At 42.4% G+C, this 270,606-nt stretch overlaps 1 protein-coding gene and 2 long non-coding RNA genes across 4 annotated transcripts; 1 reads left to right on the plus strand and 2 right to left on the minus strand.

The window, feature by feature from the left end:
- Positions 1 to 18,221: 18,221 nt before the first annotated feature.
- Positions 18,222 to 136,311, minus strand: LRRN2 (leucine rich repeat neuronal 2). Its single transcript, XM_001371190.4, has 2 exons — positions 135,764 to 136,311; positions 18,222 to 28,489 (listed from the first exon to the last, which is right to left on the minus strand). The coding sequence occupies exon 2, from the start codon at positions 28,214 to 28,216 to the stop codon at positions 26,075 to 26,077; it is 2,142 nt and encodes a 713-aa protein (XP_001371227.2). The 5' UTR covers positions 28,217 to 28,489; positions 135,764 to 136,311; the 3' UTR covers positions 18,222 to 26,074.
- LOC103103472 (uncharacterized) lies at positions 126,953 to 152,950 on the plus strand. Of its 2 annotated transcripts, XR_461566.3 has the most exons (6): positions 126,953 to 127,094; positions 128,540 to 128,641; positions 130,300 to 130,442; positions 136,816 to 136,982; positions 151,512 to 151,551; positions 151,667 to 152,950. It is a non-coding gene; the product is annotated as an uncharacterized LOC103103472 (long non-coding RNA). The 2 variants fall into 2 exon arrangements; XR_008916173.1 differs by lacking the exon at positions 128,540 to 128,641.
- Positions 152,951 to 187,096: 34,146 nt separating this feature from the next.
- On the minus strand, positions 187,097 to 188,917 carry LOC103103887 (uncharacterized). The gene is made up of 2 exons (XR_461569.2): positions 188,415 to 188,917; positions 187,097 to 187,321 (listed from the first exon to the last, which is right to left on the minus strand). It is a non-coding gene; the product is annotated as an uncharacterized LOC103103887 (long non-coding RNA).
- Between the last annotated feature and the right edge of the window lie 81,689 nt (positions 188,918 to 270,606).

Below are 270,606 nucleotides of genomic sequence, written 5' to 3' on the forward strand. Positions count from 1 at the left end.
GCGCCCTTGACATGGATTTGGGGAATATGGTTTCAGAATCAGGAATATTACAAGGAATTATCTGCCCAAATCATCTGAGACTAAACTCCAGAATTAGTCAAAAGGACAGGCTCAATCAGAGCCGGGGTTATTCTGTTGACTTGTTATCGCTGTGGCTAGGGGTGGTGGATCATAGCCTTGGCCATGCAAGAAAGTCACGTCACTATCTTGAGGAGACTTTTGATCCAATATGCCCTAATTGATGGAAACAAAAAAATTGTCAGACATCTTCAAAGGGCAGACGTTCAGCAGACAAAGGTTTGTCAGCCATAAAGCCAGTGGTGACAGCTAGCAGAACCAATGGCTAGGAAAGATATGGCGCAAAGAGGAAAGTATGGTGGCATCACTTGCCTTCTTGGGAAGCTATACAGTGGAGCTGGCCTTGCTGTATGGGTCTCACATGGATGCTCCCATTGGGGGCATGAATGCATCCTAGTTACATGAGAGCCTGATGTGTACTCTTTTGTATACATTTCCTAGACCGATATGTTCCCTTTGCTGACCAGTAGTCATCCAGCCTATATGTGAAGACCCTTAGTGTTAGATGTAGAGATGCCACCATGGCTGATAGCCCATTCTACTTTGGCTTCATTTTGATGATTAGGAAGTTTTCCATTATCCTGAGCCTAAGTTTTCAGCTAGGTGTCATCATGGATAGAATGCTGTGCCTAGAGTGACTCCTTATCATGAGTTCAAATCCAGTCTCAGATACTTAATAGCTATGTGACCCTAAGCAAGTTGTTTAACCCTGGTTGCCTCAGTTTCCTCATCTGTAAAATGAGCTGGGGAAGGCTATGACAAATCACTCCAGTATTTTTGCTAAGAAAACCGCCAAAAATGGTATGAGGAAGAATCAGACTACTGTAATGACTGAACAGCAACGGCAAGAGCACATAGCACAGTGGGAATGGATGGTAAAGAAAGAAAAGCCTGGAGTTTTGTAAAGAGGTTGGAGAAGATTTATTTTAGAAAAATTTTTAAACCTTTACCTTCTGTCTTGGAATCAATACTGTGTATTGGCTCCAAGGCAGAAGAATGGTAAGAGCTAGGCAATGGGGATCAAGTGACTTGCTCAGGGTCACCCAGCTGGGAAGTATCTGAGGCTAGATTTGAACCTAGGACCTCCTGTCTCTAGACCTGGCTCTCAATCCACTGAGTTACCCAGCTGCCCCCTTTGATAAGATTTTGGATCAAGGTACCTATTAGCAATTTCAGACAGACAATATTCTATCAAGTTATAACATTTGCCATTTGTAAACTTCAGAAATAAAATTTGTAGTTTGGAATTATTTGAGTATAGCATACTAAAATTCTTTCCTTGAAGGACTATTAGAAGAGTGTATCCCAATCATTGGAACCTCATGGGCTCCAAAAAGAAAAGTATGGGAATGTGAGACTGCCATCGTGAATCTTTGAAAATGAGCTAACTGAAAGCAGTTGGTTTTATAATTGGAGATGCTGGCAGCTAATGACTCTCGGGAAAATTGAGATTTTGAATGTTACCATTTATGATTGTAAATTCAGATTTGATTTGGTTGAAGCTTGTCCTGAGACTAAATTTTTATGTGCTATCATTTAAAGTGAGATGTGTTCTCCTATTAGTATAATCATGATAAATCAGAACTTAGTGTAAAAAACATTTGATATTTTGTACTGAGGTGATATGCTTGGAAACTGCATAGATCTGGAAAACCCAAGTTGAATTCCCGTCTCAGACATTCATTAACTATGTGACCTTGAGTGAGTCCTTTCACCTCTGTTTGCCTCAGTTTTTTCAAATATAAAATGGGATAATAATAGCACCTACCTCCCAGGATTGTTGTGAGGATGAAATGAGATAGTAATGGTAAAGCACAAAGCACAATACGTGGCGAGTGGTATGCGCTATATAAATATTAGCTATTATTATTTTTATTAAGTTTAATGACTCTAGCCTGGTTTTGAATGTGCATTGGTATAGAATGCCAACTTGATGTTTCCATATAAGAGGATTCAAAAATGTATTAAAATAAATTGATGGTATTTGGTAAAAAAAATTGTGTTGTGTTTTTAAAATACAAAATATGATTTAGTAGCAGTTAGGCTTCTAATTTTTCTTTATCGTGATTTTTTGGAAATTATTGTATAAGAATTCTGCTGTTAATTTGAAAAAGGATACCCAGGAGGTATTGCAATCTCATCATTAGAAGATTAATTTCTCTTTTAATCTGGATGCTATTAGATTATAAATTGAGTTGGTAAAGGATGTGGTCACAAAGATTAAAGCTGTTAAGTATTTATTTGGGTCTCTTCTGCTTTAAAATGGATGATAATAATAATGACTAGTGTTGGGGAGTGGGGAATGCCACAGACCTCTTATGTTGTCCTTGGCGCTTTCTCTTTGGGCAGGATCATAAGACTTTCTGAGCTCTGAGAGAAGATGCTGACATGTTGTGAAGCTGTAAAGGATACAAGTTTGCTTATAGTCAAGAGTGAGTTTCATCAGATAGATTGTTTTACCATTGTTTATGAGACCCGGATAGTATGTATTTGTGTACAACTTTATATGTAAAAAGAATATATAATCCATAATAGATGTATGTATATATATTTATATACAATAAATTGGTGAAGTGACTTGCCCAGGGTCACACAGCTAGGAAGTGGCTGAGTCCAGATTTGAACCTAGGACCTCCCATCTCTAGGCTTGGTTCTCAATCCACTGAGCTACCCAGCTGCCCCCAGTTTATTTGATTTTTAATGTTTTATCTTTATTTTATTTTAAAAACAAATTTCCACATATGGTTCCCAAAGTTATAGGATTTATTATTGCCTCCCTCCCTTCTTCCCTCCCCTCTCCTGGATCTGATAAGCAACTCAGTCTGAGTCGTACATGTATTATCACACATGTGTTAACACTTTAGAACCTCATCATGTGCTCCTTCTGTGATTTCCTCTGCTGGGAGGGGGGCACACTCTGTCCTTCTCCTTAGAAATCTGGGCCATTTTTCTTAGTAGACTGCAGGCTCCTTGAGGGCGGGAAGGTGCTATTCCTGCTTGTATCCCTTCTCTGGAGGGGGAGGGAGCCCAGTGTCTCCCTAATCCATGTTCCGAGTCCAGTCTTGTAAGAGAATGCTTAATCTGCTTTTTTCTCAGCTCCCAGGGCTCTCTTCATGCCTCAGCATACATAATTCTTCTTCCCTATTAATATGCACCTAGTGTGTAACTCCATGCTAATTGACTCAGACTTCCTTCTAATTAAGATTTAATGTGCCCCTTGATGGACAGCACAGGGGTGAGGGTGAGAGGAGGTCTTGGATATTTTGCCTGATCCCTTCCCCAGAGCTCCCAGTGGGGCTGGAAGACCAGGGAGAGGTTACGGAGGGGCAGCTCTCTGGGAGGTAGGAGGGGGCTTGCATCTTGTCTCTTTGTCCTTCTCCTTCCAGCTCTTGGACGAAGAAAGCCCTCCTCTGGCGTGTAGCCTGATGGCCAACAAATACTCTGCTTGCATACTAGTTTTCACTTTATTTTATTTGTAGGTGTTTTCTGGGGTTTGGTTTTATCGAAGTCTCCTCTCACAACAGACCAATATGGAGGAAACCCTCCAAAGAAACAAACAAAACCAAACGCTCTTCTTGAAGAAAAATGGCCGGCGACTGAGACTGGGGGGGTTACAGACAGGCTCTGGGAGGTTGGGAGGTGTGTGGGAAGGGGGGGGGGGCGGGACACAAATAGGGGAAGGATGAAGGATGAAGAATCTCCTTCCTTGGAGGTCCATGAAGGAGAAATCCCAGGAGGACGGGCCCCAGAGCCACCGTCTAACAGGGCAGTGGAAAAGACTGGGAAAGCTTGCCCTTCCTCTCCCCTTAATAGAGCTATTTGTGTTTCCATGTATATTCTGAGTAATTGTAAACTCGTGATGGGAAATGCAGCTGCTTCTGTGTCAACAGAGAAATCCTTTTTTTTTTTTCTCTAAGAGAGGTAACTTGATTCAAGTCAAGCCTTTGTCATTCACTAACTAGATGACACTGAAATCACCTGACCTCAGTTTCCTCATTTATAAGTTGGCCTCAATGATAGCTATGTTTCTGAGTGCTAGTGTCAAAGCCAGGGCTCCTGACACAGGTCTTGTACTTCTCCCGCTGTACTATATTGTACTTCTGGCTGAGAACAGTCAATTTGGAGTCAGAGCACCTACATTCAAATCCTGATGCTGCCATTTGGGAGGTGTGTGATTTGGGATAAATTAATTTATCTCTTTAGGCTTTGGTTTTCCTCCTGTAAAATAAGGGGAGTTGTTTAACTAGATGACCTCTAAAATATTTTCCATCTTTAAAGCAATAAGCTTTTCATCTATTTTAGTGAGTTGGGGCTCAGGCTAGAGATTGAAATCTCCTCCTGTTTTAATTGAATTGAGAACAGGTGACCCAAAAAGTAGGATTATGGGACAGATAAAACCCATGAATCTAGAATTAGGCCATATCTAGTAGAGAGGCTCAAGGGCTAAGAGCAGAGGACACAGGCTGGTGGATACCACGGAGAGGACCCTGAGAAAGCAGGTCTCAGAACATTGATCCCATAAAGAAGGTAGTTCCTAGGAAGGGAAACTGAATTTTATTTATTTAGATTAGGTGATCTGGCTAAACTTTGTTATTTAGTCCTTTTGTAAGAGTGTTCAACTCTTCAAAACTCCTTTTGGGATTTTCTTAGAGATAATTTTGTGGTTTGCCATTTCCTTCTCCAGCTCATTTTACAGATGAAGAAACTGAGGCAAACAGGCTTAAGTGTCATGTCCAGGGTCATACAGCCAGATCTGGACTCATAAAGATGAGTCTTTCTGACTCTAGATCCCAGTGCTCTGTCCACTGTTCTACCTTGTTGTCTCTCAGGCTAAAATAGGTACCCAATTAGAATAACCTAGGTTTCATTATATCAATATATAGGATCATATATTTAAATCTGTAAAGAGTCTTAGAAATTTAGTCCTGCCTCCCCAGCTGTCTCCATTTTGTAGATAAAGAATTTGATGCTCGGAAAGGTTATAAGATTTGGCTAGAGATCATATGCATATGTAGGGTTTTATTCCAGAATTCCAATTCAGGTTCTCAATTTTTAAGTTATTATTCATTGCTACACTGTGGTTCATTTTCCTTCCCTCCTCTCTCTGTCTCTCCCTCCCTTCCTTCCTTCTTATGTTCTGTCTTAGGATCAAATCAAAGTATTGGTTCCAAGGCAGAAGAGTGACAAGGGCTAGGGATCTGGGGTTAAGTGACTTGCCCAGGATCACACAGCTAGGAAGTATCCAAGGTCAGATTTGAACCCAGGACCTCTCATCTCTAGGTCTGACACTCTACCCACTGAGCCACCTCTCTGCATGCCCCTTTCCTTCCAGAAGGTTTAACTCAGGATTTTGGGACTTTTTTTCCTTAAAGGAGAACAAATACTTCTAAATTTCCTATGCTAGGGTGAGGGTGAGGGGCAGTTTCCAACTTGGTGTAATGCTCTCATTACCTTGCCCTGGTTCTGCCTCTAATTCACCAACTACTATCCTAGAATCCCAGGCCTTCTGATAGTCCTAACCAGTGAACCCTCGTTCTTGGAAACCCTCCACCATCTGATTTGTTTTCTGCTATTTCAGAGCTGCTGAATATCAAAGGAGAAAGTCAGGAAATGTCAGCTCTGAAATGGAGCTCGCTACAGATTCACAGAACATAACCTCCACTGGACCCTCAATGCTGTCTGACAATCCTTCTTCTCTGCCTTTATTGGCACTCTATCACAGAGCTCACATCAACTGTTCCAAGCCCTTTCATTCATTCTTTCACCACCGACTATCTTCCTATCATCAGTACTTGGAGCTGAAGTCCTAGCATCAGAGCTCAAAGAAAGGACTGAGCCCATCCCATGTGACTTCTTTTTAGCTCCTTTCTTCCATAGCATCCCAGGCAGCCATAGAAGGGTTATTCCTCATATGTGGGATGTGGCTAATTCTCCATCCTTTGCCCTCTTAGTGCCCACTTGCAAGCATGAAGTTCACAATTTTATAGTGGAAAATTCAATTAAATGGAGGAAAATGAAATATGAACCATTGAAGGGGCAACCAAAGCTGTCTGAAAATGGCCAGAATCACTTAGAGTCCCTAGTAAAAGGATTCCTCTGGTAGATGTTTCCTTCCTAGGCCCATACAACACAAGTTTTCTTCTTGAAGGCTGAGGGCTAGGAAAACATTTCTAAATTCTAACCCTAATTTTAAATTTAAATTCATTTCTTCCTTTTCTTTCTTTCTTCCTTTTCTTTCTTCCCTTTCTTTCTTTCTTTCTTTCTTTCTTTCTTTCTTTCTTTCTTTCTTTCTTTCTTTCTTTCTTTCTTTCTTTCTTTCTTTCTTTCTTTCTTTCTTTCTTTCTTTCTTTCTTTCTTTCTTTCTTTCTTTCTTTCTTTCTTTCTTTCTCCTTCCTTCCTTCCTTCCTTCCTTCCTTCCTTCCTTCCTTCCTTCCTTCCTTCCTTCCTTCCTTCCTTCCTTCCTTCTTTCCTTCTTTCCTTCCTTCCTTCCTTCCTTCCTTCCTTCCTTCCTTCCTTCCTTCCTTCCTTCCTTCCTTCCTTCCTTCCTTCCTTCCTTCCTTCCTTCCTTCCTTCCTTCCTTCCTTTCTTTCATCCTTTCTCTCTCTCTTTCTTTCTTTCGTCCTTCCTTTCTCTCTCTCTTTTCTTTTCTTTTCTTTTCCTCTACCTCATTTCCTGCTGACCTTCATGGGTTTACAATAAATGGTACATCAGTTTCTGGCTCCCAAAATTTTCATGAGGAGTCTTTGTATGTTGTTCTTGTTTTGTAAACCCTTACTTTCCATTTTAGTAACAACTCTAAGTCAGAAGGGCAAGGGCTAGGAAAAAGGAATTAAGTGGCTTTCCCAGGGTCACACAACAAGAAAGTGTCTGAGACCATATTTGAACCTAGGGCCTCCCAACTACAGACCTGGCACCCTATCCACTGTGCCGTCTATCAGCCCTTTTATCAATCTTCGAATCCCTCAGTGCCCCTCAGCCCGGTACAAGATGAGAGTTTACAAACAAACAAACAAAAATGGCCAAAACCAAACCACTCACAACTCCTCTAGCCTCAAACCCGTTAAACCTCTATGTTCTCTTCAGACACACTCTTCCCTCTGGAGTTTCTTCTCTATCCACCTTGTTCAGCCTCATTTCTAGGTGCTGGCACCATTTGTAGCCTTGTACAGCCCTGGGGGGTGGCAGGAGACATTTTATTTCCTCAGTTACTCCAGTGGCAAAGGCTGGGGGAAGAGGCAACTCTCTCCACACAGGATCATAGTACTCAGTTATCTTTGCTTGTGTCACATTCCTTACTAGACCTGAAGCCTTATGAAGAGCAGGGATCCCATTTGATCTAAATTTTATATCTTCTATATTTTATATGGTCTATATTTTAAATCTTGTTTGTTGAATGGATAGATATTACCAGGATGCCTGCATTTGCAAAACTGGAAGTGCTATATAAATGTTAGCTATTATTATTATTATCCTCATCATCCCATTAGATGCATTAGATGTATGTGAAGATGAACTGCAGTAACGAAGCTCATAGCCCATCCCTGACTGGCTATCTCTTTTTTTTTTAATAATATTTTATTTGATCATTTCCAAGCATTATTCATTAAAGACATTAAAGACATTCCTCCCCGCCACCCCCCATAGCCGACGCGTGATTCCACTGGGTGTCACATGTGTTCTTGATTCGAATCCATTTCTATGTTGTCAATATTTGCATTAGAGTTTCCTTTAGAGAATCTCTTCTGTCATGTCCCCTCAACCGCTGTTGTCAGGCAGTTGCTTTTCCTCAGTATTTCCACTCCCATAGTTTATCCTTTGCTTATGCATAGTGTTTTTTCTCCTAGATCCCTGCAGATTGTTCCGGGCCATTACACCACCACCAATGGAGAAGTCCATTACATTCGATTATACCACAGTGTATTAATCTCTGTGTACAATGTTCTCCTGGTTCTGCTCCTCTCGCTCTGCATCACTTCCTAGAGGTCGTTCCAGTCTTCATGGAATTCCTCCACTTTATTATTCCTTTTAGCACAATAGTATTCCATCACCAACATATACCACAATTTGCTCAGCCATTCCCCAATTGATGGGCATCCCCTCGCTTTCCTGACTGGCTATCTCTTATCTGGGTTCCCCACATGGTGTCTACTCCTTGTGTTGGGGGACTTCCTCCATTTCTCTCTCCCTTTTTTATTGTTGCAAAACCCTTACTTTCTGTTTTAGTAACAACTCTAAGACAGAAGGGCAAGGGCTAGACAAATTGGGAACTTGCTGGGGGTCACACAGTTAGGAAGTGTCTGAGACTAGATTTGAACTCAGATCTTCCCAACTCTAAGCCTGGTGCTCTGTCCACTGTGTCATCTAGCTGCCTCCTCCATTTCTCTTGACCTAGAGAAGATGTCTCTCCTTCTTATCGCAAGACCTGCCTCTTTTCTTTTTTAATGAAACATTTCCTTGCTGACTTCTTTTACACCAGGTCTTTGTAATTCCCTTCTTTTAAAATTAAAATTAAAATTTTATAACCTTTACTTTCTGTTTTGGAATCAATATTGTGTATTTGTTCCAAGGCAGAAGAGAGGTAAAGGCTAGGCAATGGGAGTTAAATGACTTGCTCAGGGTCATACAGCTAGGAATGTAAACCTCAAAATTTCTCAGACTTATGAATGTTAGGGGTTTCCCCCATTGGGGAATCTTCTACTTTAAAAAATTCCCTAGCAGATGGTGAGAACTCTACTTGAGTGTGGGGGCTCCTAGCTATGGGAGTGTCCCTGCTCCACCCTACTTAAGACTGCTTTAGGACAGAAAACTGTTGGCTAAACAATGAAAGTACTTTGATCCATGCTTATGGAAGGGACAGGAAGTTCTTTGAGTCATGACTGTTTTAGAATTGATACAATGGGATACTAAGTACCTATAAAGGTGGGGCAACTTGTAAACTACTTAAACCTAAAAGGGTGATAACTTATTCAGAGTTTTTTTCTTAATGAAATTTGACGACACAGCAGCATTTTTTCCTGACTTACTAAAGAGATTAAAAATACTCACCTGTGAATTCAAAATGGGTGGTCCTTTAGAAACATCTACAGTGATTGGTAGATGTAAGGACTTAGGGGAGGTGACAGAGGAAATTTTGCCCTTAAAAATAAGAGCTTGGATCTCATTCAGGGATCTCAATTTCTGACTCTCATTCTGAAGGAGAGCTCCTTGAGGAGCTCCTCTGAGGGGCTCTGTCCCTCTGGGGTAGGAGCTCTGGAGGCTCTTGAGAGAGGCCCTTTGAGACAATCTCTGGCTGGAAGACTCTTCGAGGAAGGATGCTGGCCTGGTGTCACTAGTATCCTTGTTTAGTCAGACCTTGTGGTGAGTGTTAAAAAACTGACTGATTTCTCTTTTAAGACTCAGGTCTAGGCCATATTGGCTTGAGGCCCTTCATGCTTATTCCTTTCTTACTCTCTCTCTCTCTTTCTTTGATTACTCATTGTATTGTTCATTAAAATTTCTATAAAACCCAATTGACTTGGGTATTTGAATAATTGGGAATATTTCCCTGGCGACCACCTTATATTTGATTTTAAACCCAAGACACTGTAGTGAAACATATTTCTGCGGTCAAATTTACTCACCCTCTCTTATATCTATCACAATTTATATCTTCCACTATTTTAATCACTACAGTTTAAGACCTCAACCATTTTAAATCTCACAGGAAGTGTCTAAGGCTACATTTGAACTCAGACCTCCCATCTCTAGGCCTGGTTCTCAATCCACTGAGCTACCCAACTGCCCCCTGTGATTCCCTGTTTTAATGGGGCAGCAAATAGATCTGTGTCCCAATGAGTGTGGATGTAGAGAGCTAATAGGATTCTGTTCAAGAAGCAACATGAGTGGGGAAAGCCTTGAACGGATAGAACAAAGTCTTGAGTTCTGATCCTGGATCAGCTTTGCTATGCTGTGTGAAATGGAGCAGGCCACTTTGCTGTTGCCCTGGACCTCAGTGCTTTCATTTATAACTTGAGGAGGCCACCGAATGTCTCATCTCGCTGCACCTGGGTAATGTGGAGTAGAAAAGAGCTCAAAGATGTAGAAATTTGATGGAATAAAATTGCTACAGAAAACCAGTATCTTATTCGCTGTAATAGGGAAAAGGATGACAATAGCATTCCTTTCCAGCTTCCAAATGTCCCAAGCTGCCATGCAGGTGCCTCCGTGAGTGGACCTGGCCGCCCCTTCTGGATGGATCCTTCTCTCCCTTCCTCCCCACCCCAGAACAATCTCTCTTCCTTTCAGAAAGTCCCCAGACTAGTGAGCTGCTGTTTATCAGCTGCAGGAAAAAAGATGCTGTTGGGGAGATTTTTGTCTTGCTAAGGCATTCCATGGGGAATGGCCAATTAGAGCCCAACTCGGTGAGATGCATCACTGTCAGCCTTGCTAGGTCCTACCTGGCTCTCCATCAAGCCTGCCTGCCTGCCTGCATCCTTTCTTGGACTGGAACAGTTTCATGCGGGAGAAGGGAAGGGGGATGGAGAAGGAGGCAGTTCTATTTGGGACCTAGGAACTCTCTTTTATCCAGGGCCATGGGAACTGGGCTGAGGGAGACCCTGGGTAATTGAGATCCACAGACTTAATCTAAGCAAGGTTTTTTTTTTCCTGTTAGCTTAAAAGAAGCAATTTAAAATTTGTCCTTTCTTTTCTTTTCCTTTTAAGCTAAATATTTGGATTCTGCCACTTAACTACTTGGGTAGTGGTAGGGGCTGGACAGGTCACTTAATCCCTTTGGCCTCTAGTCTACTCATATGTAAAATGGGGATAATACCCAAATACTCATATGCATGACGCTGAGCAAGTCATTTAATCTGTCTGTCTCATGTATAAAATGAGGATAATAATAAAACCTACTAATAGGGCTAGTGTAAGGACCAAATGAGTTTATGCATATATAGATGTATATAAAACATATTTTGCAAACCTTAAATGCTATATGAATGTTAGCTATTATTATTATTATATACCTACAATCTTGGGTGGCTTTTATCCATGTCCCCCCATAAGATGTCTACTCATTGTCTTGGGGGATGTCCTCCATTTCTCTTGGCATAGGGCAGATGTCTCATTCTTTTTCCAAGACCTGCCTATTTTTTTTTCAGCTAGACATTTCCTTGATGACTTCCTTCACACTAGTTCTTTATAATTCTTGATTAGTAAGCTGTGTGACCCTGGACAAGTCACTTAACCCTCATTGCCTAGCTCTTACCACCCTTCTGCCTTAGTATTGACTCCAAGACAGAAGGTTGTAAAAATAAATTTGCAAGCTAAAAAATAAAATATTTAGATGGAAAAACTGTTCCAATATAGGTTCAAAACTTTAAAAAAACTGTTTAACTTGTCAATCAGGTTCAAACTATTCAGACACTTTTGATAGAGGTAATCAAAAGTATCCTCAGTGATGGTTTAAAAAAAATCTTGATTTGTAATGGGGCAGCTAGGTGGTGTAGTGGAAATAGTTCTGAGCCTGGTGTTAGGAAGACCTGAGTTCAAATTTGACTTCAGACACTTATTAGCTGTGTGACCCTGGGCAAGTCTCTTAAACTTGTTTGCCTCAGTTCCTCATCTGTAAAATGGAAAAATATGGAGAAGGAAATGGCAAACCACTCCATTTTTTTTTTTGCCAAGAAAACCCCAAATAGGGTCATGAAGATTCAGACACGACTGAACAGCAACAATTTGTAATGAGGGATGTGCTAAATGGGGATGATAATATCCATAATACAAAGGGAAGCGTACTTAGAGCTCTAGAACCTTGGCTCTGGTGTCAGTGGCCTTGGGTTAGACCCTATTGTCTTCATGCCTGACTGGCACTTCACCATTCTGGGTCTTGGTTTCCCCAACACTACAATGAAGAGGTCGGACAGTAGTAGATGGCATCTGAGATGCCTTCAAGCTCTTTGTCCATGGTGTCTCACTGGGTTGTTGTGAGGAGATAAATTGGTGATGTTGAATGTGTTAGGCAAACAGCATTATTATCGTTATTGTTATTCTCCCCTCTCTGGGAGATGTTGATGGAGCCAACAATATCTTATACATATCTTCCTTTAAGGTTTGCAAAAGTGCTTTCCCCACAAGAGCTCTATAAAGTAGGTTAGAATGAAATCCTAGTTTTGTAGATGAGGATCAGAGCAGCTAATTACTTGCCCAGGGGCGCAAACCTAACAAGAATCTGAAGCTGGTCCTTCTCCTGCCTCCAAGCCCAGGGCTCGTTGCACTGTCCCATGCTGTTGGACAGGAAAATAACCAGGAGGTGAGTTGAAGCTACCTGGCATCCATCAGCTGCTGGACAGGGGAAGTGGCCAGTGCCTCTTATGGGCATACTCTTTAGCCTAAAGATAAGCCTTTCTTCTCTAGGCTTTTTGATTATGAATCCCAGCAAAACCCCAATCTTCCTGGGGAAGAGGGCCTGCCTTCCCTATTTTTTGTGAGTGGATCCTTTCCTCCCACGCTCCCTTCTTTCTTTCATCCTGGATGCTTATTCAACAGAACTTTTCCTCCTTGCAGGTGGAGGGTCTTGGCTAGGCTTCTTTCCTTTCTTCCCTCTCTTCTGTGCCCCCACCTTTCTGCAAGCTGCTGATGACATCAATTCTGCCAGCAGCAGGAGCTATAATTTGGGGGGCGGCCCTCCCCTGGCGTTTGTTTTACTCATTTCCTTGAAAACCCTCATTTTCACTGTTACCACCCAGGCCAGCTGGAGGGCATGACTCATCCGGAGGTTGATCGAGTTCAGATTAGAAATGGAGACCTTGAGAAGGAAGCATCTGGAAGGAGAGGGGCAAAGGACCTGCTGAGCTGGGCCAGAAACCCTAGGATCCAGGTTTCTTTTTCCTCTGATGAAATGCCAGAGGGTCCTGGAGAAGCCCTTCATTCTAAAGGGCAGCTCCATTCACCTTCTGCTTTCTGGGGGGTATTGGGAGATGGAAGGACACAATGAGATGGCTTCTGCCCCAACCTAAGGTACAGGAGATCAAGCCCCCTCCTTTTGGGCTCCACATTTCCATCCCCATGCTGGTGGCTAGGCAGGCACCACACCTACCACTCACGTAGGCAATCATGGCAGAGAAGGAAATAGATGGTAACTCAGCAAAAGACCTTAAGCTCCTATCTGAAGCTGAATTTTCAATTCCCAGCATCACAGGAGAAAGGATGTAAGTCTGATCTTCCCTCCCTCCCTTGGCTATATGTTTTGTTACTTTTCTTCCAAGCCTTCCCTTGAGGTTCATCTTAACCTAGTTTCACCTGAATTAAAAATTGGTGTGCAGAAGAGCCCAGGCAAATTTACTTGGTTGGGGCTCACGCTCTGCTCTGTCCCCCCAACCCTCGGCATCACTTTCTCCTCTCCCCAACTATCTCCTCTCCCCAGAATAGGTTTTGCTCATGAGAATTGTTAGTGTCCATCCCTCCCATTCCCCCAAGTCACTGTGCATTTATTTTGGTCGTATCTCTCATTTACGAATGGGTAAATTCATTTCCCCCTAGAACAGCAGAAGCTTCTTTAGCTAAAGGGCTCTCTCACATTTGCATTAGTATCTTTGCTAGCACAGGCACATGTTGTTGCCATCGTCATTTTTCAGTTGTGCCTGACTCTTTATTACCCCATTTGGGGTTTTTTATTGGCAGAGATACTGGAATGGTGTGCCATTTCCTTCTCCAGCTCATTGTACAGATGAGGAAACTGAGGCAAATAAGGTTAAAGATTTGCTCAGAGTCACACAGTCACTAAGTGTCTGAGATTAGATTTGAACTCAGGTCTTCCTGATTCCTGGCCCAGCACTCTATCCACTGGGACACACAGCTGACCCACGGATACATAGTGGTCACCTAGTAAATGATGGTTGTTTAATGATTTTTTTAAGCCTTTACCTTCTGTCTTAGAATCAATACTATGTGTTGCTCCAAGGCAGAAGAGCAGTAAGGGCTAGACAGTGGGAGTTAAGTGATTTGCCCAGGATCACGCACCAGATCTGAACTCGTCGCCTACCGAGACACCCTGCTTCCCCCTGTTGAATGGTCTTCTAATAGAAAATCCAATAGAATACACAATTTCTGCAGAAGCCCCTCTACTCCCAGTCTTTCCTTTTCCTCTCATAATAACAATTGGCATTTATGTATTCCTTTCAAGGTTGCCAAGTGCTTTGCATACATTAGGAATCTGAAACCACATCATGATGCCATGAAGAAACAATAGCAGGTATTATTAGCTTCATATGAAGAAATAGAATCTCCAAGAAATTAAGTGACTCGTCCATGGTCATTCAGTTAGTGAACATTGGCGCAGGATTTGAACCCAGGATTTATAGCAGGGTATATAAATAATATAGGGAGGAATCAGTGAAAAAGGGAAGTCTAAGTCTCTCCTCCCAGACAGAGAGGAAATAGGTCTCTTGCATTTTTTCATTGCCCATGTTAAGTTTATTTCTATCCAAATAGATTCCACTTCCCTGACCACTCAGTTTCTGTCTCCAGTTAGGGCAGCTGACTTCTCTGGAGTGGGGGCTGGGAGTCCATTAGAATGTAGCCTTCTGGGTCTCCTTAGACCTCAAATAGCACTTAAAAGACGTATAACTCTGAATAGAGCAGTCCTATGGTATCCAGAGTCCATCTAGTCCAACCCTCTCATTTTATAGATGAGGAACCTGAGGTCCAGGCAGTTTAAGGACTTTACCCTAGTCCACTAGGGTAGTAAATACATACCTGGAATTCAAAGCCAGGACCTCTGTCTTCAAGCTCAATGTTCTTTCCATTGGGCAATGCTTATAGTTATCTATGTGGGTGTCCTAGCCCCTACTAGCGTATAAGCATTTTGAGGTCAGGAACTAGGTTATAGCTATGCTCCCTATGAAGAAAAAAATGTCGAACATTAGACTTGTCCAACTACAGCTTGGAGCCTAACCAGGTTATCAAAGTAGGCAGACTTTTTCATTTTTGGTTTTGTATCCTCAGTGCTTGGTACGTTGCCTTACAGAGAGCAGACACCGAAGAACCGCCATTTAAATTGACCTGAGTTGTTCTTCCTCGTGTGGTTTTGTCCATGGACACTAAAGGAAGGAAGTTCGCTGTCTTCAGAAGTGTTGAAACTGAGGCTGGAGGACCCACCACTTGCCAGGGATTATATAGAGAGGAATCCTAGACTGGGTCGGAGTTTGGACTAGGGGACCCATAAGATCCTTTCTTCTCCTAAAAGTTCCAGGTCCTCATTTCCCCCCACTAGATGGCAAGCTCTCTGAGGTCAAGGACTATGTCATTCTCTTTTCTGTTCTTAGCACAGTGCTTTGTACACAGTAGATAGCTAATAAATATTTTTTGGTTGAAGGACAAAAGGGAATACACATTTGTTAAGCATCTACTATACACCAGGCACTGAGCTAAACCCTTTACAAATATTATCTCATTTGATCCTCACAACAACCCTGGGAGGTAGGTTATTATTAGGATTATTTTATTATAACATAATGTTTATATCATGATAGAATAGATATGATTATATTATTATTATCCTCATTTTTGTTGTTGAGGAAACTGAGGTAAGCACAGGTTAAGTAACCTGCCCAGGGTCATACACCTGGTATCTGAGGTTGGATTTGAACTCAGATCTTTCTGACTTCAAGTCCAGTGGTCCACTATTATATTTCTTAAAGAATTGCTGGGCACTGAGTAGGAACTTGATAAACATTTTCTCACTGTGATTCTATTCAATCAATCAATGAGCATTTATTGGACACCTACGTCCCAGGCACTGGGGAGACAAAGCACAATGGATTGGTTCTTGCTTTTAAGGAGTTTATGTTTTGTTGATTAATGATATAATATAGTTGAGGAATATGGATAGATTACTATTATATGTATATATTTTAAAAATTAAATAAAAAAACTTTTACCTTCTGTCTTAGAATCAATACTGTGTATTAGTTCTGAGGCAGAAGAGAGGTAAGGGCTGGGAAATAGGAGTTAAGTGACTTGCCCAAGGTCACACAGCTAGGAAATGTCTGAAGCCAAATTTGAACCCCAAACCTCCCATTTTGGGGCTTTGCTTTCAATTCACTGAGCTACTTCACAGCCCCCAATAGATGGCTGTAATAGATACCTCTTTCTCTAGTTGTGACCTGGTGTGCATATGTTGATCAGAATTCATAAGTTCAAGGGAGTAATACGTTTTGTTAAATCCTGCAGACCACTTAAAGTTCTATACCGATGTCTCTGACATCATTATGTAGAGAAGATTTTAAGTTTTCTGAAATAATTTCAGTAGAACTTAGATTCTGACGAGTCCTACAAAGACAGAAAGGTTTTGAATATGCTTCAAGAATGTTATTGTGGCTCTGTTACCCAAGAATTACCCTAGCTAAATGTAACTGGAGCCATGTCTGGTTGTATACAAAGCTGTCCTTTCCACTTCTGGCTGGCCACATGTACATGACTCAACACTGAGGGGGTTGGCACTTTGAGATGACCAGGGAGTTACCTTATTAGCCAATGGGTAGGAAGAGCTGATGGCTTGGTGACTATTTAAAGGGAAGTGACATCATCCTCAGGACTCTCTTCTCTTCTGACTTCATATCATGTCAGGACTATTTTACACACTTTCCTGCAGGGTAGGAAAAGATGGCTTGCCTTACTCTCTCACTTCAGTTTCCATGTGTCTATAAACACATGGTGTCTAAAGCAAATGTCCTGCTTAGGCAAGTCTGAGTCTGGATTATAGGCTGCCTCTTTTGTGTTTGTTTTTTCTTAATCTTAAGTAAATAAGGATCTGTCTCAGGATGGATCTATCCAGGGTAGTTGGGTGGCTCAGTGGATAGAGAACTAGGTTAAATTTGGCCTCAAACAATTCCTAACTGTGTGATCCTGGGCAAGTCACTTACCCTCCATTGCTTAGCCTTTTCTACTCTTCTGCTTTGAAACCAATACTCAGTATTGATTTTTAAGAGAGAAGATAAGGGTCTTTAAAAAAATGGATTTATCCAGACTTGGGACTGACCTTGTATGTTCAATATATCTGGAGGTCCTTGATTTTTTTTGGGGGGGGTCAAAGTGACTGGTAGCAAAAGGAAGGAGTTTTGAGAAACTACTCGTGTTCTTAAAGGAGACAACTACCAGTGAGAGGATTGACCCAAGTCTGGCTCATTTTGCCAGATGACTTAAACTAGGAGTTGTTTGGGCAGTGCCGAGCTAGTGTGAAATCTGGAATGCCTAATTAATAGATCCACAAGGTACTTTATGTTCCCATAAGGTTTTAATGAGGACTAGCCTCCCAAGAGAATGTAAATGTAAATAATAAATTGTTATTGAGTCCTGTTTTAAGTCATTCTGCCAATGTTTGCCTTCAATACTTTCGGCATTTCTTTTGTGTGTGGGAAATAAATATCTGTCCCATACCTGATGCAAATTACTCCATACTTCTCACTTTGGGGAGACCCTAGAAGAGGAGCCACAAAGTCAGAACTTTAAACAATTCGTCCTTAGGGAGCTAGGGTGGGGATTTAACAAGTCAAATAGTATGATAAGAAGGAGCCCTTTTCCTTGAGTTCACATTCCTGCATGATTAAACCTAGTTGGGCTGAATACATGGGTCTAGAGCAGAGGAAATCATTAATGGAAAAAGAAGTGAGTACTCAAGCTGAGGTCCCTATTGCTACCTACATATGAAGAAGTTCATCACTCTACTAAGGTGTGAAGGGGTTGCCATTTTCCCTGGTGGAAGAAATCATGGAATTCTGTAGTATTATAGTCTCTTTAAAAAATTCTATTGAAAGAAGACCTGAAGTAGGAACTTTAGTAATAGGTTAACATTTTTCTAATTCATAGTCTTGTGCATTCAAGTCTTGCTTGAATTTGGTTAAGCCTGGATTTTGGCTAGAAGGTGGGGCAGAAATGGAAGCTTTGAAGCAGATGCATCACAGAAGATCCTGGTCGTAAACCCTAGATCTGTGCATTCTGCCCTTTTATACATTTGATGGTGGGTGTTATCCATAGCCAGAGGTCTCTGGGGAGCTCAGGTCAAAGACTGTCTTTCTCTCTCTTTTTTTGGACCAGAGGGGAATTCCATCTGGGGCCCCAGTTGCTCATGCCCCAAGGAGAATAAAGGGTGGCACACCCCAGGATTCATTCCAAAACAGTTTTATTAGGAACTTAAAATAGATCCTGGCAGATGGTGTTTGGGAACTGAAGACCATGAAGCAAAGATGAAGATGTCATTCACCATGCTGTGTACATGGCAAAGGGGGAGAGAAGCATCAGTTCTCTGAATCTATTTGCAGCATACCCACTGTGGTTGGACCAAAAAGTCACTGAAAACCAAAGAGGGGCTGGCAAGAGGTCTCCAAAAGAAGTGGGGTGTTAAACTCCCCGAGGGCAAGGGTCATATCCTCTTTTTATTATCCCCCATAGCAACTAGCACAATTCTGGGCACACAGTTAATACATGATGTCAACTGGCTGAATGTACCCTGATGTGGTCAAGGGCGGGGTGCTAAGAGATGTGAGGTAACTAGTTGGGGTGGGGATTGGAAGAGGCTAATAGGAAGGCATTTTTAGGGCTGAGTGGGGTGGCAGAGCATTAATATTGCAAATGAAATCTCTGAAATTATTTTATTCCCCCTATAGTGCCCCTAGCTTTGGAAAAAATTTCTACTTAGATCCATCTCCAATATCCCTTTGTGGCATGACAAGTTCTCAAAAGCAAACTCAGCAAAGTACCAACTCCAGGATGTCCCACAAAATTGGGAAGGTCTGAGGCTCAGGGAGGCTAAGTTCAAAGAGACTCATTACTAACATGTTTTGACTGTAGTAACTCATGAAGATTAGTTACCAAGACAAGGAGGGGCTGCCATCTGCAATGGTAGAGAAATCATTCATAATGATTTTAGGAAAAGAGGCAGCATGGCATAGTGGAATGCATATTGGTTTTGACATCCGAGAAACTGAGCTGGCTCTGCTACTTAACTATTTGTGTGTCTTTGTATGATTGACAACTTCTCTGGACTTATTTCCTCATCTGTGAAATGATGGGACTGAAAGACCTTTTTCAATTCTAAGACTATGATCCCATTAAGTTTTGGAAAAATGTATCCATTGAATCTAGAGTAAAAGACAGGATCCTTTCATTAACTAATTCCCTATATTCAGCATCTCTAGGGCTTCAGACATATTTGCTCTCTGGAAGAGTCCTTGGGGGGGCCCTGTCACCACAGATCAGTCAAAACTAGTTGGGACCCCTGTGCTCTGTGATTGGAGACAGCCTTCTGCTATGTCCTCCATTTCCTTAATGGACCTTAATCCTATATTTCATCACAATGATTTGGGGTCAAGACCTGGGACCAGTTTGGGCTTCCTAAAGGAGTAGCACCAGGGCAGTGTTGGTGAAGTATTGGCACGTGTGCCAAGCCAGAACTGGGAGAGCTGATTCCTTCCCTCTCTTCCTAGTGCAGGGGGACATTTTTTGCATGTCCCACCTTTCTGCCCAGTTGCCCAAATTGAGCACTTCCTCCCTCTACTCTCTGGGCTGGGGAAGCTCATAGGCAGCTTGAAGTTGTGGTTTGGGCATACAAACTTGAAAACCTTCACCAGTGCTGCACTAGAGGGTGCTCAAACATACAGTTTGAGCTTAAAATGGAAGTAGTCCACTAGGCCTTCCTGCTCCCTTTCACATTCTCTGAAGCCTCCTGGGCAGGGAGCAGGACCTAGTAGCCTCAGGAGGGTTCTTCTATGGGGTCTTGGAGGGAGATGAAGGAGGCAGCCATAGTTATAGTGGAAAGGATAGGGTGTCAGGAATTATGATTCTGCCACTAACAAGTCAATTCTCATACCTCATTCTCAGTTTTCCTATCTGTAAAATAATGAGATTGGGTTAGGTATTCCCCAATGTTCCTTCCAGGTCTATTATTCTTTGATCCCATGAATTGATCAAGGAGGAGGCAAGACAGGGTAGCTTAAAAGCCATCATCTCAGAAGCTTCTGAGGACTGCACAAGATATTCTCTCTCAAGGAAACAGGATTTAGATCTTGGAAGAGCCTTGTCTACGTTGAACAGGAGACACGTGCTTCAAGGGCATCTCTAGAACTAAAAAATTTCTACTTAGATCCATCTCCAATACCCCTTTGTGGCATGGCAAGTTCTCAAAAGCAAACTCAGCAAAGCACCAACTCCAGGATGTCCCACCAAATTGGCAAGGTCTGAGGCTCAGAGAGGAGTTCAAAGAGACTCATTACTAAAATGTTTTGACTGTAGTACTCATGAAGATTAATCTTCTTGTTCTTTTCCATCCACTTTCTACATAAGGGTCTCCCTCTTCCTTCCCACCTGCTCTGGTCTAACCCAGTGATGACAAACCTTTTAGAGACCAAGTGCCCAAGTTGTAACCCTCGTGCTGCCTGTGAGCCCCCCCCCCACTTTACCCCAGATAGGGGAGGGAGGAATCACTCCCATTGGGCTATGGGGCAAAGGTCATGTGAGAAATGTTCTCAGCTTTTGGGCTGGAGAGGGGGAGAGAGGCAGCCTCCCTCCAGTAGGCTCCAGCATCATGCCATTGATTTGCTAACAAGGGTCTGACCTGTGACCTGATTTTTTTTTCTGTTTCTATAAGTTGTGTTTCATCTTCCATCTTTTAGAAGCAGGAGCTCATTCACTTCCTTTAACCCCCAGCAATTACCTGTGGCAGAAGAGTTACTTTAGGAAATGAGGCATCCCACAGCAATCATCATGCTACCTTTGCATGGCACTTTGAGGTTGACAAGTTCTCCTTGTTCACTGGTGAAACCATTGGAAAAAGCAGGGCAAGAAGTTAAGACACTAGTCTAGACTGCTCTATGAATAGTGTGGCTCTGGGCAAGTGCTCCTATCCTGTCTGAAACTCCCTCCCTTTGTCTGTGAAACAACACCACCAGCAGGTTAGAGCCGATGATATGAGGTTCTACACCTACCTTGAAGCCTTCATTTTACAAATATGGAAACGAAGGGCCAGAGGGAAAGAGGGACTTGCAGAGGATCAGTTAGCAACAGGGTCAGAAGTCAAACCCAGATGCTCTGCTTCTAAATATAGTGCAGAATTACTTATGACCCCTGTGCTCTGTGATTGGAGATAGCCTACTATGATGCCCTCCTTTTCCTTAATGAGCTTTAATCACAAACAACCTCCCAATGATTCAGGGTCAAGGTCTGGGGACTGATTAGGTCACTTAGCACAAGATGTGGCACATATTATTGTTGTTGTTGCTCAGTTGTCAGTTGTGTCCAGCTCTCATGACTCTATTTGGGGTTTTCTTGGCAAAGGTACTAGAGTGGTTTGCCATTGCCTTCACCAGCTCATTTTACAGATGAGAAAACTGTGGCAAACAGGGTTAAGACTTGCCCAGGGTCACACAGCTAGGAAGTAACTGAGGCCAGATTTGAGCTCATGAAGTTGATTCTTCCTGACTTCAGGCCTGACACACAATCCACTGCAGCATTTAGCAGTCTGCCTGGCACATAGTAGGTACTATATAAATGCCTTTTCAATTTCCCTTTACTTTCTTTCCCTTCTGCCTGTGGTCTTGGTGTTCATCCCTGTATCACTCTTGAGATTCTTTCTAGCTCTAAGCTCTATGATGATACTAAATATTGCACCCCTCCCCCAAAGCTTGGGATCACTCTTCCTAGGTTCAAGTTGTCTCCTTCCTCCTCACAAGGCTTTACTTGTCTCCGACTCAGAAGTGGCTAAGATTAGGCTATGACTGTGTTCTCAGGGTTGGTGCTTTGAATTTCAGATCATGAGAGACCAAATCGTAGTCTCAAAACTGTGTGCTGGGAAGTGAGGGGGAGGTGAAACTTCAGTTCTTGGAAAGCCATCCACTCTGAAGGTTAGTAATTCCAATACACTGAAGACTAGGAAAGTCAGTGAGGGGCTTCTGAGAACTGAAGCGACAAACTCCCTAGAGATCAGAGGCTCCATCCCTCTTCAGCTTTAATATTCCCTTTAGTTTCTCACACAAGGACTGAGCTGGACACAATGTGGCATCATGAAAAGGGCATTAAAGAGTCCAAAGATCTGGGATTGAGCTCAATTGTGTGATCTTGGCCAAGTCACTTAGGTTCAGTTTCCTCATCTGTAAAACAGGACTAATATTGGTTCTACTCACTTTATGGTTTTTGCTGTTATTATTACATAGATATTGGTTGTAGTGTGGTGGGAGGGGCTCACATAGGACTGGAGGGCTGCAATGGGGCTGGAGGGGTGGGGTTGGAAGGGTACCATAGAGAAGTACCCTTTTCTGTCCCCTTCTGACCCCCAATCACAGTGAAAGGCTCCATCCAGAACTGGGGTTTCATTTGAAAGTTAAATCTCCTGAAGGATGTATCTTGTGTTCTTCCTTATATTCCTAGCATGGCTTCAGACTGACACTGAGCATCTTCCTTCCTTCTTCCTTTTTTTTTAAACCTTTACCTTCTGTCTTAAACCCTTACCATTACTGTGTATTGGTTCTAAGGCAGAAGAGTACTAAGGGCTAGGCAATGGGGGTAAGTGACTTGCTCAGGGACAGACACTAGGAAGTGTCTGAGTATCTTCCTTTCTTATTAGTTGGTGGTTTCTCTCTTTGATTCCTGAAGAAAAGAGAGGCTAATAGGTGTTAGTGGGTTGATCTTGGAAGAACTCCAATTAGTGATAACTCTCCTAACGAGGAGGCAGCAGCCATTTTTGGAAAAGTGACTCTCCAAATTGGACTCCAAATGGTAGGCAGGGAGTTTGGTAGCCAGGAGACCAGGTGGAGGTACACCTCCAGTTCCCTTGGCTGATGATAAAATACAATAGGACTTAGAAACTTGGCTCCCAGTTCCACTGCCTCAGGTGGATGGAAAGCAGGTAGAGACAAGTTGGGGAACAAGTAGCCTTATGATGAATGCAAGCAGCCAAAAAATCTTCAGCACGTGCTCTCTAGGACCTCAATATCCACTCCTCCATCTCCCTCTCTCCCCCATCAAAGTAGTATCTCAGTCCAAACTTTCATTGCTTAACACCTTGGGAAAGGTAGCTTGTGTGAAAAGATCATTCCATCCAGAGAAAGAAGCAGATTATGAACAATGGGGAAAGCCAGTCTGCTTTTCACTGCTTCCTTCCCAAATGGATATGGAACCTCAGTTGGTGTTCAGAGTGCTTCATCTTTCTAAGAAAGATATGTGGGACTTCCTCAGAGTCTCCCTAGCTCTCTTCTTCAGTTCAGGCTATGGTTGAGAGAATGGCTGAATCACTTAAAACTGTGTTTGAAAGGTGGGGTGGAGGGGTAATTTTCAGAATGTTTATGTTAGCCATATTTCCTTTAAAAAATTGTCCTTTTTCCACTCCTAAGTAGTAGAGTAGAGGGAAAAAGACCACTTCCTTAGAGAGTAGTATACCTAGAACTCCATCTCCTATGCTTAAGTTCCCAGATCCCTTTCTTCAGGTTTTGATTACTCCATCTTCTTAGATGTTCCTACTACCTCTGTGTAGGTTTAAGGGCTGGGGGAGGTGAGAATGTGAGAAAAAAGCAGTGAAGAAGTTAACGCTTCAATTTGGGAGACTCCGTTTCATGATCTTGTTCTAATGCCCTCTTACTGGGTTCAAACACTGAACAGTCTCTCCTCTTAAATTCAAGGTTCTCCCATTTGTAGCTGTTGGGCTTCTGCACCACTCCTAGATAAGACAAGAGGTTTTGGAATAGTGTTGGGACTGAGTGAGAGGGTTTTAAGGACTCCATAGCTTTTTTCCATTTTGTAACCATGGGTTAACCACTTGGTTGTCAGGGAATAGGGGATGATATGGTCCCTAGTTCTACTTTCCCATGTTGTGGGAGACCTTCCCTTCCCCTTCTAGGAAAAAATAAATGGACTAATTCAATCTTCTCCCCAGCCCTGGATGGCTTTTGGAAAATTCTCCTATGGAAAAAAAGAATGGTTGATGTCCCAGGGAAGCCTGGTAGTCAGTGCTCTGTGCTCCTATGCAAGGGTACAGGAACAACCCAATAGAATCTGAGGAGGTACCTCAAACATGCTCCCTCTGTCAGTGTCTACTTGCCCCCAATTCTCCTCCTTGGACTGATGGTCCCCTGGCTGTCTTAATGCCAGTAACTGACAGCATGAGGAGGGAAGGGAGAAGAAGACTTCTCCAGAGGACAGTTGAAAGCAATCTTGAATTCTATGAACATGTTTAGGGCTAAGATGGAAGGAAAGGCATAGTGTGGGGCCCAATTGTCTATTTGTCCTCCTAGGGTTGTCCAATGGGCCAGAGGGTATGTGTATGAGAAATTTTCCCAGGGAGTTCTGGGAACTATGGATATCTGGAGAGATCCAATTTCAGTATTTTTTCCTTTCAGGCTCAAGAATACCAGGGCCTCCCTTGCCCCACCTTGGGAGAGAAGCAACATTCACAACCACCTCCCTCCCTGGAATGATCTCATGGGGTCCACAGCAGCCCCCTTTCCCTGCTTTATTGGCACTGCTATTATAACAGTGGGTTATCAACAAATGTTCCTGTTCACATTTGGTCCTAAGAAGTCAATCAGATAAATAAAAATACCAAAAAGCAAGTTGGGCTCATTACAAACAATACAGAAGCTGAACCAAAAGATAATTGGAGTAATTTCCTCATCCCACATCCTTCCCCTTGCCAAACCTCCCATCATATTACCTACCCCTGCCCTCCCAGAGTCAAACTTCTGACTGTTTTATGGTTTTCAAGTCTCTTGGAGGCTCTCAGGTTTGTTTAATTAGAAATAGGCTGGGAAGTGCTTCCCATGCAGTGGTATGTTGCATTTGCAATGTTAATTGCTTATAAGAGAAGAAAGGGTGACAATGTTTAAGGATGGAAATTTCCTGTCTCCCTCCCTGTTTCCCACCCCATCTCTGTCTGTCAGCCTTGTTCTCTTTCTCAATTTTTCTCCCCCTCTTTTCTTGCATCAGGCTCTCTGTACTGTCCCTCATTTCTAGGGATTTGGGGTGGGGGTGGGGTGTTTACTGGCAGGGTTGAGAGTATCAAATTTTGGAAACTGAAATGAAAAACCAATCCTTCTATCTCTAGTTCTTCTTCCCTGTCTCATCTCAGCCTTCTCTGTACTGGTTTTGAAGAGGTGATTTCTGAACAGGGAATTATCTAGCTGTACACTGCAATACAAAAGATTTTCTCTCCCCTCTTTCTCCTATCCTCTTTTCTTCCTTTCCTCCTTCCTCTTCCCCCCACATCCTTCCTTCCTTCCTTCCTTCCTTCCTTCCTTCCTTCCTTCCTTCCTTCCTTCCTTCCTTCCTTCCTTCCTTCCTTCCTTCCTTCCTTCCTTCCTTCCTTCCTCTTTCCAAGTTAGGAGAATAGAGTGAATTGGAGAAATGGGAGAAAGAATTATATTTCTCCACAAAGGTACAAAATTGTTTGCAAAGTCAGCTCCAGAGTGACCTAGTCCTGGGGACATCTGGGGGGTGATAAGGGTCCCCCACAGTGCACTGGGTACTCCCTTCCTCTCCATGTCCCCCCAGATGCAAGGTACTCCCTTCCTCTTCAGAGAGAGACCCCTGGGGGCAGGAGATACTAGCCCTAGCTAGGGCTAGGAGGGTAAGAGCAGGCAAGTGAAACTGTACAGAGGAGAAAAGAAAAGCTAGGCTCCCTGGGGGGCATGTGGGTAGGACCAAGGGCCCAGGGTCCAAGCTGAGTCTGGAGGGACTCCCAGATGAATGGGATAACAGGCTGGGATGGGGGTGGTGGGGAAAAGGTTAATAGCCAGAGCACTTCCTCCTCCTGGGAAGTGTCCTCATGAAGGCAGCAGGGAGGTCCCACAGAGGACCGGTGGCAGTGTTTTGAGGGGTAGGAGGCCGAGGGGGTCCAGGCCATCCATGTCCAGCTGCCATGCCATAAGGTTGTAGGTCTACATCATCTTTACAGTGGGATGTCTGGTCCAGCCCTCTTCTCTTTTGGTAAAAAATAGTCTTAGTTATTCCCCTGCCCCCAAGAATAAGTTGAACTTCAGGAATCATGGAGGATTACTGGCAAAACCATCTCCCCTTCTGCAAGTTTTGTGGGTTCCCTCCCTGGATTCCAATGCTTGACAAAGGGGGGTGATACCACTCGGACAGAAGGGGTGCTCCGGCCCCAAGGAGCCCAGGATGGAAGGAGAGGTTTCCCACCCACCCGCCCACTTGGTCTAGTAGGGTAAGGGCCCCAGTGAACAGCCAGCCCAGCAGCTAGCAGCAGAGCAGAAAGCCCTAAGGCAGCAAGGAGCCCCAGATGGCCCCCAAGGGCCCCATGTTGGGGGCTGGCCTCCTTAGTCCTAGCCCAGATGCAGGCCACCTGGGTGTGGGCATCAGCAAAGGCCACCTGCAGGCAGACCCAGTACTCAGTGGCTTGGAGGAGGCGGGTGATATTGTAGCTGTGGGTGCCCCCTGGTAATCGGGCAAGGGCCGTAGTCCCTGGGCCTCGGAGGGAAGAGGAACTGGACCATGTAAGGTTGGTAGAGATGGTGTTGGGGAGGGGCTCCCAGCGCAGCAGGATATGATACGGGTGGACTTCCTGAACCCTCAGTTCCAGCTCTCGCTCCAGACCACTGCTTCCAGGGAGGGAGCCCCCAATAGCCAGGCTGACTGATTTGGTGTCAGCCCCCACCAAATTCTGGGCCACGCAGGTATAGAGCCCAGCTTCCTCTTCAGTGACCTCTCGGATCTCCAGCGTTCCCTCAGGGTATATGCGATACCTCCCGCCTGCCTGGGTGGCAGTCAGCCGCATCCCAGCTGGAGTCACCCAGTATATCTCTGGCTCTGGCTCAGCCAGAGCTCGGCAGTGGAGGGCCAGGTTCCCGCCTCTGGCCACCTGAAGGCTTGGAGGAAAACTTCGGGGAGAGATGAGGGGCAGGCAATGGTTGGTCATCTCCCGGAAGGGTACGTCCCGGACAGGGCAGTGCTGGAGATCGGGTGGCTCAGCACAGAGAGTGGACTGTGGTTCAATGAAGCGGACGTGGGTGCCCGTGGTGTTGGCCCAACGGATGACACAGTCACAGCGGATGGGGTTGCCGTGAAGACCTATTTCCTGTAGGTTAGGCAGGGATTCCACCGTCTGCTGATGCAAGGCACTAAGGGCATTGTTGTTGAGCATGAGGGTTTCCATCTGGGGCAGGTGGCGGAAGGCGCGGGGGTGGACGAAGGACAGCCGGGGGTTGTTGGTGATGTCCAGCTTGGTGAGCTCAGGGAGGTTGACCAGGGCAAACTTGTCTATGGAGACCAGCTCCTCCATGTTGTTAAGCCCCAGCTCTTTGAGGTGTAACATGTTGGTGAAGTCGCCCGGTCCCACCCTCTGCAACGGGTTCTTATTCAGATCCAAGAACTTGAGTCCAGGCACATGCTCCAGCGCCCTCTTGGGCACCCGGGCCAGTTTGTTGTCGTAAAAAGAGAGGCTCTCCAGGCTCCGCAGCCCCTCCAGGGCATAGTCAGAGATCTCCTGCAGGTTCATGCCCGCCAGCACCAGGCTGCGGAGGTTGGCCAGAGGCCGGAAATTCATGTCCAAGATGGCGTCTACCTTGTTGCCTCCGATCATCAGGACCTCTAGGCTCGGGAGCACCTGGAACCATCGACTGTCCACAGCCTGCAGCAGATTGGAGTTGAGATGGAGCCGAAGGAGGTTGCCCAGCCCTGTGAACGCCCCCGGGGAGATTCTGCGAAGCTGGTTGTGGTTGAGATAGAGTTCTTGAAGGTTCGCCAGCCCAGCGAAGCTGTCATCCTCCAGTTGGGTCAGCTGGTTCTCCTCCAGGTGAAGGCTCAGTAGCTGAGGCAGCGCCCGAAGGCCAAAATCTCGGGCATCGGAGAAGCCGTTTTGGGACAGGTCAAGCTCTGTCAGGTTGGCCAGGTAGTCAAGCTCATTCTGCTCCACTCTGGCGATGTTGTTACTCTGTAAGAGGAGGGTCTGGGTGCCGCTGGGCAGCCCCGGGGGCACAGAGGACAAGAACAAGTCATTGCAGTCTACTGTGGTGGCCTCTCGGTACACCGAGCGGGGAGTGTACCAGGGCCGGATCTGGCAGGTGCACTGTGGTGGGCATGGTACTCTCCAGGGCACCACGGGCACTGGGGCAGCAGCCCCTGCTATCCAGGCCAGTACCAGGTGAACCAGAAGGAGCCACATGTTGGGACTTGGGTGGGGAAGCTTGCTTGCCTCCACTCTGACCCCCTTCCTCTTTCTCTTCGTGCAGGTCACCAGTGGCCTGCTCAGTGGCCCATTGGTGGTCCAGAGGACCTTCCTCTTCGGGAGATCATGCTATTCAAGGGCAGGCAGTGTGAGTGGGTGGGTGGGGGTGTCCGTCCTTCAGCAGGGGAAGCTATTGTTTCTGGTCCTCCTCTGACTCAGCCCCAGTTCATTCATCACTGCCCCCAGTCAAGGGGCCACCTGTGGCCATCCCTGAAAGAGAGAGACAACATCATTAGGAGTTAGGGGAAGCCGGATTTAGTTCCCAAGTCACTATCTCCGTTCCCATTGGCCCAGGGACATCAGCAGGGCGCAGACCTGGGAATCCCAGCTTCTGATGCCTGGCTCACCCGGGGAATACCCTGTCTTCCCTATCAGGGTAGTGATTCTAGGGCTAAATACTGGATGAAAGATGCAGGCTGAGCCTGCAAATTCTTTGAACTCCTCTGAGAAAGTGATGAGGGGGAAGATGATGGGCTGTTGTTACTGTTGTTGTCATCATTATTATCTCCACCTTCTTGGAGAGCAGGAAAGCAAAAAAGTGGCTTCTCTTGCCCTCCTTCCCACTAGACTTCTTACCAGTCCTTGGCACATATTGAATTGTGGTGAGACCCCAAGGTCTCAACACTCCTCCTTGGAGTGATCTCCTGGGGAGGGAGTTGAATACTAGTACCAGTTTCGAGTCATGGAATTTAGAGCTGGAAAGGACCTCCAGAGAATCCAGTTGCAGGCCCACAGATTTTTTTAATCCCTTACTTTTTGTTTTGGTATCAGTTCTAAGATAGAAAGGTGGCAAAGGAGTTAAGTGACTTGCCCAGGGTCATACATTTGGGCAATGTCTGAGGTCAAATTTGAACCCAGGTCCCCTTGACCCACTAAACTGCCCTATATCCTTAATTTTTATAGATAAAAAAAATTGAGGCCTAGGGTAGTTAATGACTCACTTCAAGGCCATATAGGCAGAGTAGCAAATCCAGAATTCAAACCCTGGACTTCTGCCTCCCAGTTCAGTGAGTACAGGGCAGACTCCCCTACCTCCAAGCCAAGGCCATCCCTAAGTTGATGGGGGAAGCCTCTGTCTAGGTACAGAGGTGACGACTATCTTTCTGTCTCTAGATTTACATCACAGATCATAGAAGCTGGAATCTTCCTAAAGCACAAATCTAACCATTTCACTCCTCTGCTTAAGGAATGTCCATGCTTCCCTACTGGCCATAGTATGGATAAAATGGATAAAATACAAGTTCTTCAGGTGGACACTTAAAGCCCCCAGGAAATCAGACTCTTTCTAGGCTTATTGTCCATTATTCCCCATTGGGCATTCTTAGTCCCAAGTCTAACTCAACTACAAAGGTTACTCCCCAATGTGCCTGTCCATCTGTGTCCTTAACTTCTTATCCCAATTTCTAATGTTTGCCCTGGTGGTTCCCCATGCCTAGAAATCACTCTTCTTGACTCTACTTCTAAGATCACCTGATTTCCTTCAACCCTTCCCCCAACCCCTGCTTCTGGCGGAGCACCTTTCTCTGATATCCCAAATGCTACAGCCCCCAGTTATGAAATATTGATTTTGTATACATTTGCATCATTTAACCTACCTGCCCATTCTCTCTCCACCAGCTAGAAGGTAAGCTGCTCGAGGGCAGACACTTTCATTTTTGCCTTTTTATACACAGGATCTAGCACTTGAGAAATGCTCTCTGAATGACTGTTTAAGGAAGACAAAGGCTCTTCCAGATTTTCCTTTTTCTGTTCATGTCACCCACCATCTTCCCAGTCATTCAGAATGGAAACTTTGGAGATAGAGTAGATCCTTGCCTTCTCCTCAACCCCCATATCTAAACAGCTGCCAAGTTCTGTTGATTCTACCATTAAAATCTCTCTCATATCTGTCTTTTTTCCACTCCTACTCCACTTTGGGCCCTCATCTATTTTTACCTGGCTCTTGCAATAGATTCCTGACTGTCAGCAGCTTTCATATTGTTTTGTGAATAATTATCAGTCTGGCCACTTCACTCCCCTATCCAGTCAAAAAGTTTCTCTGGCTCCCCATTGCCTATCAGTTAAAATCTGAACTCCTTGGTGTGGCATCTATGGCTCTCTACAGTCTTGTTCCAACCTATTTTTTTAGCCTCATTGTAAAATTACTTCCTGATACCTTCTACCTCCTTGGTGTATTGTTAACCTTCATACATGGGAAGCTTCTTCTTTTCCTCTTTCTTTGCCCCATTTCTCTCTCTCTCTGTCTCCGCCCCCTCTCTCTTTTCCTCTCTCTCTCTCTCTCTCTCTCTCTCTCTCTCTCTCTGTCTCTCTCTCTCTGTCTCTCTGCCTGTCTCTGTCTCTGTCTCTCTGTCTCTCTCTCTGCCTGTCTCTGTCTCTGTCTGTCTCTGTCTCTGTTTCTCTGTCTCTCTGTCTGTCTCTGTCTCTGTCTCTCTGTCTGTCTGTCTGTCTCTCTCCCCCTCCCCCATCTCTTACTATTCTCTTTGGCTTACTTCTGTACATTGATCATAGAATAGAATGTATTAAAATTATCTGAGCACTATTAGCCTTATCCTCCCAGGAAGATCCTGGCCAAGTTCCTATTGGGCAGTGCCACTGGCTAGATGCTAGGAACCCAACACTGAAACAAGACAGTCTCCTTGCCCTCAAGGAGTTTACAGTCTGGGGAAGGGGGACATTAGGTGAGCATTTGTTTGTGGAATTGAACTGTTTGTGCTGACTCCCAATTACAACATAGTTGATGCCATTTGTTCGGTAGGGTCTTGGCAAGGGATAGGATCAGTGTGGGCCTAGCTTAGACAAGGTAGAATTTCTAGTTTGAGATTCTAGGATTCATAACTCTTTATATTATTTTGTATAGGCTGGCAAACTTTCCTCTTCCTTTGTAAATATTATTGAAAACTCACAGTTGTGGCTGTGATTTGAGATGGGAGGAGTGATGGATATACAGAGACACCAGGCATCCATGAGGGCAGTCATGATTTAGGACATAGTGGTAGAGGATGGTTATTTATCAAGGCTTTAGGCCTTTTGCAGACAGGATCTATCAAACTGGTAGAAGTCAAAGGATTTGGACAAGTTCCCAAGGTTGGCTCTGAAAGGGGATCCAAGCAACCATGGAGTTGTAGATTGAGCAGGCTACCATATTTTTCCTCTCAATGTTCTTAAGTTACAGAAGTAAGCATCCATTGGGGGGGTCCATTCCCCTGGAGGAAATCTTAAGTGTTTTTGAGAAACTCTGTGTGCTCATTTGTGTATTCTAAGGATATTAAAGCATGGCACCCTCATCCTCCCTGGAGTAAGTAGGAATAATCCCAGGAAGAGGAACTACTAAAGGGCTTCCATTAGTGTTATTCTCCTTTGGTTTAGAAATGTGAAAATGGGGTTCCTCATGGTTCCCTATACAATGGCTTGTTGTCCTCTGGAGGAGTGTGGCATTGAGTCAAGGAGAGATAATAGGGAATGAACAGGGTCTGTGATACCCTCCTTAGTGCCTGGTTTGACAGCCTTATTGGCATTAATAAATTGGGGCTGACCCAGACAAGTAATCTTTAGGATACACCAAAGTTCTGATTTGCTTTGAAAAATTCAGATATGCCCTGACTCTTTCAGGGTTGGTGTAATAGAATTGAAAGCGCATGGGGGTGGGAAATGGGGGATAGCTGGGTGGCTCAGTGGATTGAGAGTTAGGCCTAGATATGGGAGGTCCTAGGTACAAATTTGGCCTCAGACACTTCCTTGCTGTGTGACCCTGGTCAAGTCACTTAACCCACATTGCCTAGCCCTTACTGCTCTTCTGCTTTTGAACCAATACAAAAGATGGAAGGTTAGAGAAGAAAGAAAAGGAAAGGAAAGAAAAAGAAAAGAAAGGAGAGGAGAGGGTAGGACAGGAGAGGACAAGAGAGGAAACAGAAAAGAAAAAAGGAAAGGACAGGAGAAAGGAAAAAGGAAAGGAAAAGAAAGAGAAAAGCATAGGAAAAGCAAAACAAAAGAAAAGCAAAAGCTTCAAGTTTTGAGTTAGGAGTCATGAATTTTGAAATCCAGCTCTGCTATATAGTAATGGCCTTTACTTCCTAATCTGTAAAATATAAGTATTTAAGTGCTTACTATTTGCTAGGCATTATGCTAAGTGCTGGTGATGCCAATAAAAAGGAAAAATAGTACAGGTCCTCGAAGAGCTGCTATTCTAATAACATGTACATTAAAAAAGGAACATGTAAGATTCAAATATAAAGCTGGGAGAGAGCTTAGAAATCCTCTAGTTCAAATCATCTTATGGAGCAGAAACTGAGGTTGAGAGGGGAAATAATTTGCTGAAGGTGATAAAAGTCACCAAGTAGCAAACTTGAGGATCGAACCCAGGTTCTTTGAGGGCTCTTTCTTATGGCATTATCTGCTCATATTCTAGACTTCCTTCTCTTATGTAGAGGCTGGTGACAAGAGTTTTAAAAGGAGAGAGAGTATAAGAAAAGGTGATTCTGGCACCAAACACTGAAGTAGGAGTTAGGGGACCTGGGTTCTAATTCTAACTCCAACTACTTACTAGCTTGGTGACCTTGAACAAACCAAAGATCTTCCTCCTGCCTCAGTTTCCTCCTCTTTAAAATAACAATCCCTTTCAGCCCTGTCACATATAGGATCTCACTTGTTGCTTGCACAACCTTAAAATGTTGCTGCTGTTGTTCATTCATTTCAGACATGTCCAACTCTTCATGGCCCCATTTGAGGTTTTCTTGGCAGAGATACCGGAATGGTTTGCCATTTCCTTCGCCAGCTCTTACTTGAGGAAACCAAGGGAAACAGGGTGAAATGACTTGCCCAGGATCACAGAGCCAGGAAGTGTCTGAATCCAGATTTGAACTCAGGAAGATGAGCTCTATCTGTTGTCCCACCCAGCTGTTCCAGAGAACAATTCCAAAGTATATTTTTACAGATGAAGAGGTTGGAAGATTAGATGAAGCTAAAAGATATTAAGTAGCCTATCCAACACCACACAGTGCCAGACCCAGAACTGAACCCCAAATTTTCTGATGCCTTTTGTAAATGGTCCTGTGCCTTATCAGTGTAGGAAATTCCAGATCAACACATTCTTCCAACAATGGAGAACAGCAACTGTTCCATAACTTGGAATCTTTCAGTTTCCTGGAGTGAGAAGGGAAATGACTCTCCCAAAATCATGTCATCAATCACTCAATCCATAAGCATTTACTAAGGATCTACTGATGTGGACAATGCTGATTGGGGTCTGGTCCAATGAGCAAACCACCATGTAAATGGAATGCTAATGATATAGTAAATACTTTGGGAGCAACTTTTGGTCAAGTTTTGCTCTTTTTCTGTGCAGACTCCAAGAAGGCAGTGAGTGTGGAAATTGAACATTGTTTGAATCGAGTCCTATGTGATGGGAAACTGGACCACTTGCTGTTCAGAAATCCCAACCAGAAACCTAGGTTGTATCTAAAGATTGATGAGAGGAATTTTCTCATCATTGTGAATCTAAGTTATTCATATGTCTTATCTGAAAGGTGACCCTATACTAACTAATCAATTATTGTTTCTATATTCTTTTCATTGTGTACAGCTACTGAGCAATATTTGTGGGACCTTTCAGCCCATCATCACTACTCTGTACCAGGCACTGTGCTGGGCACTCAGGGTGTTGATTTGAATTGGACTCTTCATGACCCCATTTAGGTTTTTTTTTTTTTTTGGCAAAGATACTGGAGTGGTTTGCCATTTCCTTCTCCATCTTATTTTACAGCTAAGGAAACTGAGGCAAACAGAGTTAAGTGACTTTCTCTGGGTCACACAAGTTTGTTGTTGCTGTTGTTGTTATTGTTGTGGCATTTTCAGTCATATCCAACTCCTTGTGATCACATTTGGGGTTTCCTTGGCAAAGACACTGAAGTTGTTTGCCATATCCTTCTCCAGCTTATTTTACAGTTGAGGAAACAGAAGCAAACAGGGTTAAATGACTTGCCCAGGATCTCACAACTAGTAAGTGACTGAGTCTAGATTTGAACTCATGAAGATGAGCCTTTCTGATTCCAAACCCAGTAATCTATTCACTGTTACCTAGCTGCTCCCCTAGACACTAGACAGAAGTATCAAGAATGAACTTGATTCTAGTTCAAGAATCTCACTCTCTATTTACAAAGAGCTCACATTCTAATGAGGAGACCAGTATGCATAGAAATATAGATGACATACATAGGAAGTGAATAAACACAAATATTTGTGGAGTAGCCAAGGACAAGACCCTTTGGGAGGGAGGATACTAGCAGTTGGAGGAATCCGTCAGGAAGAGTCAGAAGCAGAACTTGAAATACATCCAGTCTAGTTCCTAATCCACACACATCATGTTGCCTCTTTCAGACCTGTTCATTTAACATCCTGTCTTCTCTGCTAACCTATCAAGTCCATTCCTACTATGCTCAATGCTGCCCACTCCCAGGCTGTCTAGAGGCTTCTACTGTGGCCCCTTCTGGTCTTTCTCCTCCCACTGCTTCTCCTGGCCAGAGCTTGGAGCTCTGGATCTGACCTCTCAAGAATCTTGAAGATCTAAATTCTAAGACTCTGCTGAAAAATCACAGGGTGGCTAGGTGGCACAGGTGGCTAGAGTGCCAGTTCTGGAGTTAGGAAGACTCTCTTCATGAATTCAAATCTGGCCTTGGACACTTACTAGCTGTTTGACCCAGGGCAATCCAATTAACCCTGTCTGCCTTAGTTTCCTTATTTGTTAAATGAGCTGGAGAAGGAAATGGCAAGCCATTCCAGTATCTTTGCCAAGAAAACCCCAAATGGGGTCACAAGGAATTGGACATGATTGAAAATGACATAACAACAACAACAAAAAGCTTGTGTGACCCTGGGCAAGTAATTTAAGCCTGTTTGCCTTAGTTTCCTCATCTGTAAAATGATCTGGAGAAGGAAATGGCAAACCACTCTAATATCTTTGCCAAGAAAATCACAGATGGGTCCAGGAAGAGTCAGAAAAGTGACCGAAAATGACCAAACAAAAACAACTGCGAGATCACAGCCTCATGCTCCAATATGAGGTGATACAGTTCCCTCAGAGATGCATGGGCCAGCTAGCATCAACTCCCTAGAGATTTTTTCCTCTTCCCCAATTCCTTCCTTCCTTCCTTCCTTCCTTCCTTCCTTCCTTTCTCTTTCTTTCTTTCTTTCTTTCTTTCTTTCTTTCTTTCTTTCTTTCTTTCTTTCTTTCTTTCTTTCTTTCTTTCTTTCTTTCTTTCTTTCTTTCTTTCTTTCTTTCTTTCTTTCTTTCTTTCTTTCTTTCTTTCTTTCTTTCTTTCTTTCTTTCTTTCTTTCTTTCTTTCTTTCTTTCTTTCTTTCTTTCTTTCTTTCTTTCTTTCTTTCTTTCTTTCTTTCTTTCTTTCTTTCTTTCTTTCCCTTACCTTCCATCTGGGAGTCAATACTGTATATTGGCTCCAAGGCAGAAGAGTGGTAAGGGCTAGGCAATGGGGGTCAAGTGACTTGCCCAGGGTCACACAGCTAGGAAGTGTCTGAGGCCAGATTTGAACCTAGCCCAATTTATTAAAGAAGGAACCAAGGCCACTGTGATGTCAAGAAGGATGGCAGTTCTACAGCAAGGAGGCTGACAATAATCAGGAAGCTGAAGAAGGGAAGGAAGGAAGAGGAAGGCAGCAGCGGTGCCAGCCTGAAGCCAGGCAGGGCAGTCACCGTACACAGGGACAACATTCGCAGAGGCTGGTCCTGACTGCTCTTTATCCTGCTGACTGCCAGGAACCAGGGGAGACAGAGGTGACCACCTCAGGCATGATCTGCAAAGTCTAGGCTCTAGGTTCTAATCTCAGAGAGGAGAGCTCTCAGGAATTTAGCTCCCCGGCCAGGCTGACCCATCTGAGGTGGCTGTAGCTCACTTTCAATGCCACCATCATAGATTAGGGGTAGGGGGGAAGGGGCATGTTTTCTCAGGATCACACCCTTTCTTTTCCCAGTGCCTTTTTTTGGCTTTGCAACCTTCCTCCTCCATCTGCAGTTATTTCTGTAGGTGGGAAAAAACCCCAAACAAACCAATCACCTCAGCTTAAAATGAGCAAAGGTTTTATGTGGGATATTGTGTGCACACATTTGGGGTAAATAAACATGAACCCGCATCCAGGCATGTGTACTCAAGAGTGTGCACACAACCCGTGCCTAGGGTAGTTCTGGTACTTTCAGTTTCTTTCAGACCTAGAGGATGGAGGGAGGATATTTTTATAGTGGCAAGATTGCTGGGTTTGGAGTCAGAGGTTCTGAGTTTGAATTTTAATTCTGGATCACAGATGAAGAGTTGAAAAAGATCCTCTCTTAGTTCAATTTCTTCACTTTGCAGATTGAGATGTGGGTTCTAGGAGGTTAAGTGATTTGCCCAAGGTCACGTAGTAAATGTCAGAGCTAGGATTTGAATCCAGACCTTCTAAGTCCAAATATTGTGCTCTAGCTACTTGTCTCTCATCTGTATGGTCTTGGATAAGTTCCTTTTCCTCTCTGGGCTTGTTTCCTCCTCTGAGGGAGTTGAACTAGATTATCTCTAAGGTCTCTTCCAGCTTGAAATCCTATCATTAGATCTCAGCAAGAGATACTGGTTTGTCCCCTAATGCACTGATGTCAAATTCAAATAGAGACAGGGGCCATTAAATCATACTTAAGGATCCCCATGGCCACACACTGACTTAGAAAACCACACATTAACATTATTCTAGGTTTTATTTTATCTTTATTTATTTTGTTAAATATTTCTCAATTATGTTTTAATTTGATTTGACAGCACTCAGGAGACACTTCTGGTCTAATGTTTCTTCTAGCTCAAACAGGCTTCATTTTGTTTTGAATAGGAAGAAGTCCAGGGGCAGTTAGGTGTCTTGGTAGATGGAGCCTCTGGCCTGGAATCAGAAAGACCTGAATTCAAATTCAGCCTCAGATACAGCCTAGCTGTGTTTGAGCAAGTCACTTAAATCTATTTGCCTTGGTTTCCTCATCTGCAAAATAAGCTGGAGAAGGAAATAGCAAACCATTCCAGTATCTTTTCCAAGAAGACCCCATTTGGGGTCCTAAAGAGTTGGACAACCAAAATGACCAAAAAAAGGAAAAAAAGGAGAAGAAGAAAGAGAAGGCCAAGGAAATGCCAAAGCTTCCTGCCAGGGAAGGTTGCCAGATTGCCAGGACAGTGACAGGCAGCTTGCCATATGTCCTTTTGGTGGAAAAACTGACCAGAGGCGTGGTTTAGGTGTCATTTATAGAGAGGCTTAAGGTTTACACAGTGATTCAGGTAGATTATCTCACTTGAAGGGGAATAATACAAAATAAGGGAAGAAAGGAAGCTGGAGACCAGACTGCGAGGGGCTTTCCACAAATAAATGATAGGTTAAGAAGTCTGTATTTTCTCCTAGAGGTGACTGGCAACCATCAAAGATTTTTGCTTCTAGCTCTAATGTTCGGTGCTCTTCTCAGGGAAAACTTAAAGGAGCATGCAGGATGGAGCTGGACCTAGAAGGACTAGGAGAGGTGGAAATGAGAGGGGGAAGCATTCCAGGCAAGAGCTGCTTCCCCCAATATCCAACAAATGCAGATGGCATTCCAGGTAGTGGGATGCATTCTGGAACCCCTTCTCCTCTTTTGCCCCAAAGGGGAAAAGATGCCACCCAGCTCTCTAAAGAAGAAGGCATCAGGGGTTTAAGGAGCCCTGGGTACTGGCCATTATGTCTGGAGTTGAGAAAGGGCTGTTTTAAAGCTGACATTCTTTGTGCAGAAAAGTTCTGAACTTATTACATTTTGATTGTACCCTGGCCATAGATTGGCAACTGGTTTGTTGTACCAAGACTCTGTTGGGGTTGATGGGAAGGAGATGCAAAGTTCATGAACAAGTGACAGGACAAAGAAGGGTAAAATGGAGGGGGCTTGAGAGTAGAGGACCAAGGTGGGAACCAGAAACAGGATGGGGCAAACAGAAGCCATGAAGTGTGTGTGTGTGTGTGTGTGTGTGTGAGACAGTCATCACCCTTGGAGTCTGGATTCAAGTCCAAGTAAATAAGAAACTAGGATGAGATCCATCTGTCTCAGAGGGTCTGTGAACTTGGATGGGAAGAAAATGACATTATTTTTGTTAACCTCTAATTGAAATTGAGCAGTTCCTCCCATTTTAAACATAGCCAACAACATATGGGAGGCCATAGATGTTACCAGACTTCCATAGAGGAACATGACATCAAAAAGGTGAAGAAACTAGGGGCAGCTAGTGGGGTGCAGTCAGTGGCCAGGGTACTGGACTTTAGAGTCAAGATGACCTGAGTTCAAATTCTGGCTCAGACACTTCCTAGCTATGTGATTCAGAGCAAGTCATTGAACCTTTCTCTGCCTCAGTTTCTTCTCCTGTATAAAGGGGATCATAATAGCATTCAGGGTTATGAGGATCAAATGACATCATATTGATAAATACTACCAATCTGTTGTGGTGCATAAGGATGAGCTCTCATCCTTTTCCTCGATTATTTTAGCCTGGCTCTTCTGAGTTTTCTGGGAGGTCAGGAAACAGGAGTGGAATGCTGATGAAAAATCGGCTCTTAGTTCATCCTCCTGGGCAGATGCAGATGATCAAACCATGGCAATATTCTGCTCAAAAGTCTGGGAATAGGTTCTCGGTGCTGCTGCTCTGTGAGACCTCCATGTGATACCATCTCTAGCTAAAGATTCCACATTATTGCCTAAACAACAGATGACTTTCTGGCCCTTATCTCTGCCTCCCAGAGAAGAGTAATCATTGCCATTAATCTTTCATTTTATGGGTGAAAAGCTTTAGCTCTGGTCTCTCATTGGACCTTCAATCCATCAAGTCATCAAAGAGTGTTGATTAAGCACTTACTATGTGCTAGGTGCTGAGCTAGGTCCTGGGGATAAAAAGCCACAACATCCCCTGCCTTCGAGGCACTTATGTTCCATAAATCCTAATAATAAGTTGGTGAGGTAGTAGCATTTTTGCCCTCATTTTCATAGACTCCTGGAGCTGGAAAGGAGCTCAGAGATCATCCAGGATGACTCATGCCAGAAACACGAATCCCTCTCCAGCATCCTGGAGCAGTGAGCATCTGATATTTACTTAGAGCCTCCAGGGATGGGGGCCTCCCAAGCAGCCCATTAAATTTCTGAGTTTAATTAGACGGCTCCTAGATTCCTTTCTGATTCAATAAGAGCTGATGGGTCATCTAGTCCAAGGCCATCATTTTATAAATGAAGGGTTCAAGGACATGGAGTGACTTGCCCCAAATTACAAAGCCAGTAATTGGCAAGTCAGGGATGACACACCAAGTCTCCTGAATTCTCATGCAATGTTCTTTCTCCTCTGCCACTTCCTTTGAATCAGAGTGTAGATTGTATACCCATAGGAGGTTGGTATTGTCCTAATATCCCAACGCCCATAGGAAACTCGGTTTCCTAGATCCAACAACAGAACCCAGGAAACCTTGGACTGTGTACATTGCCTTCTATTCTCTTCTACAAGGGGAATAAAGGGAGCCTCGGGACAATAGATCCAAGGACTCAGGGTAGCCGGACAGAACTTGGGAATAATAATGATGTATCTATTTAATGCTTGGAATTAGAAGGCATTTTTCATCTGCCTTTTATTTATTATTTAAGCCTCACTACAAATTTGGGAGATGGGTTGTCCAGGCATTCTTTTATATTTTACAGATGAAGACACCCAAGGATTCACTAAAGAGGATTATTTCCTTTGTCTAATATCATGCCACCAGTCAGCTGTGGTGACTGTATTGGAACCTGAGTCTTTTGCCTTTAAGCCAGAGGAGATCTTTCCTTTATATAGTCAGGCTCCTATGTCCAAGGAAGGCACATTCTAAGACCTACTATGGATGGAGGAAACAGCGGCTAGAAACAAACACTGGTGGACCTCATGGATAATGTGATTTTTCTTGTACATGCCTACATTTAATAAAATCTGAATATGGGCAGCTGGGTGGCTCAGGGGATGGAGAGCCAGGCTTAGAGACAGGAGGTGCTGGGTTGAAATATGACCTCAGACACTTCCCAGCTGTGTGACCCTGGGCAAGTCACTTAACCCTCATTGCCTAGCCCTAATTGCTCTTCTGCCTTGGAACTAATACACAGTATTGATTCTAAGATGGAAGGTAAGGGTTAAAAAAAATAAAGTCTGAATGATAAATTAATCACATAGTAAAACATTTCAACATTAAGTATAGTAATAATAAAGTACATTGTACATTATTCTGTACAGTAATCCCCCCAGTGGTTCCCTGAAACCATGGATGGTTCTTTTTTTTTTTTAACCCTTACCTTCTACCTTAAGGCAGAAGAGCAGTAAAGGCTAGGCAATGGGGAGGTAAGCAACTTGCCCAAGATCACACTGGGACGTGTCTAAGGTCACATTTGAATTCAGGACCTTCTGACTCCAAGCCTGGTTCTCTATTAACTGAGCTACCTACCTGCCCTTTGCTTTAGCTTTTAACACCTACATTCACTTCATTGTATACTACTGTGCTCTCTCTCTTCCCATTCTTCTGCCCCTTGGCTCTGTAGCCTCCCATCACCCCACCAAAAAAAAAAAAAAAAACCTAAAAAAAATTCCTCCAAGTGAAAGCAGAAGAACCGACATATGGAGAGACTGCCACCATAGGCAGGCTGCTGCCTCCAGCACAGAGGTCTCCTTGAACTGTGTGCCAGCCCCCTTCCTGCCTCCCTCCTTCCCTTGGATTTCGCAGTCGACTGTGGGTAACTAAAATGAGGGAAAGCAAAGCTGCAGATAAGTGGGGGGCCTGTAGCATCATGTATGATGCCTCTCCTCTTTTGTTAACAAAAATAATTTCCCCTCTATGTGTCCTTCTCTCTTTCTCCTCTCAGGATCATAGATTTAGAGCTGAAGGGACCTTAGAGATATCCAGTCCGACTCTGACAATCAATGAAGCATCAATTAATTAGCTAATTAATCAACAAGTATTTATTGAGCAGCTACTCAGTGCTCAGCTTAGTGAAAACCGTCTGGCTTTCACGCCATTCACATCCTCATTTCTTCCCTGGTAGCTTCCTTCCATTAGCTCTGAAACAGAACTTGGCTTCCTCTGACAGTAGAAAAGAGCAGCAAGCTGAAGAAGGCTGAAGACTTCTCAGGGAACCTGGGATGGAGAATGTGGACCTGGAAGGTGCTGGGTGAGGGCAGGGACAGTGGGTGACCATCAGTGTTCCTTTGTTAGTCACCAATACCCATGCCACCCATTCCCCAAGAACCCCAAAGCGAGCAGAGCCAGGAAGCCTTGATCATCAGTCTAGCACCCACATCCCAAAGGAGCCTAAGGAGTCCAAGGAGCCCAAAGAGTCAAGGAGCTTAAGAAGCCCAAGGAAATTTTAGGAACCCAATGGAGCTCAGGAAGCCTAAGGAGACCAAGAGAGTTTAAGGAACCCAAGGGATCCCAAGGAGCCCAAGGATCCCAAGGAGCCCAAGGGAGTTTAAGGAATCTAAGGGAGCCCAAGGGAACCCAAAGAGCCCAAGGGAAGCTAGGGATCCCAAGGAGCCCAAGGAGCCCAAAAAGCCTAAGAAGCCCAAGGGAGCCCAAGGAAGTTTAAGGAACCCAAGGGAGCCCAAGGAGCCCAAAGAAGTTAAAGGAACCCAAGGGAGCCCAAGGAGCCTAAGGGAGCCTAAGGAGTGCAAGGAGCCCAAGGGAGTTTAAGGAATCTAAGGGAGCCCAAGGGAACCCAAAGAGCCCAAGGGAAGCTAAAGAGCTCAAGGAAATTTAAGGAACCTATGGGAGCCCAAGAAGCCTAAGGAGCCCAAGGGAGTTTAAAGAACCCAAGGGATCCCAAGGAGCCCAAGGAACCAAAGGGAGCCCAAGGGAGTTTAAGGAACCTAAGGGAGCCCAAAGAGCCCGAGGGAGCCTAAGGAGCCCAAGGAAGTTTAAGGAACCCAAGGGAGCCCAAGGGAATTTAAGGAACCCAAGGAGTCCAAGAAGCCTAAGGAGCCCAAGGGAGTTTAAGGAACCCAAGGGAGCCCAAACTGTTAGCTTTCCCTGTCCTGGTGACACCTTCCTTCTTCTACTATTTCCTTTCTCTTCAATTTTTTTCTTTCCTTCCTTTTCAACACTTACATTCTATCTTCATGATTTCCATTAGAACAGCTTAGATCTACTCTGACTTCAAGTCAGAAGACTCAGGTTCAAATATATTCATCACAATTGACTAGTGGAATATTAGACAAACTAAATACTTAATAAGTATCAGTTTCAAGGCAGGATAGCACAAAGGATGAGGTTAGATGACTTGCCCAGGGTCCTACAGATAGAAAGTGTCTGAGTTCAGATTTGAACCCAAGACCTCTCAACTCCAGGCCCAGCTCTCAATCCATTAATCAATACTTGTCGACTAAGCCCCTCTACTTTCCTCTATTTTCACAACTAGCCACTATATTGGTTCTATAGCACATCTCAGAAACTCAATTACAAAGAAACGGGAGAAAAAAAGCCCCTAATTTGTTAAAAGACTAATTAAAAATCTTCTGCAGGTTTAATTTGGCTTTCCCCTTTCTGGGCATGAGAGTACTCCTACTATTCTCTCCGTGGCATTCCTCCTGGCTCTCGGGGGACCCAGCAGAGGAGAGAGCCCTTGTGGGGTGGATTCAGTGACCTGGAGCTGCCTTGGGGCATCTGGGATCACCAGACTGGGTCATGGGGTAGAAGAGTGAGTCACTGACGCCATCGCCCCTTTGCTCCCAAAGCTTAGGAAATGCCTGCCCAGACCATCCCTCCCTCTCCATTCTGGGAAGCTGAGTTCTTCTGGAGCCGTGCCCAGACACCCCCACTCATCCCAGATGCTGAGAGTCTCCAAAATTAGCTCAGCCCCCCCCCCCCAGCGGCCCCAGTGAGAAGCACCCAGATGCCCCTGGAAACTGTCTCAGCCCAGGAGGTGCTAGGGGTTACTGTGGGAAGTCTTGTCTCCCTCTCCAGGCAGGCGGTACATTCCTGGAGGCCAGGGACCATGTTTCAAGGGGGTGGAAGGCATCTAGGTGGCACAGGGGATAGAGGACCGGCCATGGAGTCGGGCCAGCCTGACATTTATTAGCTTCTTCCCAGCTGGGTGACCCTGGGCAAGTCACTTAACCCCCATTGGCGGGCCCTTTCCCCTCTTCTGCCTTGGAACCAATACACAGTATTAATTCTAAGACAGAAGGCAAGGGTTTAAATGAAAAGAAAAGGGAAAAAAAGTCTGGCAATTGGCTCACTGACAATTATTCATTTCACTAACTAGCAAATAAATGCCGAGATCATTGTAGAGCTAGCAAAGAAGACTTAGACAGACACCTGCCCTCACGGACCTCACCGTCTAGGAGACTTGAGTCTCTGTCGCCCTTTAAGCCCCAACTAAAATCCTGCCTCCTAGAGGAACGTGACCCTGAGCAGGTCATTTAGCATCTCTCAGCCTTAGTTTCCTCTTCTGTAAAATGGGGATAATCACAGCAACTACCTCACAAGGGGGATGTGAGGATAAAAGGAAAGAACCGATACAAAGGACTTTGTACACCTTAAAGTGGTGTAGAAATGCACATAGTTAATAAAAACAAGAACAAGAGCAAGAAGAAAGTTTGCAGCCAGGAGACCTGGGCTGGAATCTCCACTCTGACACTTCACCCTGACGACGACGAGCTTCGGTTCCCTCATCTGTGAAATAGACACCAAATGCCAACACTTGTGTTGTTGACTCACAGGTCTTCTCTAAGGAAAGGGCTTTGGAAACCTAAAAGCTTTATATAAATGCAAATTATTAACAGGCTGTGTTGTGTGCCCTTCTGATGGAAGGCTGGGCTTAGAGTCAGGAAATTGTTGTGCGGTTGTTTCAGTTGCGTTTGCCTCTCCATAATCCCATTTGGGGTTTTCTTGGCAAAGCTATTAAAGTGGTTTGCCATTTCCTTTTCCAGTTTATTTTCTGGCAAATGGGGTTAAGTGACTTGCCCAGGGTCACACAGCCAGTTGGCTATTTCCTTCTTAGGTTCATTTTACAGATGAGGAAACTGAGGCAAACAGGGTTAAGTGACTTGCCCAAGGTCACACAGCCAGTTGGCTATTTCCTTCTTAGGTTCATTTTACAGATGAGGAAACTGAGGCAAACAGGGTTAAGTGACTTGCCCAGGGTCACACAGCTAGTTGGCCATTTCCTTCTGAGGCTCATTTTATAGATGAGGAAACTGAGGCAAACAGGGTTAAGGGACTTGTCCAAGTTCACACAGCTAGTAAGTACCTTTAGCTAGATCTGCAGTCATAGCTTCTTAACTCTAGATGTAAACTAACTAGCTGCCAGAGCCAGGAAGGCTTGGGTTCAAATCTCACCTTTCTCATTTACTATGGAAAATGAAGGCTCATACACCTCAAAGGACTACTGTTGAGGTTAAATGAGGGGGCAGCTGGGTAGCTCAGTGGATTGAGTCATATCCTTGGTTCAAATATGGTTTCAGACACTTCCCAGCTGTGTGACCCTGGGCAAGTCACTTAACCCCCATTGCCTAGCCCTTACCACTCTTCTGCCTTGGAGCCAATACACAGTATTGATTCTAAGATGGAAGGTAAGGGTTAAAAAAAAGATCAAATGAGATGACATGTAAAATGTTTTGCAAAAATCCAAGTGCTCTCTAAATGTAAGTTATTAATAATAATTAATCATATTGATCCCTTCTGTTATTATTATTTCATCCCCCAGCCTGTCCAGCTCCCTTAGAAAAACTTCTAAAAGACAGACGGCCACAGGGCTATCATGAGCAGTGACCACCCCCCGCCTGCCCCCTTGGCTGATTAATGGGCACAAGACCACGGCTCTTGGGGAGGGGGGTACCTCTTGTGAGCTGCTCAGGGCTTCGAGCTCCCCACCTCCCCTGTGGCCTCAGCCTCTGCCTGGGGTGTGCTGAGGGTCTGCTTTAGACAGGCAGAGCCTTGGGCAATGATGGATCACTTGGCCCTGGCTGTATCTGTGCCAGGTCTCCATGAGCGGGGAGACAGATGGGCAGCATAATTGAGTGCGGCATTGATAAACTCCAGCTATTTTGCCGGCAGATAAGCCTAAGGTGGGTGGGAGGGATGTAGGGTGGAGGGGAAGGGCCCCCGGTTGGCAGGACGGAGCAGGACTGACCACCCACCCAACCACGGCAGCACAGCCCTCCCTGGCCTCACATTTCCCCTTTTCCCCCCACCTCTGGGATAGAGTGGAAAAGCACAAGACTGGGGACCAGGAACCCTAGATCAGAGCACTGGGCTTTGTCAGTGACTCTGGGGGACTTTGGGGAACTCATTTCCCCCTCAGTCTCCTTGTCCATAAAATCGAGATATATAATGATGGAAGGGACCTTGGAGATGACTTGTCCAATGCTTTCCTTTTCTAGGTGAAGAAGGAAAAGTCTTGAGAGATCAGTTGACTAATAAGTTAATGAGCATTTTAAGGTCTCCAAAGAACTTTAAATATATCATTTCAACACAACAGTCCCGTGAGATAGGGATGATTATTCTTCTTCCCTTTTTACAGATGAGTAAACAAAAGCACAGGGAGGTGAATCCTGCTCAGGATCACACAGCCAGTGTGTAACTTGAACCCAGGTCTTCTTGACTCCAAGGCTAGTTTTCCATCAATAAGATTTGAACCCAGATCCTTGGATGATGTCTCATCTGGAGTAGAACAAACAACCATGGGCAGACATGGGCAGGAGACATCCAAGAGTGAAGTGGTACTAAGGCTAAATGCAAAAAAGAAAAAAAAAGATGGGATCGAGGAAGAATGTTGGCAGGGAGCTGGGGTTCTAAAATAAAATGTAAACCCCCATAAAGCCGACTGAAGAGGAAGGGAGAACAGCATGGTCCTAGATCCAAGATGGAGGATCTAAAGTACAAAAAAAGAAAAAGAAAGCCTTACATTTCTAAAGCCTTTTTTTTTTTTAAAGGTTTGCAAAATGCTTTCCTAATAGGAGCCCTGTGAGGTAGGGAATATAAGTATTATTATTCCCACTTTACAGATAAAATAAGGGAGTTGAATCAGTCAGTCTCTAAGGTCCTTTCCAATTTGGAAATGCCATGATTTATGAGCCCTTCACCTCTCACCCACAATTTTTTCCCTTTACATCACACTTCAGAACAAGGACATCTAGATGCAGTCTTCCTGCTCTGGGCTGAAGGACTCTCCGGATCCTGGGCTGGACCTACAAGACTCTAAAATTATCGAGTTCAGCAGGTCTCTGAGCAGAATTACACCCTGCCCTGGGCACCCTTAATGAGGGTCTCCAGCAACCAATCTTAAGCCATTTGGGCTATTTTGGTGTCTTGTGGGTGTTTTTCCACTCAGTCCCTGAGGCTTGGCTCAGGACTAGTTTTCTGATGATTCTGAAAGAGGTTGGCCCTCTATTTGTCTGAGATGGGTCTAGGGCCATCTTGCTCTCAAAGAGTGGGTGGAGAAGCCAATCTGGCAGCTACTCACACCTTGATGTTCTATGGTCTTCTTTGAACATTTTTTAGGAAAGTTCAATGGTCCAATGGATAGGATCAAATGGTAGGCCTGGAGTCAGGGAGACCTGAATTCAAATTCACCTCTGACAGTTATTAGGGAAGTTGAAAAAGCATTTATAGAGTACCAACTATGTGCCAGGCAGATGGCTAAATGATGCAGTGGATTGGGTGTCAGGTCTGAAAGTCAGGAAGACACAACTTCATGAGTTCAAATCTCAGATACTTCCTAGTTGTATGACCCTGGGCAAGTCACTTAACCCTGTCTGCCTCTATTTTCTCATCTGTCAAATGAGTTGGAGAAGGAAATGGCAAACCACTTCAGTATCTTTGTCAAGAAAAACCCTAAATGGGGTCATGAAGAGTCAGACACAACTGAATGGCAACAAAGACTTTTGATCTTACAGAACCTTTTCTAAAAAGTCTAATGGGGGGAAGCTGGGAGGCTCAGTGGATTGAGAGCCAGGCCTAGAGACAGGAGGTCCTGGGTTCACACACTTCCTAATTGTGTGACCCTGGGCAAGTCACTGAACCCCCATTGCCTAGCCCTTACTGTTCTTCTGCCTTAGGACCAGTGCTTAGTATTTATTCTAAGATAAAGATAAAAAGTCTAGTGGCTGGGGCAGCTAGGTGGCTCAAGACACAGGAGATCCTGAGTTCCAATCTGACCTCAGACATGTCCTAGCTTTGTGACCCTGGGCAAGTCACTTAATCCAATTGCCTGATCCTTACCACTCTTCTGCTTTGGAACTACCATCTAGTATTGATTCTAAGACAGAACGTAAGGGTTAAAATAAAGTCTAGTGGTTATCCTTGACAGTAAGCATTGGGTGAGGAAGGGAGCATTCAGATTTCCTCTCTTTCCTCAGGGCCCCAGATCTTCCCTTTTCAACAGTGGAATCCCTGGAAGCAGGGCTAATGCTATTGTACTCTGGGAATAGGGAAGGGGTGGGGAGCTGAGCCTGGGTGTGTGTCTTTCTACAAAGCTGGCGTCTGTGGCATTGGGGTCCCCAGGAAGGCTCTAAGGATCTCTTTGGGCTTTGGTCTTTGAGTGTATAAAAGATGGGTCTCTCCTCTGTGCCATTCTCTCGGCACACAAAGCCTCCATTCGAGTCGAAGCCCTCATTACCACTAGCCTGGACCATTGCAACAGCCTTCTAATTGGTCTCCCTGGTTCTAGCCTTCTTCCCTTCTTCAATCCATCTTCCACACAGCTGTCAAACTGATTATCTGAAAGGACAGATCTGCCCATTCTACATCCCTTCTCAGAAATATTTAGCTGCTCCCTATTGCTTCCAGGATAAAATACAAAACCCTCAGCCTGGCAGTTAAAGCCCCCTATAGTCTGGCTCTTGCCTACCTTTCCAATCTTATTTCATATTCCTCATTATTCCTGACTCTCGGTTATCATCAAACTGGCCTCCTGGTTGTCCCTCATGGATGACATTCCGTCTCCTCTTTCTGTTCCTTTACATAGACTGTCCCCCATGTCTAGCATGCCCTTCCTCTTCATCTCTGCCTGGGGGAATCCATTTGTTGTTTAGTCATTTTTTCAGCTGTGTCTGATTCTTTGTGATCCCTTTTGGGGGTTTTATTAGCAAAGATGCTCGGATGGTTTGCCATCTTTCTTCTCCAGCTCATTTTACAATTGAGGAAACTGAGGCAAATGAGATGAAGTGTCTTGTCCAAGGTCACACAGCGGGTAAGTGTCTGAGGTTGGACTTGAACTCAGGTCTTTCTGACTCCAGGCCCTGTATTCTATCAGCTGTGCCACCCCCCTACTCTACTCCACAACCATAGCTTCCTGGAGAGCATTACTCAGGTGTGAACTCTTAGAGGAGGCATTCCTTGATTTCCCGAGTCCTTCGTTCTTTCATCCTCTTGAAATACTTCACATTCATGTATTTAAGTTTTCTGTTATATTATGTCATAATACATATTATATCCTCCCAGGAGAACGTGAGCTCCTTGAGGGAAGGGACTCTCTTGTTTGCATCTTTATATTTCTAGAGGCTGGCCCAATGGCTTATACCTAGTAGACCCTAGATAATGTTGGGTGAATTGTTAATCAATTGAAAAAGACTCCCCGGGGTACTCCAGGAAGGAAAGGATCCCAATAGGCCGATCTCTTGCTTAAGGGAGCTCTGTTCTCCAAGCCGAGCACAGAGTCAAGTCCCAGGGACACCCCAAATCAAGCTGGCATTTAATGGGAGTAGCCTGGGAAGCAATGCTCAGAGCCCTAGGAGATAAGTGGGGGAGCAAACCCTTGGGGAAAGTAGCCAATTTCCCTTTTCCTCCCTCCCTATCCTACTTCTTTGATGTCTCCAGCACAAGAGAGCCCACTGGTTTCTGAGCATTGCCCCCTACCCCATAGATGCTGAGCCCTGGAAGGGGGTGAGAGGATGCAGCAGGGATTGTGCCCACGCTGAACCATCACCGTGCGGGGGACCCCTGGCCTGCTTGGGGAGCTGGTAGTACAGCTCTGCTGTTTGGCACTGGGCCTGCCTCATTATTTCTTAATTAGGAGCAGGAGATACCTATAGGTAGTCGCATACAAAGTCATTTTCTGTTTGATTATACTGCACCAATTGGAAGCAGGCTGCATGAGTAGGGGGAGCTTGCCTGCTGGGTTTAGGGAAAAGAAGGGGGAGCTGCTCCAGGTCCTACTGCCTCTCCTTGTCAGTACCATTTGCTGATCACCTACCAGACTTGGAGAAAAAGGGGAAGATCCTAGCTGTGTGACTCTGGGTAGGTCATTTAACCCTGTTTGCCTAGCCCTTGTCCTTCTGTCTTAGAGCCTTCCTGGGGTCCCCAATGCCACCCACCCAGACTCAGCTCCCCAGAAAAGAGGGTTAAAAAAAGACAGAAAAAAGGGTTAAAAAAAGAAAAGAAAAAGGAAGAAATCATAGGTTTGGATCTGGGCCAAGACAGGGCCATGGAGCGTTCCTGGTCTTTCATCGCAGAAGAACTTGCCAGAAAAACAGGCCATATGGTATAAGGGGCCTGAAGCTGGGCTCTGTTACTTCTTAGGTGTGTGACTGAATGTGACTTCACTTTATGGGCCTCGGCTTCCTCATCTGTGCCTGCGATGATGGGCTAAATGAGCTTTAAGGTTTCTGGACTCCCAGTTTTACCATCAGGGGCTCAAGCTCATAGCTGCTCTCTCTGATGAGGAAAAGGAAGAGGTTTAGGTTCCTGCCCACTCACTGACCTTTGGGGGAGCTTCACCTTGATGTTAGGGGCTTCTCCGAACAAGAGCTGCCTGCCCCCTGTACAATGATGCTATGGGGAGCCAGGAAATCAATGCACGTCCTCATTGACTGCATATGCCATCATGGAATTCAGAGATGGAAGACATGAAAGTAGGCGTCCTGGGCCATTTTTATGTGGTAGGGTCCTTTGGCAGTCTGGTGAAGCCTATAGACTTTCTTTATAGAATAATGTTTTTGAAAACATAAAATAAAATGTGTAGGTTTACAAAAGAAACCAATTATACTGAAATATAATTATTAAAGTATTGTTGAAAACCAAGTCCATGGACCCCAGATTAAGAATGCTTGTCTTAGAATGTATTGAGTCCAATCATCTTATTTTATCGATGGGGAAATTGAGGCAAAGAGAGGAAAAGTGATTGGCTAAGGGCCACACAATACTCCCTCTGAGATTTGAACCCAGGTTTTCTAACTTCCAAATTCAGTGCCATTCAGGTGGCTATTTGTGATACTAAATACTTGCAGAGCTCTGTGCTTAGCTGTTGCATCTGGGATGATGATGGAAAAAGAGAAAGAAGAAGCAGGGACACCTGAAGCTAGAGGCACATGGTTCTGATACTCTTCTCTTCTTCTCCCTAATGGCTTCTTCCACCACCATCTCAAGCTCTTAGGTGCTACTTGTCTAGAAGGCAATTTCCAAACTCTCTCTTCCTTCTTTTCTTCCTCCTTTTCTCCTCCTCTTCCATTTCTCTTCTTCCTCCTGTTCCTTTCTGCTTCTCCCTCCTCCTCCTCCTTTTCCTCTCTCACCCCTTTCTCTGTGGACCCAAAGGTTTAGAGGCATTTAAACTGTGGACAGACAGAGGGACTGAAGTTGTTTACCCATCAAACATGGGCACCAACAAGAATGGGGAGCCTGAGGAGACTGAAGCAAGGAGGAGAAGGTAAGGCAAGCTGGATGTCCGGGGGAAATTTAGAAGGTAGATCAGTCATAGGCCCCAAGAGGAGATGGGGAAGCAGGCCAGTTAAACAAGGAGAAAGGCAAAACCTCTCCTAACAGAAAAGGGAAAATGAAATCAGAATGAAAATTGATGAGGCGGAGAGAAAAGAAGACTCATTTCATCAGCAGGTTTGCCAGATGAAGCCCAGAGATAAATCACGAGGCGGAAGGCAGAAGAAGGCTCCGTCTCTGTGCCTAGCTCGCTGCCTTCTCCCTCTGTCAGCTGTCTCCAGGGCCAGCCTGGAGAGATAAATGGTTGCAGCTGAGGCCTGTGGGTACCCCCCTCCTCCCCTTACTGCAGTGAGCACAGTTTGTCAGGCCAGGCCAGGCCAAGCCAGCCTAGCCCAGCCCAGCACTGGCCAGTTGTTTCAACCTGTCCCTAGTCCTCCTTTCTTGCCAGACCGGCCCAATCTCCTTCCTCCTAGCCCTTCCCTTGTTCAATCTTTGCCATGTCCTCCCCCAGATCCTCCTTTATCCCAGCCTTTGATCCGGTCCTCAGGAACATTCAGGACTTCTAAGACCACCTCCACTATCTCTCCTTCCGGTGAGAAGCTTCTCTTCCTCTAAGGGATTTACCCTTTAAAGGAAACTTTCTGAATTAGTGGAGAGGAAAGGGAAAGCCAGTTATCCCAAAGAGGAAGAGGAAAGGAGAGATACCTAGGAGAGGGGACAGAGAAGCATCTGCGTGTGAAAGCTTGGCTCTCCCATCTCCTACCTAGGTGAGATCTCAGAGGTGGTAGACTGTGGGACAAGTCACATCCCTTTTTGGGGACCAAAGTGAGAATGTTGGATGGACTCTATGACATCTAAGCTCCTTTTTGGCCCTACATCCTTACATGCTTTTAAAAGGCTTATGGGTGAGATGATGGAGGCAGTGATGATGTGGACAGATCCCTCAGTAGGGGCCAGGAAAACTGAATTGAGACAGGGCTTTGCCATTGTTTGAGTGATATTGAACATTTCATTTCCTCTCCCTCTATCCTCAGTTTCCCCATCTTTAAAATGAACCATTTGGATTAGATGATCAGCTAAAGATTTCAGGGTAGAAAAAAGGGCCCATCTCCATCATATACTGTGTTTAAATTTTTTTTAAGTCGTCATCTTTTGTTTTTAGATCACTGTCATTTTTTTTCTCTTTTTAAACCCTTATCTATCATTTTAGAATCAATACTGTAGATTCATTCCAAGGCAGAAGAGCAGTATGGGCTGGGAAGCTGGGATAAAGTGACACACCCAGGGCCACATAGCTAGGAAATATCTGAAGCCAAATTTGAAGGCAGGACCTCCCATTTCCAGCTCTGGCTATCAATCCACTGAGCCACTTATCTGCCCCCAGATCACTTTCATTTCTGAATATATTTCTCTCCCTAACTTTCCCGTTATCCTATGTACCAAAAATCTAGAAGGAAAAATAAAGATTATAGTATAACCAATGTATCCATTGTGTCGGACAGTAGGTGCAAAGCCCCATACTCATAGTTTCCCAACCTCTGCAAAGAAGGAAGGAAGGGGGGCAACTAGGTAGCTCAGTAGATAGAGTCCAGCTTGGAAATAGAAGGTCCTGGGTCCAAATTTGGTTTCAGACATTTCCTAGCTGTGTGACCCTGGGCAAATCACTTAATCCCCATTGCCTAGACCTTCCTGCTCTTCTGCCTGTGATACACAATACTGATTCTAAGTCAGACAATAAGGATTTAAGACAAAAAAAAGAAGGAAAGGAGGTTTGGCCCTTATTGTTAAGTGGAAAGGTGGGAATCGGTGGAACAGTGATCAATGTTCCATTGCCTCATTCACTGTTTCTTGTGGACAGAACTTCCCCATTTAATTCCACTTGTGTACAATGAGAAGGTTTGACCAGATGATCTCTGAAGGTTCCTTCCAGCACTGATCATGATAAACTAATAACACCAGGTCCTAGTAAAGGCTGTGCTTTCAGTTGACCCCTACTCACCCAGATCTCAAATTCTGGCCAAGAGTGACCTTCTTCCCTAGTTTCCTCTACAGTTCTGGCTGGCCTTAGAGCATGGATCTGCTAGGGAACTTTCTCCACTTCCCACCAGGTTTTGAGTCTCTAAGTAAACCTTCTCAGTTCTTCTCCTACCCCTTAATGCTCCCCTTCCCCAGCTGACCAAACTCTTCCCTGTTATATTTTAAATTAATATATCTACCAATTATTAATTTTCATAAAGTTTATTAATAGAAAAGGTAGATAATCATAGAGTTAAAGTTTCTTCCTTAGTCTAAGTTCTCAGACCACGTGTCGCCTATTCTCCAATAATCCCTCTCCCTCACCTCTCTCCTCTAGCCTAGCTTTTGTGCCAAAAACACCCAGGTGGGCTCCACCTACTTTCTTTTATTGACATTCACAGACATTCAAGGACACAACTCTGGCATGTGAAGTATGTTGATGAGCCGGTCAGTAACCCAGGAAGGGGAGGAGATAAGATCCCCTTGACACAATTCATATATTAATTTTAAATATAACATCCCCTACATAGAGGTATCTTTCAAGGCTAGCAGGGCTTCTGAGCAGGCAGGGTCACTGGTCCCTGATTCAACTTGTCTAGATCTTATAAAATCTGACCCCAACCCCACCCCGCAGAGTAAATGTTCTGGAACTCACCCTGCTAAATTCAATAAGGTTGGAAATATTTCCATATGTGATCAATAAGAAGCAAACAGCATAATTCAGTAGCTACAGTGAGTACAAAAGAGTGTAGGTTAAATCAATATTTAGAAGCCTCAAAATTAAACTAATTAAGAAACAACCTTAATGATTCTCACTGTCTGGGAATAAGATGACAAAAACTCACCTTTTTTGTTTTTTTCTTGATTCTGGTCTGATAGTTGTAACCATTTTGGAAAAACTACCCCAAGTGAATCTTCTATAGTCTCCATACTGAGGGATCAAATGAATTAACATATGTAATGTACTTTGGGAACTTTGAAGCCCTAAATAAAGGTTAACTATTATCATTATTAGTATTATTATTGTTACTAAGTGCTAGGTGCACTAGGGAGGTGGGTATCTCATACCTACATCAAATCTGGGAGCTAAAATCAATGAAAGTGAAATTAATTTACAGAGCAGGAAATAAGCTAAAGAAAACAGAGTCAAGACCATAAAATCATTCATATCCCCTGACCCAGCAATACCATTATGGGTCCTGTATTCCAAAGAGATCAGAGATAAGGTAAAAGGACTTCCCTGATCCAAAATATTTTTAGCACCTCTTTTTGAAGGGACAAAGACTTGGAAACTGAGGGGGTATCCATCACTTGGGGAATGGATAAATACGTTGTGCTATATAGTCCTAAAGGAATACTATTCTGCCATAAGAAGTGGTGAATAGCATGAGTTCAGGAAAACTTAGAAAGACTTATATGAACTGATGCAAAGTGAAGTGAGCAGAACCAGGAACAGTATCAGAAATATCATATGATAATCAACTGTGAAGGACTAAACTATTATTAGCAAAGCAATTTCCCAAGATAATCACAAGAGACCCATGATGAAAAATGATATCCACAGCTAAAGAAAACTGTTCAAGTCTGGTTACCGATCAAAACATGCCATCTACTACTTTATTTCCTTCATGAGTTTTTTTTAATAGTAAGTGTGATGTGTCTTCCATCATGGCATAAGCAATATGGAAAGTGGATTGCATGAAAGCACTGGTATATCCCACATCAGACTATTTACTGCTTTGGGAAGAGACATAGAAAATCTGAATTTCTAAAAGTGTCAGAAAACAATTGTCAAAAATTGTTCCTACAAGTAACTAAAAAAATAAATAAATTTAAAAAAGAAAGAGAACCAAGAGATGGAGGTTATAATTCCAACTCCGACAATTCCTTGTATCATATTGGGCAAGTCATTTTACCTTGCCATGCCCTCATCTAGCAAATGGGGATAGTAAAGTCTTCCCTGCCCCCCCCCCCCTTGTGATGAGGATCCCATACGATGTGGAAGGTGATTCTAAACAAGTATATCCTGGGTGTAACCAGGTAAGCTCTTTCCCTTGTTTGTCCTTGATAAGGTTAGGGCAATGAATAAACTGGCTTTGCTCTGCATCTTTGTTGTCCCTTTGATGTGGTCTTTTATTCTGGCACTGGCTCAAGTTTCCAGCTTTGGAATTACAGCAGCAAAGAGGATCAATACATTGATTAGAGTTGTCAAAAGGGCTATACACAGACAGGCCTCCTTTTCCTAAAAAGAAGTCAGGGCAGTCATTCACCTACTCTAGATAATCAAGCGCCTCCCAGGGAACCATGCACATTGAGGAGCCAGGGCCAGATGGAAGCAGATAAGAAGGAGAGAGAATGGAACTCTTCCTGAGGGAGAAGACACTTACAGCTTCAGGAGAGATACTACTGAAAGAGAGAGAGAGAGAGAGAGAGAGGGAGAGAGAGAGCCATCACCAGATGGAGATGCAGAAAAGGAAAGCTGTTGCCAGATGGAGACAGGAAAGGGAAGAAGGAGCAGCATAGCAGGGAGTCATGATGTAGAGGAACAACCTGGAACTATTCTTTAGTACATTCTGGGAGTCACAAATCCTGTGTTAGGTCTTCATGGAAGTTGGGACCATTTTACTCTTTGACTCGGGTAACCCCAAGTTCTTTTCCTCTTAGAAAAAGTCTGGAGGACAATATAGACCCTTAGGAGAGACAAAAAGACCTGTTAGAGAGGCAAAGGAATTGTCTTTAACTCTTTATGGGCTCAAGTACAGAATAAACAAGATGTAGCTTGAATGATTGCATAGGACCTAAGGACCTTTCTGTTGTTCATTGTATCTGACTTTTCATAACACCATTTTTTTTTGGCAAAGATATTGGAATGATTTGCCATTTCTTTCTCCAATGGATTAAGGCAAACAGGGTTCAGTGACCTGCCTAGGATCACTCAGCTAGTAAGTGTCTGAGGCCATATTTGAACTCCTAACTCTAAGTCCAGCACTCCATCCACTGAGCCCCCTAGCTGCCTCCAAAAGGACCACTAGAAAAATCCAATCTACATTCTGGTGTTTCCAGGGGAAACCATGGGCTTGAGGGACAAAAACATTGGTCAGAGGCCCTCGGATGAATCAGTTCCAGTGCAGAATTTGATTCTGGGCTGTGATGACAAATATGATAAGTTTGAAAATCAGGAAAAGTCACACAAAAACTTTTTGACCTAATGCAGATGGGTACCTGCTCGTCAGTTTCGCCTGGAGACTGACCAGTGTGCTGAGAGGGGAAGTGATTTGTTCCGGGCTGGAGTTTGTGCGTGTCAGAGATGGGGCTTAAACCCGGGGGATCTTACCTCTGAAGCCACTTCCCTATCCACTCTGCCAAGCTGTCAGTCGGCTAACCCAGCCTGGGATGCTTATTATCAATAGTTATTTGTCTGTCATTCCCTTGTCTTATTCTCTTCACAGCCAGGGCTCCCAAGGGGAGAGAGTGGGGAAGAGCCAGCCTGCTTCCTTTTCAGGCTGAGGAATACATTTATAGCACACTTGTGGGGACAAAGCATTTAGACTATGTTGTTTTAGTCTTATAATCCCCTCTTAAGCATCAGTCAGTGTATGAGCATTTATTAAAGACCTACTGTGTGGCAGGCTCTATGTTGGGAGACAATGACAAAGAATGAAATAATCTCTACTCTTCAAGAAACTTACATTCTGGTAGAGAAGATGACAAGGATGTGCAGTGTATTATTGTCTCTTTACAGATAAGGAAACTGAGGTTCAGAGGCTATTGTACCTCACAGAGCAAATACCTATCAGAGCCAAGACTTAATTGAATCAATACTAAGTAATGGTTCTAATAATAATAATAATAATAAAAACATTATTCTGAGAGTTTCCTTTGCCATCAGTATTTTATTTTTATTAAAAATTTTTAAAATAAATCCTTCCCTTCCCTCTTAGAATCAATACTGTGTATTGGCTCCAAGACAGAAGAGTGATAATGGCTAGGCAATAGGGGTTAAGTGACTTGCGCAGGGTCACACAGCTGGGAAGTGTCTGAGGTCAGACTTGAACCTAGGACTCTCTAGGCCTGTCTCTCAATCCACTAAGCTATGCAGCTGCCCTCCAGTATTTTATTTTATATATTTAAAAGCATTATTCTGAGAAGGGTCCAGAGCCCTGCCCAGGAGGTCCATGACATAAAACTGGCCACAAATCAACCCCCTACTTTATAGTCTGTTTCTTCCCTAACTTTATTTCATGGTTGTTGCTGTTCAGTTGTATCTGAATCGGTGTGACCTCAAGGGCCAGACAGTCCATAGGATTTTCTCAGCAAAGATCCTGGACTGGTTTGCTGTTTTCTTCTCTAGTAAATTAAGGAAAACAAGATTAAGTGACTTGCCCAGGGTCAACAGCTAGGAAGTGTCTGAAGCCCAGATATGAACTCAGGTCTTCTTGACTCCATGCCTAATCCTCAAAACAAAGCCAAACAAAAAAACTGTTTTGCCTGGGAACTAGCTAAAACAAGTTTGCATTGCTCCAAGCTGCCCTTTTCAGCTTTCAAAGCCCTTTCACACATTTTTAAAGATTGGCACACATTTCGTGGCAGGAAGGCCATTAAACCTCCTAGCTGAACTTCAGACTACCCTCTGTCTGTTTTCCCTTACTATCTAATAGGCACCTACTACAGTTTTACAAAGCCAAGACCCTTCTATGCCACTGTTATACCTACATGTAAAGAGCCAGCCTCAGCCAGGAAAGGTAACTGCCTGGGTCTCTGCTTTGAAGTAGAAAGAAAAGCAGAACGGGGTTGGAAGCCCAGGCAGGGAGGCTTAGATGCTGGGTCCTTGCCAGAGGAAATCATGGCAGAGTCCAGAAGACCTAGACGTCAACTGTGCTTTTGGTTTAATGAAGAATGTATTTCTTCCTCTCTAAGCCCCCAAATCTAGCTTCTAGACAGAGGAGAGTCCAGAGTTGTTATTTTTCTAAATATGACTATCTTTATTTTTTAAACCCTTACCTTCCGTCTTGGAGTCAATACTGTGTATTGGTTCCAAGACAGAAGAGTGGTAAGGGCTAGGCAATGGGGGTCAAGTGACTTGCCCAGGGTCACACAGGTAGGAAGTGGCTGAGGTCAGATTTGAACCTAGGACCTCCCATCTCTAGGCCTGGTTCTCAATCTACCGAGCTACCCAGCTGCCCCCTATTTTTTCCTTTGAAAGAGATCTCCCATTAGGGATGTGGCCCATATTAGGGGTCAGTCGATATTCAGAACTAAAAAATTGAAGCATCTTGGTGTGGTGGGAAATACACTGAACTCTGACCTTGCTACATCTGTGTGACCTTGGGGAAGCCACTTACTGCCCTGCGCCTTGGTTTCCCCTTTTATAAAATAAGGCATCTGGACCGCGGGATTTCCAAGATCTCTTCCAATGCCACAGCTATGATCCTTTGATTCTACAGATTAGGGCTAGAGAATCCAGACTGGGTGAGCAATTCAGGTCCATTCACGTCAAACACACACTTTGGAAGCCCTTACAATGTTCAAGGTGCTGTTCCAGAGGCACAAAGACAAAGCAGTAGCTGCCCTCCCCGGACAGATTCTCTTGTTCAGTAGCATCAGTTAAGTGCTGAGTGGTTTTATTTCTCCTTTTCCTTTTGCTAGTAAAGTTCTTTTTGGCTTAAGGGTGGGGTGGGAAGCCATCCCATCCCATTTTATCCTTAATTAGGTGAGAACACGCCTGGAGATCAATCAATCATAGGCTTTAAACTAAGTGCTTAAAGCACTTGTGGAAGAATGTCTCATAGACGCTGCTAGGGGGGTAGAGTGTTTGGTACCAATTGTTCTTACTGTATCATCTTAGTAAACCTTTCTTTCTCTAAGCTACTTTAGACTGGCTGATTAAATGGATTCTCAATTGATAATCTTGGGTTAAAGTACACCTATGGGAGCTCAAGCCAATGGCACTGGAGAAGGATAGCCCTGATCCCTCATGGGGACCCTGGGAGCTTTTAGAGGGAGATGGAGCCTTGTTTTGGGACCAGAGTTTCATTTGTAAGAGTTGGTATTGGCATAAGGATCTTTGGATTTTACATGGGTTGTGTGGGGAAAGGTCTCACTTTTGTCTCAGGACAGGATAAGAGGGAGACTAAAAAAAGAGGCCCAGGAGATGGGATGTGAATTCTGGACAGTTTTTTTTAAATTTGGAAAATTTTATTTAATTAATTCATTTAGAATATTTTTCTATGGTTACACGATTCATGTTCTTTCCCTCCTCCCCCTCCCCCCAGCCAATGAGTAATTCCACTGGGTTTTACATGTGTCATTGATCAAGATCTATTTCCATATTATTAATATTTGCACTAGGGTGATCCTTTAGAGTCTGAATCCCCAATCATATCTCCATCAACCCATGTGATCAAGCAGTAGTTTTTCTTCCGTGTTTCTACTCCCACAGTTCTTTCTCTGGATGTGGAGAGTAGTTCTCATCAGTAGTTCTGGACAGTTCTTGAAGCTAAGTGGTGCAGTGTGCTAGGTGATAGAGTGCTGGGCCTGGACTCAGGAAGTTCTGATTTTAGATCTCTAGTCTCACTTATTAGCTGTGTGACCCTGGACCAGCCACTTCATCATGTTCCCCTCAGTTTCCTATTCTGTAAAATGAGTTGGAGAAAGAAATGGCAAACCACTCCACAATCTATCTCAAGAAAATCATGAATGGGATTACAAAGAATCATAAACAATGGAGGGAGACGACTGAACAATAACAAAAGTGGCCCAGGGTATGGGAGGTGAATTTTGGATACCTTCTTGCCTTAGTGGATTCTTTACTCCTACTGCTATCTCATTTGAATACATTCTGTCTTCTTGCCCCATGAGTTATGTCGAGAGTAAAAGCCCTAAATTCTTCTCTCTTTTCTAGTTCTGAACTCTTAATAAATCCTCAGTTCCCCAACAGGATGATGACTGTGGTTGGGAGGCAGTAGGATTCTGAGCAAGTCACTTAACACTGTTTTTTTTCTCATTTTCCTCATCTGTAAAATGAACTGGAGAAGGAATGGCAAAATACTCCAGTGTCTCTGCCATGCAAACCCTAAATGGGGCTACAATGATTTGGACACGACTGAAGAACGACTGAACAACAATAAAGGTTGAGAGACCAGGGTCAGCACTGGTTTTCCCACAGAGGGAGAGCCTTCCCTTGTCCCTGAACCTCTTCAGATTGCAGGAGAGAATGTGATATCCTGAACACTCCTCTCAGCAACCATAGTGTCTGACCCCAACTTTGAATCACTGTTTCCTTCCATTATCCCAGTTCATAGGGCCAGGAGATGGAGGTCCTGACATCCACTAAATGTAGTTGTAGACTTTTTTAAGCAGTTGTTCTAACTCAACATTGTCTAGGATCAGATCAGTGCGGGGAGGCAAGGATGTTCCCTTTGTCTCCTTGTCTTAGCCTTAGATACAAAAGGACCAGGATGGAAAGCAGGCAGCAAATGAAATCCCCATCAATCGTGAGATTGCTAGCATCTCAGGCCTAGACTGTTCCCAGAGCTGTTCCTCGTAAATAAATGTTCCTAATGATCCACTTGTACTTAATACACAAGCTCTGTCTTGTGAAATTGAAATGGAGTAGGGCAGTTGAGCACAGTGCTACTGGGCACCAGCCTGAAGAGGAAGATTTCACAGTATCTCCTGGGTTAGGCACTGTGCTAAGTACAGTGGGGGCAGTGGGTCTCAGGCAACAGATACAGCTCTTTTGAACCCCACAGGCACCACAGTTTAGGATTATAATCTCTTCTGACATTTTAAAAGCCATATGAATATTGGCCAAATAGTAAATCAGTGCCTGCCTGCCTGCCCATCTTCAGCCTAACCATCATTACCACCACCACCACCACCACCACCACCACCACCACCACTACCACCATGACTGTTTCTGCCAGAATATTGGCCAAATAGTAAACCAGTGCCTGCCTGCCCATCTTCAGTCTCACCATCATCACCACCACCACCATGACTGTTCCTGCCATCACCAGAGTCACCATCACTAACATATCACCATTATCATGGTCACCTCTCTATTACTATCACCCCCACCCATAATTTCCCATTTTCATCACCATGGCCATTGATATTATATTATACCTTTATAGAAGGCTTAGAACTTTCAAGATAATCCCTTCATCTTCCATCAGCTGATCTGCTTGGTTTATACTCCATGAACATCGTATTTCCTCAAGAAAAAGCTCAATACCTGAAATCTCATCATTATGGAGATCGACCCAACTTTGACATTCAATACCTTCTTTCCTCAGATTGGAGGTCTGAAGAATAGAGCAATAAATTTCCCCCAAAGCCTCCCTTAATAGAGGACTCTGAATCTTCCAGGTAACTCTCCATTTTCCAACAGTGGCTCTGCTTGGGTTCAACACTACAAACATCAATCATCGTGCTCCCATGCAGAGTTCTTTTTGGTGTACTCTTCTCTTCCTTTTCAGCTTCCTTTTGTGTAATGTCTTCTCCTATTAGATTATAAACTCCCTCAGGGCAGGGACTGTCTCTTTTCTTATTTATATCCCCAGCACTTAGCACAATGCCTAAAATATAGTAATAAATGTTTATTGGCTTAGTAAATGCTTACTGATCATTGACTCTGCCATCACTACCATTATTACTACCACCACCACCACTGTAACCATTGCCATAATTATCATCACTAGTATTGCTATAATTACTGTTATCATCAGTACAAATATCACTGCCATCATCATTACTGCTTTTTAAAAAAACCCTTACCTTACATCTTAGAATAGATACTGTGTATTGGTTCCAAGATAGAAGAGTGGTAAGGGCTAGGCTACGGGGATTAAGTGACTTGTCCAGGACCACACAGCAAAGAAATGTATAGGATCAGATTTGAATTCAGTTCTCTAGGCCTGGCATCTACCCACAGAGCCACCTAGCTGCCCCCATCATTACTGCTTATTATTAATCACCATCAATACCATCACTATCATCCATATTCATTATCATCATTACTATAATTAGTACCATTACTACTCTTATTATCAGTCTTACTAAATTTACCAATACTATTATTTTCACTCTCATCATAATGATCACAGATGTAGAATTAGAAGGAACCTCATCCAACCATTCATTTTACAGATGTAGAAACTGAGGCCAGGAGAGAGGTGAAAAGGCTTCCTGAAGGCCCCACAGAAACCTTGGAAAGGAGAGTAAATGAGAAAGTCAGGATCGGAATCTTGGTCCTCAGATTCTAAATTTAGTATTTATTCCACTGTACCACACTCATGCTGCCTCAACAGTATGACTATCATCACTTAGACCCACCATTATCTGTCCACATTCACTGATTTCTTCCTCTTGGTATGGTCCTGTGCTAAGTGTTGTGGGATGGGCAGATGTGAAAGAGGGTTCAGGGTCTCTCCCTATGAGGAATTTTTAAAATTTTTTAATTTTTTTTCCTATGAGGAATTTAAAAGAGGAGATGATATTAATTCTCCTCCAGGCCCAAAAGGAGAAAAAACACATGGGCATCTAAATAGAAATATACTTGAATCACACACACAAAGATGTGATTCCTCCATGCGATGGAGAAAGAGAGAGAAGAGTTAAAGGGGACAGCGTAGTGCCCATTCATAGAGTTCAACTGAAGCAAATCACCGCCTTCCTCTGTTGAGGGGAAGAAGACTTTCTTCTGCTGGTAAAAGGAGCTAGCAGACTACTTAGCTTTCTACATATGAACGAAGTCCTTAGACAATTGAGAGTATTTCCTACCCAATCAGAGACCATAAAGAGTCCCAGTGTTGGCAGACTGGTAAAGCTCAGAAAACATTCAGAATGAACCAACCTCTGTTTTGGGAAGGCACACATATCACCTTTCTCCTCAAAGTTTTGTCTGTTGTCCAATGCTAACCAGACTCCTCCTTAGCACAAGGACAGGATGCTCGTAGTTTACTCCATTTCTAACCAAGAGAAATAAGATCCAGTAGCATCTTTGCCAGTGCTCAGGCCAGCATCCCATCCCAAGATCTTAGCTTCATGGAGAGGGTCTTGAAATGAGGAAGATCTGGGAGAAGGAAGAATTAGTGGGACAAAAAATGGGACAAAATAAAAAGACTCCCCTAAATATCTCTTTCACACTATCACTCTCATCTGTATGCTCTGCCATATCAATGCTTAACCCGCCCAAGGGGAAGTGCCATGGTAACGATGTGGTCTTTAAACACAGGAGTTTGTGCAGCCATCAAAAAGCAGCATTAGGCAATTTAATTAAGGAGCTGGCAGCAGACAAACTTTGTGAGTTAAAGGCATTTTATTAAATTCCATTGTATTATGCAGCTTGGGCCCACCAGGAATTGTTTTGCTGGGGAGAACAAAGGAGATATTGTTGGGCTTTTGTTTTCCTTCTTTTTGCTTACTTGGTCTCCCTCCCACTCTCAGAGTATATGGGGGAGAATAGGGATGTGGGGAGTGGATATGGCTCTGGGCCTAAAGTCATCTTCCTGAGGTCCAGTTTGATCTCAGGCACTTACTTGCTGTATGACCCTAGGCAGGTCACTTAATCTCATTTGCCTCAGTTTCTTCATTTGCAAAATAAGTTAGAGAAAGAAATGGCCAACCATTCCAGTACTTTGCAAAGGAAACCCCAAATGGGGTCATGAAGAATTGGACATGAATGAAATGATTGAACAACAACAGGAGGGGGACAATTTTCTACAACAGACCCTGGCCCTTGACTGCCTGCTATCCACAGATCATGACACAGAATATTGGAATGGGGTCTCCAAGAAGAATGTGAGTTTTGGGATGCAGAACTGTCTAGCAGCTCATTCAGAAGAGTGATTCTTCTGCAAAGACAGAATGGGCATTGTTCTGATGTGATGGCCCCTGACCAGTCAGGACCCCTGCTTTTAGTTCCCATTTAGGGCAGCTTCTCCAAAGACCCCAGAAATGAGAAACACATTTTCCTTAATTGATAAGAAAACCAAAAATAGGATTATGAGCACAGAGATCCAATCCTTTTGCCATATCCCCTGCTAAGTTGAGTCAAATCAACAAGCATTTATTACTAAATCGACTAAAGACTGAAGGAGCAGGGAAAGGCAGTGGATGAGATGGATAGACAGTGCCACAGAAACAACAAACACAAACTTGGACAGACTTGAAGAGACAGTGGAGGATAGAAGGGCCTGGTGCACTATGGTGATGGGGTCATGAAGCATTGGACCCAACTGAACAACAAAAATGGGACAGAAACCGTGCAAAGCACTGGGGATTACAAAGGAAGGCAAAACAATAGCCCTTGTCTATAAGATGCTCACAACCAAATGGGGAAGGGGAGAGAAGGGGGAAAGGATCTTTTATTCAGCGGCCTTCTCTTTTTTTTTCCTCCTGTCTTCTTTTCTGCCTTTGTCAAATGAGAAAGCTGAGGTCCAGATTAAGTGACATTCCCAAGATCACACAGGTTACTAAGCAGGAAAGCTGCTCTTGAAATCCTGGCCCTTTGAGTTCCAACCCCTCATGTGGCTAAGACTTGTCAATTTTGCCTTCCTTGTATCTCGCACATCTGTCCCCTTTCCTGTACTCCCATGCCAAATACCTAATTTAGGCACTCAGTGCTTCTCTCTTGGGTTAGGAAAGGAAGAAAGAAAGGAGAGCAAAAGGAAAGAATGAAGAAAAGAAGCAGAAGAGGAGAAACGAATAATGAAAAGAACCTGCCTAATTGATCTCCCTTACTTCTAGCCTTTCCCTCCCCAATCTATCTCCCAGACAGATGCCAAAATAATTTCCCTAATGATCCAGTTAGACTGACCAGGTTGTGATTTCCTCTATTGATTATTTCTCGTTTATCCTGTCTATATCTTGTCTGTGCATAGTTTGCATGTTGCATATTAGACTGTGAGCCCCTGGGGGAGCAGGGACCATCCCCCTCCCCTCCTCTTTCTTTGCATCCCCAGCACCAAGGACAGTGCCTGAGAGTAGATGAGGAATCAGTGCGGATTGACTGACGGCCCCTTTATATTCAGAGGCTTCTTACCACCTTTAAGACAGACTCCTCGCTCTGATATTTAAGGGATCTAGCCTGCCAGACATTCTATATCACCTCCCGTTCATACTTTCTATCCAAACAAACATGCCTATTTGCTGGTCCCTAAAACGGGAATCCCATCTTCTGCCTCCAAACATTATTCCTCCTCACTTCCACTTCTCAGAATCCTTAGTTTTTCCTTCAAGGCTCATCTCAGGTGCCACTTCCTACAGAGACTTTTCTTTGGGCTCTGAACTGTCTGTGTTCTTGCCTTCTTCAAAAGACCTGTTTGTATTTACTTGTCTTCCAGTAGATTATAAAATCCTTGAGGGCAGGCATTTTTTTTTGTTATTTGTAACTCCCTTTTTAATCACAATAAAAATAAATTATACTAGCACTTATTGCCAGTGCTTCTAGGTTTGCCAAATACTTTATACCTATTAACTTTTTTAATCTTTACAACAACCCTGGAATGTAGGTGCTATTATTATCCCCATTTTACAGATGAGGAAATTGAGAAAGTCAGAAGTTAAGTCATTTGTCCAGTGTCACATAGGAGAGGTCAGATTGGAACTCATTTCTTCCTGACAGAAGCCTGTCCCCTCTCCATGCCAGGAATTGTGCTAAGTGCTGGGGATTGAAAAAGAGACAAAAGACAGTCTTTGCTCTCAAGAAGCTTAAAATGGAATTGGTGAGACAAAATGCAAAGAAATATATATAAAGCAAGTTATGTATAGGATAAATAGGAAATAATTAACAGAGGAAATGGGGTAGAATTAAGAGAAATATGAATTAAGACCCTGGAATTAAAAGGAGTTTTATCTATGACAAGGTTTAATTTCTAAAATATATAAAGAACTAAGTCAAATTTAAAAAAATCAAGCCATTCCTCAATCAACACATGACCACGGGACATGAATAGGCAGTTTTCACATGAAGAAACTGTGAATTGTTCCAACCATTCTGGAAGGCAATTTGGAAGTATGCCCAAAGGGCCTTAAAATACTACCTGCACTTTGATTCAGCCATATCACTGCTGGGTTTGTACCCCAAAGAGATAATAATGAAAATGACCTGTACAAGAATATTCACATATGTACTCTTTGTGGTGGCAAAAAAAATTGTAAAATGAGGGAATGCCCTTCAATTGGGGAATGGCTGAACAAATTGTGGTACCTGTTGGTGATGGAATACTATTGTGCTCAAAGGAAGAATGAACTGGAGGAATTCCATGGGGACTGGAACAACCTCCAGGAAGTGATGCAGAGCGAGAGGAGCAGAACCAGGAGAACATTGTACACAGAGACAGATACACTGTGGCACAATTGAATGCAATGGACTTCTCCATTGGTGGCAATGCAATGATCCAGGACAATTCTGAGGGACTTATGAGAAAGAACACTATCCACATCCAGAGAAAGAACTGTGGGAACAGAAATGCAGAAGAAAAACATATGATTGATCACATGGTTCTATGGCGATATTATTGGGATTTTGGCAGTAAATGATCATTCTATTGCAAATATGATTAATATGGAAATAGGTTTTGAACAACGATACATGTATAACTCAGTGGAATTGCTTGTCAGCTCTGGGAGGGAGTGGAGAAGATGGGAGGGAAAGAACATGAATCATGTAACCGTGGGAAAATATTCTAAATAAATAAATTCAAATTAAAAAAGATGACAAAAATTTAATATAATTTAATTTTGAAAATTCTAAATACAGGAGGCAGCTGGGTGGCTCAGTGGATTGAGAGCCAGGCCCAGAGATGGGAGGTCCAGGGTTCAAATTTGGTCTCAGATACTTCCTAGCTATGTGACCCTGGGCAAGTCACTTGACCCCCATTGCCTACCTCTTACCATTCTTCTGCCTTGGAACCAATACATAGCATTGATTCCAAGACAGAATGTAAGGGTTTTTATTTTAAAATATTCTAAATACAAAAAGGAGTTGTATCTATTTTACTACCTCTAAAAAAACAGCTAGCATTTATGTAGCATTTTAAGATTTGTAAGGCACTTTGCATGAGTTTTCTCATTTACTTATTCTACTCTATATCACAGAGAATTTTTTTTAGCTCATCTGCCCCCTGGAGCGTATCTTGCTAGTATTCTGTATTTCCCTAAAGCAACTAAGCCCACACCTGATTCACTGACAGGTATGCAATCAATTTCTAGTTTGAAGACCTGAGTTTGAATCTCAGCTCTGTGTGATGGGTTAACTTGCTTCTCCCCTCTAGACCTTTCTTTCCTGTAAAATGAGAGGCCTATGCTAGATAATCCCTAAGTTCTCTTGCAGCCTTGAATCTCTGATTACTTCCCCCCCCCCCATGTATTTCTTTTCTTCCTGCTTCCTTTATCCATCCTTTCCTTATCCCCTTCTTTCTTCTTTCTTCTTGTCCTACCTTCCATGGATGGTTTGCCTTGCTATTCTTCCCTCCTTTTCTTCTCTCCCAATTTCTTCCCTTCATGTTCTCAAATACCCTCTCTTTGCCCTGTAGCCGCCTCCACCACCCCCAGCCCCCCTATGGTTTCTCCCTTCTTCTGCCACAGACTTCTGGCTCTTGGTCTCCCAACAGACTCTGCCTGAGCTGCTGTAGCCATGGCAACAACCCAGTTTACCTTCATGGGGAAGGGGTTGAACAGGGGCTATTCTGTGAGTCAGGGGCAGGCAGAGCTGAGTGTTGAGTAAATCTAGTGCCAGCTGCTAGAGGAGGAGGCTACTGGAGGGAGGGGGGAAGCAAACGAATCCACTCCAAACGTTCCTGGACCCCTCCCCCCAACGAGCCTTTCAGGATTCCCAAAGGAGAGCCAAAAAGAACAAAGATGGGGTGCGTGGGTGGAAGTGTTTAACCCCTTTCCCTTCCCATCACTCTCTGGTGCCTTAGTTAGCCCTGTTCTCTAAGATTGGAGACAACACCCAAAAACAGCACTGAGGGGGGCTGAGGAGTTGCTACACCCCTTCTCTACTGAGAGCAGTACCGTTTAAACAGCTGGATGTTTGTGGGCCTTAGCGACCCAATCCCTCAATTAGGCAACCATCAGGGAGCAAGTGAGCCCCTGGGGAAGGATGTATGGAATCGGGAGGGCAGAAGAATCTCTCTGGCTATGCCAAGCACCTGGCTGGGCACACCAATTTTAGAGGAGAAAGAGCTTAGATACTGTACTGTGCCAACACTTATTCCTCTGGGTACAAAGCCCACCCAGAAGATGCCAACTCATTTCCATAGCAGTTTTCCCAAAGAATCAACATGGGGAATATTCTCCCATCTAATAATGGTAATAATAATAATAATTAACATGATCACAGCTTATATGTTGATGGTGCTTCTCTACCAGGCACACAAAACCCAAGGGAAGACAACAGGTTCTCTACTTCAGTCAATCAAAAATGTAGATGCTAATGTGCATACCTACCTACTGTGTGCCAGGTACTGTACTAAATGCTGGGATGCAAAAAGAGACAAAAAGTAGTCCCTGCCCATAAGGAGCTTACAATCAAATGGGAGAGAAAACAAATAAAGCAAGCCAGACACAGGATAAACAGGAGATGATTCATAGAGGGAAGGCACTGGAATTAAGAGGTGTTAGGGAAGGCTTCTTGTAGAAGATGAGATTTTAGTTGTGTCATAACCAGGGAGGTCAGTGGTCAGAGTGGAGGAGGAAGAGTGTTCTAGGCATGGGAAATAGCCAGCCTGATGCCAGAGGTCAGGAGGCACTGGGGATGATAGGATCATAGATTTAAGAGCTGGAAAGGACTTTTGGAAGTCATCAAGTACAACCCCTTCATTTTATAGATAAGGAAATGGAAGCACAAAGAGGTTAAGTGACTTGCCTAAGGTTACAAAGCTAGTGGCATCTGAGGTGGCATTTGAACCAGGTCTTCCTCACTCCATGTCCATTCTTCCACTGCCTCTCAATTGCCAGGAATTTTCAAGGTGAAAAATGAGACATACATTTTCGACACTGTCGATGTTTTAATTTTCTTCTTCTTGTTTGACTATATGTATTTATTACAAGAGTTTTTCCTTTCCTTTTTCCTTATGTTTTTGAGGGCAGTGGGGGAAAGAGGTGCTAGAACAGTGTTGAAAGAAAGAAAGAGAGAGGGAAGGAGGGAGGAAGGAATGAAGAAAAATAAAGGAAGGAAGAAAGGAAAGAAGGAAAGAAAGGAAGGAAGGAAGAAAAGAGAAAGAAAAAGGAAGGGAGGAAAGGAAAGGAAGAAAAAGGAAGGAAGGAAGGAAAAAAGGAAGAAAAGAAAGGAAGAAAGAAGAAAGGAAGGAAGAAAGGAAAGAAGGAAAGGAAGGAAGGAAAGAAGGAAGAAAAGTAAAAGAGAGAAAAATAAGTGGAAGAAATGAAAGAAGGAAAGAAAGGAAGAAAGAAAGAAAGAAAAGAGAAAGGAAGGAAGGAAGAAGGAAGGAATGAGCATCATTGAAGCTTTACTTTTTAAGTACAAAAGAGAACAGAAAGAATTACAATCAGGACAATTCTGAAAGTTACCCGTTAGATTTCTCTACTTAAAAGGAAAAGCAAGCTATATGTTAGAGCGATTCATAGTTTTGTGCACAATCTGCTTTTTCTGTTCTATTTGGTATATGGAAAATGCTCATTTTATTTGGTGTTTAAGTTCAGAATAAAAAAATTTTAAAGTAAAGAGGTAAAAAAAAATCAATTGTATGGATTTCTCCCAGCTGGGGAGACTGAAGCCCTAAGTCGTCCCTTTCCTTTTTCACGTAGGTGGGGAACTATGCATGTGGAAAAACAGATATAATATTGGACGTGGTTGGTGTGCTGGCTAGTTTTGCTGAACTGCTTTTTTTCCTCTTTCTTTTTTATTCTTTGTTGTAAGGGACGGCTCTCTGGGAGCAGGCTAGAAAAGGGCTATATTGGGAAATGAAAGTAATGCAAAAATGAAAGATATTGATAGAAATTTCTTTTTTTTATAGAAATTTCAAAGAGAAAAAGGAACAGTAGGTCCGAGACTAACCGACTGGTCTGTGGTGTTGATGCTCAGACTGGGAGGAGAACCCTGCCACCCAAGCCAACACCTTGGCTTGCCCTGACTGCCTTGCCCCGTCTCTACCTGGGAGTGGTCACTGAAGCTGCTCAGGAAGGCTGTTGCCATCACATCAATTCTCCAGGCTGTTGCTTCCCCACACTCAGCTGCCCTCTCCAGTGCCTCTCAAGGGATTGCCCACCCTCTCCTGCCAAAGCCAGCAGGGACTGGGGCAAGCAGGGTTGGTTCCTCTGCAGTCAGTAGCTGATGGCTTTCTCTGCTCACAGCCAGGAGTCATTACACACCAAATGTCTAGTTTAAACAAGTAATTAGGCAGGTCCATTAGGAGAACACGTGCTTCTCACCAAAGAGGAGCCTCGATTTCTGGAGGTGTTGGGGATGTGTCCTGCGGATGAGCCCTTAAAGGACCCTGAGTGAGCACAGCCACTGAGCCCAGGGGAGCCCCTCACCACACAGACCTTCCATGTTACCTCAGATGCTGTTGAGTCAGTTCAGTAAGTGTCCAGCTCTTGGTGACCCCATTTGGGATTTTCTTGGCAGAGATACTAGAGTGGTTTGCCATTTTGTTTTCCAACTCATTTTATAGATGAGGAAACTGAGGCAAACAGGGTCAAATGATTTGCCCAGGGTCACACAGCTGGAAAGTGTCTGAGATCAGATTTGAAGCCAGGAAGATGAGCCTTCCTGACTGCAGGTGTGACACTCTATCCACTGAGCTCACCTAGCTGCCACGTTACCTCTACCACCAGTAAATTAGAGGAAGAAGATATAACAGTCTCTGTTGGAGCTCAGTGACTAACAGAATTGGTCTGATCCAATTGGTTCTGAGTTTTCTACTATCCTTGGGGATAAGGAGGAAACTGCATCATGGAAGTCCACACACTATATTAATAATCTATAGATTAGGGGCAGCTAGCTGTCTCAGTGGATAGAGAGCCAGACCAATGGGAGGTCCTGGGTTCAGATTTGACCTCAGACACTTCCTAGCTGTGTGATCCTGGGCAAGTCATTTAACCCCCATTGCCTAGCCCTTACCACTCTTCTGCCTTGGAGCCAATACATAGTATTGATTCTAGGACAGAAAGTAAGGGTAAAAAAATCTATAAACTGTTGGAGTCATATTTGACATCAGTTTAATTTTGGTTTTATTTTGGGGTTTTGGTTATGTATGAGTCTGCTCATATGCTCATATGAACAATATGGAAGTGTGCTTTGCTTGACTATAAAAATGCAAAGAAAATCTCTAGACTAGGGGCAGCTAGGTGGATAGAGAGACCCCCAAAGACAAGGGGTCCTGTGTTCAGATCTGGGCCCAGATATTTACTAGCTGTGTGACCCTGGGCAAGTCACTTAATCCCAACTGCTTAGCTCTTACTCTTCATCTGCCTTAGAACTGATATTTAGTATTGATTCTTAGACAGAAGGTATTAAAAAAATAATCTATAGACTGAATTCTAGCCTTGGGTCTCAACCTCTCCAACATACAGGTGCTTTCAAAAGAACAATGTGGATGGATGTGTTAGATTTCTTTTGCTTGATTTCTTCAGGCGCTACAAGCAATCAAACCGAGAAGAGAGGCCAAGGACTTACAACTTGTTCCTGTGTCCTTCCCCCAGGTTTTTCAAGGAGGAAATGTAGGAACCCTTATGCTTTATTCTTTCTCCTGTACAAATGACTATAGGTTGGAAACTTCCTACAAGGCTGGCTTAATCTTTTTGTTGTTGATGATGATGTTTTACTTTTATATCATCATGCTCATTTCTGGATATATTCCCCCACTCCCAGTAAACCTTCTTTATTAACCAAAAAAGCTCCAAAACAAATCAGCTCAGGGTCCTGAAGGGAAGCATCCCACACCTCTATTCTTTCACCAGTCTGGATCTTTTTTTCTGGACCAAGAATGGCTTATTATCAATACAATATAATCGCGTTGACTAACTTCTTCTGTGCTGGGGGAGACCTGTGAACCTGGCATCCAGTCCAATCCAGTGAAGGGAAAGGAAAAGGGTGTATATGGTGAGCTCAATAGCAGAGGCAGGAGGCTAAAAAGAAAGCCTGTATCAGAAGGACTAATTTCAACCCAGAAACTGTTATGATTGCCTAGTACCATTATTATTGTCCCAATAATTGTTCCTGCCAATCATTCTAGCCAGGTCTGAAGGCTCTATTGATAATTAATAAACATTTATCTCATTCATTATTTCAGATTTCACTGTTAAGTTTTAGACATTTATTAAGAGTCTACTATATGGGGGGAAGCTGGGTGGCTCAGTGGATTGAGGGCCAGGCCTAGAGATGGGAGGTTCTGGGTTCAAATCTGGCCTCAGACACTTCTTATCTGTGTGACCCTGGACAAGTCACTTAACTCCCATTGCCTAGCCTTAGCTGCTCTTCTACCTTGGAACTGACACATAGTGTTGATTCTTAGATGGAAAGTAAGGTGTTTTTTTTTTTAACCCTTACCTTTCATTTTAGAATCCTGTGCAAGGAGCTCATAGTTTAGTCAGGGAAATAACATGTACACAACTAAACAGAATAAATTGGAAAGAATCAACAGAGAGAGAAGACACTAGTATTAAGAGGGATCAGAAAAGGCTTCCTGTAGAAAGTGAGATTTTAGCTTGTCCTTGAAGGAAGCTTAGCCTGGCATTCAAGACACACAGCCTTTCAAAATCAGGCTCTTTTCCAATCTTACCTATATTCTCTCCAAACTGGATTAATTTTTGCTGCACCCCATATTCAGCCCTTGTTTATATCTTTGCCCTGGGGCTCGCTGTCTCATTTGGCTAGAAGGGACACTCAAAGCCACCTTCCTCTCTATTTCCATCCACTTGAATGTTTTCTTTCTTTTAATGGTCAACACAGATTCCCTCTCCTCTATGATACTCCTTTCTTGTTCTTCTCCATCTCCTAGAGAAAGTGGTACCTCCTCATCAAATTTCTCATAGAACTTTGCTTGGTCTTGTCTTTCGCACTTATGGAACATCCCTCCTGCCATAGTTATTTTTGTCATAGTATGTGTGCCATGACAGCCCCAAGGAGAAGAGATCCCAAGGGCCTTGATGTCTTGAGAAATAGTCAGAATTTGTCCATCCCTATTATATGGTAAACCCCTTTGGAGACAAGACTGTTCTTATCTCTTTCCCTCTGTCTCTCTCGGAGTCTCTCTCTCTCTGTCCCTTCTCTTTCTCTGCCTCAGTTTTTCTGTCTCTGTCTCTCTTTCTTTCAGTATAACCTTAATGTCTAAGTCAGCATCTTGCACATAGTAGGTGTTTAATAGATAACTCCTGAACTGGCTTTTTGAATTCACATGAACTCATTATTTTTTCATTGTTTCATGAAAATATTCTTTGCCTTAAGGCTTCCACACCTTTGCTGATGTTATGCCATCCCTATATTTGGAACATTCACCATCCATCTCAGCCTCTCTTTCACTGACTTTTCCTGGATCCTCCAGCTCGGATGCTGAAATTGATCTCTCTTGCCTCTGAATTCTCATAGCTGCTGATTGGTGTCTCTCTTAAGGCACAATTTACTTTGTATTATATTTATCGATGTACTTGTCTTATCTCCCTTACTATTCTGCAGATGCCTTGATGGTTGGTAGTGTGTCTTATTTATTTCTGTACAACTCTCAGGCTGAGCACAGGCCTTATGTATAGAAGACCTCAATGTCTGGTCAAATGAATAAATTCCTCTAAAACCCTGGAGGCTGGAAAGAAATCAGACAAGAGGAATTTTTCCTATGAGTTAGAGACTTTGAGAGGTAGACAGGGAGAATAATGAGGTGGAAAAAAATCTGGATTTGTCATCAGAGGTCTCTGGCTTTGTTTTTCCTATGTTTGATCTTGGCCATATCATTTAAACTATGGACCTCTGTTTTTTAATCGCTAAAACCAGGAGGCTGGACTAATGCCATGGTATGTGGGACTCCCTGTGTGTCATGATAGTCCCAAGGAGAAGAGATCCCAAAGACCCTGATTGTCTTGAGAAATAGTCAGAATTTTTCCATCCCTATTTTGTCCTTCTAAATTCTACTAATTTTTAAGCCTTATTTGAAATTCTGCCTCCTCCTTGAAGGCAATATATTGGAATGGTGGTGATTTCAATCCACCTTGATCTCTGCCTTCCTGCTCCTCCCATAACACTTTCTGGCTGAACCATACTTGGAATAGCCACTCTTTTCAGCAATATCTGCCATTCTCCACCAGTGAAGAAGGTCACAGTCCAAGGAGTTGCCTTTATAAGCTCTGGACATTCTTTCTTCCCTACACCAAATCAATTCATGTGGTTGGGTTAAGATGGTGCCCATGGAGGTAACTTTTAACTCAGCTTCCTAAGCCAGTGGACCTGAAGGGATGTGGAAGGAACCAGAGACACAAAGATGAAATGAAAAACCATCCTTGTCCTCCAGAAGTTTACATTCTCCTAGAAATGTAGGGGTAGATACAGGGATTAGGTCTGTGATTTTTTTTTGGTGTAGGGTGCTCCCAGGTAAGGAACACCTTCTAGTTACACAAGCTAGTGTTTTTTTCTGCAGCTTGTAGTCTTAAAGAGTTGCCTGGAGTCCTGAGAGTCTGATTCACTTTCATAGGGTCACACAGTCAGTGGTGTCAGAGGGGGGATGTGAACCCAGATATTCCTGACTCTCTGGGCAGTTCATGTCCCAGTGGCCAGCCACTGACCCAGGCTGCCTCTCATTATTTGTGTCATTTCCTCCCAATTCATAATCATTTTTAAAAGGCAAATATTTATTAAATAATCAATCAAAATCGATATTTTATTCATGAAACTAAAGAAACAAAAACTTATTCTAAACTAAACATATCTAAACTTATTTAAAAAAGGAAAATGAAGATGCTCTTTTTTTTGTTGATGGCAAAAGAAAATCTTAGAGGTGCATAAGAGACTAATTGAGACAATTAACAGTTTCAGTAAGGTTGCAGCCTACAAAATATACTCAGGAAAATGAAAGCTTAAAAAAAACAAAACCTCTTACCTTTTACCTTAGAATCAATGCCATGTATTGTCACTTTACCTCCATTGCCTAGTGTTGTGATATGAATTTATTTAGCTTTCATAAAGAACAGGTTTCAGGTCAGAGAAAGGGTTTGTCCACTTTTACTATAATAGCTAAATAATAATAGTTTGGTTATCAATACACCATCTTTAGTTTACCTACAACACTAGCCTTGATCCAACACATATTGATTCTAAGAGAAGGGCAGTAAGGGCTAGGCAGTGGTGGTGATGGTGGTGGTGGTGGTAAAGTGACTTGACTAGCTAGGAAGTGTCTGAGGTCAAATTTGAACCCAGGACCTCCCCTCTCTAGGCCTGGCTCTCAATCCACTGAACCACTCAGTTGCCTCCTGTTGTGCTTTTTAGTGGAAATGAAGAACAAAAATCTCTGGAGGTAAATTCAATGCTCATGGCTAGGCCATTCCAATATATTGAACACAGTAATACTACCAAAGATAATTTACAGTTTTAATGCTATATCAATCAAATCATCAAAGTAATACTTTGCAGAACTTGATAAATTAATGACAAAATTTATCTGGAGGGGGAAAAGATCCAAACTATCAAAGGAAATCATAAAAAAGGTAGGAACGATGCAAAAACAGTACTTCCAGACCCCAACCTATACTACAAAACAGCAATCATCAAACCATTTGATATTGGTTAAAAAAAATAGAGATGAATGGAACAGAAAAAAGAGATCAGAAATAATGGAACTCCATAACCCAGTCTGATAAACCCCCATTTATACACCATTGAAGAAAGTGCTTCTTATTTGATAAGAACTGCTGAGCAAACTATAAAGTTGTCCGGCAGATATTATGTCCAAGACCAACATATTAAACCATATTCCACAATCAATTCAAAATGAATCAAAATTCAAAATACACGAACTGAACATTAAAGATTATAATACAAAGCAATTAGAAGAAAACAGACCATATCTCTTTCACAGCTATGGGTTAGAGATATGTCCTTAACCAAAAAAAGGGATAAAGACAACTATAAAGAACAGAACAGGTGATTTTGATGGCACAAAATTGAAAAATGTCTATGGACAATATTAATGCATCAAAGATAAAAAGGGAAATGAATGGCCAAATGGGGAAAAAATATTTTTTAAAATCAAATTTCACAGATAAGTGTTTGGTATCCAACTAACAAACATACACTTACACATCTTCACACATATATACAGATATATACATATAAACATATTTATCTGTTATACATACACACGTATCTATTTGTAACCTTTACATAGACACATTTGTTAGTTGTCTGGATACACATACATATGTATCTATCCTTTCCTTCATCCCATCTACTTTTTCATATAATATGTATATATACATATACTAAGTATCCACATATTTATCTATTCGTGGTCTATAGATACCTCTTCTCTCTCCCCTTCTTTTCTCTCCTTCCCCTGCTCTATCATTCTCTCTGTCTCATATATGTATATATGTAAATGTTATAAATATCTATGATATATCTGTTATTTATCTGTATATGCATCTCTCTCTATCCTTTTCTCCCTCTACTATTCTTTGTCTCTTTCTCTCTGTTACACACACATATAAATAAACAGGCGCCCATATATATGTGTGTGTGTATTTTATAATCACATCTGTTATCTATCAGTTATATATATATATGTGCATATGCACACAGATCTGTTAGTAGTCTGTATTTAGCTCTCTCTCTTCCTTCTCTCCCTCTTTCTTTTTGTCTCTCTGTGTTGTACATCCACACCCACACACGCATAGACATGTATGCGACTAAAGGCCATTCCCTAACAGATAAATGACCAAAGGCTATCAAGGAACTTCTCAAATGAAGAATTGTAAGCTAGTAATGATCATATAAAAAGATGCTCCAGATCACTAAAAATAAGAGATGCAAATCAAAGCATCCCTGAGGTTTTACTTCACATGCAGCAAATTGGCCAAAATGCAAATAGTCAATGCTGGAAAATCATCTATGATTTGGAAAGCAATTTGGAATGATGCAAATAAAGTGACTAAAATGTCCATGCCTTTTGAATGGGAGATCTCACTATTAGGCTATACCTCAAAGAGGTCATTGAGGATTTTTTAAAAAGTCCATATATATCCAACAAAATATTTATAACAGTACTTTTTTGTGGTAGCAGGTAGATGGCTTTCAACTGGAGAATGGCCAAATGAAGGGGAGCTAGATTTGAACCCTGGGTTTGTTATTTACCACCTGTGAGACCTTGAGCAGGTCACTTAATTTTGGGGGATAATTTTCTGACATTCTAATTCTAAATCATATGATCCTCTCTAAATGATTTCCTAGGAGTACTATGAAGTTCTCTGCACTGAAATATATTATTGATAGAGGCACCAGAGTAGTGGTGTGGGAGCAGAAGGATTATTCTGAAAATAAAGATAAGAAAGAATGAGAGAAAGGAAGGGAGTCTTCAAGGCTGTAAAAGTATAGAAACTCTGATGAGGATGCATACAGGAAGGGTAGATCCCAGAGGGTGGGTTCAATTAGAGGCAAGGGGGGAAGCCAATGTCACCCTACAAAAACTTGTCCTAACCCCCTAGCCTGAGAGAGCACAATGTGGTCAAGCCACATTGGGAGTCACCACCATTGCCTCTGAGAATTGCTCTGTCACAGTCAAGATGGCAAGAAGAAAACCATGTGGCAAGAGTGCCAGGAATAACAAACAAAATCAGGGGAGGCCAAAACCTAATGAAGGACTCAGGCTACTTCAAGCCTGGCCCTCTTTCTAGGGGAAAACTATCCTAAAGAGCTGTCATATGTCTTCTAAAAAAATCCGGGGAAGGGAACTCTAGAACCTGATTGCTATTTATTTAATGAACACCCACAAACTTTCCAAAGTTTCTAGGTCACCAGAAACTATGTTTAAGAATAGAGTTAGGAGAACTTGGAAAGAAGACTGGAATGACTAAAGATAAACTTACAAAAGGGTTTCTCCTTTTAATGCACTCAATCTAGTCAAAGTTTCTGCAGTCTGAATGATGCCACCTGAGAAACTGGCTCTGGAGCCAATGTGGTGATGAAATATTGTCCTTGCCCCATGGCAGAGATTACCCAGGCAGCCTTGGCCACTGGGCAGAACTGGAGGTGCTCTGAATAGCTCCTACCTGGGAGCAGAAGGAAGAGGGGACAGTGCAGATGAGAAGCCTGCGAAGCACAATGGGGGAAAAACAAAACTTTGGGTTCCTCAGGGCCAGGCATCCGTACCAGGCTCATAAATGCCAGTGGGTCAAGGAACCATGGCAAGAAATTGGTTTGGGAGATAGAGCACAGGATAAAGGAATGACGACTACATGGTACTTCTAAAGAAGAACCCAGAAGTAGGGCAGCTAAGAAGGCGAGTCTGGGGATGTGTCTAGATAAATCAGAGTAAGGCAGTGGTTTGGAACCATAGGCTATCAGGCTGAAGTCAAGGGATATGTACCCAGATTGTCAGGGTCAGGGCAAGCACAAATCCTAGGGCTCCAGATGGGGTGGGGGCAGGGGTTCCTTGAAGGATCGTGTAGACATTAAAGATCAAAGTAGACAATAACTCCAGAATCCAAGTCTGAAGAGACCATCTAGGCAGCAGGACATGAGAAATGACCCCTGGAATACTCTTTACCTTCAGAGAGAGAGAACTCTAGGAGTTATCTTTCACATCAGGGTATTTATGGTTTTATTTTGGGATTTTGGTTATGTATGAGTATGCTTTTATAACAGTGACCAATATGGAAGTATGTTTTTTATGACAAGAAGAAATAAATAAAAAATAAAAATAAATGACTCCTGGTCCTTCATAGAGGCAGTTAGTTAGGTGGCACAATGAATACAGAGTGTTGGATCTGAATTAGGAAGAGCTGGATTCAAACCTTACCTCATGGGTTTATTGGCTTTGTTTTACTTAACTTCTCTCTGCCTTAGTTTTCCCATCTGTAAAATGGGGATAATAATAGCACATGCCTCCCAGCATTGAGAGGATCAAATGAGATAATATTTGTAAAGTGCTTTGTAACCTTAAAGCACTATATAATTATTATCTATTTTCATCATGACAATAATGGACAAAAACTCCTGATAGGCAGGGTTTGATAGAATCCAAATGGCTCTTCTTTTTTTTTTATGTACAGCGATTGAAATGTGATTTTAAAAATCACTTAGAAAGGCATCATGGTATGGTTGAAAGAGACCAGATCCGGGATGGAGCCCTAGCTCTGATATTTCCTAGCTGTATGAATGTAACTCTGAGCCCCAGTCTCCTCAGTTGCAAAATGGGGACATATTTACTCGGGCTTGTAGGAGGAAAGCACTTTGTAAACCTTAAAGTCTTCTAGGAACAGAAATTATGACTATTGTTTCTCCCAGGAAAGGTGCTAGGCATTGCCATTTCATTTCTACTTCTCATTGGGTCACCCAAGTCTTGAGTGCAGAACTACAACTTACGTGTTCTTGCCATGGTGATAAGATGGGGAGGTGGTGGTAGTGGCAATGGTGGCGGTGGTGGTGGTGGTAATATGTGTCTTGGGGGTGGATGCACAAGGGCTAAGTGGAAAAGGAAGCAGGGACAGGGGTGTCCAGTAGGTGGCATGAATCAAGCCAACCCATGTCTAGTTTGTTTGAAGCAGAAGATGGACAGCTCCAAATCTTATTCCATTCCATACTTTTGTGGGAATTTGATGTTTATTTTATTTTATAGATCATCAGACCTTAAAGGTTAGCATGTTCAGAATCCCTTCAATCTTCCAGCTGAGTCCCAGAGGGGTTGACTTATCTAGGGTCACATAGCTAGTGGCCAAGCAGGGCTGGAGGCCAGGTCAAATTCCTAGATCTCTCCACTAGTTTTTGCAAAATAAATATTCCTTTCAAAAACTCCAATGATGTATTGATCAAAATTGAGAGAAAAAGGTTTCCCAGCCCCAGGGCCAGGGGAGATCAAGAAAAAAAGAAAAAAAATTAAAATCTGAAGGGACGGGGTCAGAGCTAGCAGTGGGAACTGAAACTCCTTCCAGCCTAGATGGTGAGCCATCCATTGCAGGGGTCCAGGCAAAGATTCCAGGGAGTCAGGACCCAGGCAAGGAATCTAGACACAGGCATCCTGACCAACTCCAAGCCTCAGCCAGGGATCTTTTATATTCTTCCTGTTAGGACAGGAGCCAATCCACAAGAGGGACTTGCCTAGGATCTTCCTCTCCAGGAAATAGGAGACCATGGATAAGGTCAACGATCAACCCAGCCAGATTCTGACTCCAGAGAGGAAAGAAGGAACAACAGATTAGGCAGAAAAGACCTTGAAAAGCCTGGCCTAGTGGGGTTAGTGTTCCACTTCCTTCAGGGAAGATTTCATGCCACATTGAATAAATAAAATACTTTGCAATTGCAAAAGACTCACTACACAGTATATTAGATACCACCGTGTTGGTACGGGCGTCTGTCAGCCAAGATCAGAGTGACTGATGACTTATCAAAAGCCAACCTGACATTTCCAAATGAGATGTTTTGATAGAAATGCCATTCAGCAAGGCCTAAAAAACCGATAGAACTGGAATGTAAATGGGGAGCATTTGTCACCTTTGTCTCACCTATTTAAAGGGTTCCTGTCTGACAACATGGCCTTCTCTGGGAGAGAGGGAGGGAGAGAAGAAACACCAGAGAGGGAGATACAGCCAAAGTGCTAAGTAAAGGAATGGGGAAGAGGGCTGACCAAATCCTAAATATTTTAGAATTTTCAGGGATGGAAAGGAAAAGGGAATTGTCTTTACATGACCAGTACTGAGGAGGAATTCTAGAGGAGAAGGAGAAGGACCAAATCGCCATTCTTGGGTTTTGGCCTGATTTATTTAATCTGTGGCTCAGTTTACCCCTTGGCTACAGTAGCCCAACTCTGGTCTGGGTTTTTAGATATGGCTATTGTTTTCTCATAGAAAAAATATTGGCCTGGATGGTTCCCATCTCTAATTAGCTCATAGTCTTGGACTAATTACTTAACTTTCTTACAAGCTCCAGTCTTGCATCTCCAACTGCCTATTGGACATTTCAAATGGGATGTCTCATAGATCTAAAACACAACACTGATTTCTCTAAAGTGTATTTTTGACCATTCCTTTTGCCTTCCCTTGCTCTATTCCATCAACTCCAGGGGCTTCCTGTTGCCTCTGTGCTCAAATATGGAATTCTGTTTGGCTTTTAAAGACCTCTTTAGCTTGGCCCCTTCCTACCTTTCCAGACTTTTTACATCTTCTAACTCCCTAACCCCCTAGAAACTCTTTGATTCAGTAGCACTGATCTCCTTGCTGTTCCTCCCACATGATAGTCCATCTCCAGACTATGAGCATCTTCATTGGCCTCCTGGTTTCTTTAGGTCTCAGCTAAAATCCCACCTTCTGTAAACCCTCCCAATCCCTGTAATGCCAGTGCCTTCCCTCTGTTGATCATCTCCAAAGTATCTTATATCTCTCATGTTTGTATATAGTTGTTTGCATGCTGACTCCATTAGACTGGAAACTCCTTGAGAGTAGGAACAGTGTTTTTTAAAAACTTTTTTATTGTATCCCTAGTGCTTAGGAAAGTGCCCAATACTTTCTTCTACTCCCCAACCTCAACAGGGAGAATATAACACCTTCTTACCTCATGGAGTTCCAATATGGGTAGAATGATGTGCTGAATTTTTCAGACAGAGATAAAGCCATTGACCCATGTGTAATTAGAAAATCTTGTACCTTTGGACTCCATCTCCCAGAATTATTTTTCATCTCCCAGCATCCCTTTCCCTTCTCCACCATGTTGTGTTCACTTTTGTATGTAAGTTTTGGTAACTCCTCACTCTGGCTCACTCTTTTTCCCACTTGTGAGGCTGAGAAAGTGGGTTTTCTTTATTGAGGTTTTTCTTCTCTTGCTTCAAGTTTATTATTAATAAATCTTATAAACATAATACTCAGAGTTTTAAAATCGACACCCACCATCATTAAATGGTCACCCATTTGATAGTTTTCCATGAGTAACGATACAGGTAAGGGTTCTCCTTCCTAATCCACGGCACTCTATTTGTAACTGGGATTAAGGAGTCTACAGAAACAAGGTTATTTTGCTCTGAGCAAACTCACAAGGACACCAGAATGGGATGGAACCTTAATATTCAGGCTAATGAGTCAATGAGATAATAGCTAGAAAGGACTCTAGAACATAAGCAGATAATCTTGAAATGATGGTAGGGTATTATAGGACAGAAATTATGAGAATAACAAGAAGAACTAGTATTTATATAGCATTTTAAGATTTGCAAAAGTTTTGTATATGTTATCTCATTGGATCCTCACAATACTAGGGTTGTTGTTCAATCATTTCAGTTGTGTCTAACTCTTTGTGACCCCATTTGAGGTTTTCTTGGGAAAGACACTGGAGTGGTTGGCCATTTCTGTCTCCAGCTCATTTTACAGATGAAGAAACAGGCAAACAGGGTGAAATGATTTGCCCAAGGTCACACAGCTAGTAAACACCTGAGACCAGATTTAAATTCAGGAAGATGAGTCTTCCTGACTCCAGGTCTGCTGTTCTAACCACAGCCTGAGGTCGATGCTATTATTTTATTCATTTTATGAATGAAAAAACTGAGGTAGAGGATGATTAAGTTAATATGGGTTTGGCCTTCTTAGGTTCCTACCTTGAAGAAGCTCCTGCCCCAGGATTGCTTTCCTCTCCTCATTGGTAACTCCCTAGCTTCAACCATATTTCATTAGGGCTGTTTGTTTTACTCCTCACTCAATTCACTAGCTGGGTTTCTTCACTTCCTTACTAGATGGCTGCCTTGCCCCTTTCCTCTTCCTCTCCCTTTCAGCTTCCCTTTATTACCTATTAGAATTTAATCTCTTTGAAGTTAAGGGACTGCCTTGTTTGGTTGTACCTATATCTTTAGTACTTGGCACAGCACTAAGGACAATCTATAGTAAATACTTAATAAATATTTACTTCTCTCTATATGTGTCTCTCTCCTGTCCTCTCCTCTCCTGTCCTCTCCTCTCCTCTCTTCTCTCCAAGACCGACATCTTCACTTCACTCATGTATCCATCTCTCTGCCTATCCACTCAACAGATATTTCCTGAGGGTCCACCTGAAAAGACTGGTGCTAGGCCCTGGAGGAGACAGACTTGAGGCTAAGAGAAACTTCTTGTCAAGGTCTCCTCTAGTATTATTTTTATTATAAGTTATTTGCTATTAGTATTGGCCACACACACACACACACATACACATAGAATATACAAATGCTGGTATAAATGTATACAGTACCTACATAAACATTTCACACATCCAGAGATCTAATTTCATTTTGTTCTGATGCCAGCCCCTGAGGCAGGCAGGGGAGGAATGACTCCCTTTATTTTATAGAAAAGGAGCCTGAGCTCTGTAAAGTTCAAGCAAGTATGGAAGATCCCAGAGCTAATTCACAAGAGATCCCAGGTCAGCAGACTATGTTGGATGCCTCTGCCATGATACCATGACGTCTCCCATGAGCGCTCTAAGGAGGTTATGTTGAAAAGGGCGGATCCACATCACCCTTGGATCTACCTACCTAGTGGGGGCAGAGCCCAAGGAGTGGAATGACTGGTGGGATCCCAAAGGCCTATCTCTCCACCTTTACTCTCTGCCTCCTGGCTCTTAGGAGCTAATTCTCTTGTAATAAAAACAACTTGCTCAGCAATGGGAGAGGGATGGGTTGGAAGAAGGTACACAAAATGGTGCCCAATCCTATATTGAGCCAATTCCTTTCTGAATACAAGGAATGATTTAGAAAAGGGCAAAGCATCAAAATTCATAAGCTTGGTGGCACTCTAGAGCTGGGAGGAACCCTTCCTTTTACAGTGAGTCCTAGGGAGATTACTAGCCTGTCTAAGGTCACCCAGGTAGTAAGTATGAAAGGTGGAATTGGAACGTTGGTCTCTGAACTAATAGTTGTGTTTTTCCCTTCCTGCCTTCCTTGGGGTTACGTGCCATCTGTGTCATTTTCTAGTCATGTCTCCAGGAACAAATCACTTAACCTCAGTTTTCCTTATCTGTAAAATGGGGATAAATAATGTACTATGTAATCTTAGAGAAAATAAATAGTGAATAGAATGTTAATCTTGGAGTCAGGAAGACTTTGAGTTCAAGTCCTGCCTCAGATATTAGCTGTGGGACTCTGAGAAAATAAATTAACTTGCTCAGCTTCAGTTTCTTCATCTATAGAAAGGGGAGAATAATAGCCTTTATCTCACATGGTTGTTGTGAGGACCAAATGAGGCAGTATTTATAAAATGCTTGGGAAACTATAAGTTCTTACTTCTGAGAGAGAAGAGAGGCAGACAATCTGGATCTCTTTGCCCCTTTCCCCAGCCCCCAGGAAGTCTCAGAATCCACCTAGGAGAGCCTAGACTGGGAAAACTCATTCCCACCAGGGGAGTCCTCTCCCCTTTTGCCTTCCTGCTTTGCTCATGCTGCTTGGTTGTTCACCTAGCTAGGAAGAAATGGGAGACAACAGTTCTATTCCTTCCAAAGAGATGGAGAAAGAACCACCATCTGGTCTTATCATCTGGCCATACTACTACCTCCTAAGGTCCTCCAGGCCTTACCATATGCCCTGCCTCTCTATTCTGCTGTCCCAAAGCACTGGCATCTGACCTACTTATATAACCTGGCAACTCCTGGCCCTTGCCATCTGCCCTGTTGAAACACCCTTCCTACTTCCATCTGTCCTAGAGCTGAATTTTCTTCTCTATATAATCTCCCTCAATTAGAGGATAAGCTCCTTGAGAGCAGGGCCCCTCTTTCCTTTTTCTGTCAGTATCGTCAGCGCTTAGACAATACCTGGGCCATTAAAATTCATTATTATTATGAATAAACTATGAAATATCATCTAAGTATGAGCTATTATCATGAGGTTCAATAAAAAATTATCAGTAAAAATAAGGGAATTGGAATAGATTATCTCCAAGGTTCCCTCCAGCTCTAAGCTTCTCTTTTCCCCTCTTGGGGGCATAAAAAACAGTATCTCTGCCAAGTGGAGAGAGGTAGGGAGGATGGGAGAAGGTGGAAAAAGATGGATGGAAATTTGGAGAGAGAGAGAGACAGACAGAGAGACAGAGAGAGACAGAGACAGATAGAGGGACAGAGAGACAGAGACAGAGACAGAGACAGATAGATAGAAGGACAGAGAGACAGAGAGAGGGGAGAGAGAGAGAGAGAGGGAGAGAGAGAGACAGAGAGAGGGAGAGAGAAAGAGAGGGAAAGAGAGAGACAGAGAGAGAGAGGGAGAGAGAGAGACAGAGAGAGAGAGACAGAGAGAGAGACACACAGAGAGAGGAAGAGTAAAAGATCCCTGAAACTGAGACAGACTGTACTACAGACTCTAGCCCCTGCCCCCAGAGAGTGAGCAGGGAAAGGTAACCGGCTGTGACAGAGGATAGAGCTGGCAGTCAATTCCATTCAATAAAACTTTGATTGCTTATAAGCCTTGCAAATGGGCAGCTCCCCACCGGGACTAGAACTCTCCATCTCCCACCTGCCCCGCCTGGGGCTCCAAGCCAACTCTCCCTGACTTCCCAGCTCCAGGTTGAATAAGGCCAGAGCCCTCCCAGGCCCCAGGCAGCACAAGGTTAACACCCCTGGACAGGTGAGGCTGAGGGGCAAGTGGGAGGAGGAGAGAGATGGAATCACTTAGCCCTCATTAGTTCAAATTAAAATCAGGAGTGAGATGACAATTACAATTTGCACTGGGCTAATTGTTTTCCCTCTGAAGCTGATCGCTTCACAGATTGGGGAAATTAATTGTTGACAGCCCCAGGTGGGTTGGCTTTGAACTTGGTGGAGGAAAGGCAGCTTCTGCCCTGCTCTACCCCCTCCCCATTGCTCTGGCTTCCTTAGGCCCTCTTCTCTCCCCAGACAATGCCCTCCCTCTGCCTAGGCTGGGTCCCTTTGGGTGGGAGCTTCTGGGGCCATGAAAGGTCCTGGGAACCTGAGGTAGAGATGGGTCTTTGGGGTCATGGAATTGGAGCCATGTTTAGCAGGAAGGCAGGTGGGGATGTTCAGGAGCATTGTCAAAGGAGGGTCTTCTTAGTGGCATCTGGGAGGGGGATTACCAATTTATTCTTTGCTCAGCGAGTCTAAACTCAGAGTTGGGTAGAGAAACCAGTGGGGTGGCAATCTTTGGGCAATGTCAGCTTGGTGTGGGCTGCTGGGCTTGGCATATAGAGACTTGGTGGGCAGAAAAGAAACCAACACCAACAGGCAGCATTGGAGGCCTCTTCGTGCAGTACCTCCCAATGGATGCATCTCAGATCTCTTCCTTTCTCTGCTTGATTACTCAGTGGTCCCCCCATTCCCACTGAGAGCTAAGAGAGGAACAATCTAGAACTTTGACTAGAAAATTTCCTTGATGGGAGGTAGGATAGAGGGAGGGATGGGGATTTGTGTTATGTCCTTTGTAAGGGCTCTCCAAATTCACGCCAGGTTTTTATTTGGCTGAGAGGGCACAGTCTTACCCAGAGGCAAGGGAATGGGTGAAAGATCTCTCTCTCTCTCTCTCTCTCTCTCTCTCTCTCTCTCTCTCTCTCTCTCTCTCTCTCTCTCTCTCTCTCTCTTTCTCTCTCTCTCTCTCACAAAGCTCGAGGGCTTAGCGGGCTTTGGATTTCACTTTAGGATATTTTTCTAGATAGGTGAGATTTTCTGTCTCCTTCTTACATCTCCCCCCCATCTCCATTTTTATTAAAATTACATTGTTAAGAGCTACTAACAGACTCCTGACTTGAGAGTTAATTTTATAACCGTGACCACAACATTTTATTAATATTACATTTAATAATTTTACATTCACTTATTATGACCCTTAATCCAGTGTGCCACCTAGCTGTCCCCTAAAAGCATTTTCTTTATAAGGATCCCATAAAGTAGGCAGTGCAAGTTTTAATATCCCCATTTTACAGATGAGGAAACTGAAGTGCAGAAGAGTTTGAATGAGCTGTTTGAGGTAACATAACTAATGGTAATTGAATTTGAAATCAGACCTCTTGACCTTAAGTTCAGGCTCTGTGGCACTACAACCATGTTCTCAGGGTTCCTTGTTGTTGTCCAGTCATATCTGACTCTTTATGACCCCATTTGGGGCTTTCTTGGCAAAGGTACTGGAGTGGATTGTCAATTTTCTTCTCCAGTTCATTTTATAGATGAGGAAACTGAGGCAAGCAGGGTGAAGTGACTTGCCCAGGGTCATGTATTTAGTAAGTGTCTGAGGTCCCATTTGAACTCAGAAAGATAAGCCTTCCTGACTCCAGGCTCAATACTCTATACTACCTAACTGGGTTTCTATTAGCCCTCAAATTTGGATCCTTCCTGCCCTCCCCAACTGCCTTATTTTACCGCTTACATCCCCTTCTCTCTCCCCTTCTCAGGCTCATCTGCCCTCTTCCCAAATCCAGGTGTGCCTTGTGCTCCAGGGTACCAGGTGATCCCTCCATCACCCAGGTGTCTGCTGTTGGGGCTGCTTCTCTCCTCTGTGGGATATCAGCAACTCCCCAAGTGGTGAACAGCAGGGAGAATTTTTCATGACATCTTTAATTAGTGAGACAATTGAGAAAGGGGAGAGGAGAGGATGAGAGAGGCAATGGTTTTGGGCCTCTTCACAGCTGGCTGAACATAAGGTGCTGAGCCTGGAGAATGAGGGAGAGAAGAGGAAGGCTTGGGTGGGTCTCCAGGCTCTCTCCTCATTCCCCCTCTCCCCGAAATGTCTTTGGCTTTGACCCTGACCCCTCACCTGCCTATCCTGTACTCCACTGTCCGGTCTATTTCCAAGATCACCCTGGGCTTGACCCCACCTAAAGGTACCATAGAAGTGGGGGCCAGGCAAATGGGATAAACAGAAAAGCTCAAAGGTCCCTCTTTAAACATCTGGTTATGAAAAAGTCTTGTGGTACTCTCATTCTCAGTCTGTGTGATGTAGGCGGTTAAGGCGATGGGAAAGGTCCAGTCCCATGGCCATTAAAGATGCTCCTGCCTCAGCCTTTAATTAGCAACATCTCTCTGGATGCCAACGGGCAGAGAATGGTTTGGGCATTTAGCAGTGGGAATAGTTTGCCATACTATGCTAGTTTGGAGAGCCAGGATGACTCTAGGACTCTGGGCTACTGCTCTGGAGGGTCAGGACTCCTGCCCACTCCCAGAACAGTAGGTAGGTACAAGAGGGGGCAGCTAGGTGGCCCAGAGATGGGAGGTCCTGGATTCAATTCTGGCTTCAGATACCTCCTAGCTGTGTGACCTTGAGCAAGTCACTTAATCCCCATTTTTTAGCCTTTTCTGCTCTTCTGCCTACACAATAGTGATACTAAGGCAGAAGGTAAGGATTAAAAAAGGTACAAGAGATGAGTCAAACAGAGGAAATTGTGGGAGCCTGGCTTGTAGGGAACCCTTAAGGCTGAGCCAGCTGAGCTAGTGTCCAGCTCCCTAGGATACAGAGTTCCCTCGGATGCCTCTGCTCAATTGTTTCTAACCATCTGCTTTGGCTATGGAGGTAGAATGGGGTAGGCTAAGCATGGAAGGGGTTTGAGTCTCAGGGGGCTAATTCCTGAGTTCATCCTTGGGGACCACAAATATTCCTGAGAGGTATCAAACCTTCCTCCTTGGTACCATAGAGGAGAGGATGCATAAAGGAAGTGAGAGGGATGGCAGGGATGGAGGGCCAATGTTTTGGCAGATGCTGGGAGAGTTTATCAAGTCTTCTTTCCTCAAGTTAGATGGAAGATTGGACCCATTACCAGCCCAACAGGGGTTAAGCACGATCTGAACTGTGGGATAGCTGCTGGGGGAACAAAAGAGCTTCACTCGCACAGGCTGGAACATAGGGGATAATGAGAGGCAGAGGAGGAGGCATTCCAGCTGTGGGCTAGCAGGCCTCCAGAGCTCAGCTGGGGCAGCATCCATCCCACACTCCATTCACTCCCAGCCCTTCTGGCTGAAAGGGAAAACACACAAAAACAGAAAAACCCTCCCCAACCTCTAGCAAGCTAACACATTCCCTGCAGAAGCTAATGAGCCCCCAACAAACCTCTAGCAAATTCTAACAAATCTCTGGGCAAACCTGAAGCAAAGCTTAACAAGCCGGCTCATGTAAACAACCCCCTAAAGCAGGCACAGATATTTCAGCACCCAGAAAAGCCAAGGTCCCAGATATGCACATGGGTGGTGGTGGAGACTGCAGGATGGGCCAGAATCTAAACCTTAACAATCCCTACCTACCCTTCCATCAAGAGAACGTAGCCTGATGGGGCAGCTAGGTGCCTGGTCTGGAGAAAGGATCTCCTGGATTCAAATGTGATCTTAGACCCCCCTTTCTTTTAACTCATCTTCCATCTTAGAATCTATACTATAGCCAAGGCAAAAGAGTTGTAAGGGCTAGACAATGGGGGTCAGACACTTTTTAACTGTGTGACCCTGAGCCAAAGTCACCTGAACCCTGTTGCCTAGCCTCACCACTTTTTGACCTTGGCACCAATCCATAGTATTGGTTCTAAGATGGAATATAAGGGAGAGAGAGAGAGAGAGAGAGAGAGAGAGAGAGAGAGAGAGAGAGAGAGAGAGAGAGAGAGAGAGAGAGAGAATGAACATGAACATAGTCTGGTTCTCAGAGCTTGGAAGAGAAAAGGAAAGGAGGGGATTGAGGAAAGTGTCCTTTCACACTGTCCTCTTTAGCTGACTATAAATCTGACCCATTCTTATAGTAATGATAATTAACTGCTATGTATTTTTGGTAGATAAAGGGATTTCCATCCCCTTGTTTTGGCCATAGCATCATCTGATTTCCTTGGGTTATAAAACCATATTTTTGGAGCACAGCCACAATGTTTCCAGGCATTGAGCATTCCTGAAATGAAACTAAACAAAAAGATAGATCTACATAGCAAGAACCTTGCTTTCTTCCCCATCTCTCCCAGGGTCCCTTGGTTCTTTCTGCTTTCCTTTCACTATTCAGGCAATGAGGTGGGGGAGGGATGTTTCCTTTTTAACCAAATATGATAGAGAAACTAGAAATGTAGAATTGAAAGGAATAGTCTGGTGTCCAATCCCAATGCATGCATCCTCTCTGTACCATCCCTGATTTATGATGTCCAACATCTCTTTGAATATTTCCAGTGATAAGAAATTCTTTCCTTTTTTAAAAAAAAACCTTCCCTTCCATCTTAGAATTAATACTATGTATTGGTTCTAAGGAAGAAGAGCAGTAAGAGCTAGGCAATGGGGGTTCAGTAACTTGCCCAGGGACAGCAGCTAGGAATTGTGTCAGGTCAGATTTGAACCCAGGACCTCCCATCTCTAGGCTCAACTCTATACACTGAGTCACCTCACTGCTCTGAAGCTCTCAACTTTTTGATCCATTGTTGGACAGTCCTAATTAAGAGAAAAATGTTTCTTTATATTAAAGCATCCTAGAGCAGTGAATAGAGTGCTGGATATGGAGTCAGAAAGACCCTTGATACTTAATGAGCTCTCTGACTAAGTTATAGGCAGGTTATGATCTTTTTGCCTCCTGATGAGAATTCCCACTCAGGTAAAAATCACAGGCTTGTGACATATTGAGTGCTATAATTTCCATTTATGTGTCCTAGTTCAGCTCTATGGAGTAACAAGGAGGAAGGCTGTTGCTTCTTTACACATGGCGGTCCTTTACATACTTGAACAGATCTGTTATTACCATTTCCTAGCCTTAATCTCTAAAATCCCTTCCAGCTCTAAATTTTTATGATTCTATCTTTCTCCCTTAGTTGTCTCTTCTCCAAGATATAGTAGATGCTTAATGCAGTCATTTTTCAGTTGTGTCTGACTCTCCATGATCCCATTCAGGGTTTGCTTTTTTTTTTTTTGGCAAACATACTGCAGTAGTTTGCCATTTCCTTCTTCAGCTTATTTTATAGATGAGAAAACTGAGGCAAAGTTAAGTGACTTGCCCAGGGTCACATAGCTAGTAAGTGTCTGAGGTTGGATTTGAATCCAGGAAGATAATCTTAGCCAGGCTGGAAACTCTATCCACTATACTATCTAGTAACCCCAGGTGCTTAGTATATAAATTGTTAATTGATTTTTAAAACGTCATGGTTTCCAGATTGTGTTTGCTTATCTTTGTATCCTTAGTTATTAGTGTAGTTCCTGATATATAGTAAGGACTTAAATGTTTTCTGACTAACGTACTGACCCCATACTATCCTGGGTGGTTCTTCCTGAATGTACTCTGGTTTGCCAGTGATCTCTTAAAAATACAATATAATACTACAGATGACTTCTGTGCTAATCCTGGTTCTGTCAATAACTAGCTGTGTGCTCTTAGATAAGTCACATCCCTTTTTCTAAGTGCCAATCTCCTTATGTACAAGAATGGGAAAATCAGGCTAGACAAGTGCTAAGGGTTCTTTTCTTGCTGCCACATGGTTCTCTTTGATTTTTTGGATTGTCTTTTGGGTCATTCATCCAGATTAATTTAAATTCTATCAGCACAAATAATCAAGATTTGGAAGGATGGTTAGATTGCTCAGTGGATTGAGAGCCAGGTCTAGATATGAGATCTACTAGACTCAAATCTGGCTTCAGACACTTCCTAGCTGTGTGACCCTGGGCAAGTCACTTACTGCTCTTCTGCCTTGGACACAATATACAGTATTGATTCCAAGATGGAAGGGAAGGGCTAAAAAAAATCAAGAGTGGCCTGCTATTTCCTCCTGGGTTGGACAGCACCATGGGCTAGAAGCATCCCTGACAGCCTAAGGCTGGTATGCTGTTCCCTGACTCTGATCACCATTCTTTCATGACCTTCTTTAGCCAACTTGCCCTGGTCCTTTCAATGGAGAAAACATCCCTTCCAGTCACAACTGGAGACAGCAGTTCAGCCCATGCTGTTGCTTCTGCTAGGGCAGACTAGAGGAATGGCACCCTCCCTGTGATGTGACTCCACAGTCACCTTCTCCATTAGCATTGACCCATTTGCCATGAAAAATAACCATTAACCTAGGAGCCCTGAGAGCACAGGATGATAGAATATTTTCCAATAGACCTTGGACAGATGCTTCAAAGCATCAAAGCTCTCAGGCTGGGATGTGGGCGAGACACACATCTCCCCCGCTTAGGAAACTCCCAGGGCTCATCTGCTGATGCCAAAGGCTTCTGCCCTGTGCACTGGTTGAGATAAAGTTTTTACCAGTGGAGCGGAGCAATGCTCACCACTGACCGGGGAGCCCAAGCACATGATTGTAAAATCTTTATCATGGCCCCCTCTCCAGCTCTCACTCACTTTATGACACTCCTTTGCCGATGTAGCTGTCTTTCTTCCTTTCCATCTTTTGCTCTCTGTTTCTCTATCTTTCTCCATCCTCCATATTGCTGCCAAACTAATTTTTTTGGATGTATAGATCCCATCATTCCTCTGCTCAAAATTCCCAATAGTTGCTCAACAAAAGTTCAAATTCCTCATCCTGGCATTCAAGGCCTTCCCAAATCTGACCCTGATAGTCTTATCTCACCCTACTGCCCTTCACATACATATCATTCCAGCCTTCCTGAAATACTTCCTATGCCCTGCTTCATGGCATAGGCCTTCTCGCCTCTTGTTTTTTGCTTACATTGCCCTGTAATAATTTCTTACTTCCTTTCCCACTGAGTCCCTTCCTCCCTCTCTCCTTCCTTCTCTCCCTCCCTCCCTTTCTTACTCCCTCTCTCTTTCTCTTTCTCTGTCTTTCTCTCTCCTATATTTCTCTCATGTCTCTTTCCTTCCTTCCTTCCTTCCTTCCTTCCTTCCTTCCTTCCTTCCTTCCTTCCTTCCTTCCTTCCTTCCTTCCTTCCTCCCTCCCTCCCTCCCTCCCTCTCTCTTTCTCTCCCTCCCCCCTCCCTCCCTCTTTCTCTCCCTCCCCCCTCCCTCCCTCCCCCCTCCCTCCTCCCTCCCTCCCTCCTCCCTCCCTCCCTCCCTCCCTCCCTCCCTCCCTCCTCCCTCCCTCCTTCCCTCCCTCCTTCCTTCCTTCCTTCCTTCCTTCCTTCCTTCCTTCCTTCCTTCCTTCCTTCCTTCCTTCCTTTCTTCCTTCCTCCCTCACTCCCTCTCTTTCTCTTGATCTATAAATAACCGTGGAAGAGGGATTAGATTATTTCTTCTTGACTCCATAGGACAGAATTAGGAGCAAAGGGTAGAAGTTGCTAAGAAACAAATTTAGCTCGATGTAAGGAAAAGCTTCTAAACTCTGCGCTGTGGCAATGTGGGGTGGGTGAGGGGCTCTCTCTCACAAGTAGGAGCTGGATGACCACCTCCACTAAAGAGGGATGAGCAGCCCTGAAAAGGGGTCAGCAAACTCCCCAGCAGAGGGGCCAGGCCTCCCTGAGCACCCTGTTACTGTTTGAACAGATAGGCACAGGCTAGGCCAGATGTCCTCTGAGGTCTCTTCCAATTCTGTTATTTTGGGGGAACAACCTTTCCCTCATTCCTGGAAGATCATGGACCTCTGGGGCCATTCTCTGTATCCTCCATGCTCAGCACAGTGCATGGCACACCATGCAGTGTTGATTGACTGACTCACTGCTTTCTACTACTCTTTTGTATTTCTTATATATTCTTTTGCATAATGCTTATTTATGGATTTTGTATCTTATTTATAGACTGTAAGTTTCTCATGGCCCATGTGGCCCCTAAATTCTGTACCTTCTTTAGGGACCACGTAGCAAAATGCTATGTACAAAGTAACCGCTCAATAAATATTTGTTTAATTTCTCTTATCTTCTCATTCTTTCCATTGTTTCTGAATTTCTGCTCTACCCTTTTTGGTCTTTCTCTTGTTTCTTTGTCTCTCTTTGTCTGTCCCTCTTCCTCTCCTTCTCTCTCTTTCTTTCTTTCTTTCTTTCTTTCTTTCTTTCTTTCTTTCTTTCTTTCTTTCTTTCTTTCTTTCTTTCTTTCTTTCTTTCTTTCTTTCTTTCTTTCTTTCTTTCTTTCTTTCTTTCTTTCTTTCTTTCTTTCTTTCTTTCTTTCTTTCTTTCTTTCTTTCTTTCTTTCTTTCTTTCTTTCTTTCTTTCTTTCTTTCTTTCTTTCTTTCTCTCCCCCACTTCCTCTCTCCCCCCTTCTTGTTCCCTTTACACTAATTCCCTTAATTCAATTAATGCACCTATTAGATACCTATTATGTATATAGTCAGTTAGATGACCCAGGGGAGAGAGTGTCAGGCCTACAGTCAGGATGACCTGGGTTCAAATATGGCCTTAGATACTTCCTAGTTGTATGACCCTGGGCAAGTCACTTAGCCCCCACCACCTAGCTCTAACCTCTCTTCTGCCTTGGAACTGATACTTAGTATTGATTCTAAGACCTAAAGTAAGCGTTATACAACCCACCCACACATACATACACAAAGTACTATAGTAGACATAAAAATTAATAAGATACAGTCTTTTAGTTCAAACATTTTATAATCTAGTAAGAAGAAAATGTTATATATGCAAACATTTACATGTATATTAGAATGTGATTAAAATCATAAGAAATCCAAGTAAAGTACTCTGGGAGAAAGCAGTTTTGGATTTCCTTCCTATTCACCTCATTTTCCTTTTAAAAGATTTTGCCACCCTGCTGCAGTCCCTTTCTCTATATGTCTATCTTTTTCTATAACTTTCCTTTCTGCCTTTTTATCTCTTCTTTCTGCTTCTGATCGTCTCTCTGTTCCTTTTCTCTCTTCTCTGTATATTTTCTTCTCTTTTAAGTGCCCTTTCCTTCTTTGTTCTTATTTTTGTTCTCTCTCTTTTTCTACACTTCTTTCCTTTTGTGTCCTCTTCTTTACCAGTCCCTTTTTTTATATTTCCCCATGAACTCTCCTTAATTCTAAATATCTTTCCCTTTCAGTCTCTGTCTCTTTTTCTATTTCTTTTTCTGTATCTCTTCCCTCTCTGGTCTCTGTCCAATTTTCTATTTCTGTTCTATCCCCCCTCCATCTCTTTCCTCTTCTAATGTTCACTCTGTCTCTCACCCCCTTTTATCTCTTTCCCTCTGTTCCTGTCTCTGTCTCTATCTCCCTCTCTCTCTGAAAGTCTATCTGAGATTGACTGATAATCTATCTCTCTGCCTCTGTCTGCCTTTCTCTCTCTGTCTTCTCCCCTCTCTGTCTCTGTCTGTCTCTCTCCCTCTCCCCCTGTCCTCTCTGCCTCTGTCTTTCTTTTTCTCTTTTCATTCCCTCCTTTCTGTCTCTCTCCCTCTCCCCTGTCCCTCTCTGTCTCTCTCCCCCTCTTTGTCTCTGTCCCTCTCTGTCTCTTTCTCTCTCTCTCTGTCTTTCTCTCCCATCTCTCTGTCTCTGTCTCTTTCTCTCTCCCCCTCTCTCACATTCAAGTCACTTCTTGCCTTTTGCCCTTTGAAGTATCTCTGTCACTATGGAAACCAGCTCCCCATTGAAATCAGGCTCTGCGACATCGACAATTGCTCCATCAAAGTTGATTCAGACTCTGGTAATAGGCATCAAGAGGTCCCAGGGGAGGGCAACCTTCACCTATTTGTAGCATAAATAGTCAGCAACACACCCTACTGTAAACCCTTTTGACCTGCATTCAAGTCCTGCCTTCCCAACTTACTATCTAGGTGACCCAGGGTAAGCCATTTAATTTTGTTGAGCCTCAGTTTCCTTATCTAGAAAATGGAAATGATTCTTACATTATATATATATGTATATAATGTAAGAATCATTTCCATTTTATATATATATATATATAAAGATTTAACACGAAGAAACATGTTGTAGAATACTATGGATATGTGAGTGGCCTAAAGGATATAATTTAAGTTTAATAAATGGGAAGAAAAAAATGTTGGGGTGGTCCTATAGCTAGAGATGAGGATAAACTGTGTGATCCACTGAAATCTGCCCAAAGTCCAGAGATCTAAAGTCGAGGGTGATGGGGCACAAGTATGTTGGCTGCCTCTCTTCATTTTTCCTCCTTCTGTACTTAATTTATGTCAAGACCCAAGAGTAGAACTGAAGAGGAAGGATGGGTCAACTGCAATCTGTATCTTTGGGAGGGTGTACCCATGTGAATACTATTCATTGTTATACAGTATATCCTGGTATCCCTGGGAAAGGGCAGAATGGAAAAGAACTCTTGAGCCAATAAAATGTCAACTCTCATTGGAGCAGATAATCCCAAACAATGGAAAATCCAAAAGTCATTTATATTTGGCTTTGAAATGCATCATGGGATTATTTTTTTTACAGCATACTTACTTTCCTAATCCTATTTAGTTCAGGCTGACATTAAATCAACTTTGTATTTACTGATTTAAGTATTAGCAAATCTGTTTGAGAAGTGGTCTGGGTCTGTTTGATTTGAGTACTTACAATTTTAAGGAGGACTTGGAGACCCAGAACTCCTGAGTTCTAGAGAGAGGACTGGATTTGGAATCCAAAAGACCCAAGTTGACTCTTGCATTAGACACATGATAGTTGTGTGACCCTAGGCAAGTCATTTGACCTCTATCAGACTCAGTTTCTTCATCTATAAAATGGCACCTACCTTCCAAGGTTGTTGTGAGAATTAAATAAAGAAAAAAATTATAGGGCACTCCACATACTTAAAAGAATTATATAAATACTAGTTATTATTCTCTATTATACCCAATCTTGTTTGCTGCCCCCCAACCAAATTAATTAATGCCTATAAAGTAACCTGAGAACCTTGGCTGCAGATGGCAGCCAATGTCACTTCCTTGCTGGCTCAGCTAGCTGTCTGTTCTCCTAGAGCTCCTCTGGGAAGGATGGAAAGCTTCCAGCTATTTGACTCTTTCTTTCACTGTATAGTTTTTAAAAAAAACCCTTGCCTTATGTCTCAGAATTGATACTAAATATTGATTCCAAGGGAGAAGGCTAGGCAATTGGGGTCCAGTGACTTACCCAGGGTCACACAGCTAGGATGCAGGACTTCCCATCTCTAGATCTGGCTCTCTATCCATTGAGTCACCTATCTGTCTCTATTGTATAGTTTTTAATAGAGTTCAGATTCTCACATAACACTTGGGTTCACTCTTATGATATCCCTGCCCCTCCCTGGCCTGGACTCTTTGTCTTCTTAACTTCCTCTTTAGCTAGTGATGACAGTCTTTGGTTCTCATTTCTCCTCTGTCTCTGGTGCTTTCCTACATCATTCTCTAGTTTTGTGTCTCTCTAGATGTCTGCCTTTCCTCTCTTCCTTTTCTTTCATCTTCTAGATGTTTTTCTTTTCCATTCTGCTTTCTCTCTCATCATTAATTTGCCTTGTATCTTTCCTTTTCTTTCTCTCATCTCATGCATTTCCCCATTTGATGCTGAACTCTTTTCATTGTCTTTTAAATTCTATGTCTTTCTGATTTTTTCATCTTTCCTCTGTCGTCCATGATTATTATCTATTGGTTGCCTAAGTGCTATGGTGGCTAGAATGCTGGAACAGGAGTCTGAACTGGGATCAAATCCAGCCTCAGACACTTCTTACTTAGTTTTGTGACTGGACAAGCCATTTGACCTTTCTCAGCCTCATTTTCCTCATCTGTAAATGGAATCAGTAATAGCAACTAACTTCCAAAGTTGTCATAAGAATAAAATAAGATAATATTTATGAAGCATTTTATAAACTTTATAAACTATTATTTAGAATCAAGAGACAAGGAAAGAAAAGAGTAGTGTCAAAAGTCTGGGAAGAGCAGGGTGAATCCCAGAGTGGTCCAGAATATTGTTTTTCAGAATGCTCAGGCCACTGAGCCAAGAACAGATGTGAAGAAGTTCTAGGACAGGACTATACCCTTTCATTATTACATATACAATGTTTATTACATGTATTTAATTTATGGTATAGTATATATTTAGTATGTATTATATAACATGTAATTATATAATAAGATATATAATATAATGTATAAATATACAATATAAAATATTGTTCAGGCACTTCTCAACCATGTCCAACTCTTCATGTCTCTATTAAAAAAATACTAGAGTGGTTTGCCATTTCTTTCTCTAGATGCCATTTCCTTTACAGGTGAAGAAAATAAGGGAAACTGGGTTAAGTGAGTTGACCAAAATCATACCACTAGTAAATATCTGAGGTTGGATGTGAACTCAAGAAGATGAGTGGAGAGAGTGCAGCACTCTGTCCACTGTGCCACCTAGCTGCCTTATACTTATAATATATAAATATAGAATATTATGTAATACTTTAAATATTTAATACACTAATAGTTATTAACTAATCATAATTGTTAATCATATATAATTATAAAATGCTAATTATTATTACCATTTATTAACACACCTGCTATTATTATCACACACAGACACATATACATCCAGGAGCACATCCTCAGGCCCCTCGCAGTCCCACTGGTCCTGGGGGTTCCCTTCTTTAAGGATGGATTAGGTTGGAGTGGTGTTTGCCTAGAACAAGAGTCTATCTTTGATTTCAGGTCAGAGGCAAGAACCATGCCCAAAAGAACAGGCTGCTGGTGGCAAAACTTGGTGTCAGATTCAACACCTACCAATGTGGCTCAGTATGTATAAGCTTGTCAGTAGTGATTTTCTTCTCTTTTTCTTTCTGGGAGTTAGATTAGATGCTTTAGTCTGGCCTGAGTTTAAGACTCAAAAGCAATCCTCAAGTGGGCCGGAAGATTCAGAGCTTAAAGGAGCCTTGGAGCCCACTTGCTTCTCTCAATGGCTTCCTTTAAAAATTAGGAAACTGAAGGTCAAGGCCACAGAGGAAGGAAGTCACCCAGATGGACTGGAAACCAGAGATGATGCTCCCTGTTGCCCACAGCAGTAATTCAGAAAGGGATGTCAAGGAACATTTGGGTTTGGCTATCCATAACCCATTTGGGTAATGCCCCTGACCCCATTCCCAGGGTCATCCACATATGAATTGTGAGCAGAATATCAAAGTTGACTGTAAGTTAGGAGGCTTTTCGATTGGCTGAGGCTATTGCGTGGATTTTTTTTAAACCTTTACTTTACGTCTTAGAATTGATACTGTGTATTGATTCCAAGGCAGAAGAGTGACAAAGGTTAGGCAATGGGGGTGAAGTGACTTCCATGAGGTCACATTTGAACCCAGGACCTCCTGTCTCTAGGATGGCTCTTAATCTACTGAGCTACCTGGCTGTCCACCCTGGATTTTAAAAAAATGGACAAGTAGGCCATGAGTTAGAAGGGTAGAGCCAACCCAATCCAGAGCATCCTTGGGTAAAGAAGTGAGTAGCCTGCTCAGCACGGAGGTGTAAGCTGAGGACTGCTTCCAGCCATACCTCTTCTAGTCTAAGGTGGTGAACAGATTACATCAGCAAATTTAAGAGTGGCCAGCTCTGTAGAGGTGGGAGGGTTTTTTTTTTCCCAGTAAAAATCCTTGGCTCTCCTTTTCATTATTTTAAAATGTGCTCTATAAATAAACTCTGAAAAAAAAGCACCCTTGAACTTGAGATCATGTGGAAGCAAGAGACAAGGAAGAAAGGGGCAGTGGCAAAAGTCTGGGAAGAGCAGGGCGAGTCCCAGAGCGGCCCAGAATATTGATTTTCAGAGGACTTGGGGCACTGAGCCAAGAACGGATGGGAAGAAGGAGTTCTGGGACAGGTCTGCACCCTTTCAGAATAGATCTGGTCTACCTGTGCCTAGAAGAAGTCCAGAGGAATCATCATTGTATTTGAATGAGCACATACCATCTATTATAACACTATATTAGTTATATATATATATCATATTATTATAGATTATATCTATATTACAGTGTAGTGAAACTGGAGTCAGGAAGACCAACCCAGCCTTGGACACTTTGTAGCTGGGTGACCCTGGGCAAGTTACTTAACCTCTGTTTGCCTCAGTTTCCTCAACTATAAAACTATAAAACTTCCTCTCAGGGTTGCTGTGAAGATTAAATGTGATAATATTTGTTAAGGGTTAAGCAGAATAGGTACTTATTAAATGTGTATTCTCTTCCCTTTTATACATACTTAAAAAACCCCTTACCTTCAGTCCCAGAATGAGTACTGTGTATTGGTTCTAAGGCCGAAGAGTGGTAAGGGTTAGGGCAATGGGGGTTAAGTGACTTGCCCAGGGTCACACAGCTGGGAAGTGTCTGAGGTCAGAATTGAACCCATAATCTCCCTTATCCAAGCCTGGCTCTCAATTCATTGAGCCACCCAGTTGCCCCCATACATTCTAGTTTTTGATGGGACTTGGGCTTCCATTAGTTAGAGGAGATCCTGGATAGAACTTCTCCCAAGACAAGGTAGCACTTTATAGTGTAATGTATAGTCTTAGTGAGTTGTCTGGTGGCATTGAGAGATCAGGTGACTTGCCCACAGTCATACATGTCTTCAATTCATGATCTGTATTCAGGTCCTACAGGACTTGACTATTCAGGAAGGAGCAACAGAGGTAGGGAGGAATTTCTGAAGTCTTAGAGTGACAATACTGACACCCGGGACAGGCGGCATCCTGACTAGACTCAGGAGACCAATGAGAAGGTGGAAGACTCCAGCATGGTCTGTGGAGAGAGGGCAGAGACTGGCATGTAAGCAGCAAGAGGGCAGTCAGATCTTTGTACCAGGCACTGAGCAGTCAGGTCATCAATTCTTCAGAACAGAGGCTTGGGTAAGACTGTGGAGATCTGTGAGCCAGGGATGAGAGGGGGTTAAACAGAGGCAGGGGCAGGAGCAGCAGGGTGAGCATCCAGGCTCCTCATCAGCCTAGAGAAATCCAGCATCTCATTAATTAAGGATCACTCCCTCTGCTGAATTCTCACCTCCAGTCTCTGCCTCATAAGCTTGGGGTTCCAGTGGTCTTGTGGGAACCTCCTGCTGCTCCAGAGGCTGTCAGAGCTGCTCCCCAGCAGAGGCAGAATTCTATATGAGTCTAATGACCCCCGCCAGGAGCTCAGTCCAGCACCACTCATTGGACACCTGCTGGTTTAAAGATGGAGCCAAGAGGAAGCCCACCATTGCTGATGGTGTAGTTGGTTTGGCCCTTGGAAAAATGCTGGTAAAGTAGGATGCTTTGGGAAACACACCCAAATTCCTCTTTTGGGGGGGGATCCAGTCTTCTGTGACCCCAGTGAAATATGTTTCATAGCCCTGCCACCCTCCCTCAGACATCTCCCTCTAAGGTGGAAAACAAGTACAGAATCAGAGCAAATCAGAGCTGGGGGGACCTTCATTTAACAGAAGAGGGAATTGAGACCCACAGAGTTGCCCAAGGTCAAACAATTGGTTGGAAGGAATCCATCAACCAGACAACAAGAATTTAGTAAGTGCCTACTATGTGCTAGGCATAGGGAATGAGACAAAGACAAAGAGGGAAACACTTGGGATGAGAAGTGGTTTGGGGAAGCAATCATAAAAATCAGCCCAGGGGCTGAGCTGGGTAAGCCAGCCTCAGATGGAGGAAAAACAGAAGCCAAGTGATGGTAAATGATTCAATTGAGATAATAAATAACTCTCCTTTATAGGGACCTTTGAAGTTTCCTAGGTGCCTCACACACATGACATCATTTGACCTTCAAAACAGCTCTGGGAGGGATATGGTATTATTTATCTCCATTTCAGAGGAGGGAGAGGAAAACTGAGAATGAAAGCAGTTAAGTGTCACAGTAATTATCTGCATCTGGATTTGAATTCAGGTCTTTCTGACTTCAAAGACCTATTCAATCAGGCCAACAAGCATTTATTAAGGCTAACAAAAGGACAATCTCTGTTCTCCAAACCTTATTTTTTTTTCATTTCCCCCTCATTTTTCCTTGTTTTAAAATGAAAATTTCCCTTCATTTTTAAATTAAAAAAATTTTTTCCCCATTATCAAGTGTGTACTTTTCTCCCTCCCACTCCCATCACCCTAGAGGAAAAAAGAAAAACAAAACCCTTGTAACAAATTCCCACATTGGCTATGTCCAAAAATGTGTCTAAGAGTTTATATTCAACTGGGGGCAGAAAACATGGAAACTGAGTAATTATAAAAATATACATATATTTAAATGCTTGTGCATATACATGCTATATATATAATCTTTTATATTATTCATATAGACTCAATTATATCACATGTGTACACATGTGTATTTGCCCTATGTGTATATGCATGTGAATGTTTATATATACACATGTATATATGTGAATAGTTTATGTGTGCATTGTGCATGTGTATATAGGTGGATATATATACATATATATATATACATGTATGCATACATACACACACACAGTGGCTGGGTAAGCACAGTAGATAGAGTGCCAACCTGGTAATCAAGAAGACGAGTTCAAATCTGACCTCATATACTTACTAGCTATGTGACCCATGGTAAGTCACTTAACCCTGTTTGCCTCAGTTTCCTCATCTGTAAAATGAACTAGAGAAGGAATTGGCAAACCACTCCAGTATCTCTGCCAAGAAAACCCCAAATGGGGTCACAAAGAGTCAAACAAGTGAGCAGAAGCATTGTGGTTATAGTGCTAGCCCTAGAATAAGGAGAACACCTGGGTTCAAGTAGTGCCCCTGCTACAAACTGCCTGGTCATCTAATCTCTGATTATTCTGGGTACCTTCCTATGCCTGCAAACTGTGGAGAAGAGTCTGATCTCCATCGGTAGAGAGAGTTCCCTCAATCAATGAAGTCAGAGGTCTAGTGCCAGTCTGAAACCCTCTTCTTCCTTTTATCCCCCCAATCCCTGACTTCCTTTCCTAGATGGGAAGCAGACCCCTTTATTTCAACATCTTGTCCCAATTCATTCCTTGTTATACCTGTCTCTGGGACAACCACAGGGCTCAACAGAGGCTTTGGGCCAGAGATCTGAGCTGCCTGGAGGAGATCCCTGCCAAAGGGCACCATGATACACCTCCCTCCTATGGGGTTCATGTCAGCAAGGTGGGCTGTCTGCCTGGAGACAGAGTACAGAAGATTCTCATATCTTTCAGTGCCCCTACCTCTGCCATCTTGGTTTCATTATCTTTCCCATTCCAATAGGAAAGAAAGAAAATTTCCAGTTTACCATGCATATGCACAAAAGAAATAATGAGATTAACTGGATTCCTTTTTTAAGCACTCAGGGAAGCACTGGGTTATAGAAATTGATTTAGGCCAAGTTTTATAACTTCATTGACTATAAGTCAATTTTTAAAAACGAAATCAAAATAGTTCTCACACTCCCTTGATGAGCTTCACTTGGTGGAGGCGGAGGGTGCAATGCATATTCCAATCTGGCAATCCCCTGATCTAGTTCTTCCTTTCCTCTTGTCCTGCTTTCCCTCACCTCTTTGCCGTCTTGCATTCTGTCTTCCACCAGCCTGCATTGGCCCATCCTCTGTGAATGTCTCTGAAAGGGTCCAATGGAAGTAGTCTTGGCTTTGGAAGTGGAGAAGCCAAATTTGAGATTGAGTCACTGCCGCCTTCTACCTGGGTGATTTGGGGCAAGTCACTCGACCTTTTTTGGCCTCAGTCTTTTAACCAGTAAAATGAGGGGGTTGAACTGTATGACCTCTAAGGTCCTCAACTCTGAATCGTTGATCCTGTAAAATCTTCAAACCCTCACCTTCTCTCTTAGAATCCATATTGGGTATTGGCTCCAAGGCAGAAGAGCAATAAGGGTTTGGTAATGGGGGTTAAGTGACTTGCTTAGGGTGACACATTCAGGAAGTATCTGAGGCCAGGTTTGAACCCAGGACTTCCCATCTTCAGGCTTGGCTCTCTATCCACTGACCCACCTATCTATACCCTTCAAGGCTCAGCTCCGGTGCTATCACCTTCCCTGATTTTCCCCACCGGAGTCATTTCTCACTCATTGGTCTTATCATTCTCTCCTCTGTCTTTCTGGTATTTACATGCAACATGACTTATTCCCTTCCCTATTATACTGTATGGATGGGAGCTGATGGATTAACTGACTTAAAACTGTATAACGTTTGTGGAGGTAGAATAATATTAATGCCCTTAATATGAATAACAGCAGCTAACATAACACGAGTGCTTCAAGGCTTACAAATGCTGTCTCTATGTGTGTCCCTCTCCTAGTCCTGTCTCTGCCACATCCCCCTTCTTTTCCCCACATCCCAGCAGCTGGATGGCACTTTTGGACTTAGGAAGACCAGAGTTTGAATCCTACTTTGGAATTTGCTAGCTTTGGGGCAAGTCCCAATGAACCTTTACTGGTCTCAATAGTCTTCATCTGTGAAATGGAGAAAATAATAACACTTAACTCACAGGTTGGCTAAGGATCAAATGAAGTTAACACACACACACACACAGACACCCTCACACGTACATATAGCATTTTGCAATCCTTGAAGCCCTAAAGTTATGTTAGCTATTGTTATTAATATTGATGATTCTGGGGCAGCTGACAGCCAGCCCTAGAGATGGGGGTCCTAGGTTCAAATGTAATCTCAGACACTTTTTAGTTTTGTGACCTTGGGCAAGTCACATAACTCCCATTGCCTAGCCCTTATGGAACCAATACTTAGTATTGAGTCTAAGACAGAAGGTAAAGGTTTAAAAAATTGCTGATATTAATATTATTCTAGGTCCACAATATTCCCATAACCATCTTCTCTTCTAGCCTCCATTTCCCCCAACTCAATTCTGGTCTTTATCACTTCATCACATCATCATCATCTGACTTCAGTTTTTCTCTTTTCCAAGGTGTCCTTCACACAGATATGAAAAGAATCCTCCTAGGTCTAATCTTTTCAAGGTCTGATCAGGTCACCCCTTGCTTAAAACTTTTCAGACTGGTGGAGTCAGAATGTAGATGAAAGCAGTTGTTTTCTTGGGTTTGTTTTGGGGTTTTGCTTTTATTAGGTTACTCACTTACATAGATGGACAATATAGAAATAGGTTTTGTAGGATAATATATGTGAAACCCAGATCAAATTGCCTCCTAGCACCAGGAGGGGGAAGGAAGGGAGGGAGATAAATTCAATCATATAACTTAGGAAAACTTGTACAGAAATCTATTGTTACATGTAATTGGTAAAAAATAAAAAAGAGGCAAGACTGACATAAAGACAAAAAAATAAAAAAACCCAACTTTTCAGAGGCTCCCTATTGTCTAAAGGATAAATTATAGATTCCTTATCTGGGCATCCAAGGGCCTCTGAGTTACCTTTCCAGCCTTATTTCCCAGAGTGCTTCCATGTGCAGTCCAGCCTGCTTTCTGCTACATCATCATCATCATTATTTTTAAAATCTTACCTTCCATCTGAGAATAAATACTAAGCATTGGTTCCAAGGCAGAAGAATAGTAAGGGGTAGGCAATTGGGGTTATATGACTTGCCCAGGGTCACACAGCTAGGAAGTGTCTGAGGCCAATTTTGAACCCAGGACTTCCCATCTCCAGGTCCAGCTCTCTATCCAGTGAAACACCCAGCTGCCCCTGTGTGTATATTATTTACACTGACTAGCTCCCTCCTCATTTCTGTCTACTGGTATTCTTCTCTTCCAAGTCCCAGCTCAGGTGCTACCTCCCTCTGGGAAGTCTTCTCCTATCCTCTCTGGTGAGACTGATCTTGCCCTCTTCAGATGTTCTTCATTTCTTAATTTCTCCATTGTTCTTATCACATTTTACCTTGTATCAGTTATTTTCATGTGCCTTACACCTTCCTCATTATTTTGTAAGCACCTTGGAGAGAGACATTACATTATCAAAGGTTCAGAGTTGGAACAAACTTTGGGGTCATTAAATCTAGCATCTTAATTTTATAGATGAAGAAACTGAGGCAGGAAGTGGCTAGGTGACTTGCTCAGGGTCACACATTGATTTAGTGTCTGAGGTAGACATTTGAACTCCAATCTCCCTAACTTTGCTACCACCAGTCTCTTGGTTTGATGTCACAAACTCTTGAGGTCCTGGTAATAGGTTTGGAATTGCCTGGCTACTTTCCCTTTTTCAAATCAGGGAAATAAACTCTCAGTATAGGGGGGAAAAAAGGAAAATTTGTGTGGAAATCTGTTATTGCATGTAATTGGTAAAAAATAAAATAATATATATTTTTAAAAGAGGCAAGATTGACATAAAGACAAAAACCAAAAAACAACTTTTCAGAGGCTAGAATTTAAACTTGGATCTTCCTAACTCCAAGTCCCAGCATGATATCATATTGCTTCTATCTTGTTTTTGGTCTTTGCAGTCCCATTACCTAGCATGGTACCATGAAGCTAGTAGGTACTGCATAATTATTTGTTGAATCTAATTGGTCCTCTGGAGGTTCAAGGTGGGGGCCCCTGATTTGCCTTTTTCTCCGCAGATATCTGCATTCTTTCATATCTCAAATAACACTAGGGCGGTCTAGTTGAGAGTCCAAAGAATGGTTCCCTTCTAATCACTTAATCTCACTTGGCTCTCAATGCCTTAGTGGGAGAACTTCCAAGAGCTCTACCAATCCTCCTTAATGAAGCCTCCTGAGACTCTCCACCCGGAGGTAATGGATCTCCTCCTCTAGTTGATGCACTGGACCAGCAGACCAAGGGCTCCATCCCTTGTCCCTCATGGTTGGATCAACACAGTCTGATCCGCTGGGAGGGGGTTTGGAAAGAAAAGGAAGTCTGGAAAACCTTCTGTTGCATATTTTGACAAAATAAACTATGCAAATTAAATGAAAATGATATTCAAATAAGCATGTATCAGTTTGGAATCAATTGCTTTGGGCATTTTGGGTAATAAGACTGTAATCCTGACACGTTATCATATTGAATTCACTTCAAAGGTTTATTAAATTCTTTCTACATGCAGATGTTAGGAATACAAAGATGAAACAAGCCCCAGTTTCTGCCCTTGAGGGGCTTATAATCTAGTCAGCAGCAAAGTGAAGTTGATAGGGTAGTGGACTTGGAATCTGGAAGACCTGGGTTCAAATATTACCTCAGATAATTACAAGTTATGCAACTCCAGACAAGTTAATTAACTTCTAAGCTTCTTCATCTGAATTCAAAAGGGGTGGACTCAATGGCTTCTAAAACCCCTTCCAGCTTTAAATTTTGATGATCCAATGCATATAGTGATAACTACAGAACAAATTTTAATCTATATGTAGAAGAGGTATGGAGGAATGTGATTGAGTTGAGGAGGAAAAAGTGCCTTCTTGGAGGACACTGACACAAAGGGGGTTAAATGACTGACTCAGGGTCACACATTCAGTAAGTGTCTGAAGCAGGATCTTTCTAACTTCAAATCCTAGCACAAAGCCACACTGCTTCTTTATTGTTTTCAGCTTTTGTATTTCCAGTACCTCCTGGTCTCAGGAGGCTTTATTAGGGAGGATTGGTAGAGCTCTTGGAAGTTTTCCCACTAAAAGGGTTGAGAGCCAAGTGAGATTAAGTGATTGGAAAGGAACTATTCCTTGGACTCTATCCTAGGCTCTTCCCAATTCTCTAGATAAAATTGGGGCACAGACAATAGGAGAGATATTTGGATATGGAATATTCCCATTTCTTATTAGGATGTATGATTGCAAGCCAATACTGACATAAGGGTAACTGTCATGCTGGTAGACATGATGAGTAAGAAAATTAATGAATAACAAAGTGCTGGGTAAAACTTAAAATGCTATGTAAATGGGAGTTAACATCACTAATAATAGTATTCTTAGCATTAAAGGATAAAGACTGGACCTGTAATTTTAGTGGTATAAAAAACTCCCAGATGGGACAATTCCCTTCATCAATGTATGGCAACACTTTCTCTGCAATTTACAGCCTTAGCGACTAATGCTATGGTATTAAATGGCCTGCCTCGAGTCACACTGCCAGTGTGTCAGAGATAGAATTTGAACCCAAGTCTTCTTGGTTTTGAGGCTGATTATTTACACAAACATTTAGTTTGGTAAGGTCTCTGAGTCATCAGGTATTTACTAACCCAAATGTCCAAACTAATGTCTCCTCCTCCCTCAGTGTTTGAAAGAAAATTCACTGAAATGTCCACTTCCATTTTTATACAACCTCTAAAGGTCAAACAGCATTCTTACTTTCACTGATAAGCAAACTTCTGCCATCTTCTCTCCTAATCCCTATGATTCTGTGTTGTCCGTGCCAAGGAGAAAACTCTCTTCCTCTGCTACTACTCTACTCTCCTATGCTCATCCACTTCAAAACTTATTTATCCCTTACAAGTAGTTCCTAAACTACTTTTCCCTTTGTGCCCTTTCCCATTGTGCCCTCTTGTACCTCAGTTGTATCATTAATGGCCTCCCCTTCATCCTAGACCTCTTATCACATTCCTTCTAACTTTTTGCACTTTGGAAAACCTGGCTTCCCCCAGAAGACACTATATTCCAGATCACTTTCTCTAATGCTAAGTGTATCTTTTCTTATTTTGTTCATGATCCCCACTCCTCACCCTCCTACCACAGATGACATTAGACTATGGAAAAGGTATATATGCACCCTTTTATTCCTCATTGCCATTCCTAGAATCTCCATTGATCTATCTCACCTTGTCCAGATCTTTATTATGGATATTTACAAGCTCCCAGGTCAATCACTCTCTTTTCTCAATAAGTTCATAACTAAGTGGCTCATAGTCTTCCTCTATAGTCCAACTCTGCCTTCATATTTGGGGTTTTCAATATAATATTGAAGTTTTGTGAAAAACCTGGCTTCCCAGGTTTTCACCTCTTCAATTCCCTTTAACCATCTATACCTTCTAACATGTTAGTTACTCTCAGTGATAGTTATACCCTTGCTTTCATTATTACCCCTAAGTGGTCTACCTTCATGATCAAGCACCCTGAAATTCCTCTGTTTATAATTTTCCACCTTCTACCTTACTCCCTTAAACCTATTCATTGTCCTGTGCAGACCCCAATTATTTTCCACCTTCCTTGCTTTTCCAGTCTATCACCATCCTACTCTCTCTTATCTTTCTCTTTTTCAGTCTTAACCTTGCAGTTGTTAACTAGTTCAATTATACACTGTTCCATTCTCTCTAAGGCTTCTCAAGCTTTGTCAAATTCCAATCATGGTCTACTTGTACCATTTGCCTTCCGTGCTCTTGCTTTCCAGATTGTGAACCCTTGTGGAGTAAGTCTTACTATAACAACTGGATCTACTATAAATGTTACCCAATCTCAACTAGACTCTCACTATTGCAGAGCAATCCTTAAATTGACTACCTGTACCCTCATTTCCATCCTCTTCCATCTCCTCCATGAGTTTGCCCTTTTGATCATTGATTTCTGGTCTTATTCTTTCTTTTTTAAATCTACTGTGTTGCTCCCTGCTAGCAACAAACATGCTTGGGGTCTTCTTCATCCTTAAATTAAATTTTACTTGACCCTGTCTTTCCTTGAGCTATTAGCCTGTCTCTTCTCTCTTTCACAGCTCAACTCATTCTCCATGGTCCACCTTTAACTATGGACAGCACCCAAGGCTCGCCTCTCTCTCTATTCTCATCTAGGTGATCTCTTCAGCTTCCATAGATTCTATTATCTCTGTGCAGATAAGTGCTACAAATCTAGCCCTTACCTTTTTTTCTGAGTTCCAGTTCTTCATTCCCACCTGACTATTGAACATCATCATCTGGTGTCCCATAGGCATCTCAAACTGAAATTAGCCAAAATGGAATTCATTCTTTCTTCCCCTAAATTTGCTCCTCCCACAAACTAGGGGCAGGGTCGAAACCTTGTCTTTGTATCCCCAGTCCCTAGCAGAGTTCCTGGAATACCATAGATGCTTAATAAATAGTCCTTAACATCAACAGAAGGCTCAGGACAGGAGATATTCCTATAGGAAGCCCTTTATCTCCGTAATTGTTAGTGCTCTCTGACTTTTCAAATGATCTTCATTCTACTTATATTCTTTCACTTTCCTCAGTAGACTGTAAACTCCTTGAGGAGAGGGCCTATTTTTAAGTTTATTTCCCTGAACCCCTGCCACTAAGTATAGTGATTTGTTCATTCAGGAAAATATTCAGTTGAATTGAATTATAAACCCCAGTGCTGGGTACTGAGGATAAGGAGAAACACAAGATACACTCAAAGAGTTTAGTGTTAGTTGGAAAATCAGGACCTATACATAGAAAGGTAATGTCTTCCATGCTTGATTACATGTTAAATTCCATAGTAGTAGTGATGTATTTAATAAGGGCTATAGGATTTCAGAAGTAATAATGATCATGGCAGTTAGGTGATCAGTGGAGAGAACTTAGGGTTTAAGGTTCAAATCTGGCCTTAGACACTTCCTAGCTGTTCTAGGAAACCACAGCTGTAGAGCCCTTACTGCTTTCCTGCCTTGGAACCAATACACAGTATTGCTTCTAAGATGGAAGGTAAGGGTTTAAAAAAGGAAGGATTTAGAAGTGAAAAGAAAGGAGGGCATCTCAGGAAGGCAATGAACAAAGGCACATGACAGGGCATATAGCAGCCTGGCAGCAATGAAGGATTTGTTTAGGAGAATGGGAGAAGAAAGGAAAATCATACTGGCTCTTAGGGAACAGAGCTCCAGACCCGCGTGCCTATTTGGTAGTTCCTTGGGCACCTCAAATTCACATTCCCAAAGCCAAGCTTGTAATTTGTTCCCCTACTCTTCCTTCTTGATCTCACTAGGTGGAGCGCCATAAAGAATGATGGACTTAGATTCAGGAAGACCTGAGCTCAAATGGGAGTCAGGCATTTACTAGCTGTATGACCTCTGAAGTCACTTAAATTCTGTCACTCTCAGTTTCCTGATCTGTAAAAATGAGGCTAATCATAGCACTTGCCTACTAGGGCAGTTGTGAGGATAAAATGAGAACGTCATCCAGCACTTTGCGAACCATAAAGCACTAGATAAGTGTTATTATGATTATTGTTGCTGTTGTTACTGTCCATGGTACTGCCATTAACCTAATTTCCCATGTCTAAAGACTTGGGATCTTAGTTTCTTCCTTTTACTGTAAGACTCACACCCTGTTGGTTACTAGGACCTACTGATTCCTAATCAGCAACATCTCTCACATTCATTCTTGTTCTCATTTTTCTACCACCACCTGCCTGGACAGTAGAGAACTATATCTGGACTTTCTGTGAGTCTTCCTTATGATAAATGTTCATTGAAGTGGTCAGATTATAATGATCAAGCTTGACTAAAAAGGAGAGATTTAACTTGTCTGCAAAAGTGGGGGAGGCAGGATGTTCTAAATGTGCAGCACTGAATAGAATAACATCATACTTTCTCAGCATGTTTTGAGTTTAAAAAAACAACAACTTTGCCTTCTGTCTTCGAATGGATGCTAAGTATCAGTTCCAAGGCAGAAGAGTGACACAGACTAGCCAATTGGGGCTAAGTGACTTGCTTGGGATCACATAGCCAGGAACTGTCTGAATACCAATTTGAACCCAGGTCCTCCTGACTCTAGGTCTGGTTCTTTATCCACTAAGCCACCTAGATGCCCTCTGTACTTGTTGGTTTTGTTACTTTTTTTGGTGTCTTTTTTTATTTTTTGCTATAAGAGATGGCTCTCTGGAAAGATGGAAACATTTGGAAATGTAGGTTATACAAAAGAAAAAAGATACAAAAACTTATTTAGAAAGACAAAAACTGCTAGTGGAGTTGGGAATTGTTACAACCATTCTGGAGAGCAATTTGTAACCGTGCCCAAAGGCCTATAAAACTGCATATTCCCTTTGAACCAGCAATACCACTACTAGGTCTGTATCCCAAAGAGATCAAAGACAGGGGAAAGGACCTATTTGTTAAAAAATATTTATAGCAGCTCTTTTTGTGGTGGCAAAAATTAGACATTGAGGGGATGTCCATCATTTGGGGAATGGCTGCACAGATTTTAGTATATGATTGTGATGGAATACTATTGTTATAAAAAAATGACAAGTAGGATGCTTTCAGAAAACCCTTGGAAGACTTACATGAACTGATGCAAAGTGAAGTTAGCATAACAAGGAGAACATTGCACACAGTATCAACAATGTCCTATGATGATTCTGAATGACTTAGCTATTCTTAGCAATATAAAGATCCAAAATTATTCTAAAGGGCTTATGATGAAGAATGCATTTATCTACAGAGAAAACTAATGGAGTTTGAAGACAGAATGAAGCATACTTTTTTAATTTCTTTCTTTTTCTTTTTTCTTTTTTCACAATATGATGAATATAGAAATATGTTTTGCATTTCTGCACATGTATAACCTATATCAACTTGCTTGACTTTTCAGTGGTGGCTGGGGAAAGGAAAGGGAAGGAGAGAGAGAATTTGAAACTTGAAATTTTAAAAAATGTTAAAAAATGTGTTTACTTTTAGTTGGAAAAAGGAAAATATTATTAAAAATGATTTTAAAACAAAATTAGTGGTTGTTGAATTGAATCTAATTTCTGACTCTGTTTCCCAGATTTGGTCAGGCTTTGTTCAAAAATCTTCAGTGGCTCATTGTTTCCTACAGAGTTAAGTTCAAGCTTCACTAACTGGCATTCAGGGCTCCTTCCAACCTGGTACTACCCTTCCTACTTTTCTAGGCTTCTCAATTTACTTACCTCCACACACTCTCTCCTTCAAAATGGCTAACTGTCTGCCCCTAAAATCACACTGTGGTTTGTGATTACATTTCCATGTCTTTCTTCTGCCCAATTACAATGCCTGAAGTCAGGAAGACTCATCTTTCTGAGGGCAAATCTGGTCCCATGCACTTACTAGCTGTGTAACCCTGGACAAGTTACTTAACCCTGTTTCTCTCAATTTCTTTATCTATAAAATGAACTAGAAAAGTAAAAGGCAAACCACTCCAGTATCTTTGCCAAGAAAACCCCAGTGGGGTCAAAAAGAGTCAGACACAACTGAAAAGACAATAAAAACAACCACAATGTGCTAGGCACTATGGAAGGTACAAGGGATACATACAAAGACAAAAAGGAAAATAGTCCTTGCCCTGGAGGAACTTAACAATCTATTCAGAGGGCACAGGTACATTTATTGGTATATACAACATAGATATAAGGTAAGGGCAAGTCACTTAACCTTGCTTGCCTCAGTTTCCTCATCTGTAAAATGAGCTGGAGAAGGAAATGGCAAACCACTCCAATACCTCTGCCAAGAAAAATTCAAATGGAGTCAGGAAGAGTCAGATGCTACTGAAATGACTGAACAAAAAAATTTTCAGAGAAGGCACCATCATCTCAGGGAATAATCAGGAAAGACTTCATAAGGAAGATGACACTTGAGTTAATTTTGAAAAGACTAGAGATTCTAAGAGGCAATAATGAGGAAAGAGTACATTCTAGGAATGGGGTACAGATAACACAAAGCCATGGATCCTGGAAAGAGAGTGGTATTTATGAAGAACAGTAAGGTGGTCAACTTGACTTGACTATTGTTTATGTGAAGATGGTATTGTCACAAGGCTGGAAAGGTAGGTTAAGGCCAAATTGAGAAGGATTTTCAGTATCAAATAGAGAAATTTATATTTGCCCCTAAGATAATTGGGAGCCACTGGAATTCACTGAGTGGCATGGAGAAACTTGGCTGAGCTATACATTTCAAAATTAGAGTTCTAGATGTATCTCAAATTTAACCTGGCAACTGATTGGAGGGAACATAAACAGTTGAGGATTGTACCAAAATTATGAATTTTGGTGGCTGACAGAATGGTGGTTCCCTAAAAATATATGGGGAAGGGGACAGCTAGGTGGTTTAGTGGAAAGGGAGCCAGGCCTGGAGATGGGAGGTAATGGGTTCAAATCTGGCCTCAGGTACTTTCTAGCTGTGTGACCCTGGGCAAGTTACTTAACCTCCATTGCTTAGCCCTTAGTACTTTTCTGCCTTGGAACCAACACAAAGTATTGATTCTAAGATGGAAGATAGAGTGCTTTTTCATGGAGAAATTTGGAAAAGGGGCAGGTTTTAGGGGGGGAAGACGAGTTCTGCTTCAAACATGTTAAATTTGAGTTACACCCAGAACTCTTAAGTTTGAAATGCACAGTAGGCAATTGCAGAGCTCAGGAGAAAGACAGGGAATGAATTAGTTTTTAGCATAGAGGGCACTCTGGGCTGGTGAGGACACCCATAGGGAAAATATATAGAGAGATGAGGGCATAGGATAGAAGTCTTGGATACCCCACAAGGGAGTATAACATAATGATTGAGCAAAGGATACTGAGGAGGAGGACAAGTCAGGTTAGGCGGAGAACCAAAACTGAGCAGAATCATGAAAACCCAGAGGAGAGTGTATCCAAGAGTCAACAATGTCAAATGCTATGGAGACATCAATAAAGATGAAGATTGGGGAAAGGCTATCAGATTTTGGAATTAAGAGATCATTGGAATGCTATTCTGCCATAAGAAATGGCAAACAAGATGACCACAAAAAACCTGGAAAAATTTATACGAAGGGATGCAAAATGAAGTGAGCAGAACCAGGAGAACATTGTACATAGTTAACAACAACATCAACTGTGAATGACTTCAACTATCATCAGTGAAGCAAGGATCCAGGACAACTCAAGTGACTCATAATGAAAAAGGCTATCCATTGCCATAGAAGGAACACATGGAGTCTGAATGCAGATTGAAACACACCACTCTTGACTTTATTTCCTCTAGGAATTTTTCTCTAGTGTAAGCAATATGGTTCTTGTTTCACCACATGATGAACAGGGAAATATGATTTATATGATACTATATGTACAACCTATATAATATTATCTGTCCTCTTGGGGAGAGGATAACAATCGGAGAAAGGGGGGAAATGAGACAGAATTTTGAATGTAGCTAATATGAGAATTTATTTCTCTTGTATAAGCATATTTATTATAACATATATAACAAATCACATGTATTATATTATTGCTATGTTGCATATTATATTATACATGAGATAAAAATAAAAATAAATGTCTATTCTTTTAAAAAAGGTTATTGATTAAAAGAAATATTGTTTGAAAATTGACTTGTGCATGTCCACTTCCAGAGAAAGAACTGATAAAGAGAAACAAGGAAAACATAGTTTTATGCGTATGTGTATATGGTTTTTTTGGTCAAATGATGCCTTTTCTAATGTGGGGAGGGAAGGGCTGGGAATTTTAATGTAACAAACAAACAAACAAATAATAATAATAAAAAAGTAACTTTGGTAACTCTGGAAAGGGGAATTATAGGTAAGCAATGAGGCTGGCAGCCAGATGGCAAAGGACTGAAGAATGAGAGAGGAGGTGGGGATAATTTGTGTAGATAACATTTTCTGAATTGGATTGAAAAAGAGAGATCTTCAGGATGATAACTTGAGGAAATGGTATGGTCTAGTGTGGATTTCTTTCAGCCTGGGGAAAACTCAGTCATGTTCATAGGAAGTGAAGTGAAGGACCCAGCAGGAAGGGAGAGGTGGAAGATTAGTGAAAGGTTACAGTGGAGGAGCAAACTGCTGGAGGACATGGCTGGGGAAGAGATTAAGGCTGCATGTAGAGACTTTGCTTTGGCAAGCAGAAGGACTGCCTTTTCAGTAGGAGAAAAGAAGGGAGGAGATAATAGGGGATGACATAATGAAATTGCAAAATGTAGAGGAAAAAAGATGTGGTGGCCTCTAGATTCAAAGTAAAGAAGAGGTGAGGTCCTCAGGGTAAGAGTTGGGTAAAGGGGGCATATAGGAGGCTTAAGGAGAGAAGAGGAAAATAGTTTAAGGGTCAAGACTTGAAAGGAAAAAAGTAAAAGTAAGAGCAGGGTTATGATCCTAGTGAGTAAAATAAAGGCTAGAGGGATTATATAGAGAATAAACAATGGGAAGAGTAAGACAAAGAGAAAACTGGAATGATAAGTTATGATCAGATAAAGATTTTCAGAGTTCATGATGATTATGAAAGTGGAACAATTTTGGGTGGCCAAGATTGTGACCATCCTTGTGTGTAGCTGAGTTGGAATGGAAGAGTGTGACATAGGAACTGAGTACATTGAGGAACTAGGTGGTTATGGTATTTGAGGGAATATCAACACATATTTTAAGCCCCATTACATAAGGGTAGGAGTTGGGATGGGGAGGAAAAATGTTGGCTAAAAATGGAAAACTTTGAGGAAAGAAGGAAAATTATGTGGAGGCCAATAGATAACAGCCACAAAGTTCTGGATTGAATGACAAATTTATGTAACCTGAACCTCAAAAGGAGGAGAGGTTGATGAGTGATGATGGAGAAAAAGAATCTGGAAATGACACTGGTGAGTATTTTGATGTCCTCCTTCAGGACCAGTATATTAGGGAGAATGAGAGAAGGTACAACTAGTACTGGAAAGGGTGGATAGGGATGCAATTTTATCTGGTCAGAGCCATGTTTCTTCATGAGATGGGAAATAGAAGGGAGTAGAGAAGGAAGAGTTTAAAATGAAGGATAATTGTTAATTATGAAATGGGAATTCCAGAGGGCATGTCAGTAGGTAGGGATCAGATTAGAGTAGAACACTGGAGGAACTGGGTTAAGGATGAATAGAGATGAAAAAAAACACCCAGTGGGGGGGTATTTTACTTTTTGACAGTTGAGGATTCCATTTCACTGGGATTAAGAGATTAAAATAGGGTGACAGTTTGATAGCTACATGGGAAGAGTCCTGACAGTGTAGTAGCAGAGGAAGCACCTCCCCAATCAGATCAGCTAAGTAGCCCATCAATTGTTCCTTGGTACCAAGATTAAACCTCTATGGAAGGAACCTCTCTCTCCATCTTTACCTGTTTAACTCTGACCTAGTTTTGACACCTCTACTCAAATGCCAACTCTTCCTTGAATCCTCTCTTGATTTTTCTACTTGATAACACCCTTCACCCTTGGACATTACTTAGATGTCACATTGCATTTTGTTTTGTAATTCTCTACTGCATTGATCACTTAGTATTGTGTATAATACAGTTTTAATCTCTACAAAATTACATATAAACTCTTAGAGTAGTGATGGTGAACCTTTTAGAGACTAAGTGCCCAAATTACAACCTTCATGCTGCATGTGAGCCCCCTGCCTTACCCCAGATAGGGGATGGAAAAAGTGCCCCCATTGGGCTGCTGGGCAGTGGGGCAGGTGAAGTGAGGTATGTCCTCAAGAGTGGTGGAGAAGGGAAGGGGAGCAGCCCCCTTTGGCATATGTGTCATAGGTTCACCAACATGATATTAGAGGAAAGAATGTTACTTAACGTTTTCATCTCACTTAACACAAACCATTGCGCTCAAAACACAGTAAGAACTTAATAACTATATGGGGATTGACTGAATAATAATAATTATTACTCTATAGTGCTTTAAGGCATTTTACATGTTTTGTCTCATTTGATCCTCACAACAACCTCCATAAGCATTATTATTATCCCAATTTTATTGATGAGGAAACTGAGACCAAGAAAGGTTGAATAATCTGTCCTGGATCTTAGAGCCATTCAGGCATGGCTGGCTCCAAGTCTAGCACTTTCTCCTCTGTTTAGTGATCCAGAGAGTTCTTCTCGATCCATAAGGGTCTCACTTATGTTTGGGAATAAATAAGACTTGGATAGAATCTGACTCCATGAGGATGAATATACCGATGTGCATGTCAACTTCGATAGTCCTAATTCTCTACCTCAGATTCTCTGCAGCAGTTTTAATATTGTAAGCCACTTGCCCTGTCACCTGGCATTACCTGGGCCTCTAGAGAAGCCCAATGTATCTATCAAAAAGAATCATTGGACACTTACTCTGTGCCTAGCTCTGAGGAGGATACAGAAGGAGCCCTGTATGTATGTATTCTGGCCTCAGGAAAAATTGACTCAACCAAACCAACCAAGGCAGGCAAACTCTCCACACACCAAATCCCACAACAGTAGGTATACTAGGGCCAAAACAGAAATGGTTTGATTACCCACTCCTTTGACTTTTCCATTATACTGTTTCCCATCCATCGTTGTGCCCAATCACCAGTCCCTGAAATCTCTTTTTCATAAACATAGGTTGATATTCTTGAGCGATATCTAGCTTGAGGAGCAGAGCCATAATCAGTAATTTTCTATACCTGGGCTAAGAGGCTGGGGGGAGGGATAATTCATCTGTGCTATGGCCAGGGGAGGCAGGGAACAAAGCACAAGCTGAAACACCACAAGGTTACTTAAGGGATTGGTAGAGGAGGAAGCACTCTCATGAAGAAGAGGATAATGCCCCCCCCCCAAGGGGAAAGGCAGGTAGGAAAAGAAGTGCCCTTCAGTGTGATGCTCTTAGAACTATCTCAATGTTTACCCTGGAGCAAATGCCTGATGGACCCACTCTAGTTACAGCTCTGTGGAGGAGTCACCATCCCTCTTGTCTTCCTGACCATACGTCTAGGGGATCATGAAGAGAAGAAGGGAGGGTAGAAGAGAGCAGAGGAAGAAGAAGAAGCATCAAAGATAGGAAAAGGGGGAAAGCAAACCATCGACAAACATTTTATTAAATATCTACTATGTCAGGGAGCTCACAGTCTTTTGGGGAGACAACAGATACATAAAGAAGTATGAACAAAGTTAATACAAAGTTGTTTGGGGGATGGTATTGGCTGTTTGGGGAGTTCTGTGGAAGGCTCACATGCTCAGTTTCTTTTTCTAGAGATAATAGCCGTTATTTATATAGCATGTTAAGGTTTGTGAAACACTTATTATACATTGTTTCATTTGACGCTTACAACAACCCTGGGAGAGGTACTATAGGGACTGTCATCTCTATTCTTTCCAAATACAGAGAGAATCTGTGATTTGAGTCAGGATAAAAAACTTCCGATGTGAGAAATTCTTTGCTAACACACACAACCTACTTCATCCACCAAAGCAGATCACAATCTTTTGGTGTATGATTCAGCAGGTAAGTCCGAAGGAACTGACTAAGGCATGTGGAAGTCACAGAGGCAACAAGTATAAAAACCTTCAGGATTTGAACCCAGATCCTCCTGAATTCAAGCTCTGTACCCCATCTGCTACACTACACTGTGAACAGAGTTAGGAAGAGATTTTTAGCTGAGTATGTGAAATGGGATTGCATCCCAAGGACTGAGGATAGCCAGTGCTGGGGCAAAGAGATGGGAGATGGAATGTCACATGTGAGTCCTGGGGTAGCTAGGTGGCACAATGGATAGAATGCTGGACTTGGAATCAGGAAGACCAGAGCTCAAATTCTGCCTCAGATACTTATTACCTGTGTGACCCTGGGCAAGTCACTTAACCTTATTTGTCTCTGTTTCCTCATCTGGAAAATGAGTCAGAGAAGGAAATATCAAACCATTCCATGATCTTTGTCAAGAAAACCACAAATGGGATCACAAAGAATTGGATAACAACTGGAAAGACACAGTAACATGTGAGGTCTATCTAGCAAGAAAGCTAGTTTAGACAGATAGAGTCCAGGGAGTAGAGGAATATATAATAAAGTTGGAAATGCAGATCAGGACCAGATTGGGCTTTACAAATTAAACAGAAGGGCTTACATATGATTCTGAAAGCAATAGGGAACCATTGAAGTTTACAGAGGGAATTACTAGATCAGACTTGCACTTTAGGGAAGACAAATTTTTATCTTTACATTTCCCTTTTCCCCTAAAAGCAGGGTGGAGGGGATCACTAATGGCATGTCAACTAACATTATCATAGCCAAGTAGCTGATTTGATTCTTCAGTTCTTTGCTACATATGTGTGTATGATTTAGTTTGTAAGAAATTTAGATTATATATATATAATTTAGATTATATATAAGGTATAATATTTGTAATATAATATATAATGTGATAGATATTTTGGTTATGTATAACATTTGTCATATAATTTAATATATATTTAGGTTTTACATACTATATAATATTTGTAATATGATATATATATATATTTGGGTTATATATAATATTTGTAATATATATGGTTGGGTTATATATTTGTAATATGATATATATGTTTGGGTTATATATAATATATAATAGTTGTAATATAAGATAGAATGTGTGTATATATATATATACACCTAAATACCTTACAAACGAAATTATCTTATCCACCTCCAATCCCCTCCCCACCCCTAAACACACACCCACTTCCACCTTCCCCAGGACAGTTTGGTTTCCAGGGTGATGGATGGTATTAGAGAAAGCAGGCAGAAGGGGTTAGACTCTCTGTGCCCTGCCTCTGTCTTGGGAGGGAGCAGAGGGAGAGGGTCCCCAGGGTGGATGCCAGAATAAACAGATAAGGCTGGCAATCTGGCAGTCTCTACTTTATCTCTCTTACGCAAGGCAATGTAGCCTCCTTCTGCTCCAGGGTAGACAGACCTGTGTCTGCCAGTAGGAAGGGCTAGCCAGATCCGTCCCTGCTTCCTTCCTCCCTCCTCGCAGGCTGCAGCTGTCCTCAGATGGCCAGGTGTGTGCTCCAGGAAGCCCTCCCTTGTCTTCTTTCTCTCCTGAGTATCAGGTGGCAGCCAGTGCTTAGGGCAAACACCTATCCGGAGGGTGCTGCACTCCGAAGGAAGATGGCATTGCTTGTAAACCTTAGCAATCTACTTCAAAGGGCTGCTCCCTTATCTCTCTCTCCCCTCCAACCTCTCCTCCCCCTTCCTGGCCTTTCCTGGCACAGCGCTGGCTCTGTTTTCCCAGACAGGATGCACTCTAATATGTCCTCTGTCCTGGGGAGGAAAGAAGGGAATGTGGAGAACCCTACTGGCAAAGGGACTCAGAGTCTTCGCAGCCTCCTCCCCAGTCAGGCTGGGATGTCCAGCTGCCTCCTCCCTCCTCACCAGCTCCAGCAACCCCCAACTCTCCACCTCAGCAACCCCAGTCTGAAGGGAATGAAGGGACAACTTGCTAAGGGAGTAGAGGAGATGGAAAAGAATACCTGCTGAATTCACGGTCTACCCTCCTAACACTACCCCCCAAATCACCCAAGATAAGGTCCCCCCATCCTCAATTTAGTCTTGTTTCTCAGCATTTTCTCCAGGAAGATTTTCTACCCTTTGAGAATGGAAATATTTCTTCAAATGCCTCCTCTCAACTACTAAGGTATGGATAAGCACAGTCAACGTTTAGTTTGGTGCCATCTTCCCTCCCCCTCTCACTTGTCCCCATCATCCAGCCTCTTGCCAGCCACCTTCTCCTGCTATCAGCTGCTATGTGTTCAAGAATGCATCATCGTTTTAATTCTAGCCAGTATGTTCTGATGAAGGCCAAAGCACCTAGCATAGTGTCTTGCATGGAATTGATAATCAATAATCTTTGTTGAAAAAATGAATGAATGAAGGCCAATTCCAGAGACCAGTGAATAAGAAAAAAATCTTTCAAAGGCTTCTTGCGGCTCATAAAGTATTCCTTTTCTGCATTATTCACTGTTTCATGATGATTCATGCCACTCCTCTTTTGATAGAGCCCTGAATTTGGAATCAAGATGATCTGAGTTCAAATCCTAGTTCTGAAATTTACTAACTGTGTAACCCTGAGTGAGTCACTTACAAGCTCTTAGCCTTACCTGGTTTTTTTTTTAACTGTAAAATAATAATAAATAGTCCTGACCTCACTGGGTCATTGTGAGAATTAAATGAGATAATAGGCAGCTAGGTGGCACCTGGAATCTAGAAGATCTGAGTTCAAATATGACTTCAGACACTTACTAGCTGTGTGACCTAGTATGAGTCACTTAACCCTTTCTGCCTCAGTTTCCTTATCTGTAAAATGAGCTGGAGAAAAATATGACAAACCATTCCAGCATCTTTGCCAAGAAAACCCCAAATGGGGACATTTATGAAGAGCTGAATATGACTGAAACAACGAATGACAGCAAATGCATGTAAAGCATTTTGCAAACCTGTTCTAGTTATCCATATGGACAACAGAGTGCTAACTATCTACAGAGACAGAAGCAGGCAGAGAGAAAGATGAAGGAAAGTCCTGTACAAGAAGACATTAGTACAGCACCAATAGTTCCCATGTTTCCTGGTGCCCTGGGAGAAAAGAGTTTGGGGGGTTAGTTTTCAACCAGAGAAAGGAATCTCTTAGAATGATACCAGGTATCTGGTATGTCTGCTATACCCTGTCTTTTGCCTTTCTTCAAGATCCAGCCTCCACTTCCCTCCCTCCACTGAAATAGCCCAAATAATTTGCAGGGTCTATCGGATTCTTCATTTTCATTTACCAGTTCCTTGAGCTGAGGGAGGCTAGGGAGTGTGGGGCTATTTAAAGGATGTGAATGCCCTCCGGGTGCCTCAGAAGACAGACTTAGTTAGGTCAGGGGCATACCTTTCTCTGAGGACTCTGGGAGCAGAAAAGGGGGTTTGAGGTAGTGGGAGGGTAAGAATAAGCTTAGCTAAAAGCACTTTTATCACTCTTCTCTGCATTTCTGTGTGCCTTGCTCCAATTTCCTGAAGGATCTTCCCTATGTCCCTACCCTGGGGATTCTTCCCATTTCAGCTTTTCAGCACTCCTTATGTATTATCTTCTCCCAATTGAATGTCTGCTACTTGAAGACAAAGACTGTTTTGTTTGCCTGTAATTTTATTCCTAGAATGTAGCACAGTGCTTGGCACATAAAAAAACCACTTTATATATGCCCTGCTAATATCTATCTATCTATCTATCTATCTATCTATCTATCTATCTATCTATCTATCTATCTATCTGTCTGTCTGTCTGTCTGTCTGTCTGTCTGTCTGTCTGTCTGTCTGTCTGTCTGTCTATCCAACTCTCCATCCATCCATCCATCCATCCATCCATCCATCCATCCATTCATCCATCTTTCTATCCATCTATCTATCTATCTATCTATCTATCTATCTATCTATCTATCTATCTATCTATCTGTTTATCCAACTATCCATCTTTCTATCCATCTATATCTGTCTGTCTGTCTATCCAACTATCTATCTATCTATCTATCTATCTATCTATCATCTGTCTGTCTGTCTATCTATCTGTCTGTCTATCCAACTGTCCATCCATCTTTCTATCTATTCATCCATCCATCCATTCACCCATCCATCCATCCATCCATCCATCCATCTATCTATCTATCTATCTATCTATCTATCTATCTATCTATCTATCTATCTATCTACCTACCTACCTACCTATCTACCTATCTCTACCTAATGCTACTCAAGGGAAGGTATGGCCAGGGTGAAGTTGCTTTACTTCAGGAGTTAATAAGGAGGTAATGGGAGGCTGGATGAGGGGTGGGAAGGAACTAGCAAGCTCCCTCTACCCTTGCCCCTCTCCTAAACCTCAATGCTATTCCCACCCCCTGCCATCCGCCCTGATTCCCCAGCTCTGCCTGCCAAGCTCTGCAAATCACCACACATGCCAATAAGTCATTAGAAACTGGAGCTGCAAATGTGGGGTTGCCATGGAGACCGACACTGGGAGCTGGCAAGCCCCAGCAGGCTGGGCCGGCGGGCTCAGGTGTGCAGTACCTAGAGCTGAGGGAGGCTATGGTGCCTTGCATGGGAGAGATAAAGTGGAGACCACCAGACTGCCAGTCTTATCTGTGGGCTGGCGCCAGGCAGAGTGGGCATAGGGGACTCTGCCACCCTCTCCTCTTCTGCACTGTTCCTCCTTCCCCGCCTCTGCCCATCATCAGCTTGTTAGACTTGATAAATGTCAGCTCAGACTCTGGGAGCCAGCGGGGGATGGGAAGGTGGCAAACAGCCCAAAGCCACTGTGCCAGCTTCTCTCCTGTCGCAGGGGCCTCAGAGGAGGCTGTTTCCCTAATGCCAGTCCATGCAATCCACTCTATACACCTAATGCAGCAGTAAGCCTTGAGAATTGGGCCAGTTGTCCACACTGGAAGGGAGGGAGGAGGTGAGAGAATAGGATAAATAAGACTAAAGAACAATAAGTATGAGGAGAACTAGAATCTAGGGGCATCTCAGGTGACTGTACCCCTTGGACTCATGATGATAGGCCTTAGGGAGATGAGATTGGAAAGAGTCTTGGACCAGGAATCAGTGGTTCTGAGTCCTGCTCTTACCTCTGATACCAACTAGCCATGTGACCTTGGACAAGTAACTAACCCTCCTCTGGCCTCAGTTTACTTATCTGTAAAATAAATGGATGGGAAGAGATGATCTTTAAGGTTCTTTCATGTCCTACGACTTGTCTTCCTTCTCTCTCTCTTTTTTTTTCTCTCTTGAAACTGACCTAGAAGTCTAGAATTTTCAGTGGTTGATAAATGTGAGAATGCAGGTTTAGGTTGTTTTGCTTGGGGTAGAGAGATGAAATGGGGACTTTATATAATCCAGAAAAGGATGGCATACAGGGCAGAGTGCTGGACTTGGAGTTAGGAAGACCTGAGTTTGAATCCTGCCTTTGGCACTTAATAGCTAGGGGATTATAGGCAAGTCACTTAACATTTCTGATTTCAGTTTCCTCATCTGTAAGAATTATAGAGTCCCTTCCAGCTCTCAATCCTACAACCTTGTTTCTCCATCAGTGCATCATCTTCTATGTGTACGTGTCTGAGTGTGAGTGTGTGTGTGTGTGAATGTGTGTCCTGTCTCCTTGTCAGACCAAGAATGCCCTCAGCATGAGGACCATGTCTCTTTCCTCTAAATTCTCTTTTCCTCCAAGCACAGGCTGAGAATGATTGACAGACTGATAAAGCTGCTATAGAGATTCTTCCTTTTCTACCTAAGCTTTGGCCCCCCTCTCTGTACTCTCCTTAGAGTCATCTAAAGGAGATGCCAGACTGTTTAAAATATATCCTGAAATACAAATTGCTAGAAATAATAATAGCTAAGATTTACGTGGTTCTTTAAAGTTTCCAAAGCACTTTATATACAGAATTGTGTGTGTGTTTAGACATGTACACAGTTCTGAAGCAGAAAGGGTGGCAGAGTCCCCTGTGCCCACTATGCCTAGCAACAGCCCACAGATGAGACTGGAATTCCGGTGGTCTCCACTTAATCTCTTATAGTTCTTTGTTTGTCTGTCTATCTGTCTCTCTCCATCTACACACATAAATATACTATATATAAAAATAATAGCACCTACTCTAAAGGATTGTGAAACTCAAAGAAAAAAAGTATATATATGAGATAAAATATATATGACATGCATATAATATAATATGTGTAGTATGGTAAATTTCATTTCATTTTCACAGTCTTGCAGAATAGGAGCTATTATTACCCCCATTTTACAGATAAGGAAACAGAGAGGTTAAGTGACTTGCCCAGGAGCAAACAATGAGTACAAGAGGCAAGATTTGAACTCAGGACTTTCCAGCTCCAAGGCCATCACTGTATCCACTATGCCACATCCCAAATTCATAGAAGTTTTACCCAAACCCAATTTTGGGCTTAGGGGAAGATGCCTCTACTTTTGAAAAAGAAAATATATTTTACTGGGGTTTGGGGACAGTATCTTTACCAGTCTTTCCCCATGCATGACGACCATTCCTCTGCAGTAATGTTGCTTTTTTGCCCTCCTTTTCCTCCAAATGGGACCAGGAACTTTAAGCTTCTGCCCTGGGGTCCTTTGCTACTTGTTGGTGAGACTCAATTCTAAGTACTCCAAGACAACACAAAGCACTCCTGCCATCTCTTTAACACCCCGGCTTCCTAATTTCTACCTCATATTCTGAGAACAATAATCAAATTAATACTACTATTTATGGAAAGGATATTTGTTTGTATATATTTGTTCACTAACTCCCTCATTAGATTGTTAGCTTATTGAGGGTAGGAACTATCTTTTGCCTCTTTTTGTACCCTCAGCACTTAGCACAGAGCCTGGCACATAGGAAGGTGCTTAATAAATGCTCATTGAGTGATTAACGGATTGATGTGTGAACCAATCACCTTTGGACTTTAGTCACCATCTCGATGACTTCCTCCACCAAAGTTCCTCTCTCTGGCCTCCATTCTTCAAAACAGGTCATCTTTCCCAAAATCGAATTTGAATGAGAACCTGAGCTCTTGGAGGGCAGGGATTTTATACTTGTATTCTCAGGGTTTAGCATGGTGCCTGGTACACAGTAAGTGCTTACTAGTTGCTTATTTCATTCATTCAGCATCCTTCTAGTCTTATTGCTTTTAGTGCTCTTTTCCTAGAAAGCAGCAGGACTGAGTGAGAAAAGACAGAAGATTTAGATTCTATCCCCAGCTCCACTCATATGAACTGAGGCAAAGTAACTTCCTTTCTATGGACTTTCTCTGATCCATACATGGATCAGCTGAAATAAATGGGGATATTCAGCCTGAAGAATGGAAGACTTATGTGAGGTACAGTCATTCTGTTCAAATATAGGATTGTCATATGGAAGAGTGATTAGTTTTCTCCTGTTTGACCCCAGAGAGCAGAATAAAAAGCAATAGGTGATTGCTATTGTTTGATTGGGACAAACTAGGTGGTACAGCAGATACAGCTCTGACAGGAAGACCTGAGTTCAAATCTAGCCTTAAACAATTACTAGCTGGGTGGCCCTGGGTAAGTCACTTAAACCCTGACAGCCTCAGTTTCCTCATCTGAAAATGAGCTGGAGAAGAAAATGGCAAACCATTCCAGGATCTGTGCCAAGAAAACCCCAAATGGGGTCATGAAGAGTCAGACATGATTGAAAAATGACTGAACAACAAGGAAAAGCTATGGAAACTAATACATATTTTTGCCTCCTGTCTACTCTGTCCTCTGTTTGAGACCACTGACATTCTCCAGATGGCTGTCCTAAAGGATCAATGATATGATGTGCCCTCAGCTCAGCCAACTCCTAGGCATCTGTTGGGGCCCAGGGTGAGGAAAGAGTGCTTTGTGAGTCTGGGGCTTTGAGCTGGAGATGAAGCTGACAAAGTCAGCCATGGCTCCAAATGAGCCCCTAAACCACCTCACTCCATCCCCAGGGCAGCCCAAGTCTGTGGGCAGGACTGGTTATGGCTAATTCCTTGAGCCCTTGCCCCCTGGGAAGGGAGAGAATTGCCCTTCATGGGTGAAGGGGTCTATTCATTCTCAGTGAATTCATTTCTAGTTCATTTTAAAACGAACTGGTTCTGGGACTGAATGACCAAGGAGAAACCCTGGGGAAGTGAGAGAAAAGAAGAGAGGGTGAGAGAGAAGCAGTCTGGATATGTGGCATCTGAGTGATTCCTGAGGGAACACTGGAGGTCTGCAACCTGAAGAGGTGAGCTCAAGGGGAAACAGAGAGATGAGGGAGAGAGAGAGAGAGAGAGAGAGAGAGAGAGAGAGAGAGAGAGAGAGAGAGAGAGAGAGAGAGAGAGAGAGAGAGAGGGAGGGAGATAGACAGAGTCAGAGAAGGAGAAAGAGGGGGGAGAGAGAGAAAGAGTCAGACAGGTAGGCAGACAGACACAGAGAGACAGAGGGAGGGAGAGAGAGAAAGAGAGAGAGAGAGCAACTGACTGACTGACAGACAGACAGAGAGAGGGGGAGGGGAGAGAAAGGGAGAGAGAGGGAAGGACAGAGTGGGAGAGAGAGACAGACAGAAAGACAGAGAGGGGAAGGGGAGAGAGGGAGGGAGGGAGAAAGAAAATGAGAGAGAGGGAGGGAGAGAGAGAGGGGGAGAGAAAGAAGGAGGGAGAGAGAGAAAGAGAGGGAGGGAGGGAGAGCAGAAGGGAGATAGGGAGAGAGAGAGGAAGGAAGAGAGAGAAAAAGAGAGAGAGGGGATGATAGAGGGAGAGAGGAAGAGAGAGAGGGAGAGAGAGAGGAAGAGAGAGGGAGGGAAAAAGGGAGAGAGAGAGAGAGAGAGAGAGAGAGAGAGAGAGAGAGAGAGAGAGAGAGAGAGAGAAAGAGAAAGAGAGAGAAAGAGGGAGGGAGAGAGAAAGAGAGCAGACAGCAACCCATTAAGCCAGCAATAGAGATGGTCCTAAAGGAGAATTATGGAAATGATTAGAGTGCTGGAAAATGGGACTGAGGAAGAGAGGTTAAAAGAACAGGGATCATTTGGTCTGGCAAAGAGAAACACACAGAGGGGGCTTAGAAAGCCCTTCAAGTCTCTGAAGGGTTATTCTACAAAGGATGATGCCTAGTTCCCCAACCCCAGGGAGGGCAGAACAAGACCTCTGCTCCTTCTATGATCCAGTCCCATCCAGTCTATCCAGCCTTAATCATTAAAAATAATGATAGCAGCTGCCACTCATGTAGTGCTTTAAGGCTGACAAAGCACTTTACATACATTATCTCCTTTGATCCTTAACTCCCTGAGTTCCCCCAACATGGACCCTCTACTCTGCTGAACCAGTCTCCTCACTGTTCCCTACACAAATCATCTCCATTTTTTCTTCTAAGCCTTTGGCCATGCTCTTTCCTCACTTAGAATGCCCTCCCTGGCTCTTCTCTGACTATCCAAATCCTGTCTTTTCCTTCAAGGCCCATCTCCCTCATGATGCTTCCTCTGATACTCTAACCCACACTGATCTCTCCCTTCTCTGAACTCTCAAACCGTGTATTCTCTAAACCGCACTGTTTCAGCATGTGGTTATATATATAGCCTGGCTGCAGCTTCTTATAATTTCTGGGGCCCAAGCTTTCTCTCCCCCCACTTCTAAACCCCTTGAGGACATGACCTAGGACTTCTAATTCTCTGTGTCCTCTGCACCCTTATCCCCACAGCACTGGTGCAGGGTATTAAGGCAAATAGAAGTCAAGGCTTTAGCTGAAGAATGCAGAGGCAGGATTCTTCCTCGTTGGGTGGATTGGGGATTTCAGAAGAAGGTAAGCTTCATGAAGGTAGGAACCTGCCCTACTTTTTTTTGGCCCCTAACACAGTGCCTGGCATGTAGTAAGTGTTTAAACGTGTTGAAATGAATGTAAGAAATAGCCTCAATTCAAAGAAAATTTCAAGGTCAGAGAGAAGATTGAGACATTGTTTTTACACAAGGCCAATGTGGGAATTTGTTTTGTTTTGCTATACATGTTTGTATGACAAAGGAGTTTTTGTTTTTCTTTCTTAATATGGGGGGGGGCAGGGAGAAGGGCAGGCGGGAGAGAGAGAAGAAAGATTATCGTTGATTTGAAAAAATTAAATTAACATGTTAAAAGGGAGTGTTGGGGGCAACTCAGTGACTCAGTAGGTTTCAAGCTAGGCCTGGAGACAGGAACTCCTGAATTCAAATCTGGTCTTAGTCATCTTTTAGTTGTGTAACTATGTCACTTAACCCCCAAAGCCTAGCTCTTATTGCTTTTCTGCCTTGGTCCCAATACACAGTATTAATTCTAAAGCCTGAAAGTAAAGGTTTAGGAAAAAAAAAAGGTTTCAAAGATCTTGGGAAACAAATGAGTCCCCAGGCTCCACACCACATCTCAAATGAATGACGTGAGTGGTCCTATCTAAAGGCAAGGGAATAAACATGTATTAAGCATAGTGCTAAATGCTTTACAAATATCTCATTGGATTCTCACACAAACTGGGAGATAAATGCTATTATCCCCATTTTACAATTGAGGAAACTGAGGCAAAGAGGGATTAAGAGACTTATCCAAGGTCACAGAGCTGGTAAGAAATTTGAACTCCGGTCTCTGAGTTCAACCCCAGTTCTCTATGCATGATTATGGCACACCTAGCTACCTCAGGTTCTAATCAGTTCTAGATTTCTAGATTTTTATCCTTTGTGGCATTGGGCAAGATCCTACAGTGGTCTGTGAAGACCCAAACCCACATGTGATTCTTTATATAGCAGCCAGAAGGGCTAAGGGACCTTTCAAGGCAAGGTGATGGCCCCATACTCTGGCCTGAATCCTGCACCCCTCACCCTGGCACCAGATTACTTGGCTCCCCACTAGTCTTACCTCTTGGGCATTCCATTCTCTGCTCTTCTAGTCCCAGATTTTTCCTTTTATCAGTCCCCTCTGAAGGCTCATTTTGAGAGCCACTTTAAAGAAACATAACCTTTCTTGTTGGCTGCCTTTCTTCCCTCTTCCTCCCTTTCCCCCTCCCTCTCTTTCCCTCTCTTTTTTGTCTTGAAAGCATCAGATTAGATAGACCTACTGTTCCTGTGGGACCTAAGGAAAAGTGAGATGCCTAACAATTTCTGCCCTTTTCTCTCCATAATATTCTTTCTGAAGGATCTGACTTCTGAGACGTGTAAAAATGAAAAACTCCACTTTGCCCCAAGTCAAGTTAGCCTGGTATTCTGTTGAGCCTGGAGCCCAATGTGACCCTCAACCCTTACAAACTGATCCCCAAGTCATTTAGGTTCCTTTTGTATTTGGTCTCACACTCGGAGAATGTAGTGAGAGAAGGCTTTGGTTTGTATGCTAAGTGACGTTCCCTCTCTGCCTCGGTTTCTTGATCTGCAAAAGGATGGGGTTGAACTAGATGGTCACCAGTTCTAACACTGTATATCTCAATGATCTCTCCCATGTATGCAAAGGAACTTGGGTAAGACATGCAGAAAACGTCTCCCAACTAAGCTTGTCATAAACTTCTGGACTGGATGACAAGGAAATTATGGCATCTTCCACTCAAAAGCCTTGAAGAAGAAGAGAGACAGCCATCTGCTTGTGCTTGTTTGGGGTAAGCTTCCTCCTGGAGGCAGGGAGAAGAGAGAGGACCTCCCCATGGCTTGACCATCTCAGGACTGGGGGATATTCCTTCCCCGCCTCAGATTTAGTGCCATAAGCAACACCCCTATAGTATTGGAGGGTTGGGGTTTGAGAAACATTTTTCTCCACTAATCTCAACTGCCCTTCCTCTAGGAACTTGCTTCAAATCTTTTAAACTGGGGAAGGAGAGGAAAGCCTCCGAGTGCAAACTCGATCCAAAGAGTAATCTTCTAAAGGGTTGCTTCTATGCTAGGCCCTCTTGGACGGTCAGTAACCAGTGGACAGGGGCCATGGTCTGACTGTGCTTGGTACAGTGCCCAGTTGTTTTTTTGGGTGGTTGGAACATGAAGCTAATGAGGCCAAGGTCATAAGTTTCACCTCTCTAGGGACTTGGTTGTTTTGGAGTTTTTTTGCATAGAGAAAAAAAATTATTTCAAGACCAAAGATCAGACCTGGATCAGTCCATTAGTGTATGGAAAACTCAGGCCAACCCATCACTGCCATGGGGGAAAAGCCCCCAACTTAAAGCCCATGTCCTATTTATGGGGAATGGGAAGAGGGAAAGATACGTCAATAATATCATCAACTGTATACAAAAGACAGTAGTGGTGCGATGTGCCATGGACATGGCAGGGTCAAGTGGAAGGAACTGGGGATATTTAAGCCAGGAGAAGACTCGGGGAGGGGAGGATTGGCACAAATTTAGGACCATTACAAGGAAGGAACTTAGACTTGCTCTGTTTGGCCCCTGAGTGCTAAATCATGAGCAATGAAGAATATTTAGATTTTATGTCCGGAAAAACAATTTGTGCTGTTCAAAAATGGTGTGGCCTATCCCTGGGGAGGGCTTCCTTCTCCTTGGAAGTCTTCAAGCAAAAGCTGATGACCACTTGTCTGGTAGGTATAAGTAGAGATTATTTTCAGGTATCAGCTGGACTAGGTGGACTCCTACAGTGGACTATCATCATCCTCATTAATCTGCATGTAATAAATTCCCCCTAAGCTTCTGGGATCCTGTGCTAGGCTTAGTCTGCCCTTTTACCTTCTAGGCAGAAAAGATGTGGGGTACAGTACCCTTGGGGGTAGTTGGTGGTATGGTGGATAGAGTACCAGGCCTGGAGTCAGGTTGACCTGAGTTCAAATCTGACCTCAGACACTACCTACCTTTGTGACCCTGGGCAAGTCATCTAACCCTGTTACCCTCAGTTTGCTCATCTGTTAAATGAGCCAGAGAAGGAAATGGCAAACTACTCTAGTATCTTGCCAAGAAAACCCCAAATGGAGTCATGAGGAGTTAAATGAAAAGATTCAACAACAACAAAATAATACCCTCCCTTTTCTTGAACTAGTAGGCAGAGGTCTCCTCCCACAGGTGCCTCTGAAAGTTAATGTCAGCCCTGGGGAGGGGGGTTGTACTAGGGGCACTGGAGTGCCCTTTGCCTATGGGTAGTTCTGTGCTTGTACCAGGAAAAGTCACAGATGAGTAATCTGACCTGCTTTCATGCCCAGGAGGCTTGATCAGTGAAAAAATGGAAGGAAAGGAACAGAATTGGGTATGTGAGCCTTAATCTATACCCACTGGAAGTGCCCTTTTCAAGGGATCACTACGTCTACAATGTTTCACAATAATTCCTAAATTCTCTAATTCTGTTGGCATCTCTTCTACCCCATTTAAATTATATTTGGGTACTTATATCCTTGATTTCCCCTCTAGACCATAAACTCCAGGAGGGCAAAGACCAGGCCTTATTTAAATTTGCATCCACAGGGACTACCTTGCGCACAGTCGGCACTTTATATCTTGATTTACTAAATGTATGAATGGTGCATATTACCCATAAGTTAGCACTGGCTGCTCTTGTCCCCCCCTCCCTTCCCTACCTCACCTCTCCCATAATGCCTCGGGTGTTAGCCCCTCTAGGAAGCCTTCTCTGATTCCTAGGCAGTTGAGAGAATTTAGTCACTCAAATAAGAATTTATGGAGCTCCTGTGGTATCCTAGCACTACCCCAGGTGCTCTGGGAGATTCAGAGTAGAACAACACATAGTCTTTGACCTTGAGGAGCTTAGTCTGGGCGGTAAGTACATACACAAAGAGGTAAATAATAAAACAAGTTAAGTAATGACAGAAAGCAGTAACCATCACAAGGCAGCAATGACAGCAAATACTATGAGTTCAGAGGAGAAAGCAATAGCTAAGGGGTGGAGGAGTTCAGAGGGGAGTCAGATAGGTGGAGCTGGATGGTTACTACCTCTGATGCCTATTATACCCAACTCCATCTACATTTGGGCAAGCCATTCTCTGGATCAATCCTCTTGCTGCTGCCTGAAACATCCTCCGATGTCTCCTCATATCTGGGTCAGAAAGCCTTCAGTAGGTCCTACATTTTAAACCATTTTCCAGAGGAAGATGATCTGATTTCACCCCTACTCTTTCTCCCACCCCTGATTTTATAGATGAGGAGACTGGGGAAAATTGTTTTTTTAGCCCAGTCACCCAGAAGCAAATTTTCTGGAGGGGACAGGTTTTCTGGGTTGTATACTGTCAGAAAACAACCTGGATACTGTAATGAGGGCCATTCTCCATCTTTTTCTAACTCTCTCCCTCTGCTGGGAGTCTTAAGAGCCTTATGGGTGCCAATGGAGTTGTCCAGAAGCCCAGATACTGGCATGGAACTGCTTGAGAGAAGGAAGCAAGGAGAAACAGGGGCAAAAAAATTAATGAATTTCTAAAAAATGAAGCAAGTTGCAGGGACTTGGGGTAAACAAGAGAGATGAGGAGGGAAGAGTCCAGGGAAATGCCCTTATCAGGTGGGTATTCCTAATAAAGCCAATAGTGTATTTTCTTATAGTCAGGAGATTTGAGGAAGCATCATTTCCATGTCTAGCATATGGTTCAAACTGCAATTTGCAGAAGAGAGAGAATGAAGGAGAACTCTGGAGCAGAGATGGAAATATAGATGGAGATAAAGCTTCAGAGAGAAGGAAAGAAAGCAATCTGAACCAATAAGATTGCAGGGAGAAGAGGAGAGAGAGAAGAGGCAAAGGGATGGAGAAACACAAAGGGAGAGAATAGATAGGAGATAGAAAAGAGATTAGGAGACTGAGAAATGGAAAATACTGTTTCCAGCCTGAATGAACCTGATCCAAGCTGTGGTCTGACTTTTGTTATTCATTTAGGATCTTCTTCAGTTCATGGAGATAGAAATCATGCAGAGAGGGAGGCTTTCAGGGGCCCAATGTCCAGCAGTTCTCAATTCTTGAGGTACAGAGACCCAAAGTCCCATTTCTATCCACAGAAGGATTACAGCTTCAAAGAACTAGATGCCCACCTCACTTGGCGCCCTAATCTAGGCTAAAGTCTCCTCTAAACCAAGAAACAGAAAAATCTTTCCCCCTTTAGTAGTTAGCAATTTTGTTCCAGGGACTGACAAGCCTAGGGCCTGCAAATATCCAGAACCTGATGGTAGATGAGCTGATGCCACTATCTCACTCCTGGATTTTGCCAATTAAGGCTTGCCTACCCAATTCTGTTCCTCTTCCTCCATACCCCCCCCCCCCAGCCTGATCAAGCCTCCTGGGCATGAAAGCAGGTCAGATCACTCATCTGTGACTTTTTTCCTGGTACTGGCACAGTACTGCCCATAGGCAAAGGGAACCTCAGTGCCCTGCATACGACCCCCAACTCAGTGCTGGCATTCCCTTTCAGAGGGACTTGTGGGAGGACACCTCTGCTCACTAGTTAAGGAAAGGGGGAGGGTGCTATGCCCCACATCTTTTCTGGTAAGAAAATAAAAGGGAGACAGAGCCTGACACAGTGGACCCCAGGAACATGAGGAATCCTTAGTCTATGCAGATAGTGAGATTGATGGGAAAAGGTTGTTGCTCCCTTCTAAACCCACCTCATCCCTTGGGGTTCTCAGGTGGGAAGGAATGCTCAAATGTGGAAGGGACACATTCATCTCAGGGTAATGAGAGCTGTGCCCAGGTCCCCCTCCCCCTCCTTCTCACTTCTTCCCGACCCTGCCAGCCACCCAATTAGAAGCTGCGTTGGCTCCAACAGATGGGAGCTGCTGCAGCAGGCAGCCTGAGGAGCAGAGCATAAAGCCCAGCTGACAGTCTCCTTGCTTATTTTGGTCCAGGGAGGATGGATAGAAGCAGAGGCAGGCGGAAGAATTGGAGTCACCATATACTCAGACCCTGCCCTTTGGACTTTCAAATCCCTTGGTACCTGGCTGCCTCTGGGTTCAACCCAAACCAGGACTGTGGCTCCTCCCAACAGAGCCAGCTCCTCTCTCCAAGTGAGGAAGTCAGAAGACGCCCTCTCTCCATAGGGCAGATGGACCACCTGTAGCTGGCCTGTTTCCCATCTCCCTAGTGTCTAAGTGCAAGAATACCTAGCACCGGAGGGTAATGTTTTGCTGGTTGGCATCTGCCCCTCTCTATCCTTCTCCAAAGGAAGGGCCCCTTGGCTGAGTAGAAGGGCCTCTTCCAGCTCGTACACACAACTCTCCTCTCCATCTCCCACCCCTGGCTGCCCCCAGTGCCTAAAGGAGGAACCTCCCTCCTCTCTCCAGGCAGCACAGGGCAGACACCAATACACAAGCCATTTTGCTTCTTTCCACGGGCACTTGAGAACCAGGAGAGTTGAAAGGCCGAAAGACGCCTCCCAGCGCTTTCCATCACTGCAGTTCCAAGCTCCCTTATTATTTCCCGTAGCTCCCCTTAATGCTCCCCAGATGTCCAGATGTCCCTATCCAACCAAGCAACAGTTTGTGGAGGTTCCAGCCTCCAGAGGGTTAATTAATCCAAGAGAACAGATCTCCCCCCACACAGTCGCAATCTCCTCGCCAAGCTCCCAGTCAATGTCTGTGCAGCTAGGAGCCTGCTTTTTATTCCTCTCCTGCCACCAGTCTCTCTTTTCCCTCTCCCCCTCCCCCTCCTCCCGAGTCATCCTTCCCTCCTCCAAGCACCATCCCCAGCTGCCCATCAGCAACCCCGTCCGCAGGGGCCCAAATCTTAAGAGGGTGAGGGGCACCAGCACTCACAGCTCCCCTTCCCTTAGAGGTCCGGGTCATCTCTCAGCCCCCAAATCCAAGTCCCTGCCGATCCCGCCCGAAAGTCACCCGGCGGGGCTTCCCCACAGCTAGCCCCAGCTGGAGCTGCAGGATGCCAAGCCCCGGGCCGCCCCCCGCCCTCGCCCTCGCCCTTTCCCAGCGGCGGCGGCGGCGGCGGCGGCAGTAGCAACAGCAGCAGCGGCAGCAGCGCAGCGCCCCAGCCCGGGCGGACTCACCCTGGGAATGCCGCCGCGCTGGCTCGGGGCAGCGCCGTCATCCGCCCGTCTGCCGCCCGCCACGGGCACGCACGCACATCGGCTGCAGCCCGCAGTTCCAGGCTGGGGATCGGGCTCCGCTCGGCGCCCCCGCCCCCTCCCGCTTTGCATCCAGCCACGAGGACGTGGGGTTGTGGCCCCGGCCCCGGCTCGGGGACCGAGTTTGCTCTGGAGCGGGGTCCGGGGGTGGGGGTGGTGATAGGGTGAGCGATGGCAGAAGGACAGCCCCTGGCCGTCCTAGCCGCCCGCTCCCCTCGCCCTCCTCGGGGCTTCCCGCTCCTCCCGGCTCCCTCCAACCCGAGGGCTCCGCTCCTCCTTCGCACTCCTCGTCTGGAGGCAGGCGGGACAGCGACTGTGGCTCTCTCGCTCTGCTCGCGGCTCATTTGTAATTGCACGCAGCAGGCCCTCTGCGCTCCCCGCGCGCCCCCCGCCCCCCACTTCCCCACCTCGTTCTCAACCTCCCCAGCCCCGTTGTCTCCCCTCCTCCCAGCCTGCGTTTTCACCACCCACCGCCCGCACCGCCTCTGTCATTTTAACTCCTCAGGTGCCAGACCCCCCCCCCCAACACACACACACACACACACACACACACACACACACACAGAAGAGACCGATGGAGATGGGCCTCGGATCCTCCAGGCATTATCTCAGAGAGCGTTTATGAAGGGTCCACCCTGCGCTCGGAGCTGGAGATGCAAAGACAAAAGGAGGTATAGGTCCTGACTCCTAGGAGCTGGCGTTGTCCCGTGGAAATAAATGGGATTTCTTGCTGCTGTTCTGGGGCTTTGGGGAGAGGGCAGCCCCATCAACCCCTAGTGTATTCATGAAACCTTATCTTGAAGGCCCTTGGATATCCTTTTCCCCATCACAAATCTCTGAGATAGGTAGCTGCAAGAAAGATCATCCCCATTTTAAAGAAGGATGAAACTGAGGCTTAAAGGGAAAGAAGTGAGTTTCCCATAGACACAGTGTTGGAACCAGGATCTGAACTTCAACTTTGGTCTCCGTTTCAGAGCACCAGCTACTTTCACCCAGGACAGGAACCTATCTGGATGATGGACCCAGGACCATAAATTTGTGTTGGAATGGTCCTTGGAAGTCATCTACTTCAACGTCAACATTTTACAAAAGTGGACACTGAGACCAAGAGAAGTTGGGTGACTTGTCTAAGGTCACACAGGTAATGTGGCACCAGAACCCAAATCCTATTACATACTCACCTTAAGGCAAATCACTTTCCTTGGGTAAATCACTTAAACTCTCTTCAGTTCTCTCCTTTGAGAAAGGTAAGAGTTGGGTCCTTGTCAGTCCTTCATTTTCTTTCCTTTTTTTTTTAAACATTTGCCTTCTGACTTAGAATCAACGAGGTGTATTGGTTCCAAGGCAGAAGAGTGGTAAGGGCTAGGCAATGGGGCTTAAGTGATTTGCCCAGGACACACATGTGTGAGCTCAAATTTGAACCCAGGACCTCCCATCTCTAGGTCTGGCTCTCTATCTATTGTGCCAGCCTGTTGCCCCCTCGTCCTTCATTTTTGAAGAGGACCAAAGACATCACTTGCTACTGAGTTGAATTTAAGTGAGACAGAATTTCCTCAAAGTCATCAAACTCTCTCTTCTGGGGTCATCCAAATCTAGTGGCAAGGCAAAAGTCATTGCCACTAGTGTTGGCCTGGGACACAGTGGATGACCTTGGTGTCTTCCATGTCTGATCAAGTTCTAAATACTCTATAGGGTTGCTTCAGCTGTCTTCATGGCTGTTGGAACAAATTGTTCTCTTCTGCCCATTCTACCAGGGGAAGCCTCCACATACTTCATTAGGCACCCCCTTGACTCCCCAGTGGGTTTGCTGAAAAGGTTTACCAGGCTGTGGCTACTGTGCAAGCTACAGCTTCCTGGAGCCACAGGTGAGAGCTGGGCAAAAAGTGGACACCAAACGACTTCTGAAGCCCCTTCCGGATTCTAGGCTATTCGTCTGGCCAGGCTGTTGAACTTGGGAAGCAACCTCTCATGTATAAGAGTGGTCCAGCCTGGCTGAGAACCTACATCCTCTCAGCTCTGAATCTAACACTCCCTTACACTGTACCACTTTATCTATTCTCACCTTCACTACCAAATTCATAGTCTTAGGTCAGACCAGCAGTCCAATTTCCAACCTCTTCACACCCAAGCCACAGCTAGAAATGGGCGGAGGAGCCATTTCAAAGGAACAAACACCCCTCTCTCAGATCGGCCACACATTTCAGGATAGATCCTCCCCCATTAACCCCACTGGAGTCAGCAAAGGGTCAGGCTGTCCAAGTGGAAGTCCTGGGACCCAAGGGAAGAAGCCCAGGGTCCTGATATCATTATTATCCACACTGACTTAGGCTATTGTAATTACACCTTTGTCCTGCCTCCACTTTCTCTCCCCACTCCAAACTCATCCTTCCCACCACTGATAGAATAATCTTCCTTATGTATAGATCTAGCCATCCCAGTCCTCCACACAAAAACTGTCAGTGATTCCTTCCTTATTGCCTACCTCACAGCCATTCTCTCTCCCTGGCATTCTAGGCCCCTTTCAGCCTGGCAACATGCCACCTTTCCAGCCTTATTTCTGATGACTTTCCTATGCATGCACTGTGCTCCCACCAAATGAACCTTCTCTCTGGCCTCTTAACAGATCCTGCTCTTCCTCCCTGCCTTCATCTGGACTATTCTTATTGAGAGGAAGGAGGTACATTTGGCACACACTCCCCACTTCTCCAAATGTTGAATCCTTTCAGTTCTTTAAAGTACAATTCACGTAGGCAACTAGGTGAGTCAGAGAATTGAGAACCAGGTCTACAGATGGGAGGTCCTGAGTTCAAATGTGGCCTCAGACACATCCTAGCTGGGTGGCCTTGGGCAAGTCACTGAACCCCATTGCCTACCCTTACCACTCTTCTACCTTGGAACCGATATACTACAGTATTGATTCTAAGACAGAAGGTAAAGATTTAAAAAACCAAACAAGCAACACAACTCTAATATTTCTTCCTTCGTGAAACTCTTCCTTGCTTCTCCAGCTGATACCTTCTCATAGCACTGTGCTTAATATCTCTAGTACATATATGTGCTGTTTCTTGTTATAATAGATCACAGTCAATGGGCCTTTCTCCTTACTAGGCTGTAAGTTCCATAAATTCAGGGGACATGTCATATCTAACCTTTGTCTCACCCTGAATGTCTGCCTTTCAGCCGTTTTCAATCATATCTGATTCTTTGTGACCCCATTTGTGATTTTCTTGGCAAAGATACTGGAATGATTGGCCCTTTCCTTACTCCTGCTCATCTAACAGATGAGGAAACTGAGGCAAACAGGGCCAAGTGACTTGTCTAGGATCACAGATCTAGGAAGTGTCTGAGGTCAGATTTGAACTCAGGAAGATGAGTTTTCCTGACTCCAGGTTGGGCATTCTATCTACTCTGCCACCTAGCTGCCCATGTACTGCCTAACACTTAATAAATGTCAAGTTTCTTGATTTATAGTTGAATCCAGATGGGAGGTAATGAGGATAGTAGTCAAAGAAATGGGGAGGAAGGGATGAATTAATGAACTTATCATCTATCACCTGGTATTGCTGTTGTTTAGGTCTCAGTAGGGTGAAATGGTGCCCTATATTTCTTTCATATATTCTGATATAATTCTTTATACCCAATAATACAATGCTAGGCATATAGTAGGCCCAAGCAAATGTTTGATGAATGAGTGAATAAATGAATGAAATAAGACTATGAAACATTTTCTAAGTCCCTTGTTCCATGCTCAGAGCCTATAGGAAGACACTGGACAATGGTGAAGGACTTGTAGAGAAGGGGGACCCTCCCTAAAGGCATGTTCTCAAATGGTCTGAAATTCTGGAGAGCCATTCAGAGTCACATCCCTCTCCTGGGGGAAAAAGTAGACTCTATTGACCATGCTCTTCTAAGCTCTCAGGTAATTAAACCTAGGACTTGATGACCTTGCTATTGACTTGTCTGCACCAAAGGTCAACCTCCAGGCTTAGTGATGCAGAAGTAAGACTGTCTCCACTGGCCAGCTTTTCTACGAGACCAATAAGGAAGCTCAGGTCTTTGTGCCCCTCTTCTGAGACTCAGGCGACAAGGGCTGAGTCATTCCAGAGCTGGAAGTGTCCCTTGGTCCAATCTCAGATGAACCCCGGAATGATGGATTGGGTCTTGGAATCACAGGACCATAGATTTAAAGATCAAAATGACCCAAGACAGGATTCAAACACAAGACTTCCTCCAGGTTGGCTAACTATCTTGGTAAGTCACTTTAGTGGCTCAGATCTTTAGATTCCTTTTCTAGAAAATGGGTGTATTAATCCTTGCACTTTCCACCTTAGGGACTAGAGCCAGGAAGGTGCTTTTTAATTCTTCCATTGCTCTGTTAATGCAAGTTATTATTAATTATTATCTATTGGAGTGAGTCAGGAAACAGGACAGACTAGGGGACATGGTCTGTGCCTTGCCTGCAGTTAGCCCCATAAATAATAATATGGGTATGACCTGAAGAATGTTTTTAGGTGCTCCATCTGGGAGACAGGAAGATCTGAGTTCAATTCTGACCTCAGATTTTTTTTAATTAGTTGTGTAACCTTTGGCAAATGAATTAATCACTCTCTGACTTGGTTTCCTCATCTGTAAAATGGCTATAATAATAATTGTAGCACTTACTTCATAGGGTTGTTATGAGAATAAAAATGGATATTTGTAAAGTACCTTGCAAACCTTAAAGCACTGTATTATAATTGTTATTATACACAGCTCACCATCAATTGTGAGGGTCAAGAATTTGCCTGTCTGATCCATATCTACTGAGTTCTGAGGAAAATGTTAGAGTGAATGGAATCCATTAATCAATCAGAATTTATTAAGGCTTATAATGTGCCTGGCACTGTACTAAGCATTGAGGAGGCAGAGACACAGTCCCTGCCCTCATTCTGATGGGAGACACACATATAAATGGGCATAGTACTTGTTCAGTAGTGCCCAGCTCTTTATGACCCTGTGGACCATAGCATGCCAGTCCTGTTCATGGGGCTCTCTTGGCAAGGATACTGGAGTGGTTTGCCATTCCTTCCCCTTCCTCTCTTTTGTCAGACAACCAGAGGTGAAGTGACTCTTCCCGAGTCCCACATCTAGGAAGTGGCCGAGGCTGGATTTGAACTCAGATCTTTCTGACCCCAAGCCCCATACTCTATCCACTGAACCACCTAGCTACCTCCCAGGTCTATAGAGATTAAGTGTCTTGCCCAAAGTCACACAGTTAGGAAGTATCTCAGGCTAGATTTGAACTTGGGTCTTCCTGACTTTAGCCCTGGCGCTATATCCCTGAGCCACCTACCTGTCTCTTATGAATGGGTACATGCAGAACAAATGGAATGATTAGAATCGAGGAAGACTTTCTGGAATTAGAGTTTTAATGTGAATATCGAAAGAGGGGAGAGGAAGAGTGTGGGCTTGGTGCCCTCCCTGCTTACTAAGTCAGAGGTTCCTTTAGGGACTCAACACCTGACCCTCTCACCCTTGTCTTGGCAAGTCCTAAGGTTGCTCCGAGGGCTTTTTTCATTAGAACTCAACGGACTTATCCCTCCATAACCTCATTAATCCTCACAGATTGTCTCCTGAAGTGATATATGTCCCTGGGATCTCCCCACCAGACACACACGCACCTATGGGTCTCTCACGCCTTCAGAATAACAAATCCATTCTTTCTGCTCCACATTCCCATTCTGTTGACCATCTCCTCCAATCAGATTCTCCCCTTTTCTACATACCCCATTTAAGAAAGTACTCACATGACGAAGAAGCTGGGAATCCAAATATCTTGATATGGTCGTGTCTTATTCTGCATTGTCTCCATTCCCCACTTTCCCCCTCGTCACTGTCATCACCATCACCCCAGCCACTACGCTTACCGCTTATATTTATACCGTTCTTCAGAGCTTCCCTTTCATCCTTTGGATTCACAGAAACAGATTTTTAGCTGGAAGGGACCTCAGGAGACCATGTGATTCATCCCCTTTGAGGCAGTGAAGGTATTAACAATAAAAATAATTGCTGATATTTATTTAGCTCTAAGGTTTATGAAGCTCTGTAAATATTTTACTTCCTGTGACCTTCACGAGAATCGTGGGAGGTCAGCACCATCACTCCTGGCAGATCTGTTCATTATTATTATTTTTTAAATCCAACCTGGAATCCATCTGACCCACTTAGAATAGACTCTTTGCTCCGATCCCAGATTTGCTTCCCGGTGTTTTTGTCTTGTTAATATTGTTACCGAGAACGGAGCACCAGGAATTTATTAGACCCCATCTACAGATGGAGAGCCTGGAGCCAAGAGCTAAGTGACTTGGTTAGGGCAAAGAAACCAGTCAAAAATTGGTGATTATAATAGCCAACATTTTAACAGTGCTTTAAGGTTGGCACAGTGTTTTACAAATGTTATCTCATTTGATCCTCATGTTCCTGGGAGAAGTGCTATGATTATCCCATTTTGTTTTCTACAGATGATAAAATCGAGGCAGATAGGAGTTTAAGTGACTTGCTAGTCTCTCTGTCTCTGGCTCTGTCTCTCTGACTCTCTCTCTCTTTCTGTGTGTGTGTGTGTGTGTGTGTTTTCCCCCCTGGATTCAAATTTTATCTCAGATACTTTCTAGCTGTATGACCCTGGGCAAGTCACTTAACTTCCATTGCCTAGCCCTTACCACTCTTCTGTCTTAGAACCAATACATACTAGTCAGCTCAGTGGATAGAGAGCCAGACCTGGAGTCAGGAAGTTCTGGATTCAAATATGACCCCAAACACTTTCTAGCTGTGTGACCCTGGGCAAGTCACTTAACCCCAAATGCCCAGTCCTCACCACTCTTCTGCCTTGGAACTTATATACAATATATACAGTATTGGATCTATGACAGAAGGTAAAAGTTTAAAAAAAAATAATACATAGAATTGATTTAAAGATGGAAGGTAAGGGCTTATAAAAAGTCTAAGGCTGGATTTGGACCCTAATCTTCCTGGCTCTAGGTCAAGGGTTCTATCCACTACACTAAACTGTAGTCTTCTAATTACTATTACAATTCTCTTCAAATGCTGTATCATAGCTAGGGAAAAGGAGAGAACTAGAATGCAGCCATGTAGCAATGTATTAGAGGGAGGAGCACTGAATTCAAAATCCAAAGACCTGGGTTTGAATCTGATATTTTCCTGTCTTGAGACCCTGGATAGATCTATTGACTGCTCTGAATAGGGGAACTTATCAGGAAAATGGAATTAATAATACTCGCCCCCTCCCCAAGTCGACAGGGTTGTTGTGAGGAAGGTACCTTGTAAAGTGCCATAGAAAAGTGAGGTACTTTTAAAATCCCTCCCCATACTACAGGTTGAGTACACTGAGGCACAGGGTGGTTCAATGATTCCTTTTAGGGGGTGTTGTAGTACTGGAGGCAGAAAGAGGAACAAAGTCTTAGATTTGGTCTTTCTCTACCAGATGCCAAAGTCTTTCTTTTTTCTTTAAGCCCTTATCCTTGTCTTACAAACACTACTAAGTATTGGTTCCAAGGCAGAAGAAAGGGTGAGGCAATGGGGGTGGGGGTCAAGTGATTTGCCCAGGGTCACCCAGCTAAGAAGTGTCTGAGGCTAGACTTGAACCCAGGACCTCCTGTTTCCAGACCTGGCTCTCGATCCACTGTGCTACCCAGCTGTCCCTAAAGACTTTCTAACAAGATTAATATTAATGAAGATGACAATAATAATAGCTAGTATTCGTGCAACATTAAGGCTTAAAACATGTTTTTTACTTTCAACAACAACAATTTTAAGAGGAAGGAGCTATCCTTATCCCCATTTTATAGATGAGGAAAGTGAGGCTGATAGAGTTTACGTGACTTTCCCAAGGCCACTCAAATTTGAACTCAACTCATTGAACCAACACTAGTGAGTCCTGTAGTGCCAACCTCTGCTTCTAAACCTAAAGTCACCTCCTTTGGGAAACTGTCTCTGACTTCCCCCAATTCTAGTTTCTTTTCTATATTTCTGCCTCTGTAAAAATGATCGATCTCATTTGCGTATCATACCTCTACCTTGTGAGTTAGGTAGTACAAGTGTTATTATTTCCATTTTACAGATGAGAAAAATGAGGCATTCTGGAAAGATGACTGACTCTGGTATAATAGGACCTGGATTCAAACCTACCTCTGATGCTTACTACCTGGTTAGCCTTAGTCAAATCACTTAAATTCCCTGGCCTCAGTTTCCTCAATTATAAAATGGGGCAACTAGATGAATAAAGGAAGACTGATCTTCCTGAGATCAAATCTGGCCTCAGACACTTTCTACCTGTGTGACCTTGGGCAAGTCACTTCACCCTGTTTGCCCCAGTTTCCTCTTCTATAAATGAGCTGGAAAAACAAGATGGTACCACTCTGCCATGATGGTACCACTGTAGCACTGTGGAAAACAAAATGGTACCATCTCTGCCAAGAAAACCCCAAATGGGGGTCAGGAAGAGCCAAACACGACTAAAAACGACTCAGTGATAGCAGTAAAAATGAGATGGTTAGAGTGTATGGTCTCCCTAGTCCCTTCCATTTCCAGAGCCATTAACAGTGAATTTACCCAGGGTGTCACAGGGAGGAAATGTCAAGCCAAGTATTTGAACTCGGGTCTCCCGATTCCAAATCTAGTATTCTTTCCACTAAACCATACTGCATCTCTGTGCCATTCTATATTAATTTTCAATAACTATCATCCTCATTTTCCAGATGAGGTTGCGACGAGAACCACTCTGAATTCATTTCCTATGGAGGTGCTTAGATTAGAAGCTTCCCAGGGGTAATGACCTTGTCTTTTCCATCTCTGAATCCCCAAGCAGCCTAGCAGAGCACCCTATACAGAGGTACTGGATAAATCAGATTTGAATTAAATTCAGTCTTTCCTCTCCAGCTCGCCTCCTTGCCCAAAGTGTCCAGGGCACCAGATCCCACCTGGGGCAGCATGTGACTGCCCAAAGACCTCCCTGGTTCAATCAGACATATTGATCCGGGCTCCTGGGCTCCGGCTGACCTTGTCCCAGGTCTGCTCTAATTTTATAGGTTGGGGAAGGAGGATTCAATGAAAACAACTGAACCAGGTGATCTCCCTGGGGCTACCATTTTGTCAATATTAATCACACTCTCCCTTTCTTGGGAGAGTGCAAATAGGAAGCCCTGGCAAGGTGAAGGACCCCATTAGAGGGAATCCGAGGGTGAAAGGTAGTGTCATCTGCTCCCTGGGCAGAGGTTTTATCTTTTCCACATCTCTCCCTTTCTTGAGTGGGACTTGGGACAAGGTAGTCAGAAGATGGGCTCAGGAACCAGAGAGCTTGCATGGAAGTTTACCCACTGAGCCCAGAATGATGCTCTGTGGAGAAGGCTGAGTGTGGGAGTTCTGAACGGCAGGAGGGAGACAACTGATTATGTGCCTGCATCAAATTAGGGACCCACCAGGTTGCCAGAGTAGGAGCAAACCAGCTTAGGTCAGAAACTTAGTCAGGTGGCTCAATGGATAGTGGTACATCCTGGGTTCAAATTTGGCTGTGTGACCCTGGGCAAATCACTGAGTTCCCATTGTCTAATCCTTACCTCTCCTCTACCTTGGAACCAATATTTAATATTGATTCTAAGACAGAAAGAAAGGATTTTTTTTAAAAATGCAATTGGGGGAGCAGCTAGGTGGCTCAGTGGACTGAGAACCAGGAGTAGAGATAGGAGGACCTGGGTTCAAATTTTAACTCAGACACTTCCTAGCTGTGGGACCCTGGGCAAGTCATTTCACCCCCATTGCCTAACCCTTACCCCAATCCTGCCTTAGAATTCAGAAAGGAAGGGTTTTCAAAAGAAAGTTGAGCCAAAGCTCCTATAGAGATCAGTAGTGGGATCAGGCTGGAGTGTGGATCAAATGATAAAGTGCTATGGAAATGCTTTTATTGTCATTCAATCATGTCTGACTCTTCATGACTTCTTGGACCTCGGCTCTCCACCATGTTTTCTTGGCAAGGCTACTGGAGAGGTTTGCCACTGCCTTCTCCAGTGGCTCTTTTTGTCAGGCAATCAGAGGCTAAGTGACTTATCCAGAACCACACAGCTAATAAGTGTCTAAGTTAGAGATTTGAACTCAGGTCTTCCTGACTCTGACTCTCTCCTGAGCCTCTTAGCAGCCTTGTAGGCATATAGAGGAGAAGTGACCTTCCCAAGATCACACAGCTGGAGATGAGGCTAGATTTGAACTCAGGTCTTCCTGACTTCAGTTGCTGTGCTCTTGACCGCTGAGCCATCTAGTCGCCTTGAATATAAATGTGAGTATTATTATTATTTTCCCCATCATTATTGTTATCTTTTTTTTTACATTTATGACTTCTTTCCCTTACCCAGTTCACTTTCCTTAGTGGGAGATGAAGTATAAGAAGCTCCTGGTGCCCTGAACTTGGCAAAAACCCAAACAAATGCAAACCGCCCAGAAACCTCAGGTCCCTGGGCAGACACCACACTTCCAGCCTGGATGACTTCTCGAGCCTGGCTCTCCTCAAACCAACCAGACCAGCAGGAAGAAGCATCCTAGAGAGGAAAGAGCCAGGATGGGAGTCTGAGTGGGAACGTGGTCACTAGCAGCACGAATGTTGGGGCAAATGATTTGACCTCTTGGGCTTGTCCTCCTTTTCCCCTTAAACTCTTACTTCTGTCTTAGAATCAATACCAAGTATTGGTTCCAAGGCAGAAGGGTGTCAAGGGCTAGGCAAACGGGGTGAAGTGACTTGTCCAGGGTCACCCGGCTAAGAAGTGTCTGAAACCCACAGTCTTCCCCTTTGTAAAATGAGGGGTTTGGAGTAGAGATCCCATCGGGAAAGGGATTCCATCGCCATCCTCAGTTGCTCCAGAAGCGCCTCTTCATTTATCCTCTATATTGCTCCTCTTATCTCACACTATTTCTTCACACTTCAGTCTCAGGGGAAATATGGACCAGCTGGTCACTAGGTTCTTCGTAAGTACCTCAATGATTAAATCCACTTTAGGGAGACAGCTAGGATAGAGCTATGAGCTTGAGTCACGAGTTCAAATCCAGCCTCGGACAGGCCAGCTGTATGACTCCAGGCCAGTCATTTAATTTGCTTCAGTTTCCTTCCTTGTAAAATGGTGATGATAATGATGGCACCTTCCCAGCAGAATTGTTGTGAGGATCAAATGAAATAATATTTGTACTTAGCACAGTTTCTGGCACATAGTAGGTATTAAATAAATTAATATTTTAAATTTATTGAATTTAATATTTGATAATAAATGCTTGTTTCCTTTCTTTGTCTTTTATTCTACTTTTTTTCTAGTCCAATAAATATCATTCAATTCAACTCAACTTCCATTTATTAAGCACTGACTCTTAAAAGTTTTATAAAGCGCCAGAACTGGAATCAGGAAAACCTGAGTTCAAATCCAACCTCAGACACTTACTGGTTGTGTGAGCTTGGATAAGTCACTTGGCCTTGTTTGTCTCAGTTTCCTTTTCTGTAAAATGAGCTGGAGAAGGAAACTACTCTAGTATCTTTGCCAAGAAAATTCCAAATGGGGTCACAAAGAGCCAGACACGGTTGAAATGACTGGACAACAACAAATTGTAAACTTCTTGAGGGAAGGGATCATTTTGCCTCTTTTTTGCTTAGCACAGTACTCATTACATAGTAGGTGCTTAATAAATGTTTATTGACCAATTGATGGATTGATTATTGCTGTAAGTATAAGGCAGTAATTGCTTAGGATGCAATGACCAATGTGCAACAATTCCTGCCCTCTAGGAACTTACATTCTACTGAGGAAAACCAATGTACTCAGATTAGTAAATAGAAGAAAGATGCCAAGTAAATAGTGATTCTGGGGAGGGGATGTAACTTGTTCAGACACATCTGACTCTTCCTAGTCCCACTAGAGCTTTCTTGGCAAAGATACTGGAGTGGTTCGTCATTTCCTTCTCTGGCTCCTTTTACAGAAGGGGAAACTGAGGCAGAGTTCAATGACTTGCCCAGGGTCACATTGCTAGTAAGTGTCTGAGGGCATATTTGAACTTGGGCCTTCTGGACTCCAGGTCTGGGCTCTATCTACTGCACTACCTAACTAGGAGAGGTAACTAGCAACTCGGAACTCCTGAGAATAGCCTTCCTTTAGTTTGAGCTGAATCTTAAAGGAAGCTGGGACTCCTTTGAGGCAGCAGTGAGGATGAAGGATATTCCAGGCATGAGGAATTGCCTGTGCAAAGGCATGGAGGTGCAAATGGAATTTCATGTGTAGGGAACAGCAATTCAGAGAAAATAGCACTGAAGCAGAGAGTTCATAAAGGGAAATAATATGCAAAAGTCTTAAAGCCAACTTGAAGATAAATTTTGAACAGCCTTAAAAGCCACAAATAGAATCTGAATTTTATTCTAGAGGCAAGAAGGGGCTCCTCAACTTCCTTGTTCAGGGGAGTGACACAGCCTATGCTTTAGGAATCTGAGTTTGGCAACTATGTGGAAGGTGAATCCAAAGAATCCAATCCAAATCCCAAGAAAGACAGTGACTCCCCTCAATGAGCTCCCATTTTAATAGGGGAGGACACACATCAAAGGAAGAGGGGAAGGGGGGCAGGAAAGAGAGGGGAACTATGACAGGGCATGGGGAAGGCCATTCGGAGTACAACTGGAAAAATGTGACAGAAAGCTGGCTTGGATGCTTCCTCAAAATGGCACCCCTGGGAGGAGCCCACCCTTGGGAGAAGGGAGTCCCAGGGGGATGAGATGATTTTTAGGGAGCTTTTCCAAACAGGTTATCCCAGGACCATATAACTGAAATGAATAGAATTCATGCATGCCAGGAACAACCAGAAATTGTGCTTTGAGTAACATGGTGTAGAGGAAAGACCACTGAGAGACAGGACCCCTGGGTTCTGGTTCCGTCTCTGCTGGGTGACAGAGAAAAAGTTCCTTGACTTCTCTGGATCTTGGTTTGGTTAGACTGGGTAACGATGGCTGAGGTTCCGTCCAGCACTGTGAGACAACAGTCCTTTGCTTCAATGGCCTGACTTGCCAGGGAGCTGAAATCTAAGCTGGGTACCCCGGGTCAGGAGCTGAGCCTCCCCCGTCTCTCCCCCGCCCGTCCTCCCCGCCTCCCGTTTCAGAGATGATCTCTCTGCACATTAAGCAGGGTGGCTGAAGCGGATGACTAATGTATGTCATTTCCAAGATGCTATCTCTGCACAGGAAAGTACATTCAGATCCAGGTTTTAATTGTATGTGATTTTAGCTGAGATGGCGTTAATTTATTTCCTCTGCTATTTCAGCGGATCTTCCTCTTTCATCATAGTGAAATTATCTGGAATGTATCTTTTTTCCCCCCTTAAGGACAAAGCTGATGTTGCTCCTTTTCTCCTTCTTGGGCTTTTAACATCTGGGGGGTTGGCAGATGCCCTTATGATGGAGGTACCTGGAACATTCCCATCATCCACCTGCCCCCCCCCCCATCTTCTTTCCTTCCACTCCCACAACCAGATTTAGCAAAGATTTAACAGATTTGTTAAAGAAAACACTTATTTGCTCCCTCTTGCTTTTGCTTTTCTTTTTGTCTCCTAATCCCGCCCCTTCTTCTTGATTCTTTTTTTTAACCTTTACCTTTCATCTTAGGATCAACACTAACTATTGGTTCCAAGGCAGAAGAGCAGTAAGGGCTAGGCAATTGGGGTTAAGTGACTTCCCCAGGATCACCCAGCTAGGAAGTGTCTGAGGCCACATTTGAACCCAGGACTTCCCATTTCTAGGCCTGGCTCTCACTCCACTAAGCCACCCAGCTGCCCCCTTCCTTTTAGATTCTGTAGTTCATCAGCATCCAGATAGCAGTACCTTAAGCCAAGGGACAACAAAGATTTATACTGACCAGTCCTATGGAGGGAGATGCTACTTCTCCCAAGTGGCCAAGAAGAAATATAGATAATGGCTAGTATTTATATAGCTTTTGAAGGTTTGTGAAGCACTTTGCATATATTATCTTATTTGATCCTTACAACCAACTTATAAAATATGTGCTTTTATTATCTCTATTTAATAGATGAGAAAACTGAGGCCATGAGAAGTTAAATGATTTATCTGGGTCACAGAGCCAGGATAGGATTTGAACTCAGATCTTCCTGGTTTTTATTCATTTAACTGCCCTAAATAATTTGCAATCAAAAAAGGGCTTTGGAGGGGCAGAGGGACAAATTGTTAAATAAGGAAAAACATTCTCAAAGTTAGAAGTGGTTGTGGTGCTGTAGGAGAGAAACAGAGCATATAATTTCACTTCAGGCATTGGCAAAGGGCAAGGCAAGTCAACAAACATTGATTAAGCACTTACTACATGTACCTTACTAAACACTGGAGATAAAAATACAAGCAAAATGATAGCCTCTTCCCTCAGGGAGCTTACAGTCTAATGGGGGAAGACAATATATTAAAGGGAATTGGTAGCGTGTGTGTGGAAAACACTCTACACCCAGTCTTGGAAATAAGGAGAGTCTCAGCAGAACTGGGAGGGGAGTGAAAGACGATTGACTAGACCCTTCCTCCAAACGACAAAGTATGTTGAACCCAGAAAACAACATTTAAACACTAATAATATTCAAAATTTTGAATCGAACTTGGTTGACTAGGGGACCCAAGCAAATAGGCTCATACTCTCTCCACAATGTCTCCCAGCCACCAATCATGGACAATGAGAATGGAATCAAAGCATCCTAAAAGGAGAAGGAAAGCCTCTTGATTCCGTTGAGATAGGGACTGGAAGATGCTTACAATTCCTGAAGGCAAAGCCCCCTTTTCCATCCTACAGGAACTATATTACCCTGCTTCCTCCATACTTACTATTCCTCCCTGCCATTCAGAAGTTCCAGTGGTTGGATTAAATGGCCACTGAGGTCCTTTCTGACTCTAAAATTGGGTTCTTCTCAGACTCACTTCCAACCTAGTTTTCATAGCTTTTATCCTGGGAAGCAACCCCTGTGATTCTGAAGGAGTCACCCATCCCCACTCATCCCCACCCAACTGCCACCCACAGTGCAAGCAAGCCAGCCTAGTCGAAGTAGGGAGAGACAAGAGGCACCATGTTCCGAGCACGTCAAACCACCTCCACCACCTAGACTGACATCTCCTCTCAGATCCTCATGGAGATAGCCCAGGATGCTGAACCCAAGAACCTTGGCAATAGCAAGGCCACTTGCCAAGGAAATTGAGAATTGAGGGGATTAGGACCAGTGGTTAATTGTGGTAATTGAGTGAACCTTACTGATTCCAATTTGTGACTCAATTCTGGAGCTAGCTCAGTTCTTTTTCTATTCAATTATGGGTCTAGTCCAACTTTTATCTTGTGAGAAAACTTCACTCAATTGAAGGAATTGAGAAGAAAAAAGAACTTCATTGCATCGTTTGAACCTAGCCCCGCACTGCTGGGGACTGGACCATCTCTACCTATTGCTTAGAGACCTTAATCTAAGAGGCTGGGTTATGCTGACCAGAAACTGGGTCAGAGCCAAAGACTAATGCAAGGAGTTTTCTCATAATTATACATGTCAAGCAACCCGTGTGTCTTATCCAAAAACTGGCCCGGAACTGTTCGATCAATTATTGTTTCCATGTTCCTTTGATTGTTTACAGATACTTGGGAGGAGTGAAACACCTCTTTTCTTGAATTCAGGTAATTCCATTTGATTGCTCTCCTCCCACTCCCCAATTTGGAAAGTTCCTAATCTTTTCTCCAGTTAGAATATTGTGTCATTTCCTTGTAATTAATTAAGGATTCATTTTCTTAGATGTATAAAAGTCTGTCTTCTGTGGAAGAGGCATGAAGAGAGGAAGGTTTTGAAGGATAAGGCAAGATGCAAGAGAGTAACCTGGGGACATGTTTTGTCAATCAAGACGAAGATTCTAAAACAGAATGTTCTCAGGAGTTGCAGTTGAGCTGATGAGGGGGAGGGGCTGAAAGTGTCACTCTCTCTTGGGCAGTGGAGGCTGGCAGTTGAGGCTGGCTGAAGACCCTGATTGTGCTGGCTTGTTTTGGGGTTTTTTTTCTGATCAAGGGGAGACCCCTGCGCTTTCTGAGATTTTGACTGACCAAGAGTTGGGTTTTTTTTTTTTTTTGTCTACAGAGAGAGGAGAAGAAGGAGAAACTTGGCTTTTGAGTTGGTTGTCTCTCTCTGAGAGTTTAAGCCGGCCAGGAGAAACTGAAAGACCTTGAAGGTGTCGTAAAAGAAGAAAGAAGATCTTAGCTGTTGTCCTCCATTTATTTAACTGTTCCTCTTCTCACCTTTGTTATTGGACTATTTTCATAACCCTCTCAAATTCCCCTTATAGATTAGGGAAACCCTCATCCTACTTTTCTCAGTTTCCCATCCTGTTATCCCAATAAACCCCTATTTGAAAAAGGAAAAGAAAAGAAGATCTTTATAGTTCACTTAGTGGGGAGGGAAGAAGCCAAAGGCTTCAAGAAGAATTGGGAGGTGAAGGGGGGCAGGGAGCAGAGGGTTGGAAAAGGGAGGGAGTAAGGGAGGAAGGAGGTTAGGAGGTAGATTGATCTATCAACCATCAGTAGGAATCAATAGGCAAACCCCAGAGTAAACCCCAGAGCAGTCCTCTGTGTACCCGCCAGTATCCCTGTGTGGCAGCATTCCCCTGTACTAGCAGTGTCTCTCATCTATCACCATTGTAACTAGGAGATCCTCAGGGTGGTTCCCCTCTAGCAGCTCTCTCTAGTCATAAGCCAGAGGACAGCAGTCAGTTCAAGAAGAAACAGTTTCTCTCTGTTTACTTTTCTATATTTCAATAAGTAATAGTTTCCCTCAGTTTATATTCTATTTCAAGCAATAATAGTTTCACTCAGTTTCCTCAGTTTACTTATTCTATTTCAAGTGCCAGAGCATTCAGTCATTGCAACAAGTAACAGTGTCACCACAGATTCATCCTTCAGTTACATATTCTATTTCACTTCCCCTGTATTCAGGGTCCAGCCCTAAATGGAGGAAGGGGTCTGCTCTGGTCCCGATTTATGAGGCAATTGGATTCATTGCTTAATAAATTGAAATGCTCAGAAGCTTGAACCTTTGTTTCTTCGGTCATTTTATCTTTTACTCCACACACAGTCCAATGACCTCAGCCATCATCCTGGGAAGCAACCCCCAAGGAGGAGGCAGCCTTACAACTGCTTATGAAAGTGCTACAGTCACAGCTACTGATCTAGAAAAGAAAGTTTTTGTCACCAAAGTCCTTGGAATTGTCAAATGGTTCATCATCAGAAACGGATATGATTTTATCAGCAGAAATGACCTTACAGAAAAGGTATTACTATCTACTTTGCTGCAGAATCTGAAAGACCATAAGACTTTTCCATCTGACTTATGGCTGAAGCCCTCTTTACGGGCTGCTTTCCCCCATTAGAATGTAAGCTCCTTGAGAGCAGGGACTATCTCACTTTTATGTTCGAATCTCCAGAGCTTAAAGTGCTAAATAAATGCTTTTTTAATTCAATCATTCCTTCAGCCATTTGTAGATTCATAGGCTTATATCATATTAGAGTTCAAAGAGACCTTAAGTGTCTAGACTTAACCCCTCATTGAACAGAAGTAACTGAGGCTTTTTCAAGGTCATATAGCTAGTTATTGCTGCTGCAAAGAAAATCTGCCTCCCTAGCTAATCCCAATGCATCACCAATGTTCAGTTTCCAAATGGTGATTTAGGATAAGAATTGAGAGCTTCAAGGTCATTAAGGAAAAATTCCTCATTTTATAGAAAAGGAAACTGAGGTCAGAGCTAGGATTTGACCCAGATTCTTAGATTTCAGGTCTGCTGTTTTTTCTATTATTGTTCAGATCCTGATTCCCTCATCCTCCTCCATCTTGGTCAGATAATCAACTCTGAATGTCATGCTCAGCACATAGTAGGTCTGAGGAGACATTTGTAGAACAAATGACTGCATAAATGAAGCCTTGCCTTGCCAGGTGAGGTCAGGGTTGTATGAGCAGCGGCTGATGGCTAAAACTCCTTGGTGGACAATTTGGGAGATTTGATTGTATTCTTCATATACAGGGCTTTGATTTACCAGCAGGTTATTACAGTTTGGAAATCATTCTCGGCAGCCCATTTTTCCAGCAATGGTTAGTAGTTTATTGGAGGCCGACATTGCTCTGCTGATTAAAATTTGCTTCCAAGCTCTTCCCAGATTGCTTTGAGTGGCTTTGGGGTTTTGGTTGCTTTTTCTTCCAATTGACATTGGCCAATTCACAGCTGTGCCAGCTGCAGGATCCGTCTCTGAGACAGCCTCAAGTTTCCTTTAATTCAATGACTTCCTCTCTGGAACAGGACCCAGCTTACGCTGATTTAGCTTCAGTCAGGGCAAGAGATTGGAGCTCTTTTTCCAGGGTCCTGAAGGCTGACCCCTCCAACCAGGCAATGGAGACTTTTCAAGGCCCATCCATATCTAGCTGTCCATGGGCCTCTGCCTACTTTGGACCTTGGAGAATAAGAGACTCAGAGCAGGGGCAGGGATGGGAATAACTGCCCTCAAGTCCTCCAAAGACATTCATGTGAAATAAAGGAAGGATTTAATCTGCTTGATCTCAGAGAAAAGAATGAGAAGCAGTGGGTGGTTGTTACAGAGAAACAAATTTGAGCTTCAAGTAAAGAAGCAATGGGGCTGTCCAAGTAATTAGAGTGATTGAAAGGTGGAATAAGCTGCCCAATGGAATAGTAGACCCCTCCTCAGTGGTAGCTAGGTCTTGAACTGAATAGAAAGCTGGACCTGGATTCAGAATGTGGCCTGAAAAGTAATTAGCTGGGTGACCCTGGGTAAGTCATTCAACTGTTATCTATCTCAATTTCTTCATCTATAAAATGGAAATAATGACATGTACTTTTCAGGGTTGTTGGAGGATAAAATGAAATAATATTTGTAAAAACCATATAAATATTAACAATTCTCCTCTTCCTTTTCCTCCTTCTCCTTGCCGTCTTCCTTCTCCTTGTCCTCTTCCTCTTTTTCTTCTTCCTCCTCCTCCTTCTTGACCTCTTCCTTCTCCTTCTCTTCTTCCTCCTTCTCCTCTTCCTCCTCTTTCTCTTCCTTTTTCTTCTTCCTCTTTCTCCCCCCACCCTACTTATTAAGCTATGCTGTAGAAGGGATTATGAAAAGAAGATATTATTACCTTCTTAATATTTAACCCTAAAGATTAAAGCATCCCAAGCATTTTTTGGTCCCTTTCCAAACACATTGTAGATCTGTTGTCTAATCAACCCAACCCAAATCAATCTAGTTCAGTTCATTTAATATGCATTCTGTGCCCCTTTGGTCAAGGTGAGAAGCGTTTTGATTTGGAGGATAGAGAGCCATACTTGATTCAGCTTCTCCCATACCAGCTGTGTGACCCTGGGCAAGTTGCTTCACCTCTCAGTATCCTCATCGAATCTCTCACAAATTTAAATAACAAGCAAGTGACCAAGCATTCAAGCTGCATGAGATAAGAAAGATGCCACAAACAGCTTCTTATATGAAAGAAATCATAGGGTAGGACCCCGTCCTTCCACCAGAAAAATTGTACAAGACATTGCCTTTAAGTTTTGTTCATATAGGTTTAAATAAATACATTTCCTGTCCCAATGAGCATATAATCTAATAGAGGAGGAAAGGAAGGGGAAAGGCATTTTTATAGTCCCTACTGTGTGCCAGGCATTGTGCAAAGTACTTATAAATATTTGATCACAACTACCCTGGGACTTAAGTGCTGTTATTATCCCCATTTTACAGTAAAAGAAACTAGGGCAGACAGAGATGAAATGACATGCCTAGGGTCATATAAGTAGTAAGTATCTGAGGCTGGATTTGAACTCAACTCTCTCTGACTCCAGATCCAGCACTCTTTCCACGAAAGTCACATATACAAAAGATAAGTATGACACAAAATAAAATGAGACAGAAGCAAAGAAAGGTATAATGTGTTGTAAGAAAATTTGAGGTGGTTACTTTCTGCTGAGAAAGAATAAAGATAGGCTTCTTCTATGAGACAGTGACTGGCCAGGACCTTCACAGAACAGATGATTTCCAGACCTAGAAGAGGAAAGAGTGAATTCTAAACATGTGACGGCCTGTGTAAATGCAAATAAGCAGCAGAGAGAAAGAAGGGTGAGAAGAGGGAATAATTATTAGTCCAGTTCATCTGAAACACAGAGTGTGTGAAAAAGAGGATAAATTTGGCTAAGGCTGGAAAAGTAGGTTGGAGGCATATTTTGGAGAGCCTTAAATGCCAGGCTAAGGAAGTTATATTTTATCCTATAGGCAAGAGAAAGCCACTGAGGGGTTTGGATAAATTAATGCAGGCATCATGAATTTATCTGAACCTTCCTACTTATATTTTCAGCCTGTACCACTCCTTGGGTTATTGATTTTTGTAGACTCACCATGTGCCATGAGAAGTAGGACTGCATTCTTTTTTATTTGTACTAAATCTTTCTTACCTTCAAGATGTTTTTCCTGTCAAAATCCATCCAGTCTTCAAACCTAAGCTCAGTTCTACTTCTTTCATGAAACCTCATTCAGATTCCTTGAATGTTCCCAGGTTCAAACCTGGATACCATCTCCTCCTCCTCCTTTCAACCCAGGTAATGCCCTGATTGGACCTTTCATGTTTCATTTTATTTAACACATGTTTGCTAAACACCTATATTGAAAAAGGCACCATGCAAGAAACCAAGGTTCCTATGCCCAAAGAGTTTTAAAAGACTATCTCTGCCCTTTGATCCAGCCATAGCACTGCTGGGTTTATACCCCAAGGAGATAATAAGGAAAAAGACTTGTACAAGAATATTCATAGCTGCACTCTTTGTGGTGGACAAAAATTGGAAAATGAGGGGATGCCCTTCAATTGGGGAATGGCTGAACAAATTGTGGTATGTGTTGGTGATAGAATACTATTGTGCTCAAAGGAATAATAAAGTGGAGGAATTCCATGGAAAGTGGAACATCCTCCAGGAAGTGATGCAGAGTGAGAGGAGCAGAACCAGGAGAACATTGTACACAGAGACTGATACACTGTGGTACAATTGAATGAAATGGACTTATCTACTAGCAGCAAAGCAATGATCCAGAACAATACTGAGGGACTTACGATAAAGAACACTATCCACATCCAGAGAAAGAACTGTGGGAGCAGAAACACAGAAGAAAAACAACTGCTTGATCACATGGGTCGATGGGGATATGATTGGGGATGTAGACTCTAAACAATCACCCTAGTACAAATATTAATAATATGGAAATAGGTCTTGATCAGTGATACATGTAAATCCCAGTGGAATTGCTCATTGGCTATGGCAGGGGGTGGGAGGAGGGGAGGGAAAGGACATGAATCATGTAACCATTGAAAAATATTCTACATTCATTAAATAAATAAAAAATTTCAAATGAACAAAAAGAAGCCAGGGTTCCAAAGGAGAAGATTTGTTCCCTGCTGCCTAAGAGCTTATCCTCTTGGTATAAGAAATTATTTTTCATATCCCATATTAACTTTTATTTAAGGGTCTGGATTAGAAACAATTTGGGATATTTCTGTGTCTGAAATCTGGGTCACAGACTCTGCCTTTTACATTTGCTTTGTTCTTAGGAATTCTGAGAAATGACATCCTTTGAACAAAATTTGGTAAATGAAGGAGATAAGGATTCTTCCTGTCGATGTGAGCCCCATCACAAAGGATGGGAAGGGATGAATACTTCATTGGGCCACTTTTTTTTAAACCCTTACCTTCCATCTTAGAATCAATACTATGTATTGGTTCTAAGGCAGAAGTAAGGGCTAGGCAATGGGGATTAAGTGACTTGCCCAGGGTTACATAGCTAGGAAGTGTCTGAGGTCAGATTTGAACCCAGGACCTCCCATCTCTGGGCCTGGCTCTTAATCCACTAAGCTACCTAGATGCCCTATGATGGACCACCTTCTAATTAGCTATTTACCAATTAGAGATTTCTTGAGATGTTCAAGGATGGGGTTGAATAATGAGTTCCTAAAACTATTTATAGAACTGCCTTGAGGTCCATTGGGGTCTTCAGTCGTCTAGAGAGCCACTGACCTATCACTTTACTGGTTAAAATGCTAACATAATCAGTAAATATTCTCCCCCCAAACCCAGACTTTCAAAATAATTTTAGTTATAACAGTGAGGTGAGGGGAAAGGTGGTGTTTAGAGACAGACCCATGTGACTGTAGCGGAAAGGCAGATGTGGCACATGATAAATGGCAACATGCATTTATCAAGCACCTACTATGTGCTTAGCATTCTGGCTATAAAGACAAAAAAGGAAATTGTTCCTGGCTTCAGGGAGCATATATTCTGTAATGGGAGCCAACATGGACATGTAGACATGAATATAAAGAAATTTCCTGGGAGGAACATAGAGGCACCAGCAGCTGGGGAGTCAGTAAAGGTCTTACATAGGAGGTGTTTAAGTGGAATTTGGAAGGAAATTGGAGATGACAACAATAATAATAATAATAGCTAAAAGGTATATAGCACCTATCATGTGCCAGGCACTGTGCTGTAAGCTTAATAATAATAACAACAATAATTGCTAATATTTAAGTAGTGTTTACTCTGTGCCAGGGACTGTGCTAAGTGCATCATCATCATCATCATCATCATCACCACCACCACCATAGCTAATCTTTACATAGTGCTTAGATGTGCCAGGCACTGTGCTGTGAGCCTAATAATAATAATAATAATTGCTAATGTTTAAGTAATATTTACTTTGCGCCAGGCACTGTGCTAAGTGCTTAATAATAATAACAATAATAGCTAACCTCTTGGGTTCAAATCCGGCTTCAGACACTTCCTTGATGTATGGCCCTGGCCAAGTCACTGAACCCCCTTTGCCTGGTCCTTACCACTCTTCTGCCTTGGAACTGATACTTAGTATTGATTCTTGAAGGTAAGGCTTTACAAAATAACAAATGTTAAAGATAGATGAAAGTGAGGGGAGAGTGCATTGTAGGCATGGAGAACAGACCATGCAAAGGCAAGGAGATTGAAAGAGATTCTTTTGTGTCTGAAACTCAAACATCCAAAATAAAACTCACTCTTTCCCCCTCCCCTCTTCAAGGGTTCCTTTATGTTCCAAATCCCCCAGACTCAAAACCTCGAATCCATTCTCAGCTCCTGTCTGTTACCTGCCCCCCTCCATATTTGATCAGTTGCCGAATTATGTCATTTCTCCCCACACAACATCTGTCATGCACTCCCTGTCTCCACCTACCCAGTCACCAGCTGTGGTACCCAGAACATTGCAATAGCACCTGCTTGGTCTCTCTGCTTTAGGCTTCTTCCCTTTCTAATCTAGTCATTTCCCTAAATCATAGGGCTAACTCAGTCCCCTTTCCTTTCCAGATTCAGTAAATTGAAACGACTCCCTCCTACCCTTAGGATCAAATACAAAGTCTTCTGTTGGGTACTTAAAGCTTTTTTTTTTTTAACCCTCATCTTCTGTCTTGGAATCAATACTGTGGATTGGTTCTAAGGCAGAAGGGCTAGGCAATGGGGGTTAAGTGACTTGCCCAGGATCACACAGCTAGGAAGTGTCTGAGGTCAGATTGGAACCTAGGACCTCCATCTCCAAGCTTGGCACTCTAGTTATCCCCACTGAAATCTTTTTACACTTTGTTATTTATTTCACATGCTGCTTTCTTGCTCTCCTACTTTAATCCCTCCCTAGGTCCTAGTGATGTGTCATCCCCTATAATAATGGTCTCCGTGGTGTTCCTTGCTCATGACACCTGATGCTCCGTTTCTCATCTCTGCTCCTTTGCTGTCCCCCATGTCTGGGATGCTGTTTCTTCATTTTTGCCCCTAGTTTCCCCGGCTTCTGTCAAGACTCAGATCAAATCTGACCTTCTGCAGGAGGTCTTTCTCCAAGCTCCCAGCCACTAATGCCTTCCCCTCTAAGATTACTCTCTGCCTATTCTATCCATCTGATCTACACCTCCTTATTTTCATGCTTGTCTCCCCCTTTAGAACATCAGCTCCTTGAGGCCAGGGGCAATTTTGATCTTTCTTTATATCCTTAGCATTTAGTCCAATAGGAAACACTTAATAAATCTTTCTTTGACTTAGAAACAGTAAGAAAGTCAGTTTGGCTAGGCTGTGAATTTTTGGAGAGAATTGGGTGGCTCAGTGGGCACAGTGTTAGATCAGGAGTCAAGAAGACTGGAATTGAAGTTTAGCCTCAGCTATGTGACCCTGGACAAGTCACTTAACCCTGTTTGCCTCAGTTTCCTCATCTACAAAATAAGCTGAACAAGAAAATGGCAACCTTTTCCAGGTTCTTTGCCAAGAAAACTTCATATAGGGTCACAAAGAGTCATACATAACTAAAACGACTGAATAATGACAACATAAGCCCACAAAGGCCAGCATCAGGATCCTGGTGGGTTGTAAAAGTAATAGAGTCAGCAAAGTGGTCCAGTGGATAGAGGGCTGAGCCAGAGTCAAGAAGAACTAAATTCATTTACTAGCTGTGTGAGGTCTCTTCAATTCTGTTTGCCTCAGTTTCCTCAACTGTAAAATGGTGATAATCATACCCCGACTTGTAGAGGTCAAATGAAATAAAATTTGTTAAGCACTCAGCACAAAGCCCACCACATAGTAGGTGATGTACAAACACTTGCTTCCTTCTTTAGGAGAAAGCCACTGAGTTTAATGAATAAAAGAGAGCCATCTTTCAAGAATATCACTTTGGCAGTTGTGTAAAGGACGGGTTGGAGAGGGGGGAGGCACTGGAGACAGGGAGAACAAGTAGAAGACTTTTGTAGCAGTCTGGGGAAGAGGCAATGAAGGCCTGAATTAGAGTGGTGACCATTTGAGTGGAGAGAAGAGGCTGCATTAGAGAGGTATTGTGGAGGCAGAATCCACAAGATGATCAACTGATTGGATGCGAGGCAGCTAAATGGGATAGTGTGGGTTGTACATGTGTCTTCAAAGCCTGCTCGCTCTCGGATCAGACTCAATTTGGGGAGGAAATGAGACACTCGTGAGTGAGTCAGTGAACATTTAACAAATGAGACTTATTTTGCCCAAACAAGCAAGGATATACAGTAAGGATACAATGGTACTTCATCTTCAGCTATGGTAGAGCTGGCCTCCCTGCCTCCTCATGGAAACATGTCTGACAAACTCAGAGCCTCCTTTTTTATAATAATATACTATTACTAGTACATATATATAAATAAATTTATACTATTTATATGTTATTATATGTTAATATATTATATAAATATATACTATTTATAATAATATACTATCATACTAATATATAACATTATACTAATATAGATATAAAAACAATATAATAATAAACTGCCAGAGTAAAATATAATTGGGAGATGCTGAACAAAATAAGTAAAAATGCAATATGACAGAAATAATGCTGATTTGTGGTTTTCTAAGTCAATCTGTATCCCATAAAAATTGGTTTCTATTTGAGTTGGGCTGAGATTTTTCCCCCCTAAAAAATTTTCCTTCTGTTTTAGAATTGATATTAAGGATTAGAGATTTTAAGGGCTAGATGACTGGGGTTCACTTACTTGCCCAATTTCACACAGCTAGGAAGTGTCTGAGGCCACATTGGAACCCAGGACCTCCCATCTCCAGACCTGACTCTCTATCCATTGAGCCACTAGCTGCCCCTGGGCTAGGACTTTTTAAGACTCTTGGACTAGGAAGCTGCCCCAGGGAAGATGAGACTAAAGAAAGTTGGGTCAGGAAAATGCTGGTCCATCCCAGAGTGCTGGATTTCAAGTTAGGGAGACCTGTCTTATGACCTTGGGCAAACCATCCATCCAACTTCTTTCAGACTTGGTTTCCTCTTTGGTAAAATGGGGGGATAATAAGAGTAACTCTCACTGGGTTATTGTGAGGATTGAATGAGATAATATATGTAAAGGACTTTGCAAACCTTAAAGGACTTCCAGGATGACTGGAAGTATGGCGGTGCCCTTGATAGCAATAAGAATATTAGGAAAAATGGGGGAAGGACGTTAGAGAGGAAAGACAATGCTACTGTTTTGGACATGTTTTAGGCATGCTGAATTCTGTGATATTTCTAGTTTAAGATATCCAATATGCAGTTGGAGGTGGGGTATTGGAGCTTACGAGACAGTCTAGGGCTAGCTACATAGATCTGGGAGTCCTCTCCATTGAGACGGTAATTAAACCCTTGGGAGCTGATAAAAGACAGAAAAGAGAAGAGGGCCCAAGGGATGGAGAAAAGGCCATCAGATTTAGCAATTAAGAGATCATTGGTGCCTTTGGAGGCAGCAGTATCAGTTAAACAATGAGGTTGGAAGCTGGATATAAGAGGTACAAAGAATTAGATGGTTTCGAGGAGGAAGATGGGGTATTTAGTGTACACTACCTTAAATCCAACAATAAGTATTTTTATTATGCCAAGCACAGAACAAGATGCTCACATGCAAAGACAAAAATAAAACAATGCCTATCTTCAAGAAGGGGCAGCTAGGTAGTACAGAGGATAAAACATCAGGCCTACAGTCAAGAGGCTCTGAGTTCCAATATGACCTCAGACAGGACACAAGCTGTAAGACTCTAGGCAGATCATTTAACTTTGTTTGTCTCAATTTCCTTGTTTGTAAAATGAGCTGGAGAAGGAAATGGCAACCCACTCCAGTGTCCTTGTCAGGAAAACTCCCAATGAAGTCATGGAGAGTTGGCCACCATGACCAAACAAACAAACCTTCAAGAAGCTTATTTTCTAATAAAGGGAGGAAGAAAGAGAGAATGCAATATACATTGAGAAGGATGTTAACAGGAGATAGGGAAATTACAATTATTTATATATTTCTCTTATCTCCTTTACTAAGGCTATGTTGAATTTATCCTGTCTCTACCAGAGCTCTGCATATATCTGGGATTTAATAAATATTTATTGAATAGAATTCAGTCCTCATTTTTAAATTCCTTGAGAGCAGAGATCCTGTTCTTATTTATCTTTACACTCCCATAATACTTTACCCAATGCTTTGTATACAGTAGGTACTTAATAAATGTTTCTTAAATGAGTGAGCAGATGAATAGATAGCACTAATTCTAGTATCCCAGGATATAAAGGACAATTCTATGTTTTCCCTGTCCACTTTGCTCATTAAAGTTTGGGATCCAGGGCTTTTATTTGAGAATAAGATTGGCTAGGTACTGCTTACCCTAGCAAAAGTTCAAGACTGGGACAGAGGTGAGGGAGGTTTTACCAGAACTCTTTGTCACGCCCCTAATTGGAATAACTAATTGAGATAGTTAAGTAGCTCAGGGGATAGAGTGAGTTCTGGGCTTGGAGTCAGGAAGAATCATATCTTCCATCAGTTCAAAGCTGGTCTCAGATATTTGCCAGATTTATAATCCTGAGCAAGTCACTCAACCCTATTTACTTCAGTTTCCTCATCTGTAAAATGAGATGGAGAAGGAAATGGCAAACCAGTGCAGTATCTTTGTCAAGAAAACCCTAAATGGGGTCATGAAGAGTTGGACACCACAGAAGCAACTCAAAAACTGGGATTTGATGGTGGTGGTGGTAGCATCTGCCGGCATTGACCCATCACAAATAAAAATATGTTAGCTTATAGGATTAAAGCTTTAGAACTGAAAGGGACCTGAGAGGTCATCTAGTCCACCCTTTTAGTTTTACAGATAGGAATTGAGGCTCAGAGAGACATTAAGTGTCTTGGCCAATGTCACACAGTTTAAGATGAATAAGCAACAGGATTTTGTAAGGTCTAGAGCTGGAAACATATATCCAGACTCTACTCTTCTGACCAGCATCACCATCTATCTATTGGATGTTTCCAAACTGTTTGTCCTAGAGACATCTCAAACCCAACTCATCCAAAACAGAACACTTTGTCTTCCCCCCAAACCCACCTATTTCCATTGAACATGTCACTATTCTTCTATTTGCCCAGATTCATAAACTAGTTATCATCCTCTTCTTACTCTCCTTCACCCCACATAGCTAACCACTTGCCAAATCTTGCCATATCTACTTTTCACAGCTCTTACATCCAACCCTATGTATACAATTATCATCCTAGTTCAGGCCTTCATGTTTTTTCACCAAGATTATCACAACTTCTGAATTTGTGTCTCTGTCTCAAATCTTCCCACATTTAATCCATCCTCTATGCAGATTTTCCTTAAGAGTAGATCTGACCATGTCACTGCTCTATTCATTAAACTCCAAAAAGGGAGCCATTGCTCTTGATTTATTTCTGCTAGTATTGACTATGAACTTCTCTGTCTTGAACAGATTTTCATTATCTCTTCCAAAATTATCTTTCCAGCCTCACTGTTCATTATTTCCCTTTATGTTCTCTAAACATAATTCTCTTTGTTCTTCACACTTAGCATTCCTCTTCTCATGTCTGTGACTTTGTATCGTGGTCTCCTGTGCCTAGAATGCATTCCCTCCTCACCTCTGGTTCATAGAATCTTTCATTTCCTTTAAGATGCAGCTCAAGTACTGTCTATTGCATAGTTTCCCCTGTCTTCCCCCCAAATTCTAGTTGGGGAATCTGGGAAATCCTGGGAAATCCTCCCAGATTCCCATATATTTAACCATCTTGAATTTAATCACTTTATATTTAGTCTATATGAACTTCTTGGTGCCTCCATTAGAAGGTAAGCTTTTTGAGATCAGGGATTGCATCTTTGTATTTGTGCCTAATACCATGCCTGGATGTATGTATGTTATGTAGGTGATACATAAATTCTTTTTTGCTTATTGATTAGATTGATGCTATATTCGTAAATTCTTTGAATGTATCCCCTTTGTGCTATAGAAAATATCTTTGCCAAGAAAACCCCAAATGGGATCATGAAGAGTCGGGCATGACTAAAACAACTGAACAACAAACCTTTGGTAGAGAGATAGTAAAATCTTAGGATATAGTATAGGGATCATCTTTCATTAGAGTATAGCAATTAGAAATACAAACTGAACATAAAAATCATTTTCTCTAGACTAGCAATATTTTGAGGGGTGGCAAATAGATATCATTCTAGTCCAGTATCCCCTCTTTGAGGAGAGTAGCCTTCTGGTCCCAATCTCCTATTCCTTTCCAAGTAGGAAACAAAGTCTTCTTTGGAAAGACTTGGGCAATATTCCAGAGATATATGCTCATGCTTCCCTATGAGCCAACTCCAGAGAATACTCATGTGGACAACAAACATACGTTACATACACATTCTTCAAAATTCAGCTCCAAGTGTTTATCTTTCCTGAGCTCCCTTCTGCCTCTGAATTCCTCTAGCAGTTATTGCCTATTTCATTTACTAAATGCTTAATATATACCATTCTCCCTCACTAATTCCCTTTTTATAAGTGATGGGGGGTTATTCCAGTTACCCCATATAATCAATTCTGATCCACCACTCCCAGCTCAGTTGGTGAAGTCATAGATGGAAACAGGTAACAGAGACAACAAGGTGTTAATGTGTTAAAGAAGTGTAAAGATGTGTTTGCACTCTGCTATCCTTTTATGAAGTGTGAAGTTTTCCTTAATGAAATAAAAGAACAGTTAGCTCTTAGCTGACTAAGGAGAAGTCAATCCCTCAATCTTAAAAAGGTAGAACACACTCTCTAGGGAAACACAGAGAGTCAAAGCAGGAGAGTTTTGTTTAATGTGATCTCTGGCAGCAAAGAAGAGAGCCAGTAATGGAGAAGATGCTGAGGCCCTGAGAGGATACAGCTCTTTGCATTTCCCTTAATGTATCTAGTAGAGAGTAGCATGGTATGGGAGACTTCTCTAATCTCCCTTACCCCAATGACTATGGCACTACTTGACCAGTAGGAGACACCTCACTCAGCAAGAAAAATATAGCCAAGGCATGTGATCTCTGGAAGCAAAGAAGAGAGTCAACTATAAATTAAAGAAAAAATTATCCTTACCATTTGGGAGATGGCTTAAAATGAGGACCAGACCCAAAGGTCAATGTGAATAATCTGCTAAACAAAAATCTTACATCTGGGAAGAAAGAGCATGAGAAGAAAAGAAGAAGAGAAGGCACATCAGGGCTGATTAGTATTTGAATTGTCTTGGACATTTGTGTTCCCTTTGTGTAATCTTGGGCCACTTTCCTTACTCATGCCATGTGCATTTGTAGAAGAATGCAACCCAGGTTTATGGGGGAAATGTTTTATTGCTGTTACCATTTCAATAAATGCTTGGCTTTGAGCTAATTGAGTCTAACGACTGATAATTAAAGGTAAACACTTGGTAAGGGCCATTCTAGGAAAGTAAACCCACAGAGTGCCCCCCCCAAGTCCTGAATGGCAACAAATGGTCTTTTCCTAAGAGTCCATCAGCTGGAGGCACATAAGATATAGAAGGAGAAAGAAGGAGATTCTAGTTTGTTCAGCAAGAATGCACCTTTAGGCAGAGGAAGAAGGAAGGAAAAGGCATTCACAGAGGATATACTATGACACAAGAAGATAAAGAAAAGACAGCCTTCATCTGTCCTGTGAGTTTTTACCAATTTGAGCATATGCCTTCAGGAGATTTCTGGGACCTCTGCCATTTATAAACAGCTCATGGAAAAGGCGATTGTTTTGGAGATGTTGATTAATCTAGATGATCTCAGAGTGTTTGGAAAGACTTCAGCAATATAAATATATAAGAACATGGGGTATTTCCACATAGATAAGTTGTTAAAGGATCAAAAAAGGCATTAATAAGAAGAATCACAAACTATTAAAAAACTATATGAAAAAATACTCCAAGTCACTACTAATAAGAATTAAGAATTAAGGAGCTCTGAGTTTTACTATATACAGTCTTTCTTTCTTTATTTGTTTATTTTAAACCCTTACCTTCCTTCTTGTCAATACTGTCAATACTGTGTATTGGCTCCAAGGCAGAAGAGCGATAAGGGTTAGGCAATGGGGGTTAAGTGACTTGCCCAGGGTCACACAGCTGGGAAGTGTCTAAGGACAGATTTGAACCTAGGACCTCCTGTCTCTAGGCCTGGCTCTCAATACACTGAGCCACCCAGCTGCCCCCACTATACAGTCTTGAGATGGTCAAATATGACCAAAGATGAAAATATTAACTGTAGTTAGAGCAAAACAGCCACACAAATATGGAGGTGTGAATTGGCTCAACTACTCTGGAAAACAACTAGAAACTATATTAGTGTATCTACAAACTGTTTATCTATAATAGGAAAAATCCCATATTTGCAAACATATTCATACAACACTTAAAAAAAACAACCCTACCTACCTTCTATGTTAGAATTGATTCTAAGTGTTGGTTCCAAGACAGAAGAGCAGTAAGGGCTAGGCAATTGAGGTTAAGTGACTTGCCCAGGGTCACACAGCTAGAAAATGTCTGAGGTCTGAGTTGAATTCTAGGTCTGGCTTTCAATCCACTAAGCTACCCAGATTGCCTCCATATTGTACATTTTAAACAAAGCATTACTAAACAATTGCTTTAAAGGGAGACATTGAAAGAACATCTATTCATCAATAAATAAACATTTAAATTAAGTACCTACTATGTGTCAAACCTCCTGCTAAGCCCCAGAGATACAAAAAGAGGCATTAGATTAGGTAGAAACTGCTGGCCTCAAGCTGTCAACTGACAAGCTCCAGTACCGCAGAGTCACCGTCAAGAATGTAGATCACATAGAATCTCAGTGGCGAATGAATAATGAGAAGGCAGAAGCGCTCATCCCCTAGCTATGTTATCAGAAGCAGATGACATTTCTCTGGTTTGGGGACTTTTATCTATCAGAGATTGGTGAAAGACGAGGCCTTAATCTTCGCCTCACAATATCATCCACTGGCATGTGATTGAGAAGAACCTTAAGTAGGACAGAAGAGCCCAACCTGGAAACCTGGCCCCCTGGACATTTTAGAGAGGTGGCTTTGCAAGTAGGTACACTTAAGGACTTGTTAAGCTGATCCATAAATGCATAATGTTGCCTTTTGCCCATCCAAGCAAACTCCGTTATACTCATTTCCTTTCAGTCACCTCCACCATGCCTTAGAAGTCTTTTCTGTCCCGAAAGATCTCTAGCCCTAGAATTCAGATACTGAAAGTACCTTTCGCCTTGGGACCTCTCTTTCTATTTCGGGTCCCTAGAAGAATTTCTGTTTAGGGGAGCATCTAAGCCTACCATTCACTTCCCAACAGGAGACACTCCTCTCAATGTCTCTAGAATGTCGACCCTTTATAGTTTTCTTTTATTAGTTATGTTTCTCATTAGAATGTAAGTCTCTTGGAGGTACGAACTGTCTCTTTTTTCAGGAATTTTTTATTTCCAGAGCTTAGCACATGGCAAGCATTATTTTTATTTATTTTTGTTTAAGCCCTTACCTTCCATCTTAGAATCAATACTGCATATTGGTTCCAAGATGGAAGAGTGGTAAGGGCTAGGCAATGGGGGTTAAGTGACTTGCCCAGGGTAACATAGCTAGGAAATGTCAAAGGCCATTTTTGAACCTAGGACCTCCCATCTTTAAGCCTGGCTCTCAATCCACTGCCCAATGGCAAGCATTTAATGAGCATTTGTTGACCGACTGACCAACTCTAGGAGGAGTGGAGATGGTTTTGTGCCAGGGGCGCAATGGTCTCCAGAGGCTTATAGTATTTGCCTGTAAAAGGCTTATGCTTCATTCCATTCACAAATTGGAGTTCTTGGCTATGGAGTGGTCTGCTATTGATAAGTTTCTAAATTATGTGTATTAAGCTTCATTTCTGGTATGAATGAACAACCATCCATGGTGATACTTGCTGCTGTACCTGAAAAGCTTGTACTCCCAGATTCAATGACAGAAGAGGATAAGGAAAAGATAGCCTTCATCTGTCCAGTGGATTTTGCCAATTTGTACACATGCCTCCAGGAGATTTCTAGGAGCCTTGCCATTTTTAAACAGCTCATGGAAAAGGCAACTTGGAACATGAACTATCTGTAGATGTCGTTCCTAAGTTGTTCACCATTAGTCAGCAAAAGTCAACTATGAATTTGGCAAACATTACTTGGCATGGAGAACCAAAGTGGGGGCCCATAATCAAATGCAAGCATACTATTCCTTAAAGATCTCATGATCCTGATGAAGATTTTAGTAGACTGCAGACTTATTTTGAGTTAGCAGTGAGATGTGTTGGCCATGAAAGCCAGTGCCATCTTGGTCTGCACTAAGAAAGTCATGGAATAAAGGGGTGACAAGCCATCTGTACTCTGCCTTAGTCAGACACATTCTGTATTCAGAAGGGCTTTGAGTCCATGTTAAATGATGATGAGTTAGAAGAGCTGGAGATACTTAGCCTGAAGTAGAGAAGACTCAGGGGGCATATGAAAAAGGGAATCGATTTGTTTTGTTTGACTCTAGAGGACAGAACCAGAAATACTGAGTGAAAATCGCAAAATGGCAAATTTAGGCTAGGAATCAGGAAACATTTACTAATAATTAGAGCTGTCCTAAAGTGGAAGGAAATGCCTTGGGAAGCAGTGGTCTCCCCCTCTCTGTAGGTGGGTGGATGATTTCATTCCCAGATCATCTTCTCAACAACCTATAAAATGACTTCTCAGACCAAACAAAAAACCATACTCTGGAGGTCTCGATCCACTCACTGATATTTTGATTTATAACTGCCTCATCTGGCTCACTACTTCAGGATGGTCTCAGTCTTTTTTTCATTTTACTTTCTACTCTCCAGTCATCTTTTTGGCAGTTTCAACAGCAACCTTGCTGCCACAAGTATGCCAGTCTTCTCCTTCCATCCCCTCAACCTCCTCACACATAACCTCTCTAGTTCTAGCACCATAATAAAGGGCAACCTTGCTACCCATGTTCCTTAAAGGGATTTTTTTTTTCAGTGAAATCACTTTGAATGAGTTTAGGCAATTGAGAGACCTGAGGAAGAACTCAGGGCCCAAAGAAACAGTTGGAAGACAAAAGGGGTAATCAAAGAGAAAGCCCTGTAGAGAATAGATAGAGACTGTTGCCACAAGGAGGAGGCACCAGGACTCCAAAGAGCAGAGGCTGGGACACCGGGAGTGAACTCGATGTGGTTCATGATGGATGTCGCCAACTGGAACTCTTCTAAACTGCAGACTTCAAGGAAGTATTTCTGTGTATTCTCTCCTTAGACATCTTTATGAGAGCCTGATAGCTTCCCCCTCTATCTACTTCCTTTGGATTGGGGAAAGTCTGTTTAACCTTTCTTTATTTTAAGCATTTATGTTGTCTTTATAAAAAGTGTTCACCACAGACATTTGCTAGCATAGGTGTACTTACAGGAACGCAGCTGGGAGGAGGTAATTGAAGAGAGAAATACCCCTAGAGGAAAGAGAAAGAGAGGTGTTTTGCCAGAGTTCTGTCTCTGGCTGGGGCCTTGGAGCTAATAAAAACTAGAATTATAGATCTTTTTGTTATAGATTCCCAAAGCAGAGTCTACATGATGAGTCAATATTAGGGTTGGGGCAAATAAGAGTGACTGAACAATCCTTCTCACTGAACCAATCCATTGCTGATAAACTCACAATATCCTTGTGAGATGGATGGCACAATATCATTATCTCTATTTCATAGATGATGAATCTGAGGTTCACACAGTGTAGATGGTGTTCCTAAGATCACATAGATAGTGGTGGATCTGAACAGAAATCTTTTGATTACAAGTCATTTACTTTCATCCCTACGGTTTCTATTAGGTTTTTGAGGCAGTTAAAAAGGGTATTTTTCCTGCTCTCCAGGAGCTCACAAAGTCTAGTGAAGACATGGTTTACATATAGGAAACAACTCTATTTCCTTCTCCTCCTTGAATTTGAAAATGGCATCCTATCCCTATATGTGCCTTTGTATTGGTTATCCCACATGCTTGAATTTGCTCCCTCCTCTGTGTCTTAAAATCCCTTTTTTTTAAGTTAAATTTCATCTTTTTAAACAAAGATTCACCTCTATCACCCACCACCTCTCTCAACCCCTTGAAAAATCAAGAAAAGCAAAACCTCTGTTGCAAACATGTAGAGTCAAGGAAAATGAATTCTCCATATTGATCATGTCATATACATATATATGTATGAACACACACACACATATATATGTATCAATATATTTCTATTTGTCTGTAGCTCAATTTACACTCTGAGTCAGTCACCTCTTTTTTAGGAGTTGGGTTGCATTTTTCATCTTCAGTCCTATGGAATTGTGGTTGGTCATTGTGTTGTTCAGAGTTCTTGAGTTTTTCAAAGAATTTTTTTTCAAAAAACAATATTGTTGTTGAATTAATTGTTCTTTCTGGTTTTCTTCCTCTGCATCAAATGATACAAGTCTTCTCAAATGTTTTTGAAATTGTCTCATTCATCATTTCTTATAGCATAATAGCAGTCTTTTTTTTTAACCCTTACCTTCTAGGTATTTCTGTGTATTCTAGGGCTAGGCAATGGGGGTTAAGTGACTTGCCCAGGGTCACACAGCTAGGAAATGCCTGAGGCCAAATTTGAACCCAGGACCTCCTATCTCTAGACCTTACTCTCAATCCACTGAACTAGCCAGCTGCCCCCCCATATACAATAGCATTCTATAACAGTCATAAGTCATAACTTGTTCAGTCATTCCCCAATTGTTGGGTATTACCTCAATTTCCAATTCTTTGCCTTCACAAAAAAAAGAGCTTCTATAAATATTTTTGTACATCTGGGCCCTTTTCCTCTTCCTTTGATCTCTTTGGAGAATAAACCTAGAAGAAGAAGTTTTGGATCAAAGAATGTGTATAGGTTAATAGCTCTGGGGCATAGGTATCACTCCAAATTGCTTTCCATATTAGCTGGACTAACTCACAGCTCCACTAACAGAGTATGAATATAGCTATTTTCTCATATTCCCTTTAGCATCTGTCACTTTCCTCTTGTCAACTTGGCCAATCTGATGGGTATAAAGTAGAAACTCAGAGTTGTTTGAATTTGCATTTCCCTTATTATCAGTGATTTGGAATCTCCCCCCCCCCCCCCAATGACTATTAATGGCACAGAATTCCCAGTTTCCTTCGAGTTTTAATGCTGGTGCCACCTTCTATAAAGAGGATCTTTCTAGAGTCCCCCTTGTTAGTGTTCCCTTTCTCTTCAAGTACCAGGATTCTTATTGGTCTAGATGCATGGGAGACAGTGTGGTACAATAGAAAGAGAATATGTTGGATTTGAAATTAGAGGTTTGAATCTCAGCTCTACCAGTTTAACTGTGTGACCTCAGGCAAGTCATTTACTCTTTTGGGGTTTCATTTTCTTCATCTATAAAGTGAGGGGTAGGACTAGGTCTCTTCTAACTCTAAACCCATAGTCATTTGTTATATGTCTAACCCACTCCCTGTAGAATAAAACTTTCTTGAGGGCAGGAAGTTCAGGAGCATATACAAAATTCTCTGTTTGGCATCTAACACCCTTCATAACTAACCCCCTCCTATCTTTCTAGTCTTCTATTTTGTTTTTAAACCCTCACCTTCTGTCTTAGAATTGATTCTAAATATTGGCTCCAAGACAGAAAGGTGACAAGGGCTAGGCAATGGATATTAAGTGATTTGCCCAAGGTCACACAGCTAGGAAGTGTCTCAGGCCACATTTGAACTCAGGACCTCCTGTTTCCAAACCTGGCTCTCAGGCCACTGAGGCATCTAGCTGCCTCTCTCTAATCTTCTTATTCCTTATTTTTTTTTGACAAGTATTCTTTGATCCAGTGGCAATGGGCTCTTTGCTGTTGCAGGAACAAAGTACTCCATCTTTAAATTCTGGACGTTTTCTCTGACTATCCCCCTGTCTAGAATGTTCTTACTTCTCAACCCTGCCTATTGGCTTCCCTGACTTCTTTCCAAGTCCTATCTAAAATCCTATCTCCTGTCTCAATAGATGCAGAAAAAGCCTTTGACAAAATACAACACTCATTCATATTGAAAACAGTAGAAAGCATAGGAATAGAAGGGCCTTTCCTAAAAATAATAAACAGTATATGTTCTAAAATCATCAGCCAACCTCATCTGCAATGGGGAAGGCTTCCCAATAAGATCAGGAATGAAACAAGGATGCCCATTATCACCTCTATTATTTAACATTGTACTAGAGACACTAGCAGTAGCAATTAGAGAAGAAAAAGAAATTGAAGGTATTAAAATTGGCAATGAGGAGACCAAGCTATCACTCTTTGTAGATGATATGATGGTCTACTTAAAGAATCCTAAAGAATCAACTAAAAAGCTAGTGGAAATAATCAACAAATTCAGCAAAGTTGCAGGATACAAAATAAACCCACATAAGTCATCAGCATTTCTATATATTTCAAACACAGCTCAGCAGCAAGAACTAGAAAGAGAAATTCCATTTAAAATCACCCCTAGACAATATAAAATACTTAGAAATCTATCTACCTAGACAAACACAGGAACTATATGAACACAACTATAAAACACTTTCCACACAATTAAAACTAGATCTAAACAACTGGAAAAACATTGATTGCTCATGGGTAGGACGAGCTAACATAATAAAAATGACCATCCTACCCAAACTTACATACTTATTTAGTGCCATACCCAGTGATATATCAAAAAACTTTTTTACTGAATTAGGAAAAAAATAACAAAGTTCATTTAGAAGAACAAAAGATCAAGGATATCCAGGGAAATCATGAAAAAAAAATGTGAAGGAAGGTGACCTTGCAGTCCCAGATCTCAAACTATGTACTGGCTAAGAGACAGAAAGGGGGATCAGTGGAATAGACTTGAGGTAAGTGACCTCAGCAAGACAGTGTATGATAAGCCCAAAGATCCCAGCTTTTGGGACAAAAATCTACTCTTTGATCAAAACTGCTGAGAAAATTGGAAGGCAGTATGGGAGAGATTGGAGTTGGATCAACATCTCACACCCTACACCAAGATAAACTCAGAATGGATGAATGACCTGAATATAAAGAAGGAAACTATAAGCAAATTAGGTGAACACAGAATAGTATACATATCAGATCTTTGGGAAAGGAAAGATTTTAAAACCAAGCAAGAGTTGGAAAAAATCACAAAATGTAAAATAAATAATTTTGATTACATCAAATTAAAAGGTTTTTGTAGAAACAAAATCAATACAACCAAAATTAGAAGGGAAGCAACAAGTTGGAAAACAATCTTTATAATAACAAAAACCTCTGACAAAGGTCTAATTACTCAAATTTACAAAGAGTTAAACCAATTGTACAAAAATCAAGGCATTCTCTAATTGATAAATGGGCAAGGGACATGAATAGGCAATTTTCAGTTAAAGAAATCAAAACTATTAATAAACACATGAAGAAGTGTTCTAAATCTCTTATAATCAGAGAGACACCAATCAAAACAACTCTGAGGTATCACCTCACACCTAGAAGATTGGCTAGCATGACAGCAAAGGAAAGTAATGAATGCTGGAGGGGATGTGGCAAAGTTTGGACATTAATGCATTTCTGGTGGAGTTGTGAATTGATTCAACCATTCTGGAGGTCAATTTGGAACTATGCCCAAAGGACACTAAAAGACTGTCTGCCCTTTGATCCAGCCATTGCACTGCTGGGTTTGAACCCCAAAGAGATAATAAGGGAAAAGCCTTGTACAAGAACATTCATAGCTGTGCTCTTTGAGGTGGCAAAAAATTGGAAAATGAGGGGATGTCCTTCAATTGGGGAATGGCTGAACAAATTGTGGTATATGTTGGTGATGGAATACTATTGGGCTCAAAGAAATAATAAACTGGAGGAATTCCATGGAGACTGGAATGACCTCCAGGAATTGATGCAGAGGAAAAGGAGCAGAACCAGGAGAACATTGTACACAGAGACTGATACACTGTAGTACAATCAAATGTAATGGACTTCACCATTAGTGGCAATGCAGTGATCATGAACAACCTGGAGGTATCTATGAGAAAGAACACTATCTACATTCAGAGGAAAAACTGTGGGAGTAAAACACCAAAGAAAAACAATTGCTTGATTACATGGGTTGAGGGGGATATGGTTGGGGATGTTGACTCTAAATGATCATCCTAGTGCAAACAATAACATGGAAATAGGTTCTGATCAAGGACACATGTAATACCCAGTGGAATTGCGTGTTGGCTATGGGAAAGGTGGTAGGAGGGGAGAGAGGGAAAGAATATGATTCTTGTAACCAAGGAATACTGTTCTCAATTGACTAAATAAAATTAAAAGAAAAAAATAATAAAATAAAATCTTATCTCCTGCAGGAAGCCTTTTCCAACCTTCCTTGATTCTTTTGATTATTTGTATCTATCCTGAATATATGGGGTGTATGGGATGTACAGGGAGGACTGGCACCTCTAGTATGAGGGCTTGCCGAGCCCTTTTCAGAGCTGTTCATCTCTGGCTGTCTGCTTGTCACACAACTCTCACCTGTGGCTCCAAGAAGCTGTAGCATGTGCAGTAGCCACACACACTGTCTTGATAGATGGGATAAACCAGGTTAAGGGTAACTTACAGGTCTTAAGTCTCATTTGTTGATGAATTAGGGGCACGTCTACCCCAAGCACATGAAAATGTTCCCTGGTGGAATGAGTGGATGAAAACAATTTGTTCCAATGGCTATAAAGGTGGCTCTGTGGAGCACTTAGAGCTTGGTCAGACTTCAAAAATGCCAAGGTCAACCAGTGCCTCCTGGCCATCCCTAGTTGTCCTGACTTTTGCCTTGCCATTGGACTTGGATAACGTTGGAGGATAAAGTGAGACTGATCAGACTTTGTACAACTCTGCCTCACTTAAACCCAACTCAAGCAGCAAGTCAAGACTCTGTGAAGTCATTGGTTCTCTTTGAAAGTAGTCCATCAACAACCAGCATCTATCATGTATATAGCTTGTTTGTAAATATGATTGCTTGTTGTCTCCTCCACTAGATTGTGAGCTCCTTGAGGGCAGGGACTGCCCCCCCTTTTTTTACATCACCACAGCTTAGCAAGAAAATGCCTGGAACATCATAGGTATTTAATAAATTTCTTAACTGCATTTTTTTCCACCTTTGCATGCCAAGCACCCAGCTCATATCTTAGTGCTTTGGTTTTTAATAATGTTCATTGGATTTAGTTTAATGGAATTGAATCAGAGAACAATAGGAGACAGTTCTGGTGATAGATTTCATATGGTCAGGTGCCAAAGCTAAGGTACAGACTCTAAGTGAGATAGACTAGGTTGAGTGATGATGAGGCTGCCACCTCTAAGACAGAACCCTAACACCCCAGGAGCCCCAAGGCCAATGAATTATCACTTTCTTTCCTCTACCCATACATCACTATTGCCCTCTTTCTCCCCTTTGCCACCTGGGAAAAGCTGCTCAAGGCAGCAGCAGTACTAGGAAGTTCCAATAAAATCACAGCTAGGGAGTTGTGTTGGGTCAACATAATTCAACGTAGTCTGATTCAATAAATATGGATTAAGTTCTTGTTGTGTACCAAGCTTTGGGAGAAGCACTGAGAGCCCAAAGATGAAAATATACAAGCAGCCCTCAAGAAACTCAAATTCTATTGGGGAAGTGAGACATTCACCCAAGGAGCTATAAAATGTTAGAATGGGATAAGTATGTAAAATATTCAACAGAGAAGACAATTGAGGAAGAAGGAACACTTTGAGCAGAGGGCATCTGGGGAGACTTCACGGAGGAGACTTTGAAGGAAGAGAAGGATTGGAGATGAAGTAAAAGTCCATTCCATGAGTGGAAGAAAACTTGCAATCAAAATAACAGCTAGGGGCTCTGTAGATAGATCCCATCTACTCACTCTTCCCACTGATATGTGTATTTATGGAAAAATACCCCCCACATTGGGGCATCTGGGTGGCTCAGTGGATTGAGAGCCAGGACTAGAGATGGGAGGTTCTGGGTTCAAATCTGACATCAGAAACTTCCTACCTGTGTAACTGTGGACAAGTCATTTAACACCCATTGCCTAACCTTTACCACTCTTCTGCCTTGGAACAAATATACAATATTATAAAAATTAAAATTAATCTCAAATAATAAAAAATATTATATTTTAAAAGATTTATTAATGATCATTAAAAGTAAAGGAATAAGGGGGCAGCTGGGTAGCTCAGTGGATTAAGAGCCAGTCCTAGAGACGGGAGGTCCTAGGTTCAAATCTGACCTCAGCCACTTCCCAGCTGTGTGACCCTGGGCAAGTCACTTGACCCCCATTGCCTAGCCCTTACCACTCTTCTGCCTTGGAGCCAATACACAGTATTGACTCCAAGACGGAAGGTAAGGGTTTTAAAAAAAAAAAGTAAAGGAATAAGAGGGTAACAAAATAAAAAACCACGTGCCCATGGCTAATCTACCCATTCAAAAACCCCACTTACCACCATGGTCGCAATCCAGGAAGCCAAGGGCATGAGACCAGCAACCCCACTGAATTTATCTCTCTGTCTACAGGAATTACATAACAACAGGAAGTCAGTGGGCTCTTGGGAAATGCCATTTTTAGGGTAACATATTTCCAATTATACAGTATTGATTCCAAGATGGAAGGTGAGACATTTTAAAAAATAGCTAGCATTTAAAATATTATCTCACTTAATCCTCAAAATGTAGGTATTATTATGTTGAAGTAGTTAGATGGCACAGCAGATAGAGGTAGGACTTGGAATCAGAGAGACCTGGGTTTGAATTCTGCCTCTTATTAACTAGCTCTGTGTAGAGTACTCACTAATATATCTCAGTCTCAGTTTCTTCATTTAGAAAACAAGGATAACAATAGCATGTATTTCAGAAGGTTGTTGTAATATAATGAGATAATGTATAGAAAGCAATTTGTAAACCTTAACTCACTACGTAAGTGCTAGCTATATTTTACAGGCAGGGAAATTGAGGCTGAGAGTGGTTTGCTTAGGGTCACACAGCTAGTAAGTATTTGAGGCAGCATTCAAACCCAGGTCCCTGATTCTAACTCCAGCACTCTATCCATTGTGCCATCTAGCAGACTACAAGGACCCACTGGAGGAAAGATGAGCTGGGGGGACAGTGAATAGTCCAGTTTGGCTGAACTTGGGGCATGAATATGAAACTGGGAGAGGGGGTGAGGAGTAAAGTGAAATAAGACCAGAAAAGGCAGAGAGCTTAAAGTCTCATTTTAAAGCTTCATTTTAGTGCAGGGACCTGGGGAGATGTTGACTGCAGCTTCAGAGACAAGAAGCTAACTCCTTTCAGTTCCATGGTGTTAGCCATGATCACTCCCTGCAATAGGTGAGTGAAATAGGGTCTTTCCTTCTGGGCTGTGGGACAGCTAGCTGATGCACTGGCTAGAGTACTGGCCCTCAAGTCAGGAAGACTCATTTTCATGAGTTCAAATCTGACCTCAGACGCTTATTAGCTCTGTGACTGGATAAATCACTTAACCCTGTTTGCCTCAGTTTCCTCATCTGTAAGATGAGCCAGAGAAGGAAATGGCAAGCCACTCCAGGATCTTTGCCAAGAAAACCCCCAAACTGGAGTCAGGAAGTCAGATAGGGTTGCAAAAATTGAACATTGAGGGCTCTGGGTCCTCAAGCCCCCCTAGATGAAGTTCTGGCTGTCAGGAGGCCCAGGTGTACACAATGGGAGGGCTGGGAACTGGAAGGAGTCATTGTTCCTTTGGCTACTTTATTTCCTTGGTTTGTGGCTGTTTGACAACAGCTGTAAAAATGGCTTATAAATTAGGTGCGGGGCTGTAAAATGTTGAAATGGCCTCAGTGGGGAATAAGCAGGGGGAATAGCTTTCCCCAGCCTTCTCAGACAGAAGGTCAAAGCCTGGAGCCCTGCCATAGGGGCCAGGAGGAGGGAAAGATTGTGTCTTCGTGTGTTGAGAAGGGGGTGGGTAGTGGTTGTCCCTCAGCTTTGACCGCTGTCCCTGGCTGCATCCAAGCTGGAGAGCCCACCCTGCACCTCCTCAGAGGCTCTTCAATCTGGGAGGTGTTTATATCCTTTCTGTGAAGTCCAAATTACAAGCAGGCAACTGGAGCCTGGGGGAAATAAACTCATGGATACAAGGCAGGGAACTTTTTTTCTGCTACTTTTAAAGGTTGATTTATATCAGCCTCCTGAAGTAAGAAGAAGACTTCAAATGAAGCCAATGAGGTAGAGAGGAGTTTGGGGAGGGGGAAAGAGGACACTGGGACAAACTGATTCTCACCCCTCCTCTGGAAGGCAATGTTTTCCAGTAGAAGAAGGACTGGATTTGGAGTCATAAGATTTGGATTTGAATCTTGTTTAGTAATTTAATAATCATTAGTAATTTTGTTTATTTCTTGTGTGACCTCAGGCAAATCAATTGACCTCTTTCAGCCTCAGTTCCCTCATCTGTAAAATCATGGGTTTGGATAGTTGATGTTTAAAGTCTTTTCCATTTCTCAATTCCATGGTCCTATGATCCCTGGACAAATGTTATCCATTCTTTGCATCTGTTTTCTCCTTTGTATAATGGGTAGAATTGTACCAAGCCCCATCTTTTACTGCCTCTATGAAATGGATCCTGTGCTTGTAGAATGGAAGGAGCACTATATATGGACTTAAAATACCTTAATTCAAATATAGGTTCAATTATTTATTACTTGTTTGCCCTTCGGCAAAGTTGCTGAACTCCCTTCCGTTTTTTTTCATCTGTAAAATGAAGGAATTGAACTAAGTGCTCTCCATGATCCATTCTGGAACAAAAGTCTATATTATGGAATCCATTGACCCTCTTTCCTTGATATGACCCTATGTATGTGGCAACTAAGTGGCTCAGTGGATTGAGAACTAAGGCCCAGAGACAGAAAGTTCTGGGTTCAAATTTGGCCCCAGACATTTCCTAGTTGTGTGACACTCAGCAAGTCACTTAACCCCCATTGCCTAGCCCTTACCACTCTTCTGCCTTGGAACCAATACACAGTATTGATCCTAAGATGGAAGGTGAGGGTTTTTTAAAAAAAGAAAGAACCCTGTGGATAGTGTGTGAATTATTATCTTCCACTTTACACATAAGGAAACTGAGGCTCACAGAGTCTAAGGTCATGCAATTAACAAATAATAGAGCTAGAATTGCTTCCAAATCGATTCATTTTTCCATTATATCATTACAAAGATTATTTAATTGGGAATAAGGACATCTGTGTCCTGTTATTGGGCTCTGCCACTAATTAGCTGTGTGACTGCCCTGTGGCTCAGTTTCTTCACTTACAAAATGAGGACCTTGTTTTAAATGATCTCTCCATTTCCTTCCATCTCTGATTCTATGACAAGGATTTGCTTAATCACATGGCTGGTCTAATAAGGAGAAGAGGGCTACAAGAACTGAGTACCACCTAAGAGCATCCTCATTCCTATAGAAAAAAATGGATCTAACTGCATCAAATGTCTCTCCCACCCCACATTTCTCCCTCTGCCCAAGGATGTTATAGAGTAGATTGTAAAATCACGTAGAAGATTAGATTTGACCATCATGAAGATCCTTCTAGCTCTGGATTGTTTTTCTTCCTTCTCAAGGACTGGCCCTGCAGAAGGAAGCCTCAGGGTAGATGGTCTGCTAAGAATATATAGAAAGATTTGTGGGATAATGTTGGCAGATAGGAATGTTGGACCCTATCTGTTTCACTTATATTCATTAAAAAAAAACCCCAAACCCTTACCTTTGGACTTAAACTTGACAGTATGTATTGTTTCTAAAGTAGAAGAGTGATAAAGGCTAGGCAAATGGGATTACCTTATTTTCTGTCTTAGTAGCAACCCTAAGTCAAAAGGGCAAATTCTCAGCAATTGAGGTTAAATGACTTGCCCACGTTCACACAGCTAGGAAGTGTCTGAGGTCAGATCTGAACGCCGAGTCCTCCTGATTCCAGGTCCAGTGCTCTATCCACTGTGATACCTAACCGCCTCACTTATATTCATTTTTATAACAATCAAGGAGGATTTGAAACCAAGATTCACCTCTATATCCCAGCCTCCATCCAGCTGCTATGGGATTTTGGCAGTTGGTGCAGAATGCTCCAAATGGGTTGAAGGGAACAGAAGAACAACCAAGAATAGAATAAGAATTTGAGAGATTTTCTAACCTCCAATTGGAAAGTAGTCTGGAACTATGAACCTTGAATTGACAGCCAACAAAAGGCAGTAAAAAGAGACATAAATAGCCTAGGACATTTGATTGTTGGTTTCCTGTATATGGTGACGCATAACTTTGTCTAAGCAATAATGGCCATCAGCCTACACTTGTCAGGGAGAGGATTTCTAATCATTGTACCTCAGTAGGTGCTAACAGCGAACAACTCATGACCCTAAAAAACCAAAGCCCACAAAAGGGTAGCCAAGAACAGCTCAGCAGATGGGAGATCAGAACATCTGGGGGGAATACACACAACAAAAAGGATGATTTGTCACTTTTTTTCTTTGTTATTTGATTAATACTTTTGTTTTGAATTAATGTAACCTCTAACTGGCTGTTTTAAGTAAAACATGGTGGTGGGGGCTCATGAATTTTGAGTTGGTGCTGACCCCTCCGAGTGTCAATCCCAAGGTAGCTTTTCTTAGGTCCCATGGGTGAAGGGGGTACATCAGGGGCCACAAACATGTTTTCAGAGGCTACAGTCACAGCAGATGAATGGTCTTTCTGTAGGCTCCTAGATTTTATTCAAATTATATTGCAAACTCCTTGAGGATGAGGGCCAAGATTCTTTTGCTTTGAGACTTCCATACTATAGTGTCTGACGCCATTGCCTCTGAAGATGCTTAGGAAGTGTTTACTGAAGAGCTAACCTTTTATTTTCTTGGGATCTTCAAAAAAAGAGTTGTTTGGATTCATCCTGCTCAGCTCTTCTTACTCCATTCTTCCAACCCTCCTCCTAGCCCTTGAGGACATTTCTCAGTACAGTTGTGTTTGTTTGCACTTCTCAGTATGTTCTCAGTATGTTTTCTTTGCTAGTGTCTTAAGTTATTTTTATGTATGTATCTTGTCTCACATGACCAGTTCCTGCAGGGCAAAGACTAGGTATCTCCTCTCTCTCTCTCTCTCTCTCTCTCTCTCTCTCTCTCTCTCTCTCTCTCTCTCTCTCTCTCTCTCTCTCTCTCATTCTCTTTCCCTTCTTCTCCCCTTCCCTGTCTCCCTTTTTCTCTCTCTCCCACTCTTTCTTTCTGTCTGCCTCTATCCTTTTCTCTCTCCTCCCTCTTTTTCTCTTTCTGTCTTTTCCTCTCTCTATCTGTCTTCTTTCTTTCTCTGCTTGTCTGTTTTTCTCTCTCTAGTTTAGGGCCCTTGAGGTCCACAGAGATGGGAGAGAGACTGGGGAGAGCAATCCAGGGAGCAGTGATGGTGGCAGAGACCCAAAGATTGAAATTCCTATCAAAGGGAGGATATGGTATGGTTTGGCTTTGCTATGCACCCTGCTTTCCTAGTTACATATTCTACAATGCTCCCTGAGCTGTTTACCCTGGCACAATCCCTGGAGAGTGGCATTTTTTTCTGGGATACCCTTCAACATTAAGACCATGAGATGTGTTGCTTGATGTAAAACCTTAATAAAAGGTTTCTGAGTTGAATTGAATGAGGTTTTCATGTGACCTTAAAGCACTCTCTAGATCTGAGTCACTATTATACCAATATGTCACCCATCATTTTAAGGATGGTGTTACCCAATTGTAGTTTTGTAGGAGTTGCAATGGCTTGTGATCAGGGACACATAACTGTGGGACAGCTCATCTGGTACTCTCTAGGTGATCCTGGATGATGAGAGCTAGCATTTATATATCCTTTTAACCTTTACAAATTACTTACAAGTATTATTTCATTTTATCCTCATAAATCTCAGGGCTATTACCCTGAGAGGTAGAGACTATTATTATCCCCATTTTGGAGATGAGGAAACTGAAACCGAGAAAGATTAAATGATCTACTCAGGGTCACACACCTCGTAAGTGTTCAGGTCAGCTTTGAACTTACAGCTTCCTGACTTCAGGTTCATTAGAATTGTTAGAATTCTCCAAGCCTTAGTTTTCCCATCTGTCAAATGGGCATAATAAAGTATCCTGTGGTCTCTATCTCACAGGGCAACAGTGGAGAACACATGAAGTAATGAGAGAAATATACAAATAGATATACAAACATGACATATCACTTCTATTAAAGAGGCAGATTAGCATAGAAAATTAGGGAAGCTCTGTGTGGGAATGGAGCTCCTGGAGTTGGCCTTATTAGCACTGAGAACTGTCACCAGGCACAGCTCACATACCTTCCCACATACTTACTCAAAGGGATAAAAAACTCCACTGAACTACATGTTCAAAAACATTTGCACCCATATGGATATATAAATACACGGTTACAGAAATATAACATAGGAATATAGATAGATTCTACTTCCACATTTGACACACTATGCACAGGCGAAGAAACAGGATAGTGGATAGAGTATACAAATCAGGAAGAACTCAGTAATTTATACCCTCCCTCAAACATTTTCTAGCTGTGTGACCCTGGGCAAGCCACCTAACCTTTGTATACCTCAGTTTTCTCATCTGTAAATGGTGATGATAATAATAGTAGTTACCTCCCAGGGTTGTTATGAGGATAAAACATATGTAAAGTGCTTGGCAAATTTTTTTAAACATTATTTTATTTGGTCATTTCCAAACATTATTCATTGGAAACAAAAATCATTTTCTTTTCCTCTCCCCGCCCCCCCCCCCCAACCACCTCTCCCATAGCCGGCGCACGATTCCACTGGGTATCACATGTGTTCTTGACTCGAACCCATTTCTGGCAAATTTTAAAGTGCTATATGAACTCTGGTTATTATTATTGTTAGTGGAGAGGATGCTGGACTTTGAGCCAGGTAGATATGAGTTCAAATCTTGCTTTTAATACCTACAATCTGGGTAATCATGGACACATCACCTAAGCTGAGCCTCAGCTTCTTCATCTATAATATATAGATAAGAATACCTGCTGTACCCCATCACAAAAGGTTGTTAGAGAAGACCATTGGAGACAGTGTATGCAAATTGTTTTGCAACCTTAAAGGAGATGTATAAAAATGTCAGTTATTATTAGTAGTATTACTATATATAAACATGCCATTGCATATTGTCAGGTTTATGCCAATATCCAATATGCATGTGTTTCTATCCAAATCCATAAAGGCAATATGAAATGTGCATGTGTGCCTGGCCAAATCCTCCCCCTTCCACCATCTGGATCTTCTGTGCTCATGGATGTACACACAGAGACAGGATGACTAGACCAATGGACCTTTCCAAGAGGAGGCACGCTGGTGGCCCACATTTCTCATCACATTGAATCCAAAGTAATCAGGACCACAGTGATGCTGACAAAGCTGAGTGTGCGTAGAATATATAAATTAAAAAGAGTTTGTTGAGAGTTTTCTGTGTGCTGGGGACGCAGTGGGGACACAACTGGAAAAGCAAGGCAATCTGCCTAGGAGAGCTGATATTCTAATTGGGGGAAATCGTTCTTTTTTCTTTTTGGAAGTAGAATCACAGTTTATCAAAGTAGAGAGGTAGAAGAGAACTTAGAAACCATCTACTCACATCCCCTTTGAATGAATTCCTTATACAACAAACACACAAAAAAAGATAAATAGGGAAAGGAGTCTTGGTCTGGGGAGTGAGAAGAATGGGGAATAGAGTCTTAGGGCAATCAATTGACTTGGCTTTTCCAAGTTTTTTTGATGTTTTGATGACAGGGTTCCAGAGTAAGTGGGTATGGGGTGGGCATTCTGGGTCCAGTTAGATATAATGGATAATATCAGCACTGATCAATCAGGATAGCTTAGCCCCAGGGCAAATTCTCCACTGGTGAATGACTTTAGTTACTCCAGGATACAGTTTCTATAGGTCTGGTTCATGAGGAGAAATAGTTCTATCAGTAGCATGCTACCCAGCATTGAAAGAAGAGGCTACCCTTCAAATGGTTTCCATTTGTCAAGACCAGCTATCATTTCTAGATGTGCTAGAATTCTAAATACTAAGTAGGTTGGAGTAAAACTAAAATCCACACAGTCTTACCTGCAGAATGAAAACTAGCCATTTTTGCTCCTGGGCCAGTAATACAAGATATATGCTTGGTGCAAAAAGGAGGCTTGGTGTTGAAACCCAGGTGCACACACACTTTGAGACCACTGCTGGGGAAGTCTTTGGGGGAAGATGACCAGAGACCACCCCCTGACAGCAAATCTGCATCAGAGTGTGACTTCTAGTAGCTTTCTATTTAAAGAAGTTATTCTTGATGACTAGGTGCTAAACTAAGTTGCTTCTGCATTGCAAAGGACAGAAAATCTTGTCAGTCCTCTAAATTTCAGCAACTTGGGCTAAGGTCTTCATCTTAGTTACTTAATCTATTCACCAATTTGAGATGGCAAATCCAACCTCAGTTTTAATGATTTCTTTTGTACCTTCTGTATTTGTTTACCCAGTGAACTGATTCTGAGCTGGTATTTTAATTATCATTTTGAATTATAGCTTGGATCCCCACATCTTCCTTTGCCTTACTCTACCTGTTACCCATCCTTGCAATTGACTTTAATTACCATCATGTCTGTAACCCTTTCTCATAGGGAATAGGGACCTAGTATAGGTCTGCTTTGTGAATGGTGCTGGCATAACATCAGTTTATACCTCTAAGCTTTATGAATTTTTAAAAAACCCTTACTTTCAGTTTTAGGATTACTACTAAGTATCTATTCCAAGGCAGAAAAGTGGTAAGGGCCAGGCAGTTGGGGTTAAGAGATTTGCCCAGGGTCACACAGCTAGGAAGTATCTGTTCAAATTTGAACCCAGGATCTCCTGTCTTTAGGCCTGACTCTCACTGAGCATCCTAGTTGCCCCAAGCTTTGCAAAATTTCAAAATCTCTCCACTAGTGATAAAATTACCAATTGTACCAAGTGGTACCAATACAAGATAGGTACAAATATGAGGAGGTAGTACATGGAAAGGCTCTGTTTTTAAGATTTGGCTCAAATGAGGCAGTTAGGAGGCTACTTTTTTGCAGGAGGCCTTCTTCTCCTGGGATAGCACCTCTAAGGTTTTCTTTTCAGAATAGTCTCAAGCACATTTGTTATTGCTTTTCAGTTGTTTTGGCAATATCTTGTCCAACTCTTTGTGGTTCTTTGTTTCTCTCTTTCTCCCTCCCTCCCTCCCTCTCTTCCTTCCTCCCTCCCTCCCTTCCTTCCTTCCTTTCTTCCTTTCTTCCTTTCTTCCTTCCTTCCTTCCTTCCTTCCTTCCTTCCTTCCTTCCTTCCTTCCTTCCTTCCTTCCTTCCTTCCTTCCTTCCTTCCTTCCTTCCTTCCTTCCATAAGTAAGTCAGTTAGTATATTTGGCCACATTTGAACTCAGGAAAATGGATCTTCCTGACTTCAGGGTCTACACTCTATCCACTGTGCCACGGAGCTGCCCCTCTGGCACATAATCAGCCTTTAATAAATGCTTGTTGGTTAGTTTGTTAAATGGTTGCCTTTGGGAAGACTTTCAGCAAAAGCTAAAAGTCTGCTGGGGCAGAGAAATTTAAATGTAAAGGGAAAAGCCCTTAGATGCAAAGTAGACAGCAGGGAATCTTGACTACCTTAAATACATATATGAAGAGGTCAGCTAGACAATGAACCTGCCTCCGGGGCATAGATTGCATTCATGTCTCTATCCCCAGCCACTCATCTCTGTATGATTCCCATAGGAGTCAGAGAGGTGAAACTGGCTGTATTGAAACCAATCACCCCAAGGCAAGTTGGAGCCACAGAGGAGGGAAGGGACTTTTGCTTAAAGAAGGATTTGTCTCCTAGGAGAGGCAAGATTTCTCCCTATGACTGCCTGGAAGTGATAAATAACCTGGGAACTGAGGTTCTGAGATATTCAAAGGGAAGGAGCTTCTGGCACTCCTAAACTAATGGTCCTTCTCCTCTGTAAGATTCCAGCAGAAAAGATCCTGGTGACACTCTAGATGCAGAGGGAACGTCCATCCAAGCCAATAGATAAAGACGGAAGAAGGCTTTCGTTGCCCACTAAAAAAAATGACCCTGGGAGGCCAATGGTTTGACCTAGGCAGTGGATTAGCCCATGTAGCTTAGATACTTCACCCAAGAAGATCAAGCCTAGGTAAGCTACCAGTCCTATGGAAATACTTAGACCCGAGATAGTGAATGTTTTAGAGACAGAGTACCCAAACTACAACCCTCATGTGTCATGTGAGTCTCCCATTTTACCCCAGATAGAGGAGGGAGGAAGTGCTTCCTTTGGGCTGTTAGGCAGAGGAGTGGGTGATGGGAGAAATATCTTCAGGAATGGTGCAGAGGGGGAGGGGAATAGTCCCCTCCAGCAAGCATGCCATAGGTTCGCCATCATGGGAGAAGCCAGCTCAGCACAACATGGATGTTGACTTGTCCATCACCAAGATATGCCCTGCAGAAAGAAAAAGGAAACTGAGGCTCTAAAGTTCCAGAATTATTAGTTGCCTTGTTCTTAGGTATTCCCTGTAAATGTGCCTCCTTAGCATTGTTCTTTTTCACTCTTCCCCCTTTCTATGACAGACTTTCATAGATAGATGATGGCTGTCTATCTGGGACAGTGTGTGCCTAGTTTCTGGAAAATAATTGACTTTACTGGTTGTTAAGAGGAAACATACTGGTGGGAGCCAATGACCTTGAATTTAGGAGGATAATTACCCAAAGGATAACTAGAACCCTGAAAGTCGTAGCAGTCACCCTTATGGGAATCTAAACAGTTGGTGGCACCTTGAGCTAACCAATTGAGCCCCTAGAGGAGTGATGCTCAAAGAGTTTTGTACTCATGAGATAATTATATATCTATATCTATATCTATTTATCTATCTATCTGTATGTATGTATGTATATTGTCAACTTGGAATCTAGAAATCCCAAGTTTGATCTTGTCACATGAGAGTTTCTCCCAGAGGGAGATACCAGACTCAAGATTGTACCACAGTGTATCAGTCTCTGTGTACATTATTCTCCTGGTTCTGCTCTTTTCGCTCCACATCACTTCCTGGAGGATGTTCCAGTCTCCATGGAATTCCTCCACTTTATTATTCCTTTTAGCACAATAGTATTCCATCACCAACAGATACCACAATTTGTTCAGCCATTCCCCAATTGATGGGCATCCCCTCATTTTCCAATTTTTGGCCACCACAAAGAGCACAGTTATGAATATTCTTGTACAATAGACCAGAAACTTCTCAAAGGCCAGGACTCTGTCTCATTTATCCTTGTTCTCACATAGTGCCTAGAATAGTGAGTTGTGGGTGCTTAATACATGTTGAACGAACATTCTTGAATGGATGGAAACATGTAAGGGGACTAGATCACAGCTTCTCTCTCTTCCTAGCCATGTCATTGACTGGATGAGCTGACAGTCAGTAGCAGGTCAGCCAATAACAGTTTTAGTTGGTGTCATAGAATCCTGACTTTTCTCATGGTGCTTGACAGTCAGTAACAGAAGAGTGGGAATAAGAATGAGTGTTCCTCCTTCTTACCTTCTTCTTACCTTCTTCTCTGTGACTGAAGAAAAGAAGATCTGAAGCAAAATACAAGGGTATAAAGGGTACAAAGTGTTTGCCTTTGGTGTGGAAATGCTAAAGCAATAGGAAACTCTACCCAGACTTTATCTTGCTGCTCACCATCTCCTTTGTGACCTCATAAGTCACTTGTAGGGTGAGGAGCAGTGCTCCCAGATAGGATCCGTGTATCCCCAAATAATGAAGTGCTCATTAATATTCCCACCCCCTGCTGCATTCATCATGATATATTGGAAAGAGCATTGGACTTGGAATCAGAGCACCCAAGCTTGTATGCCAGGTCCTGCCACCTGTTCCCTATGTGAACTTGAGTAAGTTACTTCCCTTCTCTGAGAAGATGGTTTCCTCTTTGAAATGAGAGAGCAGGACTGGGATTCAAAAAGGTCTTTACAGACTAGAACACTGGGCTGAATTAATGAGTGTTCATTTAAAAGGGGGAAAATTACAAGTCTTCCACCTGAAAACAAACAACTTTACAAATAAAATGAGGGGAAAACATGGCGCAGTGGTAGTTTGGCTGAATGAGATCTGGGAGTTTTATTGGATCACCAGAAAGACAATCAATATAAGTATACAATAAGAGAAGTATGGTGTTCAAGATGGAAAGGAAATTTGACATGTTGGATAGAGAGCTATCCTTGAAGGTAAGAAGCTCTGGATTCAAGTTCTGTCTCTGACATGCTGGGGAGAAGATGATAGGCAAATCATTTCCCCTTCAGTATCCAGACAACTCTCTAAGAACAGAAAACAGAATAAAAGTGTCCATGACTTGGAGAGTGATAGTTCCAATATCTTCCACCTTGGTCTGGCTATACCTGGAGTTTAGGAAAGGCATTTGCAGGATGGAGAATGTCCAGAGGTGCATAACCAATATAACTTCAAGTTCATTGCATATTAGGGATATTTTAGAGTCTGGGGAGAAGAGGTAAGAATGGGGAGGAGATACATGATAGTTGTTTTCAAATTTTTGCAGGCTATCATGTGGGAGATAAATTAGACTTGTTCTTATTGGTCCCATAAAATAAAACAGTAGCAAAGGTGAAAAAAAGCAAATTTAGTTTTTCAACATTAGGAAAAAGGCTTTAATAAAGCTATCCCAGAGGATAATTCTTGATCTCAGGGGTGAGAAATCTCCAAACAAAGATGGGATGAGAAATTGTGAGATTTGTTGTCTAAGGAATCCTTCAGGTATGGGTGAAACTAGATGACTTCAAAAATCTCTTCTAAAGACTCACATGAACTGATGCAGAGTGAAGTGAACAGAACCAGGAAAATGTATGCAGTAATAGCAATAATGTATGATGTACAAATGTGAATGATTTAGCTATTCTCAACAATACAATCCCAAAAATACTCATGATGGAAATTGTTACGGACCTCCAGAGAAAGAACTGATGGAGTCTGAATGCAGATCAAAGCAGACCATTCTTCACTTTATTTTCTTCATTAAAAATGCCTTCTTCTACAACATGATGAATATGGAAATATGGAAAGATTCCCTGATTACAGAATTATATAAGTTTAGAATTGGAAGGGACTTCAGTAGTCATGGAGAACTTGAAGTTTGGTCAGACATCAAAGAGGCCAAGGTCATCCACTTCATCCTGGGCCATTGCCAGTCATCCTGACTTGTTTTTCCACTGGACTTTGATGACTGGAAGAGAAAGTGAGGCCAATGATTTCATATACAATTCCACCTCCCAACTCCCAATTCAGGAGCAAGTCAAGGCATCACCTTTTGTGATGTCATTGGTCTTCTTCACAAGTGAAGGGTGATCATGTAACCCTGGAAAACTTATCTGTAAATTTGTTACTGGAATAAAATAAAGGAAAAAAAAACAAATGAAGGACAAATAACAGTTCTAATCATATCTGATAAAGAAGAATCTTATAATGTTACTGATAAGTTCTCATCCAAACTCTACTTGAAGATGACCTCCAAGGAAGAGGAATCTGGAGGCAGCTGATTATACTTTAAGACAGTTTTAATAGCAGGGTTGGGGTGTATGGGGTGCTCATGGAGGAATAGTATCTCTTGTATGGAGGGCTTGTTGTGCCCTCCTAAGGCAGCTCTCCAGCCTCTGACCCTCACCTGACACCCAGCTCTCATTTGTGGTTCCCAGTAGCTGCTAGCATGTGGCAGCGGCCACACCCCAGGCAACGGCTTCGACAAGCCGGCTAAACCTTGTGACGGTAGCCATCTGGTCATCGACCCCTGGTGAACCAGGGCTTTGCTCACCCAGCATGTGAAGACTGCTTCTGCCAAACAGATGGAAGAAACTAATAAGAAGGTTCAACAGGTGAGAGGGCGATGCAGCAAAGCACTGTGGAGTGCTTAGGGTGTGTTGGAGCACAAAGGTCAACACGCCCATCCAATGCAGCTGAGGAAGTCTCCAGGTGTAACGACTTTTTGTGCCACTGGACCCAGGCTTCCAATGCCAAGAGTGGGACTGTCTCTGTGCATCAACTTTTCCACTTAAATCTTCATGCACAAGTGTTTTTCTGCACACTCATCTACATCACAGATGAAAGCGCACAGACAATCGTCATCCTCGGTTACTGAGAGACTACTACTAATAGCAGGGATTTTTTTTTGCTTTGTTTTTAATGTATAAAGCCTAAATTGGCCTCTTTGTAGCTCTAACCTCATTGATCCTGGTCTGCCTCCTAGAGTCAAGATACCAAGCTTACCTATTCCACATGAGAACCCTTCGTCTATTTGAACACGTCTTTCCTGGGTCTTGTCCAGGTTAAATATTCTTAGTTCCTTCTATCAATTTTGGCATAACATAAACTCAAGGTCCTTCGACATCTTAGTTGCCCTCCTCTGGTTACTTTTTAGAATACTGATGACCTTCCTAAAATATGATCCCCAGAATTGAACACACTCTTCAAGAAGTATTCTGAACAAGGCAGAGGACAGTAAGATTATAATCAGTTCCTTATTCCTGGAAACTCAGTATTTCTTAATACAGTGCAATGTTGCATTAGCTTTCTTGGCCACCACATCACACTCCTCTGTGAATGCTCTCTGAGGTCATTTTGAGCTATCACATTGCATGACTCTCTGATCCTCTGAGCCCCGTCCTGGGAACACACTTTGGCCAGCCTATGCCTAATAGAGCATGCCCTTTGGCTACTTCTGTAAGCTTCCTTCAATAAGGACTTCTTGGTGAAGGATCATTGGTCTGTGTCTAGACGATGGGGTGCCCTCATTAGCTAAACTAACGGGAAGTGGGCTACAGGAAATGTAGTTACAGGCCATTAGGAACAGCTACCATCTTGATGGGTTTCAAAAGCTACTCTTCACATTGAGAATTTCATTCACAGACTAAAGAGAGAAGCAGCTTCATGGGGAGGGTCTCTATTTTAAGAGATAGCACATTAAAGAAGTCCATCCTCACCACCATACTGGACTATCAGATCACAGGGCTCAAGCTAGAAGGAAACCCAGTGGACCTGTCATTAACTTCCTCCCTTAACAGATTAGTGGCATCCCAGAGAGGGAAATAACATGACATAGGGAAAAATACATTGGAATCAGAGGACCAGGTTCAAATATTAGCTCTGACATTATTTAAATGCTCTTAGGAAAATCACATAATCTCCCTGGGTCTCAGTTTCCTCATATTTAAAATGGTTTGGATCAAATGGCTTCTCAAGTTCTTTCCAACTCTAAACCTAACCCTAATCCTAAATCTGAACTTCAAGTCTAACCTTAATTTTATTTCTAATCCTAACTTCAATCAGCTGACAAGCTTTTAAATACCTGTGCTAGGCTCTGGAGATATAGATATTAAGAATGAAATAATGCCTGCTCTCAAGGAGCTCACATTTTCAGGGGAGGAACAACAAGTGTGTGTGTATATATATATATATATATATATATATATATATATATATATATATATATATATATATATATATATATATATATATATAAGCACAGGTGGCATAAATATAAAAGTGACTAAATATCAATAAGATAATTAAAAACAAAGTAGTTTGGGATGGAGGGCACTGACAGTTGGGGAGTTCAAGCAAAGCTTCATGGTAAAGATGGTGCCTGAACTGCATCTTAAAAGAAGAAGGGGACTCAGTGAGGTAGAGATAAGACGAGAGTACTCTAAATTTACAATCCCATGAAATCATATGGCCATTGTCACAAACTGGAAGGTGTTCCTATCTTCCTTCTCTAGACCCTGGGCCAATATAATCACATTAGTAACTATAGTCTGTTGAAAAGCATTAATTAAGGGGCATTTAGGTAGATAGAGTGCCAGGTCTGGAGTCAGGAGGATCTAGGTTCAAATCTAGCATCAGACATTTCTTAACTGTGTGACCCTGGGTAAGTCACTTAACTCTTATTGCTTTGTCCTTGATGCTTTTCTGTCTTAGAATTGATACTAAGCCAGAGGGTAAGGGTTAAAAAAAGCATTAATTAAGTTCTTGCTATATGATAGGCATTGTCCTACTATAAAGAAGAAAATTCTAAGTCTCTGATTCAGATGCCAACCAAGATGGGGCAGAGAGCTGAATGTAAAAATTTCTAGGGACCCAATTTAATGGCTTGACAGGATCCCTGTCTTTCATTCAATCTGGACCTATAGTTGCTACCCTCTTTAAATAGCCCTTGTTGGGCAGACTCAGATCTCAAACTATACTATAAAGCAGTAGTCATCAAAACAAGTTGGTACTGGCTAAGAGTCAGAAAGGAGGATCAGTGGAATAGACTTGGGGTAAGTGACCTCAGCAAGACAGTCTATGACAAGCCCAAAGATCCCATCTTTTGGGACCAAAATCCACTATTTTATTAAAAACTCCTGGGAAAATTGGAAAACAGTATGGGAGAGATTGGAGTTGGATCAACATCTCACACCCTACACCAAGATAAACTCAGAATGGATGGATGACTTGAATATAAAGAAGGAAAATATAAGTAAATTAGGTGAACAAAGAAATCTTTGGGAAAGGAATGATTTTAAAACCAAGCAAGAGCTATAAAAAATCCCAAAATGTGAAATAAATAATTTTGATTACATTAAATTAAAAAGGTTTTGTACAAACAAAATGAATGCAACCAAAATTAGAAGGGAAGCAACAAACTGGGAAATAATTTTCATAACAAAAACCTCTGACAAAGGTCTAATTACTCAAATTTATAAAGAGTTAAACCAATTGTACAAAAATCAAGGCATTCTCTAATTGATAAATGGGCAAGGGACATGAATAGGCAATTTTCAGTTAAAGAAATCAAAACTATTAATAAACACATGAAAAAGTGTTCTAAATCTCTTAGAATGAGAGAGATGCAAATCAAAATAACTCTGAGGTATCACTTCACACATAGCAGATTGGCTAACATGACAGCAAAGGAAAGTAATGAATGCTGGAGGGGATGTGGCAAAATTGGGACATTAATGCTCTGCTGGTGGAGTTGTGAATTAATCCAACCATTCTGGAGGGCAATTTGAAACTATGCCCAAAGGGTGATAAAAAACTGTCTGCCCTTTGATCCAGCCATAGCACTGCTGGGTTTGTAACCCAAAGAGATAATAAGGAAAAATACATGTACAAGAATATTCATAGCTGTGCTCTTTGAGGTGGCAAAAAATTGGAAAATGAGGGGATGCCCTTCAATTGGGGAATGGCTGAACAAATTGTGGTATATGTTGGTGATGGAATACTATTGTGATCAAAGGAATAATGAACTAGAGAAATTCCATGTGAACTGGAACAACCTCCAGGAATTGATGCAGAGGGAAAGGAGCAGAACCAGGAGAATGCTGTACACAGAGACTGATACACTGTAGTACAATCAAATGTAATGGACTTCACCATTAGTGGCAATGCAGTGATCATGAACAACCTGGAGGTATCTATGAGAAAGAACACCATCCACATTCAGAGGAAGAACTGTGGGAGTAGAAACACAGAAGAAAAGCAACTGCTTGAATACATGGGTTGAGGGGGATATGATTGGGGATGTAGACTCTAAATGAACATCCTAGTGCAAACACCAACAACATGGAAATAGGTTCTGATCAAGGACACATGTAATACCCAATGAAATTGCCTTTTGGCTGTGGGAAGGGTGGGTGGAGGGGAGGGAGGGAAATAATGTGATTCTTGTAAACAAGGAATAATGTTCTAAGTTGACTAAATAAATAAATAGCCCTTGTTGGGAAGAGGGTATTCTCTAAGCCACTCCTCTAGCTAGAAAAAGATACTTGGGAATTTTAATGTAACAAACAAACAACTAAATAACTTAAAAAAATAAAAAGAAGTGTTCATAGGCTAATTTTGACCCCCGTGGACCAAGACAATTGCTACTGCAAGGCTGGTCTGTAGGTATGGAATATGGATGAAGGATCAAGGACTAGGCTAGGATGATATCCCAGTATAGTCCTCTATAGGTTGCATAGCAGTGGCATCTCTTCCCTTTCTCCCAAGGAAGAGAAGTGTACCAACCTCCCAGAGTTGTTGAGGGAATCAATTAGATAATACATGTAAAATGCTTTGCAAACCTTAAAGCACTGCATAAATTCTAGCGATTATAATTATAAATATAATAATTACTAGTTTAAACATCAGAGTTCAAATCTTGATTCTACTATTTACAACCCATACTACCTTGGGTGAGTCATTTGAACAATCTGGGCCTCAGTTTCCTTATCTGTAAATTGGAGTCAGAATAGATGGTCCCTAAGACCAGTTCCAGCTCTAAATCCTGTAGGGGACTCCCACTTCCAATCACCTGGGATTTATTTCTCTGTGTACAGGCAGAATGTAAGTTCCTTTGGGGTAAGGAAGGTCCTCTCTGCCTTCCTCTTCCCAGCTGGGCAAAAGGGGCATTGAGTGAAGTTCAAACTTCTCCATGTGTCCAGAGTGATGTCTGGCTGCTTTGGGGCCCACATGAGGTGGCTCCCATTCGTCTCCTCCTCTTTCTTCTCCCTACCCTCTGGGGGACAGGCAGTGCTGAGGTAGGGGGAGGCCATCAGTATGTGGACTGCGTGGGTGCCTGGGGTCCTGGTGATAAATGATTCTCTGAATCCCTGCTCTGATTCCATTGTAGCAGGAAGAATGAATGCTGAGTGCCAGAGAGCTCCTCCCTGCTGTCCCCAGCACGGTATTTTTCCACCTACTCTTCTAGCTTCAGTATCGATTTAAATAGAGAGAAGGCAGGTGCAGGGAGAGGAGAGAGAGCTACCCACTGGCTGGGGAACAAGAGAAGGACTCAGGAAGGCAGGGATGCAGAGAGGATGAGGAAAGAAACAAAGGGGGAGAGAGTGAACAGGAAACAAAGGAGGCTTAAATAAAGAGGGGAGAAGGAAAAGAGGCAAAACATCACTAGAGACTGAAAGAGGAAGAAGAGAGATGCTCTAATAAGCCAAGGCGGCAAGAAAGTAGTGCTGGGGGAATTGGTGCTTTCCTTAGATGCTTGCTTTGGCCAGAGTGGCTTCTCCTTCCGCCAAAAGCGGAGCAATACCCCCAGAAGAGCTTTGTCCTGGATGGTGGACACAATCCCTTTATGTTGGCTCTCAACCTCATCTTCTTTCGTAATGAAAGAATCTCTCTCTGTTACTCTCAACAAATTCTGTCTTGTCCCCTCTGCCTAGTTCCAGCAAGGAGTGACCCTCAAGGCCTGGCTCTCTGGCCGTATTCATCTGATGGGGCATGTGAAGAGAGCTATGATGTCTACTGTGTGTGTGTGTGTGTGTGTGTGTGAGAGAGAGAGAGAGAGAGAGAGAGAGAGAGAGAGAGAGAGAGAGAGAGAGACAGAGGGAGAGGGAGAGGGAGAGGGAGAGGGAGAGACAGAGACAGAGAAAGACAAAGACAGAGACAGAGAGTCAGAGAACTAGAGAGAGAAGAGAGAGACAGAGAGATAGAGGAAGAGGAAGAAACAGAGCCAGAGCCAAAGAAGAAAGAGAGATGGAGAGAGAAAGACAGAGAAAAAGAGAGAAACATATACCGAGAGATAGAGATAGCAGAGACAGAAAGAGAGAGAAAGAGAAAAGTAAAGATAGAGAGATACAGATAGAGACAGAGACAAATGAGAGAGAACGTGAGATGGAGAAAGAGGGAGTGAGTGTGTGTGTGTGAGTGTGTGTGTGTGTGTGAGAGAGAGAGAGACAGACAGACAGACAGACAGAGACAGACAGACAGACCAAGAGACACACAGAAAGAGAGAAGACATCCAACCTTTCCTCACTTTCAGGGGCTCTTGGATTCCTGGTTATAGCTTGAAGGAATGGTTGATGTGTTTTTTACCTTAGAGGATGGAACAGATGATCAAATGGGTCTGGAGAGAGGGAAAAGAAAGAAGGAAAACAGATTCTATACAATCTCTTCCACTTCCATATTCTAGTCTGGCTTCTCACTGAGTACTCCAAGTTCAATGCTGATGGGGCCCTAGAAGTTTCCTGGAAGATCACTGAGCTATGAATCAAGAGGTAAGGTAAGATTCTGCTTTCCCTCTTCCTCTCTGTTTAGTGGGGCCTCGAGCTCAGCAAGATTCTCACACACACACACACACACACACACACACACACACACACACACGTTTGCTGGCACAGTCAGATTTGTCTGTGTTGCTATGACAACCCCTAGGGCTGCCCCTCTTCTCTCTCCTACCCCAGACTCATCTCTTGCTGTCTCCTTCTCTTCATTGTCTCTACTGTCTCTGACTTAGTCTATATATTTTTTTCTCTGTGCATCTTTCCTGATCAGTCTTCTTTTGGGCTCCCCATCATTTTCTCTATTTGCTTTCTCTCTCTTCTTCTGTCTCTGTCTCTCTCATTTCCCTCAGAGCTGGGTTCTTTCCTGAGATTCTGTTTCTGCAGAGACGGATCATAAGAATAAGAGCTCTAGAGCTGTGAAGATCTCCCTTAGAGGTCATTTCATCCAGCTTCCTCAGTTTAGAAATAAGGAAACACACCAAAAGATGGTAAATGATTTGTTTCAGGTCACACAGGGAAAGTAATGTATTTGGGATTTAAACCCAGGCTCACTGACTCCAAATTCAGCACACTAAGTCAGCTTTCTTGAAATGACCTTTTTTCCTGCATTGATCCCAATTGAAGTACACAGTGTAATTCTGATCAGAGAAGGCAGGGACTCAGGAGCTAGGTTCACAGCAAGGTATCCTGGACAGAGAGGTGGCTCAATGGATAAGAGTACCAGGCCTGGATTCCGAAGGATTCTGAAGGATCTGGGTTCAAATCTGACCTCAGACACTTCCTAGCTATGGGAGTAAGGGTTAAAAAAATAAATAATCCAGGGACCCTCCTATGCAGAGTAATTTCAGAAAGACTCTTGCCTTCCCTCACCATGTTTACCCCACCCACATCCCTAGAGTTTAGAGAGAATATCCTGCTCATCCTCTAAACAGCCTTTCCATCTTGTTCTTATTTTTCCAAACTGTAGTTAAGGGCTACTTCCCCCCAGTAAGTTTTCCCTGATTGACTCCACTTGGCCCCAGCCATGTCATAAACTCCAGGATGACCCTCTGGCCTCATGAAAACCCTTACAACCAGCTCTAGTCATGTGTAATTGCTTCTGCTTCTGTTGTACATCAATGTGGTTTCTGCTTCTTTCAGTCTATGCCCATCTTCCCCAGAATCCTGGGAGTTTCCTGAGTGCAGGGGCTGTGTCTCTCCCAGCAGACTTGGAAGTCCTCAAGGTCAAGGGTATCTTTTCCAGATCTCTTCCCACCAATTAAAACAAGATTACTCATAGGCTTCCCTCACTACAAAGAGTGAAATGTCATGCTGATTGAGCACAGAGATGATGGCTTTATCAATGCTAAGGACATCTTTTGGAGCCTTGCAGAGAGCAAACTTTCCTGGGCAAGCTCTGGTCCCTAAGCAGGTCTAATGCTTGTATGTGGATTGCAGTGCCTAGCACAGTGCTGGCATCTAATAAAAACTTAATAAATACTTTTTTTGCCTTGCCTAGCAGTCTCCCTATAATTTAGTCAGTGTTGGGTCAGTAGGTTAACATGTGGCAGGGATCTGGTTCTCTATTTAGGGGTCCAGTCAAAGAGCTTCTGTTGAGAGTGAGACAGACCCAGGTCAACCCTTCAGTGGAGGATTCTAGCATTCTGTTACTGGTTATTTTCCATTATCCCACCCAAGTGCTCAGGGTTTTCTGAGCCTGAAAGGAAGGAGTACAAGATTCAGAACCAGGAGGTCTGGGTTCAAATCCTGACTCCATTATTTACTAGCTGAGAGACCACAGAAAAATCATTAAAATTTTTAATTTCAGTTCAATTTGGGCAGCTAGGGGTGCAGTGGATAGAAAGATGGGTTTGGAATCAAGATAATTCATTTTCCTGACTTCAAATTTGGCCTCAGACACTTAGTAGCTGTGTGACTCTGGGCAGCAAGTCACTTCTCCCTCTTTGCCTCAGTTTCCTTATCTATAAAATGAGCTAGAGAAGGAAATGGCAAACCACTTAAGGATCTTTGCCAAGAACCCTACCCACCAAAATGGGGTCATAAAGAGTTGGACATGACTGAAATGGCTCAGTGACAAAAAGGCTCAATTTGATCATCTGTAAACAGATTATTATTTTTATTACCGACTCCTTTACAGGGTTGTTGTAAGGGAAATGCTTTATAGAGTTCCTTATAAATAAGGAGATTTATCATCATTATGATTGTCCTTATTAGATAAGTCTTGGTCTTCCCTTCCCTCCTTTTTGGAATTCTTCTTAAATACCATATAAGTTCAGTTACCTGGTTAAAAAACAAAATTCATTTTTTTTTCAGGTATGGAAAGCTCAGGGAGCACACTACAGATGGGTAGGTAAGTGAAAGGTATGGTCCATGTTTTATACAATGCCTGGAACATAGTTGGTGCTTAATAAATGTTTACTGGTTTAATTGATTATTGATTAATGGTTTCAATTACTTGGCTTTTGTTGAGCTGACAACACATTACTCTTCTTTGTGGGCTAACATGACTAACATTAATTTTTGTGGATCAGCGAGATGACATAGTGGATAGAATGCCAGACATGGAGTCAAGAAGACTCATCTTTCTGCATTCAAATTGAGCCTTAGAGACTTACTAGCTATGTGACCCTGGGCAAGTCACTTAACTCTATTTGCCTCAGTTTTGTCTGGAGAAGAAAATGGCAAGTCACTCCAGTATATTTGCCAAGAAAATCCCAAATGGGGTCATGAAGAATATTTAAAAAATGACTGAACAACTAGTTTTCATAGGTAGATCGGGCATCTTGTGCCTTTAGCCCTGGTCCTTGAGTAAACTTAGTGGGGGCGACAGGGCCACTCTTTGGTTCCAGATGATAACTGTTCCCTCTGCAGCTGTCTGAACTCCAATGATCCTCTTCTGGATTCTTCCCAACATCTATTTATCAAGTCTCTCTTCTGCAGACTCTTAATGTCTGCCTGGATGAAATATCTTCAGTGACTATTCCTTCCTTATGTGCCTTTTAGACCCTGTCCCTGCTTCCAAGATGTCAATCCTATTTTTGTTTTGTCCTGCTAATACTGGCATTCTCAAAACCACATTTACAATTTGATTATTCCTCCTCCCAGACAGCAGTGCATTTAGGTACACATAAATTTGGGAGAGAGGGCTTTGGGCTACATACCTCTACATGTGTTCCATTAGAGAGAGGGGAAAGATGGAAGAAAACAGCATCATGGGGCTAAATTCAGACTTCCCCTTTACCTTCTTCCATACTTCTCCTAATCTTGCTTCTTCTAAGTCATGTTCCTCTTTTCCAGATTTCTGTTCATTACCAGGGAGGCAGAACGAGAAGTGCTTTTTTAGATTTAGACTCAGAGAATTTGGCTTTGAATTCTCATCTTGCTATTTAACTAGTTATAAGACCTCCCCTTTGGAGTCCCATTTTCTTCCTCTGTAAGATGGGGAGAAACTTAGGCCAGATGGAAGGTTTCTTCCAGTTCTGCATGATCTGAGCTCTAAGCAGGTAAGAGTCTAGAGGAAGACCCTGGAGTCCCTCTCCCATCATTCCTCATCCCTGTTTTTCCCTTTTCCCTGCCCTTTCTCTGTAGGTCTCTTCTACCAACAGCTGGTTATTTATATCCTGGGAGCAGCTACTGACAGACAGCTGGGAGTTGTGAAATGCTTGACAAGGATGAGCGAGGCAGACATGACAGGGTGGTGGGTGGCCATGTCATTCTTACCAAGGCCAAGAGTTATGACTTCCTTTTCTTTCTGCTTTGCCCAGGGTTGCAGCTGAGACCAGGCATGCTCAGATTTCACCAGCCTGAATGGGGATTAAGAGAATAGAAAGATACAGAAAGGAAAAAAAGGGTCCACTGGGTAGTGATAAGGATTAGGGTTGGAGAGAAATCTGCAGACTGAAGTCTGTCCTACCCCCCATCCTTCTCCCCCACCCACAAGTCATCCTTCATCCCCTAGAGCACATGCCCAAAAGAGCTGTGGGAAATTTGCCCTCTTGGTCCTTTTTCCAGTGTATGTGTATGTGTGTGTAGAGAACACCTGAACTTGGTTGCTGCTTCTGTATAAGCTTGGACAAGCCCTTTTACAACATGGGGCTCATAGGACCATGGATTTAGAACGGACAGGGACCTTAGACATCACAAATCCCTTACTTTCTATTAGTTGCTGTGGTGGGATTTGAATCCAGGTTCCTTGACTGCACATTAGTGCTCTTTCTCTTTCTTTTCTTCTTCTTCTTTTGCCTATAAAAGGAGGGAATCCTACCAGTTGTTTTCTCCCCATCCCTTCTAACATTTGATGTTTTAACATTTGATGACTCAATGATCCAGACCTGCTCTGGGGAGGTTAGTTCACTCTGGCTGGCTGTGTGTGTGTGTGTGTGTGTGTGTGTGTGTGTGTGTGTGTAGGTGGGATTGGCACAGGGGTGAGGGGAGGTTCATGTACACCGTTAGCATTACATGACTAATGTGCAGATTTCCAAAGACCTTTGGGAGCCAGGAACATAGGCTTCGTCCTGAGACTCCATCACTCTTTCCATTGATCCTGCTCCCTTCGCCTGCAGCCTGGGTGTTTGCTCATTGCTCAGAGCAAAGAAAGTCCAAAGGTCCCTGCTCCCGTCCCCTCTTGAGCCCCCTCTCCCCATCCGCCCCCCCTTCCTGTCCTATTTTAAAAACTAATACCTGGTCTCAGAGAGAACAGAATCCCAAGCGTGTAATTAAGTCCCTGGGTACAGCTGCTGCCTGCAGCAGCCGCCAGGCTGTCAGAGAGGGGCTGGGACTGGCAGGGACCTGGGGCGGGGGTAGGGGTGACCTTGGAACCCGGAGCCCATCCGCTCGAAGACCCTCCCTTCCCTTTGTCTTCCCTGATCTCTGTGTGTGTGTTGCGGGGTGGGGGTGAGGGGTAGGTAAGCGGACTAGAACAGCCTCTCTCTAAGCACGTGGGATGAGAGGCAAGTTGGGAGGCAGGGCAGGGCCAGAGTGCCATTCTTCTCCTAATTTTGCTGATCCGTAACCTCTGAGTCAAGGTGTACCCCCACGGAGGAGGACTGAGGAAAAGGGAAGGGAGCTGATGGGTTGCCATGGGTTGTCATGGGAACTAGCCAACCACAAATTCCGGGATTGGCTCTGCTTGGTTTGACACAACACCCCCTCTCCAAGAAACATTTTAAAAGAAAAAAAAAACACCAAGCAAATCTCCTTTCTTTTAAAATTAAAATGAAATTCTGTGGCTATCTTTTGTTTTCACATCGTCTTCTTTTTCCAGGGTGGCCCTCTCCCTCCCAGAGAGCCATCTTTTAAAACAAAGAAGAAAAAAATAGAGGAAGAGACAGTTCAACACAACTAACATCTTTGAAAAATCTGACCTTCTCTGCAGTGTTCCACACCCACAGCACTGCCCATCCCCACTGCCTTAGGGCAAAGAAGCAGGGGGACATGCTTTCTCGTGTTTCATTATACGTCATCTAAGTCAGTAAGCATCAATGACCATATATATACATTATCTGATGTTATTTGCAGTGTTCCACACCTAGAGTCTCCCCTTCTCCTCTGCAAAGAAGCAGGAGAAAGTGCCTTCTTTGAGGCCAAGTTTGGCCTCAATTCCTTCGTAGCATTCCATTCAACTGAAAGCATTTATTACTAGTTACCTTCTTTGTGGTTGTATGAGTCATTTTCCTGGTTTTGTCTGTTTTACTTTGCATCCGTTCCTATGTCTTCCCACGCTTCTCTGTATTCATCATATTCATTGTTTCTTAAATTAGTATTCCTTTACATTCAGGTACTATAGTTTCTTTAGTCAGTCCCTGATCAATGGGCATCCATTTGTTTCCAGTTCTTTGCTATCACAAAAAGGGAAACTATAAAAATGTTGGTGTATATATATGAACTAGGGTATGAATGTGTGTGTATATATATATATTAATATTTTTATAGCTTCCTTTTTTGTATGTATATTTTTATGGTGTTCCTTTATATATTACATCTCTTATGACATATATGATATACCATGTATATGATTTATCACACATATGTATTATATAATCACATATATGTGTATGACTTGAAAAGCCTTTAAAATGTATACCAAAATAATATGTAAAAATAAACATGTATTTATACATAAATATTTAAATGCATTTGCATAATATAGAAAACATATGTATATGTAATATATAAATAAACGTAATGCACATACATATATTTACTTATTTTTGTCTTTTGAGGGTATGTAGACTCTGATATGCTGGGGTTTTTTAAACCCTTAACTTCTGTCGTAGAATGTGTTTTGGTTCCAAGGCAAAAGAGTGGTAAGAGTTACACAGCTAGGAAGTATATGAGGTCAAATTTGAACCCAGGACCTCCTATTTATGGCTCTGGGTTTCAATCAACTGCACCACCTAATGGTGGATTGTTTTATGAAGGATTTCTCCAAGGACATTTGGGGCTTTTGCCTACTGCTTTAACCCAAAGATCCTGAGGAGCTACTGACAATTTTTGAGCAGAAGATGGAACATGGAACATTTAAAGAACAACTAATCCCAATACTATCCGAACTATTTGACAAAATTAACAAAGGAGTTTTACCAAATTCCTTTTGTGACACAAATATGGTATTGATTCCAAAGCCAGACTAAAAACAGAGAAAGAAAACTACAGATCAATCTCTTTAATGAATATAGATGCAAAATTTTAAATAAAATACTAGCAAAAGGACTCTAGCAAGTTATCATGAGGATTATTCATTATGATCAGGTGGGATTTATATCAGGAATGCAAGGATGGTTTAATATTAGGACCACTATTCACATAATTGACTATATCAATACCCAAAACAACAGAAATCAAATGATTAGCTCAATAGATACAGAAAAAAGACCTTTGACAACATACAAAAACCCATTCCTATTGAAAACACTAGAAAATATAGGAATAGATAAATTCAGAATGGGTAAATGACTTAAATATAAAGAAGGAAACTATAAGTAAATTAGGGGAACATAAAACAGTATGTATACCTGTTAGATCTATGGGAAAGGAAAGATTTTAAGACCAAGCAAGAGATAGAGAATATTACAAAATGTCAAATGAATAATTTGATTACATTAAATTAAAACTTTTTTTTGTACAAACAAAACCAATGCAACCAAAATTAGAAGAAAAGGAACAAATTGGGAAAAAATATAACAAAAACCTCTGACAGAGGTTCAATTACTCAAATTTATAAGGAGTTAAATCAATTGTACAAAAAAATCAAGCCATTCCCCAATTGATAAATGGACAAGGGACATGAATAGGCAATTTTTTAGATAAAGAAATCAAAACTATCAATAAGCATATGAAAAAGTGTTCTAACTCTCTTATAATTAGAGAAATGCAAATAAAAACAACTCTGAGGTACCACCTAACAGCTAGCAGATTGGCTAATATGACTGCAAAGGAAAGTAATAAATGTTGGAGGGGATGTGACAAAATTGGGACACTAATGCATTGCTGGTGATGTTGTGAATTGACCCAACCATTCTGAAAGGCAATTTGGAACTATACCCAAAGGGTTTTAAAAGTTTGCCTGCCCTTTGATCCAGCCATACCACTGTTGAGTTTTTACCCCAAAGAGATAATAGGGAAAACTATGTGTACAAAAATATTTAGAGCCATGCTCTTTGTAGTGGCAAAAAATTGGAAAACGAGGGAGTGTCTCTCAATTGGGGAATGACTGAACAAATTGTGGTATCTGTTGGTGATGGAATAAGATGGTGCTCAAAAGGAATAATGAACTGGAGGAATTCCATGTGAACTGGAATGACCTCCAGTAAGTGATACATAGTGAAAGGACCAAAATCAGGAGAATGTTGTACACAGAAACTGATACACTGTGGCACAATTGAATGTAATGGACTTCTCTATTAGCAGCAATGCAATGATCCAGGACAATGCTGAGGAACTTATGAAAAAGAACACTATCCACATCCAGAGAAAGAACTGTGGGAGTAGAAACACAGAAGAAAAATATTTACTTGGTCACATGGTTTGTTGGGGATATGATTGGGGATGTAGATGTTAAATGATTGCCCTATTGCAAACATTAATAATATGGAAATACATTTTGATCAATGATACATGTAAAACCTAGTGGAATTGCTTATAGGTTATGGGAGGGGGAGGGAAGGAACATGAATCATGTAACCATGGGAAAATCTTCTAAATTAATGAATTAAATAAACTTAATTTTAAAAAATAAAATTAAAATACATAAAAAACAAAAACAAACAAACAAAAAAGAAGGACATGGTCATATTCACACATTGGGAGCATCAATTAGGCTGTGATGGGGAAAGGGAAAAAAACCAGAAGAGGCAGTCAGTTGAACTAAGGTATGAATGGAAAGGAGTAGATATGAGAGATTAGGCAACTGGCAAGAAATAGAGTTTGGAGGAAAGGGGAACAGTCCAGAATGACTATGAGGTTTCAAACCTGGAGGACTGGAAGGATGCTAGTGCTTTGGACTGAAATAGGGAAGATAGAGTATTGGGTTTTAAGAATAAGGCTCTAGATGATCAACTATGAATGACAACTATTCTCAATAAGACAACTCCAAGGGATTCATGAAAAAAGGATATCTACCCTGGCAAGAAATGTGAAAGAAAATTATACAGTCATATTTTCCTTTTTCTCATGGCTCCAAAAGAAACAATGCTTCTCTGGATAATATTTTGTTTTAATTCTAAAAGCAAGTGCAAAATATAATGGTTCATATATAAGAATTATAGAATCACAGAAAAAAAAGACCAAGAAAAAGCATGGTATAGAAGAGCTCTCTCTGACTCTTACCATCTTATTTTAATTTAGATTCAAATATTCCTTCTGTCTCCACCTTGGGCAACCCAAGTCATCTCACTGGGCCTTTTTTTCTGATCTGTAAAGGAATAAACTGTAATAGATGTTTCTATATGTTCTATATAAACTATATGTTATATGATAATATATGTACAATCTATATTATATTATCTGGAGGAGTGGGAGGGAGAAGAAAAAAAGAATGAGATAAGGAGTTTTGGACATAACTAATGGGAGAACTTGTTTCTCTTGGATAAGTATATTATATTTATTACATATTTATAACAAATCATATGTATGACATCATGTCTATTATATTGTGTTATATATAAAAATAAAAATAAATAGTCACAACAACAACAAAAAGAATAAGGGTCATGAATTCTGGTTTGGAGATGGTGAGTTGGAAGAGATGTCCAATAGGTTGTTGGTGATATAGGACCAGAGACAGACAAGGGTTGGATGTGTAGGTTTGGAGTTGCCCAGTGAGAGGAGCTTCTTGTAGTTTTTCAATAGCAGATCCCTCTCCAGGTCCCTTGAAAGCAGAGTTTATTTGGCTCCATTTCTTTTTGGGTAGTTCATGGCCACATCTTTAAATGTTATTGATCCTTGAGATATGGCAGTTAATTCTTTCCCAGTGAAATGGTTGCTCCAGATATTCTCTTCCTCAGCTTGGCTCTGTAATTCACTGTTTTTAGTTCTTGTTCCTGCTTGGTTTCTTCATCTTAGTTCAGAAACTCCTTTCTTATTTGGAGAACTCTCATCACTGCTCTAGCTGCTCCACAGTGTCCTGTCTGTGGCTTCAAAGTTCTCTGGGAGAACTGGCCAGATGTGGAGAGTCCTCATATCTCTACTCAGGGGGCTCAAATCCACTCTCTATAGACTGTCTCTCCTTTGCATTTCTCTCTAATGATCTCTTAAAGTCATTTGAAGCCATATATCTTAAGATCCTATGTTTTATATGACAGAGAAGTTCAATAGGACTTGGGAATGTATCATTTAGAAGGACATGGGAGTAGGTGGGTGATTCAGTGGATAGAGAGCAGGTCTGGATACTGAAAGTCCTGGTCCTCTGACACTTCCTAGCTGTGTGACTCTGGGCAAGTCATTTAACCACAATTGTCTAGACTTACTGCTCTTCTGCTTTGGAATCCATTCTAAGACAGAAAGTAAGGGTTAAAAAAAAGGAAAAAAATTAGGGTAGCTAGATGGTACATCTTAACTGTGTGACAAACCACTTGATCACAGTTGCCTAACCCTTACTGTTTTTCTGCCCTGGAATGATAGTCAATTATAAAACACTAGGTAAGGATTAAAAAAAAAAAAGAAAAATATTGGAGCAGCTAAGTGGTACTTCCTAAGTGTGTGACCCCGGGCAGGTCATTTGACCCCAATTGCCAGGCATTTACTGCTCTTCTGCCTTGGAACTGATACTAAGACAGAAGGAAAGGATAGAATAATTCTTTTTGGAAATCTGTCTATCTCTCTATCATCTCTCTCTCTCTCTCTCTCTCTCTCTCTCTCTCTCTCTCTCTCTCTCTCTCTCTCTCTCTCTCTCTCCATCCTTCCCTCTCCCTCTTTCTCTGTCTCTTTGTTCTTTGTTCTCTTTTGCCTCTCTGTGTCAGTCTCTAAGTTTATTTCTCTTTCAATATTTCTGCCTCCCCATCCAGGTCTCTTTGTTTGACTTTATCTGTCTCTCCTCCTTCTCCTTCACCACAATTGGTCCCAATTTCCTGGCCACTTTCTGAATTTGGAAAGTTTCCCTAACCACTTTCCAACCTAATTACTGATCCTTTCTCACCCAGTAGAGGTCACTGTTATGTAAATTCAATTTTAATTGTGTGGGGGCAGGTTTTGTCCTGATTATCTTCTTTAACCCCCATCCTCCGCTTTCCCACTTCCAGTAGAAGTTTATTTCCATATTTTTGATTGTGATACCCCCCTCCTTCATCCTCCCTCCCCTTCCCACTCTCTCAAGGCTTCACAGAGCTGGCTGTGATTACTTACTCCCATCCCAGGAGCCACAACAAGGTTTGCCTAGGGCAAAACAGAAGGAAAAATAAACAGCGTTTAGTGGAATTTGCGTTATTTCTTTGGAGATGCAAATCAGAAGGTTCCAGATGAATGTTGGGGAGCATCTGCACTGTGCAGAAGGAAGCCAGCTCAGAGCGGATCCTGCCTAGGAAGGAGACTCTGCAGTTGCCCGAGGGGCTGCACAGATTCAGTTGGAAGGAGAGAGAGAAAAATTAAACAATCCAAAGCCCCAATCACCACATTTGTTATTTGGCTCTTATTAAAAGGTTCCGGACTCTGTCCTATTAGATCAGCTCTTTAGGCTGGTCGCTTATGTCTGGAAACAGGAATCAACTGCTCTGTGGTGGGAGACACCAATTGTCAGTAGTTTTCCTTCTTACTTTCTGCTTGCCTGAGGGTGAAACGCCCCAACTCTCCTTTATCCTGTGAGGTTCATCTGGACTCCTGGCTTCTCTTCCTACTGCAAACCTTTTTTTCCCTCCATTAGCATCTCCCCGTGGGGAGGCCTGAAGAAACAGGACTATTTTAAACTCAAATCGCTGTGCTAGGCGTGTGTGAATTATCACAATTTTAGGGCCAGACAGAGACTTCAGAGATCATCTAGGACAAACTCTTTATTTTTACATTTGGAAACTGAGGCACGGGGAGGTTAAGGGACCTGACCATAGTCGCACAGCTTCCTAAGTGTCAGGCAGCGTCAAAATTTGCTTAGTCTTCAGGCTTCTGAACCAGCGCTCTTTCTCAGAGACCTCAAAGATCATCTAGTCCAATCCCTTAGTTTATAGAGGAAATTAAGGTCTAGAGAAGTCAAATAATTTGTCCAATCAAAGGAAAAAGTAATTGGGCATGTAAGAAACACGGCCTTAGACTTGTACAAAAATATTCATAGCTGCGCTCTTTGTGGTGGCCCAAAACTGGAAAACGAGGGGATGCCCATCAATTGGGGAATGGCTGAACAAACTGTGGTATATGTTGGTGATGGAATACTATTGTGCTCAAAGGAATAATAAAGTGGAGAAGTTCCATGGAGACTGGAACAACCTCCAGGAAGTGATGCAGAGCGAGAGGAGCAGAACCAGGAGAACATTGTACACAGAGACTAATACACTGTGGTATAATCGAACGTAATGGACTTCTCCATTAGGGGCGGTGTAATGTCCCTGAACAACTTTCAGGGATCCAGGAGAAAAAAAAAAACACCATTCATAAGCAAAGGATAAACTATGGGAGTGGAAACACCGAGAAAAAGCAACTGCCTGAATACAGAGGTTGAGGGGACATGACAGAGGATAGACTTTAAATGAACACTCTAATGCAAATACTATCAACAAAGCAATGGGTTCAAATCAAGAAAACATCTAATGCCCAGTGGACTTACGCGTCGGCTATGGGGGGTGGGGGGGAGGAAAAGAAAATGATCTATGTCTTTAACGAATAATGCTTGGAAATGATCAAATAAAATATATTTAAAAAAAAAAAAAAGAAAAAGAAACACGGCCTTACCTAAAAGAAAATTCTTACTCGATTGTGAAGGAGAAAAGTCCTTTAATAACGTCCTTGCAAGAGCGGATGCCGACCGGAGTTTGGTAGACACCCTTTGAGGGGAGGCGCAGGAAGATGTATTTCCTAAGCTCCGGGAGGGGCTAGGGGGAGGGGAGCTCCCAGGTTCCTCATGGGCTGAGCGAAATCAGAGCTTACAGTATATCCGAAGAAGCTAATGAACCTATGTAAACTCCCACCCTTAATTACCTTTCCCATCGAGAATCCCCTTTCCTTATACCTTATATGATCTTTCTCAGGCTACCCCTTGGCCACGAGACAGAGCTGGGCTCCAGTACAGAGCTAACGAAACTGGTTTTCTGCTAACTAAACTCCTCTCAGACCCCAGTTTGAAGGGCGGGGCTCTTTCTGGTTGGCTGAGGAAGGAAGGTTGAGATTCTGAAGACAGAAAAGATGTGACCCAACAGAATTTGGTTGTAGTTGTTGCAAATGGAAATCTCCATTTCCCTCAGGTAAAATGAGGTTTGGGTTATCAGTGAAAATTAATAATAAATAGCAGCTAAAATGCCACATTCTGCCTCTCTGTGATTTTTTCCAACATGTCGGAGATGTAGCTGGTTTATCTATTATCTCTCCTGTTAGAATGTAAGTTTCTTGAGGGCAGGGAACCCTCACCCACTTAGCATAGAGCCTGGAATTGTAAGTATTTTATAAATGCTTGTTGACTCATACTTTAAGTACTTTAAGATTTGTGAAATGCTACCTATGTTATTTCATTTGATTCTTACAAAACCCTTGGAGATAGGGACAATTAGTATCTCCATGTTACACATGAGGAAACTGAGGCTTAGAACATTTAGGCAACCTAAAAGCTCAATGAGTGGCTCAGCAGAGTCAGGACTGGAGATAGGAGCTCCTGAATTCAAAATTTGACCTCAGATACTGCCTAGCTGTGTGAACTTGCACAGGTCATTGAACCCTAATTACCTCTAGCCCTTACTGTTCCTCTGCCTTGGAACCAATAGATTCTAAGATAGAAAACAAAGACCAGAAACAGAGACTTCCAGGTAAACATGGCACAGTCTAGACCCAGGACTCTTCCTCTCTTCACCACATACCTATATAGACTGCCTCAAAAAGCCAAAAAAACCCAAATTCATATCAACGAAGGAACTCTACATTTTGGCGAAGCATTTAAAGTATGTGGGATTTGGGCATTTCCACACCATAAGGGGGTGAAAAAGCTTCCACCATGCACTGCTGGTGAAGTTGTGAATTGATCCAACCATTCTGGAGGGCAATTTGGAACTATGCCCAAAGAGTGCTAAAAGACTGTCTGCCCTTTGACCCAGCTATGGCACTGCTGGGTTTGTACCCCCAAAGAAACCATAAGGAAACAGACATGTAGAAGAATATTCATAGCTGTGCTCTTTGTGGTGGCAAAAAATTGGAAAATGAGGGGATGCCCTTCAGTTGGGGAATGGCTGAACAAATTGTGGTATCTGTTGGTGATGGAATACTATTGTGCTCAAAGGAATAATAAACTGGAGGAATTCCATGGGAACTGGAACGACCTCCAGGAATTGATGCAGAGGGAAAGGAGCAGAACCAGGAGAACATTGTACACAGAGATACACTGTGGTACAAGCGAATGTAATGGACTACTAGCAGCAATGCAGTGATCCTGAGCAACTCAGAGAGATCTATGAGAAAGAACACTATCCACATTCAGAGGAAAAACTGTGGGAGTAGAAACACAGAAGAAAAACAACTGCTAGATTACATGGGTCGAGTGGGGATATGATTGGGGATGTAGATTCTAAATGAACTTACTAGTGCAAACATCAACAACATGGAAATTGGTTCTGATCAAGGACACATGTAATACCCAGTGGAATTGTGGGTCGGCTAAGGGAAGGGTAGATGGAGGGGAGGGAGGGAAAGAATATGATTCTTGTGACCAAAGAATAATGTTCTAAATTGATGAAATTAAATTTAAATAAATAAATAGCTAAAGTGTAAAGACAAAGAAAACAAAGGAGAGACAGAGAGAGAGAGACAGAGAGAGAGAGGGAGAGAAGGGAGGGAGGAAAGGGAGGGAGAGAAAGGAAGAGGGAGGAAAGAAGGAAGGAAGAGAAGGAAAGAGGGAGGGAGGAATGCAGGAAGGAAGAGAGAAAGAAATTAGATGATTTGCCACCCACATAACTAGTGTCTGAGGCAAGTTTTCAACTCATGTCTTGACTCTAAGGGCAGCACTCTACCATTATGAGGAATAGATAAACACTCTCTCCTCCTACATACATTAATTTTTAGGACTTACTAATATTTTGGTTTCAGTTAAAGGCACCCCAAAGAGCTTTTGTTTATGTGGGCTATAATTTATTGATATTGATATTAGAAATGAAAATGTCTTAAAATTCTTGTTTGTTTGTTTTCATTCCCTGTCTTCTCTCTTAGAATTGATAAGTATCAGTTCCAAGACAGAGGAGTGGTAGGGGCTAGGTTCTAGGTCAATAGCTAAGCACAGTTGACAATAACAATAAAGGTGACATTGGATGAAGTTCCTTTCCATAGAGCCTGAAGTCCTCCTCTTGGCAATAGTCATCCACTATGGTTAGGCATCCACTATGCCCTACAGTTGCCACTTCCTGAAAACCTTCACCACATCTATGAGTTGGGCTGCACGTACTACCAGTACTCCTGTGGTATAGCCTGGTGGGAGGTAGCTTCCAATACCTGTATGCTCAGACCCCTTAGTGTAGAACTGCTTGAAAGAGTCATAGAGGCCAATGTGGTGAGAAGCAAGACTCATCTGGGCCTGTAATCCAGACACCAGCCTTTTGTATAGGCTGCCAGGGCTCTCTGTCTTCACCATGGTCAGAATGGTGCCCATGACACCCTGATTCTGAGCAATAGTAGAGGAAGCACAGAGGGCCCACTGGTTTTCTCCAGACAATTGGGGTATATGACTTGCTCAGGGACACCCACCTAAAAAGTATCTGAGGTCAGATTTGAACCCAGGATCTCCCATCTCCAGGTCTGGTACATCTTAGCATTCAACTTAACATTAACTTTATGTACCCCCCGGAAGAGTGTCAGGTACCTGGTAGCCAGACTGCACTTTGAGTGCTATTGCTTTAGATAAATGAGAGTTAATGGGCACAAATGCAGAAAGTGATGTCTGCTCCAGAAGCTTAACCACTCCCAGGAGAGTATTTGAGTTTGTGGCTCATTCCCCTTCCAGCCCAGCCTTTAGTTGGAGTATTGACTTTCTAGAGCCTCAGCCCTCACAAGAGTTCAGCTACCTGGAGATGGAGGGAGAAGATGCCAAGCCCAGGCAGGCAGCAGGAAGCAGACTTCCTCATCCTCCACTCTGCCTCTCCATCTGCACCAGCCATGGAAGACAAGCAGATTCTCTACCCCCTTTCCCCTAGTAGTCCTTGCCTTTCACAGACACCCACATGACCCTGCTTCTGTTCTCTCTCTCCTCTCTCCCTCAAAACGGATCAGGCTCTAAGCTTGAGAGAGGCCAGATGGGGGTGGGGGTCAGGGCCCTTCTCTCTCTGGAGATCTCTCTGGCACCTCCAAGGAGCATTCTGCCTGACTTAGCACAGGGTCCTAAGGTACTTGGGAAAAAGGACTATATTTTTCATCCTTGCACCCTCAGCTCTTGGCACAGGACCATGTAAATAGTAAGCACTTAATAGATGTTTGTTGAATTGTTCCAATGTTTTCATGGTCTGAGTAGAGTTCTGAAGTAGTTCTGTCATGAGTAAGACAAATTAGGTCCAGCCTGCAGTGGGGGAATTCAAGTGAACTCTCCTGAAGTCAGCAAATCAGGGAATGTTAGTGATGGATGGATGGGAGAGACTTTAAAAGGTGGAGAGTGCACTGAACCTAGGGCTCAAGGCTGCTGAGCTAGAGCAAGGAACTATCTCTCTGGGGTTCAGTTTCCTTAGTTATAGAATAAGATGGTTATATAATATTATTTTATATTGGGTTATATAATATTATTTGATTTTCTCTCTCTGTTTCTTTCTTTCATTCACTCCTCTTTACTTCTGTCTCTTCTCCCTCCTTTTTGTCTCTGTCTCCCCTTCTGTCTCTTCTTCTTCTTCTTCTTTCTTCTTCTTCTTCTTCTTCTTCTTCTTCTTCTTCTTCTTCTTCTTCTTCTTCTTCTTCTTCTTCTTCTTCTTCTTCTTCTTCTTCTTCTTCTTCTTCTTCTTCTTCTTCTTCTCCTTCTCCTTCTCCTTCTCCTTCTCCTTCTCCTTCTCCTTCTCCTTCTCCTTCTCCTTCTCCTTCTCCTTCTCCTTCTCCTTCTCCTTCTCCTTCTCCTTCTCCTCCTCCTCCTCATCCTCCTTCTTCCTGTCTTTTTTCTCTTTCTCTCTCTGTATTCTCCTCCCTCTTTTCTATCTCTCCCCCTTTCTGTCTCTCTGCCCCTCTCTCCTTCTTTCTCTGTTTTTCTCTCACTCACCATGGCCTAAAAGTCATAGTGCTTTTTAAAGTGCTGATAGCTTAAAATACTCAATATATCATTTTTCAGGTTTGCAAAGTGGTTTATATATGTTATCTTGTTTGATGCTCAGGAGAACCCTGCAAAATGCAACAATTATTATTATCCCCCTTTAATAGATGGAGAAACTGAGAGTGAAGTGACTTGCCTTTGGTCACATAGCTTATAGTTGGTTGGTCTTCCTGACTCTTAAGTGTAGCATTCCATTAATTACACTACCTATCAGGCTATTCTGGTGCTAATATTTTGCAATCATTCTGTGCTTCTCTCCCATTTTTAAGAGGAAGAAACAGAGACTTGGTATTGAGGGAAATTGTTCAAAGTCACATGGTTGAGATCAGAGTTAGAACTAGAAGCTAGGTCTGTTGACCTAACCACAGTAGTAATAACAACTGATCTTTATATGTCTCTAAAGTTTGCTATATACTTTTACATGCACTATTTTATTTAAGCCCCAAGTTCTTTGGGCTTTCTCAAGTGTCTTCAGGGACAACTCCGGTGAAATCTAAGAACTTCTGTAAGAAGGTGTTCCTCTAGACAGAGTCAGCTTGGTGACCAGATGATGTGGCTGTTGCTTTGTCTGTAGGAGGAGAAGTGGAGGAGCAGGAAGGCTCCCCCAAACTAGGGACTTTTTAAAATGTGGAGAATTTTGTTCTTAGAACTTTAAAAAAACCTTTCCTTCCATCTTAGAATCAATGTGTGTATTGGTTCCAAGGCAGGAGAGTGGTAAGGGCTAGGCAATGGGGGTTCAGTGTCTTGCCCTGGGTCACACAGCTGGGAAGTATCTGAGGCCATATTTGAACCCAGGACTTCCTGTCTCTGGGCCTGGCTCTCAATATACTGAGCCACCCAGTTGCCCCTAGAACTTAACTGTTAAATATGCTTTAATGTCAACCCTCTATCACAGTTCTTCAGCAACTCCTATCACCTGCAGGGTGCTGTCTATACCCCTTAACTTGACAGATCATAGCCTGCCTCATTTCTCCCTCCTCATCAATAACATAGGCTCTGTTTTAGAGGCAAATGTATGAGAGAAGCATAAAGTGTGAGGAAATCATAGTAGGGAGAAAAAGCAGGTGTTCAGAGGGGGTCCCAGGCATCTCTGAAGTAGGAACTCTACCAAATCCAAAGTCAGGACCTGCCATCCACACTGCCTCTGCTGCATGGACCCAGACACCTGTAGACAGACAATTACCCACTTCTAGAAGCTTAGCAAAGCTAGAAGAGAAGAGATACTGGTTCTCCCAGATATCTTTGAAAGAGGATTTGCCATAGGGCAGATAGCACAGTGGATCAGGTCTGGAGTTGGGGGGACCTGGGTTCAAATATGGACTCAGATACTTCTTAGCTTTGTGACTTTGAGCAACTCATTTAATTTCCATTGCCTAGCCCTTACTTCTCTTTTGCCTTGGAACCAATATTTAGTATCAAGTCTAAGACAGAAGAAAATGATTTTATTTTTTAAAAAGTTAGTGGCAGGTGCAGCCAGATGGCACAGTGGATAGAGTACCAGGTCTGGAGTTGGGAGGTCCTGGGTTCAAATATGGCCTCAGAAACTTCCTAGGTGTTCCTAGGTGACTTCCTGGGCAAGTCACTTAATTCTAGTTGCTCAGTCCTTGCCATTCTTCTGTCTTAGAATTGATACTAAGATATAAGGTAAAGCCTCAAAAATGTTTTTAAAAGAAAATGTTCCAGTCAATGAAATGTCAAATGCAAAGATGAGACTAAAACCCAGATAGGGAGTACCCCCCTCCTATCCTAAATTTACAAAGAAGGAAGAAAAGACAAGACAGTCATAGAATATTAGAGTTGGAAAGGATCTTGGAAGTCATTTATTCAACCTTGCCATTTTACAGATGAGGAAACTGAGACTCAAAAAGGCCAATAACTTGCCCAAAGACACAAGCTTGCTGGTAAGAGAGCCATAATTTGAGTCAATATTTCCTACTTTTGTATTGACTATCTTACATTGACTCAGATTTGGTAGGAACCTGACTATGGCTCAAGGATTTGGACGGGAGCCCCTGGTAAGGTTGGCAGATCCACCTAATAGACTAAGGAGGGGGAAATCCACCACGAAGGATAAGGGATATATACCCTACCATTTAGTAAGCCTTCCAAACTCTATTTTAGTAAAATCTCTGAAGCTGACCATAATCGTGCATAGCATTAGCTGTCAGGACCAAGGCCAGAGCACCCTTTCTCAGTATTTGGTTTTTACTTTCTCAGCCCTGACACCTTGCCCTTCATTCTTTCAGCAAGTTTTTATTAAGTGTGTATATACTCTGGGCAGCTATGTGGCATAGTGGATAGAGCACCAGGCCTGGGTTCAAATCTGACCTCAGATATTTCCTAGTTGCATTACCCTAGGCAAGTCACTTAATCCTGTTTGCCTAACCCTTGGCTTTCTGTCCTGGAGTTGATGCTAGGGCAGAAAGTAAGAGTTTAAAAAAATACAAAAAAACCCAAGTGTGTACATACTCTACCCTTAGTGGTCTTCTAAAACTAGAGGGGACACAAATATTTATGTGAGACCCTAACCTTAAATGGTTTGCCATCTAGTCTAATAGTTAACAATGTAGGACAAGCTTTGGCTATGCCCTAAGTAACAGGGCAAAGGCAGGAAGCTCTACAAAAGTTTACATAAAAGAGTGTTTACTGTGGATAGGGTTTGGGGCACAAAGCTTCAGGACTTTTGATGGTCAAAGTGATTTGAGCTCTGATCCAGCCAAGCTTGAGAAGTAGGAAGGATCACTCAAAAGGTATTATCAAGGATGCATCTGTCTTTGACCTTGTGAGGCAGAACCATCGTTGTTCAGCTCTCTGGTATTCTCCATGTCCAAGACTTCAGGCAGTTTGCTAAGTCTATTCCAGTGAATGACATTTTCTCAAGGACACATAAAATGCAGCAGAAACACACCAGGAAAGTTACCCCGATAAAGACATTTCCCAGAGCTGTGCTACTTTACCATAACTAGGCATCACAGGGCTCTTATTCTGCTTCTTAGAGACACACTCCATTCTTGTTTTTAAAAAGCTCTCACCCTAGACCACAAAGGAGTCATATATATATATACATATATTTATTATGTATCATATGTATGCTTGTATATATGATATTTATCTTTATATATTATATATATTCAAATTATGACTTTCTCACAAAAAAGCTGTGTATCTTTGGGCAAGTTATTGACCTTTCTGGGTCTCAGTTTCCTCATCTATAAAATGATAGGGTTGGAATAAATGACTTATAAGATCCTTTCCAGCTCTGACATTCTATGACTATAGTGACTATTTTTCCTTCTATGTGGGCTTGGGTTTTTAAGCCTGAGTATTGATTCTAAAACAGAAGAATGGTAAAGTCTAAGCAATTGGAGTTAAATGACTTGGCCAGGGTCATTTGCCCAGCTAGGAAGTATCCAAGATTGGAACCACATCCAATTTTGAGGTCTGGCTATACTGCCCGACATACTCAATTCTTCAGGACTTCTGGACCAACAGTATACCCACTGTGCCATGTAATTGTCAGTGGAATTTTATACTCCTCCACCCTCCACATGTCCTACCTCTGTTTTGAACCTTATCTGATCTAGTCATGATAAGTATATTCATTTATTTTTTCTCAGAAAGTTTTATTTAGTTAATTAATTTAGAGTATTTTTCTATGGTTACAAGATTCATGTTCTTTCCCTCCCCTCCTCCCACCCCCCTCCCACAGCTGACACATAATTCCACTGGGTTTTACATGTGTCATTGATGATAGGTATATTCAAGGGAGTTGAGATATGTTTACTCTAACTTGCTACATTTGCAAGAAAATCTAGTGCCCTTTATCTATTTCATTGTAAAACCACATAGGCCCTAATATCTAGGGGTCATAGAGGATCAGTTTGTTACTTGGTTGTCAAGGTGAAAGTTTCGCCTTTGACCTCATTTCCCTTAACCAAGTCAAGATGCCTGAGAGGCAAATACACATTCCTATATGAATATTTCTACTCAACTAGTTGTTCCTTTTCAGTCATTTAGTCATGTTCAACTTTTTGTGACCCTGTAGACCATGGTATGACTTTCCATGAAGCTTTCTTGTAAAAGATACTGGAGTGGTTTGCCATTTCCTTTTAAAGCTCATTTTACAAATGAAGTAATGGAGGCAAACAGAGTTAAGTGACTTGTCCAGAGTCACATGATTAGTAAGGATCTGATGCTGGATTTGAACTCAGGTCCCATTGTTCTATCCAATGAGTTATCTAGTTGCCTCTAAATTAGTTAGTAAGTCCTATAGTTAGAAAAAACTAAAAATATCAGAGTTTTTAGGTCTGCTCTTAAAATCCCGGATCTTACTGTACTTAGAAGTTTCTAAAGCACTTACCTCACATCAACCCTGTGAAATGGGTAGTATTATAACCCTACGCCTCATAGTCTCTACCATCTCAATTTAATAAATGAGAAAACTAACCCTCAGAAAGGTTAAGTGACTTGCCAAGAACCAGGTAATATCAAAGCTACAATACAAACTCAAGTCTTCTAAGTTCTACTCTCTCTTTCCATTCATTATACTACATTCCTTCTAGAATAGCTCATGACTAGCTTCTATGTTGGTGGTCTCCAAAGTGAGAGGAGGGAGAAGATTGTGACTTGACTGCATGGATTGTGTGATCAGTCAATTAAAAGGCAGAAAGGTGTTTGCATCCCACCTTTCCCAAGATTGCCAACCCTGACACTTGTCTCCAAGATAAGCACACCTTTTCCCAGCCAATACGCCTCCACTCCATTCCCTCCCTTCTTTTTGAAAGCTCCTAATCTTCCCAACTCTGAGCCCTGGTGTTAGCCCTCACAGAAGTTAAAACCTAACCTCTACCAGAACACCTACAAAAGTAGCTTGGCAAATGCCAATCAGGGAATTTCCTCAAACCTCCAGCATATTCCCCAGATCAGCTGAGACAGGTGCCTCTCAGAAGACAGGCTTTGTAACTGACACACTGTGTCACAATCGAATGTAATGGACTTCTCTACTGGCAGCAATGCAATGATCCAGAACATTTCTGAGGGACTTAAGAGAAAGAACTCTATCCAAATCCAGAGAAAGAACTGTAGGAGTAGAAACACAGAAGAAAAACAACTGCTTGATCACATGGGCTAAGGGGGATATGATTGGGGATGCAGACTCTAAAAGATCACCCTAATGCAAATATTAATAATATGGAAATAGATCTTGATCAATGACACATGTAAAACCCAGTGGAATTGCTCATTGGCTATGGGAGGGGGATGAGAGGAGGGAAGGGAAAGAACATTAATCATGTAACTTATGGAAAAATATTATAAATTAATTAAATAAAATTTTCAATTAAAAAAAGAAGACAAGCTCTGTGCTTTGGGAGAGATTACTATGAGTAAAAGCAACACTCTTAAAATTTTATTTAAAGCCCTTTATTAACAGGTGTTTGCAATTTGTAGATTTTTGAAAAAAATTGAGTGTTCTTTTAGACAAATTAAAAATGAAATGCTTCAAAAGCTCAACTTGACCAGATATGAAACAATTTAAAAACCTTTAAAGATGTGTTGAGAAGACCAGGCTTAAAAAACATATTTATCATCCCCCAAAAGAGCACCACTTCCTTCTTTTTTTTCCTTTTGAGTGGAACAGAGTGAGTAGCCCAGGATGAGCAGGTATAGGTTGTGACATGCATCTCAGATGTAATTGCATTATCCCCCATCCCACTCCCCATCTCCAATCCAACCTTCTTCTGAACATGCTTATTTCTGTCAAAGGCACCATCATTTTTCTTGTTACCCAGTCCTTAACCTTATGGTCATCTTTGGCTTTTCCCTTTCCCTCACCCCACATATTTAATTAGTTTCCAAATTTGTCATTTCTACTTCCCCAACATCTCTTTCTTATTTCTCTTCTCTCTACTAACATAGCCACCAATCCTGAGTTCAAATCTGGTTTCAGATACTTATTAGCTGTGTGACCCTGGGCAAGTCACTTAACCCTGCTTGCCTCAGTTTCTTTATCTGTCAAATGAGCTGGAGAAGGAAATGGCAAACCACTCTAGTACCTTTTCCAAGAAAACCCCAAATGGGGTCACCAAGAGTTAGACATGACTGAAACAACCAAACAACAATAACAAAATGACCAAAAGTGTTTGAAATCAATGCCTCATATATGGTAGTGTGTCCTACCTGAAATTACCTTTTATAAATTTTGTACCTACCTACCTACCTATCTATCTATCTATCTATCTATCTATCTATCTATCTATCTATCTATCTATCTATCTATCTATCCACCTATCCATCTATCATCTGTTGCCTCCTTATATAAAATGTAACCTTTAAAAAGGGTAGGGGCTACTTGTTTGTAACCCCAGAATCCTGCACAGCACCTGCCATGAAGAAGGTACTCAATAGGTGTTCCAGTAGGCATACTGTTAGACTTGACTTGAATTCATATCTTTCCAGTCACTAGTAGTTGTGTAACTCTGGGCAAGTCATTAGCCTCACTCAGCCTTAGTTTCTTCATCTGTAAAATGGGGATGATAGCACTTTTCTGTGTCTCACTTGAGATAACACCTGTAAAGACCTTTGCCAACCATGAGTTGTGAGTGAGCTATTGTTATAAATGCTTTTTGACTGATGATTGATTGACAGAGAGAAACCTGGTGTATCCAGGCAACAGAAAGATGACTTGGAGATGGAGCCCAGATCCTGCCAAGCCCAGGGAGCAGCCCTTCCTCTGCAGCCCACTGTCCCATTTAGCCTCAATCATCTCTGGCAGGTGCCTGTTTTAGACACAATCGGAGGCACCTGGCACAATGAAGGCCTCCTCCCTGCCAGGTTTGGAAGAGCTTTACAAGCATTTAATTAGCTCCCTCCAGGTGCCCATGTCAGTAGTGAGCAGCCACGGTGGGGGAGGAGGGGAAGGGGGATGGAAGCATGTAGGTAGCCATGCCTGGCACTGGATTTGGCTCCAGGAGAGTTACTGACTCATTGGCGAACTGCTTCCCCTCTGGCTTATTTCATTTCTTTCTCACCTGATCTCATGCCTATTTGTACTTCTTTTATCCACTTGGCATGTTCTAATTTATTGATATTTGCTTGGGTACATGTCTTATCCTTTGTAGGTGGCTCACTTCATGAGGGTGCGAATCGAGTCCTATATAGGTTCGTGTCTTTTCCAGGTCAACTTGTTGTACACAGTAGGTGCTTAACAAGTGTGGAAGGACATATGGAAGGGAGGGAGGGAGAAAGGAAGGAGGAGACCTTGCGCAGTTTCCTAGGGGGTCATAATCCACTTGAAGCTTTTGTGATAATGTCTACCAAAACCACAGGATAGTTTGTCATTTATGAGTCAGCTTCACAGGGCTTGACAATGACTCAAAAAACCCAAACTCTCACCTTCCATCTTAGAATAAATCCTATGTACTGGTTCCAAGGTAGAAGAGTGGTAAGGGCTAGACAATGGGAGTTAAGTGACTTGCCCAGGATCACCCAGCTAGGAAGTGTCTGAGGCCAGAATTGAACCATAACTCTCTAGTCTCCAGGCCTGACTCTTAATCCACTGGGCTACCCCCTGACATTGGCCTTTTATCCAGGGGCAGAGATAGCTAGAAATCAAAGCTGGGGCAGAGGCATCTCAAAATTAAAGTCCAGTATTTATACCTAGGACACAGCAATTTCGCTACTGCAGGCTTCAGTTTGGGTCCTGATGACCATCACTGGACCATGGCTGAGGCTCAGCTACAGCCTCCCCTCCAGGAAAGTTCAAACTGAGTAAATTTCCCCATGGCATCTTTTACCCTCACCTCCTTCATCCTGTTGGTTCAACTCATATTACAGCTTCTCTTCCTTTATTCAAATACCTTTCTAAAGTTAACCTTCCCTAGGATGCATCCCTAGGAAGGTATCAATTCACTCAGAGGTGTTTGAGGGTGGTACAGTAGACAGAATACTGGGCTGGAGTAAAGAAGACCTGAGTTCCAAACTGGACTCCAACCCTTACTAGCTGTGTGACCCTAGGCAAGTCCCTTAACTCTTGTCTGCCTCAATTTCCCCACTTTTAAAATAAGGATAACAATTGTTGTGAGTCTCAAATGAACTATTTGTAAAGTTCTAACCTGACAAATAGTAGATACCTAATAATAGCTTATTTCCTTTCTAGTTCTACCCTTTAGGGTAAGGAGCTCCCCCTGCTTGCTTCTTTTGTTTGTCACTAAGATAAGCAAATCATTAACATTCTTCCCTTTTACTCCTATGAGGACAGGAGGCCATAGTCATGATACAGAGTGGAAGAGCCAAACTCATTTGCTCATTAGCAAGCACCTGCTCAATAACTGAGCCCTTGATTAATGATAAAGTCGCCAAGAGCCCTACAGATGGTGAAGGGATTAGAGACTGACTGGAACCTGGTGGACTCAGGGGAAGAAGGTCCAATCATTTCCCCCAATATATCCCTCAGAGGGCTCATCAGCCTCCCTATTCCCTAGTAATCAATGGCTCTGACCTCCACATTCTGAAACTTAGAGCTGAAAAGACCTTCCAGCTCCAGCATTCAGTGATTCTGGGGTCAAGATAGGGGAATAGGAACAGGCAATTTTGAGATCAATAGCTTTCAATAGTGATGAAAGAATGATTTCCTCTCCATCTTTGTGTCTTTGGTTTGTTCCTCTTCCCTAATTCCTCTCTCTCTCTCTCTCTCTCTCTCTCTCTCTCTCTCTCTCTCTCTCTCTCTCTCTCTCTCTCTCTCTCTCTCTCTCTCTCTCTCTCTCTGTCTCTCTCTCTGTCTGTCTCTCTCTGTCTCTCTCTGTCTCTGTCTCTCTCTGTCTCTCTCTCTCTCTGTCTCTCTCCCCCTCTCTCATTTTCTCTCTCTGCCTCTGCCTCTCTCTCTGCCTCTGCCTGTCTCTGTCTCTATCTCTGTCTTTCTGCTTCTGCCTCTGTCTCTCTGTCTCTCTGCTTCTTTCTCTCTCTGTGTGTCTCTCTCTGTTCTGTCTCTGTCTCTCTGTCTCTTTCTCTGTTTCTGTGTCTCTCTGTCTCTCTGATTCTGCCTCTGTATCTCTGTTTTTCTCTCTGTCTCTGTCTTTCTCTTTCTCTCTCCCCATCCCCCCATCCTTTCTCCTGTTCTTCATTCATTTGTTTAACTCTAGTCCCCAGGATGCTGCAGAGTTGGGTCATCCTGGTGCTACTGTTCACCAGTAAAAGGCCACAACAATAGATGAAAATGGAGATACATCCATAAGAGAGAAGTAACTCGGGCAGGACCAGTTAGTACTTGTGCTGTGATACCTGCTTCCATGGATTTGGCTCATGTCTCTCTTTGCTCTTCCCTTCCCTCCCTCACGCCCAGCCCCAGCCTAGCGGATCTCCTAGGTGCTGCAGCTCTTAGGAATTGCCTGTTTGACAGTGTAGCTTTGAGTTTGAGGGCCAAGCTGGGTCTGGGCCCAGAAGAGGTTGGCCTCACTGCTTCCCAGTGGGAGCAGAGTGGGAAGGTTGTTTTGTTTGCTCTTATAGCCGACCTGGTTGTAATAACAGCACCAAGGTGCCCCCACAGCTTCCACTGTTCTCTCCCTGGGCTCCTAATGGAGATTGACAGAATCTGGAGTTACAGGTAATTCCATTGTCAGTTCCTACAGCCTCCTGCACCTTGTTAGACAAAGGCAGAGAAAAATGAGCAAAGAGGTAAATGTCAGCCAGAGGAGCAGAGGGCCCTGGCAGAGCTCACAGCTTCCAAAAGACAACGAAGGAGCTGAAACATTATCCTGGCCTGATGGAGAGCTTGTAGAGGGCTTAAGAAGTTTGCAGCAGGTCCCCAAGAGTTTAAGTGTGGCCATTGGACTTTACTTCTGTTCTTGGGGAGGTGGGAATTCCAATTCCCCAAACTAAATTACCACTAGAGGTAGGTAAGGGTAGCAACCAGGTTTGAGGCAGTTTGGTAGGATCGTGTATAGAAAGCCAGGTCTAAAGACTAGAGGAATCAAGTTCAAATCTTGCTTCAGATACTTCCTTGCTCTGTGATCCTGGGAAGTGACTTGACCCCCATTGCCTAGCCCTTACCACTCTTCTGCTTTGGAGCCAATCCATAGTATTGATTCCAAGACAGAAGGTAAGGGTTTAAAAAACACAATACATTTTTTAAAAAATGCTATATGTCAGGCACTGTGCTAGGCCCTGGGGACACCAAGACAAAAAAATATGAAACAACACCTGCCCTCAAGGAGCTTACATTCTATCAGAGGAAATAACATTCTTCTGGAAGAATATTCGAAATATAGAGAGGTTCCATTGGCTTAGAAGGTCCTGGTGAAAAGGGAGATGAGCTCTATGGTATGAGCAGTATCTGAACAGATCAGGGTCAAGGCCATCCCTTGGCATCTCTCACAAGCCTCAGGGAACAGAAACAAGGGCCTCATTAGGTTGCTCAGAGCTCTATAATGACCACAATTTAGAATCTGGGAGACAGCTGCCATGGTTCTTAGGTAGAGAGACTAATGGGATGGGGGTGGGGAGAGAAATGGCAAATTGTCACTTGTGAGGGGCCCCCACTTCCCCTTCGATTCCATGCCCATGGGCTTTCTTATTCTCACTTTCCCCCCTCTCTCTGATTCTGTCTCTGTTTCTCTATTGTGGATTCTCTCTTTCTCTCTGTGTCTCTGTCTGCCTGTCTGTCTCTCCCTCTCTCTCTCTGTCTTGCTGTCTCTCTCTCTTTCTCCTCTTTCTGTGTGTCTCATCTGTACACACACACACACACACACACACACACACACACACACACACATGCACATACACAATTCTCTTTGGGAGGGGATTGGATTCGAGCCAGTACCTGTTGGTTGCAGTCCCATATTGGAGTGAAATGAGACCTTCCTGTGTTATTCCTCAGTCTTCAAAAGGAAGTTTGCTTGGCTAGCGCAGGAGAGGGATGCTCAGCAAAGATCCTTGCAGGTAGAGTTAGTACCTCCACCCCTCATTTTGTCTCCACAAGAAAAAAGGTTCCTTCCAGAGGACAGAATATGGGGACTCCAATGGTCCTAGGACATCCTCCAAATCCCAAGGGTCTCAACTCTATGTGGATGAACCTTTTATGCCCTTAGATGATCAGGAAGCCATTGTTACTATGACCAGAGGCTATCAGAAAGCTGCCTCAAGAGAGACATCGATTGAGCCTTAGTCCCATGGACCAATTGGTGCTGTCTTAGAGATAGCACCATCAACTCCTTTCAGGGAAAAATTAACCTAACCCATATGGAGGAAGAGAGAAAGAAATCCTGCTAGAGGGAGCAAGTCCATGAACCCTGTTTGTCTCAGTTTCCTCATCTGTAAAATGAACTGAAAGAAGGAAAGGAAATGGCCAAGCACTCCAGTATCTTTGCCAAGAAAACCCCAAGTGGGATCATGAAGAGTCAGATCCAGCTGGGGTAGCTTCATGGTTAGAGCACTAGATCTGGAGTGGAGAGGACCTGTGTCCAGTGGGCAAGCCTCTCAGTCCAGTTGGCCTAGCCCTTGCCCTTCTTAGAGGGATTACTCAGAAAGTAAAGGTTTGAAAGAAAAAGGTCAGACATGCCTGAAAATGCCTGACCAAAGACATATATGTACCTACCCTACACACATGTCCACATATCTTTTATACACAACATGCCTATACAGTAACAAGACCAGTCTTCACTCTGTGACTTGTAGAATTGTCTCAGACGCACATCCACTCCATAGCACATTCTCACCCACCCACCACTCCCTCACTCACTCGCCACACCACACACAAACACCCATGCATAAACATATTCATAGATACACACCACACTCCCCCAGCTCTCTGTATATTTACCCAAACACACATGCTTTTCCTCCATCATGCCCGTATATACACAAGGCATTGACACAAACACTGATATACACAAGTACCCAAACGTACACAAAGCCTGGATTCCCCGTGTGTGTATCCCGGGGTCCCCCAACAAGGACCAGTGCAGGGAACAGAGGTGCTGGGCTCCTCACCGTCCCCCAGAGACAGCCTCTGTCCTGCTCTCAGCTCTCTGTCTTCCCGCTCTGGCTGTGTGCAGTGCCAGAGCCCAGCTGGCATAGAGCCCAGAGGCACAAGTCCCTGAGCAAGTGTCCTGAGAGGAGCCTCCAAGAACCTGGCATGGAGTGGGGGAATGTTAACCTTGGCAGAACCACCGAGGGAAGAGCCTCATTCCCTTCTCTTCTCCTACTCTGAACAATTGCTCTGGACAATTCCAGGGGGTGAATCAGTGCCCGTCCATCCCTTTCCTTTGCCCTTCCATAGGATTTAAGAGGCTGAAAGAGCTCTTCATATGTTATCTAGTTCAGTTTTTTTCATTTTTCAAGGAAGGAAATTAAGACCCAGAAAAGTTAAAGGATTTGCCCAAGGCTATGGTTTTAGTTTTAGTGTTTTAAGTTTTTAAAAAAACCCTTCCCTTCCATCTTAGAATCAATACTAAGTATAGACTCTGAGATACAAGAGCAGTAAGGACTAGGCAATTAGGGTTAAGTGACTTGCCCAGAGTCATCCATCTAAGAAGTGTCCAAGTCCATATTTGAACCCAGGACCTCATGTCTCTAAATCCACTGTCCCCTAAGTAAGGTTTGAATACATGACTTCTGACTTCAAGTGCTCTTTCTTTCAGGCAACCTCTTATAATTGATCCTAACTCTCTAAAAAAAACCAATAGGAATAGGAACCTGATAAAATGTGAGCTTCTTAAGAGGAATAGTTGTTTCATTCTTTTAAAAAAATGTATTAAAAAAACCTTTACCTTCTGTCTTAGAATTAATACTGTGTTTTGGTTCCATTACAGAGGAATGGTAAGAGTTTGGCAATGGGAGTTGTGACTTGCCCAGGGTCACACAGCGAGGAAGTGTCTGAGGGATCTCCTATCTCTAGGCCTGGCTCTCAATCTATTGAGCCACCTAGCTGTAGTCCAGTTATTTTGTTCTTTCTATTTGTTCCCCCAGCTCCTTAAACATTACCTGGAACCCAGTAACTTCTTAATAAATGCTTAAAGATTGATTGATTGATCCTTGGAAAGATTATGTTCTCTCTGTGGCCACTCTTTACCCTACAGTGGAAATGTGAAGGTCAGTTTTCCCCTCCATCTCCTCCAGCATCTCCAAGTTTCATATCAATAGATTTAGGAGCTAGAAGTCACCTTAGGGGTCATCAAGTCTAACTTTCTTATTTAATGACTGAGGAAACTGAGGATGAGAGAGGCTAAGTCACTTGCCTAGGATCACATAGCTAGTAAGTGTTTGAGGTAGGATTTGAACTCAGATCTTCCTTCCTCCGAGCCCTGCCTCCATCCACCTAGCTGCCTAGCTCCTTTGAGGCATATATCCACCCATTTAGACAGTTATCTATATTATGTATACTCTCTACACACATTTGCAAGGGACTGAACCAAATGATCTCTTCGATTTCTTTCAGCTTTGTGACTGAGGAACAACATCTGGGGACACCTTCCCTGTGTTTCATGACTTGTATGTGTTGGGTTGGAGCCAAGATTGGTGGTGAGCGTCGCAGGATAAAGCATTTCAGAAGGGAAGCCGGCAAATACTTCCCAAGGAAAGGAGGGGAAAAGATAGCTTGGGCCCCTGAGATTTCCTTTGCTATCTGAGCACTGAGACTTCAGAGGATCGTTGAAGAAGGGAAAGGGAACATGCCCCAAAAGACAGATTCTGGCATTAGGCTGACAAGTGATGCTGCTGTCTGTTGAGGGTACAGTGCTCATCCCATGGAGTTAACTGTAACAGAAACCACCTGGACCTTTTGTTTGGTGGTTGTTCTTGTTTGTTCTATTTGTAAATACACAGAACTTTTCTGGTGGATTTCTTTCTTCATCTAGAAAAGAAAAATCCAAAAGCTTATATCTGTAGGGCTAGATAGATAGCACTGGGGAGAAGAGGAGGAAGAAAAGGAGGAGGAGGAAGAGCATTTGGGTAGCCATGTCTGGATCCCATCGGTTAGTGGGGAGAAGTATAGAGGTCATCCCTCCAGATGAGTGGCATTCTCTCCTGGCCTTGTTTGGCTGGCTCATGTAGCTTTAGACTGTCCTCCTCCATCATTCCACTTACATACTTTCTCTTAAGCCATGCTGGAATTAATCAATTATATAATAAGGAGTTATTAAGCCCGGAGTCCCAAAATTGAAAGCAGAAACAGTCCTTGCCCTCTGGACGCTTACATTCTAAAAGGAGAGAGCACACATCCATAAATAAATGGGGGTGTATGCAGGGAGAGGGAAGCTTGGAGAGGAAGGCACTGGCACTGGCAACTGGCAAAGCCTTAAGCAGAGGATGGCACCTGAACTGAATTTTTTTAACCCTTACCTTTTCTTTTAAGATCAATACTGTGTATTGGTTCCAAGGCAGAAGAGCAGTAAGAGCTGGGCAATGGGGCTTAAGTGACAAGTCCAGAGTCACACAGCTAGGAAGTATCTGAGGCTAGATTGGAACCCAGGACCTCCTGCCATTCCATCCACTATGTCACCTAGCTGTCCTTGAAGCAAATCTTGAAGGAATCTATATTCCAAGAGGTGGAACTGTGGTAGGAGAACATGGGGGACAATCAGTGCAAAGACATGAGTGTCCTGTCTGAGAGACAGCAAGAAGATCATTTTATTGTATATAATGTGAACATAGATATTGTCTTCATATATATTAAGTGCCTTCTTTGTTCTTGTTTTTGTTGTCCTGTCACTTTTCAGTCCTTTCTGACTCTTTCTGACCCCATTTGGAGTTTTCTTGGCAAAGATAATAGAATGGTTTGCCATTTCCTTTTCCAGTTCACTTTACAAATGAAAAAACTAAAACCAACAGGTTAAGTGACTTGTCCAGGGTCACCTAGCTATCCGAGGCCAGATTAGAACTCAGGAAGATGAGTTTTCCTGACTCCAAGGCAGGCACTCTATTGATTGTACCAACCAGCTGCCCTAAATTTCTTTCCCCAATTCATTTTACAGATGAGGAAACTGAGGCAAATAGCAGTTAAGTGACTTGCCAAGGATCACACAATTAGTAAGTGTCTGAGGCTGTGTTTGAACTTAGATATTCCTAACTCTAGAGTCCATTGCTCTATTCACTGTGCTACCTAACTAGACTTCACAAGAATAAGGATGCAGATGGAACTTGAATCTCAGTCTTCGGACTCAGCTCCCCTCACAATGTGACATGCTGCCTCATTTTTATTAGATGTATGGCTTTGGGAAAACCACTGAACCCTGCTAATTCTCGATCTCTTTTTGATTCAGTTGTTTCAGTCATGCCTGACTCTTCATGACCCCATTTTTGAGGTTTTCTTGGTAAAGTCACTAGAATGACTTGCCATTTCCCTTCCAGCTTATTTTGCAGGTTAGGAAACTGAGGCAAACAGGGATAAGTGACTTGTCCAGGGTCACATGGGTAGTAAGTGTCTGAGGCTAGATTTGAACTCAGGAAGATGAGTCTTTGTGACTCTGAGCCCCAGCACTTGATTTACTGTGCCACCTAATTGGCGCTTGGTCCCTTAATCTTTGGCTAATAATTTGGACTTCGAAAGGCAACATCTGCATTCAACTAATTCATTTTATTGTATTTACATTCAGAATGGCTTCCTAAATGTTGGAGGGAAAAAGGAGGAAAAACAATGGATTTTGAATCAGATGATCTAGGTTCAACTTCCAGCTTGGCCACAAATTGTTTTCTTGGGATCCAGGCCATTATTTAACCTGTCTCAACTTCAGTTTCCTCATCTGTAAAATGATGGATTGGATGAGATAGTAGGCAGTATTGCACAGTGGGAAGAACATCAGTTCTGAGTTCAAATCCTGATTCTGGTACTTAGTATCTTTGTGATCTTAGGCAAATCATTTCTCTTATCAATGAAATGAGAGGTCTGGACTAAATGACCTCTATATGGACTTCCAAGATCCCTTCCAGCTTTATAGCTATAATCCTAGGATGGCTGAGTTCCCTTCTAACTGTAAACCCTATGAAGAGGAGCAGCTAGATGACTCAATGGATTAAGAATCAATCCCAGAGATAGGAGGTCCTGGATTCAAATCTGATCTCAGACTCTTCCTAGACCCTGGGCAAGTTACATAACCCCCATTGCCTGGTCCTTACTGCTTTTCTGCCTTGGAACCAATATAGAGTACTGATTATAAGATGGAAGGTAAGGGTTTTTTGTTATTTTTTAGGGGGAGACAGAAGAGGAAGAAGAGATATAAAATAATGATGAAATGTTTCATTAAGAGAGCCCCAACAATTCTGAGGGACTTATGAGAAAGAACACTATCCACATCCTGAGTAAGAACTGTGGGAGTAGAAACACAGAAGAAAAACAACTGCTTGATCACATGGGTCAAGGGGACATGATTGGGGATATAGACTCTAAACGATCACCCTGGTGAAAATATCAACAATATGGAAATAGGTCTTGATCAATGACATAAGCAAAACCCAATGGAATTGCTCATTGGCTGTAGGAAGGGGAAAGGAGGAAGGGAGGAAAAGAACATGAATCGTGTAACCATGGAAAAATATTCTTAATTAATCAATTAAATGCAATTTTTTAAAAGAGAGAGCTTCAAAAATCTCGAATTGCAACCAAAATGGAGAAATCACCTTCTGGACATTCAGAGATGACCAATGAGTTGTGAGAGACCAGAGAGATATAATTCAGATTCTTCCTTATCTTTGACTTCATTTACTTTTGGCTCATCCCTGTGAGGGAGGGACCAGGAGACGTTATTCCTTTTTTACAGATGGGGGAACTGAGTTCCAGGCAGCGTCTTGTGACAGGTTTCACAGTACACTGCCTAGGACTCTGGGCTCTTGACTCAATCTCACCCAAGAGATGCTTTGCTATTTCCCAGCAGAAGATGCTGTGCTGATGACAATAAGCTGTGCCTTGGGATGCCACCCAGATGCTGCTGTATTCCCGTCAGCAAGAGATCAGCCTGTCCTGCTCCTGCCCCATCACTTCCTTGTCCTTTTAGTTGGCCTCTGTCTTGGGGACAGCTCTTCTCTCCCTCCTCCTGCCTCTCTCCATTTCCTCAGTTCAGCCTGCCTCTTCGTGCCTGCCATTCATCCCCCTCCTTCCATCTCATCTTCCCAACACTGACTCCTTAATTAGGAGCGTGATAATTGCTCTGCCAAGGGACCAATGGCAGCCTGGAGCTTCAGACAGGTCCTGTTTGGCTGTCTTGTCAGCTGTCAAAGGTGTTGCTACTTTTTCCCTTACACAAAGATACTTGGGTATTTTTTTTTTTACATTTCTGTCACAAGAAGAAGCAGATAGCTGAAAAGGTAGGAGATGGAGTTCTGGGGCAAGGGGAAAAGAGTAGTTTCTTCTGTTGCTGCTAAATGACCCCCTGACTGTATATTTAGGCACCCTGTACCCCAGTTTTGTGATACTTTTCATCATCTCCTCCTCCCCACTCCTAAAAAGCTTCTTTCACCCAGGGCTACTCAAGAGGCGCTGGCTCTGGTCTTTCTATCTTGCTGGTGAAGAGAACTTGGTTTGGGAGATGCATTATTAATCACAAAGTTCTTTCCTACTTAGAGGTCATATGGGGCCAGGAACAGAGGGCTGGCATCAATCAAGAAAGCTGTGGATCAGTGGTTAGAGCACCAGGCCCCACCCCCACCCCCCACCCCAGATGGGAAGTTCTGGATTCAAATGTAGCTTCAGACACATTACTAGCTCTGTGACACTTAATTGTCTAGCCTTCACCTAGCCTTTATCTTTGCCTACTCTTACTATTTATTGCCTTGTCACCCTTACAATTGCCTCAGCCTTACCACTTTTCTGCCTTGGAACCAGTGAATTCTAAGACAAGGAAAAAAAATTGTGTGTGTGTTTTTTTTAAAAGAACTTGATTCAAGACTAGTTTTGAATACATACTGACTGTGTGAACCCCAGAGGTCACTTAACCTCTCATTGTCCCCAAGTACCTATCTAAGAATGTAAGTCCCAGAGAAGGTTCTATTATTATTTTTTCCCTAGGAATTCTGTTATCAGTGGAATCACAGATCTGGTTTTTTAAAAAATGTAGTGGGGCAGATAGCACAGTGGATAGAGTGCCAGGCTTATATCTGAAAACTGAGTTTGAATTTGACCTTAGACATTTCTTAGTTGTGTGCCCCTGGGCAAATTACTTAACCCTGTTGACCTCTGTTTCCTCATCTGCCAAATGAACTGGAAAAGGGGGCAGCTAAGGTTGCTCAGTGGTTAGAGAAGGGGAGGTCCTGGGTTAAAATCTGGCTTCAGATGCTTCCTAGCTATGTGACCCTGGGCAAGTTACTTATTCTCAATTGCCAAGCCCTTGCTGCTCTTTTATCTTAGAACAGATACTAAGACAAAAGGTATATAAAAAAAACAAAAACATCTCTTCAGCCCCCAGAGTAGACTCAGCTCTGGCCTAGACTACCTGGAGCGGTAAGAACAGATTTAATCCCTGATTTCTGGGAGATGCATGGCCTCATGGGATAGGCACATGCTGTCCGTACTTTGTTTTCAAAGAGGATCAGTGACATCATGGGATGATGGCTTGACTTGTGTTTGAATTGGGATAGAAGTGAAGCAGAGTTGCACCAAGTCATCAGCCTCACTCTCTTTCAGAGTCACTGAAGTTCAGTAGTAAGACAAAAGACAGAATGACCAGCGATGGCCCTGGGGTGCAGTACATGCATGACCTCAGTGTTCTTGAGGTCTGACCAAGCTCTAAGCGCTCCACAGCGCCTGCTTCAGCCAACTTCATGACTATTGAAACAAATTGCTTTTATCTGCCCATTCTGCTCGAGGGGTGCTTGGGAGAGACATATAGACATCATTTCATAGAAAGGAGACTTAATTATTTGCACTACTCAATAGGAAGTCATGGTACCAAGACTCTAAAGCAATGGATAATCCAAAACCTTTTTTTTTTTGACCCTGTAATGCATTACACGATTTATTTTTATGGTGAGTTTATCTCATTACTTCTACTTGACAAAAGCTCATTGATTCATTCAACAATCATTTACTAAGTAAGATGCTTAGTGATTTACTAAGAGGCAAGGAAGCAGGCTGAGATCCTGAAGGATAAGAGGACATACAAACCTGAATGAGAGAGTTCTTCAAGAACTGATGATCTAGTAAGAGGACTGAGACAAGTACATGGGCCATTCTAGTATGAGGAATGTGATAAATGCTATAAGAAAGGGACCAGAAAAGGGTTATGGGGATAAGAGGGAGGAGAGGAAACTATGGGGGTAGCTATATCAATTATGGAAGACTTCAAGAGGAAGTAGCACGTGCATAGGGCATTTGAAGACGGGAGGGTTTTGGCATTATTAGTGCTATCTCAAGTAGAGCAATGGCCCAGAAGCACATTCATTTCACAGTGAGAAATCAGGCTAAAAATGCAAATGCAAATACCCTTGGGAGGCGTAATATATCAACCTGTATAGGTTATATAAATATAAATGACTGATGGCATCCTTTTCTCACAAAGTACTTTCTTGTTGGTGGGAGAAGAGAGGAAACGAAAGTGGGTAAGGTTGTAGGGAGTAAAGAGAAGGGATTACCAAAAGAAAACTTTATCTTCACAAATATTTTACCTAGAATGGGGTCTTGGGTAGCTAGCTAGGTGGAACAGTGAACAGGGGACTGGGTTTAGAATAGGCAAGATTCATCTTCCTGAGTTCAAATCTGGCCTCTGATCTTTATTAGACTAGACCCTGGTCAAGTCACTTAAAACTGTTTGCCTCAGTTTCCTCATCAGTCAAATGAGCTGGAGATTGCAATGGCAAACCACTCCAGTATCTTTGCCAAGAAAACCCCAAATGGCACCACAAAGAGTCAAACGTGACTGAAATGACTGGACAATAACAATGGACTCTGTAAACATGATTATGTGTATGTCATAAGAGTTGACATTTATGTAATGTTTTGAGATTTAAGAAAACCTTCATAAGCTAGAGAGTGGCCAAGGAGGGCAACCAAGATGGCAAAGGATCTTACCTTCATGCCATGTGAGGATAGTTTGGAAGAAAGAGGGATAAATATCTGGAAAGAAGTCTGGAAAGAAGAAGGTTCAGTGAAGGGACATGAGAGCTCTCTTCAAGTGTTTGGAGGTCTGTCATGTGGAAGAAAGCCTAGACTTGTTCTATTTGGTCTCAGAGAGTGAAAACAGGGGCAAAGGGTGCAAGTTGGAAAGAAGCCAATTTAGGTTCAGGGTCAGGAAAACCCTTCCTAGCAATTAGAACTGTCCAAAAGTGAAAGGAGAGAGTTAATGAGGACTTCTTCCTTTGGGGTCTTCTTAAAGAAGGTTGTTCAGTTATTTTTCAATTGTGTCTGACTATGACCCCAATCAGAGTTTTCTCTTTTTAAACAGTGTTAATGATCTTATTTTTATTTTTTTGTTACATATAGAAACAGTTTTTGACATTTTAAAATTCAGATTTTCTCCCTCTTTTCATCCCTCCCTCCCCCACCTCCTTGAGGTAGTGAATGGTTTGATATAGGTTATACCAGTGCTTTCATGTAATATGTTTCCATCTTGCTCATGTCATGATAGAAGACACATATGACATTTGCTTTGCTGATAATGGTTTAGTCCTTCACTGTTCATCATCATACAATATTTCTATTCCTGAATACAGTGTTCTCCTGGTTCTGTTCACTTCACTTTGTCTCAGTTCATATAAGTCTTTCCATGTTTTTCTGAACTCAGCCTGTTCATTATTCCTTATGGTACAATAGTATTCCACTACAACCATATTCCACAGCTTGTTTATCCAATCCCCATGATGGACACCCCCTCAATTTCCAATTCTTTGCCACTACAAAAAGAGCTAAAAACATTTTGGTTCAGGGAGGTCCTTTCCCCCTTTTCTCTGATCTCTTTGGGATACAGATCCAGTAGTGGTATTGCTGGGTCAAAGAGTAGGCATAATTTTGTGTCCCTTTGAGCCTGGTTCCATGTTGCTTTCTAGAATGGTTGTAACAGTTCACAGTTCCACCAACAGTGTATCAGTGTCCCGATTTTCCTACATCCTCTCTAACATTTATCATTTTCCTTTTTAGGTGTGTTAGTCAATCTGATAGGTATGAGGTAGTATTTCAGAGCTGTTTTAATTTGCATTTCTCTAATCAATAGTGATTTGGAGCACCAATCTGGGTTTTCTTGGCAAAGATACTAGAATAGTCTTTCATTTCCTTCTCCAGCTCATTTTCCAGATGAGGAAACAGAGGCAGAGTTAAGTGACTTGCTTAGGATCACACAGCTAGTTGCCCCCTTAGATGTTGTCGTGGAGATTCCTTTTATGCCTGTGTTGAACTAGATTGCCACTCATATCCTTTCCAACTCTCAAGTCTTGTGATTCTGTGGAGGCTTATGAAGCACTGTCAGGACATTACTTCACTGGATCTTTACTGGGTATTATTATTCCCATTTTACAGACAAGACCATGTTACTCAGTTAGCAAGTGTCCTTCCACCCTACCAGCCCGTCTTTTCTTTCCTTTTCTCTTACCTTTTGTCTTGGAATCAAAACTAAGTATCGGTTCCAGGCAAGTCACTTCATCCTGCTTGCCTCAGTTTCTCCTCTTTAAAATGAGCTGTAGAAGGAAATGGGAAGGCATTCCAATATCTTTGCCAAGAAGAGTCAGACACGACTGAAACCACTGAACAATAACAACAACAAAAAGAAAATCGCCATCTAAGGCATTGGAGAGAATAAAGACGTCGAGTCTCCCATGGCACAGAGCCTTTGCCTGCTTTCTGTCTGGGAGAAGGAGGAAAAGGAAGAAGCCATATGGCAAGAGGGAGGAAGATGGGGGCCAGGTTCCCCACTTTTCCCCCTCTGAGCACCGCAGAGGGGCAGCCTCTGGTTCTCCCTTAATTCAAGCCTCTGTTCTCTCTGGCAGCTCCTCCGCTGAAGAGTAGAAAGCAAATGGAGCGTGAAAAAAAATTCCTCTAAAATAATTACAGGTTACAAGAAATCATTTGGAACTGTGTAAATAGCCTCCAGGCAGGTAGAGACACCGTGTTCTTCAGCTTAACACGAAGTCCGCCCCTGATTGCCTCCCGTGGTGCCTGGGCAGAGGAGGGGATGAGGCTGACGTCCTGCCGCGAGGCTTCGCCGCTCCACGCTGCCTGCCGGGAGGACCTCGACTGAGTCCCTCCCCGCGTTCGAGGCTCCGTTTCTTTATTTGGAAGATGAAGTTTTGGGGTTCTTAGCCTGGTGTCCGCGGACTTGTTTTGTTTCCTGTAGCCCCACAAAAGTCAGTGCACTTTTAATCCGTGCAAGCTTAATAACATATACTTAGCTATATATACACACAGGGGCTCTCAACACGCATGTACATGTGTACATATATGTTTACACATGTAGTCACATACACGTTCCTACATGTACACAAACACACAAAGCAATTGCAGTTGCTATGGACTCTGAGTCTCTTTCCAATTTGGGGGGACACTTTGTGGACTTTAAAAAAAAACCGTTACCTTCCATCTTAGAATGAATACTGTGTATCTGTTCCAAGGCAGAAGAGAGGTAAGGGCTAGGCAATGGGGGTTAAGTGACTTGCCCAGGGTCACACAGCTGGGAAGTGTCTGAGGTGAAATTTGAACCCAGGACCTCCCTTCTCCAGGTCTGATTTTCAATCCACTGAGCCACCTAGCTGCTCTTGTATTTGTTTTTAAAAATATTTTGATGATTTTGGCATATTTGGTTTCCTTTGTAATTTTTAGTCATTTTTCAGTCACATCTGATCCTTTGGGGTCCCACTTGGGGTTTTCTTGCAGAGATACTGGAGTGATTTGCTGTTCTCTTCTCCAACTCATTTTCCAGATGAGGAAACTGAGGCCAACAGGGTGAAGTGACTTGCCCAGGTAATAAGTATTGGAGGCCAATTTTGAACTCAGAAAGCTAATCCTGACTCCAGGCCCAGAACTTTTTCCATTGTGCCAATAAGCTACCTTTTATGATACTCTCTGCTTTCTTTTTTTTTTTTAAATCCTCACCTTCCATCTTGGAATCAATAGTGTATGTGCAAGGCAGAAGAGTGGTAAGGGCTAGGCAATGGGGGTCAAGTGACTTGCCCAGAGTCACACAGTCTGAGGCCAGATATGAACCTGGACCCTCCCATCTCTAGACCTGGTTCTCAATGCACTGAACTACCCAGCTGCCCCCTCTGCTTTCTTTTATGCACTTATTTCTGCATATAAAAACATTTTTGTAAGGAGGAGGTTTATAGACTTTCCCAGATTGATCCAGGCTACGAGAAAGGATAGGAACCCGGGACAAGATGAGCTCACAAGTCTCTTCTCTAAGTCTTAGAGAGGAGAAGCACAAGGTCTCTTCTAGACCAGATGCTTGAGCATCATCTAGGGCAGAAGGGGAAGGCTGCAGTTGATGATGGATGGGGAGTTCCAGGCAGAGAGGGACTGGTTAAAAGCCAGGAAGGACTAGAGAGAAAGTGAATAAATACCTTGAGGGAGTATTCGAAGGTGGATGGGCATTGTAGAGTCAAAGGAGAGGGAAAGGAGATCAGCACCTATTGAAAGCAATTAAGTATATTTGTTAATTCAGTCATTCCTCCAACTGGTATTATTGAACACTCTCTGAGTGCAAGGTCTCTTGCTCAGCTAAGTAGAAGAACCAGAGAAAAATAAGAAAGGATCCCTGCCCTCAGAGAGCTGGCAATCTAGTAGGTGAGAGAAGACCAGGGATAAATAACTAGGAATAGGAGGAGGGAGATAATTAGCTCAGTTGGAATTAACTACAATGATAATTTGAGGCAGCTACATGGTGTGGATAGAGTGCTTGCTCTGAAGTCAGGACAATCAACTTCTTGAGTTCAAATCTAGCCACAGACACTTCTTAGCTGTGTTACCCTAGGCAAGTCATTTCACTTTGCCTCAGTTTCCTCATCATAGAGAAGGAAATGGCAAACCCCTCCAGTATACTTACCAAGAAAACCCCAAATTGGGTCATGGAGGGGCAGATGTTACTAAAAGATAATTTAATTTTCATTCAGAACAGGAAGAGATAATGCCTAGTTGCGGGGGGGGGGGGGGGAGGATTCATGAAATGGGTAGCATTTGAACCAGGCCCTGTATTATTTTGACAGAGAGGTGGTAGAGAGTATTCCAGGAGCAGGGACTTGCCTCAGTAAAAGTATGAAGGGAAAAAGGGTAACTTGCATTTGGACACATTAAGATTATGTGGGAGGCAGCTGGGTAGTTCAGTGGATTGAGAGCCAGGCCCAGAGATGGGAGGTCTAGGGTTCAAATCTAGCCACAGACACTTCCTAGCTGTGTGACCCTGGGCAAGTCACTTGACCCCCATTGCCTAGCCCTTACCACTCTTCTGGCTTGGAACCAATATACAGTATTGATTCCAAGACGGAAGGTAAGAGTTTAAAAAAATTATGTGGGTGAGTAGAGTATTTTTCTGGAGTTAGCTAGGTGGCTCAAGGGTTAGAGAGTCAGGTCTAGAGATGAGAGGTCCTGGGTTCCAATTTGGCCTCAGGCATTTCCTAATTATGTGACCCTGGGCAAGTCACTCAATCTCCATTGCCTAGCCTTTACTGTTCTGCCTTAGAACCAATACACTAAGAAGGAAGGTAAGCATTGAAAAGAGAGTGTTGGTTTTTTTTTTTTTCTGAAATAGTAGCAGAAAAGAATAGGAAGTCTTTGGAGACAGAAAAATTATATCTTTGGTATTAGAAGCACATACAGAAATGATTGAACAATCTGAGAAATCATGGGATCAATACCCAAGAGTTCCCTGGCCCAATGAAATCACGGGTCCTGTCTCTAGCGAATGAGACAATATTTGTAAAGCACTTAGCATAGGAACTGGCACAGAGTAGACACTTCATAAGGGTTTGTTTCTTTCCTTCTCCCCATCCTTAAATCACAGGAATGTTACTGCCACAATCTACTTTAATTTCAGCAAAGCATTTGCCAAAGACTCTTCATATTCTTGAGATGAGGGAAATCTGAGCTAGCCAATAGAATCCCAGGAACCCAGAGCTGAAATGGTCCTCAGGAGTCATCTAGCAAATTCAGTATTTTTCTGTTACCCAAGAAGAAACGAAGACTCATAGCAATTAAATAATGAAGGTAGGCTTTGAACCCAGATCCCTTTCCAGTATATTTTGCTGTGCCTCTTGTGACTTTTGTTCTCTCCTCCTGGATTGTGCTGGTAGTAAAGATGGAGGCAAGGCATTGCCAGCAGAGATGGGGAATTAGAAGCATTAAGGTCTTAAATAAATATGGTGGGGGTCAAAATCGAATAGTCTAGAATATATCCAGGACCGCAAATTCCACAGAGCTTGAGCAGAGACCTTGACAGACAAGTTAGATGAAGGAAGCAAAGGGTTACTGAGAGCCTCACTGAGAGTACCAGCTTGTTGGGGATCATATCATCTCATCCTGGTATAACTCAATACTGAAATCTAAATGAAAATCACCATAATTTATAGATGTCCTGGCAGCACAAAATCCCCCTTTTCCTGCTTTCCCCTTTATCACAGATTCTGGAACACAACTTTCTCTTTCCTAGCATATTTACAAAGGAGAACAATATTAGCAGAAATGTCAATAATGATTTTCAGATAATCAAAGGTGCATCTAAACCTACTGTTCTTGGCCTCTTTTTTCCTGGACCCTTTCAGCAGACTGATGTAGTCTATAGACCCCTTCTCATAATTATTTTTTAAATGATGGAGATTTGTTTAGAAATTAATGAAAATAAAATGTAATTTTTTTTCCTATTCAAGTTTGTAAGAATATCTGAAATCTATCCATGGGAAAATCATGAAGGGAGTCTAGGAAGGCCAGGTAAAGGACCCTAAAGTTACAAGGATGGCTTTCAGGGCAGTGGCTCAGTGAATTGGGACCCAAACTAGATATGCGAGGTCCTGGGTTCAAATGTGGCTTCAGATACTTTTCAGCTGTATGACCCTGGGCAAGTCACTTAACCCTTATTACCTAACCTTACTTCTCTTCTGCTTTGGAACCAATACACACTATTGATTCTATGGCAGAAGGTAATGGTTTCAGAGAGAGAGAGAGAGAGAGAGAGAGAGAGAGAGAGAGAGAGAGAGAGAGAGAGAGAGAGAGAGAAAGAGAGAGAGAAAGAGAGAGAGAGAGAGAGAGAGAGAGAGAGAGAGAGAGAGAGAGAGAGAGAGAGAGAGAGAGAGAGAGAGAGAGAGAGAGAGAGAGAGAGAGAGAGAGAGAGAGAGAGGTGGGGATAGGTCCTGACATATTGCTGCTATAAGGAACTCCCAGAGGAAATTCTTAATGTAGGTCAGCACCATCTCTAGGATTTAGAAACTTCATTGCTTGATGCCCTAAAAGGTGTCAGAGCTATGTAGGACTAGAACCCAGGTGTTTATGATTTTGAGGCCAACTTTATATCCAGCCCAGCAAGATGCCTCTGACTCATACTAATATAATTAACAATAATTCATATTCACATATAACTTCTTTTAAAGCACAGGTACTTATTTTTAGATATAATAGAATATAACATGTAATATAACAATAACATATGATTAATCATAAATATGTAATAAATTATCATAAATATGCTTATCTAAGAGAAACACATTTTCACATAAGCAGTTTGATGTAGTAGATAGAGAGGACCGAGGAGCCAGGAAGACCTGGGTCTGAATGTCTCTGACACATATCATCTATGAGGCTCTGAGCAAATTGTTCAATCTTTTAGTATTGGAGCTATGACTTCATCATATAATTGATGCCAGGACAGCTGGGTGGCTCAGTGGATAGAGAGCCAGGCATGGAGTTGGAAGCACTTGGTTGTTTCAAAGCTGACCTCAGGCACATCCTATCTATGTGACCCTGGGCAAGTCACTTAACCCCATTCATCTAGTCCTTGCTGTTCTTTTGTCTTAGAATCCATATTTATGATCAATTCTAAGACAGAAGGTAAGGGTTTAAATATATTTAATTGATATATCATGGTTGAGAGAGTGGCAGGAGGGAAGGGAAGAATTTGGAACTCAATATTTAAAAAAATAAATATTAAAATAAGTAAAGTGTATTATATATATATATATATACATACATATACACATACACATATATTTGCCACAAACCAATTGTAGATCATCAGTGGCAACTGTTTCTCCCCTCAAAAGTCTTATAGAACAGGGCAGCTTGGTGGCTCGGTGGAGAGAGAGCCAGACCTGGAGTCAGGAGATCCTGGATTAAAATGTGACCTCAGATACTTCCTAGCTGTGTGACTCTGGTCAAGTCACTTAACCTTGATTACCTAGCCTTTGTCAGTCTTCTGTCGCAGAACTGGCACTAAGACAGAAGGTAAGGGTTTTTTAAAAAAGAAGTCTTATAAAGCACTTTCATAACAGTCCAGTGAGGTAGATAGTGTTCAGATTATGCCCATTTTACAGATGAGAAAATTGGGTCTGAGAAGTAAAGTGATTTGTTTACAGTTCCATGGGTAAGTAGTGTGAGACAGAATTTGAACTCTGGTCTCCTGATCAGAAAGAGACTCAAGAGACCTGAATGTCCAGCTTGCTTCCCATTATCCATGATATGGCATTATAGGGAATAACAATGGTCATGATCTCAAAGGTAATAAGACCTGCTCCCCACCAAAGTTTTCAAAGGCTTTCCTTTTCCCCCACAAGAAGAGATTTATTTGTAAACTGAACCATGAAATGACCTTTTAAGCTGAGGAGAAAAACTGGGGCAAACAAGGCAAACTCCGCTATGCCAAATGTAGCACAGCTCTCTCATTTTCCAGTAAATTCATGGTTGGCTGGACAAATAGCCTCTTGGAGGGCATCATCTAGTAATGTAATAATAATGATAATAATTTATGTAGAACCTACTATGTGCCAGGCAGTGTACTAAGTGCTTTATAAATATAGTTTCATTTGATTCTTACAACAGCCCTGGTCGGTAGGTGTTTTATAACCCCCCAATTTACATTAGGGAAAACTAAGGAGACTGATTTAAGCCACTTGTGCAAGGTCATACCTCTCAGCAGGAAAAGTCTTAGGTCAGATTTGAATTCGATTCTTGTCTTCTGACTCCATCGATTATATCTATTTGCTACTTCAAAAAAAGGCTCCAACTCTGTCCAATTCTATATTTTCCTCCTCAATGATGTAAATGAACCCATAAAATCTATATCTGTCAACTTTATGGCTGATTTAAGTTGAGAAGGGAGACAGTACAATGGAGAATATGCTAGGACTGGAGTCTGAAAGTTCTGAGTTCTAATCCTGTCGATGACACTCACTATAACTGAATGATAAGGGACAAGTCACTTAATCTCTCCCCAGCCTCAGTTTTGGTCATCTGGCATAATAATGCCCATATCACCCATCTCATGGGGGTTTTGTGAGGCTCAAATGAGATAATGGAAGCAAAGTGCTTTGCAAAGCTGAAAGCCCTGTATAAATGTCAACTCTTATTTTTTCCATATGTAGAACAAGAGCCAAGATAAACAAGATGAAATTTAACAACGACTAATGTAAAGTTCTGCATTAAGGTATAAAAAAATCAATTACTCAATACTGGATGGGGGAGACCTGGCTTGATATCAGTTTGTGTGAAGACATCACATGAATCAGGAATGTGACACAGGAGCTTTAAAATATTAAAAATGCAAATGTAACCTCAAACTGGATTAAAAGAAGCCCAGGGTCCAAAAGGAGGTACTGGATAGGCCCAACGCTCTTTGCTTCTGGTCAAGTCAAGGCTGAAACATTGGGTTTTTTTTAAAGGCAATTTTAAAAACCTTTTTTTTTTAATATTTGAAAAAAAAGAGGTAACTGGCCAGGGTGGTGCTCCTTCTGAAGGGAATAAGTAGAAGAGTAAGGGGTCTAGATGTCCCATGTCATTAAGGGTAAGTTGAAAGAATTAGCAAAGTTTATCTTAGAGGAGATTAAAATAGCAGACATTTATATCTCTTTGGTTTGAATTGGACTAGGCCAGTGGTTTCACTTTTGTCTGTTTAGTCATTTCCTTCCTTCCTTCCTTCCTTCCTTCCTTCCTCCCTCCCTTCCTTCCTCCCTCCCTCCCTCCCTCCCTCCCTCCCTCCCTCCCTCCCTTCCTTCCTCCCTCCCTTCCTTCCTTCCTCCCTCCCTTCCTTCCTTCCTTCCTTCCTTCCTTCCTTCCTTCCTTCCTTCCTTCCTTCCTTCCTTCCTTCCTTCCTTCCTTCCTTCCTTCCTTCCTTCCTTCCTTCCTTCCTTCCTTCCTCCCTCCCTCCCTCCTTCCCTCCCTCCCTCCCTTCCTTCCTTCCTTCCTCCCTCCCTCCCTCCCTCCCTCCCTCCCTCCCTCCCTTCCTTCCTTCCTTCCTTCCTTCCTTCCTTCCTTCCTTCCTTCCTTCCTTCCTTCCTTCCTTCCTTCCTTCCTTCCTTCCTTCCTTCCTTCCTCCCTCCCTCCCTCCCTCCCTCCCTTCCTTCCTTTCTTCCTTCCTTCCTTCCTTCCTTCCTTCCTTCCTTCCTTCCTTCCTTCCTTCCTTCCTTCCTTCCTTCCTCCCTCCCTCCCTCTCTCTCTCTTTTCTTCTTCTTCTTCCTCTCTCCTTCCTTCTTCCTTCTTCCTTTTTACTTTCTCTCTTAGAATCAATACTGTGTGTTGGTTCCAAGGTAGAAGAGCAGTAAGGATTAGGTGATTGGGGTTAAGTGACTTGCCCAGAGTCACACATCTAGGAGGTATCTGAGGCTAGATTTTAACCCAGGATCTCTCATCTCTGGGCCTAGCTCTTAATCTGCTGAGCCATCTAACTGTCCCCTTGCTAAGTTCTTTTCAGTCATATAAATGTCTCACTCTTCATGACCTCATTTGGGTCTTTCTGGGCCAAGATACTGAACTGGTTTGCCATCTCCTTCTCTAGCTCATTTGACAGATAAGGAAACTGAGGCAAACAGGGTTAAATGACTTGTACAAAGTCACAACTAGTAAGTGCCTGAGGCTGGATTTGGACTTAGGAAGATAAATCTTCCTGACTCTAGATCTGGAATTCTATACATTGTATCACCTAGGGCCATGTTGGTGAAACTATGGCACAGGAGCTGAGGGGGCTGCTTCCCTTCCCCTCTCCAAGAGCACATGAAAACATTTCTCTCATCACCCACCCTCCTGCCCAGCAGCCTAATTGCAGTGTTTCCTCCCTCCCCTGTCTGGGATAAGGCAGGGGGCTCACATGTTGTGTGAGGGTTGCGGTTTGGGCACGCAATCTCTAAAAGGTTTGCCATAACCAGGGATTTCACAAAGGGGAAACTCCTTCTTCTAATACAGATTGACAATTACTTTGAAACTTGCAGTCTTAGAGAATTTCCCTGAGAAGTTGTACAATATGTGTCAAAGTTGATACTTGAAGCCAGGTCACCCCTATTTTGATGCTGGTACTCTATCCATCATTCCACACTACTTTAGAAGCAGCTTGGGGGTGCGTTAGATTTCTGAGCTTGGAACCAGGAAGACTTGAGTTCAAATCTGATCTCAGACACTTTATCACTTTATTTATTTTTAGTTTGCCAGATATTTTTAATAACAATTATAAAGGACCAAAAACATTTTCCCTCCACCCCTAGATAGCTTTTTTAAATGAATGGTTTGCCTTTAGATACAAATACTGTATGACAATGCTTCCCCCCCCCCCCGGCCAAACTAATTTAAGAACAATTTTTTATACAAAATTCTGATTTTTCTCCTAAATTCTTTGGGAGTTGAGGGAAGAGTGAAAGGGTAAAGAGAATAGCCTGATCTTTTAACATTTTTAAATGAGGATTTTCCCCTAACCCCCTAATGAAATTAATCTGAGGATACAAATATGTGACCTTGAGCAAAACATTTCACCTCTGTACACCTCAGTTTCCTTAACTGTAAAATGGAGATAATAATCAAGCTTCCCTTTCATGATGGTTCTAAGGATCAAATAAGATATATGTAAAGTGCTTACTAAAGGCACATAGGATGGTCTTAATAAATGCCAGCTTCCTTCCTGCCTACTAGCTTCATGCAAGTAAGGCATAGCAATTTTAAATTTTAAATATTTAAAAAATATTTATTAAGCTCCTCTTATCTGCTGAGTGCTGGGGTTAAAAGATAGAAGCTAAAAGAAAGACAGTTCCTGCCCTCAAAGCACTTCTGTTCTAATGGGGGTAAAAATAGCATTCAAAAGGGAACTGAAAATGAGGGTAGAAGGGGAGGATATGAAGGTGCTCCCACAGGGGGACAAGATGTGGAAGTCCAGAAAGTCAGAAAAACAGTCATGGGATACAGCTTGCTCCTAGTCACCATGTGAGTCAAGGGGCAGCTTCAAATCTGGAGTTTTTACTACTAAGCTGCCTCGCCAGCAATCTGTCTTGGCTAACTCTAGCTGTTTGGAGAGATAATATAAGAAATAAGCTAATAGATGGGAAAGCAATTTGCAAGTAAGCATCTCTTTATAATTTATGGTCTCCTCTACACTAATAATTATCTCACATGAGCAGCTAGATGGTATGGTGGATAGCGTGCTGGCTCTGGAGTCAGGAAGACCCGTCTTCCTAAGTTCAAACCCAGGCTTAGATATTTACTAGCTGGGCAAGTCACTTAATCCTGTTTGCCTCAGTTTCCTCATCTGTAAAATGAACTGAAGGCAAGCCTCTCCAGGAGCTTTGCCAAGAAAACCTCAAATGGGGTCACAAAGAGTCAGACATGGCTGAAACAACTGAACAACAAAATTGCTCACAGGGTCAGTATAGAAGAGTAGATAGAGGGCTTGCCTGTGGACCCGGGAAGAACAGGGTTCAAGTCTTGTTTCTCATACATACTTGGCTGTATGACTGGATATTCTGCTTACCATCTCACTGTACCCAGGCAGTTCTCTAAGGCTACAAATTGCAGAGCAAGTTCCAATTGGCATTAGAGGAAGGAATTTCCTGGAATTCCCTATGAGAAGATGAAATCACAGATCAGGTCCAAATAAGATTTAGTAATAATAATAAAAATTTTTGTGGTGTCTGAATTTGAAAAAAATCCTTAACTTCTTTCTCAGTATCCATTTTAAGATAAAAGGATGACAAGAGCTAGGCCATTGGGGTTAAGTGACTTGCCCAGGGTCACACAGTTAGGAAGTATCTGGGGTCAAATTAGAACTCAGGTCTCTTGTCTTCAGGTCTGGCACTCTTGGTACTTAAAGTTTTGAAAATAACTTTATATATGTTATCTCACTTGGTCTTTAAAATAATCTTTTGAGGAAGACACTAGTATTATCTTCATCTTACAGATGAGGAAACTGAGGTTAAATGTCTTGTCCAGGGTCCCAAAACCAGTGTCTGAGACAAAATTTGGTGATCAGGAGAACCTGATTCAAATTTGACCTTGGATGGGCAAGTCATTTAATTCCATTTGCTTAGTCCTTGGCCTTCTGTCTTAGATTTACTAGGACAGAAAGTTAGGTTTATTTTTTAAATTAAAAAATACATATTTGGCAAAAGGATAGCAGCCTGGATGGATGAGTGAGTAAAGCTTACAAGCTGATTAAAGTGTGGAAGATAAACCCAGTGGGGTGGATCTTGGGGATGGGAGAGAAGACTCCTCGGGCCTTAGATATAAGTTCCAAGAAGCTGAGACTTCGGGCTACTCTAGGTGCTCAGTCCAGGTGGCCAAGCCCTGAAAAGAATCCCCAGAGGCAGCTTTCTGACTCTGCTCCCAGGGTCTGTCATTAGGCATTCAGGCAGCTAATTCTCAGAGAGGAGCTGCCAGAAAGGAGCCAGGATCCTTGTAGTGTTGAAAATTTGATGACTTTGAAAGGTTCCTTATAAAAACCTCCTAGAGAGAATACAAAGGTTACGTGAAGACATTTCCCATCTAAAGATGCTCAATCCATCTCAGCAGGTCTTCTCCCTTGTTCCTAGTTTTCAGACCTTGATCCCCTATGTGGATTCCTAGTTGACAGAACCACCTCTAACGCCTGGTCCCTTGCCTCCTTTCGGATCCCCAGCCCTCAGCCTCAAATATTGACTCTGGACCCCAGTCCCAGCCCCACACTTGGGTGCAGCTTTAGGTTCCTGTTCCAAGTAAGGGATGGGCACCAGACTGAAAAGTATCTGATTGTCCGTTTAGAAGAGCAGGTGACAGAGTGTCCTCCTGGAAACATGTAAAGCCTGGTTCTGTTATTTATTCCTATTCCAAGCCCATCTTTTCTTCTTTCCTCACACAACTCTGGACCAGAGGAATGGATGGGAATTATCCCCTCATTCTCCTGCTCCTAACTCTTCCCTAAGAAGAAACTACAGCCCAGGGCACAAAGACTCATGGCACCCCTCTAGGTGCAATGCCAACTCCCATGGTGGCAGTCTGGTTCCCCAGAGAATGGTGGCCTATTTTTATGAATTATCTTGAGGGGTTGGGGTCTCTTTAACTGTATCACACTCATTTCCAGAAATATATAATTATTCCATCCCTAGATATTTCTTTGATTATCAGTTGGATAGACATAATTAGCTGTTCTTGTTGTTGCTCAGTCATGTGGGACTCTGTGGCCCCATTTGGGTAGGGGGACAGCTATACAGAATGGTTTGCTATTTCTTTTTCCAGCTTATTTAATAGATAAAGAAACTGAGGTAAACAAGGTTAAATGACTTATTCAGGGCTACACAGCTAGTAAATGGATGAATTTAAACTCAGGGAAATGAGCCTTCCTGACTCCTGCCGCAGTTCTCTACCTCACCTAGAAAGGGGTATTTACTAAAGTAGTCTGTAGTAAGAGCCATGGGTATAAAAATAATCCCCTATAAGTCTATGATACATTCTCCCTTTGGAAGAGTAGACTCAAGCTTAGAGTATACATGTGCCCCAAGGATCACTTATATAGCCCCTGGTTATTGGAAATCTTTTTCTCTTTTCATAGCTTCCCCATGAAATCCTCTTTTAGTGTAACTGCTGGGCTTCAAAGGTAAGTGCCCTCACAGAGTCCTGGGGCTGACATTCCTCAGTATGTCTGGTTTGTCCCTGTCCCCTGAAACAGATGCCACCATCAACCACCAATAACACCCAATGGGAAGTCTAAATCTTCTTATCACTCCAAGTTCACAAAGTCATTTTCTGGTAGGGGTGGGAAGAGGAAACAGAGATTCTCTTTTACTTCCTCTCTTCTACTTCCCCAAGCAGCTTCTTCCCAGATGCCTGACTAGAACTGGTCTGCTTCTGGAATGCAGGGTTCAGAACTAGTTTGCTTTTTATACAAAGTCCCACAGGATGATTTTCTTCAATCAGCTACAAGGTATTTACTGTGTGGTATTAGCTGCTTTCATTCAATTTGTACCTGGGTCAGGTGACACCTTTGATGGATGGATTGCTTCTAACACCCAATCATATAATGGTTTCTTGCCTGATAAAGGGCTTGGGGCATCTTGTGGATTAATGCTAATTGGAGTAGAAGGGTATGGGACACCCCTCTTACAGCATGCTAGAGTTAGAGGATGGGACCATAAAGACCATTAGGCACCACTTCCTCATTCTTCTGAGAAAACCATGACATGGTAAACTGAAGGAATCTGCCCAGCATCACGCTACCTAGATACCACAATGTTAATTAGACTGAATAAATGTCTTTTCATTATTGTGTTAATTTTCCTTTGACTATGTTGCATCTTATCTGCAAAGTTCCTAAAATGTGGTGTAATGAATACAATGTTGTGATCCAGATACCAGGGTAGAGTGCAGTAGGGCTAGATCTTCCCTCATTCTTCATACTATATTCCCTTCATGATTTATAATGGATGGACTTCTTGCTTGGAAGTACTAGGAGCCATGGAAGTATATGACTGAGGAAGGTAAAAAGTTAATAGCCCTTCTCAGTTATTCATGCACATATACTTTTTTGCTGGAGACAAGAGCTGTCTTATGTATATTAAACAGAAATATGGATATTCTTAAATGCTGATTTTATGACAAGCCAGAAATTGACTGACAGGGTACAGAACAAATGTGGCATGAACAATTGCCATAGAAAGAGAAGAGAGACAGAGAGAAAGGAAAGAGACAGAAACAAAGAAAGGAGGAATGGAAAGAAGGAAAGGAGGAAGGAAGGGAGAAAGAAAGGGAGAAAGGAAGGAAAGAAGGAAAAAGAAAAGGGAAGAAAGGAAAGGACATCAATAAAGATGGAAAACAAGAGAAAGGGAGGAATGAAGGAAGAAAAAGGCAAAAACTTAGGTGAATGGAGAATGATGAGTGAAAAGGCAGAAATGATTTGAGTTAATCAAGAAATGAACTTAATGAGAGAAACTTAGAGGTGATGTAGACTGGGCAACTAGGAAAAGTGATCTTTTTCAGGGTGGATTTGGATTAAATGGCTTTTAAGTACCTTTGTAACTACAATGTTTTATGGCTTTGGTCATAAAGATTAGGGATAATGGATCCAGGAGAGTTCTTTGAGTCCATTTAGTATACTTACCCCCTTTTTTTTTACAGATGAGGAAACTGCTGCCCAAGGAGGTTAAGTAGTACCTATAGTTACATATCTAGTAAATATCAGAGGCTAGAGTTGAACCCAGGGCTTCCACTTTAGAGTCAGTGCTACTCTATCTTTCTATTGCCTATAAAACAACTCCCTCTGAGCATGGAAGACTGTCTAGGACAGTGATGAAGAACCTTTTAGACAGTCAGGTGATGTGAAAAATGTCCTCAAGCACCTGTGGAGAAGGAGAGGGGAACAACCTGACCCCATGTCCCTCTGGCCTTCTAATAATGAACTCTGGTGAACTCCGTGCTGGAGTGATGGTGCATATGCCCACAGAGAAGGCTCTGAGTGCTCCCTCAGACATGTGTGCCATAGGCTTGACACCATGGATCTGGGAGATAAGTCCATAGAGAACTAGCCAAGGTGAGTTTTGTTTCCTTAGAAACTGAGGATTCCTTTGCATGATATAGGTAAAAGTAGGTTGGAACCATGAAGAGACACTGGACTTATGGCTTAAGCTGTATATATTCTTTAACTAAATTATTTACTTGTGCAGTTTTCAGATAAAGAAATCAAAACTATTAATAAGCACATGAGAAAGTGTTCTCAATTTCTTACAGTCAGAGAGATGCAAATTAAAACAACTCTGAGGTATCACCTCACACCTAGCAGATTGGCTAACATGACAGCAAAGGAAAGTAATGAATGCTGGATGGAATGTGGCAAAGTGGGGACACTAATGCATTGCTGGTGGAGTTGTGAATTGATCCAACCATTCTGGAGGGCAATTTGGAACTATGCCCAAAGGGCGATAAAAGACTGTCTGCCCTTTGATCCAGCCATAGCAGTGCTGGGCTTGTACCCCAAAGAGATAATAAGGAAAAAGACTTGTACAAGAATATTCATAGCTGCGCTCTTTGTGGTGGCCAAAAATTGGAAAATGAGGGGATGCCCTTCAATTGGAGAATGGCTGAACACATTGTGGTATATGTTGGTGATGGAATACTATTGTGCTAAAAGGAATAATAAAGTGGAGGAATTCCATGGAGACTGGAACAACCTCCAGGAAGTGATGCAGAGCGAGAGGAGCAGAACCAGGAGAACATTGTACCCAGAGACTGACACATTGTGGTACAATCGAATGTAATGGACTTCTCCATTAGTGTCAATGCAGTGTCCTTGAACAATCTGCAGGGATCTAGGAGAAAAAACACTATCCACAAGCAGAGGATAAACTTTGGAAGTAAAAACACTGAGGAAAACCAACTGCTAGACTACAGTGGTTGAGGGGACATGACTGAGGAGAGACTCTAAGTGAACATTCTGGTGCAAACACCAACAACATGGAAATGGGGTCGAATCAAGAACACTTGTGATACCCAGTGGAATCACACGTCGGCTATGGGAGAGGTGGGGGGGGGGGAAAGAAAATGATCTTTGTTTCCAATGAATAATGCTCGGAAATGACCAAATAAAATAATGTTTAAAAAATTTTAAAAAATAATAAATTATTTACTTGTAATTTGCTGGTCTGTCTTTAATACATGCAGGTATCCCTTCCACATCATGACTTCTCCATCATGGTTTCAATATATATATATATATATATATATACATATATATATATATATATATATATGGCATAATAAATTAAATAGAAAAAGTTTTGAGGAATTTTGCAAAAGTCACAGATGATACACGAAGGCCAGCAGATGACACTGAAAAGGTTTAGAAACTCAGAAATGTCTAAAAATATATGTTTAGCATTATATATCAACATATTTCATCTTTTGATGTCATAAATATACATAATTTCTTTTTAAAATTAAAATAAGTCTAAAGTTAAAGTTTGAGAAAAAGAACATGAAAGCTGGCAGATGACCCAAAGGCTAGAAATATAGGGATATCTTTAAAAGTTAATAACTCATAAATGCATTTCAGGTACTGGAAATACCCCATAAAAATTCAAGCTTCTTTTCTTGTATGAAGAGAAGACCAAAATATCTTATGTGAATTTTATGTGGATTGGGGGGGTGCCATGCCCCTAACTCTCACAATCTATTTTTGAATACTCACAACACTGTGAAAATAGTGAAGTAGATTCTTACTCCCTAAATGGCTGACAGTGTAGGAGGAGTAGAGTGACTTGGACAATCTAAGGGTTCAGAACTGTGTTTCCAGAGCTCTAGCTGTGAATGGAGGGTCTTCTTGGTGGGGATGATAGAAAGTACCACCAGGGTTCCCTATTTCATGGTAGCTGTGGCATTTCTTCATATCTGGGCAGGATCTGAGTTGGGAAAAAGAAGAATCAAATCTTAGGGAGTCTTAGGAGTGACCAAAGGACTAACCCTAACCAGCCTCAGAGGGAAAATTACTTGTGTGGTATACCTTGGGGGGGAGGGGTACTAGCAAGGTCCTAATGGCCCAAAGTACCTTTTCCATTAACATATGACTTTGGAGTTATATTTCTTTGGGTTAAGCACTGCCCTCTCCCTATGTCCTCTTTAAAATGCAAGAACTGCTGGGAACATAACACATTAAGTTCCTAACATCTCAGTGGGAATGAGGTTATAAGATATTAATAGCTTGCATTTATATAGGCTTCTCAGTCTTTTCTTAGAATAACCTTATGAAGTGCCAGTGTTATTATACCCATTTTACAGATGAAGAAATAGAGATGCAGAGTACTTAAATGACTTATTCCAGGGTCACACAGCTCAATCATAGCAGCCAATACAAGCTTTTCCATGAGACATACAGTGCTCTTTCCACTCTACTGTGTGCTCTTTCTACAAGGGTCTGCATTATCTCATGAGGTACTGATATCTCTTTTGCTAGAAATATTCAAGCAGAGGTCAAGGTACAGAGGAGATTCCTGCACTAGGTAGAAGGTATGATTGTTGTTGTTCAGTCATGTCCAACTCTTCGTCACCTCATTTGGGATTTTCTTGGCAAAGATATTGGAGTGGTTTGCCATTTTCTTCTCCAGCTCTTTTTTGAGATGAGGAAACTGAGGCAAACAAGGTTAAATGACTTGCCCAAGGTCACCTAGCTAGTATGTGTTTGAGGCCATATTTGAGCTCACAAAATTGAGTCTTCCTGACTCTAGGCCCAGTGCATTATCCACTGTACCCCCTAGTTATCCCAGGGATGATTAGATCTCTCTCTAACCCTAAACTTCTATGACTCTGTATTTGTTGGGTAGAATGATTTTCTCAGTTACCCCTGAAATCAGGCAGCCTGAAGGAAGATTTTTTTTTGCCCACTCTTTGGTGCAAAAACCATCTAGTCTGGCTACTTGACTGTTCATAGGATCAAGACCCTGTGAGTCCACTGGAATGCAGCCTGAACCTTGTAATATCGAGCTTTACTGGAAGGGAGAAAGGAAGGAAGGAAGGAAGGAAGGAAGGAAGGAAGGAAGGAAGGAAGGAAGGAAGGAAGGAAGGAAGGAAGGAAGGAAGGAAGGAAGGAAGGAAGGAAGGAAGGAAGGAAGGAAGGGGGAGGGGAGAAAAGGGACAGGGGAAAGAAGGAGAGGCAAGGAAGAAGGGAGGATAGATGGAGGGGGTGGTGGAAGGAAGGGTCAGTGCAGGGGAGGCAGACACTGGAAGACTAATGGGATTAATACTTGGAATTCATTAGGCAAGAGATTTGGAACCAGTCCATCCTCTCTCCCGCAAATGGCCTAAACTGCCCCTCTAATAGCATTAAGCAAAATTACAAATCGGAGACTCTGACTAATCAATCTCCATAGAGTTTCTCTGCATATGCTGTGTGTTGGAGGTTGGGAGTGTGTGTGGAACCAGTGCCTGAAGCCAGTGGCCTCTCTTCTGCTGATTGCTCCTTTGCTTGGGGGTTGGGTACTCTTGGGCTTTCTTTCTCCATGCCAGCTCAAAAGGAAAGGTCCCGAACGAGCTGATTTAGATTGTGTTCAAGACTCAGTCCCCTACCCCATTTCCCACTGACAGCAATATTAAATTCCCCAAATGGAGCTGGACAATCAATATTTGGCATCTCACCATAACTCATGACCTAGCACTCCTGTACTCAAGGCTTACAAGGACTGGTTCCAATCTTAGGGTTTATACTTACCCCCTGCCCCAATATAATTCTTTTTTGGCTTATTCTGCCCCTAGAAGACCTAGAGTCTTCTCTGGGAAATATACAAATATCGCTGGGATATAGATCATATCTACAGGCCCACAGATGAAGATAATAAGGTTACTAGATCCCTATAAAACAGAGACTCAAGAATGAAGCATATATCTCTACTTGGTAACAAAGCATATATCAAATATAGAATAGCCTTTATTCCATTTTACAGAAAATGCAAAACCACATAAAAACCTCACAATAGTCCATAAACAATTGATACAATTCTCCCTCTCCAGGGAGTCCTACCTTTTCCAGAGTCCTAAAATCCTCCTGACTCATAGCATCATTCTATGGTTGAGATTATTCTCAGAAGGGAGATGAATTTGGGATTTCTAGAAAGGCCACACTCCAATATTCTGGTAAATTCTACTTTTTCTCCAGGGACCCATATAGGCAGCGATATATTGGTAAAAGTTTAATAGTGGGTTGGGAGGTGGATGGGGTGGGAGGAAGATCATAGGAGATACTTCTAAATTTAATCTGCATTATTAACATTTTCTTCCTCACTTGCTTAAGTCTAGACAGTCTACAAAACAGTAAATCAAGTCCTCATTGGGAGTATTTACAGATCTCTGAGTTGTAAATGCTTGCACTGAAAATTTAACAATAAACTCTGGCTAGTTGGTAAGAGTTGGCTTCAGCACACCAAAAGCCTGAGGGTGTACAGACCCCTGGAAGGCAAATGAACTTGAAGGTTGAGACCTCTGGAAGGCAAATGAACTTGAGGACTTTCAGAGGTAGTCCTCTTCTAATTGGATTTGCACCATTCAAATAACTCAGTAACATCAGAGAGAAGATCCAGGTCCCTTCTTCCCCCTCATCATGGTGTTAGTCCTTGAGTAAAGGGTGGGTTATGCAATTATCAAACTTATGGCTGCCAGTATGCCTATCTCTGAGACTGGTGTTCCCTGAAGACATTTCCTTTCTTTCACTAGGAAGCTAGACTTGGGGATGGTGCTGCTCAGGAAAGCCCTCCTCTGTCCAAGGTGCTAAGGTTCTGAAACTCTTAGGACTCTTCAGGGAAGATAGAATTAATCAGCTCCTAGAAACTGAACCATGGGTACTTTCTCTTATCACAAGAGCAGATGGTTGGAAAGTTACACAACTGCCTCTCTGAGACTAGAGCTGGAAACTTAGGGTCTAGGAACAAGCCATGTGGATCAGAGTATGCTTGATTCCGCCATGTATCTCTGCTCTAAGGCAGCCAGCATTCACCCTTGGAAAGGGAGAGGGTCCTTAGAACCCAACTCTGTTTTTAGTTTTGTTATCTCTCAAGATCTCTCTGGAAATAAAAGCAAAAGGAGAAGTATGTGAAATAGTCTGCACACTTTTTTTTAGATTATCCCAAAGAGGTGGCTCTTTCCACATAGTATGTCTTGCAAAAATGGAATCTGACTAATTTCATTTTGGAGGCATCCTCAGACCCAGACACTTAATCATGGGATGCCAATGGGCATGTATGAAGATATTTTCAAAAGTCCCCCAGACTCATGATTCTATAGTTCATGAAATTAATTAGAGAACTTTCCCCTCACCCCCTACCTCCTCTCAACCCTCTGTCAGCTACAAAGCATCTCAGTAAAGTGTAGTGGAGGAAACTCTGAACTTAAAACCAGAAGACTCAATTTGAATCCTTGGCTCTGCCACAAACTACCCATGTGACCCTAATTAGACTCTGAGCCTCAGTCTCCTTATCTATAAAATGGAGGTGACTAATACAGAATTACTGTGGGGAATGAGCTTTGTGATTTTAAAAGCCTAATCAAAATGTTATTCACTAATAACTATAATACTATCAAAAACAGCTTTAAAAGCCTGAAGAACTAATAAAAGCAATGATCAAATCATGATTCCAAGGGATCCATGATGAAATATGCTGCCCACCTCTGACAGAGAGATGATGGATTCAGAGTGCAGGATATCTTTGGACATGGCCAATGCCAACCCATAGATAATGGGTTGCTATGTACCTATATTACAAATATATTGTTTTTGTTTTTCCTCCCCCCACCCCAATGATGGGGTTTGAGGATGGGAGGAAAAATAGATATTTGATCATTAAAAATTAGTAAAATAATGACAATAAAAGGGAAATGTGACTCAATTATTATTGCTAAATCCAGAGAACAGATGCTGTAGTGCAACTCTTGACTGAGGGAGCTATTATAAAAAGAGAATGGTGGAATTTCTTCTAACTCAGACTGTTTCCCTTCAAACTCAAGGCCCATTATCTCCACAAAAGCCTGGTGGAGAGAAGGTTTTTTAAAGGTTGTTAGTGAATTAAAAAGTTTTACATCCCTTACATTTCCTACACTCTATTCTCTTCACTTTCCAGAGCATTTTCCCTTAAAACAAATAATTTTTTGGAAAGAAAAATAAGAAAAGGAAAAACAATTCTCAAAACAATTAATACATTGAAAACATTTGACCTCATAAACTATGTTCCGAATTTGTAGACCTTCTCCTCTGCAAAGGAGGATTACCGCCCCCCCTTGGTCTATTTGTTCAGCAAGGGTCTCTCTCATCCCCCACTTCCTTTTCACCTTTGATTTTGTGAATCCAGATCCTGCTAACCAAGAGGGTTTGGTTTGATGATTTGAACCATTCTCCGTCTCTTTCAGTGGTCCCGTTCCCTGTGTCTCTAGAGCCTGATCTTTGAGAAGTTCTTACTACTCTTTGGTCCATAGAGTTCTTGCTCAAAGTCCAAAATATCTTCTAGATTTTACAACATCCAGGGAGTGAACTGTTCATTGTTATCTTGCATAGTGCAACTCATCCAGCTCATAGGGAAAAAGGTGGGGAAGGTAAGGGAACCCAGGGCAGAGGCTTTCCCAGGAGTGGAAGATTCATTAGGCATTTAAGGAGATCAGAGGATCAATTTGATGGAGGAGAGAGAGATGCTAGCACCCACAGCATCTCTGGGTTTGTAATGATCAGTGACTGAGGGCCTGAATCTCATTTGTCAGGCTCTGTTTCTTGCTAAGCCCAATGGCTTCACTCCTCACTGTTACCAATCAGCAGTGCGGTAAGTTGTGAGGAGCAGCAAGAAAGCAATTTTCCTGGGATATTTGCCAAAGGAGGGCCATATTTTTCACCTTGTAGCATTTCTCTGAGCTTCCTGGAGAACTCAAGGGTTACCAAAGTTCTACAGCTACAGAACTGGCCAGAATCTCCTAGATGGAAGGTATTGGTGCAGTTGGTAGGCATATGTCTTGGTGCAAAGGTCACAGGACGTGGAGTTCAGAAGATCAATCATGATGCACTTATTATTAGCTGTGTAATTAGAAGGACTTGCTGCAAGTTTGGGAATATCAGGGAATCATATCTGCTGTGAGAACATCTAGAGAGAGATACTCTGACCTTAGGCTATCTCTTCCTTTTTACAATATCTTAAACTTTTTTTGCTCTATAAACTCTGCCTTGAATGTATAAATACAAAATCATATATTAAAGACTTTCTTTCTGCCAAGCACTGTGCTAAGCTCTGGGGCTATGAGTACAAAAGCAAGAGATTCCCTGCCCTCAGAGAAGGAAGGAGTGAAACCTGCTTCAGGGGCAGAGAAGACAGCAAGAAGATGGTAGGGGGAGAGGACTGGATGGGATCGGAAGCATGGTTGGAGTTGGCTAGAAAGAGCAAGCATTTGATTGAGAGGGCAGACCTTGAGATATCTGAGCTACCAAGTTTCTGGTTCTTTTCATACCTTACACCTGTGTCCATGTACTCCTTAATTCAGTGATACTGGTTGTCTTGCTATTCCACAAACAAGATCCTCTATCTCAGTTCTGAGCATTTTCACTGGTTATCACCCATGCTTGAAAAGCTGTCCTTCATTGTCATTTCCCCATCCTGGCTTCTTTGAAATCCCAATGTCCCAGCTAAAATCCCACCTTCTACAGGAAACCCTTCCTAAATCCCCCTTAAATCTAGGATTTTCTTCAATTTGTGTATTGTTTTCCCCATTAGATTGTAAGCTCAATGAGGGCAGGGAGTTACCTTTATTTTTCTTTGTAACCTTAACACTTGACAGTGCCTAGCACATAGTAGGCACTTAAATATTTATTGACTATTTCCTGAGCAACCTTGGATCCAGAAATCTGCCACAGATAATTACATGCTTTTCTTATGTTCTCAACTATTCTATCTAGTAAAAATTAGTGGGAAGATAGGGTTCATTTATTTAGTCCAGTCATTTGGGAAGACTTAAAAAAAACCTTACCTTCTGGCTTAGAATTGATACTAAGTATTGATTACAAGATGGAAAAACAGTAAGAGCTGGACAATGGGGATTAAGTGACTTGCTCAGGGTCACACAGCTAGGAAGCATCTAAGTCCAGACATTTGAATACTTGAAACCAGGTCCTTCCAACTCCAGATCTGGAGCTCTGTCCACTGAGTTATCTCACTGCCCTAGGAAAGGCTTTTGGTGTTGCAAATATACATTCTCCTCCTCCTCTTCCTCCTCCTCCTCTCTTATTAAATATCCAATATCCATTCCAAGACAGAAGGACAATCAAAGTTAAGTGACTTGCCCAGGGTCACATGGCTAGGAAGTATATGAAGCCAGATTTGAACCCAAGATGTCCCGTCTCCTGGGCTGGCTCTCTATCCAGCAAGCCACCTAGCTGCCCCTAAGAGGAGGCTTCTTAAGAGAAGTCCTATGTGCCAGCAGATCTACAATTAAATTTTATGTATGGTTATTCTGTCCAACAAAACAAGTTGCTACCTTTCCAAGCCTACTCATCCACTGTGGTTCTTGTCTATCTCTAATAATCAATTCACCATCATCAGTTGTCCTTTCCTCTTTATAGCTGATCTATCTTTACCCTCTTCATACATTTCCCTGGTGATATACTTCATGGAACTTCTTCCATATAATTTCTCATTAGTCATGTTTTGAAACTTGCTTACATCCATCATGTATCTCTTCATTGTCCTTTGGGTGAATGTCAATTTTAATTCTTTGGAGACCATAATTTTCTAAGACTTGTCACCAAAAAAACATCATCAGAAGTATATTGATGTTAAAGAGTTCAGTCTTTGTTTTAGGATAGAACTTTGTGTCATTAAAGAATGCTGCAATTTCCAAATGGCAATCTGGCCTGATCTCCTCCTTCTGTTCAATTCTATTCCCAGATTATTGTTCATTTGTGATGCCTGTCCCAAATATTTGTCCTGATGAATGAGCTCTACAAGTTGTCCATTTGACTTGGCATCATAGTCTGAACTATACAAATTCTTATCCATTTGGTTTTTCCTGTATATATGTGTATGTGTTGGTGTGTATTCCAAATTTTTAAAAAGTGCTTATGAATCTTTTCCATCAGGCTCTGTTCCAGGGATTGACGTAGTCGATACAACATCACCTGAAAATAGCATCATCTGGACAAGCTCATCATATATAGGGAATTCTTCAGCTTGTTGTATATCATCCATCACTATGGTATACACCACTGATGAACACATATCCATCTCCCAGTTTTGTGATTTGTATGATATTTATATCAGAGAGTCACCAGATTAATATATCTCTCTTCTCACATTTTTTCTTTTTTTTTTTTAACTCTTACCTTCTATCTTTAAAAAAAAAAAACCCTTACCTTCCGTCTTAGAGTCAATACCATGTATTGGGTAGGCAATGGGGTCAAGTGACTTGCCCAGGGTCACACAGCTGAGAAGTGTCTGAGGCCAGATTTGAACCTAGGACCTCCCATCTCTAGGCCTGGCTCTCAATCCACTGAGCTACACAGCTGCCCCCTCTTACCTTCTATCTTAGAATCAATACTGTATATTGGTTCCAAGGCAGAAGAATAGTAAGAGCTAGGCAATGGGGGTCAAATGGTTTGAGAGTCACACAGCTAGGAAAGTGTCTGGGGCTAGATTTGAAACTAGGATTTGCCATTTCTAGGCCTGGCTCTCTGTCCATTGAGCCACCCAGCTGCTCCCTCTTCTTATATCTTTCAAAGTATCTTGTATCACTCTTTTCTCTCTCTTCTGTTCTCTTTTTTCTCTCTCTCCTTCCCTTCCTTTCTTTTTTCTTTCTCTTTTCCTTCCTTCCTTCCTTCCTTCCTTCCTTCCTTCCTTCCTTCCTTCCTTCCTTCCTTCCTTCCTTCCTTCCTTCCTTCCTTCCTTCCTTCCTTCCTTCCTTCCTTCCTTCCTTCCTTCCTTCTTTTTCTTTCTTTCTTTCTTTCTTTCTTTCTTTCTTTCTTTCTTTCTTTCTTTCTTTCTTTCTTTCTTTCTTTCTTTCTTTCTTTCTTTCTTTCTTTCTTTCTTTCTTTCTTTCTTTCTTTCTTCCTTTCTTTCTTCCTTTCTTTCTTTCTTCCTTCCTTTCTTTCTTCCTTCCTTCCTTCCTTCCTTCCTTCCTTCCTTCCTTCCTTCCTTCCTTCCTTCCTTCCTTCCTTCCTTCCTTTCCTTCTTTCCTTCTTTCCTTCTCTCTCTGTGGGATCCAAACTCATGACTGGCATGGAAGCTTTGGCCTTCTCCTTTTGTATATACCCCTCCTTAGGAAGTCTAGTGGACTCCTCCCCTCCCAACTCCCTGAGAGCTCACTATTTTGGTACCAGACTTAGTGCTGACACTCATTTAACTCATCTCACTGCAGTTCAGCACTCCTAAGCTCAAATGATCCACCAGCTTTATTTTCCCCAGTAGCAGGGATTATAGACTTGTAACCCTTCTCCTTCCCCCCCCCCCATGAATTTTACATATGCATAGGAGATACCTTGTTGGAGGAGAGCCTTTAAGATAACAATTTACTCTATTGAATCAAGTGCTTTTTTATACACAATAAACAATAAGCATATTGGGATGTCTTATTCTCTCCACCTTTCATTCAATTGTGTTATAGTAAAGATGTAGCCTCCAGTGCAATATTGCTTGCAAAAACCCTGCTTATTCTATTCTAAGTATTCTCATGAAGGATACCCTCCTTGCATGCAGAGATTATTCTCATAAAAATTTTTGTAGTGATGGGAAAGTAGTCCCACAATTTAGTGGTTATTGATATTCTCTCTGCCAACTCTTTTTAAAAATAATAAAGCATAAAATTATTTTCACACCATTGGCATATTCTTTCTTTTTCACATACCTTAAGAAATGATGCCTCAGGGGGCAGCCGGGTGGCTGCTAGAGAACCAGTCCTGGAGATGAGAGATCCTGGGTTCAAATATGACCTCAGACACTTCCTAGCTGTGTGACCCTGGGCAAGTCACTTAAAATCAGTTGCCTAGTCCTTATCATTCTTCTGCCTTAAAACCAATACATAGTATTGATTCTAAAATGGGAAGTAAGATGATGCCTTAGCACCCTCTAGCATGAACCTTCTTTGTGTGCATTTGGTTTAGTCCAGCTGCTTTCCCCTATTTTCACTTCCTTCCATGACATGTAGAAGCCACCATGCTGCACATCTGGGACTATAGTGCTAGCATCCAGATGTGTTAGAACCATTGTGCTAGATGATGAAAAAGAAGAATTTATTATGAAAATCTTCACAGATCTTTCCCAACTTCCATCTTTTGATTATTCTCTTATTAGAATGTGAACTTCTGAGGGCAAGGGCTATTTTATTTTATCTGTATATCTCCAGCACTTAGCATTCAGGAAGTTCTTATAAATGGTTAGTTGGTTGTCATCTTTCCATTTTCATCCTTAGATATCCCTGTGATAACTTGGTTTAGTCAGATCACTTGCTAAGCTGTCTTTAAATTCAATTTCCTTTCCACTACTTCATGCTCTTTTATGCAACATTACTAGGTAACTTAAAGACTAGAATTCTGGACTTGGAATTAAGAAGACAAGTTCAAATCCTGACTTAGCCTCTTACAAGTCACTTAGCATTGGTCTGCTTTAGTTTTCTCATCTGTAAAATTGAAATAATAATAGCACTTACTTCCTAGGATTGCTGTGAGGATAAAATGAGATATTTATAAAGTGTTTTGCAAACCTTACAACACTATACAAATGCTAGCTATTATGATTATTCATAATCTTCCAACAACCCTCTCTGTAAGATTTTATAAACAAGTTTCTATCCTAAATTAGTGTTGTTTTTGGCTTCCATATCTACTTGGCAAGATCAACTGTTTGTTGCTTAAGAGAATTTCTAGCTTCTTTTGGTCTCTGTTTCAATCTTATCTAATCCAGTCCAATCTGACATGCATTTATTAAGCATTTACTATATGCAAGGAACCAGATTATGTTTTGGGAACACAAAGGCAAAAGGAAAAGTGTTAGTTCTCAAGGACTTTATTTTTTACTGGGGGGAATGGAGAGGTATTTAGAAAGACAAAAATTTTTGAACCAGGTGTGTGATTTTATTGGTAAAGATTTATTTATTGCCATAAAGATCAGTCCTGGCTTTGAAATTTTATTTTTAAAGAGTTGCCCAAGGCATTTAAATGTGAAGTGATTTGTCCAGGGTAAAATAGACCATATGATTCAGAGGTAAGCCTAAGTCTTACTTCCTTTTAAGTTGGCTCTCTATTCATATTTGATTGTTGTTATTCAGTCATTTTTAGTCATTTCTGACTTCATGATGCCATTTGGAGTTTTCTTGGCAAAGATACTGGAGTGGTTTGCCATTTCTTTCTCCCGCTCATTTTACAGATGAGGAAACTGAGATAAACAGGGTTAAGTGATTTACCCAGGGTTATAGGGTCTGAGGCCAGACTCCAGAAAATGAGTCTTCCTGACTCCAATCCTGGCACTCTATCCACTGTGCCATCTAGCTACCCCCATAATGGATCATGTATATGAAAAATCTGAAGAGGAGGGAGAAAGCATTAATTAAAAAAAATAAATCCTTATCTTCTGTTTTAGAGTTGAAACTAAATATCAGCTCCAAGGTAAGAGAGTGAGTGGTAAGGGCTAGGCAACTGGGTTTAAGTGACTTGCCCAGGTTCTAGGAAGTGTGTGAGGCCAGATTTGAACCCAGAATCTCATATCCAGGTCTAGTTCTCTATCCATTGAAACACCTTGGGAGAGATTATTAATGAATGAAAAAATCAGAAAAGGCTTCCAGTCGATGATACATGAGTTGAGCCTTAAAGGTAACTTAGGATTCTAAGAGGCAGAAGTGAGGAGGGAATTGCATTTCAGTCATGAAGGACAATATGTGCAAAGGTAAAGGAGAGAGACAGAGAGACTGACAGACAGAGACAGATTGAAACAAATAGAGACAGAGACACAGAGATAGAGAGATAGAGCCAGAGAGATTACAGAGATTGACAGAAACAGAGGGACAAACAGAGAGACACAGAGACACAGTAAAAGAAAGACACAATGAGAGAGAGACAGAGAAACTGGCACAGTCACAGAGTCAGGGACACAAAGACAGAGAGAGACTGAGACAGATATAGGGACAGAGACAGGGACAGAGTGAGTTCAGTTTGAGGAGCAGCCAATAGGTGAGTTAGGCTAGATCTTATAATGAGGGGAAGTAGAAAAATGGGACTAGAAAAGTAGGCTGGAGTTAGTCTGTGATGGGTTTTAAATGACAAGCTGCAGAGTTTGGATTTTTTCCAGAGGTAATAGAGAATTACTGAGTTTCTTTGACAGGGTCTGACATATTGAGCCATGTGTGTTAGGAAAATTGTCTTTGCAGCAATGTGGAGAATGGTTTAAAGAGAAGAGAATCTGGAAGCCAGTAGCCTAATTATGAGGTTGTTGCAATAGTCAAGCCAAGAGATGATGGAGGCCTAAATCAGGGTGTAGCCATGTGAGCAGACATAAGGGAGAAAAATTAAAGACTACCATTTGGATATGGGGGTGAGGAAGAGGAAGAGTTGAGATAGAAACCAACGTTGTGAAGCTAGTGAAATGGAAGGATAATGGTGACCTCAACAGCAATTAGTAGGCTTAGGAGGGAAGACAGTGAGTCCCATTTGGCCACAGTGAGTTTGGAATATCTAACTATAGATCTCTAAGAATCAGCTAGTAAAAAGGCCTGGAGCTTAGGGAAAAGGCTCTGGGATAAGGACCTGGGAGTCAGCTGAGCTTTCTTCATATTATGGCTTCCTGTTTCTCCTCCTACTTGTCTGACCCGTCCTTCTCAGACTCCTTTGTGGGCTAATCATGTCCTCTGACTGTGGCTGTTCCCCAAGGTTCTGCCTTGAAGCCTCTTCTCTTCATTTCTATATTTTGTCTCACCATCACTATAGAAATGGAAAGGGTCCTTAAAGGGCTGAGGGTCACTTTGGATTTTTATTTTTCAAAGGCTGCCATGACTAAGCTATTCAGTTACCGTAAGTGGTTACTCTACTAGTGATGGACACCCTCCATATTTAGCTAGATTGATCCTCAGAAAGTAGACATAATCTGTGGCTAGAACCACACCTGAAGCCTTTTTGGCATGGTAGAACTTGTCCTATCTTGTGCTGTTTTGCCATATCTCCCAAAGCCCAAAGTCTCCTCCAAGCCATTATGAGGAATGGAAGTAGGTCTTAGTGAAGGGTTGTGAGATCTTATTGTAGTTGTTCCCATTGCCCAGAAAGAGAACTCAACCAGAAACCCAGTTCACTCCACAATTTCAAAAAAGCTGTATCTACTACCCACCTCGTGAGGGCTATTATGAGGATCAGATAGAATAGTATGTGCAAATGTTTCATAACTAAAACTTTCTAATTATATAAATGTAAGCAACTGTGCTACTACTCTTGGGTGTGGGTGTATGTGTGAATTCAAATATGTTTAGGTGTGTCACTGGTGAGTGGGCATTTGTGGATATGTACTTATCTATGGCTATAGCTACACAACATCAAAATAATGAGTTGATTCTATCAATTAAATAGGAGAGTCCATGATCCTGTGGGAAAATATTAGTCAAAACAATTATTTGGCTAAACTCGTATATGCCAATGTGCGTGTTTCCCTAATACATATGTAAGTACATATTGTTCCTCCAGACAAAATGTAAGCTTCTTGAGGACAGGGACAGTTTTGTTTCTGTCTTTGTATCTCCAACTTTCAGAACATAGTAAGTGCCTACTAAATGCTTGGTTGTTTAATTAAAATTTTTAATCTGATACTACTCTGAAGTTTGACTTTTTATGTGTTTGGTGTATGATTATACACACACATACTTATACATAAATGTGTGTGTGCATGTATGTGTCTGTGTGCAAAGAGAAGAGAGAAAGATAGAGAGGGAGGGAGAGAAAGAATGAGAGAGGAAGGAAAGAAGGAAGGAAGGAAAGGAGGGAAGGAAATAAAAGGAGGAAGAGGGATAGAAAGAAGGAAGGAAAGAAGGAAGAAAAAAGAAAAAGGAAAGGAAGGAAAAAAGAAAGGAAGGAGAGATGGAAGAAAGAAAGGAAAAAAGAAGGGGAAAAGAAAGGAAGAAAGGAGGGAGAGAAGAAAGGAAAGAAGATTCCAAAGGAAGAAGGGACTTTAAAGCCCATCTAGTCCAACAAATATTTGAAAAAGAATGCCTTCTACCACTCAGTCTAGAAATGATAACCCATCCTCTATTTGAATACTCTAAGTGAAGAGAATACATAACAACAGGGAAGTTCATTCCATTTTATGGTTCTAATTATTTGGAAGTTTGACCTGCTATAAAGCCTTGTTTTTTACTAGTCCTACATGCAATTTCTACCTCTTGTTTCTAGTCCTGATCTTTGGGGCCCAGTGGAACAGGTCGAATACCACTTTTTTCCATGAAACTGCCTTCCATATACTTAAAGTTTTAGCATATTGACACCAACTCTTCTCTTCTCCAGCTTTCCCTGGGCTTTGGATAAAGCCACTAACTAGTGCTTTGACCTAATTTTTAAAACCCCCTTTTCTTTGGAGGTTTTCCCAACACCAATGATCTTTCTCCTTGTTGTCTGTCTTGCAATAAAATTCTAGCCTGGTGCATCCCAGAAAATTGAGAAAAAAATTTTATAGGCATATTGCTTTTATGTCATCTGAATTTCCAATATATCCACCCAGCACTCCCTTTCCCTACTAGTAAACTGTGCCATGACCCTAATTTACAACAAAGGAGAAAAAGGCAAGAAGACAAAGAGATCGCCAGGACTGACAAATCTACCAAGGCTGGTGTGATGTGCGGGAATCAACTCATTATTTTGATGTTGTGTAGCTATAGCCATAGTTCCCCACCTCCGCAATAAAGAAATAGGAATATTCTCTCACAGCTCTTCTTCGGGGCCAAGATTATTATAATTTCACAGATTTAGCTTCAGTTATGTTGTTGATGCTCTTCTCCTAATTTACATTGTTACAGTAATTGTATACATTGTTTTCTTGGTTCTGTTCATCTCAGTTCATATTTGACTTCCCGTTCTTCACATTCAATATCTCTTCTTTTTAAACCCTTACCACATGTCTTAATATCCTCTCTAAGACAGAAGAGCAGTAAGGGCTAGGCAATTGGGGTTAATTGACTTCCCCAGGGTCAAACAGGTAGGAAGTGTCTGAGGTCATATTTGAACCCAGATCAGCCTGATTCTAGGCCTGATTCTCTTCCACAATGCTGCCCCCAACATTTCCTATAGCATAGTAATATTCTATTCTATTGATGTACCACAATTTGTTTATCCATTCTCTTGGCAATGGGCATCCATTTCATTTCTAGTTCTTTGTTGCCACAAAGCACAGCTATGAATATCCTGTCATATGTGGGACCTTTCTTTTTTATCATCATCCTTTTCAAAGCTGAATAGTGGGATCTCTGTGTCAAAGGTTATGACAATTTTACTCATTTTCTTAGAATATTTCCAAATTGCTTTCCAGAATGATTGCTTCAATTCACATATGACTCCACCAACAATATATTAGGGTGCCTGTCTTCATCCAAACCCTCTGACTATCTCTCTTTTTTTTCATTTTCCCCTGTTCATTGGATATGAAATAAAATCTCAGGTTGTTTTGATTTTCATTTCTCTTATTGTTAAGGGCTTGAATCTATCTTTCAAATGGTTATTAATAGGTTATAGCCCTTCCTTTGAGAATTGTTTGTTCATTTCCTTAGACCACTTATGTGCTGTGGAATGACTTTTAGTCTTATATATTTCTATTACTTCCCCAATATATCAAGAAGAGCAGAATCTTCTCAGAGATACTTGATGCATTTTTTCAATTGACTATTTCCCTTCTTATCCTGGTTACATTGATTTTGTTAGTACAAAAGCTTTTAAATTTCACATAATAGAAATTATCTATTTTATCTTCGGTGATTGCCTCTATGCTTTTGTTCAGTGAGGAATTCTTTCCCTATGTCTAAACAAATTGTGATATATGAATGCGATGAAATATTACTGCATTGTAAGAAAGAAAGAACATGATGAGTGTAGAGAAGCAGGAGAGATATATAAACAGATGCCCTTCATAAATTGGCCTCTGCCCACCTTTCCAGTTTTTCCTATACTTTCTTCCCCTCCATATACTCTCTGAGACAATGACACTGACTTCCTTGTGTTGGTTGCATAAAACACATCTAATTCAGTGCATTTTTGCCAGCTGTGTTCCATGCCTGGGGCAGGTAATTGGTTCAATGGATAGAGCACCTAGAGTCAGGAAGACCTCAGTTCAAATCTAGCCTCAGACACTTCTGAGCTGTGTGATCTTGGGCAAGTCATTTCATCTTGTTTACTTCATTTTCCTCATCTGTAAAATGAGCTGGAGAAGGAAATAGCAAACCACTTCAGTATCTTTGCCAAGCAAACCCCAAATGGGGCCACAAAGAATCAGACATGAGTGAAATGACTAAACAAGGACAACTCTAATGCCTGAAATTCTCACCTTCCTTGTTTCTGCCTCCTGGCTTCCTTGGAGTTTCAATTAAAATCTCACCTTCTGCAAGAAGCCTTTTTCAGATCTCCCAATGCTAATGCCTTCCCTCAGATTGTCTCCAAGTTATCCTATACATATCTTGTTTGTTTGTTTTTTTTTTATGCATGTTGTCTCCCTCTTTAGACTGTGAGTTTTTTCAGTGCAAAGATTGTTTTTTGCCTTTCTTAGTATTGTGCTTGGTACATAACAGGCACTTAATAAATACTTGATTTGATGCAAAATGAAGTAAGCAGAGCTAGGAAAACAATACACACAATAACTATAGCAATATAAATGGAAAGAACAATTACAAAAGCATTTAAGATTTGCTCCAAAGCAGAGGCAGAGATCTATGGGTATGGAACTTATATATAATGTATGACTTTTTCAAAGTGCCAATTGGTTCTGCTTGTTTTTTTTCTTCTGCTTTTTGTATTCTTTATTTTAAGGGATGACTATCTGGGAGAGGTTGGGGAGGAATACAGGGGGAATTGTAGGTGGTATGGAAAGAAAAGAAATCAATAAAAACCTATTTAAAATTTTAAAATATATTGCACATTACTAGCAAAAAAATTCTCCCTCTAATAATAGATGATTCCACAGAAGTTTTAAGGATGGAAGAAATATTTGTATTTCCTTTCATGTGAATGTTTCCAATTCCCCATGTTTCACTTCACTTCACTTCAGCAAATCTCAGGGCTTCAGATGGTCACCACAGTCTGGAACAGAATTTCTCACTCTCAGAGGTCAGGATCAATCCCCTTTTGTCCATTTACCTGAAGAGAGTCAGGATTGGGAGCAGATGAGCAGAGAAGGAAGGGGAGGAAGATATTATTAAGCAGAGTTTACCTCCACCCTACCTCTCTGACTTGCTCTCTCACTAGGCTCCAATATAAATCCTCCATTAGATACAGTCCAGGCTGAGTCCCCACTCTTTGCCTCAGTTTCCTCATCTGTAAAACAAAAAGATGGACTAGATAAAGGGATTCTTAACATTTTTAGTGTTGTGTACTCCTATGGCATTCAAATAAAGCCTATGGACACTTCAGAATCAAATTTTTAAATATATAAAATAAAATACACCAGGAAACTAATGACGCTGAAATGCAATTATAAAACAAAAAAAAAATAATATCTCTTTGGTTAAGAATCCTTGAGCTAGAAGATCTTTGAGGCCCTTTTCAATGGTATCCCGTGGTCCTTATCTCACCCCAAATCCTTTCCCCCATTCATGATTTAATTAAGGCTTTTCTATATACAACCCCTCCAAACCATAAATGCCCTCCTCATTCTGATAAACGCCCCTTCCTCCAATGACAGTATCATAGATGTAGAGCTAGTCGTAAAGGTCTTTGAATCCAAGCCCTTCATTTTACAGTGAAGGAAACTGGATGAAAGAAAGTAAATGACTTGCCTGAGATCATATGTCTAGTCAGTCAGTAAGTGTCTGAGGCAAGATTTGAATCCTGACTGTCAATCTAGTGTTCTATTCACTACACTATGATGCTGCTATTTATGTAATCTTTTATGTGTAGTCTTAATATGTACCTTTTAATGTAGCAAAAAGGGGCATATGGTACATATAAAAGTGGGCTTTGAACATAGTCACTGCTATAACCTCCGAAGCACAGAACTTGGAGTCATGAACAGCTGGATTTAGATCCTGGCTATGATACTTAGTTTCCTTATTTATAAGAGAGATAAAAATACCTACCATACTTATTCTAAGGGATTGTAACAAGTGAAATCGTACAGATAAAGTATTTTATAGATCTCAATGAAAACATGAATGTATAAATGTCAGTTATGATTGTTATTTATATTAAAAAGAGAATCAGAGAGTGGGGAGAAAATAGAGAGAAAATGGAGGAGAGAGAAGAGAAAGCCAAATGAGAAAAGAGATGAGAGGGGGAGAGAAGAAATGAGAGAGAGAGAGAGGAGATGAGGGGGAGAGGAGAGAAGAGAGAGAGAGAGAGAGAGAGAGAGAGAGAGAGAGAGAGAGAGAGAGAGAGAGAGGAGATGAGGGGGAGAGGAGAGAAGAGAGAGAGAGAGAGAGAGAGAGAGAGAGAGAGAGAGAGAGAGAGAGAGAGAGAGAGAGAGAGAGAGAGAGAGAGAGAGAGAGAGAGAGAAGGAGAATAGAAAGATTTTCAGTGAGGTCAGGGTGGGACCATAGTGAGCATCAAGAAAGGATATTATTTGTCTGGAGTAAAGTCAATGAAGAAAAATGATCAAGGGCAGATAGCAATCACTGGGTCTTTTCATGAAACATTAGGGCTAGGAGAGACCTTAGAGAGTTTATCTAGTTCACCATCCCCTCATTTTATAAATGAGGAAACTGAGATCCCAGAGGTAAAAAGTGACTTAGCCAAGGTCCTCCAGCTAGTGACAGAGGTAAGACTTGAAACTATTCCTCTTGACTCATATTCCAGCACTTTCCACTATACAACATTGCATCCTAGGCATGAAGGATATAAAATGTAAAGATACTTGCTTAAAGTGATGCTCATTAGGCCTGTGATGGCAAACCTATGGCAAGTGTGCCAAAGATGGCACATGGAGATCTCTCTGTAGGCTCATGCTCCATTGCCCACCAGGTTTACTTACTAGAAAGGCAAAGGGTCTTGGGCAGAGCTACCCCCTTCCCCCTCTCAATTGTACCTCCCCATCCCTATGCCCAGCAGTCCAATGGAAGCACTCCCTCCCCTGAGCAGAGCACTTGGGCCACCCCCTCCCTTTCTCCCACCCTTCTGGGGGGGCACTCAGTCTCTACAGAGGGTGGGGCATGGCACCCAGTATTTGAAAGGTTCTAAAATGTTCATCATCACTGCCTTAGGCTGTAAGTTCCTTGAGGGAAGATACTGCCTTAAACTTTATATTCTCTGTTCTAAATAAAATGTGCCTAGAACATAATAGGCACTTAAAAATGTTTACTGATGACTTGTTTATTGACATTTATGTAGAATCCAACAAGAAAGGACTATTTAAAGGAATAAAAGCAACATTAAAAAATTATCTGGCTGGCCTAGGAAGAGAGAGAAACAGTTTAGAACTCTTAAAACTATACATATATTCATTTATCCAAGTCAAATTGGATCTGGTGACTTAGCTACATATACATTTTTAAAACTAATTTTTATTAAATTCTTTTTTAAACAACACCACAGTTTCCTCCAGTATCCCTCCCCCCTCTTCCTAAAGAGTCATCTCACATAATAAATAGTGTTTTTTAAGAAATAGAGAATAAAAAATTCAACATACTGATACATACATAAAAAATGTGAGAATCAGGGCAGCATATAACATTTATGGACTTCTTACCTTTATAAAGTGATAGAATGGGACTATCTTCTCACAACTCTTATTTAGTGTCAGCTTCATATACTTTTTATCTGCACAAATATATGCCTCTCCTTTCCCCTCCCAAACATTGCTCCTACAGAACCTGAGGGAG

Source organism: Monodelphis domestica, chromosome 2 (genome assembly GCF_027887165.1).
Source record: "Monodelphis domestica isolate mMonDom1 chromosome 2, mMonDom1.pri, whole genome shotgun sequence".
Lineage (NCBI taxonomy): Eukaryota > Metazoa > Chordata > Mammalia > Didelphimorphia > Didelphidae > Monodelphis > Monodelphis domestica.

What these genes read in the sequence shown, in the direction of transcription:
- LRRN2 (XM_001371190.4), bottom strand. Translation starts at nt 28,216, where the DNA reads ATGTGGCTCCTTCTGGTTCACCTGGTACTGGCCTGGATAGCAGGGGCT.